General features: G+C 38.0%; 1 protein-coding gene across 1 annotated transcript; it reads left to right on the top strand.

The window, feature by feature from the left end:
- The first annotated feature begins 133,694 nt into the window (after positions 1 to 133,694).
- On the top strand, positions 133,695 to 263,816 carry ADTRP (androgen dependent TFPI regulating protein). The gene is made up of 6 exons (XM_053713105.1): positions 133,695 to 133,957; positions 160,375 to 160,509; positions 189,481 to 189,582; positions 195,258 to 195,373; positions 241,148 to 241,299; positions 263,257 to 263,816. The coding sequence occupies exons 1-6, from the start codon at positions 133,805 to 133,807 to the stop codon at positions 263,286 to 263,288; spliced, it is 690 nt and encodes a 229-aa protein (XP_053569080.1). The 5' UTR covers positions 133,695 to 133,804; the 3' UTR covers positions 263,289 to 263,816.
- Positions 263,817 to 288,358: the final 24,542 nt, after the last annotated feature.

The raw sequence follows: 288,358 nt of genomic DNA, 5'->3' as shown, positions 1-288,358 counted from the left end.
GTTTTATTGTTTGCCTAAAGTGGTGTCTTCCAACAATACAAGTTGGAAACGGTTATTCCTTCCTTTTTGTCCTAAGATTTCTATGGAGAGGCTTCTTCATAATTTGGATATTGTCAGTCATTTGTAGTTTTTTTCTGCAAGCTATAAATGATTTTGGTTAATCCGTTTTTCTGTTTGTTCTTTTTTTCTGGTTCTAGAAAAGGACAAGTTATGTTTTTGGCTTCTTGGTTAAACTTTTGTTGATTCATAAGGTTTTTTTGGAGGTCAGACAGTCTGACCTTAATAGTTTTCTCTCTTTTTTCCAGGTCAATTGCTACATTTTGAGTTTTTTTAGAATGAACCTTCTATTGACCAAGTTTGTTAGACAGCCATCTTTTTTTGTATACTTTTATTTTATTTTACCATTATTGGTGCTTTTGCCCTTCTTTCAAAAGCAGCATTTGGTAGGAAGTGCTTCAGGTAGTAGTATCTGGTTGATTTAGTTTTGTTATGTTTACATGTATTTTTTATTTAATTAAAAATAAGGTATTGTAAAAAAAAAGATAATGTAGATGCTTTTGCCCCCTCATTACTCGTGGACTTCACTGCTTGTTTATTAGTTCCCAAGGAGTAATGGATTGTGGACTCTCACCATCTGTATAAAAGAATACATAATTTATGTTTACTTGATAAATTCATTTCTTTCATGATGGTGACAGTCCACTAGATCCCATCATGTTATTTTATTTCTGATAGTTTTTTATTTTTTAATCTCTTTTTTCGCTGCTCCTTTATTTGCTCATTACTTTTCCTACCTTTCTTGCTTGGCTATATGTCAGACTAGTTACCAGTAAGGTGGAAGTGGTTTTAAAGAGCTCTTGGGTTTGGGAATCTTTGCCTCCTCCTAGTGGCCAGGAAGAGTAATTCACACGAGTAATGGATTGTGGACTCTCACCACCAGGAAATAAATTAATTTATCAGGTAAGCATAAATGATGTTTTTTTGAAAAATTGCTGCCCAACGATATCACTGATAAAAATCAGTATAAAAGAATAGCTACAAATTCATTATATGTCATTAAAATTGTTTGGCCAAAACATTAACTTAAAGGGATAATATTTTGTAAATCAAAATTAAACTTCCATGATTCAGATGCAGCATATAATTTTGAACAACTTTCAAATTTACTTCTGTTATCAAATGTGCTTTGTACTCTTGGTATCCTTTGTTGAAGAGTAAATCTAGGAAGGCTCATATGAGCTCAAGAGTGTGCGTGTGTCCTTAGCACTCTATTGCAGCAGCAGATTTACTCTTCAATGAAGGATACCAAGAGAATAAGGCAAATTTGATAATAGAAGTAAATTGGAATGTTTTTTAAAATTGAATGTTCAGTCTAGGAGGCCTATTTATCAAGCCGTCAACCGCAAATACGCTGGAATTCCGCAGCATAATTGTGGCGATCTTGATTCGCCTCATTTATCAAAGCCTACAGACCGTTAAAAAGTTGAAATCTGTGACGTAATATACGATCCGCCGGTCTCAGTCCGACACAGATCGATGCTTACATCATTACAGATGTTCCGAATGCAAATTTGGCACTATCTGACTACTTTTGCTAGTTATCAAATATCTACCAGGTACGCTCTGCACTGTTCCAGCCCAGCGTACCTGGTTTTCAATCCACTGCCCTGGAGGCGGCGGATGCCATAGGAATCAATGGGAGTCTGAAAGCAGTGAAAGCTTATCTTCGCTGCTGCCCGATATCCCATTGATTCCTATGGGAGAATAAAAGTTATGTTTACACCTAACACCCTAACATAAGCCCCGAGTCTAAACGCCCCTAATCTGCCGCCCCCTACACCACTGCCACCTACATTATTCTTATTAACCCCTAATCTGCCGTCCGACAACGCCGACATCTACATTATACTTATTAACCCCTAATCTGCTGCCCCGACACCGCCGACACCTACATAAAAGTATTAACCCCTATCCCGCCGCTCCCGGAGCCCACCACATCTAAATAAAGTTATTAACCCCTAAACCCCTGGCCTCCCACATCAGTACCACTTACTAAACCTATTAACCCCTAAACCTAACAAACACTTAACTTTACATTAAATATTAACTCATCCCTATCTTATAATAAATTTAAACTTACCTTTAGTTTTAAATTAAATTATATCAAACTACTAATTAACCTACCCTAACTGTTATACTAAGATTACATTAAACGATATTAAACTATTAATTAACCTACCCTAACTGTTATACTAAAATTACATTAAACTACAAATTAAATTAACTATATTACATACTGTATTTAAAAACCTAACCCTACTCAAATAATTTTAATCTACTATTAAAAATTACTAAATTACAAAAAACTAACAACTAAGTTACACAAAATAACAAACACTAAGTTACAAAAAAAAAATAAACACTGTTACACAAAATAAAAAATAATTTATCAAATATTTAAACTAATTACACCTAATCTAAGAGCCCTATGAAAATAAAAAAGCCCCCCCTACCCAATAACCCCCCCCAGCCTACAATAAAGAACCAATGGCCCTTAAAAGGGCCTTTTGCGGGGCATTGCCCCAAAGAAATCAGCTCTTTTACCTTTAAAAAAAAAAAAATACAAATACCCCCCCAACAGTAAAACCCACCACCCACACAACCACCCCCCAAATAAAAAACTTATCTAAAAAACCTATGCTCCCCATTGCCCTGAAAATGGCATTTGTATGGGCATTGCCCTTAAAAGGGCATTTAGCTCTATTTCCTTGCCCAAACCCTAATCTAAAAATAAAACCCACCCAATAAACCCTTAAAAAAACCTAACACTAACCCCCGAAGATCCACTTACAGTTTCTGAAGACCCGACTTCCATCCTCAACGAAGCGGCAGAAGTCCTCATCAAAGCCGGCAGAAGTCTTCATCCAAGCCGGCAGAAGTCTTCATCAAGACGGCATCTTCTATCTTCATCCATCCGGCACAGAGCGGCTCCATCTTCAAGACATCCGGCGTGGAGCTTCCTCTTCAATCGACATCTTCTTCAACAACGAAGGTTCCTTTAAATGAAGTCATCCAAGATGGCGTCCCTTAGATTCCGATTGGCTGATAGAATTCTATCAGCCAATCGGAATTAAGGTTGAAAAAATCATATTTGCTGTTGCAATCAGCTAATAGGATCAAGCTTTCATCCTTTTGGCTGATCCAATCAGCCAATAGGATTGAGCTTGCATTCTATTGGCTATTCCAATCATGCAAGCTCAATCCTATTGGCTGATTGGATCAGCCAATAGGATGAAAGCTTAATACTATTGGCTGATTGCAATAGCCAATAGGATTTTTTCAACCTTAATTCCGATTGGATGATAGAAATCTATCAGCCAATCGGAATCTAAGGGGCACCATCTTGGATGACATCATTTAAAGGGAAACTTCATTCGGAAGAAGACGTCGAAAGAAGAGGATGCTCCACGCCGGATGTCTTGAAGATGGAGCCGCTCCGGCTAGGGATGGATGAAGATAGAAGATGCCATCTGGATGAAGACTTCTGCCCACTTGGATGAAGACTTCTGCCAGCTTCGCTGAGGACTTTTGCCACTTCGTTGAGGATGGATGTTGGGTCTGGCAGAGTCTCTACATTGGCTCATAGGTGGATGAGTCTTGCTGAAGCATTCATAATAGATTGGAGGGGATACAGTGTTTTGGAAGGCCTTTTAAAAGTAGATTGCAGTAGTCAATGTGTGACAAAATGAGGGAATTATTATTTTTGTAGTTTCTTGAGTAAGGAAGGTTTGAATCCTGGAAATATTGCATAGGTGTGCATGGCAGGATTTGGCAAAGGCTTGTATATATGGAGTGAATGTGAGTTCAGAGTCCAGTGTGGCCCCAAGACAGCAGGCCTGGGCTGAGGTGTTGAGAATAGAGTCTCCAACTGTTAGAGAAATGTCAAGTGTTGGATGTTTCGACGTGGGAGGAAGAGATAGTGTGAGGACATCCAAGAGGAAATTGCAGAGAGACAGTTGGTAATCTGATTGAATAAAGAAAGAGAAATATCAGGAGAGGAAAGATAGATATGGGTATCATCAGCATATTAATGGTAATGGAAGCCAAAGAAGGATATAAGTTTTCCAAGAGAGGATGTATAGAGAGAAAAAAGCAAGGGAACAAAGACAGAGCCTTGCAGGACTCCAACTGAGAGAGGCAAAGAATCAGAGGATATGTGGTTAAAGGAAACTGTAAATGAGGGATTTGAGAGATATGAAGCAAACTAGGAAAGGGATGTGTCTCGGATGCCAAATAAATGTAGGATTTTTAAGAGGAGAGGATGGTCAACTGTGTTCAAAGCAGCACATAAATCCGGAAGAATTAGTAAGGAGTAGTGTCCCTTTGCTTTAGCAGATCTTTTATTACTTTAGTAAGAGTGGTTTCTGATGAGTGTTTAGTGCAGAAACCAGATTGTAGTGGATCAAGTAAGGAGTTAGTTGAGAGAAATTGAGTTAGGTGATTATAGACTAGTCATTTCAATAATCTGTAGGCAAGGGAAGTATGGAAACCGTCGGATAGTTGGAAGGGGTGGAGGGTCAAGCGAAGGCTTTTTTAGGATTGGTATGATTAATGCATGCTTGAATGTATCAAGGAATATGCCAGTTGCAAGAGACTGGTTAAAGAGATGAGTTAGGGCAGGGGTTAGGGAAGCAGAGAGAGATGGAATACGTTGTAAAAGGAATAGGGTCAAGTGGGCAAATTGTGAGTTGAGCAGAAGATAGGAGTATGAGGACTTCTTCCTCTGTTACAGGGGGAAAGTAGCAGAGAGTTTTGTTAGAAGAAGGGGTGGGTAGAGTGGCGGGTTTGAGGGGTGTGAGGAAGAGAGATTGTTAACACATTGTGAATACTGGTAGGTGCTTCCTGTGCAGCAGGCGTGAATCTGCAATTCACGTCAGTTTTCACTTTTCATAGATAAGTACTAACTTCAAAAACTGTTTTGACTGCTGTTTTACATTTGTAGTGTCTGCATCTTACTCATTCTTCCATTTTGCTTATGGGCTAGGCCATTAGTTGGGGTGGTTGGAGGGTTCACAAGCGTTGGTAAAGTTTGTAGTAGAAAAGTGTCTGAGGGCAAGGCAAAGATGTAATGGAACAGGCAAGGTCAGACAATGAAGCACAACAGGGTAATCCAAAACAATAGTCGAGACAAGCACGGAGTCAACAAGTCTGTCAGTAAAGTACAGAGTCAGCAGGCAAAATGATCAGAGGAAAAAATCAACAATACACAGCAAAGCACATCCTAGGAGCAAGTCCAACAAACAGGCATTTATAGCAGTAGCTGATTGATGATCTACCGCGGCTGGCAGGCAGGTGGAGCCAAGAGAAGAAGTTAGAAAATAGAGTAGGAACTAAGACTAACCTCTGGCTCAGAGGTAACACACAGCAATACAAGCCAGCTGGATAAAGCTAAAGGTCTCTCAAGGGGCTGGTCGTGGGTGTTCAGTGGTGTTCTATAGGTATCATCCACAGTGGAACGGTTACTGACAGCTACTGTTTAATTGATTGTGGATGTGATAAGCTGCAGGTGCAAATTTTTACGAATTGTGGAATTTTGAGTTGCAATTTTACAGCAACTTTTTCCTCAAGATATTAAGTTCACAAATTAGTTTAGTGAATCTAGGCCAATGTGTGTTGGTTAAATTTAAAATTCTGGTGCTTTTTAATCTATTGCATTAGCCCTTTTTTCAGAATGTAAATACTTACTGAAATCCCTCTGGTGCATTAACCCCCCTTTATTTCAGGGGATTCTCTGATCCCAAGATACTATTAAAAGAAGTTACATAACAGTGCATTTTAGACTTTAGTATTAAAAAGACATGAAATTCAAAAGTATACTTTTACGATTCAGTTACGCATGCAATTTTAAACAAATTTCCAATTTACTGCTATAATATTTACCTACTTCTCTGGATATACTTTATTGAAGAGCATATCTAGAAAGGCTGTGCGTGTCTAGAGAACTCCATGACAGCATGCTTGTTACAGTGTCTTTAACAATGTTATACATTATTGATCACTATAGGATTGCAGTATTTGCAACAATATTTAACAATGCTATACATTGTTAAAAATACTGCTGCCCTAATTCTCAAGACATGTGCACTACCTAGATATACTCTTCAACAAAGGATACCAAGAGAAGAAAATGCATTTAATAAGAAAAGTAAATTAGAAAGCTGTTTAAAATGGCATGTTCTGTTTTAATCATGAAAATGTACCTTTAACTCTGTGCTGCAATTACCTGCCCAGCACAGAAGTCCATCCCTATCCTGCAGCACTAAGCCCTTGTAGTACCCATCCTGCACCATATTTTATCTGTACCTTCTAATACCATCCATAACCCCAGTCATTACTAACATTAAATATTATTCTAGATACTGTAATATAAAAAATATATATATATATATATATATATATATATATATATATATATATATATATATATATATATATATATATATATATATATATATATATGGTAAGTGAGCCCCAATGCTACATTGGTTCCTGGTTAAATACTAAGAAACACCACTTGGTGCCAGCAAAATGTTCTTTTTATATACGTCATTTCTAGAAAGGAATAGATCAGTTCCAGTAGCAAAGACAAGAACACTAATTTCAATATACTTGATGATCAATACATGTAGCATCATATGTCCACACTGAAAGCAATAAACACATTGATTCAGTGATATAAGGTCAATGGCAAATCCTCATTTGTAGCAGGAGTTCATTATGTTTCTGTTAAAGTCAGTGCATATAAATAAATAGCCTTTAGAAATGCCAATTATATCATATTGCTATTAATTCTATTTCACTCATTTTAACGGTTATTTCTTGTGAGTGTATGCACTTGTCATCTTTCTATTCATTGCTATATTATCTGTTCTTAAGACCATTATTTTTAAATTTTAATTTTAAAACTATGATAGATATAGTAATATGCTTAGCTAAGCTGAATATATTTATGCACCAAACTTTGCAGTTGTTTTTTGCATCAAAAGGTCAATTACCTTTTCCAGTGGAGATTAACTTCCGTTTGTGTTTTGTAGTGGTGGGTGAGAATTCTCTTGTTCAACTTTCAAAGTCTCATTGTGAACCAGTAATAGTTGTTGTCATTGATTAAAGTTGACAAATTAGTGCAACCGTCCATCAGGAAATAAGCAACTACTAGGGCCCCAATTCTATAAAATGTGTTGGCCTATGCGTGGTTTTCCACGCCAACACTCGCAGGGGCAGCCCACAAAAAGTGGCAAGTGGCAAGATGCCTCCCATACAAATAATGAGAGGTCTTTTTTGCAATGGAGGCCGAGGTACAGACGAAGAAACTGGTGCGTTTTTAAACTTGAATAATACGCCTAAAACAGATTTGCGAGAATAAAACTGTGACAACTGTAGTGCGGGAATGCTTATAGAATTACCCTGGGATCTGAGAGAAAATTTCCTACAGGCACATGGCACGCTTATGTTCAGTCCATTTTACAAAAATAAATTAAATGTTGTACTTATAACTATGAATTGTTTTGTGTTTTTTGCACATCCAGTGTACTTAAATTATGATTTACACTGTGCATATTTAATACAATTTATTCCTGTGTAATTTACAAATTTTACATTTTTGATAAAATACGATTTTTGGTGAACTATTTTGTTACGATTTTTGATGCACCTTAACAATACATTTTTTTTCCTGGGTATTTTTGTGTTAATGGCTCAATTATTTGTTTTGTATGATTTTTAAATTACAAATTTAATTGTGCACTTTTTTAATGTCTGCATCGCCTCCCCATAAGAAAATGCAGTATGCGTACATTAGCGAGACACCCTGTTTTCAGGGTGGCTTTTTATAATTCCACCAGAGAAATAGAAGGGCTGCCGAGCAATCTTATAGAATCTCACTAGCCCAGAGAACGTTATAGAATCTGGCCCAAAATGCTAAGGATCTTGATGGGGATGCAGTAAGATGAAAAAGTTATTAGGAGGTAGAGAAAAATAGAAGACAGATAAAAGAATTGTACAGTTAAATTGAGTGGTATTGTTCAGAGAATATTTAAAGGGACATTTTAAAAATCAGAGATCAAGGGGTTGGGTTGAGATCAAGGAGTTGGGAATAGAACTGCCATGGAATTGGAGAAGGGTAACTAGGGGTGTTTTAATGGACCATTAATGGTCAAATTTCTTAGAAAAAAATATGCTCATTGCTATTGCATTGTCTTTATATGTGTATCATATGACAGACATCAGAAAATCACAGACTCGTATGCATATATACTGTGAACTTTTGCGCATGGCTTGTAGTTTTTTTGTTTTGTTTTTTAAATTGCTTTCTCTGTCAGAATTCTGAAAGCTTAATTTTGACTTTGATGTCCCTTTAAGAATAATGGGATATTAGACACAACTGGGGGAATTAAGGAGACAGTTTTGAAAAAATGTTAAAGCTTTAAATGGGACAAAGGTATGGAGAACGAGAGAGATAATAGATAATTGAAACAACATATCATGGAATAGAGAGAGACCACTGAGAATTATTGATTAATATGAAAAAGACTAGATTTTATTGCTTCAGTATAATAATAATGGAGAAAAGAAAAGCAACCTGAGGATAAATTTAGGTTAACAAATTTTTATTTTTTTTTACGTATGTATGGAAAGAGAGATACCAGGAAAGTGACAAACCATACACTAGAAACATGTTTTTTTAATAATTTTTAATATTTTAATAATACATTTTGGTGTGAACAAGAGATTTTTATTTTTATTTATTTTTTATACCATCTGTTATCCTAATTGGATTTTATCTGGGATTGAGAGTCCTTTGTAGTGTGTTGATAGAAGTGCAAATAACTTGTATTCTTTACTGAGAGGAGACATTTTGTTGGAGTGCCTATCAGTTGGAAGCGTGTAAATAAATCCAACCTCGCATGGTTAGGGTTAGCACCTCTTGTTTTGGTGCAACAATCCTGAGAGTGATGTTGATCATTCTCTCTGATTGTGGTCATCTTAGTTCTACGGAATCTGTTGGCACTCTACAAATAGCTTATAATAATAATCTACTAGTAAATGTCACCCTTTCCTTTTTGTTATCTTCCAGAAGTCAGAATTTGTGTTTGTCACAGTAGCACAATATGTTAAGAATTTATGTATCCTCTAATATAATCCCCCATGTGTTTAAAAGGGTGAAAAAACTCCAATTACCTTATTGCCCCACAAACAATTGAATAAATAAATATCCTAGCCGTATTCAACTAACATAGAGGCCTCTAGTGGATCCTTCTGATTATCATTATTTGTTTATCAGTATCCAATATATAGAAAATTATCCTATTCATGGGGATACATTGCCTGTTTTAAGAGTTGTCTATGCCAGCATATAAAAGAGCTTGTAGCCCAAGAGACCACTTAAAAAGAGATGATGTAGGTCCAGCAAAAGACAGAGTTATTTAGCATCTAAGAATCTGGGGGGTACTTTACCATGTTAATGGGGTTATTAAGGGCCCCACTTTCTCCCATCCTAGGACAGATAAAAAAAAGTATAAAAAATGTAGGCCGTTATATGTGTAAACCTGAGTAAATCACATATTTAGTAAAATGTACTTGTCAATATTTGGAGACAACATATAGAGTGAAAGATAGGACCAATAAACACAAAAGCAGTATTAGGATGGGCGATCTGGGAGCTCCTGATGCACAACATTTGGTAAGAACAGGTCACAGGATAAGCAAACTTAATCTTTAAGGAATAGAACAGGTACATAGACCCAGGACAGGAGGAAATAGAGAACTTCTCCTAAAACAAAGGGGAGCCTTCTGGATCTTCAAGCTAGAATCATTGCAGTCTAGCGGCACAAAATAAAGAATTAGAGTGGGCTTTATTTTTGTAAACTTTGGTTACATATGGGATCAATTTAGCTTAATAGAAGATCAATTATATAGATGTTTTTCCATGAGTAGGATAATTCTTTATATATTGGATACTGATATATAAATAATGAGAGTTTCTGCTGTGTTATTTGCATAAGGCTACAATATTTATTTAAGGAAATGTTTGGAGCTTTAAGGAGGAGTTTTGTTCACCCTTTTAAATATGTGGTCACTGTTACATATTGTATTGCATGATTAAGGGCATCTAGCACAAAACGTTTGTTTCTTTAAAAACATTAATGTATGTACCACATAATATCAAGAGCAGCAGTCTATGAAGACTGGTGGATTTAGTTCAGTATTTACAGAAAAGATTTTGACAACTTTGGGGAAAATAAGCCATGGAGTATAATAATATTATGACCTAGTTTCTTGACTGTGGTCTATTATTTTTTTTACCTTGCTTTTGTTTTGTTTTGCAATGGAAAAGTTTACGAAGAACTGAGGACATTTAGATACAGGTGTCTAATATTCTTAAAGTATGTTTCAAGGTCTCTCTCAGTATAAAGACAACAGCAATAATGTGACCGATGTTAAGAGCATCCCTGAATGTTATTTTCTAAAGACTGGGAGGTGTTGCTCTGGTGTTAATATTGTGAAATTCTTTCCTGTCTTCTGGAGTTGGGAATAACTAATCTGAAGTCTAAAGTATTTGCTTTTATTTGATCTTTGGAATGTCTTGAAAAATAAGTTGCCTTTGTAAACCGATGGATCCATAGTTTGGTATTAGTTGTCATAAATTCAGATACGTCCCTTACTCCAATGATTCTTCAACAAAAAAGACTGTGGTAATATAACATTTTGAAGTCTACTTTCATATTTAGCACTGTGTGATTTTGTGCGGAAAAACAAAACAATCTTATAATTTTTTTCAGTAAAGATTAATGATTGCATATTTCTGTGATCTACCAAATATTTTTTTCTGCTTTCAAGAAACATACTTTATACAGCCCAATATGCTTCTTTTTAAATTTCAAGGGACAGTCTACTCCAGAATTTTTATTGTTTAAAAAGATAGATAATCCCTTTTTTACCCATTGCCCAGTTTTGCGTAACCAACACGGTTATATTAATATACTTTTTACCTCTGTGATTACCTTGTATCTAAGCTTCTGCAGACTGTCCCCTTATTTCAGTTCCTATAATAGACTTGCATTTTAGACAATCAGTGCACTCTCATAAGTAACTCCACGGACGTGAGCACAATGTTATCTATATGGCACACATGTACTAATGCCATCTAGTTTTGAAAAACTGTCAAATGCATTCAAAAAAGAGGCGGCTTTCAAGGGCTTGGAAATTAGCATATGAGCCTACATAGGTTTAGCTTTCAACTAAGAATACCAAGAGAACAAAGCAAATGTGATGATAAAAGTGAAATGGAAAGTTGTTTAAAATTGCATGCCCTATCTGAATCATGAAAGTTTAGTTTTGACTAGACTGTACCTTTAAAGATAAATGTAAAAATCTTTACACACTATCATGAGGATTTTGCAAAAACTCTAGATTCCATTCTTACTACATATACTTAATATATATATATATATATATATATATATATATATATATATATATATATATATATATATATATATATATATATATATATATATATATATAAACATAAGCATCAACAAATGAAAGTATATATATATATATATATATATATATATATATAGGGGCAACAAGCAAGATAAGTATGTAAAATATGTCCCAATTTGTGATAGCAATCCGGCAGCTCCTTGTCAAAGGTCCACCTCTTCCAGGAAATCTAGAAAAATACAACACAAGGGCAGCAAATGGCATAGCACAGTCAAAAACATCAGATATAATAATAGGCAACTTTGTATATACTCACATTCGATATACACCATATGGTGTTATATAAGTAGGCTGGAACTTCATAGTCGCCCAGCTGACTGACCTCTGGTAATGCAGGATCCAAATGTCATCAGGTTCAGAAAGGGTTGCTCTTCTAGTACACACTGTTGTAAATAAAAGACACCACATGGCCAAGTACAGTTATTAAACCAAGAGAAAGTATATAGAGGAAGACTCACATCATTATAGCACCTCCAGGCTGGACCTTTGCAGTCGCCCAGGTGACAAATATCAGGTAAAACAGGAACTTCAGGAACAGCATAAAACCGGCAATCAACATGCCCCAATGAACAGCATGCGAGAGGGATCAAAATGAAAAATGTTTTATTAAAAACAAAAGCAACGTATTCCTCATCCTCTTAAGGGCTGTTTCATCAGGCTAATACAATGATCTATGTATACCCCACTAATTGTTTTTCTGACTCATCAAATTATTATATACAAACAGTACTCTAATCCCTCCTCTACTTAAATCATTTATACTATTACTAAGTAATAAGTATCCCATCTGTATTCCCTACTTTCAATGCAAAAGAGAGTATTTTTTAATCTAAAAGAGCAGTTTTTGGGTTTTGGTTGCACTGAAAGCACACAATGTTCAATCAGATCCTGGTTAATTTGGGGTTGCCAGATCCAAAGCCCATCTAACAAAGCCCATCTGACTAATTGAAGACAAACAGATTTATATAAAACTTAAGAAATCAAACGGCTAGATTACGAGTTTTGCGTTATGAGGGGTGCAGTACTAACTTGCACGTTATTGTCACCACTCACTTCCCTACAGTGCTGGTATTACAGGTTTTTACAAACCCGGCGTTAAAAGGCAAGAAGTGAGCGCAGAGCAAATTGTGCTCCATACCGCACTCCAATACCAGCGCTGCTTAAGTCAGCGTTGAGCTGGTTGTATGTGCTCGTGCACGATTTCCCCATAGACATCAATGGGGAGAGCCAGCTCAGAAAAAGTCTAACACCTGCAAAAAAGCAGCGTACAGCTCCGTAATGCAGCCCCATTGATTCCTATGGGGAAACACATTTTATGTTTACACCTAACGCCCTAACATGAACCCCGAGTCTAAACACCCCTAATCTTACACTTATTAACCCCTAATCTGCCGGCCCTGATATCGCCGACACCTACATTATACTTATTAACCCCTAACTGCCACTCCGGACATTGCCGCCACCTACATTATACTTATTAACTCCTAATCTGCTGCCCCCAACATCACCGACACCTACATTATATTTACTAACTCCTAATCTCCCTCCCCTAATGTTGCCGCCACTATAATAAACATATTAACCCCTAATCTGTTGTCCCTAACATTGCCGCCACCTACCTACACCTACCTACATTTATTAACCCCTAATCTGCTGCCCCCAACGTCGCCGCCACTATCCTAAATTTATTAACCCCTTAACCTAAGTCTAACCCTAACCCTAACACCCCCTAACTTAAATTAATTAAAATAAATCTAAATATAACTTACTATTAATAACTAAATAATTCCTATTTAAAACTAAATACTAAATAGTTACATTGTAGCTATCTTAGGATTTATTTTTAGTTTACAGGCAAGTTTGTATTTATTTTAACTAGGTAGAATAGTTACTTAATAGTTATTAACTATTTAATAACTACCTAGCTAAAATAAATACAAATCAACCTGTAAAATAACCTGTAAAATAAAACCTAATCTGTCTTACACTAACACCTAACCTAACCCTACAATTAAATAAATTCCCTAAATTAAATACAATTAACTAAATTCAAAACAATTAGCTAAATTACAGAAAATAAAAAACAAATTACAAGATCTTTAACCCCTTAATGACAACTGACGTACCAGGTACGTCATGCTTTAACAAGTAGTTAATGACAATGGACGTACCTGGTACGTCAGTTGTCTAAGAGAGTGCTGGAAGCGATCACAATCGCTTCCAGCAGCTCTCAGGGTATTGCAGTGATGCCTCCATATGGAGGCATCCTGCAATACCTTTTTAGAAGACTCCGATGCAGAGAGGGCCACTCTGTGGCCCTCTCTGCACCGGTAGCGATGGTGCCGGTTCGTTGGTGGGTGGGAGCGCAACAGGGAGGCGGGTGGGCGGCCCATTGCTACCCGGCATCCGGTTCCTAGAAGTGCAATGTGCACGCCGGGTGCCGGGAGCATGCGGGGGGCGCGCGCATTAGCTGGCCACTGACACCAATGAGGAGGGAAGAGGGGGGGGGGGGAAAGATTTTTTTTTAAATAATATAAAAGGATCTGGGAGGGGGAGGGGGTAGGGGTATTGTGGGGGGCTGCTACACTACAGAAAACCCCCAAAAAAAGCAAAAGAGCAAAAAATACTTTTGTTTTTGGGCAAATTGGGTACTGGCAGACAGCTAATTCTAATTACCAAAAAGCAATGCCAAAGCCATATAAGTCTGCTATTTCTGAACAAAGGGGATCCCAAAGAAGCTTTTACAACAATTTGTGCCATAATAGCACAAGCTGTTTGTAAATAATTTCAGTGAGAAACCTAAAATTGTGAAAAATGTAAAGTTTTTTTTTTATTTGCTCGCATTTGGCGGTGAAATGGTGGAATAAAATATACCAAAATGTGCCTAGATCAATACTTTGGGTTGTCTTCTAACAAAAAATATATACATGCCAAGGGATATTCAGGTATTCCTGACAGATATCAGGGTTCCAATGTAACTAGCGCTAATTTTGAAAAAAAGTGGTTTGGAAATAGCGAAGTGCTACTTGTATTTATGGCCCTATAACTTGCAAAAAAAGCTAAGAACATGTAAACATTGGGTATTTCTAAACTCAGGACAAAATTTAGAAACTATTTAGCATGGGTGTTTTTTGGTGATTGTAGATGTGTAACAGATTTTGGGGGTCAAAGTTAGAAAAAGTGTTTTTTTTTCCATTTTTTCCTCATATTTTATTATTTTTTTTGTAGTAAATTATAAGACATGATGAAAATAATGGTATCTTTAGAAAGTCCATTTAATGGCGAGAAAAACGGTATATAATATGTGTGGGTACAGTAAATGAGTAAGAGGAAAATTACAGCTAAACACAAACACCGCAGAAATGTAAAAATAGCCATTGTCATTAAGGGTAAGAAAATTGAAAAATGGTCCGGTCATTAAGGGGTTAAACTAATTACATCTAATCTAATAGCATTATCAAAATAAAAAAGTCCACCCAAAATATAAAAAAAAACCTAGCCTAAACTAAACTACCAATAGCCCTTAAAAGAGCCTTTTTTTGCGGGGCATTGCCCCAAAGAAATCAGATCTTTTACCTGTAAAAAAAATACAAACAACCGCCCAAACAGTAAAACCCACCACCCACACAACCAACTCCCCAAATAAAAGCCTAACTAAAAAAAACTAAGCTCCCCATTGCCCTGAAAAGGGAATTTGGATGGGCATTGCCCTTAAAAGGGCATTTAGCTCTATTGCGGCCCAAAGCCCTAACCTAAAACTAAAACCCACCCAATACACCCTTAAAAAATCCTAACAATAACCCCCGAAGATCCACTTACCAGGAGAAGTCTTCATCCAAGCGGCAAGATGTCCTCAACTAAGCCGTCAGAAGTGGTCCTCCAGACAGGCAGAAGTGGTCCTCCAGACGGGCAGAAGTCTTCAACCAGACGGCAACTTCTACCTTCATCTTTCCGACACAGAGCGGCTCCATCTTCAAGATATCTGGCGCGGAGCATCCTTTTCAATTGACATCTTCTTGCTGACTGAATGTTCCTTTAAGTGACGTCATCCAAGATGGCGTCCCTTAGATTCCGTTTGGCTGATAGAATTCTATCAGCCAATCAGAATTAAGATTGAAAAAATCCTATTGACTGATGCAATCATCCAATAGTATTAAACTTCAATCCTATTGGCTGATCCAATCAGCCAATAGGATTGAGCTCGCATTCTATTGGCTATTCCAATCAGCCAATAGAATGCGAGCGCAATCCTATTGGCTGATTGGATCAGCCAATAGGATTGAAGTTCAATCCTATTATTATTATTATTATTATCGGTTATTTATAGAGCGCCAACAGATTCCGCAGCGCTAGCCTATTGACTGATTACATCAGCCAATAGGATTTTTTCAACTTTAATTCCGATTGACTGATAGAATTCTATCAGCCAATTGGAATCTAAGGGATGCCATGTTGGATGACATCACTTAAAGGAACATTCATTCAGCAAGAAGACATCAATTGAAGAGGATGCTCCGCGCCGGATGTCTTGAAGATGGAGTAGCTCGGGGACGGAAGGATGAAGATAGAAGATGCCGCCTGGGTGAAGATGTTTGCCCATCTGGAGGACCACTTCTGCCTGTCTAGAGGACCACTTCTGCCTGCTTGGATGAAGACTTCTCCAGGTAAGTGGATCTTTGGGGGTTAGTGTTAGGATTTTTTAAGGGTTTATTGGGTGGGTTTTAGTTTTAGGTTAGGGCTTTGTGCAGCAATAGAGCTAAATGCCCTTTTAAGGGCAATGCCCATCCAAATGCCCCTTTCAGGGCAATAGGGAGCTTAGGTTTTTTTTAGTTAAAGGGACATGAAACCCATATTTTTTCTTTTATGATTTAGTGAGAGCATGCAGTTTTAAACAACTTTCTAATTTACTTCTATTATCTAATTTGCTTCATTCTCTTGATATTCTTTGCTGAGTAGCATATCTAGATATGCTCAATAGCTGCTGATTGGTAGAAGCACATAGATGCCTCGTGTGATTGGCTAACCCATGTGCATTTCTATTTCTTCAACAAAGATTATCTAAAGAATGAAGCAAATTAGATAATAGAAGTAACTTGGAAAGTTATTTAAAATTGTATTCTCTACCTGAATCATGAAAGACATTTTTGGGGTTTAGTGTCCCTTTAAGCTTTTATTTGGGGAGTTGGTTGTGTGGGTGGTGGGTTTTACTGTTGGGGGAGTTGTTTGTATTTTTTACAGGTAAAAGAGCTGATTTCTTTGGGGCAATGCCCCGCAAAAGGCCCTTTTAAGGGCTATTGGTAGTTTAGATTAGGCTAGGGTTTTTTTTTATTTTGGGTGGACTTTTTTATTTTTATAGGGCTATTAGATTAGGTGTAATTAGTTTAAAGATCTTGTAATTTGTTTTTTATTTTCTGTAATTTAGTGTTTTTTTTTTTGTAATTTAGCTAATTGTTTTGAATTTAGTTAATTGTATTTAATTTAAGGAATGTATTTAATTGTAGTGTATTGTTAGGTGTTAGTGTAAGACAGGTTAGGTTTTATTTTACAGGTCAATTTGTATTTATTTTAGCTAGGTATTTATTAAATAGTTAATAATTATTTAGTAACTATTCTACCTAGTTAAAATAAATACAAACTTGCCTGTAAAATAAATATAAATCCTAAGCTAGCTACAATGTAACTATTAGTTATATTGTAGCTAGCTTAGGGTTTATTTTATAGGTAGGTATTTAGTTTTAAATAGGATTTTTTTTGTTATTAATAGTAAGTTTTATTTAGATATATTTTAATTAATTTAAGTTAGGGGGTGTTAGGGTTAGACTTAGATTTAGGGGTTAATAAATTTAATATAGTGGCGGCAACATTGGGGGTGGCAGATTTAGGGGTTAATAAATTTAATATAGTGGCGGCAACATTGGAGGCGGCAGATTAGGGGTTAATACATGTAGGTAGGTGGCGGCGATGTTAGGGACAGCAGATTAGGGGTTAATAATATTTAACTAATGTTTGTGAGGCAGGAGTGCGGCGGTTTAGGGGTTAATATGTTTATTATAGTGGTGGCGTACCACTCACTTTTTGGCCTCCCAGGACAAGCTCGTAATACCGGCACTATGGAAGTCCCATAGAAAAAAGACTATACGCAATTTGCATAAGTTGATTTGCGGTAAGGCCAAAAAAGTGTGCGGTGCCCCTAAATCTGCAAGACTCGTAATAGCAGCGGGAGTAAAAAAGCAGCGTTATGAGCCTAAATGCTGCTGTTTTACTCATAACGCAAGACTCGTAATCTAGCCGAAAGAAAATAAATGTAAACCCCAAGCACATTGGCATTAAAAGTTGTGCAATAAGATATCTAGACCAGTAGGGGGCTGTTGAGTGGAGTACTGTTCCCCAGCAGAAATTACAGCTCACATTTTGATAAAAACCCTTTTCTAGAGACATTTCTGAGAATGTGTGCTTTAAGAACTTGGTTTCTGTCAATTAAAAAGGAGATTGTTAGATAAATGATAGTTCCTCATCTGTATGTATGAGGAAGGTGATCACTTGCTGCTTGATTGTATGTGTGTGTCTTATTACATATCTCTATGGGGATATTGTGTGTTTACCATGCTTTCTTCCTGTTCTCCCCTATAAATTAAACAATGCTCTTCAGCTCATGTCATAACTGTGTTTCTTGCAACATTTTGTAAATGATTTTATTAAATGTTATTCACTTTATGTTATAAACGAAACCCTGATTCAGCCTTCTATGCTGCACTTACAAAAAAAATATAATAAAAATAGTTTTTCCCCTCTTTCAAATGATGGGTTTCATTATGCTCTACAAATCAGGTGATTGCTGATGAGGCTGCACCTGTTTTTCATACATTATTTGCTCACTTTGGGTTTTGTTATAATTTAAAAGAAAGATTACATGGTGGTTTTTCTTATGCTATTTTCTGAATCTTGGAAACAAAAAGGGAAACAAATTGTCTAAGTATGATTCTAATTTTCCTATTCAGCCTTTAAATATTGTGGTTTATCAAATCACGTTCTGTCACTAGATAATTTCCTCTGCCTCATCTAATCGGATTTAGCTTTGATGGCCCAGTTTTTCAACCACTAATTCTAGCTTGTCACTTTCTATGACACCTGTCAAGGTCTTCTTCCTCCAACAGCTTAAAGGGACATTAAACCCAAAATTTTTCTTTCATAATTCAGACAGATAATACAATTTTAAACAACATTCCAATTTACTTCTATTGTCTAATTTGCTTCATTCTTTAGATATCCTTTGTTAAAGAAATAGCAATGCACACAGGCGAGCCAATCACAGGAGGCATCTATGTGCAGCCACCAATAAGAAGCTACTGTGCCTATCTAGATATGCTTTTCAGGAAAGAATATCAAGAGAATTAAGCAAATTAGATAATAGAAGTAAATTAGAAAGTTGTTTAAAATGGTATTCTCTATCTGAATCATGAAAGAAAAAAATTGGGTTTAATGTCCCTTTAAGGGCAGAAACTTTTCTTCTCTGTAGTATTTTCTGTTCAAGTCAACTCTTCTTTGTTTTCTCCCTACTTCACTGAGGACCAGGTTTCATCTTCTCCAGCTACTCTAAGGACTAGTTTACAAGTGGGGCGCTAACAGTTGCTCACAAGCTATAAGGGGTTTATCACGGCTCTTTGCGCATATATAACAAATTGAAAAAAAAAACATGTTCACTTGAGCACAATTGAATTTAAAGTGCGTCGGGATAACGTGATTTCAGAGATTTATTTAACTGTTACGCTCAACTAAAAAGTTGCACAAAACACATAAAAAATAAATTTAAAAGTACAGCTACACTCATATTAATACTGTCTAATAAAAATTATTTAAAAAAAATATTGCATTAAAAAGTAATAAGAGCTTAAAGATATGAGGTCTCAGGTGTTAGAAAAAAAAAGGAAGACAAAAGGCTTTAACAAAGACACATGAATACACATCTAAATATGTTTATGTATGTAATTATATATATATATATATATATACTAGTCCTAAAACCCGTTTACATGGGCTCTCTCTCCCCCTCTCTCTCCCCCTCTCTTTTGTGCTCTCCCCCCTCTCTTTTGTGCTCTCTCCTCCTCTCTTTTGCGCTCTCTCTCGCTTCACCTCTCTTTTGCTCTCTCTTTCACCCCTCTCTTTTGCTCTCTCTCTCCCCCCTCTCTTTTGCTCTCTCTCCCCATCTCTTTTGCGCTCTCTCTCCCCCTCTCTTTTACGCTCTCTCCCCCCTCTCTTTTGTGTTTGCGCTCTTTCTCCCCCCTCTTTTGCGTGCTCTCTCTCCCCCTCTCTTTTGCGCTCTCTCTCCCCCTCTCTTTTGTGTTCTCTCTCTCCCCCTCTCTTTTGCACTCTCTCTCTCCCCCTCTCTTTTGCGCTCTCTCTCTCCCCCTCTCTTTTGCGCTCTCTCTCACTCCCTTTCTTTTGCGCTCTCTCTCCCCCTCTCTTTTGCGCTCTCTCTCCCTCTCTCTTTTGCACTCTCTCTCACCCCCTCTCTTTTGCGCTCTCTCTCTCCCCCCTCTATTTTGCGCTCTCTCTCCCCCTCTCTTTTGCACTCTCTCTCTCCCCCTCTCTTTTGCTCTGTCTCTCTCCCCTTTTTTTGCTCTCTCTCTCCATCCCTCTCTTTTGCTCTCTCTCCATCCCTCTCTTTTGCTCTCTCTCTCCCCCTCTCTTTTGCTCCCTCTCTCCCCCCTCTCTTTTGCTCCCTCTCTCCCCACTTTTTTGCTCTCTCTCCCCCTCTCTTTTGCTCTGTCTCTCTCCCCTCTCTTTTGCTCTCTCTCCATCCCTCTCTTTTGCTCTCTCTCCATCCCTCTCTTTTGCTCTCTCTCTCCCCCTCTATATTGCTCTCTCTCCCCCTCTCTTTTCCTCTCTCTCCCCCTCTCTTTTGCTCTCTCTCCCCGTCTCTTTTGCTCTCTCTCTCCCCTCTCTTTTACTCTCTCTCCCCCTCTCTTTTGCTCTCTCTCCCCCTCTATATTGCTCTCTCTCCCCCTCTCTATTGCTCTCTCTCCCCCCTCTCTATTGCTCTCTCTCAGCCTCTCTTTTGCTCTCTCTCCCCCTCTCTTTTTCTCTCTCTTCCCTCTATTTTGCTTTTTCCCCCTCTCTTTTGCTCTTTCCCTTCTCTTTTGCTCTCTCTCCAGCCCTCTCTTTTGCTCTCTCTCTTCCCCTCTCTATCTCTCTCTCTACCCCCTCTCTTTTACCCTCTCTCCCCCTCTCTTTTGCTCTCTATCTTCCCCTCTCTTTTGCTCTCTCTCTCTCCCCTCTCTTTTTCTCTCTCTTCCCTCTATTTTACTCTTTCCCCTCTCTTTTGCTCTCTCTCCCCCCTCTTTTTTGCTCTTTCCCCTCTTTTTTGCTCTCTCTCCATCCCTCTCTTTTGCTCTTTCGCTTCCCCTCTCTATTGCTCTCTCCCCCCTCTATTTTGCCCTTTCTCCCCCCTCTCTTCTTTTGCTCTCTCTCCCCTCTCTTTTACTCTCTCTCTTCCTCTCTCTTTTGCTCTCTCTCTTTCCCCCCTCTTATTTTCTCTCTCCCCCTCTCTTTTGCGCTCTCTCTCCCCCTCTCTTTTGTGTTCTCTCTCTCCCCCTCTCTTTTGCACTCTCTCTCTCCCCCTCTCTTTTGCGCTCTCTCTCTCCCCCTCTCTTTTGCGCTCTCTCTCACTCCCTTTCTTTTGCGCTCTCTCTCCCCCTCTCTTTTGCGCTCTCTCTCCCCCTCTCTTTTGCACTCTCTCTCACCCCCTCTCTTTTGCGCTCTCTCTCTCCCCCCTCTATTTTGCACTCTCTCTCCCCCTCTCTTTTGCACTCTCTCTCTCCCCCTCTCTTTTGCTCTGTCTCTCTCCCCTTTTTTTGCTCTCTCTCTCCATCCCTCTCTTTTGCTCTCTCTCCATCCCTCTCTTTTGCTCTCTCTCTCCCCCTCTCTTTTGCTCCCTCTCTCCCCCCTCTCTTTTGCTCCCTCTCTCCCCTCTTTTTTGCTCTCTCTCCCCCTCTCTCCCCCTCTCTTTTGCTCTGTCTCTCTCCCCTCTCTTTTGCTCTCTCTCCCCTCTCTTTTGCTCTCTCTCTCCCCCTCTATATTGCTCTCTCTCCCCCTCTCTTTTCCTCTCTCTCCCCCTCTCTTTTGCTCTCTCTCCCCCGTCTCTTTTGCTCTCTCTCTCCCCTCTCTTTTACTCTCTCTCCCCCTCTCTTTTGCTCTCTCTCCCCCTCTATATTGCTCTCTCTCCCCCTCTCTATTGCTCTCTCTCCCCCCTCTCTATTGCTCTCTCTCAGCCTCTCTTTTGCTCTCTCTCCCCCTCTCTTTTTCTCTCTCTTCCCTCTATTTTGCTTTTTCCCCCTCTCTTTTGCTCTTTCCCTTCTCTTTTGCTCTCTCTCCATCCCTCTCTTTTGCTCTCTCTCTTCCCCTCTCTATCTCTCTCTCTACCCCCTCTCTTTTACCCTCTCTCCCCCTCTCTTTTGCTCTCTATCTTCCCCTCTCTTTTTCTCTCTCTCTCTCCCCTCTCTTTTTCTCTCTCTTCCCTCTATTTTACTCTTTCCCCTCTCTTTTGCTCTCTCTCCCCCCTCTTTTTTGCTCTTTCCCCTCTTTTTTGCTCTCTCTCCATCCCTCTCTTTTGCTCTTTCGCTTCCCCTCTCTATTGCTCTCTCCCCCCTCTCTTTTGCCCTTTCTCCCCCCTCTCTTCTTTTGCTCTCTCTCCCCTCTCTTTTACTCTCTCTCTTTTGCTCTCTCTCTTTCCCCCCTCTTATTTTCTCTTTCCCCCTCTTTTGCGCTCTCTCTCCCCCCACTCTTTCTCTCTCTTCCCTCTATTTTGCTCTTTATCCTCTCTTTTGCTCTTTCCCCTCAATTTTGCTCTCTCTCCCCCTCTCGTCTGCTCTTTCCCCTCACTTCTGCTCTTCCCCATCTCTTTAGCTCTTTCCTATCTCTTTTTAGCTCTCCCCCTCTCTTTCTATTTCTCTCCCCACTCTCTCGCACCGACCGTGCCCGACCACTCCCCCTCCACACCCAGCCACGCCCACGCTCCCGCCTGGCCATGCCCATGTTCCAGCTGGTCACGCCCACTTTCACCCCACCACCGCAAACAGCATATCAGGTAAGGTCAGGTGTGTTTGTCCTTGTACTGTCTCTACTGCGCATGACAGCTTCGGACAAACACACTTGGCCTTTTATATTATAGGATATATATGTATATGTGTGTGTACATATGTATTTAAGTATTTATATATGTATTTACAGACACATATACACATATAAACACATAAATACATATGTATGCATATATATATATATATATATATATATATATATATATATATATATATATATATATATATGCAATGGAGCCCTTAGCAGTCAAGTAGCTGAGAAAATGTAAAATCATATTTATGCAATATTCATACTATGGGCTAGATTACAAGTTGAGGACAAAATATCGCTTCTGCAAAAGTAATATTTGCGCTCAATTTCGTAATACAAGCACACGCAATTGTGCACTGATATTACAAGTATCATTCAATGTGAACGCAACCTCGCCTATGTGCTTCCATAGGCTCCAATGGTAGCCTCGTTCTTATGCTGTGAGACACAGCATGAAAACTAGTGCCAGCAATGGGCAGCAAATATAAATATATATTTATATAAATATATACATATATATTTGTTTTAATATGTGTATATACACATATTAACACATAAATATATATGTATATTTCTAACAGTCCACACCCGCTAACTTTAGCTACCATAAACTGCTTAGTGTAGTTTAAAAAAAAAAACAACAAAAAACGGACCTCACATGTTATTTTGGGGGCAATTGGAGGACATTTAAAAAATTAACCAGCCACTTGTAATAACGAATATGCTGTTTGCGGGCGTGCAATAAATTAACGCTCCACTTGTAATCTAGCCCTTAATAAAGTGCTTACCTGTGTATTTACTATAAATATTTCACATTCCAAAGTTTTTCACAAATGTTTGAAGTACTTTTAAATAGATATTTTATATATATATATATATATATATATATATATATATATATATATATATATATATATATATATATATATGCCTATATATAATCATATATATTTATAAGTATAGACATATATTTTACCAAAAAAACATCAGATACAGTTGGTATTAAAAAGAATCACCCCCCTTGAAAATAATAACATTTTGTTGCTTTGCAGCTCAGTGCAACTTATAACATCCAAGTGAAAGATACAACACCATTATGTCAGGAAAAAATAAAGACAATTCAAAAAGAGAATCACTGAGTTGGAAAAAGGATCACCCCCTCCTAAAATTACTTGTAAACTCAATCAGGTGTAGCTAATCACCTTCTCAATGGCACACACAAAGCCATTTGACCTTCAACTGTGATTAGCTGTGGACATATTGATTAGCATAGCATGAAAATAGCTTTCCTGGAGCATCTCAGTCCCTGGTAGTGCAATTGAAGCAAACAAGTCAGGAGATGGATATAAGAAAATATCAAAGGCTTTATCAATGCCTAGAAGCACCGTGAAGTCTATTGTTAAGAAGTGGAAGGTATTTGGTACAACACAGACCCTCTTTGGATCAGATGAAACTTGATGAAATAGCCAAGAGGAAACTGGTCAGAGAGGCTACCAAGAGGTCCACAGCAACTCTGAAGCAGTTGCAGGAATTTATGACAACGAGTGGTCACTGTGTGCATGTGACAATAATATCACAAATTCTCCACAAATTTGGCTTGTATGGGAGGGTTGCAGGAAAAAAGTCACTCCTCAAGACAGACCACATGCAGTCACTACTGAGCTTTGCCATAACACACCTAGGAGATTCTGAAGACACCTGGAAAAATGTGTTATGGTCAGATGAGACTAAAATAAAATTATTTGGCCTCAACACCAAACGGTATGTCTGGAGGAAATCCAATACATCTCACCTTCCAAATAACACCATACCTACAGCAAAGCATGGGGGTGGTAATATCCTGTTATGGGGGTGTTCTTTTCAGCAGGCACTGGAGCACTTCTCAGGATAGAAGGGATAATGGATTGGGCAAAATACTGTCAAATTCGTGAGGAAAATCTGCTGCCCTCTGCCAGGAAGTTGTCTATGGGAAGAAGGGTTAACTTCCAACATGACTGACCCAAAACACATAGCAAAAATGACCACAAAGTGGTTGAAGGAGAAAAAGGTGAATGTACTTGCATGGCCTAGTGAGAACCCAGGCTTAAACCCCATTGAATATCTGTGGCATGACTTGAAGACTGCAGTCACCATCAAATGTAACGGAAATGGAGAAGTTCTGCAAAAAAAGAGTGGGCAAATATTGCACAGTCTAGATGCCAACATACTAAAGGCTGTAATTAAAGCAAAAGGTAGTTCAACAAAATACTGACACAAGGGGGTGATAATTTTTCCAAATCAGTGATTCTGTTTTTAATTGTCTTTATTTTTGCCTGACATGTTGGTGTTATCTCTTTCACTTTGATGTGTTAAGTTGCACTGAGTAAATACAACTGGATAAACAAAAACTGTGTCTGTCTTTATTTCAGGCTGCAAGGCAACAAAATGTGATTATTATTATTATTTTAAGGGGAGTGATTATTTTCATTACCCACTGTATATAAAGAAATATGTATTGAAGAATAAATAGACCATATTCTGCTATGTGAAGAACATTGGAATGGGAAATATTCACATTTCATGTCGGGTTAGCACATATTTGTTGAACACAATTGGGTTTGCGTGCAAATAGGTTTTTTTTCCCACTTTTCTTGCTTCATTGAATTCTATCATAATACGGTCATGATATTCTAAGTTCGGCTTTTTGCTCTTGTTGGCTTATTGCGCTGTGCGAGAACTTTTTACTTTTAACTTGTAATATGCACGCTACCCAATGCGTGCAAAGAGCTTACTTCTATTGCAGTTAACGCGGGAGCAATAAATAGCACTCCACTTGTAATCTAGCCCTAATTTTTTTCCTTATTGTCTTACAGACTCTACTTTAATCCTATTCTCCACCAGAAATCATCTTTTACTCTTGTTTCAATTTAATGGACATCAAGAGGTCTTTCTCTTTTTTTGCCTTGTAAGGTCAAAGCCAGTGGGCTTTTCTTGGGCCACAGGTCCATTTATTTAGGCCAACTGTAATGAGTACCTTTCATTGTCATAGGCAATCCATCTACTGATGCATTTGAACAGTTAAAAGATCCAATTTTTTAAATATAAGTGAAAAAACAACTCAATTTGCATACAGTTTGTGTTATCTAAATTATTCATCTTCTGTGTTATTAAAGATGATGGGTTCATATTAACTGAGTGGTACTCAATCATCTCCAGTTTCATATGCTATAACTCCAAATATATAAAATAGATTAAAAAAGCAACTTCCATATTTGGAAATGTTGCTTATTTTTGCTTTAATTAATGGAATGTAATATGTTTACACAATATTATGCTTAATTAACTATTATATATAAATATATAAATTATGCAATCAAGGTAGTGGTTTTCTCAGGCTGAGTTACTGACTACAATGTCTATAGTAAAAAAGAAAAACAAATTGTAATTTATTTACAACATTTTGCATATTGTCAATGTTTTAACCTCCAACAAAATTTTAGTATAAAAAAGTAATTTTATTTACCCTTTCTGGGCCATTGTTTTGTGCATTAGATAAAGCATTTGATTCATGCTGATGATTTGAACAACATGGAAGAAATTCAAGTATTAATTTGCTACTTGAGCTGTAAATAAATGTATTGCTGTATGGACAAAAGTGTCTGAGTAACCCATAACCACTGACATCCAACCCACACATAGTTTACATAGAACAGTAAATTCAATTAAAATTATTTAAATGTCAAATCACCTCTTGTTGTGTTATCATGATACTCTGCATGTTCATATGTGTCAAATCAATTTCAATTATATTATTTTTTATCTTGCAACATGTTTTTAAAAGGAATTCCAGAAATTTAACAAGTTAACTCCCATGAATGCATTTTACCAAATGTTTAGTAATTTATTTTATTATTATTAAAAAATAATAAGCAGCATAACATTATTATGAGCATTCTAGCAATCAGATCCTTCATACCACCAAATTCAATCAATAGAATTGCTTTATGTTTTCTTAAAATATGAATAATACACAACATATGCTGTGTAACAATTATTTTAACAAAACATGTATTTGTAAGAAAAACTACACAACTGTTTTTGTATTTTTTTTATCTTTGAAAATGAATTGTATTGATTGTGACAGGAAAACTATAGCTATGATGGGCAATGAAGGTTGTGTAAAAAGAGCTTAAAATGAAAATTTTTTTTAAAAATACTGAGGTAATTTATTCTTTAGTGTATACTGGCACTAATATTTTGGAAGGATTTAAAGGGACATAAAACACTAAGGGCAAGATTACAAGTCGCACGGTATGTCTTTTCCACGTGCGATATGGTCTTTTCGCAAGCAATTTTCATTGCCCTCTATATTACAAGTCTTGAAAAATTGAGATTGCACGTGCAACAATCCTTTCCACTCACGAAGCGATGTAGTTAACAAGTTTCCGCAACAACAAAGTTTCACAAAACACTTTACAAAGTACAGTTACACTCATAATAACAGTGTCTAATAAAAATTATAAAACAAATTGCACACAAAAGTTAGTTGGGCTCAAAGATATGCAATCTCGGGTGGCAGGCAAATGGCTTTAACATTGAGACAGATACATATACATGTCTAAAGATGATTATGTATGAATATACATATGTTTATATATGTGTACAATTATATTAATGTATTTATATATGTATATATATATATATATATATATATATATGCATTTACAGTCATATATACACATATAAAACATTATAATATACTGTATGTACACATATATAAACATATATACGCCCAAAGCAAGTTAATTTATGCGCGGTATTCGGGTTAATGCACACGCAAAAGAAGCTATTTTGAAACTTGTAATATCTGCGCAACCCCAAATGCACAAAAACCTTAACGTGTGCTGTGTTTTTGCAATTGCGTAAAATAGATTTGCTATGTGACTTGTAATCTTGCCCTAAATAAATGTTTGATAGAATGCTGCATTCAAAGAAAAGATTAGTCTGAGAATAACATGTAGATGTATTTTTTAAAGTTTATTAGCTTTTTAAATATTGACAAAATAAGTGTAAAGTTTTCATGTCTATTAAACAATGGTAGCTGCCATGTTGTAACTTAGGTCACCTTCTCTGCTGTGGCCAATTAGAGACAGTTATAAATAGCTCAATAGAGTATGCAGCCAATGGCTGTGTGGAATATAACAGTGTTCTGCACTTCTATTTCTAATAGGAACTGAACTCACAATTTCTGAATGGAATTAAAGGAAAAGGGGACAAAATAAATAATGAAAGTATAATGCAGAGTTTTTTTATACATACGATTTATCATTTTATATTACCACCTTAAAGTGTTTATTGTCCCTTTAAAGAAAGAGTATCAGTATAATACACAATTGTTATGTTTTTATTTTTTTAATGTAATGATTTTTGTTGGGGAGATTATAGCAATGCACAGTGGTGTGCACCTAGCGCCTACTAGAAAAGAGACCGTTAGCTTTGATATATTGACACCTAGTTGTCAATTATGGAAAGGTCGAATTAATGGAAAGTATACCAAAGCGTCAACTTGACGGAGGCTGGGTCTGGACCGATTACAATGATGTCAATTTTTACATAAACATTTTATTATTTAAACATTTTAATTAAATAAACAAGTTAAAAAATTAAAAACATGGATCCATGAATAAAACAGATTTGTACAACAATAGCAGCTAAATGAGATATTAAACAGATATTGATAGAGCCAATTTAGCACTTGAAATGACAAACAATTGTTCCTAAAAATGTGTAATTCTGTTACAATTTACAAACTTATCAAAAATGATTAAAGCTCTCAGTGCAGGCTTTGACTATGCGTTTAACACATAGTAGAAACTAGATGGGACATCAATGGAATTAAAACTAGTATACACTACCACAACACATGAAAATATGAGAATATTGAGGGATAGTGAGAAATATGTGAAAAAAAAATTGTGATCTTCAACAATGGTGAAATAAGAACAAAAATACAAAATACAAAATAAAACACCACAAAATACAACATTTGACCAAATATCAAGAGTTGATGTCATGTGTTCAAATCGTGAATATATCCAAAGCTACAGATGTATATAGTCAATGAACCAATATATGCTGTGTGTCCCTTTAAGAAAAATCCAAATGTCTAAAAAAATGCGAAAAAATGTGAATCCTGAAAACAATAATGGTAGTCAAAAGATGTGTTCAAATCGTGAATATATCCAAAGCTATAAATGTATGTAGTCGATGAACCAATATAGGCTGTGTGTCCCTTTAAGAAGAATTTAAATGTCTAATGTCTAATTAGTAGTAATTATCCAAATTATCCAAATGTGAGTGCTGGGGGTCAATGTCAATGCCTATTAGCCATATTCAAACCAGAATACTATCTTCTTAGCAAATGTTTGTTACAATCCCTGGGTCCTTCTTCTGTAAAAGAAAGATAAAATAGTGTAGGTTGTTTTAAAATCAATAAATATATGGAAGTATGCTTACCAGTCGACGCGTTTCGGTCATGGAAAGACCTTTATCAAGACTGACACTATAGACCTACACTATTTTATCTTTCTTTTACAGAAGAAGGACCCAGGGACTGTAACAAACATTTGCTAAGAAGATAGTATTCTGGTTTGAATACGGCTAATATTCATTGACATTGACCCCCAGCACTCACATTTGGATAATTACTACTACAGCTTTTAGGATTCACATTTTTTCACAAAAAACTCTTTTTTTTTTTTAGACATTTGGATTCTTCTTAAAGGGACACACAGCCTATATTGGTTCATCGACTACATACATTTATAGCTTTGGATATATTCACGATTTGAACACATCTTTTGACTACCATTATTGTTTGCAGGATTCACATTTTTTCGCATTTTTTAAGACATTTGGATTTTTCTTAAAGGGACACACAGCATATATTGGTTCATTGACTATATACATCTATAGCTTTGGATATATTCACGATTTGAACACATCACATCAACCCTTGATATTTGGCTAAATTTTGTATTTTGTGGTGTTTTATTTTGTATTTTGTATTTTTGTTCTTATTTCACCTAAAATGAAGAATTCTGAGAAATAGTTTATTTGGGGGAACACATAACCACTTAGCATGTATTTTCATACTAGCTAGATGTACAGTTATCTCTGATTCTCCCAAGGAATTTATTGAATACGGATAGACATCCCGTAGGTGCAATAGTTCTGACTCTATCTCCACTTACATAAATCCAGAATCTCGACTCTTTCCCACAATATCTCTATGCAATCTAATCCTTTTAGCCAGTCCCCAAAATAATTGTATTTTAATTTATTTACACCATGTGAGGGACTTTTAGGAATACACTTCTTATTTTCCACATTTATAGAACAGTCTCTTAACATATTGCATTGCTCTATTATATATTTTTATCCCACTTCCTTAAGGAATTTTATGAATTTTATACATCTTATATATTTTACAACCCCTTTTAAACGTTAACTTGAGCGTTATGAGTATTCAAAATAATATTTATGCCGATGTTTCACACATTTTTTATTATCATTTTTTTATTAGTTGTACTTTTTGTATTTTTGAATCATTTTTTTATTGTTTTTTACCTTGTGTTTCAAATCATGAGAATCTTTAAGTTTATTTTCTCATAAACATGTACCAGCGTCTTTTTACCATAGTCATTTTTGATTTCATGGACAACTATTTGATTTTTTTATTTGATTTTGTATTCCCATGTGCCATTGAGTAGTATTATATACTAAAACTTTCAGATCCTTTCCGATATTTCATCATATACTTCTTGCGAAATAATGGCACAATTCTTGTAATTGGCCATTTCACAAAAATACCCGCCAAATAAGGCCATGTGACCGTACCGCCAAATACCTACACCGGAAGTGATCATAGACCTACCGGAACTAAAACACAGAGCGGAACCGGATAGAGAACCTAAGCTAGGTACATTCTAGGCACTTCCGGTGACATCGAATAGTAGAAACGCTAAAAGCAATCTCATTATCACTAACCGCAAACAATGGAGATCGAAACATAATTCCTTTAGGTATCCATTGTACAATACCATATTCAGCAACGTTAGTAGGCTTATTCAATATTTTACACCCACATCTCCTTCCGGGTTGATATTTGGCGCCAAAAACAAGCGCCAAAACACTGACATTAGTGATTGGTCAGTAATATTCTTAAATAGAGCCACCATCACACACCACCTATAGTCTTGAAAAAGGCCCAGTTTTGGGCCGAAACGCGTTGGCAGAATTGGTGAGCTTTTATCCTTTAATACATGTTATTTGTCAGCAATATTGCACTATTGTGTATTTCTTTTATAGGTTGGATATAGGGATCACACTCCAGGTTTTACCGGACATCCCTCTACCCACCATATCCATATTATTTGGAACCTTCATCTGAGGAGACTCAAGGAAGATTCATCCACACACACACATTTTCATTTTGGAACTTTATATCACTGACTTTGTTTCATATTGACCTTTTTTTCACGGACACGTATTCACATTCATTTTTTCCATTTTTTCATTTTTTCATTTTTTCATTTTCTCATTTTTTCTCATACTTTTGTATGGACAATTTTACACATTTTTTGGATCACTTCCACTCGTTTGTTTTTTGAGGGGCCCCCCATCTTTTTTCATTTTTTGTCATCACAGTTAGACACCTTATATTTGGAGTATTTCTTAGGCAAATTTGCACATTATTGTACCCAATTCCAGCTACATCTATTTCAATCTGCATTTTATACACATCTGTTTTATATCTTTTTATTATTGTGTTTTATATAATCTATATGTACTGTAACATGGATCCATGATTTTAACCATTAAGTTGTTATTGTAATAAATTGTTTTACATTTATATTTATATACAAATAGTTTCACATTTGTATTTTTATACATAATTTATATTTGTATAGATATCAATAGGGATATTGGTGTCAGCCTTTTGTATATATAATAGCGTTATTTATCCACCCATTTACTTGTTATCCTTTATGATACATAGAACTCTATACTAACAGACGGTGGCATAATTTATAGAATTTATTTAATTTCCTCTGCCTTTATTTGGCGCTCCTAGGTCCTTTTCCTTTATACTACATACGATATACACAAATATTCCATTACACATAGTCCTCAATCAAGTTCATTATATAGAGGAGAATAATATTATTATTAGTTATTATTATTTTTTATTTTTTAGTTTTCATATCTTTTTCTCTTTATTTGATAATTATCTAACCTATCTAACTGGGTATCCCAATCCTCCATATCTTAATACATGATTGACACGGAATGATAAATTAATAAATAGAGCTATCCACCATTGTAATAGTACAATTGTACACAATGCTGTTTAAAGTAAGCAGACGTATGTGACTCCCATTAACTTTGTTTCCATCATTCTGTGTAGAGATTCTCAGTAAGGTATGTAATGAGCTTAGTTTAATTTAGCTCTATTTGATATGGGTAAAGTTGTCTCTAACATGTATTGTATGCAGTGGATAATGAGGAGTTAACTTCCAAACAGGGCGGTATATGTATACATTTTGACCCATAGGTGGAGGTGTGCATCAACCACGTAATATTGTTTTTTAACCTATCACAGGTGAACTGTTCTTTTAAAAGGAAGGCCTGGCTTTTACCCTACAGCTACTATTACGGCTTTTGCTGAAACATGTCAGCATTAGGGTACGTGGGTGACCACTACTCCACCTAGCCCTGAGGTTTACGCTTTTCCCATGCAACTCTGGTTGTGATTCTTTTATATACTTTGAATAAATAACATTTGCATTTTGAAAACCATCCGGTGCCTCATTTTTGCCTTTACATTGATGTCTTGTGGATATGTTTAAGGCACGGATAACTGTTTGGCAGCCTGCATTTCCCCTACAAGGTGCAACATTACAGTGAACTTTCCTTCCTTGAAGCTGTGGACTCTCCCCGTTTCCTTCTGGCTCACCTGCCCCACATCGTGACGTCACGCTTCCCTGGACTGGATCAGTCGCACACACGCTGACACGCTGTAGGGATCCACACGGTGACTCGACCTCCATGATAGTGTGAACACACAGACATCTTCGAGAGAGGATCTAGAGCAGGATACTGAAGGTGGGTCCCCAGAATCAGCGGTTGTCAGTAGCGTGCACACCAGAGGTTTTCCTATCACACGGATCTTATTTGGGGTTGGAGAGGAGTTTCAAGGCACCTTAAGCAAGGGGTTTATGTGAGTTTGTATTACTTAACATAAGTGATGTGTCAACAGGTGCTGCATTAACTGTGTTGTGATACAGTACATGTGCCTTTATAACAAAAACTATCATTTTAGATTTAAAATGTTGTTAATAAAAATACTTTCATAATACGATCAAAGAGCTTTTTTTTTTAACCAATGTCTGATAAATAAAGTATATATATATATATATAAATAAATAAGACACATATTATTTTACATCAAGTAAGAAAGCTTCATTCAGAGACTTTATTATGAATGATTTATGGATACATTTCCCAGAGATACTGTATATCTTCACAAAAATAGTCCAGGAAGCCTTCCAAGCCGGAATGTTTACTGTATGAATAAAGAATATTTATAGAATTTAATTTAGTCTTTTGCTCAGTGTGAATATGAGTCAGCAATATATTTTTTGTGTGAAATTAATACTTACTGTGGGGAAGGAAAATGATTTACCCCTGAATTCTATACTGTATGTATTAGAAAAGAAAATCATTACTTAACCCTTTATTCCTCTTTTATTTATGAATATCATATGACATATATGAAGACTACTGTTTTTATGGTTCATTATTTATTCAGAGGCATCACTAAGCAAGGATGCATTCTGAATGGTGTTAAAGGGACATAAAATACATTGAAATTCTTAAAAAGCTTGCGGCTAGATTACGAGTTGTGCGTTAGGGTAAAAAAGCAGCGTTAAGAGGTCCTAACGCTGCTTTTTTATGCCTGCTGATATTACGAGTCTTGCAGGTTTAGGGTCACCACACACTTCTTTGGCCTTACCACAAAACGACTTACGTAAACTTCATAAAGTCTTTTTTCTATGGGACTTCCGTAGCGCTGGTATTACGAGTTTGTCCTGGGAGGCCAAAAAGTGAGCGGTACACCCTCTACCTCCAAGATCCGTAACGCCAGGGGAGAAACTACAGCGGTTGCAGAGGTCGCAATTGCGACTGGGCCCGCAAGGGTGGGGGCCCAGCTTAAAAAACAACAAAAAGAAATTAGATTCTTAGATTCTTGCACCTGGGCCCTGTGGTTTCTAGTTACACCTCTGCGTAACGCATTTAAAAGTCAGTAGTTATAAGTTTTACACTACAACGCCGTAGCATAAAACTCATAACTAAAGTGCTAAAAAGTACACTAACACCCATAAACTACCTATTAACCCCTAAACCGAGGCCCTCCAGCATCGCAAACACTATAATAAAAATTTTAACCCCTAATCTGCCGCTCAGGACACCGCTGCCACCTACATTATACTTATGAAACCCTAATCTGCTGCCCCAAACATCGCCGACACCTACATTATATTTATTAACCCCTAATCTGCCGCCCCCAATGTCGCTGCAACCTACCTACATTTATTAACCCCTAATCTGCCTCCCCCAACGTCTCCGCCACTATAATAAACATATTAACCCCTTAACCGCCACACTCCCGCCTCGCAAACATTAGTTAAATATTATTAACCCCTTATCTGCCATCCTTAACATCGCCGCCACCTACCTACATTTATTAACCCCTAATCTGCCGCCCCCAACATCGCCGCCACTATATTAAAGTTATTAACCCCTAAACATAAGTCTAACCCTAGCCCTAACACCCCCTAACTTAAATATAATTTAAATAAGTCTAAATAAAATTCCTATCATTAACTAAATTATTCCTATTTAAAACTAAATACATACCTATAAAATAAACCCTAAGGCCTAGATTTAGAGTTTGGCGTTAGCCGTCAAAACCAGCGTTAGAGGCTCCTAACGCTTGTTTTTTACGGACTCCGGTATTTAGAGTTTAGTTACCGACACTCAAAAATCACCCAACGCTCAAATCTCTACCGACAGCTCAGACCCAGTAGTTAACATATACCGACAAAATAAACATCAATGAATCACAAAACAAATATTACACAAAGTACACTTACACTCATACAAACACTACACTATATTTATTTTTAAGATTTAATAATTTTTCATCAAAATACAAAGGATCAAAGTTGCAAGATCTCGGGTGTTAGAAAAAAAACAACACAAATCCATTTTGCCATTGACTTACATTGACACACGGGAAAAGACCCTCATATAGCTACATCTAACTAATAAGATTATCACAAACATACACTCATCGATGCATACAAACAATATACACCACATGACATACACAAAAAAGTTTTTTATTACAAAATGAACACGATTTAGTTACTTTTTCACACAAGCTCATGACGTCACTCACTTTACGAGGAAAACCAGTCTTTGAAAAAAGATTTACCAAAATTTAGAGCCTCCATTGACTTCTATGGGGAAGACGTGCTCGTGCACGCGAAAGACAGATTTCCCTAACGCACGCAAATAGCGTAGACCTAAAAACTCCAAATACCAGCGCTAGAAATAGGAAAAAAATACATGCTTTTTTGCGTTAGACCCAGCTATGATAAATAGATCAAGAAATGACTATTTCCCTATGGTGGACTTATGGATTGTACTTATTGAATATTCACAACAGCATTAAATTGTTTCATACTTTTATATTACATCAACTACAAATCAACATCACTAGTAACAAACTTTTTAAACAAAAAAAATCACATTTAAACGGACACAAAAATAATTTTAAAATTTCAGGATTCACAAACAGTACACAATGGGAAACACCTCTCGTTTACCTTTATTATTGCATTTCATTTATTCAACTCATATGCTTGCAGCAACTGCATATCTACATAGGCTTAACACATGATCAGTCATGGATGCACATACATTACTTTTAGCATTCACTCATACATGTGCATTCAAATGATGGGGGAAAAACACATTACATTCTCTCTAGGAATCACAAAACAGAACATATGGATTTTACTGTACTTTTAACATCATGATTCCATCACAATAAACCATTAGGAATTACGTACAACAAGAACATCATTACACCAGATTACAGATGTCACTTTATGGGAAGGAACAACAATGCCAGACCGCTATATAGAAATCAGCATATGTGGGACACAATCACAATATATATACGTAGATGTACATAACACGCATCACCCATCACGCAACCACAAAGCACACATTTAGATTTTATTCAGCACACAATAACAATGTAGCACAATACAACAACACAATGAGGATTTCTGAACTACATAGGCAGGTTAATAATAGCATGACGTCATTAGAAGATTCAACCATACACATTACAGATTCACGACTGTACCGCCCCTTTCTGAACTTTAACACTCAATACTACAATACAACATATACGTAAATAACAGTTTAGAACAGCATTATTAGGGAGATTTGAATGGGACAATTAATAAATATTGTCAGATCGCAAATCACTTATATATATAATACTACAGATGACAGCCGGAAGTTATTCAGTATTAGTGCCATTTGAATGGGACGCATACAATATTGACAGCTCGGCAATCACTTATATATACAATACTACAGATGGCAGACGGGAAGTTCGGAATTATTATTGCGATTTTAAAGGGACGCATACAATATTGACAGCTCGGCAATCACTTATATATACAATACTACAGATGACAGCCGGAAGTTATTCAGTATTATTGAGATTTGAATGGGAAGCATACAATATTGACAGCTCGGAAATCACTTATATATACAATACTACAGATGGCAGACGGGAAGTTCTGAATTATTATTGCGATTTTAAAGGGACGCATACAATATTGACAGCTCGGCAATCACTTATATATACAATACTACAGATGACAGCCGGAAGTTATTCAGTATTAGTGCGATTTTAAAGGGACGCATACAATATTGACAGCTCGGCAATCACTTATATATACAATACTACAGATGGCAGACGGGAAGTTCGGAATTATTATTGTGATTTTAAAGGGACGCATACAATATTGACAGCTCGGCAATCACTTATATATACAATACTACAGATGACAGCCGGAAGTTATTCAGTATTATTGAGATTTGAATGGGACGCATACAATATTGAAAGCTCGGAAATCACTTATATATACAATACTACAGATGGCAGACGGAAAGTTCTGAATTATTATTGCGATTTTAAAGGGACGCATACAATATTGACAGCTCGGCAATCACTTATATATACAATACTACAGATGACAGCCGGAAGTTATTCAGTATTAGTGCGATTTTAAAGGGACGCATACAATATTGACAGCTCGGCAATCACTTATATATACAATACTACAGATGACAGCCGGAAGTTATTCAGTATTATTGTGATTTTAAAGGGACGCAAACAATATTGACAGCTCGGCAATCACTTATATATACAATACTACAGATGGCAGATGTTACTTTATCGTTTACAAACAATGTTGCAGCAACATTGATCGATCACATTCGATGCACATTATACACAACTATGCACTTTCATTCATGTTAGCCTGGACGTGTGCTTGTTACTATAAGATCGCGTTTAAGAAATATTGATTACGCATATGATCAAACATTACAAACATGCACTGTATGTGTGATATTTGACACTTTCACATTGAGATTCATTGTGGGAAAACAACATTTCAGCAAACAACAAAAAAAACGCCCACTGTGAAAGCATTCGCGCCGCTCACATACAAACAAGTGAATACAATCAGCAATCATTACAAACTCAATACCATTGGACTAATTGTACTATAAATCCCCCAAACAACATGGCCAATGCATCACTTGTGATCCACATCAGATCAAGTGCATACCTTGTTACGCTGTTTTGAAAGATGGATGACGATGACATGGTAGACGCTGCTGGTGCTGCTATTGGCGAACTAGCTGTTGGTCGAATCAGGCAGCCTCGGCGGCTCAGACTGAGACGAAGGGGTCGTCTGGTTCGAGGTCCTCGTGTCTACAGGGTGAGACCCACCTTGGAAAACATGAGCGACTTTGAGGTTTATGATAAGTATCGGCTCAATCGCGAACAGCTCATTGGCCTTTACGATCTTCTTAAACCTCATTTGGAGCCATGTATAAGAATAAGGACTGCTCTTCCCGCCATGAGTAAGATGCTAAGTTGTCTATACGTCCTGGCCTCCGGGAGTTTTCAATCCGGAGAACTGTACATGCATGGCCTGGCTCAAGGTACATTCTCTGTGGTGTTTGATAACTTTCTGGACGCCATGGTACGTATCAGTAAGCAATACATAGGATTCCCACAGAATGATGGTGATTGGAGGCGCCTGAAGCGGGAATTCTTTGCTATTGCTGAATTGCCCAATGTCTTGGGAGCCATAGATTGTACCCACATTGCGCTGCGTGCTCCAATTGATGACTTGCCCTTCAGAAATCGCAAACATTTTCATAGCCTCAACGTGCAGTATGTTTGTGACACACAGATGAGGATTATGCATGTGTGTGCGAATTTTGGAGGATCTTATCATGATGCCCGCATCCTCGCTCAGTCGTCCCTGTGGAGACCGTTTGAGGAAAGACAAATGCCCCCTGGTTATCTCGTTGGTGAGTATTTGTGCACAACATGGTTAATTAGTTTGACAATTTGCCACCGTAGTTTTAAAATGTTAGCGTAATGTTCAGCTATAGGATGCAATTTAACCATTTATTTTTATTTCCGCAAATGTCTAGTTTTAGTTCAATGCAGATATGTAGCATGTCTTACCTTAAATGCTCAGATAGAGAATGCAATGTAACCATTTATTTGCCATTTTACACAAGGTCTGGTTTTGGAGAAATACGCATATGTAGCATGTCTTAGCTGAAATGGGAAGATATTAGCTAATGCAATTTAACCATGTCATTGTCTCTTTCCGCTAATGTCTAGTTTTAGTTCAATGCAGATATGTAGCATGTCTTACCTTAAATGCTCAGAGAATGCAATGTAACCATTTAGTTTGCATTTTACACAAGGTTTGGTTTAGGAGAAATACGCATATGTAGCATGTCTTAGCTGAAATGGGAAGATATTAGCTAATGCAATTTAACCATGTCATTGTCTCTTTCCGCTAATGTCTAGTTTTAGTTCAATGCAGATATGTAGCATGTCTTACCTTAAATGCTCAGAGAATGCAATGTAACCATTTAGTTTGCATTTTACACAAGGTTTGGTTTAGGAGAAATACGCATATGTAGCATGTCTTAGCTGAAATGGGAAGATATTAGCTAATGCAATTTAACCATGTCATTGTCTCTTTCCGCTAATGTCTAGTTTTAGTTCAATGCAGATATGTAGCATGTCTTACCTTAAATGCTCAGAGAATGCAATGTAACCATTTAGTTTGCATTTTACACAAGGTTTGGTTTAGGAGAAATACGCATATGTAGCATGTCTTGGCTGAAATGGGAAGATAGATAATAATATTGAACTAGATTATTCTTGTAAAAATAAAACATTTGTTAGTGGATTATCGTGTACACAAACTTTTTTTGCACTCAAAATACTATTTTGAGGATTCAGTTTTAATTATGTTCTGTTCATCATTTATAGGTGATTCTGGGTACATGAGCCGGCCTTGGCTTATTACCCCCTTGCGTAGCCCGACTGATGTGTCTGAGGAGCGCTACAATAGGGCTCATAAGAGAACCAGGGCGGTGGTTGAATGAATGTTCGGGCTCCTGAAGATGAGGTTCAGGTGCCTGGACAGGACGGGAGGAGCCCTCCAGTACAATCCAAAGAAGGTGGCTAAGATCGTTATAGCCTGTAGTGTCCTGCATAATATTGCACAGCGGGCTGGGATGCTGCAGGGCGTCCAGGTGCACCGAAACCTCCTCAGAGATGAGGAGGATGATCCTGTTCTAGAGGGACCATTCCGGGACGAGGGGCTCAATGTCAGAGCAGACATCATCAACCGCAACTTTAGACGGTAAATAATAGAAGTTAGACTGGAGTATTGTCAATAGATGTGAACTCTAGGGAAATGACAAGTAGAGAATTGTGCAAACATGTTAGGATTGTTCATCAAATGCTAAAAATGTGTTTCATTTATTAATATAGGTGATGCTCTGGTCATTGGGTCCTGTAGCGAGTCTTTGCCACCTGGTTTTTAAAGAGGACATCAGCTGGTAAGTATAGATGTATGGACTGTTGCTGGCATGAATTGTACACAAATACATCATATGGCATACATTTTCGAAAATAGTATTTAGTTTACACATTACTTAAAATGTAAATACTCAGCAAGGGATCCTCTAGCATAACTATCCTCTAGCATGACTATGGTTCAATGTCACACATTAGAGGTTAGTTCTGCTCAATATGACTCATCTTCACACTTCATAGAACATAACACAAGATGCTACACACGCTTAGTAAGCTAGTGACAGAAATTGATTCAGAAATGGGGGGTGGGAGAGGGGTACAGAACTGATTCACACACTTGTATTAGTAATTTTAAAAAAAACATTATGCCATTAGGGAGATGACTTCATGTAAAGACTGAAAGGGGAAGAATTTGAAGAATTACAGTGAAGAATTCCCAGACTGACAGTGGAAAAAGACAAGATTGAAATTGAAGAATACCAATGGGATCATGTCTGGCATTATCTTTCAAATCTGCTGACCTTGAAAAGCATACAAAGACATGTTCACATGGTAAGTGCCAACTATTTGATAGAATAAGGCTGTGGAGGCATCCTATTGGAGACACTTAGATGGTTTTCTAATTTTTAGATTGGTATTTCAGTCCTCTATTTATGAAATGATGAATAAGGCACCTATTGAAGATCAACTGTTGACCCCTGAATTGACTTTCAAAGACCATGCATTATCCAGGTTGGTTTACCAATGCATGCTAGTTAAGAATCACAGGAAGAATGTCGAATATTAGTAGCTTACATACATTAGTCATACTTAGTTCATAATTAGATATTTAGGTATCACAATCAGACACTTAGTTGATTTTCTAATTTCTAGATTGGTATTTCAGTCCTCTATTTATGAAATGATGAATAAGACACCTATTGAAGATCAACTGTTGACCCCTGAATTGACTTTCAAAGACCATGCATTATCCAGGTTGGTTTACCAATGCATGCTAGTTAAGAATCACAGGAAGAATGTCGAATATTAGTAGCTTACATACATTAGTCATACTTAGTTCATAATTAGATATTTAGGTATCACAATCAGACACTTAGATGATTTTCTAATTTCTAGATTGGTATTTCAGTCCTCTATTTATGAAATGATGAATACGACACCTATTGAAGATCAACTGTTGACCCCTGAATTGACTTTCAAAGACCATGCATTATCCAGGTTGGTTTACCAATGCATGCTAGTTAAGAATCACAGGAAGAATGTCGAATATTAGTAGCTTACATACATTAGTCATACTTAGTTCATAATTAGATATTTAGGTATCACAATCAGACACTTAGATGATTTTCTAATTTCTAGATTGGTATTTCAGTCCTCTATTTATGAAATGATGAATAAGACACCTATTGAAGATCAACTGTTGACCCCTGAATTGACTTTCAAAGACCATGCATTATCCAGGTTGGTTTACCAATGCATGCTAGTTAAGAATCACAGGAAGACATATACAGCATACATATATATTTATTATTGAAATGTGATATACATTATTATGTATAATTAGAAATTCTGATATTTTAATTTTTTTATTATTACACAATATAATGGTGTATGTTTGTTTTTTAAATTTTTAAATTTTAATCAGAAATATCTTGCTAAAATTATGCACAAAGTTAGAGCATAGACACAAGATGATTGTAAATGTATTTTATGAATATTTTACAACGTGTGTATTAACTTTGTCAAATTTTTTTTTTAATTTCAGATTGTCATCTGATGACTTCCAGGAATATTTTTTTGTTTTTTGTTTTGTTTAAAAAACATTTTATTTTTAAATGGTAATAATCAACATTTTATTATTAAATACCCTCTTTTGAACAGATTATAATAAATATCCATATAATCTGTCAATAAAAAAACAATTTGACTCCCATGACTGGTAGTTGTCTATTTGACAAGCACATGCATAAGATCAAATTATGCATTAATTTTTGAAAATCCACTGATTCAGAGAATCTTAAATTAAACTATCTTTTTTAAATTAATTGGGGAGTGAGATCCATCGATGCTTTTCTTGTGAAAATCTTAGATGTTAAAATAATTTCGGATATGTAGTCAGAATTTGACCTAAATTTATTTTTTTCACTTTTAAGAAGGGGAAGTGGTTCACTTACATTAAAGTGACAGTGTTGTTGAATGTAAAATTAATTGTATAAGATCTTGTATCTCAAAACATTATTTTATAAAATTTATAAATTGTTAAATTTATAAATGGTAGGTCATTTAACTTCATATTTTGCACAAGCTAGTTATTGGATGCCATGTTAATAGATTTTATTTTCTAGTGGAGTCATTTAAAGGGACATTTAACTATAGTTATTAATATGATGTAGTTTTTAAAATCTTACCTCTTGGGTTAGACATCACATATCTATATATAATTTTCATTCCCCTTTAGTTTCTTTCGACAATGTTAAATCAACATTCCGAATGTTTTTGTCCTTAAAGGGACATTCACAAAATATATTGTGTATTGATTTTTAAAAAATCATAAAAGAATTTAAACATATTTAGAAAGTACTATAGAATTACATTCAGTCTTTAAATATAATTCGAAAAATATACATCAATGCACATATCTTATTCAATTACATAAGGCATCTATGTGCAACCAACAATCAGCATCAAAGTAGCCTATGTAGATATGTATTTAATCCAAGAATATATATAATTACAATCTAATGATTGAATACCAAAACATATTAAGTTGTTCAAATATTATAATCTTATCCAAAATGCATAAATAACATATAGCTTAATGTCCCTCTAAGCTGAAGACTGCGAAATACATCCATTACAATATATATTTCAGTCAGTGTGTAAAACAATCCAGAAGTTAATCTAAATATGCTTTACTCATATGTTATACTAATTTAGCAAAAGGAAGGTGCCTAGGTTTCTGATTTTTCAAGCATTATTGTGAAATGTCTCTTTAAAGGGACATGAACTCAAAATATACTTAAAGGGAGACAGTTAAAAAAGGAATGATTTATACATTCAGAATGAGTATTATATTTTAAGCAACTTTACAAATTGTCTCATATTATCAATGTTCCTTGTGATGTTGCTATCATTACTTTAAAAATAAGGCATTAAATTGATTATTTATTTGCTTCAGTACTCTGGACAGAAGTTTTTTTTTTGGTTGGATTAATTTCTCAAACAATCATCAAGGACAACCCAGGTTTTTTTCAAAAATTGTCCGTAATCTAAAATATCATTATTGATTTGCTAAGAAAGATAACAAGATAATTCTTAACATTTGAGAATCAGATTAAATTATAAAGTTGCTTAACATTTCATGCTCAATCTGAATCACGAACGCTAAATTTTTTTGGACAGTGTCCCTTTAAGAGATTTAAAGAGTGTATTTACTTCTCTTCTTATCTTGACATACTTTGCTTGAAAAGCATATCGAGATAGGCTCAGTAGATGAAGATTGTTGGATGCACAGAGATGCCTTATGTGATTGGCTCAACCATGTGCATTTAAATTTCTTCTGTTGAGGATATCTAAATACAAAGATAAATTGAGTTACATTTTAAAGTCTAAACAATTTTCTATCTCTACAGATCATTTGATACAATTGTTTGTTTGTAATGTCTATTTAAAAATAAAGACGCCATTGCACAATAACATATATGAGCAGTTCAGACAAATACAAGCTCGAGGTTTATTTACTAATAACAAACAAACAAACAGTTTAACATCTATAAACAGATTATCCAAGTTACTGACATTATAACCTGAATTTGAACATTCAGAAATGTTGCATGGGAAACGGATCTTGAAACACCAGATTTGCATCTTTAAACATTAGAGTCTAATGTCACGCAATAGCACACAATCAATGTGCATTCTAAAATACATTTAATAGAGCAATGTCAATACTTCACAATAAGTCAAAAAATTGATTTTATGAACAATAAAGACATACAATATTAAATGTGTATTTGTATTAAAGAAACAGACCGTTATTAAACCGAAAAATGAATACAACATTTAATAATGTGACAGTATTAGATTTTAAAGTTAATTTAAACATTAAGATTTAATGGATCACGGATATTAAATCTGCGTCACACATATCCGCATGACAGGCCCATGAGTTACAAATAAGTCTACATGAAAAATGAAGTAACAGCACCACCAGGAGGTATGTGTAAGGAAGTTACTAAGATATGAAACATTAAGGAACGGCCAATCAGAGTTCATCACACAAACACAACTTGAGTCAGGATGGTCTCACAGACATTCTAACAATATTTCAAACATTTATCCAATCAGATGTACAGATAACTTGTCCCATGGTGCATCTCATGTTTACTTCACCATATAAAAGTCCATTACACGTTGCCATCTTTGTCAGTTCTCTAATGCCTGCAGGCAGTATATATTATATCCCTACATATATTCTACAACCCAGCAGGCATGTCATCTCCCAGGTTCACCAAGCAGGAGAGCGCTGCACTGGTCTACGCCGTCAAGGACTTTTATCTCCAGCTGTTTGGGAACAAGAGGAGGTCGACAGATGCGCCTGTTAAGAAGGCCCTCTGGGAGTCTATCACCAATGTGGTTAAATTGGTGTGTGGCGTCCAGAGGAGCCAGGATCAAATCATGAGGAGATTCAGAGATATGAGGTTGCGCTTGTCAAAAAAAGGGACTGGGTACAAGCCGGTAAAAGAGGGGGCCAAAGAAAGGCCCCGCGGAAACTATACCTACTCCCTTATGAGGTGACTTTATGCGAGCTCCTCACTCTCCGGGTCCCCAAAAGATTTCGATCCTCGCCATCCTCGGCCTCCTCTTCTTCCCTCCCAGCTGCAGGATCTGAAAGTCCTGACGCGGGGGCCAGGGCAGCTGCTTCTCCGTCCGGTGGCCTGGGAGGAGATGAAAGAGAATCTGAACCAGGTAACTATCCAACTTCATATAATATCTTAATATTTGATTAGAATTTTAGAAAATGTGTATATAGTCAGATACTAAACCTATACAGATCTCACAACATACACTACATATGATGTTTAGATATCTGATTTTAGATTAGTGACACATGAAATAGGAATGATGTTTCTTGCGCTCTACAGAATATGCGTCACAGAGCAAAAATGGAATAGCGCATACACGTTAACATGGGTTCGCTATAAGTGGCATTGCTTTATACATGTTGGTCAAATGACGGATGCGTAATTCCGCTTGGAATCATTGCGCAATGATCGCGAAAATGGAATTGCGCATACACGTTAACATGGGTTTGCTGTAAGTGGCATTGCTTTATACATGTTGGTCAAATGACGGATGCGTAATTCCGCTTTGAATCATTGCGCAATGATCGCGAAAATGGAATTGCGCATACACGTTAACATGGGTTTGCTGTAAGTGGCATTGCTTTATACATGTTGTTCAAATGACGGATGCGTAATTCCGCTTGGAATCATTGCGCAATGATCACGAAAATGGAATTGCGCATACACGTTAACATGGGTTTGCTGTAAGTGGCATTGCTTTATACATGTTGGTCAAATGACGGATGCGTAATTCTGCTTGGAATCATTGCGCAATGATCACGAAAATGGAATTGCACATACACGTTAATATGGGTTTGCTGTAAGTGGCATTGCTTTATACATGTTGGTCAAAATGAAATGTGAATTATTATATATGTGAAGAATACAGTATTCTTATTTTCAATATTATACATAATAAAAACAAAATTGCAGAATACAAAAAAAAAAAATAACATATGCCCATCAATTGATGAGAATGAAATAACACTAAGAAATAATTAAAGCTACAGTAAACAACACAAATGATTGAAAATAAGAGTACAGGATATATTTATCATGAATTTAATTGAGGAAACAATTAACTCATGGGACTACCAAAAGATTAATAGTTTTTAATTGATTTGCAAATAATGTAAAGATTTTAAACATGGCATGATTTGTATTAATGATATCCAATCCTCATTTAATATATTACAGATCTGGATGTTGGTGCTGGATCCTCAAGCCAGGGCTTGTCACAGTATGGTATGTCTCATTTTAATTGACATTTGTCTTAGAAACATGGACAGAACATTACATACTAAATCCACATTGTTCAATATTTATATGTATCTGCAAAATGGATTATTAAAATCTTTACAAATAAGAATAAACAAAAAAAAAAAACAACATAGGATTACATTGTAAGACTACTCTGAATTTTTTGCGAATTTAAGATATCCCATCTATTCTGGATATCTTAATTTTAATGTAAGATTCTTTGAATGTCCAATTTATATTCTTCCCTTGTGTATTGCTTAATCTTATTTGTATACATTTTGAAACAATTCACACACTTTTGCATATGATTTGATTTTAAAAATATAGATTCCATTATTGAAATTGATCACATCATTTAAGGGACATGCCAACTAAATTTTACATTGAATGATTTTTAAACGTGATTTTATTGTTTTGTTTAAACATTTTATGAGCTACATTGGTTCAGTCTATTGTTTTAGTTCTTCGAAAAACATATTGATTTTGGTTTAGGTTAAACAATGCATTACTGGTATTATCCTGCTTTTTTATGCATAAATTGGCATTGGGTCAAAAGTTAAAATCATGTGTTCAGATAACAGTAGTACATAGTTTCAAAAAGTATACAATTACACTTTTAGAGCTTCATGTCCCTTTAATAGATGAAAATTAAAAAATTCCTAGGATATCCTTAAATAACATATTAGATTGGAATTGCATGCTCAATCCCATTCTTTACATCAACATATGGAGTAGAGAATTCATTAACACCAACATTGTCAAATCAATATATTTTTATATTAAAGGGACACTGATCTAAAATTATTAATGTTGTCATTCAGATAGAGCATGCAATATTAAGCAACATTTAAATATAATACTATAATCATATGTGAAATATTCTATTGCTAAATGTATTTTAAAATCAAGAATGTACGTTTATCTGCAGCTCAATTTTGGTTGACAAACCTGGGTTTTTATTGATGATTGGTGGATACCTTCAACAAACAATATTTATTGAATCCAATATTGCTTATCTGCCTTTAAGATTAAAATGCAGCAACATTAAAATTATAATAGGAGTCAATGTTAAATCATTTGGAACACTTTGAACAGTGAAATCAATGATTGAAATAAAGCATGTCAGTGTCCCTTTAATAAACAATAGATTAATTAATCCTTACATTCTTTGGATTAGACAATATTAATATATAATTCACATATTCACTGTTGGAGTTACTTTATAGATATAAGCATACTCTAACAGCACCATGATTACATATTTGTACTAATCAATTTGGTTTGGTATTGTGATCAACATGTGTTGTGTCCTAAACAAGATTACTGTACATTGCACAAATGGCTCGATGTGCCACATGTCTTTGTTTATATTTGTCAACAGCTGTTATTCAAAATGTGGTTTGTGTGTATTCTTTTAAGAACATTGCTCAATGGGTATATTTAGATATGCAATAGCATCGTATGAGATGAGTTTGATGTCTAATATAGTCAGAAATTAAACATATGTTCAATACATCATTTTTTACAGAATCCCCTTGATTCAATAAAGCATTTTTTTATAATGACTGCTCTATTCTTCACATTTTAAAGTTGATTATTCGTATAAATCGATACAGATGTGATTTAGTGATATCCCAAATGTGTTCACTTATATATATCTATATCATTCATAGAGAGAGTTGGTGTGGGGAGCCCAGAGGAATCCAGCACCGACGCAGAGATGCCCTTGCGGTCTTATGGTAAGTCCATTGACTCATTTATATGTCATTGAAGGTGTATTGTTAATCAATATTATGAACATGATTCTGATGAAGCATAATATTTGAAACAAACATATAATTTACTCCTCTGATTATATATTCTTTTTTTTTTTAATATTGAAAGATTAATAATTAAAACTTTCTTAGTCTACACCTTTGTTATTCAGAAGATGTATAGCATATGTTTGTTTCCATGTTCATTTTTGACAACAATCATCAAGTGATACACACATGAGAAATCTTAAATGTTCAATGTACTATGCTTTTATGATTTAAAAATTAATACAAACAATAAATAGAAAATCTGAATCCTTGAGAATAACAAATCTAATGTCATTTGTATGCTCCATCAAAATGATGTAAATCATAACTTTGGGTGTGTATATCTTTAATGCAACATTGATGTGTGTCTTTGAGCAACAGTAACATATGTTATAATATCTGATCTTAACGTGTACACAACATGTTATGTTTTACAGAGATTGATTTAACATGTGGGACGGAGGAGGAAGAGACTCCCTTGAAGTCTGATGGTATGTGAAATATATCTAACATGTTTCCAACATGTTGCTTTATTGGAAATCATTTTATTGAAGACATTCAAAGTCTACAGCTTTTGCACTTTAAAAAGGAATATTATTTGTCTGTTCAAATACACTACTGCCCCCTTTATATATCAGGCATCATGAAGATATGCTTGGATTTGTTTAAATATTTGGATTTGAAATTCATGCCATCATGATGTCACATGCATATTCTAGGCCAAACCACAATAATAATTTTATAATTGTACAGACAGTCATTGCTATTCATCTGAGTGCCTATATGCATACCATATCCTCATGTCATCATTGTTTAGAAATTCAAACACACTTCTAAGTATATTGCAAACATAATCAAGTTGAAATGCGTTGATTTGATTTCATTATGTATGAGATGTTAATATATTTATTATATTTATTTCAGATGGATCCTCCGCTTCTGGTCATCATTGTTCCTCCCCTGCCCAGTCCCCTGGCCAGCCCCCTGCCCAGTCCCCTGGCCAGCCCCCTGCCCAGTCCCCTGGCCAGCCCCCTGCCCAGTCCCCTGCCCAGCCCCCTGCCAAGCCCCCTGCCCAGCCCCCTGCCCATCCCCCTGCCCATCCCCCTGCCCATCCCCCTGCCCAGCCCCCTGCCCCTCCCGGCCCTTCCCATTTGTCCTGTTCTATACCTCCAAAAAAATGCCCCTTCGTCCCCCTTCGCCGCTCTCCCCGTCTTTTGGCCCGTACAGCTACCCCCGCTGCCCTGCCCCCAACTCACCACTCCCCAGCTGTACGGGCTACCCCAGAGCAGCAGCCCACCCCTCCCCAACACAATCCCATCCCTCCCCAACCCAATCCCATCCCTCCACAACCCAATCCCATCCCTCCACAACCCAAATCCCATCCCTCCCCCTGTCTCAACCTTCATTGTCCTGGGTGTCGGATTGTCCTTCCCAGGCACAGCTGTAAGTATCATTCAAAATCAACATTATAAGATGCTTAAAGGTACACTGAATGAAAAATTTTCAATTGTGATTCAAATAGAGCATGCAATGTTAATCAAATTTATAATTTACTACTCTTATCAATTATTATTAATTCTCTTGCTATCTTTATTGAAACAAAGAAATGCCTATATTTTTTTTTTATTCCAATAAAATATGGACATCTTTCTTTATAGTTGGATGAATGTATCCATCAATCAGCAGGGACAACCAAAGTTGATAACCAAAAATGGCCTGCCCTATAAACTTACATTCTTGCATTTAAAATATAGCTAGAGAATTCTAACATTTAAAGAATACGAGTACATTTTTTTTTTTAATGTCATGCTCTATCTGAATCAGTAACTAAAATATTTAGGTTTACTGTCCCTTTAATTTGATATCACTACATATACCAATCACCACTATTTGGATCCAACAATGTATGTACAAATGTTCATACATTATCTCTTGTATAACCCAGTGGGAATGTAATTTCTTCTGGTTGCTATGTTTACACAGCTTGTCCTCAACGCCAAAATGTTTAAGGATAGGTGTGCCTACCACAGTATAACAAAAATCTTTAAATTGCTAATGTAAGTACAATGTAAAACAAGATTTTAGACACTCAAGCTGTAAAAGTGGATCATCAAAAACCAATTAAAGGGGACATGTTGGATTAAAATGTCCATTTAATGGTTTAGGTCTGTCTGAAGAACATATTTCATGTGTAAATAATCAATGTCAACAAATTAATTTAAAGAATGATTTGTCTTTATGATGACAATGTATCTTTGCTTTTTATTTTGTCTGTTGTGTAATTATCATTAATATTTGTTTTTTTCTTTATTTTAGGCTGTGACTCAACATGGCTCACGCTCGAAGGTCTAGCACGCATAGAGCAGGCCGTGTTGAGGAACGCAGCTGTCCTGAGAGGGATGGCCGACACCATGCAGGCCCAGCTACAGGTTCAGCATATGACTCTACGTCAGATGAGGCGGTGGAACTCAATGCTTGAATCTGTAGCTGGACAGGCACAGGACGATGAAGGGGATGACCAGTAAGTGGAGGATCTGGAGATGCTCCAAGGGCGCTGATAAGAATCCTCCGTCCACATGTTGATGTTTGGTTTTATGGTTGCCATTTGGCCTTTTTTTCTGTTTATTGTTGTGCCTGTTGCACTCTTTTACCTTGTCATATGTCTCCAATGGGGCTATGCTGGCCCTTGGCAACTCTCTTCATGGACTGTGATGCACTCTGTTACCTTGTCATATGGCTCCAATGGGGCTATGCTGGCCCTTGGCAACTCTCTTCATGGACTGTGATGCACTCTGTTACCTTGTCATATGGCTCCAATGGGGCTATGCTGGCCCTTGGCAACTCTCTTCATGGACTGTGATGCACTCTGTTACCTTGTCATATGGCTCCAATGGGGCTATGCTGGCCCTTGGCAACTCTCTTCATGGACTGTGATGCACTCTGTTACCTTGTCATATGGCTCCAATGGGGCTATGCTGGCCCTTGGCAACTCTCTTCATGGACTGTGATGCACTCTGTTACCTTGTCATATGGCTCCAATGGGGCTATGCTGGCCCTTGGCAACTCTCTTCATGGACTGTGATGCACTCTGTTACCTTGTCATATGTCTCCAATGGGGCTATTCTGGCCCTTGGCAACTCTCTTCATGGACTGTGATGCACTCTGTTACCTTGTCATATGGCTCCAATGGGGCTATGCTGGCCCTTGGCAACTCTCTTCATGGACTGTGATGCACTCTGTTACCTTGTCATATGGCTCCAATTTTCCTGATCTTTACCAGATTATTTATAAACGTTGTTGATGTTTTCTGACATACTAATAAAAGACATGTCATTGCACGATTCTTTGTCCTCCTTATTCATGTCATTGATTGAAATCTCTATTTTATCTTGTTGATCCTTAAAGGGACCTACCAAAAATAATGGTGTTTCCTGAATCATATATGTAATACAATTGTAAATGACTTTAAGATTAACATCTCCAATGTAATTTTATTTTTTGTCTTTATATATTTTTCTAAAAGCTTTATCATTGCATGATTATGATTAGCATAGTAATTCTTTTATATATGTATATATAGATTGTTATATATGTATATTTCAAATTTCACATCCATGTGTGTATTTATAAACTCTGCATGAATTGATGCACCTTTAACAAATGATCTGAGGATTGATCCAATGATATAATCCCTGTAAAGTGTTCATTTTATTGAAATAGTATTGTCTCTGTGTATCCTCTTTTTAAAAATTAAAATCATGTCCCTTTAAGTGATGGTGAGCACAATTGTTAATGAATGGATTTCCATTTCTAAAGCGTTTTTGTCCTTTTTACATGAACAAGGACATATAATCTTATTAATAAACAATCTTATTGTAATGTTGACAGCACATGTATTTCATATTCAATTCTATCTTATTGTAAAAGTGTAACCAAATCAATCTCTGTGTGTAATGCGCATATTTTAGATGAGGAATATGTTTTTCCAAATATTGTTAAAAAATACTTCTCCTCCCATATATGGCTATAGGTAGGCTGACCATATTTCAACTTGAATAAATGACACGTTTGATCAATACATGTGTCATTATTGTTATTCCAAAACAATCTAAACATATCTTAAAACATCAATGGCATATGTATTTCTCATGTGTATCTTTTTAAATGTTAAAGATATACACCATAGCTATAGTTAAAGGGACAGTCAAGTCCGAAAAGATGATTCATGATTTCGTGACATTCCTAGATAGCAATCTAGACACATACTAGTTACTAAAATATAAATACGTTTCTTAGTGATATGCCAAGCTGTCAACTGAGTCCTTGTATTGGCTGCGTTTTTTCAGCGATCTCGGATGCGCCATGTTGCTTAAGACGTCACCTGCCAGGCTGTCCAATGATTCCTTGTATTGACTGACGTTTTTACGCGATCAAGGATGCACCTTTTATTGGATGGCGTTTTTACGCGATCAAGGATGCGCCTTTTTTTGGTTTGCGTTCTTACATGATCAAGAATGTGCCTTTTATTGGATTGCGTTCTTACGTGATCAAGGAAGCGCCATGTTAATTAAGACGTCACATGCAAAGGTAAAAAAACGTCTGATTGTATTACGTAGTCCCACAATATTTGTTTGTGCACGTTAAACACGTTTGTGAATGAAGCCAAGTTTAAAAACATGGCGAATATGGATTGTTTGCATCATGTTACATTGTTGACCCATAGCTGATAAAGACCACCACATTCTCTTTTGCTGGATGTCTGGTTGAATAAACGAACGCAAGCAAAATGTTTTCATGCATAAGATATTTCGAGGCAAGTGCAAATCTCTATAGTCCATGTTGTTTAATATGTTTGTCAACAATATGTTCCTTTTTAGGAAAAATGACTGTTGTGTTTAATGTTAAAGATATCTAATTCATAAATATGCACTATTGTGTTAGAATAAAGTAATCAATATGCATTTATCTTTATCATATGCTAAATATATGATGCCGACTTCTTCTAAATGTAATTTCGTCGTATATTTTACATTATAAATCAAAATATTTTATTTTGTCTCTAGTTAGATAGTCCATTGTTTAACAAATACACGTCTCATTTTGCTTCTGTTCAAATAAAATGTAAGTAATTTTCAGACTCCTCGCCAAGCCTCTAAGTTTCATGTGAGTACCATCTCCAGCTTTCTCCTGTTTGTGTAAAGGGTCTTTTCATATGTTAATGATGGGGTATTGTCTTGTTTTACGTTTGTAATGGGGGTTCATCTATATTTTCAATAGAGCTAACCCGATTTTCTTTGAAAGTGTTCAAAGCTTTGTAATATTGATATCAGTATATGTTAATCTTGTTGTTTCTAGTAGTGTCTATTACATACAGTTCTGTTGCAAATATAGTATACTGTCCCTTTAATGCAAATGTTGATTTTTGTATCATGTATGAGTTCCACATTGGTTAATCTCCAAATATATTATTGTTAGCATATTTTCACCCCCCACTCCTAAAAGGACTTTAAACCATATTCATTGTTAAAACAAATGTCTTTATAAAAATAAATTAACACAATAATGTCTCTTTAAGAAAATAGACTTTATTTAACACGTCAATATAAATCTGTTTTCAATATTTATTGTTTGAACAAGTACATGTAGATATACCAACAATCTGCAAATATATGTTAGCATATGTAATTTTGTTAAAGGGACAGTTTAGAAAACAAATCATGTTTTGCATTATTATAAAAGTCAATTTTGTAATATCAATGATATCAAAGGTTTCTCACCAATTAATCATTTGTCTGTGTTTATTTTAATTTGCTAGCTAAACCTATGAGGTTCGTGGGCTCATTTCTTAGAGCTTGAAGAGTGCATGTAATCATTATGCAATTTGACCACTAGAGGGCATTTGGATAGCATTTGTATATCTAAAACCTGGTGCTCATACAGCATATTTACCATGTATTGATCATTGATGTCTAAAATGTTGTTATGTCAGAACAACAAATAAGTGGTCATTTTTCATAGGCATAGATACAAGGGTAAGCACATAAGTCACACATATTTCTCCATGTTTTGTGGTTTCCAACTTGATAATGCGTAATACAGTGTTTTCTTTGTAATCAATAATTTTCTGACTGTCCCTTTAAGCTGTGTTATTGGCATTCAAACAGTAATATGCCATCATGGATAATTGTAATGGTAATTTTGTTAGCGATTCGGGAAACAGTTTGGACATCACATCACAGAAACCAATCAATATCATGAACAAGGATAGGTATGTGATGTGGTTTTCACACACTTATAACCCACACTCTGCAAACAATCTGCCTCCATGGACCCGGTCCCATAGAAGTAGATTATATACAGAGTGTGGTCCACAAGTGTATGAAAACCACATCATTACATACCTATCCATTACACATTAAATAAAAATAACATTAAACATGAAAACAAATTTACTTCCTCTTCCTTCCCCTCTTCCCACGGGGCTGAGGCTCTGGGAGGGTCAACTGCCGACTCCGACGAGTTCTCATTGGATATGTTGTGGGAAGAGTGGAAGGAAGAGTACTGGGACGACCAAGGTGAGGAGGAGGAGATGGCCCGGCAGGAGTAGATGGCCCGGCAGGAGAAGATGGCCCGGCAGGAGAAGTTGGCCCGGCAGGAGAAGATGGCCCGGCAGGAGAAGATGGCCCGGCAGCAGGAGGCCCAGCAGCAGGAGGCCCAGCAGCAGGAGGCCCAGCAGCAGGAGGCCCGGTAGTAGGAGGCCCGGCAGCAGGAGGCCCGGCAGCAGGAGGCCCAGCAGCAGGAGGCCCAGCAGCAGGAGGCGGACCAGCAGGAGGCAGACCAGCAGGAGGCAGACCAGCATGCGCCTCCCGGAAGAAATTAAACATCTCTTGTTGGAGATTAAAGGTTCTGTTTTGGCCTTCTTCTATTCGAGTAAGGAGGTGTATGATTTGGGTTTGGCCTTCAATGATTTGGTTTTGTCCTTCAATGATTTTGTTTTGTCCTTCAAGAATTCTAGTTCTGCCTTCTATATTTTGTATCCGGGAGTTACGCATCTGGTCAATGTAGTCTAGTAGAACCCGCACCTCCGCTATTTCCTCTTGTTGTGCTTGGCGGGGTGCCCGTGCACGGCGGGGTGCCCATGCACGGCGGGGTGCCCATGCACGGCGGGGTGCGGGTCCTTGAGGGGCCTCTGGTTCCGCGGCCTCTTCCTCTGGTTCCGGGGCCTCTTCCTCTGCTTCCGTGGCCTCTTCGTCACGGGGGTCCTCTTCCCTCCGAGGTGGAGATTCATCCCCACCACTCTCATCCCGGGGAAAAGGAGGAGCCAGTATTTGCTGTGCTGCCTCCTCCCCAGACTCTGTATATTTGAAAAAGAAAGAAATGTATATATTAGCATATTTCCCAATAAAGCTTTAAATGACTTAGCTTACGATACAATTACAAATGCAGCCTCATTAATCCACTTTGAAATCTAACAATCAATACGATTTCCGCATTTTCTAAACCGTGTTTGTGATATCTCTGGTCAATCTGAATGTTTTAGCGTTTGTTTTCAGTCTGTTTAAATGCACACCTAACCTATAGCCTAGATACTGTTGTAACCGCAAAGTAATTGTGAATGCGTGTAAACAACGTTATAGCATTAATCTGATCCTTAAAGGGACATGAAACCCAATGTTTTATCTTTCATGATTTAGAAGCATACAATTATAATCAACTTTCTAATGTACTTTTCTTATCTAATTAGCTTCATTCTCTGGATATTCTTTGCTGAAAAGCATATCTAGATATGCTTAGAAGATGCTGATTGGTAGCTGAATATAGCTGCCTCCTGTGATTGGTTCACCGTGTGCATGGCTATTTCTTCATTAAAGTATATCTAAAGAATGAATCAAATTAGGTAATATAAGTAAATTTGAATGTTTTGTCAAATTGTATTCTCTACCTCAATCATGAAAGTAAAGGTTTGCGTATAGTGTCCCTTGAAATACATTCGTATGTGAATTTATTCTTAAATGAGCTTACCGTCAGATGAGAATGGCAGGTTCCCGGTATCAATTCCTCCGATACGACTACATCCACCTCGGAGATGCTGGGACGCAACATTTCCTCCCATCGGCAGTAAGCGATTTCCAGTGCAGGGCCGCCACCGGTTCCTGCGGCATGTCGGGCCTCCAGGCTTAACTTTTTCTTAAGAACCATCTTGCAGTCCCGGTATCGATGTTTAATAGAGTCCATATCTCTGTTCCGGCCACCCACTGCATTGACTGCATTCCTTATCTCATGCCAGAGCTTCCTCTTCTCAGTCGGGGTGGTCTTCTGATGCTGCAGCCTCCTATACCTGGCCATATAGGCTTCTACGAGGGCCTCCTTCTCCTCCATCGAAAACCTCGCCTCCCTAGTCGCCTTGGCCTTCCCCTGTGACGATGCCCTCTGTTTCCCGGACTGTGAAGCCCTACTCTGTCCGCCACTGGGCCCAGCCACTTGTTCATCTTGAACCAAGTGGCTGGGTCCACCCACCGCTTCCACCCCCGCTTCCTGCCCCCCTTCCTGCCCCCCTTCCTGCCCTGTTCCTCTCCCCCTCCCTCTCCTCCCCCCTCTACCTCTCCCCTGCCTGCCCTCCATCTCTTCCCTAAACTAAACCCCAACAAAGCAAACAAAAAGTGAGTGTGATCAAATGAAAGGGGGTCAAAATAAAGAACTAAAAAGACCAAAAAAAGTGCTGAAAGTGTGAAAGGGATATAAATAAAAGAGGGTAAGGAGTATTTAAATGAACAAAATGAAGAAGAAGACTAAAAGGAGGATATGTAAACTAAATGTAACTAGGGTATGGGTATGGGATGGGGTATGGGATAAGAGTAAATGGGATGAAAGGGAATGGGACTACAGGGAATGGGGTATAGAGTGTAGTATGAGAGGGTATGGGGTATGGAGTGTATGTAGTGTTATTGATAAGTGTATGTATGTATTGAATGTGTTTGCGTGTAAAAGTGTACAGAAAAAGCACTCGCTCGCTAACTCACACTACTACTAATTCTCACTAACTCACACTACTACTAATTCTCACTAACTCACACTACCACTAACTCTCACTAACACCCACTACCACTAACTCTCACTAACTCCCACTACCACTAACTCTCACTAACTCCCACTACCACTAACTCACTCACGCTCCCACTAACTGACTCTCTCCCACTACCACTAACTCCCACTCACTCACTCACGATAACACTAACAACTGACTCTATCACACTAACACTAACTCACTCGCAATAATGCACAAACTCTCTAATCTTAAACCTCCAATCTCCAAAGACCCACCAGCAACACAGTCAAAGAAGCCATGCTTGTGTGTGTCAGGGTTTTACCATTCTGTACCTTTAACTACTAATTACCATACTGCTATTTAAGGCTCCACCTAGTGTTGAACGTTCCCTGCTACTGATACTAATTTCTGTTACTCAAGACTTGCGGTATTGCAGCACCTCATCTCTGTTCCTGTCTCTCTCGCTGCTGCTTACTTCCTGCTCACTCGCATGCTGGTCCGTTGGCGTGTGACGTCACGCCCGACTTGTCTCTAGGTGAAACCGCAGCCGCCACACACTCTCACTGAATCTCTGCACACGCTGTCTGCATTACTTCTCCGGTAACTCCGCTTTTGCTCCACGCTGAGGATACTATTTGGGAAGTCGGTTTGTATATACTACCATCAGGATTACCGGTCTGTATTACCAATATACAAATAAGGATATCTTGCCTCTCGTGTCATTTGTTGTTGCTTGCCTCAAGTAATCAAGTAATCAAGTTTACCTGCCATACTAAGCTATTAACCAGTTTATTTCATGTACTAACTGTTACATCAACTCTTCCGCTTGTGATTCATTTCATTGACTTGCACAGTGACTTTTGCTATATCTAACATTATGCTTCAAGGTACTGCTTCCTTTTGCATTAACCACTGATGTACTTTTTGTGCTTAAACTGACTTTAACCCAGCAACTACTCACAACTGCAAATCTTGTATCCGGTTGTAAATGACCAATGAACCTACCTTGCACAACTCTAACTAAAGTGTGTGTGTGTGCAAGCTATGTAAATATTTTATATGTGTGTGATGCGAGTCTGCAACTATTTTGGAAGTGAATAAGTTTCTTTCTAAACTCTGGAATTCGAGTTATCCTACATTACCATACTATATTGTTGTTTAGCTCATTCCATTCCTCTTGTATACCATCTTCACACTGTATCCTACAGTAGTGACCCTCAGATCTATGAGCATAACAGGGTTCACACAAGTTAGATCTTAGTGAACCCGAGGTAAGGTGTGAGACTGAGTGGTCCTGCAAGAACAAGGGTACTAGTTCATACTGAAACATATAAAATTTGTTTGGAATCAGTCAGCAGAAGATGCTTTCATTAGTCTGAAACAGAAATTTATTACAGCTCCGATTCTACAATTCCCAGATCCCAGTTGTCAATACACCCTGGAGGTTGATGCTTCCGAATATGCTCTTGGGGCAATCCTTTCTCAAAGAAAGTCTCCTACGGAACCTCTTCACCCAATATCTTACTACTCCAGAGTAATGACCTCTGCAGAAATGAATTATGATATTGGTGATAAGGAGCTTCTTGCTATCAAATCCGCCCTAGAATTCTGGAGACATCTTCTGGAAGGAACACAACACCCTATTCTGATATACACTGACCATCGGAATCTTGAATTTCTGAGATCTAACAAAACCTTGACTTCACGTCAAGTCAGGTGGAGTCTTTTCTTTTCACGATTTGATTATATCATAACATATAGGCCCGGCTCCAAAAATCTCAAGGCAGACTCTCTTTCTCAAAAGGATCCGAAACCTTTGCATATAGAAACACCTGAATTTATCATACCCTCAGATAGAATAATCTGTTTGACTACCGGCTTCAAAACCACCTTAAAACAAGATCTGTCTCAGGACTCTTCTTTACAGCAACTTGGATTAAGCAAACATCAAGATGGTTTGTACTACCATGAGAATCTACTGTATATACCTGAAGTTCTCAGGGAAGAGATTGTTGGTTATGCTCATGACTCACTATTAGCAGGTCATCCTGGAGTTCATAAGACATTGCATTTATTAAAGAGAGATTATTGGTGGCCCAAAATGATTGACACAGTCACTCGATATGTACAAAGTTGTCCCACATGTACCACCAAGAAACACCCACATAATCGCCCTTATGGTTACCTTCTTTCGCTTCCAATCCCAGACAGACCTTGGACAGATATCGCCATGGATTACATAGTGGACTTACCATCTTCATCAAATTTCAACACCATATTAGTGGTGGTTGATTTGTTTTCTAAAATGGCTCATTTCATCCCCCACAGGGGTCTTCCAACAGCTTCAGAAACTGCCTCTCTATTCTTAAACAACATAGTGAAACTTCATGGATTGCCCAAATCTGTCACTACGGATAGGGGGTCACAATTCACATCTAGGTTTTGGACCCAGCTATGTCGTACCCTCAACATCTGTAGAAGACTCAGCTCAGCCTATCATCCCCAGACGAATGGGCAAACGGAGCGAACTAATCAGTCACTTGAGCAGTATCTCCGCTGCTACTGTACTTTAGAACAAGATAATTGGCACTCACTGTTGGCCACTGCCGAATTTGCTCATAACAACTCACAACACTCCTCTATGAGAACCACACCATTTTTCGTCAACTATGGGTTTCATCCATCATATCATCCTACCTGTACGTCTGATTCTACACTACCAATGGTAAACGATACAGTCAATTCAATTGCTAATGGTTTTGCCTCCTTAAAAACAGTTCTACAAGAGGCACAAACCACCCAGAAGCATCATTATGACTTACGCAGATCTAAACCTCTGGATTATGCTGTTGGCGACAAGGTCTGGCTTAGTACAAAAAACCTACGTTTAAAGATCCCCAGTAAAAAATTAGGTGCTTTGTATTTGGGTCCATATGAGATTATTAAAGTAATCAATCCTAATGCTGTGACTCTTCAATTACCATCTACTCTGAAGATACATCCAACGTTCCATGTGTCCTTGTTAAAACCCTACTCCTTGGTCAGGGGTAACCTACAGGGTTCTTCTGTTGTTCCTCAAGTGAGTGATGATGTTGAATATGAAATTGATTCTATCTTGGACTCCAGATACCTTCATGATCAGCTACAGTATTTGGTAAGATGGAAGGGTTATGCTCCTGAGGAGGATTCGTGGGAGCCGTCCTCTAACTTCTCTGCCCCCCAACTCCTCTCTTTGTACCACCGGAGAAATCCTGACCGTCCTGGTCCTTGATCCGCGGAGCGGCTCCTTGAGGGGGGAGTTCTGTCAGGGTTTTACCATTCTGTACCTTTAACTACTAATTACCATACTGCTATTTAAGGCTCCACCTAGTGTTGAACGTTGCTTGGTAATTTTTTCAGTCACTCACTGTTCCTGAACGCTACACACCCAGCCATTCCCTCCTGTCTAAGTTGGGATTCCCTGCTACTGATACTAATTTCTGTTACTCAAGACTTGCGGTATTGCAGCACCTCATCTCTGTTCCTGTCTCTCTCGCTGCTGCTTACTTCCTGCTCACTCGCATGCTGGTCCGTTGGCGTGTGACGTCACGCCCGACTTGTCTCTAGGTGAAACCGCAGCCGCCACACACTCTCACTGAATCTCTGCACACGCTGTCTGCATTACTTCTCCGGTAACTCCGCTTTTGCTCCACGCTGAGGATACTATTTGGGAAGTCGGTTTGTATATACTACCATCAGGATTACCGGTCTGTATTACCAATATACAAATAAGGATATCTTGCCTCTCATGTCATTTGTTGCTGCTTGCCTCAAGTAATCAAGTAATCAAGTTTACCTGCCATACTAAGCTATTAACCAGTTTATTTCATGTACTAACTGTTACATCAACTCTTCCGCTTGTGATTCATTTCATTGACTTGCACAGTGACTTTTGCTATATCTAACATTATGCTTCAAGGTACTGCTTCCTTTTGCATTAACCACTGATGTACTTTTGTGCTTAAACTGACTTTAACCCAGCAACTACTCACAACTGCAAATCTTGTATCCGGTTGTAAATGACCAATGAACCTACCTTGCACAACTCTAACTAAAGTGTGTGTGTGTGTGTGCAAGCTATGTAAATATTTTATATGTGTGTGATACGAGTCTGCAACTATTTTGGAAGTGAATAAGTTTCTTTCTAAACTCTGGAATTTGAGTTATCCTACATTACCATACTATATTGTTGTTTAGCTCATTCCTTTCCTCTTGTATACCATCTTCACACTGTATCCTACAGTAGTGACCCTCAGATCTATGAGCATAACAGGGTTCACACAAGTTAGATCTTAGTGAACCCGAGGTAAGGTGTGAGACTGAGTGGTCCTGCAAGAACAAGGGTACTAGTTCATACTGAAACATAACAGTGTGGTGCTTATATACCCTGTGTAAATGTTTAATGATGTACCTATTTGCGTTGTAAATTGTGTTCAGGTGTGCTTTATTAGCAATTAGTATTTGTGCAATGTGAATTAGGTGTGTGAATTTGCGCATGCTCATTTTGAGTTAGTATTTGTGGAATGTGTAGAATGCGATGATGTCATAGTGCTCGCTTTCTATAACATTGACCAATAGTATTATGTTTAAATGTGAATTTGCGATGGTGTGGTATTAGTGAAGTGTTGTATATGTATGTTTGTCCTAATATATAGTGATATTGAATGTGATTATTTTGCTAGTGTATGTATTTTTTTTATTTTCCTTGTTGTTATTTTCCGTATTTCCGCATCTTAAAGTATATGCGTATTCCCTGTATTTTATTTTATTAAAATTCCCCCCGCTTGTGAATGTGTAATGCTTATGTGCTTTGTTTAGTGATTGTTGTTGTGACATTTGCGGCGTGTTATTGTTGTGCATGATGTGGTATGCGTCATATGACCGAGCTGTGCGTATTTCTCGCGAGATCGAGTGTTAGGTGAACAAAGCGTGTTTGTTTGCTTTTCCATTGATCTCTATGGGAGACTGTCTAACGCGGGCAGGATTCCGCTTGTGAAATACACGCGTTAGGAGTATCGTTAGAAGGTTTTGTTTGAACTCTAAATACCGGAGTCAAACAATGCCGTGCGTTAGACATAAACCACGCGTAGCGTTAGCAACCCATCTACCGCCAAACTCCAAATCTAGCCGTAAGCTAACTACAATATAACTAATAGTTACATTGTATCTAGCTTAGGGTTTATTTTTATTTTACAGGCAAGTTTGTATTTATTTTAACTAGGTAGAATAGTTACTAAATAGTTATTAACTATTTAATAACTACCTAGCTAAAATAAATACAAAAGTAACTGTAAAATAAAACCTAACCTAAGTTACACTAACAACTAACACTACACTATAATTAAATAAATTTACTAAATTAACAACAATTAAATTAGCTAAAGTACAAAAACAAACAAACACTAAATTACAGAAAATAATAAACAAATTACAAGATATTTAAACTAATTACACCTAATCTAATAGCCCTATCAAAATAAAAATGCCCCCCCAAAATAAAAAAAAAACCTAGCCTTAACTAAACTACCAATAGCCTTAAAACGGCCTTTTACGGGGCACTGCCCCAGAGTAATCAGCTCTTTTACCTGTAAAAAAAATACAAACAACCCCCCCAACAGTAAAACCCACCATCCACACAACCAAACCCCCAAATAAAATACTATCTAAAAAAACCTAAGCTCCCCTGAAAAGGGCATTTGGATGGGCATTGCCCTTAAAAGTGCAGTTAGCTCTTTTGCAGGCCCAAAGTCCCTAACCTAAAAATAAAACCCACCCAATACACTCTTAAAAAAACCTAACACTAACCCCCTGAAGATCGACTTACCGGGAGAAGTCTTCAACCAAGTCGGGCCGAAGTCCTCAACGAAGCCGGGAGAAGTCTTCATCCAAGCCGGGGGCGAAGTGGTCCTCCAGATGGGCAGAAGTCTTCATCCAGACGGCATCTTCTATCTTCATCCATCCGGCGCGGAGCGGGTCCATCTTCAAGACATCCAACGCGGAGCATCCTCTTCATCCGACGACTAAAGAAGAATAAAGGTACCTTTAAGTGACGTCATCCAAGATGGCGTCCCTTAGATTCCGATTGGCTGATAGAATTCTATCAGCCAATCGGAATTAAGGTAGAAAAAATCCTATTGGCTGATGGAGATTAGGGGTTAATAAATATAGTGCAGGTGTCGGCGATGTTGGGGGCAGCAGATTAGGGGTTAATAAGTGTAAGATTAGGGGTGTTTAGATTTGGGGTTCATGTTAGGGTGTTAGTTGTAGACATAACTTTAGTTTCCCCATAGGAATCAATGGGGCTGCGTTACTGAGTTTTACGCTGCCTTTTTGCAGGTGTTAGACTTTTTCTCAGCCGGCTCTCCCCGTTGATTCCTATGGGGAAATCGTGCACGAGCACGTACGACCAGCTCACCGCTGACTTAAGCAGCGCTGGTATTGGAGTGCGGTAATGAGCAAAATTTTGCTCAACGCTCACTTCTTGCCTTTTAACAACGGGTTTCTGAAAACTCGTAATACTAGCGCTGCATGTAAGTGAGCGGTGAGACAAAACTGCTCGTTAGCACCGCATAGCCTCTACCACAAAACTCGTAATCTGGGCCATAGAAAATAACTCTTTAATATACTTGAATTATTTATTTTGCTCCCTTTCCTTGTAATGTAAGTCAGAAAAGTGTGGGCAGATATCACAAACATAGCCATGTTACAAATCTTACCCAATTGGGCTCAGCATAAGTGGTGAAATGAGGAACTGCAAAATAAGGCAACCTATGCTAACCAAATGACAGTGGTTTATTGTGTCTGGATTGGCTCCTTCAAATAAATGTTGGGGGGGGGGGAGTTTGACCATAGAGACACAATTGCAGCAAACAAAGTATTGTCTTTCACACTTGGCTGATGTGTATCTCTATTGCATGATAGCAGAACATTCTTGTAATTACAATGGATGTTTATGTCCCTTAAAAGGGCAGTAAACACCTTGTAATAACAAGACTTCTCTGTACATATCAGCCAAGTCTTTATGTTTTTTAAAACAAATGAACATTAGTTTTACTGAAATTAGTTTTCAATAGCCAAACAGCACCCATTCACAAGGCTAGCATGATCATAATGTTAGTATAAAATTAATTGTTTTGCAGTTGTTATCTGATAAAGTATCTTAGGGATAGATATGTAGCAGGGTTAGCCTTGATAAATCAGCAGGTGCAATTCAAGTTCTGACAATTTTAAATTGCTAAATGTTCAGAGCTAAATTACATAAAAGAGGACAAAATAAATAATGAAAATATATTGCAAAGTTTTTTCATCATGCATAAATATTTTATATACAAATCACAAGGTGTTTACTGTTCCTTGGAAGTAATTTCAGTGGTTGTTATAATTTAAGCTGAAGTCACATATGAATGTTTAGATCTTTTTGTGACTGTAGTGTAGTGTTGCTAAGAAAGTAATTCACCCCTTGCTAGTCTTGAGGCAGCCTTATAATTCTGGGCCTTTCTGTTTTCATTTTCTTGTTCCACCTTTGTGATCATGACTGAAAAACAAATCCAAATTATTTTTGGGGTTTTCTTTACTCTTACTCTGAGGACAGTGAGTGCTGTAAAGCGCATAATTTATATGTGTATAGCACTGTCTAAGGAAGTCACTGTCTGTTCCCCTCCAATGTATATATAGATGCAAATGTATCTCTATATACAGGCATAATATACTCTTGCAACTATCTCAAACAAGTACCTCTTTTGATACATACCAATGCGCCCACGACAATCTCATTACCCACATTATTATTATTATTATTATTATTATTATTATCAGGTATTTGTAGAGTGCCAACAGATTCCACAGCGCTGTAAACATAGTCGGTGTACAGGATAGCTTTTGTAGGGGTCAAGTGGGTAGAGGGCCCTGCCGAGAGTTTCACTGTTGTAGTCGGCTCTTATGAAGCGATCTGTAAACAGCTGGGCCCATAGGCTTACAATCTAAGGGGTTCAAGAGGAAAGCAATGGCGTTAGGAAAGGTTAGTGTTGGTTGTATGCATCCCTGAATAGTAGAGTTTTTAGGGAGTGCTTGAAGCTGTTAAAACTAGTGGAGAGTCTTATGGAGCGAGGCAGGGAATTCCACAAGATGGGGGCCAGTCTGGAGAAGTCCTGTAAACGTGAATGTGAGGAAGTAACAAGAGAGGAGGAGAGGAGGAGATCCTGAGCTGATCGAAGGGGACGGGAGGGAGAGTATCTAGAGACAAGTTCTGAGATGTAGGGGGGAGCAGTGCAGTTGAGAGCTTTATATGTCAGGGTGAGGATTTTATGTTTAATCCTAGAGGCAAGAGGAAGCCAGTGAAGGGATTGGCAGAGAGGTGCAGCAGATGAAGAGCGACGAGTAAGGAAGATATACACATCATTCTTAATAGACAATTATCCACCTACCTTTCCAAGAGCTGGAGTTTCTTAGTAGTCACTCTGCGATGGCTAAAAAAGTAAGACAGGAAAGCTTAATGGGGAAGAGACACAGGGTACAAATGACAACATTGAAACAGAGCTAGTTTAAGAGAGCCATTTTAAGACTTCAGACCCTAGGCAAGGTGTCAAATTGGCACACATATACCTTCAATCACTATTCAACACTTTCAACTTTATTTGTATGATACAGTAGTACATCTTTTACTGCACCTGTGGCCAAATTATGAACGAAGCTGCACATCACATGCCTACACACAAACTTGACCACACACTCAGCAACTACATGTATCAGTATACACACTTGTTAAGACCAAAGTTTATAGTGTTTTGTCCCACAATGCACTGCCTCTCTTAAACGTTTTAAAGAAAATTAAACAAGGAAAGAGCATCTGATTGAAAAAAAAACAATGCTAAAGTATGACAAGGTTGCATCAAAATTCCAATTTATTTTCATCAAAATAATTGTGCAGTTCCAGAAACCCAATGCTTACATACATATAATGTACATAGTATCATTCAAAGAATAAGCCAAGTTTATGCTGGCATAAAAAGTAATAATAAATGAGATTGTCCCCTATTATTATGTTTTCTTATTGTATCACATACATTGAAATAAAAATAAATGGAAACAAATATATATAATAAGGGTATAGAGGCCTATTTATCAAAGGTCTTGCGGACCTGATCCTATTTATCAAAGTTCTTGCAGACCTGATCTGACAGTGCGGATCAGGTCCTCAAGACCTCGCTGAATGCGTAGAGCAATACGCTCTCCGTATTCAGCATTGCACCAGCAGCTCACAAGAGCTGCTGGTGCAATGCCGCCCCATGCAGACTCGCGGCCAATCGGCCGCCAGCAGGGAGGTGTCAATCAACCCGATCGTACTCGATCCGGTTGAATTGTGGCGATTCCTGTCTGCCTGCTCAGAGCAGGCCGACAGGGTTATGGATCAGCGGTCTTTAGACCGCTGCTTCATAACTGCTGTTTCTGGCGAGTCTGAAGATTTGCCAGAAACACAGGCCCACAAGCTCCATACAGAGCTTGATAAATGGGCCTCATAGTCACAGTTCTTAAATATACTAAACACTTAAAGGGACAAATGTTTTCTTTCCTGATTCTGATAGAGCATGCAATTTTAAGCAACTTTCTAATTTACTCCTATTATCAATGTTTCTTCATTCTCTTGGTATCTTTATTTGAAAAGCAAGAATGTAAGTTTAGATGCTGGCCCATTTTTGGTGAACAACCTGGGTTGTTCTTGCTGATTGGTGGATAAATTCACCCACAAATAAAAAAAGTGCTGTCCATTGTTCAGAATCAAAAAAGATGCCTTCTTTTTCAAATAAAGATAGCAAGAGAATGAAGAAAAATTGATAATAGGAGTCAATTAGAAAGTTGCTTAAAATTGCATGCTCTATCTAAATTACGAAAGAAAAAAATTGGGTTCAGTGTCCCTTTAACGGAACACTTGGAGATGATAATAAAAAATTATAAATCATATATATAGAAAAAACTTTGCAATATACTTAGATTATTTATTTTGCACGCTTTTCCTGTAATTCCATTCTGAAATTGTGTGCTTTTAAGTTCCTGATAGAAATGGAAGTGCAGAACACTGTTATATTCCACACAGTCATTGGCTGCACATTCTAGTGACCTCTTTATAACTGTCCCTAATTGGCTACAGCAGAGAAAGTAACCTAAGTTACAACATGGCAGCTCCCATTGTTTTATAGACACTAAAACTTTACACTTATTTCGTCAATATTTAAACAGCTCATGAAACTTTAAAAAAATACATCTACATGTTATTCTCAGACTAATTTTTTCTTTGAATGCATCATTTTACATAGAATGTATTTAGTGTTTAATGTCCCTTTAATGCATAAAGCACGCTCAGAATTAAGTCCTTAGACATAAAGCTTTTTAACACCTTCAGTACGGTCAAGTTATATACGTCACTATTATGGCTAAAAGAAACATGCACTTCTGGGCTCTTAGTGCTGCTGCACGCTCCAGAACAGAGCTGGTCTCTAGTCCCTTTAAAGTTAGGCAAATACTGGCTAGAGACAACTAAGAAAAAGTTATTTGTCAAACAGATTACCACAACCACTGGGACCTCCTTCCATATCTTTAGTTTGTGGGGCCGTTTAAATTGTAAATCGAGCATCCACTTGGTCTGATATTACCATGAAAGTTTACTTCCGTAGAAGAGCAGGACGTTGTGGTAAGTAATGCCTCTCACAATGCCAGAATACCTCCAATTTTGGCACAAACGATCCTTTTTCCACTTGAATGCTACAGCATCAGCTTGATAGCAAATGCACCTGGCACGCCAGACTAATGACGCGTTTCACCCCTCCCACAAATGGGCTGGCTCAGGGCTACCTCAGATGCTCGTGATCTTTACATCACTGCAAATTTAAAGTTACAGGAGCATTAAATTAAAATGTACTGTTTGCTAAATCTATTTACACTTCATGTGCTTACAAAATAATAAGTTGATCATGGCAAAACAAAATCATTACCCTTAATGGTTTATAAAGGACATAAATATAATATACCTCTTTGCCACATACCAAATACTGTATGGGCTATTTTTAGATGCACTTAACTAAACTATATTGAATTATTTACTTACAAGAACACTTAAGTTACTCAATTCAAGCTACAAAAAAAACTGGTAAATTCAAATTTCTCTTTTAACCCTTTTGGTGATAACGTTTTTAATTAATACATCCATTTGGTTTCATGTTGAAGCAATAATTTATCCAGATTTCCACCTTGTCTTTTTTCTGGTATATGTTCTATACGAATAACCTGCATCCATAAAATGTCTGGCTATGGGACTATTGATATCCTTATTTTATTTGTAATTTCTGTGTTCTCTAATTCTTTCCTTGAATTCTCTCTTGGTTTTCCCAATGTAAAAACAAGGACATGAGCAGTTTAGGCGGTATATCACCTCTACTCTTTTGCAAGTTATCCACTGTTTGATTTTAAATACTTCACCAGGGACGATGCAAAACGTTTTACTTTTTAAGACATGACTGCAATATGTAGTTTGCACACAGGATACATTCAACCCTTACTTATCTAGCTTCTAACCAATTTTTTTCTGGTAAGCATCTAACAAATTCACTGTGGACTAACTGATCCCTATTTGCCGGCCTGGTTGTTAATAGAGGATATTCTGATATGATCCACTCCAGACCAGCAGCTAACAATATATGCCAATTTATTTTAAGAATAGATTTAATTTTATTCCAATGGCTGTTATATCTAAAAAATAAACAGAAAAAAACAGCGCTGAAAAGGCAAATAAGAATGTAACAGAGCAAAGTAGAATCTAATAAGAAGCGAGGGGTAAAGACGTGTATAGTTGACGTCATCACGCAACGCAAGCCGTGTCCCTGGAGAGAGAGTGGAGACGAGTTAGCGGCGAATATGAAGCCGTGTCTACAGCTCAGAATCAGGAGAATAACCACAGCTGAAGGAATGCCGGCTGGAGCGGCTAAATTATCAGGTCGCCTCTGCCGGTTAGCATTAGTGGAATCTGACGCGTTGGAGCGGTACGCCGCAAAGTTGCAGTTACACACACGCAAAGGGTCTAGGGGCTTGTTGGAGTTTGGAGCCTCAACCAAAGAAGCAGGTGCCAGGTGGTTGGAGCCTGGAGTTCGGCACTGCAAATTTGCCTCACATGAGGAGGTATTCATCCCCGGAGGCTGAATGCAAGGGCATGGAGAGAGGTAGGAGGTCATAAATGGCCGGCAGAGTCTTATATATTGCTATAAACAGACATTGACATCCCCAAATCATATAGCAATTATTGTGAATGCTTGTCTTTCTACAAACAGCATGATTTGGTATAGCTGAAAAATAAAAAAAAAATAAAGAAAAATATTAGAAAGGGGAGGGAAAGGAAAAAAAATATATACATTTCAATATTAAGCTGATCCCTCCTTTGAAGTAATAACTAACAGATCAGCTATTTCCTGCACCCTGCACACTTTACTATATCTATGCCCAGCAGGATCGTGAGGACTGGGTATTGAGACAATATTCTTGTGTGGGGTCTAAAATGGTGAATGGTTGGTAAACCTGTCACAAGTACCATAGGAGGGTTGTGAAGCAGCAACATATAAAAAACTAAGTGGGATACACTCTAAGCTTTGGACATCTTTGGATATAGCTGGGTTTATAAAACCTCTTCATTGCACTGCAGCATAATTCCATCGAACCCCCATATATCACTGCACTGGGATGTTTAAAGGTACTGCCATTAAAGGAAAGTCAAGAGTTAGAGTCTGGGAAATGTATTCTCCCATTATTTGAATACAAAGTCGGACACACAGGAGTATTATTGTTGTATCACGCTAATAGACTCTGTGCTCACCTTAAACAGATACAGAAGAAATTGGGGACACTATATGATTAAATACCAACTTTAAACCTCACAATTCCTCAAATCTAAATGTATATGACATCAAAAGAAGGAAATTTCCTTGTTTAAGAAGGGATGGTCCCATTTATATCCTAGAGTGGACAACTGAGAAGGAGGGGTTGGAAAGGACAGAGCTCTCTTTGACGGTTGGACTTAAAGATATTAAAGATAGCGACACAGTTCCCTGTGATTACTGGTGCATCATTTTGATTGAAATCTACACTTTACAACTTGATGGATAAATATCTTTCCCAACCAAAAATGTCTCCAAAGTTAAAAGCTATGAATAAGAAAACCAATAAACCCACAATTTCTCCCAATAAATCATCTATAGAAGAAAAAACATCTGAATCTTCAGATGCCGCGGCAGTTGTCACTCAGGTTTCAGCACTAATTATATCGAAAATAGAGGAAATACATACACGTTTGGATACAATTATGGGAGAAATTAGAGCTCAAAAGGACAGAATAAACCACTTGGAGCAAAGACTCTCGGATAGTGAGGATATCCAAAATACAATGAGTTCAAAGCTTGAATCTGTATTGAATCAAAATAAAATACTCGCAAATAAAATAGAAGATATTAAGAACAGGGCAAGACGCAACAATCTATGAATAATTGGTCTCCACGAATCATTAAAATCCCAAGACCTAAGGAAATTTGCGGAAGAAACTCTCCCACACCTTTTGGGTATTCTGCAAGAGCAATCTCTTTTCATAGTGGAAAGAATACACAGATTGGGAAGAGAGCAGGATGTGATGCTACAGGGTCCAAAAAAACCTTGCCCAGTAATTGCTAAATTTTTAAACTTCCAGGGAAAGACTGAACTGATGCAAGCTTTTAGGAAGCAACAAAATCTTCGATTTAATGGTGCAAGGATTCTGATCTTCCAAGACTTCTCAGTAGAGACTTCCTCCAAAAGGAGACAATTTTCTCCCATTTGCTCACGTTTAGTGTTGGAGAAGAGATTTTTTTTCTTTACTCTATCCAGCAAAGCTTAGAATTAAATCTGGGCCTAATTTTTTTTGTTTTTGAATCCCCAGAAGCAGCGCAATCTTTTTTAGATAATGAATCAAAATAATTTTTACTTAATGAGATCTCGACCTGCTGGTCACTATGTTTGTTTTTCTATCTATACTAATTTTTGGTTTTGTAAACATTTTTAATTTGGAGGAAATGTATTTTTTTTCCTCCTGCATGCCTGCATGGTCCTTTTTGCACCGAGCAGAATCTGCTGAAAATATTTACACTACTATAGATGATTTTTTTTTTTTTTTTTGCACGATTTTGTGCACTATATAAAATCCATTGGGGGATTTATAATATCACAGACGAGTTTTGATACTACTAGGAATATATTGTTTACTAGACACTCACACTCACTTTATTCACTATTTTTTGGATAAAAAAAAGAAAGATATTCTTTTTTTTTTTTTTCCCCGAAAAGGGCTTATTCAAATATGTATTTTTTATTATGAATAACACACTAGCGGCTAGATTTGGAGTTTTGTCGGTAACGACCCGAAAAACTAACGCCGGCTTTTTTCTGGCCGCACCATAAAAATAACTCTGGTATTGAGAGTCCACATAAAGGCTGCGTTAGGCTCCAAAAAAGGAGCGTAGAGCATTTTTAATGCAGCTTCAACTCTCAATACCAGAGTTGCTTACGCAAGCGGCCAGCCTCAAAAACGTACTCGTGCACGATTCCCCCATAGGAAACAATGGGGCTGTTTGAGCTGAAAAAAAACCTAACACCTGCAAAAAAGCCGCGTTCAGCTCTTAACGCAGCCCCATTGTTTGCTATGGGGAAACACTTCCTACGTCTGCACCTAACACTCTAACATGTACCCCGAGTCTAAACACCCCTAACCTTACACTTATTAACCCCTAATCTGCCGCCCCCGCTATCGCTGACACCTGCATTTTATTTTTAACCCCTAATCTGCCGCTCCGTAAACTGCCGCTACTTACATTATCCCTATGTACCCCTAATCTGCTGCCCCTAACACCGCCGACCCCTATATTATATTTATTAACCCCTAATCTGCCCCCTCAACGTCGCCTCCACCTGCCTACACTTATTAACCCCTAATCTGCCGAGCGGACCGCACCGCTATTATAATAAAGTTATTAACCCCTAATCCGCCTCACTAACCCTATAATAAATAGTATTAACCCCTAATCTGCCCTCCCTAACATCGCCGACACCTAACTTCAATTATTAACCCCTAATCTGCCGACCGGAGCTCACCGCTATTCTAATAAATGGATTAACCCCTAAAGCTAAGTCTAACCCTAACACTAACACCCCCCTAAATTAAATATAATTTTAATCTAACGAAATTAATTAACTCTTATTAAATAAATTATTCCTATTTAAAGCTAAATACTTACCTGTAAAATAAACCCTAATATAGCTACAATATAAATTATAATTACATTGTAGCTATTTTAGGATTAATATTTATTTTACAGGCAACTTTGTAATTATTTTAACCAGGTACAATAGCTATTAAATAGTTAAGAACTATTTAATAGTTACCTAGTTAAAATAATTACAAAATTACCTGTAAAATAAATCATAACCTAAGTTACAATTAAACCTAACACTATACTATCATTAAATTAATTAAATAAAATACCTACAATTACCTACTATTAAACCTAACACTACACTATCAATACATTAATTAAATACAATATCTACAAATAACTACAATGAAATAAACTAACTAAAGTTCAAAAAATAAAAAAATATCTACAAACATAAGAAAAATATTACAACAATTTTAAACTAATTACACCTACTCTAAGCCCCCTAATAAAACAACAAAGCCCCCCAAAATAAAAAATGCCCTACCCTATTCTAAATTACTAAAGTTCAAAGCTCTTTTACCTTACCAGCCCTGAACAGGGCCCTTTGCGGGGCATGCCCCAAGAAGTTCAGCTCTTTTGCCTGTAAAAAAAAACATACAATACCCCCCCCCAACATTACAACCCACCACCCACATACCCCTAATATAACCCAAACCCCCCTTAAATAAACCTAACACTAAGCCCCTGAAGATCATCCTACCTTGTCTTCACCTCACCAGGTATCACCGATCCGTCCTGGCTCCAAAATCTTCATCCAACCCAAGCGGGGGTTGGGGATCCATCATCCGGTGGCTGAAGAGGTCCAGAAGAGGCTCCAAAGTCTTCATCCTATCCGGGAAGAAGAGGCGATCCGGACCGGCAACCATCTTGATCCAAGCGGCATCTTCTATCTTCATCCGATGACGACCGGCTCCATCCTGAAGACCTCCACCGCGAACCCATCTTCTTCCGGCGACGTCCAACTGAAGAATGACGGTTCCTTTAAGGGACGTCATCCAAGATGGCGTCCCTCGAATTCCGATTGGCTGATAGGATTCTATCAGCCAATCGGAATTAAGGTAGGAATATTCTGATTGGCTGATGGAATCAGCCAGTCAGAATCAAGTTCAATCCGATTGGCTGATCCAATCAGCCAATCAGATTGAGCTCGCATTCTATTGGCTGTTCCGATCAGACCCTATTTTGAGTGACTCCAAATGCCGGCGGTAGCCTAAAACCAGCGTTAGGAGCCTCTAACGCTGGTTTTCACGGCTAACGCCAAACTCCAAATCTAGGTCTAGGTATTTTACCAAATGGCCTCAAAATGTATTTAGGTCAAATATGCATACGATGATGCACACTGTTTATCCTATTAACTATGATCACTGTTTTAGATGTATCTTACCACAGGTATACTTTCTTAGGGAAATTCACATTCATATTCACATTCATATTCAAGAAGGGTTTTGTTAAATATGTATTTTTTGCTTTTAATATTATTTTATGTACTTTATCACATCGCCTCAAATTCAGTGAGGTTAAATATTTATATGATGCTGCACACTCTCACAAGAATTTGTTTAATATTTATTTTTTTAAGTATTGTTATTTTAGATATATTTTATTACATCTATATTTATCTTTTGGAAAAATTAAGTGTGGTTAGATTAATATATGACTTTATATATTGTCATCAAGTTTTTTTTCTTTCTTTCTTTCTTTCTTTCTTTCTTTCTTTCTTTCTTTCTTTCTTTCTTTCTTTCTTTCTTTCTTTCTTTCTTTCTTTCTTTCTTTCTTTCTTTCTTTCTTTCTTTCTTTCTTTCTTTCTTTCTTTCTTTCTTTCTTTTTTCTCCCTCTCTTAACCCTTCTACCCTCTTTATCATGCTACTTACCCTTGAATATAAGAGTTAGATAATGATACTTTCGTGGAATGTGGGAGGAATCCACTCCCCAATTAAAAGGAAGGCGGTGGTTAACTTTCTAAGTAAAAAGGCTTTGGACATAATATGTCTTCAAGAGACGCATCTTTCTGATGCTGAGCATATTAAATTTAAAGTCCGTGGTTTTACACATTCCTTTTTTTCTTCATACAGGAAAGCGGCGAGAGGAGTAATGATCTTAATTCACAAAAATCTTGAACATGAAATTGTTAAGGTACTAAAGGACAGAGAGGCCAGATACCTACTGTTCAGAATTAGGATCCAAAAGCAGAATTATTTAATAGTAAACCTTTATGGTCCAAATACCCCGGACGAGTCATTTTGGAACCAACTGCTTAAGAATATTCTTAAATTCTCAAAAGACAGGATAATATTAACAGGTGATTTTAATATCACTCCAAATTCATATATTAATAGATCTAGATTGGGAGAACAGAAAACAAAACTAACTATACGAAATACCAGCTTAATTATGAAAAGAAAATATTTAGTTTATTTTCTCAAGCAGTAAGTGTGATAGACATTTGGAGAAGGTTAAACCCTAATTCTCGAGAATATACATGCCACTCTAGATCTCATAAGACTCTTTCTAGACTGGATCTATTTTTGATATCAGAAACCCTAGCATCTAAAGTCTCAAAATGTGGTATCTTGGAATTTACTCTATCGGATCCTGCTCCAATGATATTAACAATCCAAATTAAGAAACTATATACATTCAACTCATTTTTCTTTCCCATGTATTTATTGAATTCAGTTAAATTCAAGCTTTTCTTGGTAAAGGCATGGGAAGACTTCTGCTCTTTTAACAGCCATTGTAGAGACAACGTTCCCATCTTTTGGGAAACAGCTAAATTTTACCTAAAAGCAGAGATTGTCTCCTATATGGCTAGGTTAAAGAAATAACAAACATCTAGATTTCAGGAGCTATCAAATAAATTAAAAGATGCTTATGCTCTTTATATAAGCAATCCCACTAGAATAAATAGAGACAACTACTTTTTAAGTAAAAAGGAAAGGGATTATTTCCTTCTGGAAGAAGCTCAAGATTCAATTAATAAAAGAGCAGCTAAATTTACAAGGCATGGAAACAAAGCCGGTAAGTTCTTGGCTTCTATCTTTAAAAGACAAACTCAAAGGAAACCTATTGTAGCTATTAAAAAGGATAACAATGTTATTTCAGACCAAGATCAGATAGCTCTCCTATTTCCTCTTTCGGAGGATATTGATACTTTCCTAGCATCTATTGATCTACCTTATGTCCAAGATCTAGACCTAGTCCAAGATCTAGACCTGGAGTCCTTGAACAAACCTATCCTTGAACAGGAAATATATAAATGATTAAATCCCTGCCCAAAGGAAAAACGCCAGGTCCAGACAACTTGCCCTTAAAGTTTTATTTGATACTAATGGAAAAGATTATTCTGGTCCTAAGGGATTTGTACAAAGGTTATTTTGTGGACAATGTTAAAGTTTCCGAGGACTTTAAAAGGGCCAATATTGTTTTGATCCCTAAACCTAATAAAGACCTTTTAGAATTAACAGCTTATAGGCCGATTTCCTTGCTCAATCTTGATTACAAGATTATGATGAAGATCATGGCAGAGAGAATGAAGCCAATCTTACCTAAAATTGTACATGCCGACCAAGTAGGCTTTGTGAGTGGGAGGACCTCTGAAAAAAATATAAGGAGAATTCTCCATGCAATTTGCCTATATAGTGGAGGCGACTCCGCTCTGCTGGAGGCCTTCCTGCTATCTTTTGATGCAGAGAGGGCCTTCAACAGAGTGGAATGGCCATTTATGGTCAAGGCCTTAAAGAGATATGGGTTCAGAGATAACTTTGTTAATTTTATTTGTAATATATATTCGGATACTAAGGCATCGATTTTGATCAACAATGATATTACTCAATCCTTTACACTTTCAAGAGGCACCCGTCAGGGTTGTCCTCTTTCTCCTTTACTATTTGACTTAGTTTTGGAGCCATTGGCTATTAAACTGAGAGAACTACTATTAGGAATCAACACAAATATTCAACACTAAAAATATCATTATTTGCTGATGATCTTCTTCTCTTTTTGTCCAATCCCAAGGATACTATTAATCCTGTGCTAGATCTTTTAGATAGATATGGTACTATGTCCGGTTATAAAACCAACTTTTCAAAATCAAAAGTTATTTGGTTAAATAGACTGAATAAATGTCAAACTTATCAGTTTATCGAATCAAACGTTCTGGAATATTTGGGTCTAAAACTCTCTATTGATCCTGCAGATTGGTATTGTGACAATATTCTCTCAGTTCTTCAGGAAAGTAAAGAAAAAATGGAGAGTTGGGCATCCCTCCCGGTCTCGATTTCGGGCAAAGTAAATCTTTATAAGATGTTCATAGTCCCTAAAATTTTATACCCATGCAGGATGCTCCCCCTTTTAATTAAGAAACGGGATCTTTGGCGCTTCAACCAAGCACTGAGGTATTTCCTGTGGAGCGGGAGGAAACCAAGAATAAAACTAGAGTCGCTATATCAGACTTATCCGGGAGGAGGATTAGCCCTACCTAACTTGGAATGGTATAATCTTGCTACCATTCTACGTCTTCCAATAGATTGGTTACTACAATCATTTAAACTCTCTGATAGACATTTAGAGGAACAGGTTTGCTCCCCTCACTCTGTGGGGTTTATAGTATATTCATCAAATAAACATCCGGGGAGGACAATCGCTAACCATCACTTATATAAGGATATTTTAACTACATGGAGGAAGACTATGAGGCTACTCGGCTATCCAGCCACCATTTCTAAATGGTTACCTATTCAAGGGAACAGTTTTTTTTCCGTTAGCAACACAGTCAGCATTTTTGCAGTTTGGTCACCTTTTAAAGATCTCACTATTAAAGAATTTCTTGATTGTAAGGCCAAGAGATTGTATAACTTCTCGGAATTTCAAAATAAATTTTCCACGGTTCAGACAAAACACAAATTTTACTTCTTGCAAGTAAAAAATTATGTTTATGAAATATTAAATCTATTTCCTCAAATGTGTTTAGATCATCCTTTATTGGACAGTTTTAAACCCGAAAAATGTTCTCTATCTGTCATTTATAAAATATTAAGAACAGCGGAGGAAGGGAAAAGTACATTAGAATTAGTGTCGTACTGGAAGAAGATGTTAGTTTTGCCTGATCTTTTAAATCAATTTGTCAGAAGTCTAAAAATAACTCTGTCTCTTTCCCACTCTGCATATTTAAGGGAAACCCAATTTAGGATATTTAATAGAGATTACTTTACACCACGTCGGGTAGCCAAGTGGAACACCAAAGTCAAGAACCAATGTCTCAAATGTTCTCAAAACGACCCAAATTTGGGCCATCTTTTATGGGATTGCCCAAAAGTGAAGCAATTCTGGCTAAAAGTAGCCTATTTCCTCTCCCAAGTGGTAGACCTTAGAATAACCCTCTCAATCAATTCTATAATATTATTGTCTTCCTGTACTTCATGGGGGAGCAAAGAGAAGTTCATCTTAACTGCCATATTAATTCTTAGAAAACTCTTGTTTAGCAATTGGACTAGCTCTAAAGTGCCCTCTATTAAGGAGGCAAAACATTTGTTAATTAACACTGCATTAATAGCAGCCCATGATTACAGATTAGAGAGAAAAAAGGATAATTTGTGTACAAAGATTTGGAGGGACTTTGTCATATATCAAGATAAAACCTTCATTAATCATATAGAAAAAATTATCAATATTCAATTGTAAGAATTTGGGGTATGAGAGGGACTTCAATTTTAATTTAATCTCTTTTTTTTTTCTTTTCTTGTTCTCCCCTTCCTCCTTTCATTATTATTATGTTAAATACTGAGATTTCCAAACCTCATTTGTCATCTGAAACTCCTTTATGTACTATCTTTGGATACTCTTTAGTATCCTAACTTAAATGTAATTTATTGTAAGTTTTCATTTAAAAAAAAAAAAAAAAGAATCTAATAAGAAGCTCAATATGGAGCTTAATAAAATGGTTTCATAAATGAGATTTAAAAAAGAAAAATACTGGTTAGATATTAATTGTTAATTAGTATCGCTATCAGCTCTTTTCCCTGTATGTATATCGAAACTTGATATATAAAGTGTATACCAAATGTCCATACATTAAACAGAGACAAAAAAAGTCATAGTCACCAAATAGGTAAAATTACTTTCAGAAGAACTTCAATATTGAAGCGGTAATATCGGCAAAAAGGTAGATGACGCCAAAAAAGGTTGATGATGGATGATTATAATCCCATCCGGTGTTTGTCACTAGCAGTAATAACCAATGAACTCCTCCCTGGGTGCTGCTTGATTTAAGAGACAGGTTGCCACTGTTTCTTCGAGAGGAACAAATTCTGAGAAGAAAACACAAGCGCAACCCAGATTCAAAGCAGTGTAACGAAATTTATTAGAACACACTGTGCTAAGTTGCACTTACAAGATATAAGGTAAAAACAGGCACATCATGCAGACCACGGCAAAGATCAGCTTCACTGATAGCTCCAGATCCACTGCATGACAAGTCTTGAGCAACACCGATCTTGTTAAGGTTTTAAACAGCTGATTGCTGCAGAGTATTACAAGCGGATCATTTGAGGTCCTTCGCTACAAACTTTATAATACTCTACGCATTTCATCCACCTTCTAAGCGGACTTTATCAAGAGATTCAAGAAAGGAACAACAAAAAGGAATGTTATATCTAGGTATTGTTCTTATCTGAGATTCATCCCCTTCCTTTTTCTAAGTATATAGCAATTTTAGCCTAGGAGTATGTCTTGCCCTAATCCAGGCTTTTTTAATCTGTCTATTAGAAAACCCTCTCTGCCTAAACCGGAGATCCATTTCTTCTGCCTGTCTCTCAAAAGCCTTTTCTGTGGAGCAGTTCCTTTTCAAACATAGGAACTGCCCCACAGGAATCCCATCCTTTAATGTCTTAGGATCTTCCATATATTAATGCATAAGTGAGTGTGATCTAGTTTTTTGTTTTGTTTTTCTCACTTAAACTTTACTGCAGTTTACATACTTGCTCTTACAAATACATCTCAACAAAGTTTTTGAAGCTTACAAACCATCCTAAAATTTGAGATCCAGAATTTTGTGGGTATACTTATAATATATGTGTGTTTGTGTGAGAAGAGAGGATGTATTCAGTTTTGAAATATTAACAATAACAATCTAAAATCAAAATAAAATAATTTCCAAAACAGTTGCAATATCTATTGTTTTCCCATTATTAAATAACATGCACATTCCTGTGGGTGTCTGTGGGCGGAATGTGAATTATTAAAGAAAGCATATCTTATATAAACAATGTGTTCCTATAGCGATTACATTTTACTTTAGTGAATAAATCACTATGCTTTGAATCTAAAGATAAACACAATACCTAACTAATCACTGGATACATAAAGGCAATTAAATGCAAAGTTTAAATTCTAAATACTACAATCATTTAAACTCTCTGATAGACATTTAGAGGAACAGGTTTGCTCCCCTCACTCTGTGGGGTTTATAGTATATTCATCAAATAAACATCCGGGGAGGACAATCGCTAACCATCACTTATATAAGGATATTTTAACTACATGGAGGAAGACTATGAGGCTACTCGGCTATCCAGCCACCATTTCTAAATGGTTACCTATTCAAGGGAACAGTTTTTTTTCCGTTAGCAACACAGTCAGCATTTTTGCAGTTTGGTCACCTTTTAAAGATCTCACTATTAAAGAATTTCTTGATTGTAAGGCCAAGAGATTGTATAACTTCTCGGAATTTCAAAATAAATTTTCCACGGTTCAGACAAAACACAAATTTTACTTCTTGCAAGTAAAAAATTATGTTTATGAAATATTAAATCTATTTCCTCAAATGTGTTTAGATCATCCTTTATTGGACAGTTTTAAACCCGAAAAATGTTCTCTATCTGTCATTTATAAAATATTAAGAACAGCGGAGGAAGGGAAAAGTACATTAGAATTAGTGTCGTACTGGAAGAAGATGTTAGTTTTGCCTGATCTTTTAAATCAATTTGTCAGAAGTCTAAAAATAACTCTGTCTCTTTCCCACTCTGCATATTTAAGGGAAACCCAATTTAGGATATTTAATAGAGATTACTTTACACCACGTCGGGTAGCCAAGTGGAACACCAAAGTCAAGAACCAATGTCTCAAATGTTCTCAAAACGACCCAAATTTGGGCCATCTTTTATGGGATTGCCCAAAAGTGAAGCAATTCTGGCTAAAAGTAGCCTATTTCCTCTCCCAAGTGGTAGACCTTAGAATAACCCTCTCAATCAATTCTATAATATTATTGTCTTCCTGTACTTCATGGGGGAGCAAAGAGAAGTTCATCTTAACTGCCATATTAATTCTTAGAAAACTCTTGTTTAGCAATTGGACTAGCTCTAAAGTGCCCTCTATTAAGGAGGCAAAACATTTGTTAATTAACACTGCATTAATAGCAGCCCATGATTACAGATTAGAGAGAAAAAAGGATAATTTGTGTACAAAGATTTGGAGGGACTTTGTCATATATCAAGATAAAACCTTCATTAATCATATAGAAAAAATTATCAATATTCAATTGTAAGAATTTGGGGTATGAGAGGGACTTCAATTTTAATTTAATCTCTTTTTTTTTTCTTTTCTTGTTCTCCCCTTCCTCCTTTCATTATTATTATGTTAAATACTGAGATTTCCAAACCTCATTTGTCATCTGAAACTCCTTTATGTACTATCTTTGGATACTCTTTAGTATCCTAACTTAAATGTAATTTATTGTAAGTTTTCATTTAAAAAAAAAAAAAAAAAGAATCTAATAAGAAGCTCAATATGGAGCTTAATAAAATGGTTTCATAAATGAGATTTAAAAAAGAAAAATACTGGTTAGATATTAATTGTTAATTAGTATCGCTATCAGCTCTTTTCCCTGTATGTATATCGAAACTTGATATATAAAGTGTATACCAAATGTCCATACATTAAACAGAGACAAAAAAAGTCATAGTCACCAAATAGGTAAAATTACTTTCAGAAGAACTTCAATATTGAAGCGGTAATATCGGCAAAAAGGTAGATGACGCCAAAAAAGGTTGATGATGGATGATTATAATCCCATCCGGTGTTTGTCACTAGCAGTAATAACCAATGAACTCCTCCCTGGGTGCTGCTTGATTTAAGAGACAGGTTGCCACTGTTTCTTCGAGAGGAACAAATTCTGAGAAGAAAACACAAGCGCAACCCAGATTCAAAGCAGTGTAACGAAATTTATTAGAACACACTGTGCTAAGTTGCACTTACAAGATATAAGGTAAAAACAGGCACATCATGCAGACCACGGCAAAGATCAGCTTCACTGATAGCTCCAGATCCACTGCATGACAAGTCTTGAGCAACACCGATCTTGTTAAGGTTTTAAACAGCTGATTGCTGCAGAGTATTACAAGCGGATCATTTGAGGTCCTTCGCTACAAACTTTATAATACTCTACGCATTTCATCCACCTTCTAAGCGGACTTTATCAAGAGATTCAAGAAAGGAACAACAAAAAGGAATGTTATATCTAGGTATTGTTCTTATCTGAGATTCATCCCCTTCCTTTTTCTAAGTATATAGCAATTTTAGCCTAGGAGTATGTCTTGCCCTAATCCAGGCTTTTTTAATCTGTCTATTAGAAAACCCTCTCTGCCTAAACCGGAGATCCATTTCTTCTGCCTGTCTCTCAAAAGCCTTTTCTGTGGAGCAGTTCCTTTTCAAACATAGGAACTGCCCCACAGGAATCCCATCCTTTAATGTCTTAGGATCTTCCATATATTAATGCATAAGTGAGTGTGATCTAGTTTTTTGTTTTGTTTTTCTCACTTAAACTTTACTGCAGTTTACATACTTGCTCTTACAAATACATCTCAACAAAGTTTTTGAAGCTTACAAACCATCCTAAAATTTGAGATCCAGAATTTTGTGGGTATACTTATAATATATGTGTGTTTGTGTGAGAAGAGAGGATGTATTCAGTTTTGAAATATTAACAATAACAATCTAAAATCAAAATAAAATAATTTCCAAAACAGTTGCAATATCTATTGTTTTCCCATTATTAAATAACATGCACATTCCTGTGGGTGTCTGTGGGCGGAATGTGAATTATTAAAGAAAGCATATCTTATATAAACAATGTGTTCCTATAGCGATTACATTTTACTTTAGTGAATAAATCACTATGCTTTGAATCTAAAGATAAACACAATACCTAACTAATCACTGGATACATAAAGGCAATTAAATGCAAAGTTTAAATTCTAAACACAACTTTGAAAGCTTAAAGTTTAAAGTTGATATATTAATAATGAGTAAACAGCTTTTGCTAACCTTGAATTTTAATGCACTTGAATTGATATTTAAATTATGAACACAGAATACATTACATGAATGGAAAGTTAACACTGAGGGGCCCATTTATCAAAGGGCTTGCGGACCTGATCCGACACTGCGGATCAGGTCCGCAAGACCTCGCTAAATGCGGAGAGCAATACGCTCTCCACATTTAACATTGCACCAGCAGCTCACAAGAGCTGCTGGTGCAACGCCGCCCCCTGCTGACTCGCGGCCAATCGGCCGCCAGCAGGGAGCTGTCAATCAACCCGATCGTATTCGATCGGGTTGATTTCCGGCGGTTCCTGTCCGCCTGCTCAGAGCAGGCGGACAGGGTTATGAAGCAGCGGTCTTTAGACCGCTGCTTCATAACTTGTGTTTCTGGCGAGTCTGAAGACTCGCCAGAAACACGGCCCTTCAAGCTCCATACGGAGCTTGATAAATGGGCCTGATAAACTCACAGACTTCCTCCAAAGAAAAACACCATGTAAAACAATCTGCTTTTGTAGCTTTTCTTGAGAATCAACATGATCTTTTATTGTATTTATATAGGACTAGATTACAAGTAGAAGGTAATCGATAGAGCAGGGTGTGCTATCGTTAGCACGACCTTGAACTAAAAATAGTGGACAATCTGGATTTAAAAGTAGATGGTAAAAAAGGTTTATCATAAAATCTTAATGCGGGCGACATTTTTTCTTTTGGCATGCCCTTTTCTTTGAATGTATAGCAAAGTTAAGTGTTGTGCTCAACAAAATAGCGCTGGAAAATGGATCGCTTTTGGAGACATGAAGTCAAGGGTTAACAAAACACATGTAAAATCTATTCTTATAAATCAAAAAATAAAGTGTTAACTTATAATACATCACAAACAAATATATAAAAACAACAAACAAATGTGATAAAGCAATGGTAAGGATGTGTGTGCTTCAGGAATCCTGTTGTTAAAGTCCTTGGAAGAAAAGGGAAAATAACAACAGATAGTGAAGTCCTGTATGAACAAACTTTAAAAGAGGTGGAATATATCTACTCATACTCTAAAGGAGCTATATCTTAGCTCTCAGTGAAATGGCTCAGGTGTAAAAGTACAGATGGATCGGGGACATCAAACTTCTTTAAAAGCGATTTATTCACTCATTAACATCAGTCAGGATAAGGAAACAATTTAAACACACAACCGATATTTGAATCACCAAACACGGCATTCAGAGACGGCTTCACAGTGTAAAATTCAAAATCCCAAGACTCCTTGTGACATCAGGGGTCCCAACTGTCCAATACAATCCGACATATGTTTCACCGTTCGCCACCGGCATTTTCAAGGATATCCAGAAGTCCCAAGTAGACTCTTTTATAATCCAGGCTCTTTTCCCATTTGTTCTTCTTAATTGTCCTTTCTTTAACTCTTTAATAGACAAAAACTTGTTTTATATATAATGCGTTTTTAAGGAAAAGTGCCAAAGTAATAATATAACACATAAGCCATCAAAATATTTAAAATACATCATAAAACAATTTCATATACACTTTTAATTTTTCACATAAAAAAGTATAAAAATCATACCTTATACAATATATACTATACTATATATATAAAGCTGATGGACAAAGCACTCTCTGGTCTTATCAAGTGTACAACACAATTTTATTTAAAGTGACGTTTCGGGGTATTCACCCCTTCATCAGACCAAGGGGTGAATACCCTGAAACGTCACTTAAAATAAAATTGTGTTGTACACTTGATAAGACCAGAGAGTGCTTCGTCCATCAGCTCTATTTACTACTCCTAGCACCCTGGCATATAAAGATTGCTTGTTAGTGGGAATGCACCTATTTCTAGATGATATATATATATCCAAATTGAAGATTGCAGCACTCTCACAAACCTTTGAAAATATTCACACCAGGGTGCATCAGTAATAATATAAATAAATGAAAAAAATGCACTCTCTGGATTTATAAGTTTCACCAAGCTTTACTGTGTGACGTTTGAGGTTTTCACCCCTTCCTCAGACCGTCTGAGGAAGGGGTGAAAACCTTGAAACATCACACAGTAAAGCTTGATGAAACTTATAAATCCAGAGAGTGCATTTTTTTCATATATATATATATATATATATATATATATATATTTAATTTAAAGAGCCGAAAAAATAGTCCATATAGGAATCAAACTTGTGTTTAAAAGTTTCTCAGACCGGTGTGTTAAACACTATCCCACACCGGTCTCATATATTTCTAAAAGCAAATTTTGATATATTTATCATACCTCAATATAACTGGGTAAATATGGATATAATGTCATTCTCATATTTCCAGACATGTGATAAAGATGTTTGTACTTTCTATCGGCTAGATTTAGAGTTTTGTTGGTAACGACCCGCGTAGCTAACGCTGGCTTTTTTTTGGCCGCACCTTTTAAATACCGCTGGTATTTAGAGTTTACAGAATGGCTGGGTTTTCAGTGTGTTAGGCTCCAAAAAGGGAGCGTAGAGCATAATTTACCACCACTGCAACTCTCAATACCAGCGGTGCTTACGGATGCGGCCAGCTTCAAAAACGTGCTCGTGCACGATATCCCCATAGGAAACAATGGGGCAGTTTGAGCTGGAAAAAAACCTACGGCTAGATTTAGAGTTTTGTCGGTAACGACCCGCCTAGCTAACGCTGGCTTTTTTTTGGCCGCACCTTTTAAATACCGCTGGTATTTAGAGGTCACAGAATGGCTGGGTTTTCAGTGCGTTAGGCTCCAAAAAGGGAGTGTAGAGCATAATTTACCGCCACTGCAAATCTCGATACCAGCGGTGCTTACGGATGCAGCCAGCTTCAAAAACGTGCTCGTGCACAATATCCCCATAGGAAACAATGGGGCAGTTTGAGCTGAAAAAAAACCTAACACCTGCAAAAAAGCAGCGTTAAGCTCCTAACGCAGCCCCATTGTTTCCTATGGGGAAACACTTCCTAAGTCTGCACCTAACACTCTAACATGAACCCCGAGTCTAAACACCCCTAACCTTACACTTATTAACCCCTAATCTGCCGCCCCCGCTATCGCTGACACCTGCATATTTTTTTTAACCCCTAATCTGCCGCTCCGTACACCGCCGCAACCTACATTATACCTATGTACCCCTAATCTTCTGCCCCTAACACCGCCGACCCCTATATTATATTTATTAACCCCTAATCTGCCGCCCCCAACGTCGCCTCCACCTACCTACAATTATTAACCCCTAATCTGCCGACCGGACCACACCGCTACTATAATAAATGTATTAACCCCTAAAGCTAAGTCTAACCCTAACACTAACTCCCCCCTAAGTTAAATATAATTTAAATCTAACAAAATAAATTAACTCTTATTAAATAAATTATTCCTATTTAAAGCTAAATACTTACCTGTAAAATAAACCCTTATATAGCTACAATATAAATTATAATTATATTGTAGCTATTTTAGGATTAATATTTATTTTACAGGCAACTTTGTATTTATTTTAACCAGGTACAATAGCTATTAAATAGTTAATAACCTTTTAATAGTTACCTAGTTAAAATAATTACAAAATTGCCTGTAAAATAAATCCTAACCTAAGTTACAATTAAACCTAACACTACACTATCAATAAATTAATTAAATACAATACCTACAAATAAATACAATAAAATAAACTAACTAAAGTACAAAAAATAAAAAAGAACTAAGTTACAAAAAATAAAAAAATATTTACAAACATTAGTAAAATATTACAACAATTTTAAACTAATTACACCTACTCTAAGCCCCCTAATAAAATAACAAAGACCCCCAAAATAAAAAAATGCCCTACCCTATTCTAAAATTAAAATAGAAAAGCTCTTTTACCTTACCAGCCCTGAAAAGGGCCCTTTGCGGGGCATGCCCCAAAGAATTCAGCTCTTTTGCCTGTAAAAAGAAAACATACAATACCCCCCCCAACATTACAACCCACCACCCACATACCCCTAATCTAACCCAAACCCCCCTTAAATAAACCTAACACTAAGCCCCTGAAGATCTCCCTACCTTGTCTTCACCACACCGGGTTCACCGATCGATCCAGAAGATGGAATCAGCCAATCAGATTCAAGTTCAATCCGATTGGCTGTTCCGATCAGCCAATAGAATGCGAGCTCAATCTGATTGACTGATCGGATCAGCCAATCGGATTGAACTTGAATCTGATTGGCTGATTCCATCAGCCAATCAGAATTTTCCTACCTTAATTCTGATTGGCTGATAGAATCCTATCAGCCAATCGGAATTCGAGGGACGCCATCTTGGATGACGTCCCTTAAAGGAACCGTCATTCGTCGTGAAGTCGTCGGTGAAGATGGATGTTCCGCGTCGGCGGGATGACCATGGATCCGGAAGAAAGAAGATTGAAGATGCCGCTTGATAGAAGACTTCAGCCCGATCATGGACCTCTTCAGCTCCCGCTTGGATGAAGACTTCAGTCGGATCATGGACATCTTCAGCCCCCCACTTGGGCTTGGATCAAGACATCGGAGGCTCTTCAGGATCGATCGGTGAACCCGGCATGGTGAAGACAAGGTAGGGAGATCTTCAGGGGCTTAGTGTTAGGTTTATTTAAGGGGGGTTTGGGTTAGATTAGGGGTATGTGGGTGGTGGGTTGTAATGTTGGGGGGGGGGTATTGTATGTTTATTTTTTACAGGCAAAAGAGCTGAATTCTTTGGGGCATGGCCCGCAAAGGGCCCTTTTCAGGGCTGGTAAGGTAAAAGAGCTTTTCTATTTTAATTTTAGAATAGGGTAGGGCATTTCTTTATTTTGGGGGTCTTTGTTATTTTATTAGGGGGCTTAGAGTAGGTGTAATTAGTTTAAAATTGTTGTAATATTTTTCTAATGTTTGTAAATATTTTTTTATTTTTTGTAACAGTTCTTTTTTATTTTTTGTACTTTAGTTAGTTTATTTCATTGTATTTATTTGTAGGTATTGTATTTAATTAATTTATTGATAGTGTAGTGTTAGGTTTAATTGTAGATAATTGTAGGTATTTTATTTAATTTATTTATTGATAGTGTAGTGTTAGGTTTAATTGTAACTTAGGTTAGGATTTATTTTACAGGTAATTTTGTAATTATTTTAACTAGGTAACTATTAAATAGTTATTAACTATTTAATAGCTATTGTACCTGGTTAAAATAAATACAAAGTTGCCTGTAAAATAAATATTAATCCTAAAATAGCTACAATATAATTATAATTTATATTGTAGATATATTAGGGTTTATTTTACAGGTAAGTATTTAGCTTTAAATAGGAATAATTTATTTAATAAGAGTTAATTTATTTTGTTAGATTTAAATTATATTTAACTTAGGGGGGTGTTAGGGTTAGAATTAGCTTTAGGGGTTAAAAAATTTATTATAGTAGCGGTGAGGTCCGGTCGGCAGATTAGGGGTTAATGCTTGAAGTTAGGTGGCGACAATGTTAGGGAGGGAAGATTAGGGGTTAATACTATTTATTATAGGGTTATTGAGACGGGAGTGAGGCGGATTAGGGGTTAATACATTTATTATAGTAGCGGTGAGGTCCGGTCGGCAGATTAGGGGTTAATAAGTGTAGGTAGGTGGAGGCGACGTTGGGGCGGCAGATTAGGGGTTAATAAATATTATGTAGGTGTCGGCGGTATTAGGGGCAGCAGATTAGGGGTACATAGGGATAACGTAGGTGGCGGCAGTGTGCGGTCGGCAGATTAGGGGTTAAAATTTTTTAATAGAGTGGCGGCGATGTGGGGGGGCCTCGGTTTAGGGGTACATAGGTAGTTTATGGGTGTTAGTGTACTTTAGAGCACAGTAGTTAAGAGCTTTATGAACCGGCGTTAGCCCAGAAAGCTCTTAACTCCTGTTTTTTTTCTGCGGCTGGAGTTTTGTCGTTAGATTTCTAACACTCACTTCAGCCACAACTCTAAATACCGGCGTTAGAAAGATCCCATTGAAAAGATAGGATACGCAAATGACGTAAGGGGATCTGCGGTATGGAAAAGTCGCGGCTGGAAAGTGTGCGTTAGACCCTTTCCTGACTGACTCTAAATACCAGCAGGCGGTAAAAACAAGCTTTAGGAGCCTCTAACGCTGGTTTTGACGGCTAACGCCAAACTCTAAATCTAGGCCTTAGTAAACCAATATTGATATTATATAATAAGTAAGGATAAAACGTTTTTAAATAAAATCCCAATAACATAATCTTTCAAACAAATATATTAATTATTGCAAAATATATTTAAATATTTGTTATTAAATAGAAACAGAGTGGACTACAGCCAAACCAGCTCTTGATTATTCTTTTATAGGTATCTATATGTAACTCTTACTAGTGTCACAATTTGTAAAATGCACATACGTAAATATTTTACTTTTGTATAGTTTTGTATAATTGTAGACTTCATTATTCAAAATTGAGCAATTATTCCTAAGGTGTCCAAATTAGTTAAAAAAATGGTATAATCAAAATCTTTATTTAATTCAAAAGGAATTAAGGTGTTAAGGTTGAAGATCCATTGTATCTCCATTTGTCCTAATCTGTTGGTTAAACTACCTCCTCTCCAATGAGGGACAACTTTTTGAATACCTATATCCATAATTATATCTTTTGGGTTATCGATATGTATTCTTCTAATATGATCTGATACAGAATGTTTCTCATAACGTTTTTTTAATATTACTGACATGTTCTCTTAGTTTAGTAACCAATGTTCTAGTTGTTCTACCAATATAAAATAAATGTCAAGAACATTCCAATAAATATATAACATTATTGGAAAAAACCCAAGACTAATGGCACTACTATGGGTATTACTTAGGATACTCAGTATGCAAATTCTATATTTGTATATTACAGATTAACTGAGTGAGGTGCTGTGTACTTTCTAGTACCAGAAACAGAGAAAATTTCAATCCAAGGATTGAAAAAAGTGCACACTTGAGAAGCACTCAGGCCTAAGTATAAAGGCTCAGAGTTGGATTCAGGAAGAAAGGGGGGGGGGGAGAAAAACGGTCTTAACCGTAACTGCACACAATTATAAAATATAACCTTTATTGGGATATTCAATAAAAACATAGATTAGACCACAGACAGACATACATACTAAATTAAAAACACAGATGATATCAAGGATATCTAGTGCAGCGTGGGTGAATCCGTTTAGACTGGGGGGTGACAGTCCCCTTATGTAAGATTTCAACACTTAGTAGGTACTTAGCAGTACTCTAAGTTATTTTAGTAAATGTATAGTACAACAAACAGTACTATTCGTTGTACTATGATTAGCTTAGGTGGATTAACCACGCTATAACAGGTGAACACTCTGCTCTTTAACAAAGGTGTACAAATAAACAAAGTCAAGATATAAAATTATTATGTTTAATCAATACACCCCTCCCCCTAGGGGCAGTATTGGCAGAATAAGCCATACTCTATAAAAAGGACTTTAGCATTTTTTCATCATCTAGCTCAGGACTAGAAGTACTAATAATATAAATCTCTAGTTATACTGAGTCTAGGGAATAGTACTAACGAGAATATAAGAGTTTATTTCTCATAATAGTGTATTTACCTAAGAAGCTTTAATCTAATACCTTAGTGGTACAGATGTATTTCTGAAGAATAAGAGTTCCAAATACCATTAGGAGCACCATACCGATCTAATAAGCTCCTTATATTACTGTTTGTTGTACTATTCATTTAATAAAATAACTTAGAGTACTGCACATCTAAGTACCTACTAAGTGTTGAAATCTTACATAAGGGGACTGTCACCCCCCAGTCTAAACAAATTTATTCACCCACGCTGCACTAGATATCCTTGATATCATCTGTGTTTTTAATTTAGTATGTATGTCTGTCTGTGGTCTAATCTATGTTTTTATTGAATATCCCAAAAAAGGTTATATTTTATAATTGTGTGCAGTTACGGTTAAGACCGTTTTTCTCCCCCCCTTTCTTCCTGAATCCAACTCTGAGCCTTTATACTAAGGCCTGAGTGCTTCTCAAGTGTACACTTTTTTCAATCCTTGGATTGAAATTTTCTCTGTTTCTAATATAACATTATTGGTTTGACATGTTATGTCATACTCTTTTTTGTTGTGTTTGATTTAAAGGTTCTTAAGTTCTTATTTTGAGTGGTGAAGCTATTACATCCTACTTATTTTTCACATTTATAGAAGCCTTTTAAGCCTTCTGCAAGCCATGTAATTTTAGTTTCATCATGTAGATACCCTCTAGTTACTTTGTATTTTATATTTGGGACATGTTTGAATATTATTTTTGGTTTGTCTTCAATTATATCTATTAAACCTCCATCTTTTTTTAATGTGTGCCAATGTTAATTTCAACTAACTGTTTATTTTGGGCACAATAATTCAGAACAGTAGGTCCAACTTTCTTACTATCTATGAATTTATTTTCTTTTTTCTTATATTGTAGGACATCTTCTTGTTTTTTATTTCCAATTTATAAAATGTTTTTATTTAGCATGTCTTCTTTATACTTTTTCTATGAATCTCTGTTTAAAGACATTCGCTTGTTGGAAAAAACCATTGTCGTTGCTAAAAATTACGTCTAAGTCGGTGTATTTGTCCTTTTGGTCTGTTGATAAGCCAATTTCTTAAATGGCAACAGTTTAATTTTATATAATTATTAATATCTACTGGTTAAAAAGGATTTTTTGTCATTATTTTAGTGTCCTCTATATAAATCTCTAAATCTAGAAAAATCTAGAAAAGTCACTATTTGTTGGCTGGTTTCACAACTCAATTGGACGTGCCAATCATTATCATTTTAATGTAAAATACATTTATCCAGGTCAGCTTTGGAACCCTTCCAAATAAAAATATCATCAATATATCTCTGATAGGTTACCAGATTCGCATCCCAGCTATGGTTGTCAAAAACAAAAAGTTTTTACCCAGGCAGACATATATAAATTGGCATAGCTGGGTGCGAATCTGATACCCATGGATGTTCTGCTGACCTGTAAATAATAACTGTTATTAAACCAAAATTTGTATCTAGAATAAGTTCTATTCCTTTCAAAATATAATCTAACTGATTTTTATCTAAATTAGAGTCTGAACCTAAGATCTTTTCTACTACTTTAATGCCCTTGTCTTTATTTATAATGGTATATAATGTAGTAACGTCTGCAGTTACTAGCCACCAATCAGGTTGCCAGTTTAACTTGTTTAATATTTGTAGAATATTTAATGTATCCTTTAAATATGCCTTGGTTTTTATAAGGAATTGCTGTAATAGTTGATCAATATATAAAGACAAATTACTGGTTAATGACTCTACCCCTGAAACTATGGGTTTTCCTGGTGGGTTGGTTTGGCTTTTATGGATCTTAGGTAATATATAGTAGGTAGGGATAGTCGGATATTCATTTTTTATAACAGTATATTCTCTTTTATTCAAAATTTCTTTTTTTAAACCTATATCTAGAAAATCATAAAGCTTTTTCTTAAAAATATCAATAGGGTTTTGACTTTATCATTTATATGTATTATGATCATCTAATTGTCTTTTACATTCTTCAATATATTTATCTTTATCCAAAATCACAACCACCACCCACCACCTTTGTCTGCAGGTTTTTTTTGTAATGCCTTTTGTTCATTATTGTTAAGATTCATTTTATGAAATTTTTTCAATTTCCTTATATCAGTTTGAACTAAAGCTAAAAAAGTATCCATGGGTCCTGATCTTAAATTGGCAGGGTAACATTTTGATTTTGTAGTTACATCAACATGTTTTATATTAGTAGATATTTCTTCTCTTTTTCTTTCAGAATTTGTTATAGGATTATTCAGAAAGAAAATTTTAAGGGTTAAATTCCTTATACATTTATTTACTCCACTATATGTTTCAAATGTGTTACATTGTTTTGTTGGAGAAAGTTTTAAACCCTTATTTAGTACTTTAATTTGATCATTAGTTAGGATTTTTTTTAACTTAAATTAAAGATCCCTTTCATTTCTACCCTCTCTTGTTTACTCTCTTGTGTTCGCCATTGTTTCTGCTTCTTTTCCAGTGTGTTCCTGTCTTTTTTATTTCTTTCTCTTTCCCCTCTCTAAAAAAAGATCAGTATCTTCATCTACACTAGTAAGACTATCATAGTAATTTATTGTGGGAATTTCAAATTAATTGTTACTATGTCTGTCTGTCCTGCTCTGTGAATATGTTAGTTTATTTTTATTCTTGTTTTTATTTTTATTTTTACTTTAGAGAAGTAAAAATAAAAATAACGAACGAATGGGAAAAGAGCCTGTATTATAAAAAAGTCTACGTGGGACTTCTTGATATCCTTGAAAAAGCTGGCGGTGACCAGTATAACGTACGTTAGATTCTATTGGAAAGTTGCTACTCTAATGTCACAAGTAGGGTTGGGATTTTAAATTTTACACTGTAAAGCCGTCTGTGAACGCTGTGTTTGGTGATTCAAAAGTCGGTTGTGTGTTTAAATTGTTCCCTTATCCTGAGTGATTTTAACGAGTGAATAAATCACTTTTAAAGAAGTTTGATGTCCCCTGATCCATTTCTACTTTTACACATGAGCCGTTTTACAGAGAGATAAGTTATAGCTCCTTAGAGTGTGAGTAGATATATTCCACCTCTTTTTAAAGTTTGTTCATACAGGACTTCCCTATCTGTTGTTATTTTCCCTTTTCTTCCAAGGACTTTAACAACAGGATTCCTGAAGAACACACATCCTTACCAGTGCTTTATCACATTTGTTTGTTGTGTTTATTCAGATAAAGTAGTTTAATCATTTTTATACATATTAAATGTAAAATCAAGGTTTATTATTTTAAAAAAATGCTTTAAAATTATTTAAAGGAATATGGTATATGTTCAGGTTTTGGATTAGGATGGGCTCAAAGGTGTATATGTGTATATGTATGTATATGTGTGTATACATATATATGTATATGTGCAGTGTTTTTAACTTATATTTCAATATAAAACCATTGTTTAAAAGTAAGTGAAGAACTCCACTATTTCCCCTTTGGCTTAGCACATCTTGGTTTTAGCACAACATTGGATTAGTGCTCGAACAACAGCTAACGTGATTATTTTAGCACGCTTCATCAAGCCTATTATGTAAGGAATTTAGCTCACCCAACACTATCTAACATGTAGATGTCAGCATGTCCTACACCTTCGCTTAAACACTTGTATATTACTTTTTGAGTTGTAATACGAACACAAAAAATAAATCGCTATTGATGGCATACAACAGAGCTAATATTTCATTTTTGTGCTCCACTTGTAATCTGGGTCATATTGTTTTACAACATGAAAAAGAAACAATTATACTCATTATGAATACATAATAAACTGAATAGATAATATACTGAATACATAATATACTGCTCATCTCACAACCTGTCCACATAACCTTATTCCTTTACAACTTCTTCCCTCTCTCTCTGCTTCTTTAACCCCTGTCCTAACTCATCTCTTTAACCTGTCGTTCACCACTGGTACATTTCCTGATACATTCAAGTATGCCTCATCCACACCAATCCTAAAAAAGTCCTTACTCAACTTCTCTACCCTTTCTAATTACTGGCCAGTCTCCTTACTTCCCTTTGAATTCAAATTATTAAAACAACTGGTCTACAATTGTCTAAATTAATTTCTCTCAACTAACTCCTTACTTGACTCCCAACAAAATGATTTCTGTCCTAAACGCTCAGCAAAAATTACTCTTACTAAACTAACAAATGATCTGATATCAGCTAAAGCCTAGGGACATTACTCCTTACTAATTATTCTGGATCTACCTGCTGCTTTTTACACATTTGACCATCTTCTCCTCTTGCAAATCCTACATTATTTTGGCATCCGAAACACAGCCATCTCCTGGTTTGCTTCCTATCTCTCAAACCACTAGTTTACAGTTTCCTTTTACAGCATATCTTCTGATCCTTTGCCTCTCTCAGCAGGAGTACAGCAAGGTTTTGTCTTGGGTGCTTTGCTTTTTTACATCTATACGTCCTCCCTTGGAAAACTTATATCCTCCTTTGGGTTCCAGTACCACTTATATACTGATGATACACAAATCTATCTTTCCTCCCCTGATATCTCTCCCTATTTACTCAACCAGATTACCAACTGTCTCTCTGCAGTTTCCTCTTGGATGTCTATCTAAAACTGAGTTGCTTCTTATTCCTTCCTCTCCGAGACATCCTGCACCTGACATTTCTCTTAAAGTTGGTGACTCTATTCTCAGCACCTAACCCAAGGTCCTCTGTCTGGGTGTCACACTCTACTCTGAGTTCACATTCACTCCACATAGCTCTTACCAAATCTATCAACCGTATAGGGCTTTATCAAAGCCTTTGATAAAGCCCTATATGGGCGAAACACGTTAGGTGTTGGATCTAGAGCTGTTGGGAGCTCTTTTTTTAAATGTAGGATAGAGTTTTCACCTGTTGTTAAATTTTCAATTTCGTTACAATCTAAGTGGGTGGGGAGGTGTTGCAACCGGATGGTTGCGGTAATCTATATAGAAGTCCAACTTTTTTTACTTATATTACTAACTAGTGGGCAATAGAACTCACAATAATTATAGCCATATGAATACAATTGCAATACAGCGCGCAACTATTAGCACGGTAGTGCATTATAATAAATAACATTAAACTCTGCTAAATGTTGGATACTCTTTTTGCTGTAGCTGTTATCGCAGTGAACGGGTCAGGTTAATTATTCAGATATTGACTTTTTGTCATCACATTAAGCATAAACATTTAAGCCTATTTAGGGAGTAACTGTGTTACATATACAACACTATGTTGCTTTAGTTGCTACTCTAGCGAAGTGGTCTAGCTAATTATTCAGGTATTAACCTTCTATCACTACGCTGTGTCAAAATAATTTCAAGTTGACTAAGACAGAACAAGACCATTATTACTATATACAATTCATATGATTTCTATGACCGTAGAACGTTACTATATACCTATTACATATTAACTAAGTAACTCTACTGGATTGTCTGTGGCAATTCGCTAAGACAAATAGCAGCAGTCACTGTGCTTAAACATTGGCAATTTTTACACTAGTTAGACTACGCTAAGATAATTGCTAATCAGGAATACCATATCTAGAGAGAACTATATATACAAGAGCAACTAATTGCAGATCAGCAATCATACAGATAGCTTTAGAAAATATATGGCTGTTTTTCATTAAGTGTAACGAGAGATTCACTATCTATTGACTTGTAATACGCTAATCTTATAATTTTACCAGACTGACTGAGATACTATATCAGCGAGTATTAGCGCTGATGCACTTACAATTTTCATAGAAGCTACATTCCGCTAAAGATTGATATAACCTAAATACCAAACTTAACAGAAAATATTGTGCATATTAATGTGATTAAAATATCAACAGTTTAAACACTCCCAAGCCATGTATTAGTTTTATCATCCAAGAATAAAGATTACACAGATGTACAATAATGAAGTGGACATTCTGAATATTCGAAACATTCATTATTGCTGATAGAACATCAGCATATATATGTACACGTGTTGAAGCACTATATATCTATCCTATATATGTATTCTATTAACTGGCTTAAATATTTTTGAGCATATTATTCTAATATCCAGTTTTATAGCAGCCCCCCTTTGGACCAACCCTCCCTCGACATTATTAATGGTTCATACTATTTAAGTACCTTTTACTAGGTTACTCCAACAGATTATTAGGACCTTTAAGTAACAAAATAAATTTAAACCCACTTGTTTACTGAAATACAGGTTGATGATATTACCTTAATATTTACCTCGGCTATCATACCTCAGAGGCCTTTTAGTAACATTTAATTTATTAAGGTAACCCAGCAGTGACCTCTCTATCCTAGGTTTTTTTGTAATTATATCCTCCTTTTATTTTAGATTTATTAAAAGTTATGTTTTAAATTGTAAGAATTGGAATTTCGCCTTTCAGTCAGGATAGTGAGTGCTATTCTCGCATTCTGTAGTGGGATTCTCTTTTGCATCTCCACGCATTTTTTTGTATAGTTTCTTTATTCCTGTCTACTGTCTTGAGAAAATCAGAGGTGTGTAAACTGACATTAAATTAATATATTTGTTCTACTGATTTCTCTGTGTTACTTGAAAAAAAGGACTTCTGTTAACCAATTATGCACATACTAGTCCTAAAGCCTGTGTACACGGGCCATTTTTTGCAGTACAGCGGTGCCACCCCTTGCTCTCTCTCTCCCCCTCTCTTTTGCTCTCTCTCCCCCCTCTCTTTTGCTCTCTCCCCCCTCTTTTGCTCTCTCTCCCCCTCTCTATCTCTCCCCTCTCTTTTGTGCTCTCTCTCCCCCTCTCTTTTGCGCTCTCTCTCCCCCCTTTTGCTCTCTCTCTCCCCCTCTCTTTTGCTTTTTCTCTCCCCCCTCTCTTTTGCTCTTTCTCTCTCCCCCTCTCTTTTGCTCTTTCTCTCTCCCCTTCTCTTGTGCAGTCTCTCTCTCCCCTCTCTTTTGCAGTCTCTCTCTCCCCCTCTCTTTTGCAGTCTCTCTCCCCTCTCTTTTGCAGTCTCTCTATTCTCCCCTCTCTTTTGCTCTCTCTCCCCTCTCTTTTGCTTTCTCTCTCCTCTCTTTTGCTCTCTCCACTCTCTCTCTCCCTCTCTTTTGCTCTCCCCCCTCTGTTTTGCTCTCTCACCCCTCTCTTTTGCTCTCTCTTTCTCCCTCTTTCTTTTGCGCGCTCTCTCTGCCCCTCTATTTTGCACTCCCTCTCCCCCTCTCTTTTACTCTCTCTCTCTCTCTCTCCCCCTCTCTTTTACTCTCTCTCTCTCTCTCTCTCTCTCTCTCTCTCTCTCTCTCTCTCTCTCTCTCTCCCCTTCTCTTTTGCTCTCTCTCTCCCCCCTCTCATTTGCTCTCTCTCTTTCCCCCTTCCTCTCTTTTGCTCTCTCTCTCTACCCTCTCTTTTGCTCTCTCCCCTCTCTTTTGCTCTCTCTCCCCCTCTCTTTTGCTCTATCTCCCCCTCTCTTTTGCTCTCTCTCCCCTTCTGTTTGGCGCTCTCTCTCCCCCTGTCTTTTGCGCTCTCTCTCTCCTCCCTCTCTTTTGCTCTCTCTCTCTCCCCTCTATTTTGCTTTCTCTCCCCTCTCTTTTGCTCTCTTTCCCCTTTCTTTTGCTCTCTCTCCTCTCTTTTGCTTTCTCTCCCCCTCTCTTTTGCTCTCTCCCCCCCTCTCTTTTGCTCTCTCTCCCCCTCTTTTTTTTGACATACTATGGGCTAGATTACAAGTGGAGCGGTATTTAGCGATCCCGCTCAAGTGCTAATACAGCTGAAAGTAAATGCAGGCGGGTTATCTCACATATTAAGTTGAAAGTAAAAAGTTAGTGTGCAATCAAAACCTGACATGGGCTAACTTCTGGACTTTGGATACTGCAACCTCATTAAATTCTTCTCCTAATAGACTTCAATTGAGCATGCAAACTGAAGAAAAACTAACACTTTTTGCTTGCGCACTAACCTGTCTGCGTTCAATTTACAGCGCTATCCTGAAGTGAGCTATGAATATTTTTATATATATATCTATAATATATATCTATTTTATATTTCAATGTTCTGAATCTTCACATAGAAAAAAATTATATTTCTTTTTAAATAGATATTTGTATATATATATATATATATATATATATATATATATATATATATATATACTGTGTATATATATATATATATATATATATACACACACATACACACATATATATATACACACACACACATATGTATATATACACACACACACACACATATATATATATACACACACACACACATATATATATATATATACACACACACACACACACACACACATATATATATACACACACACACATATATATATAAATATATATAATTATAATTATTATTTTTATTAATAAAACATTTTCTCCTATGTAAAGAATGTGAAATGTAAAACATGTACATGTAAAACACAGTAATATGCATAACTATTAATATTTATAAAACATGTTTGTTAATGTTTTTAGGTATTTGATTGGAGAGATATGTATACATGCGTATATATGTATGTATATACATATACTGTATTCATATATAAACACATAAATACAAACCCATACATATATCTAGACATACATATACACATTAGAGTCCTTACCAGTCGATCACCTTAGCATATACCATATAACTTTTAACCCTTATAAAAATATTTTTTAATACTTTTAATAATTTTTTTTATCAGATAGTGTATCTATGAGTGTAATACTTTATTTTAATGTGTAGTTTTTTTTTTGCTGTGCTTAGTGTAACTTTTTTTTGGCCTTTAACCGTGGTCTTGACCACCTTTAACCGTGGTCTTCACTTGCGCTACTTGTAATCTAGCCCTATATCTTTGAACTAAAGATCAGTGAAAAAAGTTCTAGCGAAGTTTGTCAGGGAAGAGAACAATCGTGTACTTAGCATAATTTAAAGGGACATTTCAGCTAAAATTAGAATCCACATGGATGCTTTTCACTTTTGAATAGAAGCATTTTTTTAATAAGCTATAGCTGTTTCAAAAGTGTATTTAAGTATGCACCGTGCACCAGCATATAAACACAGCACTTGCTTAGAGAGCCTAAGGTGCTTGTATTATCTGGTAATAACTCAATTTGTTAATTGCTGGCATGATACAAGCCCCACTGGCGCTCTGAGCAGCTGCAGTGTTTAACATTCTGGTGCACTGAGAATATCTAGCTATGCTTCACATGCACGTGCAGAGAAAAATGTTAACACAAACATTGATAACTTTTACTAGAAGCCTTTTTGCAAATTCATGTATATTGCTTCTAGTCAAAGATATAATTGAACTTTGTGCATTTAAATTTTGACTGGAATGTCCCTTTAATTTTAGTCTCATCCGAATATTAAGAGTATTTTGCATGAGTAGGGATAGAGAAAAACAGTAAAAATGCTTATTCACTGTTTGCTTTAGATGTGATTGGAATATTTTTTTGCATGCTCACATTGAAAATTCTGTGTTAAAGGAACAGTCAACACTTACTCCTCCGACAGAAATTGCACGCACGTGGATTCTGATGTGCTTATTAGTTGAAGAAGAAGGCAGCTACGTAATGGTGGGGGGAGTTTGGCATCCATATTTACCGGGTATTAGAGTAGTTAGCAACGCTGATTAGGACAGAAGCAAGACGGCAAGGCAGGAGGGGTATAATGTAGGCGGTCCTCCGTTTTTTTATTTTCAATATCAAACATGTTAAAGTAAGTGTTGACTGTCCCTTTAAACAATGGACAAAAGAATTTACCCTCAGTGAACTGTTTAACTTGCTTTTGCACAATTTGCATAATTTGCACAGCTCTAAAACTCATTTGCCTCAAAGTGAAATTTCGGGTTTATCATAGCGAGTTGTAGTAAACAGGTAATGATAATGCTTCTCTTTAGCTTTAGACCTGGTGCTTTGTGCAGCTATCAGATTATATATTATTATTATTATCGCTTATTTGTAGAGCGCCAACAGATTGCGCAGCGCTAAATACACTATCATTATTTATATCTTTGCTCTTTTTTAAAAACATTTTAATAAATTTGTTTTTATTTATCCTGCTGGAGGTCATTCTCCCCTTTATCCATTATTATATTCACCATTGCTAAGGAATCGGAGGTCGTTCCCGGCCTTTGTGGTGTGCTTTCTTTCCCCGGCTGAGTGTGCAGAGCCCCGGAGATATTGAAAGGAAGGTGTGTTACCACTTCGGGTCATGATTGGCTGCTGGTAGCGTGTTCCTGATCGGTGATTGGGTTTTGCCTTGGTTGGTCTTCCGGGCGACGCTGAAGTCCCGGTCTGCTGTGAAGGCACAATCCAGTGCCACCCTGCTTGTGAGTAATAATTTCTATTAGAAGAAGAATAGAAAGAGGGCGCCACAATAGCGTGATATCGTCTGGAATGCAGGTACATATATATGTAGATATTATGCTTACCAGATGGTGTGGCACTGTGCTGTGACCAGTGCAAGAGAGCAGGCTAGCACTTAACAGTGGCTAGTACACTGTAGGAGCCAGGCTCCAAAGGCACTTGTTCTAGTTGCAACTTGGTATCTATCTCCTGCTATCTGGACTTCAGGTTCTGCAGAGGAGTGATCTTATGTGTGTTGTTCAATAGGCATATATGAACCACAACACAGACAACTTCAAATAAAAAAAATTTGACTTTTATTTTATGACGCGTTTCTCAACCTGCAAGGGTTGTTTCATCAGATAAAAAGTTTTCACTTTTTATCTGATGAAACAACCCTTGCAGGTTGAGAAACGCGTCATAAAATAAAAGTCAATTTTTTTTTATTTGAAGTTGTCTGTGTTGTGGTTCATATATGCCTATTGAACAACACACATAAGATCACTCCTCTGCAGAACCTGAAGTCCAGATAGCAGGAGATAGATACCAAGTTGCAACTAGAACAAGTGCCTTTGGAGCCTTGCTCCTACAGTGTACTAGCCACTGTTAAGTGCTAGCCTGCTCTCTTGCACTGGTCACAGCACAGTGCCACACCATCTGGTAAGCATAATATCTACATATATCTGTACCTGCATTCCAGACGATATCACGCTATTGTGGCGCCCTCTTTCTATTCTTCTTCTACAGTTGTTCCATACTCTCTGGGATCAAGAGGAGCAGCCTGATTCATCACCATCTCTTTCAAGAGGACATCTTTATCCCCTATTTACCACCACTATATGGACAATAAACAGGACTAATACGGTAGACCTGATCTACTATATCCAAAGTATAATATCTAGTTTTAAATTGTATATTGTTTTCCATTACTAACATCAGCGCTCTTTAATATCCCTTTAATGGGATATTTTTACCAATAATTTCTATTACTTTGCCTTCAGTCTGGTTTGTAGCGATATTATTCTATTGGCGCCTTCTTTTCCTTGCTACAGATACCACTTACTCCATCTATCATCGGAAGAGCTGCCTGGTTTCTACACTTTGGAACTATCGACCACCATTATTGTTTGTTCCCCGAGCGCACCTCCATAGGAGGACGGTACTCTGAATTGGTTGCTCACATATAACTGTTTATTGGATATGAAACCCCAAGATTTTCTTTTGTGATTCAGACAGAACATACGATTTTAAAAAGGTTTCCAATTTACTTTGTTCCCATGATATTCTATGTAGAAGAGATACCTAGATAGGCATCTGAAGCACTACATAGCAGAAAATAGTGCTCTTGCAAATGGATAACATTCTTGCAAATCTGCTGCCAGATAGTGCTCCAAAATAGGCCGGCTCCTAAGTTTAAGTCCCTGTTTTTCACCAAAAGATACCAAGAGAAGGAATAAAAATTGATAATAGAAGTTAAAGAGAAAGCTGTTTAAAATCGCATGCGCTATCTGAATCATGAAAGAAAAGCTTTGGGTTTCATATTCCTTTAAACAAAATGATCTTTTCCTAATTAGTTATTTGAGTTTACAAAAATGTAAAGATTCCAGGAAATACTATGCTGTTTTCTTTAAAGAGAGATCATACTGAAAAAAATAAAAATAAATAGAAGAGGTTAACCATATAGTGAAAAATGCTAACGATTGAATATTTAAGTAGAACTAACAGGAAGCGTGACTAATACCTAGGTATCTACTACTCGCAGGTTTACAGGCAACTCCCACAGAAAAGTTAGTTTATTCATCAGAGGAAAATCCACTGTAATACATTTTAAAATACTCTCTTTTAATTGGAACAAGAATAAAACGGAGTATATTGGGTCCCTTTTACATTACTCTTAAAGTCTTGTTAGTTATTATTACATTTACTTTTGTTGCTGATTTTCTTGAAATAAATACGTTTGACTTATAGAAACTTTCTACATCACTTTGTGGAATCTTCCTGTGGTTCCTTGCTACAAGCAACTAGTTATCTATGCTAAATAATCACTATTATAATGTCCCTTGTCTTATTTCATTTGTTTAATTTTCTACTAATCTGAGAGTCTATATTTCCCTTTGCTGGGCCACCCATCCATCTATCTTTATACTTTAATGTCTTAAAGGTTAATTGCTTTACAGCTACATATTGTTCACTACATGTAAATTTACTTTTCATGCCCATTAACAGCTTAAATTGTCTGCTAAGACTGCCAAAATAATATCTGACTGTAATGATGTTTCCATTCTGTGGACATATGTTCAGCTGGAACTAACTGTGCGGAAATACACTTGGCTTATACATGTTGAAATGAAGCACAGCTTGTATTTTTTTTCCTTATGACAGTGAAAAGGAAACAGCATTAAATTATTTTTTATTTTTTTGTGGAAAACATTTTATAGAGGTGTATCCATTAGTTTGTACCATTAAAGGGACACTGAACCCAATTTTATTTCTTTCATGATTCAGATAGAGCATGCAATTTTAAGCAACTTTCTGATTTACTGCTATTATGATTTTTTTTTCGTTCTCTTGCTATCTTTATTTAAAAAGCAGTAATGTAAATCTTGCACTTGCTTATTGGAGGCTTACATTTACCCACCAATAAGCAAGCATAACCAAGTTTCTCAACCAAAAATGGGCCGACTCCTATGCATCACATTCCTGTATTTTTAAATAAAGATAGCAAGAGAACAAAGAAAAATTGATAATTGGAGTAAATTAGAAAGTTGCTTAAAATTGCATGCTCTATCTGAATCATGAAAGAACAAATTTGGGTTTAGTGTCCCTTTAATTTATAGCATCAGTAATTTGTTCACCCTTCCTTTGACTTCAATGGTTTCTCTCACACCTCTCTTCCCATGGTATACTGTTGTAATGCCAATATAAAAATATTGATATTTTAAAACATAAGCTACAAATACTATAAAATGGCATAATCTGTGGTTGTTTTGAATGTTAATATTTTTTGAATATTCCAGTTTCTCTGCGCATGTGACTGCTGTGCAGTCTGTGCATATCCTTCAGGCACCAGGGGCCTGATCCGATATGCAGCGTCGCCTGCAAAAGCCGGCAACGCCAAATATTGCGCTGGTTTGGTATCCTATATACAGAGTAACATAAAAGTTACGCTCGTATATTTCACCTTTCGGCCGTAGTTTTTTGGCCCATAGAGTGATATACCAAACCTGCACAGTTTGATATCCAATATACAGCGTAAGGGCTTACGTGGCGAAAATGGAGAAATCTTACTCCATTTTCACCTCACCACAAAATACAGGCATAGTAAGCCTTACGCTGAGTATTGGAGCCCCGTAACTACCTGCAACATAAAACCTAACACCTAACGCATGCGCAATTTCTATCTACCTGTCAACCGCAATCCCCCACCGCAATCCCTAATAAAGTGTTTAACCCCTAAACCACCACTCCTGGACCCCGCCGCCACCTATATTATATGTATTACCCCCTAATCTGACCCCCCTACACCGCCGCCACCTATATTAAATTTATTAACCCCTAATCTGAGCCCCCTACACCGCCGCCACCTATATTAAATTTATTAACCCCTAATCTGAGCCCCCTACACCACCGCCACCTATTTTAAATATATTAACCCCTAATATGATCCCCCTATACCTCCGCCACCTATTTTAAATATATTAACCCCTAAACCTAAATCTAACCCTAACACCCCCTAACTTAATTATTATTTAAATAAATCATAATAATTAATTAATATTATTAACTACATTATTCCTATTTAAAACTAAATACTTACCTATAAAATAAACCCTAAGGAATCATGAAGCCCAGAGGGAGGGAGAGCGGAATGGCCGCATAAGTGTGGAGCTCCAGGCAGCCAAATAAGATTTAAGGCATTTGTTAGTTGTTAAACCCAAGTAGTCCTGTTATGAGGTGACCGGAGGTGAGAACAGACTGAAAGAGCAGTTTGTTTTTTCTGGCAGAGCGGCGATCAGTAGCACACGACACGGAGACAGATCAGGAGGTGGTGCGTAGTGCAAGGAGACAGTGGCCATGACGTGAGCCCACGTGGCGCCACAGTAAAAACTACAACCCTCAGAACTAGGAAGACAAGTGTTGGGATACGCAGAAAGGGCCAATGTGAGTAGCGGTGATTACCGCAAGTCAACGGGGAAGACTGATTTAGACACAGAGGGCCAACAAGGCTGAGGTGATTAGCGGTGAACACCGCAAGTAAGTTGGGAGGCCTGGCTTTAACACAGAGGGCTAAGTGGAAGCCTGAATACACTGCCAAAGGGACGCAGCTAGACAGGTATAATACAGGGGAGGACATAATGTGATGCAAAGGTGCTGAATAAGAACGGAGAGCAGTATAAGTATAAGCTATCCATGAGTGATTGGGGGACAACAAAATAATGGAAAATGATCCTTAATCTGCAAAAATGATGTATGCATAAGCCCTGTAGGACCATATACACTCCTCAGATTTATAGGTGTGAAGTATTTAAGCACACAGATAACCTTACTTCTGTTCCTAAAGCTACCTCAATCCTATTATATACATGAAGTGGGACAGGAGCAGGGCTGAAATATCCTGATAACAACATTAGAAAAAAAGGGGAACTGCCCTTTACGATTGCTGGTTATCTAGCTGCAGTGAGAGCAACAACACGTTGCATCTGAGCGTTAAAGGGACTGTTGAAGTTACTTTCGCAGGGGACCACAAGAAACAGATACTGCTCTACCTCTGAGGAGCTGTAATAATGGCATCAAAGAGAAACATTAAAGTCACACCAATAAACAAACAGTCTACTGCGCCCATCTTTTTTAAAGCTACAAGAGGGGAGAAATCATCTCAGTCAGATATGGACAGAGATAGTGACACGAACTTACAAACAGGTACTGGAAACCAAGAACCTTTAACTAGAGCTGACCTGGAACAACTAGTGTCGAAGCAGGACATTTCTACAAATTTTGAGAAACTTCTAGAGAAAATCGAGACCCTGCAAAATACAGTCACTAATAGTTTGACGGAGCTTAAGCGGGAAGTTGGCGAATTGGGGTCTAGAGTTGATTCTATTGAAGAAAGCGGAGAGGCATTAGCAGAAGGGTTGAACGACATTGCGACTCAAACGACAGCTCAGCAGCAGGAACTGGAGGATATCCATGACAAGCTCGAAGACCTCGAGAACCACAGTCGCCACTGCAATATACGCCTGAAAGGCGTACCGGAATCGGTGACCCCAAAAGAATTGAATATGTACTTACTCAACCTATTCCAAGGTATCACAGGGGCTGGAAGCAATGAGAAATTCCAGATAGAAAGGGCTCATAGGGCACTCAGGCCGAAACCTAAAGGAGAGGACCCGCCAAGGGACATTATAATACGGATGCTCAGATTCCAAGAAAAAGAAGAAATAATGGCGGCGGCACGTAGAAACCCGACATTTAAATATCAAGGCAATGTCATTCAATTTTTTCAAGATTTATGCTTGAGGACTTTACAGAGGAGAGGTGCACTCCGTCCACTTACAGCCCAGCTGAGGAAAAATCAAATCCCTTGCAGATGAGGATTTCCATTCGCTTTTCACATCTCCTGGGAGAATAGGATCCTATCAATCAAAGATCCAAAAGAGATTCCAGAAACCGGCAGAAAACTGAAACTAGAGCCACCAGCTCTCCATCAGCAAAGGCCCACTACAGGGGGCGAAGAGGGAAAAAGAAAACCTTTCCAGAGGAAGTGGACTCGTGTTCCTGAAAAAAAGAAGAAGACATGAAGCGACAGAAACTGTTAATCAGGATCAGATTCATGTGGAGCTCTATGGAGCTCAGTTTCTAACTTAGTTCTCCTAGATCTTCATGATTAGGATGAACGGAACTTACTATATCCAGATCGTCGGACAGATGAGTATACAAAGCTGTTAACATTACATTTTTCTTACAGGTTATGTCACATATTTGCAAAGAACTGAGAACAGAGACGCTGAGTATGTGTGTTAGTTAAAATTAAGTTAAGTTCAGGGTCTAAGAGAGACAACAGTTGAGAACTATCGGAGGGTCTGATGATTCTCAACATCATATGCAGAGGACATGAACGTGACCTTTTAAGTTGGTGCATAGGCTGCAATGGACATATTGAAATGTATTTGGTAGGCCATGTTACATACTGTTGTAGAGACGGTTATATCTACATGTACGCCATAAGGGGTCAATACGTGAAAGAAATATTTGGCTGCCTTATTTGTTTAATTTCATGCACTGTTTAGTTCAGATTGGAATATTTAATGTTATTGTGATATGTTTTTATTTGTTTTTGTTAACATTCTTCCAGGCTGGGTCTCCTAATGGTAAACAACTAGATCGAATAGATGGGTTATGGAAGGGGGAAATATGGGATGAGAAACAGAGCAGGGTACTAATATTCACTTACAACAATGAAGGGTCTGCAGATACAAGAGGGTGGAAGGGACAGGGAGAAGTAGGTACTAGAAAATGACATCAAATTACCTATTAATACTCACTCACAATTTAAGGGGGCTAAATACGGACATTAAAAGAAAGACTTCTATGACACAATACCTAAGAGCAAAGGCTAAAATAATTTTCCTACAAGAGACACACTTTGTGAAATCATCTATCCCAAAGTATTGGTCGCATCACTTTCCCCAACATTTTCACTCAACTTCAGACTCTAAAAAAAGAGGAGTTACAATACTGGTACATAGATCTCTTGACTTGGTGACAGACAAAGTAATCACAGATAAGGAAGGACGCTATGTGATAGTGCAGGGATCAATTCAGGGTTCAAATGTAGTGTTATGCAATCTATATGCCCCTAATGAAACTCAAAATGCCTTTTTTTCCAAAATATCCTCTCTACTCACGCATTGGTCACAAACTAGAGTGATCCTTGCAGGGGACTTCAATGTTAACATGTCCTCCAAGGGGGGTCGGCAAACTCCAAACTAACTAGCAAGCAACATAGACACAACAGTACACTGTGTGCAGAATTATTAGGCAAATGAGTATTTTGACCACATCATCCTCTTTATGCATGTTGTCTTACTCCAAGCTGTATAGGCTCGAAAGCCTACTACCAATTAAGCATATTAGGTGATGTGCATCTCTGTAATGAGAAGGGGTGTGGTCTAATGACATCAACACCCTATATCAGGTGTGCATAATTATTAGGCAACTTCCTTTCCTTTGGCAAAATGGGTCAAAAGAAGGACTTGACAGGCTCAGAAAAGTCAAAAAATAGTGAGATATCTTGCAGAGGGATGCAGCACTCTTAAAATTGCAAAGCTTCTGAAGCGTGATCATCGAACAATCAAGCGTTTCATTCAAAATAGTCAACAGGGTCGCAAGAAGCGTGTGGAAAAACCAAGGCGCAAAATAACTGCCCATGAACTGAGAAAAGTCAAGTGTGCAGCTGCCAAGATGCCACTTGCCACCAGTTTGGCCATATTTCAGAGCTGCAACATCACTGGAGTGCCCAAAAGCACAAGGTGTGCAATACTCAGAGACATGGCCAAGGTAAGAAAGGCTGAAAGACGACCACCACTGAACAAGACACACAAGTTGAAACGTCAAGACTGGGCCAAGAAATATCTCAAGACTGATTTTTCTAAGGTTTTATGGACTGATGAAATGAGAGTGAGTCTTGATGGGCCAGATGGATGGGCCCGTGGCTGGATTGGTAAAGGGCAGAGAGCTCCAGTCTGACTCAGACGCCAGCAAGGTGGAGGTGGAGTACTGGTTTGGGCTGGTATCATCAAAGATGAGCTTGTGGGGCCTTTTCGGGTTGAGGATGGAGTCAAGCTCAACTCCCAATCCTACTGCCAGTTTCTGGAAGACACCTTCTTCAAGCAGTGGTACAGGAAGAAGTCTGCATCCTTCAAGAAAAACATGATTTTCATGCAGGACAATGCTCCATCACACGCGTCCAAGTACTCCACAGCGTGGCTGGCAAGAAAGGGTATAAAAGAAGAAAATCTAATGACATGGCCTCCTTGTTCACCTGATCTGAACCCCATTGAGAACCTGTGGTCCATCATCAAATGTGAGATTTACAAGGAGGGAAAACAGTACACCTCTCTGAACAGTGTCTGGGAGGCTGTGGTTGATGCTGCACGCAATGTTGATGGTGAACAGATCAAAACACTGACAGAATCCATGGATGGCAGGCTTTTGAGTGTCCTTGCAAAGAAAGGTGGCTATATTGGTCACTGATTTGTTTTTATTTTGTTTTTGAATGTCAGAAATGTATATTTGTGAATGTTGAGATGTTATATTGGTTTCACTGGTAAAAATAAATAATTTAAATGGGTATATATTTGTTTTTTGTTAAGTTGCCTAATAATTATGCACAGTAATAGTCACCTGCACACACAGATATCCCCCTAAAATAGCTATAACTAAAAACAAACTAAAAACTACTTCCAAAACTATTCAGCTTTGATATTAATTAGTTTTTTGGGTTCATTGAGAACATGGTTGTTGTTCAATAATAAAATTAATCCTCAAAAATACAACTTGCCTAATAATTCTGCCCTCCCTGTATAATTAAATCAATTAGAAATTCACTCGAAGAACATAGTCTTGTAGACACTTGGGATGCAGTAGGCAGATTAGCTCACGACTATACTTATTATTCCCCTGCTCATAAAATATACACCACACTTGACTACATCTTTGTTAGCCAAATATTGACACCTAATCTAGTGAAGGTGGGCACACAAGCCTGCGTTTGGTCAGACCATTCCCTGGTCTACGCGGAGTTGGCGGGCCTAGTAAATATCTCTAGACAACGGTCATGGACATATAACCCAGTACTATTAAGGGATCCAGAGATACACGGGAAGATACAGAGAGTGCTCAGGGAATACTGGGACATAAATACTGGATCAGTAAGAAACCCATTAGTGACATGGGCGGCTCACAAGCCCTTTGTATGAGGACTTCTTATAAAAGAAAAGTCGATAAAAAACAAGTTAGCGGCCAAATTGGTTAACACATTACAGAACGAGGTTGAACAACTAGAGAAGGAACACCAACACACTATCTCCACCAACACATATAAGCTACTAGTGACTAAGAGGAGGTTAGTGAAAATCTTGAATGATGCCTCCGTTAGAGCAGCTTTGAGGTTGAGAACTCATTATTTCATGTACGCAAACAAACCAGACAAATATCTTGCATATAAGCTGAGAGAAAGGAATACATATTTTTCTATACCCAAGCTTTACACAGAGAGGGGGGATCTCACCTCGCACCCACAGGAAATAGCAGATAGTTTTGCTCAGTATTACGAAAATGTATACAACGGGAAAAAAGTGGGCTGGGAGATATAGCCACCAAGACAAGACAATTTTTAGATGGGGCGAGATTGAAATTAGTCAAGGATGGTGATCTAGAAAGTGTTAATAAGAAAATAACAAGCTCAGAAGTCTTAGGGGTAATTAAGGATTTAAAAACTGGGAAAGCTGCAGGTCCAGACGGCCTGACAGGGGAATATTATAAACTCTTTAAGAAAGAATTACTACCTCACCTGGTCAATTTTTGTAATGGCATCATGGAGGGATGGGAGATACCTGAGGAAGCACTACAAGCAAAGATAATAGTGATACCAAAGGGGGGGAAAAAAGCTAAATATTGTCAGAACTATAGGCCGATCTCCCTAATAGACTAAAACAGATTCTTCCCTCGCTGGTCCACCAAGACCAGGTGGGATTTATACAAGATAGAGAGGCCCTGGACAACGTTAGGAGAGCTATTACTTTGATAGTCTACTTGAAGGCGACTGAGGCTCCAGCTCTATTCCTGTCGTTAGACGCAGAAAAAGCGTTCAACAGGGTAGACTGGAGGTTCATGTTCACAGTACTTACGGTCATGGGGTTTAAAGGGGCATTTATACAAGCGCTTAAAAGTATTTATTCAGGGCCGAAAGCGGTAGTGGGGGCGGCGGGCTATATATCTAGACAAATTACAATCTTAAATGGGACCCGGAAGGGGTGCCCGCTGTCGCCGCTGCTGTTTGCTATATGTATAGAACCACTAGCCTCATATATCAGGAATTCGAAAGACATTTCGGGAGTACAGTTAGCAACTTCGGAATATAAATTAATGTTATTCGCGGACGATGTGTTACTAACATTAACCAGACCCTTACACTCATTAACACATCTATATAAAACTCTAGAAGAGTTCTCAGAGATTTCAGGTTACAAGATAAACACCGCCAAATGTGAGGCACTACCGATTTGCCTCCCTCCACATACGAAAAAAGCAATGGAGTTAAACTTTGATATTGTTTTGGCAAAAAACTACATCACATATTTAGGGGTTAAAATAAGGGATAATTTGTCTGAGCTTTATAAGCTAAACTATCTGCCTATCTACAAAACCATTAGAAGTGATTTGGGAAAGTGGAAAAAAGGTAACTTCTCATGGTACGGGAGGCTAATGGCAGTTAAGATGAATCTCCTCCCGAGATTAATGTATATTTTTAGAGCTATACCCATAGGTATTCCCACTACGGACCTTGAGGCTATACAAGATGAATTATTAAAATTCTTGAGAGGGGATGGTAAGACAAGGATTGCGGCACAGGTGTTGAAACAACATAGACAGGTGGGGGGCCTGGGAGTTCCAAATCTCATTGAATATTATCGGGCATCTAGACTAGCTCAGACAGTAGTGATGGGGAAGAGTGATAGCGAACTAATCTGGCCCAGGATTGAGGCGGAAATTGCGGGTTACAACAGGGCAGCAGATATTATATGGGACACGGAGCAGCTGTTAAAAACAAACGAGTACAAGGCACCGATAACAGTGGAGGCAATATGCTTATGGACAAAAGTCACAAGAGGGTTAGAACTTTGTAGAGCAGAGTCTTTGCTTAAACCCACTAAATTTTTAGTACCTGGGTATCTGCTGAGGCTAGTAGGAAAATGGGAAAATAAGGGCCTATACAGGGTAGCAGATTTTTGCAGAACTCAAAAATACTTACATACAATCAGATCAGAAAGAGACTAGACCCGGATCACCTTCATTGGTATTTGTATCTACAAGTTAGCTCATCCATACACGCATATTTGTCACAAAAACAGTCCACACCACTTACGGAATTAGAGAGAATGATAAGTGCACCATCCAGGGGGAAAAAATTGATCTCCCGAATCTACTTGATGATGCAAAAAGCGAGTAGTCAGTCTAAATCACCCTTAGTAGAGAGATGGGAAAGAGATATCATGGAAGTAAGGGAGAAAAGTGACTGGGAAGATTTGTTGAGGGACGCAAGTAAAGGGTTAATTAGTGCAGATTTGAGAGAGAATGCTATCAATGTGTCGTTTTGATGGTACCTAACACCTGAAAGAACAGCGCATTATGCTGTAACACACGACGGTAATTGCTATAGAGGATGTCGGGAAAAGGGGACATTTAGACACATGTGGTGGGACTGTCCAAGGGTCCAGACACTTTGGGAGAAACTCTCAACCATGATAGGGATGCTATTGAACGAGAGAATAACCCTCACAATATCACAGGCACTATTACATGATAGGGTAAGACCATTCAACAAAACGATTAATAGCTTTATCAGAATCCTCTGTTCGTGTATGAGAATCTGTGTCGCTAGACACTGGAAAGTGGGGACACCCGCTTTGCAAGAAGTGGTAGACAAAATTGTAGACACCTACAACTTATCAGAAGCGGCGACATGGTCACAGGGCCAGCCAGAACAATTTCAAAAAGTTTGGTTTTACTGGATGTTAAGGAAGGGTGAGTTACAGAATTTATTTGACCAAGACTGACTATTGGAGCAGCGGTAGAGGTGCCCGACATCTTTAAATAGAAATGAGGACATGGGACGTGGTGACATTCCCGAGATAATTAAGCAACAGTTCTGAGAAATGATAGTTAAATATATGAATTCACACTAGGGACGGAGACAAGTTAGAACAGCCTGGAAGTAGGGGGGTGGGGGGGGAGTTTTATAAGTTGGGGGGTTGAAGTTATTGTTAAATTTCTTACTTCACCTTGGTAAACTGTCACAAATACAGAGTAGAGGTGGCGTTCGGATAGGCCATCAAACCAAAATTATGGTGATAATACGAATACATGACAATCTGTATTTTTTATGTTTATTGGAAGGCAAACACTTGTACATGTAAACTTTGTAACTCTGTATTGTTGTTTAAAATCAATAAAAAATATTTCAAATAAAATAAACCCTAAGATAGCTACAATATAATTAATAATTACATTGTAGCTATTTTAGGGTTTATATTTATTTTACAGGTAACTTTGTATTTATTTTAACTAGGTACAATAGCTATTAAATAGTTAATAACTATTTAATAGCTACCTAGTTAAAATAATTACAAAATTACCTGTAAAATAAATATAAACCCTAAAATAGCTACAATGTAATTATTAATTATATTGTAGCTATCTTAGGGTTTATTTTATTTGAAATATTTTTTATTGATTTTAAACAACAATACAGAGTTACAAAGTTTACATGTACAAGTGTTTGCCTTCCAATAAACATAAAAAATACAGATTGTCATGTATTCGTATTATCACCACAATAAAAAAAGATTGCAAGAATTTTCAGCTAATTACACCTAATCTAAGCCCCCTAATAAAATAAAAAAGCCCCCCAAAATAATAAAATTTCCCTACCCTAAACTAAATTACAAAAGTAATCAGCTCTATTACCAGCCCTTAAAAGGGCCTTTTGCGGGGCATTGCCCCAAAGTAATCAGCTCTTTTACCTGCAAAAAAAAGAACAACCCCCTCCCCATTACAACCCACCACCCACACACCCCTACTCTAAAACCCACCTGATCCCCCCTTAAAAACCTAAGTCTAGCCCCCAAGTGCTCCTTACCTGTCCTGAAGACCGGCGGAGAAGGTCCTGTTCCAGGCGGTGAAGTCTTCTTCCAAGCGGCAACATCTTCTTCTTCCAGGAACCAGCCGGCGCGGAGCAGAGGAGTTGAAGACCGATGACCGCGGAGCTGAAGAATGTCCACTCTGGAACTGAAGACCGGCGATGCTGGAACTGAAGATCGGCGACGCTGGAACTGAAGACCGGGGAGCCATGGAGCGTGGAGGATCCTCTTCATACGATCTCCGCCGTACACTGAATAGGAATTCAAGATACGCGATTAAAAATGGCGTCCCTTGAATTCCTATTGGCTGATTTAAGCCTTCAAATTCAAATCAGCCAATCGGATGAGAGCTACTGTAATTCTATTCGCTGATTTGAATAGCCAATAGAATAAGAGCTACTGTAATTCTATTGGCTGATTAGAGTAGGGGTGTGTGGGTGGTGGGTTGTAATGGTAGGGGTGGGGTTGTTCTTTTTTTTTACAGGTAAAAGAGCTGATTACTTTGGGGCAATGCCCCGCAAAAGGCCCTTTTAAGGGCTGGTAATAGAGCTGATTACTTTTGTAATTTAGTTTAGGGTAGGGAAATTTTATTATTTTGGGGGGCTTTTTTATTTTATTGGGGGGCTTAGATTAGGTGTAATTAGCTTAAAATTCTTGTAATCTTTTTTTATTTTTTGCAATTTAGCGTTTTTTTTTTAATATAGTTTAGTTTATTTAATTGTATTTTAGTTTAGATAATTGTAGTTTATTTTATTAATTTATTGATAGTGTAGTGTTAGGTGTAATGGTAACTTAGGTTAGGATTTATTTTACAGGTAATTTTGTTATTATTTTAACTAGGTAGCTATTAAATAGTTATTAACTATTTAATAGCTATTGTACCTAGTTAAAATAAATACAAAGTTACCTGTAAAATAAATATAAACCCTAAAATAGCTACAATGTAATTATTTATTATATTGTAGCTATCTTAAAGTTTATTTTATAGGTACGCATTTAGTTTTAAATAGGAATTATTTAGTGAATAATATTAATATTATTTAGATTTATTTAAATAATAATTAAGTTAGGGGGTGTTAGGGTTAGACTTAGGTTTAGGGGGTAATATTGTTAATATAGGTGGCGGCGGTGTAGGGGGCTCAGATTAGGGGTTAATAGAGTTAAGAGTTAGACTAAGTCTACCCTTGTCTGTGCTTTTTGTTTTTAAGTATGTTGTCAAGTTTTTATATAAAGATTAAAGTTCCAGTTTTTACCTTATCCGGTATCGTTTTTGGTTCTGACTGTTAATAGAGTTAATATAGGTGGCGGCGGTGTAGGGGGATCAGATTAGGGGTTAATAGAGTTAATGTAGGTGGCGGCGGTGTAGGGGGATCAAATTAGGGGTTAATAATTTAATATAGGTGGTGGTGGTGTAGGGGGCCCAGATTAGGGGTTAATAGAGTTAATGTAGGTGGCAGCGGTGTAGGGGGATCATATTAGGGGTTAATAAATTTAATATAGGTGGCGGCGGTGTAGGGGGCACAGATTAGGGGGTAATACATATAATATAGGTGGCGGCGGTGTAGGGGCTCAGATTAGGGGGTAATACATATAATATAGGTGGCGGTGGTGTAGGAGGGTCAGATTAGGGGGTAATACATATAATATAGGTGGCGGCGGTGTAGGGGGGTCAGATTAGGGGGTAATTCATATAATATAGGTGGCGGCAAGGTCCGGGAGCGGCTGTTTAGGGGTTAATACATTTATTGTTAGGAGTGAGAGGGGGGATTGCGGATAGAGGGGTATACGTGTGGGGCTATTTTTGGGAGGCAGGTTAGACAGTTACGGGAGATTTAATACTTTAGTTTTTTTTTATGCGGCAGCATTTTCTAATGTGCCGTAAGTCACTGGCAACTCCAGAAATTTGTACTTACGCTTATTTCGGGACATCGCTAGTTTGTCCGAATTACGGAACTTTAGCAACTGTCGGCGCCGTATATGTGATAGCTTGATGTGCGAGGTGAAACTACGGGCGGCGCAGGTTTCCACGCTTGCGCCGAAACCTGCGCTGTATATCGGATTGCGCCCCAGGAGTTCAGCAGTTGCTACTCTCAGCTATGCAGTCTGTGCATATCCTTCAGGCACCAGGAGTTCAGCAGTTGCTACTCTCAGCTGTGCAGTCTGTGCATATCCTTCAGGCACCAGGAGTTCAGCAGTTGCTACTCTCAGCTGTGCAGTCTGTGCATATCCTTCAGGCACCAGGAGTTCAGCAGTTGTTACTCTTAGCTGTGCAGTCTGTGCATATCCTTCAGGCACCAGGAGTTCAGCAGTTGCTACTCTCAGCTGTGCAGTCTGTGCATATCCTTCAGGCACCAGGAGTTCAGTTGTTGCTACTCTCAGCTGTGCAGTCTGTGCATATCCTTCAGGCACCAGGAGTTCAGCAGTTGCTACTCTCAGCTGTGCAGTCTGTGCATATCCTTCAGGCACCAGGAGTTCAGTTGTTGCTACTCTCAGCTGTGCAGTCTGTGCATATCCTTCAGGCACCAGGAGTTCAGCAGTTGTTACTCTCAGCTGTGCAGTCTGTGCATATCCTTCAGGCACCAGGAGTTCAGCAGTTGCTACTCTCAGTTGTGCAGTCTGTGCATATCCTTCAGGTACCAGACGTTCAGCAGTTGCTACTCTCAGCTGTGCAGTCTGTGCATATCTTTCAGGCACCAGGAGTTCAGCAGTTGCTACTCTCAGCTGTGCAGTCTGTGCATATCCTTCAGGCACCAGGAATTCAGCAGTTGCTACTCTCAGCTGTGCAGTCTGTGCATATCCTTCAGGCACCAGGAGTTCAGCAGTTGCTACTCTCAGCTGTGCAGTCTGTGCATATCCTTCAGGCACCAGGAGTTCAGCAGTTGCTACTCTCAGCTGTGCAGTCTGTGCATATCCTTCAGGTACCAGGAGTTCAGCAGTTGCTACTCTCAGCTATGCAGTCTGTGCATATCTTTCTGGCACCAGGAGTTCAGCAGTTGCTACTCTCAGTTGTGCAGTCTGTGCATATCTTTCAGGCACCAGGAGTTCAGTTGTTGCTACTCTCAGCTGTGCAGTCTGTGCATATCCTTCAGGCACCAGGAGTTCAGCAGTTGTTACTCTCAGCTGTGCAGTCTGTGCATATCCTTCAGGCACCAGGAGTTCAGCAGTTGCTACTCTCAGTTGTGCAGTCTGTGCATATCCTTCAGGTACCAGACGTTCAGCAGTTGCTACTCTCAGCTGTGCAGTCTGTGCATATCTTTCAGGCACCAGGAGTTCAGCAGTTGCTACTCTCAGCTGTGCAGTCTGTGCATATCCTTCAGGCACCAGGAATTCAGCAGTTGCTACTCTCAGCTGTGCAGTCTGTGCATATCCTTCAGGCACCAGGAGTTCAGCAGTTGCTACTCTCAGCTGTGCAGTCTGTGCATATCCTTCAGGCACCAGGAGTTCAGCAGTTGCTACTCTCAGCTGTGCAGTCTGTGCATATCCTTCAGGTACCAGGAGTTCAGCAGTTGCTACTCTCAGCTATGCAGTCTGTGCATATCTTTCAGGCACCAGGAGTTCAGCAGTTGCTACTCTCAGCTGTGCAGTCTGTGAATATCCTTCAGGTACCAGGAGTTCAGCAGTTGCTACTCTCAGTTGTGCAGTCTGTGCATATCCTTCAGGCACCAGAAGTTCAGCAGTTGCTACTCTCAGCTGTGCAGTCTGTGCATATCCTTCAGGCACCAGGAGTTCAGCATTTGTTACTCTCAGCTGTGCAGTCTGTGCACATCCTTCAGGTACCAGAAGTTCAGCAGTTGCTACTCTCAGCTGTGCAGTCTGTGCATATCCTTCAGGTACCAGAAGTTCAGCAGTTGCTACTCTCAGCTGTGCAGTCTGTGCATATCTTTCAGGCACCAGGAGTTCAGCAGTTGCTACTCTCAGCTGTGCAGTCTGTGCATATCCTTCAGGCACCAGGAATTCAGCAGTTGCTACTCTCAGCTGTGCAGTCTGTGCATATCCTTCAGGCACCAGGAGTTCATCAGTTGCTACTCTCAGCTGTGCAGTCTGTGCATATCCTTTAGGTACCAGGAGTTCAGTTGTTGCTACTCTCAGCTGTGCAGTCTGTGCATATCCTTCAGGCACCAGGAGTTCAGCAGTTGCTACTCTCAGCTGTGCAGTCTGTGCATATCCTTCAGGTACCAGGAGTTCAGCAGTTGCTACTCTCAGCTATGCAGTCTGTGCATATCTTTCAGGCACCAGGAGTTCAGCAGTTGCTACTCTCAGCTGTGCAGTCTGTGCATATCCTTCAGGCACCAGGAGTTCAGCAGTTGCTACTCTCAGCTGTGTAGTCTGTGCATATCCTTCAGGTACCAGGAGTTCAGTTGTTGCTACTCTCAGCTGTGCAGTCTGTGCATATCCTTCAGGCACCAGGAGTTCAGCAGTTGCTACTCTCAGCTGTGCAGTCTGTGCATATCCTTCAGGCACCAGGAGTTCAGCAGTTGCTACTCTCAGCTGTGCAGTCTGTGCATATCCTTCAGGCACCAGGAGTTCAGCAGTTGTTACTCTCAGTTGTGCAGTCTGTGCATATCTTTCAGGCACCAGAAGTTCAGCAGTTGCTACTCTCAGTTGTGCAGTCTGTGCATATCTTTCAGGCACCAGGAGTTCAGCAGTTGCTACTCTCAGTTGTGCAGTCTGTGCATATCTTTCAGGCACCAGGAGTTCAGCAGTTGCTACTCTCAGTTGTGCAGTCTGTGCATATCTTTCAGGCACCAGGAGTTCAGTTGTTGCTACTCTCAGCTGTGCAGTCTGTGCATATCCTTCAGGCACCAGGAGTTCAGCAGTTGTTACTCTCAGCTGTGCAGTCTGTGCATATCCTTCAGGCACCAGGAGTTCAGCAGTTGCTACTCTCAGTTGTGCAGTCTGTGCATATCCTTCAGGTACCAGGAGTTCAGCAGTTGCTACTCTCAGTTGTGCAGTCTGTGCATATCCTTCAGGCACCAGAAGTTCAGCAGTTGCTACTCTCAGCTGTGCAGTCTGTGCATATCCTTCAGGTACCAGAAGTTCAGCAGTTGCTACTCTCAGCTGTGCAGTCTGTGCATATCCTTCAGGTACCAGAAGTTCAGCAGTTGCTACTCTCAGCTGTGCAGTCTGTGCATATCTTTCAGGCACCAGGTGTTCAGCAGTTGCTACTCTCAGCTGTGCAGTCTGTGCATATCCTTCAGGCACCAGGAATTCAGCAGTTGCTACTCTCAGCTGTGCAGTCTGTGCATATCCTTCAGGCACCAGGAGTTCAGCAGTTGCTACTCTCAGCTGTGCAGTCTGTGCATATCCTTTAGGTACCAGGAGTTCAGTTGTTGCTACTCTCAGCTGTGCAGTCTGTGCATATCCTTCAGGCACCAGGAGTTCAGCAGTTGCTACTCTCAGCTGTGCAGTCTGTGCATATCCTTTAGGTACCAGGAGTTCAGTTGTTGCTACTCTCAGCTGTGCAGTCTGTGCATATCCTTCAGGCACCAGGAGGAGTTCAGCAGTTGTTACTCTCAGCTGTGCAGTCTGTGCATATCCTTCAGGCACCAGGAATTCAGCAGTTGCTACTCTCAGCTGTGCAGTCTGTGCATATCCTTCAGGCACCAGGAGTTCAGCAGTTGCTACTCTCAGCTGTGCAGTCTGTGCATATCCTTTAGGTACCAGGAGTTCAGTTGTTGCTACTCTCAGCTGTGCAGTCTGTGCATATCCTTCAGGCACCAGGAGTTCAGCAGTTGTTACTCTCAGCTGTGCAGTCTGTGCATATCCTTTAGGTACCAGGAGTTCAGTTGTTGCTACTCTCAGCTGTGCAGTCTGTGCATATCCTTCAGGCACCAGGAGTTCAGCAGTTGCTACTCTCAGCTGTGCAGTCTGTGCATATCTTTCAGGCACCAGGAGTTCAGCAGTTGCTACTCTCAGCTGTGCAGTCTGTGCATATCCTTCAGGCACCAGGAGTTCAGCAGTTGCTACTCTCAGCTGTGCAGTCTGTGCATATCCTTAAGGAACCAGGAGTTCAGTTGTTGCTACTCTCAGCTGTGCAGTCTGTGCATATCCTTCAGGCACCAGGAGTTCAGCAGTTGCTACTCTCAGCTGTGCAGTCTGTGCATATCCTTTAGGTACCAGGAGTTCAGTTGTTGCTACTCTCAGCTGTGCAGTCTGTGCATATCCTTCAGGCACCAGGAATTCAGCAGTTGCTACTCTCAGCTGTGCAGTCTGTGCATATCCTTCAGGCACCAGGAGTTCAGCAGTTGCTACTCTCAGCTGTGCAGTCTGTGCATATCCTTTAGGTACCAGGAGTTCAGTTGTTGCTACTCTCAGCTGTGCAGTCTGTGCATATCCTTCAGGCACCAGGAGTTCAGCAGTTGCTACTCTCAGCTGTGCAGTCTGTGCATATCCTTCAGGTACCAGGAGTTCAGCAGTTGCTACTCTCAGCTATGCAGTCTGTGCATATCTTTCAGGCACCAGGAGTTCAGCAGTTGCTACTCTCAGCTGTGCAGTCTGTGAATATCCTTCAGGTACCAGGAGTTCAGCAGTTGCTACTCTCAGTTGTGCAGTCTGTGCATATCCTTCAGGCACCAGAAGTTCAGCAGTTGCTACTCTCAGCTGTGCAGTCTGTGCATATCCTTCAGGTACCAGAAGTTCAGCAGTTGCTACTCTCAGCTGTGCAGTCTGTGCATATCCTTCAGGTACCAGAAGTTTAGCAGTTGCTACTCTCAGCTGTGCAGTCTGTGCATATCTTTCAGGCACCAGGAGTTCAGCAGTTGCTACTCTCAGCTGTGCAGTCTGTGCATATCCTTCAGGCACCAGGAATTCAGCAGTTGCTACTCTCAGCTGTGCAGTCTGTGCATATCCTTCAGGCACCAGGAGTTAAGCAGTTGCTACTCTCAGCTGTGCAGTCTGTGCATATCCTTTAGGTACCAGGAGTTCAGTTGTTGCTACTCTCAGCTGTGCAGTCTGTGCATATCCTTCAGGCACCAGGAGTTCAGCAGTTGCTACTCTCAGCTGTGCAGTCTGTGCATATCCTTCAGGTACCAGGAGTTCAGCAGTTGCTACTCTCAGCTATGCAGTCTGTCCATATCTTTCAGGCACCAGGAGTTCAGCAGTTGCTACTCTCAGCTGTGCAGTCTGTGCATATCCTTCAGGCACCAGGAGTTCAGCAGTTGCTACTCTCAGCTGTGCAGTCTGTGCATATCCTTCAGGTACCAGGAGTTCAGTTGTTGCTACTCTCAGCTGTGCAGTCTGTGCATATCCTTCAGGCACCAGGAGTTCAGCAGTTGCTACTCTCAGCTGTGCAGTCTGTGCATATCCTTCAGGCACCAGGAGTTCAGCAGTTGCTACTCTCAGCTGTGCAGTCTGTGCATATCCTTCAGGCACCAGGAGTTCAGCAGTTGCTACTCTCAGTTGTGCAGTCTGTGCATATCTTTCAGGCACCAGAAGTTCAGCAGTTGCTACTCTCAGTTGTGCAGTCTGTGCATATCTTTCAGGCACCAGGAGTTCAGCAGTTGCTACTCTCAGTTGTGCAGTCTGTGCATATCTTTCAGGCACCAGGAGTTCAGCAGTTGCTACTCTCAGTTGTGCAGTCTGTGCATATCTTTCAGGCACCAGGAGTTCAGTTGTTGCTACTCTCAGCTGTGCAGTCTGTGCATATCCTTCAGGCACCAGGAGTTCAGCAGTTGTTACTCTCAGCTGTGCAGTCTGTGCATATCCTTCAGGCACCAGGAGTTCAGCAGTTGCTACTCTCAGTTGTGCAGTCTGTGCATATCCTTCAGGTACCAGGAGTTCAGCAGTTGCTACTCTCAGTTGTGCAGTCTGTGCATATCCTTCAGGCACCAGAAGTTCAGCAGTTGCTACTCTCAGCTGTGCAGTCTGTGCATATCCTTCAGGTACCAGAAGTTCAGCAGTTGTTACTCTCAGCTGTGCAGTCTGTGCATATCCTTCAGGTACCAGAAGTTCAGCAGTTGCTACTCTCAGCTGTGCAGTCTGTGCATATCTTTCAGGCACCAGGAGTTCAGCAGTTGCTACTCTCAGCTGTGCAGTCTGTGCATATCCTTCAGGCACCAGGAATTCAGCAGTTGCTACTCTCAGCTGTGCAGTCTGTGCATATCCTTCAGGCACCAGGAGTTCAGCAGTTGCTACTCTCAGCTGTGCAGTCTGTGCATATCCTTTAGGTACCAGGAGTTCAGTTGTTGCTACTCTCAGCTGTGCAGTCTGTGCATATCCTTCAGGCACCAGGAGTTCAGCAGTTGCTACTCTCAGCTGTGCAGTCTGTGCATATCCTTTAGGTACCAGGAGTTCAGTTGTTGCTACTCTCAGCTGTGCAGTCTGTGCATATCCTTCAGGCACCAGGAGTTCAGCAGTTGTTACTCTCAGCTGTGCAGTCTGTGCATATCCTTTAGGCACCAGGAATTCAGCAGTTGCTACTCTCAGCTGTGCAGTCTGTGCATATCCTTCAGGCACCAGGAGTTCAGCAGTTGCTACTCTCAGCTGTGCAGTCTGTGCATATCCTTTAGGTACCAGGAGTTCAGTTGTTGCTACTCTCAGCTGTGCAGTCTGTGCATATCCTTCAGGCACCAGGAGTTCAGCAGTTGTTACTCTCAGCTGTGCAGTCTGTGCATATCCTTTAGGTACCAGGAGTTCAGTTGTTGCTACTCTCAGCTGTGCAGTCTGTGCATATCCTTCAGGCACCAGGAGTTCAGCAGTTGCTACTCTCAGCTGTGCAGTCTGTGCATATCTTTCAGGCACCAGGAGTTCAGCAGTTGCTACTCTCAGCTGTGCAGTCTGTGCATATCCTTCAGGCACCAGGAGTTCAGCAGTTGCTACTCTCAGCTGTGCAGTCTGTGCATATCCTTTAGGTACCAGGAGTTCAGTTGTTGCTACTCTCAGCTGTGCAGTCTGTGCATATCCTTCAGGCACCAGGAGTTCAGCAGTTGCTACTCTCAGCTGTGCAGTCTGTGCATATCCTTTAGGTACCAGGAGTTCAGTTGTTGCTACTCTCAGCTGTGCAGTCTGTGCATATCCTTCAGGCACCAGGAGTTCAGCAGTTGCTACTCTCAGCTGTGCAGTCTGTGCATATCCTTCAGGCACCAGGAGTTCAGCAGTTGCTACTCTCAGCTGTGCAGTCTGTGCATATCCTTTAGGTACCAGGAGTTCAGTTGTTGCTACTCTCAGCTGTGCAGTCTGTGCATATCCTTCAGGCACCAGGAGTTCAGCAGTTGCTACTCTCAGCTGTGCAGTCTGTGCATATCCTTTAGGTACCAGGAGTTCAGTTGTTGCTACTCTCAGCTGTGCAGTCTGTGCATATCCTTCAGGCACCAGGAGTTCAGCAGTTGCTACTCTCAGCTGTGCAGTCTGTGCATATCCTTTAGGTACCAGGAGTTCAGTTGTTGCTACTCTCAGCTGTGCAGTCTGTGCATATCCTTCAGGCACCAGGAGTTCAGTTGTTGCTACTCTCAGCTGTGCAGTCTGTGCATATCTTTCAGGCACCAGGAGTTCAGCAGTTGTTACTCTCAGCTGTGCAGTCTGTGCATATCCTTCAGGCACCAGGAGTTCAGCTGTTGTTACTCTCAGCTGTGCAGTCTGTGCATATCCTTTAGGTACCAGGAGTTCAGTTGTTGCTACTCTCAGCTGTGCAGTCTGTGCATATCCTTCAGGCACCAGGAGTTCAGCAGTTGCTACTCTCAGCTGTGCAGTCTGTGCATATCCTTTAGGTACCAGGAGTTCAGTTGTTGCTACTCTCAGCTGTGCAGTCTGTGCATATCCTTCAGGCACCAGGAGTTCAGCAGTTGCTACTCTCAGCTGTGCAGTCTGTGCATATCCTTTAGGTACCAGGAGTTCAGTTGTTGCTACTCTCAGCTGTGCAGTCTGTGCATATCCTTCAGGCACCAGGAGTTCAGTTGTTGCTACTCTCAGCTGTGCAGTCTGTGCATATCTTTCAGGCACCAGGAGTTCAGCAGTTGTTACTCTCAGCTGTGCAGTCTGTGCATATCCTTTAGGTACCAGGAGTTCAGTTGTTGCTACTCTCAGCTGTGCAGTCTGTGCATATCCTTCAGGCACCAGGAATTCAGCAGTTGCTACTCTCAGCTGTGCAGTCTGTGCATATCCTTCAGGCACCAGGAGTTCATCAGTTGCTACTCTCAGCTGTGCAGTCTGTGCATATCCTTTAGGTACCAGGAGTTCAGTTGTTGCTACTCTCAGCTGTGCAGTCTGTGCATATCCTTTAGGTACCAGGAGTTCAGTTGTTGCTACTCTCAGCTGTGCAGTCTGTGCATATCCTTCAGGCACCAGGAGTTCAGCAGTTGCTACTCTCAGCTGTGCAGTCTGTGCATATCTTTCAGGCACCAGGAGTTCAGCAGTTGCTACTCTCAGCTGTGCAGTCTGTGCATATCCTTCAGGCACCAGGAGTTCAGCAGTTGCTACTTTCAGCTGTGCAGTCTGTGCATATCCTTTAGGTACCAGGAGTTCAGTTGTTGCTACTCTCAGCTGTGCAGTCTGTGCATATCCTTCAGGCACCAGGAGTTCAGCAGTTGCTACTCTCAGCTGTGCAGTCTGTGCATATCCTTTAGGTACCAGGAGTTCAGTTGTTGCTACTCTCAGCTGTGCAGTCTGTGCATATCCTTCAGGCACCAGGAGTTCAGCTGTTGTTACTCTCAGCTGTGCAGTCTGTGCATATCCTTTAGGTACCAGGAGTTCAGTTGTTGCTACTCTCAGCTGTGCAGTCTGTGCATATCCTTCAGGCACCAGGAGTTCAGCAGTTGCTACTCTCAGCTGTGCAGTCTGTGCATATCCTTTAGGTACCAGGAGTTCAGTTGTTGCTACTCTCAGCTGTGCAGTCTGTGCATATCCTTCAGGCACCAGGAGTTCAGCAGTTGCTACTCTCAGCTGTGCAGTCTGTGCATATCCTTTAGGTACCAGGAGTTCAGTTGTTGCTACTCTCAGCTGTGCAGTCTGTGCATATCCTTCAGGCACCAGGAGTTCAGTTGTTGCTACTCTCAGCTGTGCAGTCTGTGCATATCTTTCAGGCACCAGGAGTTCAGCAGTTGTTACTCTCAGCTGTGCAGTCTGTGCATATCCTTTAGGTACCAGGAGTTCAGTTGTTGCTACTCTCAGCTGTGCAGTCTGTGCATATCCTTCAGGCACCAGGAATTCAGCAGTTGCTACTCTCAGCTGTGCAGTCTGTGCATATCCTTCAGGCACCAGGAATTCATCAGTTGCTACTCTCAGCTGTGCAGTCTGTGCATATCCTTTAGGTACCAGGAGTTCAGTTGTTGCTACTCTCAGCTGTGCAGTCTGTGCATATCCTTCAGACACCAGGAGTTAAGCAGTTGCTACTCTCAGCTGTGCAGTCTGTGCATATCCTTCAGGCACCAGGAGTTCAGCAGTTGCTACTCTCAGCTGTGCAGTCTGTGCATATCCTTCAGACACCAGGAGTTCAGCATTTGTTACTCTCAGCTGTGCAGCCTGTGTATATCCTTCAGGCACCAGGAGTTCAGCAGTTGTTACTCTCAGCTGTGCAGTCTGTGCATATCCTTCAGGCACCAGGAGTTCAGCAGTTGTTACTCTTAGCTGTGCAGTCTGTGCATATCCTTCAGGTACCAGGAGTTCAGCAGTTGCTACTCTCAGCTGTGCAGTCTGTGCATATCCTTCAGGCACCAGGAGTTCAGCAGTTGTTACTCTTAGCTGTGCAGTCTGTGCATATCCTTCAGGTACCAGGAGTTCAGCAGTTGCTACTCTCAGCTGTGCAGCCTGTGTATATCCTTCAGGCACCAGGAGTTCAGCAGTTGCTACTCTCAGCTGTGCAGTCTGTGCATTTAGCTCTTCCCTCTTCTGTCCCACTTTTAAAACAGACAGAGCTTGGAGGAACGGCTGTGAAGTGCAGTTACCATCAACTCCTGTCTACCTATAGACAACTTTTCCATAATCTTACAATCAATTAATATATTGTTCCAGTGTGAACACTTGTTGAATACAATAACATCTTGTTATCTGCAGTTTTTAAGTGGCCAAACTCCCCTACCACTTTGCTTGTAAAAGTAAATCTGGACTAGTGGAGTAGATCAGATCAGCTGCTCTCATTTTGTTAGCAAAACTTGTATTTGTTTTTCTATTTATGATCACCTGCGCTGAGGCCAGATAGGGACAGGTATGTGACAGGGTTAGGCTTATGGAGTCTGCAGTGTGCATTTACACAATTGGAAAGGCCCTCAAATTGTAAAAAATTATTTACAGGAAGGGGGTGATAAATAATGAAAGTATATTGCAAAAGGATTTTTTACTATGCATTATTTAGCAGGAAAAGATGGTGCTAGTAAATCACTTGCCATTATTTTAATTTAAAGTAATGTTTATTAGGGACGATAAACACCTTGAGATTTTTATATAAAATGTTAAGTTCTGTGTAATGAAAACGTTGGCAATATACTTTTATTATTTATTTTCATGTAATTTAGCTCTGAAAACTGAGGATTTTAAAATTCTCAGAACTTACAATGCACCCTGCTGAATTCTCAAGGCTAACTCTGCTACATTTACTTCCCTAATTGGCTCTAGTTGATAACAGCTGCAAACAAAGCACTTTAATAACTGTGAATATCTCCATCTAAGGCAAGTGGTGGGTGGAGTTTTGCTATTGAAAAATCAATAGCAGTAAAAAAAATGTTTAGACTTTTCTGTTGTATTACTGTACAACATAGATGTCATGTATTTACAAGGTGTTTACAGTCCCTTTAAGATGTAAAGAATATAACTAGTGTAGTTGATTTAACAAATCAGACGACTTCCCTTTAAGGAAACATTGATGCCATTTTTGTTGCATATTGTTGCTTATGAGTACCGAAATACACAATAAAATGAACAACATTATAAAAAACAAAAGTTAAACTTCATAATAGTTTTAGAGGATTTATAGAAGAAAAGTATAAGCAGTCATTGGAAAACTACACTGCTGAATGACATATATTAGTGTTCCCCAGCAGGGGCAGAACTAGCATGGGTACAGCAGTGGGCCCATAGCAGCCTGTCTATACATATGCATGTGCCTAAGTAGTCATTATCTGTGTATAGATTCTCATCATTAGACTGTGCAACATACTCATCAGTGTATAGATACTCACATAATTATACAGTGTAGTGTGTTCACTATTAGTGTATAGATATTCCTTTACCAGAGTATACATACTCATCATATTTATATAGAGCAGTGTACTCATCAGGGTATAGTGCACAGTGTATAGAAACTCACATCATTATACATCTCACATCAATACCAGTCAAGGCCAGACTGGTCTACTGGGATATTGGGAGATTTCCAGGTGGGCTGCAGCATTTGGAGCCGGCTTGCAGCAACTTATGGGGACTGGGCCATTAATTCAGCAATGTGGCTGAATGGCTATGATGCTGTTTGTAGGGAGGACAGGAAGGCAGGGTGGCATTTGCACACTTTACCACTAATGGTAGGGCAACAGAGGATGTAGCATCTGTGTACTAGACATGTGCGTTTTGTTTCATCCAAATTTTGAATGCACCCGAATTTTCGAATCGGCAAAATACCGAAAAATTCTGAAAATTAATAAATCAGTTCCCGAATTTTCTAATCCATTATTCATATTCAGAATTTTTCATTGTTCTATCTAAACCGCAGTTCCCCGATATTGCCGATACTAAGTAAATCACAAAATAAAGCTATTAACCCCTAAACCACAGTTCCCCAACATCGCTGACACTAACTAAGCTTATTAACCCCAAAACAGCTGTTCCAAAACATCACCGGCACTAACTAAAACACTAAATAAAGCTATTAACCCCTAAACCGCCGTACCCTGACATTGCCAACATAGACTAAACCTATTAACTCCTGACGGCAGTTCCCAAACATCGCCAACACTAACTAAACCTATTAACCATTAAACCACCTGTCATGAGTACCCCATGAATGAGATGCTAAGGGGTTAACTTTCTGTAGTTTTGTGCTAAAAACAGTTGTTTGTTTTTTAAGAAGAACTGTGTTGAGTTGTTTGTTTTTAAAGAAGAACTGTGTTGCTGTGTTTATGTGTGCATACGATTTCTCTTTGATATGCCAGACCCCTCATAAATACTTTGTAGTATACACAGAAGAGACCTTTATGGCTCAAACTGTCAGCAGAGGGCATGATGGAACACAGAGCCTCAAACCATGAACTACACTGGGGTCAGTGATAGGAAAGCCAGCTCAGTAAATAAGTGCTTTATCAGAAATAATGTTTCAGGAACATAAAGAATGCAATATATATGGTGTTTGGTATCAAAATACTCCTCACCATATCCCTAAGGGATGGCCTCTCTGTATACATGATATACACTAGATTTACCTAGCAGAAATTATAATGTGTTCTATAATTTCAGGCAAAGAATTAGAGTTTATTGACTGTCGTAAAAGATAGGGGGCTTCCCAGCCCCTGCAAAGAGGGAGGGGGCAAGCAACCTGATCTCCTAAACTCTTGTATAAGAATTTTGTGTCTTAACAATAAAATGTTCATTCTTACATGGGAAGCTGTTACTGACAGAGTAAGGGACCATTGTTTCCTGCCATATCGCTGGCCCAGATACCAAAGATTAGGAAAGTATAAGAGCTTCTGTCATTTTCTCCTTTTTATTTTAAACTTAACATTTTTCGCATAATAAACCTTAATTTATTAAGCTTTGGCCTTTGTCTGATATTTGAACCACGTTACTGAAGCTACTGAGACTAGTAGTAGTAAGTATTTTCTGCTAAATTGTATTCTGAGAGTTAATGTGTAAGTCTGGGTTTTTCCTTAGGATTTTCTCTTTAATAAATCATAAGTGGTGGCAGCTTGGAGCTATATGGTTTTAGTTTAGTGTGGGTGGCATTAAAGGGGAGTTTTGGGCATTTTTTCTGAAGTCTAGTACAGACCAGATACTGTGTTAACCCTTGTGCACACGCTGAACTAAGTCACAGGCTTTCCTGGATTGGGTAGATTGTGAAAAATTAGTGACAGTAGAAGGGGTCTGATAACCCTTTCTGTGCCAAACAAGTGACTGGCACAGGGTTGGATAACCCAGGTCATCACACCGCCGTTCTCAAACATCGCAGACACTAACTTAACCTATTAACCCCTAAACAGCAGTTCCCAAACATTGCTGACACTAACTAAACCTATTAACCCTTAAACCGCCATACACCCACATCGCCAACACTAACTAAACCTAATAATCCCTAAACCGTTGGCTCCCACATCTCAACAACCTAAATAAAACTATATTTACCCCTAAACCTAACACCCCCTAACTTTAACATAATTAAAATAGACCTAAATTAAAGTTGCAATTATTAACTAACTACCTGTTTAAAAATAAATACAAACTTACTTGTGAAATAAAAATAAAACCTAAGCTAGCTACAATATAACTATTTACTATCTAGTTAAAATAAATACACTTACCTGTGAAATAAGAATTAAACCTAAGCTAGCTACAATATAACTATTTACTAACTACCTAGTTAAAATAAATACAAACTTACCTGTGAAATAAAACTAAAAGCTAAGCTTACACTAATAAAACCTAACATTACTAAAAAGAAAAAACCTAAAATTACTAAAAAGAAAAAAAAAATAAGATTACTAAAAAATGTAAACTACAATTACAAAAAATAAAAAAAACTACCATTACAAAAAATAACAAACAAAATTATCCAAAATAATAAAAATTATTCCTATTCTAATACCCCATTAAAAAAAAACCCACCCCAAAATAAAAAATCCCTAATCTATAATAAACTACCAATAGCCCTTAAAAGGGTCTTTTGTAGGGCATTGCCCTAAAGTTAACAGCTCTTTTGCTAAAAAATAAAAACAAACACCCCCTAACATTACAAACTCCCACCCCCCAAACCCACAAAATAAAAAAACCTAATCTACCCATTGCCCTGAAAGGGTATTTGTATGGGCATTGCCCTTAAAAGGGCATTCAGCTCTTTTACTGCCCTTTAAAGGGCATTTAGCTCTTTTTCAGCCCATTAAATACCTAATCTAAAAAAAAATAAACACCCCAAAAAACCACAAAAAAACCTATCACTAACCCCAAAATCGATGCTCACAGTTGCTGAAGTCCAGCGAAAGTTCTTCATCCCAGCGGCGAAGCATCTTCATCCAGGCGGCTCCATCTTCATCCCTGTTCGGAGGCAGAGCGGTCGATGCATGGAGGTGGAGGTCCAGGCGGAGGTCCATCGGTCCAATGTGGATGTCCTCTTCATGTGATCGTCCGCCGCATACTGAGGATTCAATGCAAGGTACCACTTTTATATTGGGGGTACTGTTGCATTCCTATTGGCAGAAAAATTTAAATCAGCCAATAGGAATTAGAGCTGCTTAAATCCTATTGGCTGATTAGAACAGCCAATAGGATTTAAGCAGCTCTCATTCCTATTGGCTGATTCAAATAAGCCAATAGGATTTAAGTAGCTCTAATTCCTTTTGGCTGATTTAAATTTTTCAGCCAATAGGAATGCAACGGTACCCCCTATATAAAAGGGGTACCTTGCATTGAATCCTCACTGTGTGGTAGACGATCGCATGAAGAGGACCTCCACATCGGACCGATGGACCTCCTCCTGAACCTCCGCTCCGCCTCCGCAGGGATGAAGAAGATACCGGCCCTGCGATGGATGAAGATGGAGCCGTCTGGATGAAGATACTTCGCCGCTGGGATGATTTATTATAGATTCGTTTTTTTTTATTTTGGGTTGTTTTTTTTTTATTGGAGTATTAAAATAGGAATAATTTTGAATTTTTTTGGATCATTTAGTTGGTTATTTTTTGTAATGTTTTTTTTTTTATTTTTTGGGGGGGTTTTGATTAGGCAATTTTTATTTTAAATGGGCCGAAAAAAAGAGCTGAATGCTCTTAGGTTTATTTTTATTTTGTGGGTTTGGGGGGTGGGGGATTGTAATGTTAGGGGTGCTTGTTTTGCTTTTTTTGCAAAAGAGCTGTTAACTTTAGGGCAATGCCCTACAAAAGTCCCTTTTAAGGGCCCTTAGTAGTTTATTATAGATTAGGTTTTTTTTTACTTTGGGATGGCTTCTTTTTAAAAACGGGTTATTAGAATAGGAATCATTTTTATTGTTTTGGATAATTTCATTTGTTGTTTTTTGTAATGGTAGTTTTTTTATTTTTGTAATTTTAGTGTTTATTATTTTTTGTAATTATAGTTTTAATTTTTTAGTAATCTTATTTTTTTTTATTTTTAGTAATGTTAGGTTTTTTATTTTTAGTAATGTTAGGTTTTATTAATGTTAAGCAGCTTAGGTTTTATTTTTATTTCACAGGTAAGTTTGTATTTATTTTAACTTGAATACAAACTTGAAAATTTGTATTTATTTGTATATAGGTAGTTAGTTAATAATTGTAACTTTAATTTAGGTCTATTTTAATTATGTTAAAGTTAGGGGGTGTTAGGTTTAGGGGTTAATATAGTTTAATTTAGGTTGTTGCAAAGTGGGGGCCAGCAGTTTAGGGGTTATTATGTTTAGTTAGTAATTGCGATGTTTAGGAATGGCGATTTAGGGGTTAATAGGTTTAGTTAGTGTCAGCGATGTTTGGGAACGGCGGTTTAGGGGTTAATAGGTTTAGTTAGTATTTGTGATGTTTGGGAAATGTGGTTTAGGGGTTAATAGGTTTAGGTAGTGTTGGCGATGTGTGGGGAGGTGCGGTTTAGGAGTTAATAGGTTAAGGTAGTGTTGGCGATGTGGGGGGTGCAGTTTAGGGGTTAATAGGTTTAGTTAGTGTTGGCGATGTCAGGGAATGGCAGTTTAGGGGTTAATAGCTTTATTAGTGATTTAGTTAGTGTCGGGATGTGAGGGGGGGGTGCAGTTTAGGGGTTAATAGGTTAAGGTAGTGTTGGCGATGTAATGGGGTGCGGTTTAGGGGTTAATAGGTTTAGTTAGTGTTGGCGATGTCAGAGAACGGCGGTTTAGGGATTAATGGCTTTATTAGTGATCTAGTTAGTGTCGGCGATGTGGGGGGTGCAGATTATGGGTTAATAGGTATAGGTAGTGTTGGCGATGTGGGGGGGATGGCGGTTTAGGGGTTAATAACTTTATTTAGTGTCGTCGATGTGGGTGGCAGCAGTTTTAAATAATTTTGTTTCGACAATCGCCGGCAAACTAGTTATGTTGAATTAAATAGTTTTTTCGGATCCTTTCGTTTTTTTCGGATCCATTCTTTTTTCATATGCATTATTCTATTCTAAACTTCTGAATAGAATAATGCATATGAATAAAGAATGGATAAAAAAAACGAATGGATCCGAATTTTTTTTATCTTAACTAATTTGCCGAAACAAATTTAAAAAAAAAACTTAGCTAAACTAATTTGCCGAAACAAAATTATTTATTTAACTAATCAAAATGAAACTAAATGAAACAAATTTTTAGTGACGCACATGTCAACTGTATACCACTCCCGGAGGTGTGAAGAAGTAAAAAGTGCAGGAGGCAGGAGGACATGCGTATGAGTTTTTCAAATGGAGGAAGAGGCATAAAGTAATAGTGACTTTACTTTTTGGTTACATAAACTGTCCTTTGAAGTTTTATTCCTTTAAATAAAGGTTTTCCCCTTTTTTATTTAGTGGTGCTGTTACATATCTATTCTACATATTGAAATATTATTTGTTGCAGGATCACATGACTGTTACATAATGATCTGAGAGAGAAAGATTTTTGTTTGGTTTACTTGAGGTCATCAGTGATATAACTGATTGTGATATATATAATTCATGATTAAATTATGACATTGGTGAGTTCTGTTTTGACCTCTGCACATTTTAGTATATTTTTTCCTACTGTCCCCTGCAAGGCTGAAGAGCACCCTGCAGAATACTGAGCCTTAAACCTTCTACACAGTGATTGCTTGATTAAGGCATGATCTTAAAGGGACACAAAAGTCATCCTATAGGTCCCAGTTTGTATTAAACACATTAGTTGCTTGTATATAAGAGGCTCCTACAGGATACAATTTTTTTTTTTAAGGTAAAAGAATAACCACATCTCCTATATACCCACCCTACGCCCCAGTACTTTTCTAATAATTTTTAAAGTAGGATGGAGCAGACAATATGGAAGTTGCACCAACTGCTTAAACTGAAAATGAAGGCATATGTTCCCACGACCTTCAATTAACCCTGTGAAGCTGGAGACATCGGGAGTGTATGTCCTCTGCTACTGAATTAAAGAGACAGTCTAGTCAAAAATAAACTTTCATGATTCAGATAGGGCATGTAATTTTAAACAACATTCCAATTTACTTTTATCATCAAATGTGCTTTTCTCTCTTATATTCTTATTTGAAAGATAATCCTAGGTAGGCTCATATGATAATTTCTAAGTCCTTGAAGACCGCCTCTTATCACATGCTTTTTTATTTGCTTTTCACAACAGGGGAGTGATAGTTTATGTAAGCCTTATAGATAACATTGTGATCACGCCGGTAGCTTGTGGCAGACACTGCACTAATTAGCTAAAATGCAAGTCAATAGATAATAACTAAAATGTCATGTGATGATGTTTGAATGTTATAAAGTATAGTAATATAACAATGTTGGTTATGCGAAACTGGGGAATGGGTAATAAAGGGATTATCAATCTTTTTAAACAATAAAATGTGTGGTATAGACTGTCCCTTTAAGTTAAAAAAGCAGCGTGGAGCAGTACACAGGGCTAGTAAAGTGAGTAAGGTTTTATGGGGTGCTATTATACCTACAGGGGCTTGATATAGGGTGACTTTTGTGCCCATATAATTATATCTCTTCCTACATGGCCACAGCAAAATAGATGATAAACAATACTCTAAAGCCTTTTTAAAAAAATATGTCCCTAGACTGCAACACAATCAACTGTTACTAATAAAAATAATATTTTAAGTTCTATATCATTGAATTTACTTTGCATGCAGATATTTATTTAAATGCAGATATGTAAACACAAGTATTTTTAATATAAAATATATACTGTAATAAAATACATCCAATATGTGTTCTTTGATAATTCATTTTAGCCCATGTAATGCTTACAAAACTGCAATGCCAACTTTAACAAGCAAAAACTAGAAAGGGACTCAATCACATAAATACGAACCTTGTTCTTTTGCTTCATAAGAGGTTACAGCAAACAAAGGCTTTACTTGTTGGAAGCTGCATTGCATAAGTGTAATCTTCTGTGATCTTGTTTGATGCCTTTAAATCCTACATATAAATACAAGTTCCATGAATAATGCCCACTGAGGCATAAACTAATTTGTTTCAAAGAACTTTAATTCCTAAGAACAAAGCCATTTTTAAGAAGCAAATTGTAAACTGAAAAGCCAACAAAAAAGTATAATTCAGTAGCCTTATTTTTTGCAGACAGCTGGATCATGGCAACCTTAGTTCTGAAGATGTATCATTGCTTTATTTTTATATGGTATTTTTCTATCACATACTCTCTCTTTACAATTAATGTAACAGAACAGCCAGTTGGAGTCTTCTTGTATGGGGGACAGTGGAAATACTTGACGGTACTCAACTTGGTAAGAATCAAATTAAAACATTTTCGGTATGTTGCTATTATGGTTGTTTGATGAGCAAAATATTTTTTTTGTAATGTTAAACCCAGTAGAGAATTAAAAATAGCAACATGGGAGGAAGAGAGAGAAAGAGAGATATAGAAAGAGAGAGAGAAAGAAAGAGAGAGAGAGAGCGAGAGAGAGAATGAGAGAGAAAGAGAGAATGAGAGAGAGAGAAAGAGAGAGAGAGAAAGAGAGAGAGAGAAAGAGAGAGAGAAAGAGAGAAAGAGAGAGAGAGAGAGAAAGAGAGAGAGAAAGAGAGAGCGAAAGAGACAGAGAGAAAGAAAGAGACAGAGAGAGAGAGAGTCCAAATAAGGAGATTGTAGCTGTCTTATTACTTATTAAATTCATAAAGTGTAGAAAAATGACAAATCTGGTGATTACAGTGAAATTTTGAAAATGTCTCTTTGTGAGATACACTTGTTTGCATTTGAAAGGTTTTCAAATAAATATGCTTAGACTATTTGCTGATTTATTTGTTGTATAGTTAGTTTAGGCTAAAGAGTGCACATGATGGTTTCTATGAGACATTTTCTTTTGATATAAAAGGGTTTTAGCTTTTTTATTTCATTTCTAAATAAAAAATATTGTGCTTTTAAGCAGAAAGATGACAATAAAGTCTCTAGTTTGGAAACGTATATAAGAAACCTTGTCACTACAATGAGGTACAACCACCTATTGCCCTGGTTTATAAGGAATTTTTACTTTTTACTGCTTGATATTTTTGGGATTTAGAAGTAAAATAAAACTTGAATATGAATAATGTGGAAATCCTGATTATTAAATGCTTTTTATTTTTTATTGCTGGTCAGATTATTTTTAAATCTTCAAATTGTATCTCTAAAGGAAAGACCCATCAACAAATTAGGATGACAGCAGATGACATAAATGGTTTAATTAATTTATTAGACTTAAAAGAGCATTAAAGTTGACATTTTAACAATGCATAAAATCTTTCATTATTGCAAGTAAAAGCATTATTCCAACATACATATAAGGTCAAGTGGCGCGCTAATGGTAGCACAGGTGCGGTAAGCAAGAATATTTAGTGCGGGATGAGGGCAGGAGCGGGTGGGACCGCTGCACTACAGCAAAAAAAAAAAGTTGAGAGTGACAGGGAAGGGGAAGGAGGGAGGGAGAGGGGATGCAAGTGGATGAGGATTTTGGCCAGTGTACGCGGACTTTAGGACAAGTTTATATATATTTATATATACACTTTGAGCTCTTCCCATTTAGATATCTTTAAACATGCAATATAATTTTTAATGTGTTTTTAATTTAAATACTTGAAATTCCTATGTTCTTTACATATAAAAAAAAGTCCCTATTTTTAAATAAATATTTATATTTCTCTCTCTCTCTCTCTCTCTCTCTCTCAATATATATATTTATTTAAAATGGTAGGCGCAAATATAGGGCTAGATTAGGAGTGGAGCACTAAAAGTTAAGTGCAAGTGAAAAGAGGTTTATCGCAGGTTTTTTGCGCTCGTCAGGTTTTTCACTCGCGATCGCTTGAGTGCAATTGAAGTTAACGCACGTTGACTTAGTGCGACCTCAGAACTCTTAACTGTTAAACAAAAAAGTGTCACTAAACACATCACAAATAAATTAAAAAGTACAGTTACCCTCATAATATCACCATCTAGTAAAAGTTATTTAAAAAAATATTGCACAAAAAAGTTATAAGGGCTTAAAGATATGAGATCTCAGGCAAAGTCAGACAAACATACATATACATGTCTAAAGACATATGTTTATATTTATGTACATATGCATTTATGTATTTATATGTGTATATATGTATTTACAGACAAATATACAAATATAAACACATAAATATATATAAACACACACACATATATATATATATATATATATATATATATGTGCTTTGGAGCCTGTTGCAGTTAAGTAGATGAAAAGATTGATGTAATCAAATTGGCCACTGATATATTTAAAAATTGGATGTCTCAAACAGAGTTTATTACATTTTTTAATAATCAAGACTTGACAAAGGCCCGTATATGAGCTGAAACACGTTGCTATCCTATACTTTTTGCGTTCTAATTTTTTCATTTTGCAGAGCCTGTTTTGAGCAAGCACCCCCAACTATCCAGCTATCGGCCAGGAATACCAGGGTGCTGCTACTAATATTTTGTTTAGTTACAGGCTCTCTTTGTCCTTTTTTCATTTCTCTTTTTTTGTAAATGTACCCTTATGGTATCCAGTGTAAACATTTTTAAATTAATTTAATATTAAAGTTAATGTTTAAACCTAGTTATTTAAGGAGTATGTATGTGCACTCATAGGGGCATATTTATCAAGCTCTGTATGGAGCTTGATGCCCCGTGAAGGCTCGCCGGAAACAAAAGTTATGAAGCAGCGGTCTAAAGACCGCTGTTCCATAACTTGTCCACCTGCTCTGAGGCTGTGGACAGAAATCAACCCCATCAAATACGATCGGGTTGATTGACACCCCCTGCTAGCGGCCGATTGGCCACGAATCTGCAGAGGGCGGCATTGCACCAGCAATTCACAAGAATGTGCAGCGATGTGCAGCAGACATGGTACGCTACTTCGTATCATGTCCGCTGCACATTTTTAAATATGTCCCATACACTCTCTAACCTGCACCCTTGGGTGCTAATTTCTTGACAGAGAAGTTAATGTGGTCACAGTGTCCAAAGTCCTGCAGTTAGTCTTTTGCTCTTGCACTAACTATTTAGTTTTAACTTGTAATACCTGAAAACTGTATTTAATACTTTTGGGCTACTTATGTGAGCTTTTTTTTACCTCCTTCCTCCTCACTAACTTTCTCTGTAGTCACTTGCTCTTAAATGGTGGATTACCAGTTTTGCATCAACAGTTGTGATATGAAAATCACTCTTTGCAATAGCAGTGGGCATACTAGGTAGGCTTAGGAGTGAATATTATTGTAAATACAACTATCTATATATTGGTATATATATATATATTGGTATATCTATATATTGGTATTTAGATATTAGATGGAGAAAAGAAAGGAATGTATGTCTGTCTGTTTAAATACCTGTCAAACTAAGTTGAATCAGTGCTAAACCACCCTAAGGGAAGGGTGCTAAACCAAAAATGGGCCATTGCCTAAGTTTTTGTAAATAAAGATACTAAGAGAACAAATAAAAATTGATAATAGGAGTAAATTAGAAATTTGCTTAAAATTGAATGCTTTATCGGAATCATGAAAGTTTCAATATAATATCTATATCTGTGTATTAGTTTGTAATGGGTTAGCAAGGATTGCTTTGTTCTGGGGGACAGGGAAATCAGTGAAAAGATAAAAAACATAAACCATACTTATTTGATAAAATAAAGCTGCATTTCCCATTGCAAAATTCTTCTCAGATATGAAGGTTCATAATCATGTAATTTACAATTTCTATCCATTCAAAAAAATGTGCTGTGCCCAAACCCATACTAGCAAAGCGAAAAGCAGTTATAATATTAGGTTTAATCAATCATTTTAATATTTCATGATGTTCCTTGTTAAACCTTGACCTTTCTTGGCCCTTCAACTTATTCAAATTGTATGGGAGTCACAGCTGTACCAAACATTTAAAGTATAACATTGGCTTTGAAAATATTTAACCCCTTCATGGCAGGGGCAAATATTCACCATTGGAACAAAGTTCTGATGTAAACATTTGCAAGAATTAGAAAGTTATGTGATTGGCGACATGATCACGTGACTCCAACACTGGGATCGGATCCTAGGGGACTGTCTAGTAAGCTAGGTTTGCCCCACAGTCAGATTATGCTTTTTTTTTTTTTTAAAGCAAGATGCTGCAGGACGCCGAATAACATAGGACGTTCCAAGCCATCCTAACAGTGTTAAAGCCCAGCACGGCTAGGACGACATGGAACATCCTAATGGTGTTAAGCGGTTAAATGTCTTTTTTTCTTCTGTTTTCCTGAAGTTTAATATTTAACAGTTTTGAATGGTATTCTTTATAATCTAGATATTTAGAGATTCCTGGTTTTAACACTTGCTCAGAATGATTGCTGTGACGGGGGAGATTATAAATCCATGTTGTGAACCAGATCTACAAGCTATTGGCAATACGGGCACCATGAATTAAAGATCATGCGGACAAGTATCTCAACTTGAGAACCTGTCCACATGGCTTTGCAACAAACAGACAAATCCTTGGCTAGATTACGAGTCTTGCGTTAGCCTTAAAAAGCAGCATTGAGAGGTCCCAACGTTGCTTTTTTTCTAACGCTGGTATTACGAGTCTGGCAGGTACAGGCTCACCGCTCACTTTTCTTCCGCGACTCGAGCATACCGCAAATCACCTTACGTCAATTGCGTATCCTATCTTTTCAATGGGATTTTCCTAACGCCGGTATTACGAGTCTTGGAAGAAGTGAGAGGTAGACCCTCTCCTATCAAGACTCCTACCGCATTTAAAAGTCAGTAGTTAAGAGTTTTATGGGCTAACGCCGTAACATAAAACTCTTAACTAAAGTGCTAAAAAGTACACTAACACCCATAAACTGCCTATTAACCCCTAAACCGAGGCCCCCCCCACATCGCAAACACTTAAATACATTTTTTGATCCCTAATCTGCCGACCGGACATCGCCGCCACTGTAATAAATATATTAACACCTAAACCGCCGCACTCCCGCCTCACAAACACTAGTTACATTTTATTAACCCCTAATCTGTCGTCCCTAACATCACCGACACCTACCTACATTTATTAACCCATAATCTGCCGACCCCAACGTCACTGCAACTATATTACATGTGTTAACCCCTAAACCTAAGTCTAACCCTAACACCCCCCTAACTTAAATATAATTTAAATAAAACGAAATAAAATTACTACAATTAAATAAATTATTCCTTTTTAAAACTAAATACTTACCAATAAAATAAACCCTAAGATAGCTACAATATAACTAATAGTTACATTGTAGCTAGCTTAGGCCTAGATTTAGAGTTGGGCAGTAGCCATGAAAACCAGCGTTAGAGGCTCCTAACGCTGGTTTTTACCGCCCGCTGGTATTTGGAGTCAGTCAGGAAAGGGTCTAACGCTCACTTTGCAGCCGCGACTTTTCCATACCGCAGATCCCCCTACGCCATTTGCGTATCCTATCTTTTCAATGGGATCTTTCTAACGCCGGTATTTAGAGTCATGGCTGAAGTGAGCGTTAGAAATCTAACGACAAAACTCCAGCCGCAGAAAAAAGTCAGTAGTTAAGAGCTTTCTGGGCTAACGCCGGTTTATAAAGCTCTTAACTACTGTGCTCTAAAGTACACTAACACCCATAAACTACCTATGTACCCCTAAACCGAGGTCCCCCCACATCGCCGCCACTCTATTAAAATTTTTTAACCCCTAATCTGCCGCTCCGTACACCGCTGCAACCTACATTATACCTATGTACCCCTAATCTGCTGCCCCTAACACAGCCGACCCCTATATTATATTTATTAACCCCTAATCTGCCGCCCCCAACGTCGCCTCCACCTACCTACAATTATTAACCCCTAATCTGCCGACCGGACCACACCGCTAATATAAAAAATGTATTAACCCCTAAAGCTAAGTCTAACCCTAACACCCCCCTAAGTTAAATATAATTTAAATCTAACTAAATAAATTAACTCTTATTAAATAAATTATTCCTATTTAAAGATAAATACTTACCTGTAAAATAAACCCTAATATAGCTACAAAATAAATAATAATTATATTGTAGCTATTTTAGGATTAATATTTATTTTACAGGCAACTTTGTAATTATTTTAACCAGGTACAATAGCTATTAAATAGTTAATAACTATTTAATAGCTAAAATAGTTAAAATAATTACAAAATTACCTGTAAAATAAATCCTAACCTAAGTTACAATTAAACCTAACACTACACTATCAATAAATAAATTAAATACAATACCTACAAATAACTGCAATTAAATAAACTAACTAAAGTACAAAAAATAAAAAAGAATGCGAGCTCAATCTGATTGGCTGATCGGATCAGCCAATCGGATTGAACTTGAATCTGATTGGCTGATTCCATCAGCCAATCAGAATTTTCCTAGCTTAATTCCGATTGGCTGATAGAATCCTATCAGCCAATCGTAATTCGAGGGACGCCATCTTGGATGACGTCCCTTAAAGGAACCTTCATTCTTCAGTTGGACGTAGGAAGAAGAAGATGGATCCGCGCTGGAGGTCTTCAAGATGGAGCCGTTCGTCATCGGATGAAGATAGAAGATGCCGCTTGGATCAAGATGGTTGCTGGTCCGGATCTCCTCTTCTTCCCGGATAGGATGAAGACTTTGGAGCCTCTTCTGCACCTCTTCAGCCGCCGCTTGATAGAAGACTTCAGACGGATTATGGATCTCCAGCCCCCGCTTGGGCTTGGATGAAGATTTTGGAGGCTTGGATCAAGACTTCGGAGGACGGATCGGTGAACCTGGCATGGTGAAGATAAGGTAGGAGGATCTTCAGGGGCTTAGTGTTAGGTTTATTTAAGGGGGGTTTGGGTTAGATTAGGGGTATGTGGGTGATGGGTTGTAATGTTGGGGGGGTATTGTATGTTTTTTTTTACAGGCAAAAGAGCTGAATTATTTGGGGCATGCCCAGCAAATGGCCCTTTTCAGGGCTGGTAAGGTAAAAGAGCTTTGAACTTTTTTAATTTAGAATAGGGTAGGGCATTTTTTTATTTTGGGGGTCTTTGTTATTTTATTAGGGGCTTAGAGTAGGTGTAATTAGTTTAAAATTGTTGTAATATTTTTCTAATGTTTGTAAATATTTTTTTATTTTTTGTAACTTAGTTCTTTTTTATTTTTTGTACTTTAGTTAGTTTATTTCATTGTAGTTATTTGTAGGTAGTTTATTTAATTTATTTATTGATAGTGTAGTGTTAGGTTTAATTGTAACTTAGGTTAGGATTTATTTTACAGGTAATTTTGTAATTATTTTAACTATTTTAGCTATTAAATAGTTCTTAACTATTTAATAGCTATTGTACCTGGTTAAATTAATTACAAAGTTGCCTGTAAAATAAATATTAATCCTAAAATAGCTACAATATAATTATAATTTATATTGTAGCTATATTAGGATTTATTTTACAGGTAAGTATTTAGCTTTAAATAGGAATAATTTATATAATAAGAGTTAATTTATTTCGTTAGATTTAAATTATATTTAACTTAGGGGGGTTTTAGTGTTAGGGTTAGACTTAGCTTTAGGGGTTAATCCATTTATTAGAGTAGCAGCAAGATCCGGTCGGCAGATTAGGGGTTAATTATTGTAGGTAGGTGGAGGTGACGTTGTGGGCGGCAGATTAGGGGTTAATAAATATAATATAGGGGTCGGCAGTGTTAGGGGCAGCAGATTAGGGGTACATAGGGATAATGTAGGTTGTGGCGGTGTACGGAGCGGCAGATTAGGGGTTAAAAAAATATGCAGGTGTCAGCGATAGCGGGGGCGGCAGATTAGGGGTTAATAAGTGTAAGGTTAGGGGTGTTTAGACTCGGGGTACATGTTAGAGTGTTAGGTGCAGACGTAGGAAGTGTTTCCCCATAGAAAACAATGGGGCTGCGTTAGGAGCTGAACGCTGCTTTTTTGCAGGTGTTAGGTTTTTTTTCAACTCAAATGGCCCCATTGTTTTCTATGGGGGAATCGTGCACAAGCACGTTTTTGAAGCTGGCCGCGTCCATAAGCAACGCTGGTATTTAGAGTTGCAGTGGCGGTAAAAATGCTCTACGCTCCCTTTTTTGGAGCCTAACGCAGCCATTCTGTGAACTCTAAATACCAGAGGTATTTAAAAGGTGCGGGGGGAAAAAAGCATGCGTAGGTAACGCACCCCTTTGGCCGCAGAACTCTAAATCTAGCCGTTAGGTTTTATTTTTATTTTACAGGCTTCTTTGTATTTATTTTAACTAGGTAGAATAGTTAAAATAAAGACAAATTTACCTGTAAAATAAATCCTAACCTAAATTACAATTACACCTAACACTACATTATAATTAAATTAATTTCCTAAATTAACTACAATTAACTACAATTAAATTAAATAAACTAAAGTACGAAAACAAACAAACACTAAATCACAGAAAAAAATAAAATAATTACAAGAATTTTAAACTAATTATACTTAATCTAATAAAATAAAAAAAGCCCCCCCCAAAAAAATCCCTACCCTATACTAAATTACAAATAGCCATTAAAAGGGCTTTTTGAGGGGCATTGCCCCAAAGTAATCAGCTCTTTTACCTGTAAAAAAAAATACAATACCCCCCAACATTACCACCCACACACCCAACCCTACTCTAAAACCCACCCAATCCCCCCTTAATAAAACCTAACACTACCTCCTTGAAGATCACCCTACCTTGAGACGTCTTCACCCATCTTCGCCTCGCAAAAGGCCCTTTTAAGGGCTATTTGTAATTTAGTATAGGGTAGGGATTTTTTTTATTTTGGGGGGATTTTTTATTTTATTAGGGGGATTAGATTAGGTTTAGTTAGTTTAAAATTCTTGTAATTATTTTATTATTTTTTGTATTTTAGTGTTTGTTTTTTTCGTACTTTGGTTTATTTTATTTAATTGTATTTAATTGTAGTTAGTTTAGGTAATTAATTTAATTATAGTGTAGTGTTAGGTGTAATTGTAATTTAGGTTAGGATTTATTTTACAGGTAAATTTGTCTTTATTTTAACTAGGTAGTTATTAAATAGTTAATAACTATTTAATAACTATTCTACCTAGTTAAAATAAATACAAAGTTGCCTGTAAAATAAAAATAAATCCTAAGCTAGCTATTATGTAACTATTAATTATATTGTAGCTATCGTAGGGTTTATTTTACAGGTAAGTATTTAGTTTTAAATAGGAATAATTAATTTAATTGTAGTAATTTTATTTAGATTATTTTAAATTAGATTTAAGTTGGGGGGGTTAGGGTTAGACTTAGGTTTAGGGTTAATATATTTATTATAGTGGCGGCGACGTTGGGGGTGGCAGATTAGGGGTTAATAAGTGTAGGTAGGTAGGTGGCGGCGACATTGGGGCAGCAGATTAGGGGTTAATAAATATAATGTAGGGTTCGGCGATGTTGTGAGCAGCAGATTAGGGGTTCATAAGTATAATGTAGGTGGCGGCGGTGTCCGGAGCGGCAGATTAGGGGTTAATAATATAATGCAGGTGTCGGCGATGTCGGGGGCGGCAGATTAGTGGTTAATAAGTGTAAGATTAGGGGTGTTTAGACTCAGGGTTCATGTTAGGGTGTTAGGTGTAGACATAACTTTTATTTCCCCATAGGAATCAATGGGGCTATGTTAGGAGCTGAACGATGCTTTTTTGCAGGTGTTAGGTTTTTTTTTCAGCAGATTCTGCCCCATTGATTCCTATGGGGAAATCGTGCATGAGCATGTTTTGCCAGCTCACCGCTACCGTAAGCAGCGCTGGTATTACAGTGAGATGTGGAGCTAAATTTTGCTCTCCGCTCACTTTTTAGAGGCTAACGCCGGGTTGAAAAAAACCCATAATACCAGTGTTGTCTGTAGGTGAGCGGTGAGCTGAAACGGCTTGTTAGCACCACATAGCCTCTAATGCAAAACTCGTAATCTCGCTGCCTGTATTTCTCGCTTGAGTGTAAATTGTTGCCCCTTTCCCTAGTGTGGCCAATCTCAGAAGAGAAGGGCCTGTCAATCACCTCGAGAGAGCGTATTCTGGGTGATTTTTCTTATGATTGTTGCTTCTTATATTGTGGGAAGCAGGCTTGCATGTATGAGTCTGCCCGGCAAGGGTTCCAAAGCAGCTGACGCTGCTTAGTACATGGAGTTCTAAATGTTTTAAGTGATGGTCAAATGCATTACCTTTCGCCAACGTTAATACTGCCAATGAACAATTTTGTAACGCTTTAATATAACCCATATATACTACCTGCAAGCTGTCATAATTTGGTACTTTACATAGCTGCCTGTCAAATATACCAGACGTCTTTTATCCGCAATCAATTTTTTTTTTAACGTATTCCACCTTTATCCAATGAGCAGCGCGTCCAACTGGCTGGCTGTAATAAATAACAGCCTCTTGTGCGCATGCGTTGTGTTGCGCTATATCTGTATATGTCTAATGGAATTAGCAAAAACTATGACGTATAGAGAGGGTGGGACCACTCTATAAGTCACTCCGAAACAGGACTCAAAGGATACGGGGACAGAGGGAAGAATAAACAGTGTTGGGGTGGTTAGTGTTTTTTAAATATATTTTCTATTAAAATATATATATATATTATTTTTTTTTTAAATAAAATCTGCAGTTATGGTCAAACAACTATGCTTAAAGGACAACTCAATGCAGTAGAATTACATAATTAACAATTACATAATAAATAGACAATGTAATAACACCTACTTTGAATTTCAAATAAGCAGTATAAACAGATTTGTTTTCTGCCAAATTATTTTTTTTATTTTTTTTCTCCCATTTTCCGGTCCCCTGTATCATGTGACAGACATCAGCCAATGACATACTAGTATATGTATACAATGTGAGCTTGTGCACATGCTCAGTAGTAACTGGTGCCTCAAAAAGTGTGAATATAAAAATACTGAACAACATTTGATAATTGAAGTAAATTGGAAAGTCTTTTTTTCTGAATCATAAATGTTTATTTTGACTTGAGCTTCCCTTTAAAGCAACAGGCTTATTTTTATATATCATTTACTATCACTTTAAGCATATAAATCAGTCTTGTAAATCCATTATTTAGCATTAAATTGTGCTTAGACTAAAGTGTCAATAGTGAAAGAGAACTTGACAGTATGAAGAAAAAAAATGAATAATATTTGGTGTGTAGATATTTCCTATTATACTTAACAATGCCACAAAGTGCCAGTGTTACTTTAAAATTCAGTCTACACATTCCTCAATGAACAAACTCAGCATTAAATAAAAATACATTTGTTGAATGTGTCATTTTGACCCAGTGGCAGACATACCTCATACATTTCAATTTGTTTATATATAAAAAATACTTATTTACTAAAATCGAAAACCCTTTATCCAATCTGCTTGGAGCCAGAAAAGTTTTGGATTTTGGAATATTTATTTACATCTGTAAAACAATATCTTGAGTCATTTAAGTAATATTTACATGCCATAATACAGATTATAAATGCAATCTAAATGTTTTTTTAATACTTTTGTATACATAGTACCATCAGAAAGCTAGTACAGTACTATTGGTACAATGGTACTATTTGTTGTTTTAAATAAATAAAGACTAGCATTTGCATTTTTAAACAACAGAGGCACAAGCAGAGAAGATTGTCACATACTGGCAGGGAAAAAAATAGTGATTTTTATTAATCATTTTGGGCTAGATTACAAGTGGGGTGCTATTTAAACGTGCGCTCGTAAAGGTGAAAATTTGAGGTCAGACCTCGGTTTAATTTAAAAAAAATGTGCCCCAATTTCCCCCAAATAAAGTTGACAGTTCCTTTCTTAAAATAAAAAATACAAGCATTTTTTTTTAAATAACTGCACAAAGCAGTTATAATGGGTTAAAGTGAAGGGATGTGGGGTGTTAGAAATTGAAGTCTAGGGGGACTGTGTTTTTACTTTAAATATATATGTATATGCTTAGATACATATATATAAAATATATATGTATGTGTTAATATGTGTATATTTACGTATAAACAAATAAATATATATGTATATATTCATATACATATATATTTTATATTTGCTGCACAGCACTGCGTGACTTAAAGGGACAGTATACACTCATTTTCATATAACTGCATGTAATAGACACTACTATAAAGAATAAGATGCACAGATACTGATATAAAAATCCAGTATAAAATGGTTTAAAAACTTACTTAGAAGCTTTCAGTTTAGCTCTGTTGAAAAGGCAGTTGGAAAGCCCACTACAAGTGGTAAATAAGACACTCCCCCCCCCTTCATTTGCATATGAAAAGACCCTTTACACAAACAGGAGCAAGCTGGAGAAGGTAGCTGACGGTATTCAAATAAAACTTTGGGGCTTGGTTAGGAGTCTGAAAATCAGAGCAATGTTATTTAAAAATAAGCAAAATTATACATTTAAAAAAAAAAAAAACTTTATGGGCTTTATAAATATATCATCTACAAAACATTTATGCAAAGAAAAAATGAGTGTATAATGGCCCTTTAACCCCTGCACTGCGTAACTTATCCCCTGCACTGCGCTAGGTTCTTTGCCATTTTACGGCAAGAGGATGAGGTTCCCATTGGAGCCTATGGAAGTGTACTCTTGTGAGCGCAAAGCTTCTAGGCAATACGAACGTGAGATTGCGCTTACTTCTAATACCTGCGCACAAATTGGCGTTCACTAGTCATACTGAATGGAGCACAAATATTGAGCTCGCAAAAGTGCAATTTTGTGCTCCACTCTACCCCTTTATTCTTTAAAAAAATGTTAATGAAAAAGTCTGGATTTCTGAATAATCCTGGATTTTGGAATTCCGTATTTGGGGATTTCTACCTATGCTAAAATCATAGACCAACATTAAGCCACTTCTTAAATTGTAATTCTAGAACTTTTGTATATGTTTTAGGTACATGGAAGCTACCATTTATAATACATTTTTTAGGGCCATATTACGAGTGGAGCTCAAAATTGCGCTTTCGCAAGCGGGATATTTGCACTCCACTCGTAATACCAGCACACGCAATGGTACACTGGTATTAGAGGTGAAGCGCAATGTGAATGTGATCTTGCATTCGCATTGCAGGGAAGCTTTGCGCTCGCGAGCGCTTTTATAGGCTCCTATGGGAGCGTCGTTCTGATGCCGTGAGATATGCACAGAACCTAGCGCAGCAAAGAGGGTAAGTGTTGCAGCGATGGGCAGAAAATGTAAAAGATATATGTATATGAATATATACCTATATATGTGTTTATATGTACATACACATGTTAACACATAAATATAAATGTATATAAGCATATACATATATATTTACAATGAACACACAGTCCCCATAGACCATAATAAAAAGGAAATTTTGAGTGCTGTTTTCTTTCTATCACCTCATATCCCTTAACTTTAACCCCTAGAAACTGCTTTGTGCGGTTATTATTCCAGTTATTATTCCAAAAATAAAAGAGGCTCATATTTTTTAAATGTTTTATTAAAAGAACCATACATTTAATTTTGGGGGCAATTGGGGGAGATTTTTAAAATTAACCCGAGATCTGAGCTCTAATAAAATGAGCGCTCCACTTGTAATCTAGCCCTTAATTAGAATCAAGGATATCAATTAATGCAGATTTTTCTAAAAAACAAAAACATTCAAGATCACAAGATTATAACTCTGGACATCCTCTTTAGTGGGATGGTTAGCACACATAACCAGAGAAATGTTGTGGATTCAAGTTCTACAGTTGGTGCTTACACAAGTCTTAGCCACAAGGCCATTTGAAAATTGTGCACAGTCATTTTATATGCAAACGTTCTGAGGAACCAGTTCCTACATTGTATGTGCAAGTGTTCACAGTGTATCCATATATGAGTCTGTCATTCGCTGATGGCTGTCAGATGATACAGGGGCTGGCAAAATGGAAGTAACTAAAACATTGTCAGAAGCAAATCTGCTGCTCATTTGAAATTCAGACAAAGGGGTCTATTTAACAAGGGCCGAATGGCCTCTGTTCCCCTTGTTTCCACGCATGCCTTCAAGCTCGCCAGAAACAAGAGTTTAGAAGCAGCGGTCTTAAGACCACTGCTCCTTATCTCATACGCCGCCTCTGAGGTGGCGTATAGCAATCTGCCCGATCATGTACGATCGGGCTGATTGACACCCCCTGCTAACGGCCGCAAATCTGCAGGGGGCGGCATTGCACCAGCAGTTCACAATAACTGATGGTGCAATGATAAATGCCGAGAGTGTATGCTGTTGGCATTTATCGATGTGCAGTGGACATGGTTCGCTATAGCGGATCATGTCCGTCTGCACAATGATAAATGGACCCCTAAGGACGTAGATCTAAAGCTCTCCGGTCTTGCAACATTATCTAAAAAGTTTCGTCAGTACTGTGCGGTCCCTCAAAGAATTAAGAAAGGTGAATTTTAGATGGAGAACTGCTTATCTCATTATGCAGTTCTATTGTATTTAATAGCCCTTCACATCATAATTGTTTTCTTTTATTCGTTTTGTTTACATATGAATCTGAACGCACAAAGACAGTTTAAGAATATTCATAAAGCAGTTAGAGAATAACTAACAGACTAGAAAATCATTCTTGTTCTGATCTCATTTTTAAAACCTTTGTTTCTGATATTTAATAATTAATGTTCTGTAGTGAAAGTAATCTCTGAACTAATACTATTTTGTAAACATACATTTCTGCTATTTACTTCATGTTCTACAGCAAGAGCTGTCTGTGGACTACTACAGTGAGTACAAATATATTTGATTAGTCAAAGTTTTTCATATATAAGATTTTTATGTTCATGGAGACCTATTTATCAAGCCGTCAACCGCAAATACCCTGGAATTCCGCAGTGTAATTGTGGCGAGCCTGATTCGCCTAATTTATCAAAGACTACAGACCGGCAAAAGTTGAAATTTGTGATGTAACATACGATCCGCCGGTCTCAGTCCGACACAGATTGATGCTTACATCATTACAGATGTTCCGAACACAAATTCGGCACTATCTGACAACTTTTGCAAGTTATCAAACTTCTAACAGGTACACTCACCACTATTCTGGCCCAGCGTACCTGGTTTTCAATCTGCCACCCTGGAGGCCGCGGATCCATAGGAATCAATGGAAGTCTGAAAGCTTATGTTCGATGCTGCCAGATATCCCATTGATTTCAATGGTAGAATAAAAGTTACGTTTACACCTAACACCCTAACATAAGCCCCGAATCTAAACACCCCTAATCTGCCGCCCCCAGCATTACCGCCACCTACATAATGTTATTAACCCCTATTCTTCCGCTCCCGGACCCCACCGCAACTAAATAAATATATTAACCCCTATCCCACCGCAACTAAATAAATATATTAACCCCTATCCCGCCGCTCCCAGACCCTGCCGCAACTAAATAAATGTATTAACCCCTATCCCGCCGCTCCTGGAGCCCACCGCAATGCTAATAAAGTTATTAACCCCTATCCCGCTGCTCCCGCACCCTGCCGCAACTAAATAAAAGTATTAACCCCTATCCTGCCGCTCCCCAACATCGCCGCAACTAAATAAAGTTATTAACCTCTATCACGCTGCTCCCAGAGCCCACCGCAACTAAATAAATGTATTAACCCCTAAACCCCTGGCCTCCCACATCACTACCACTTACTAAACCTATTAACCCCTAAACCTAACAACCCGCTAACTTTACATTATAATTACCTTATAATAAATTTAAACTTACCTTTAGAATTAAAATAAACTATATTAAACTATTAATTAACCTACCATATCTATTATACTAAAATTACATTAAACTATATTAAACTATTAATTAACCTACCCTAACTATTATACAAAAATTGCATTAAACTATATTAAACTACTAATTAACCTACCCTAACTATTATACTAAAATTACATTAAACTACAAACAATATTAAACTACAAATTAAATTAACTATATTATATATTTAGAAACCTAACCCTACTCAAATGATTTAAATCTAATATTAAAAATTACTAAGTTACAAAAAAATAACAACTAAGTTACAAAAAATAAAAAACACTAAATTACACAAAATAAAAAATAAATTATCAAATATTTAAACTAATTATACCTAATCTAATAGCCCTATGAAAATAAAAAAAGCCCCCCCAAAATAAAAAAAAAACCCTAGCCTACAATTAACTACCAATAGCCCTTAAAAGGGCCTTTTGCGGGGCATTGCCCCAAAGAAATCAGCTCTTTTACCTGTAAAAAAAAATACAAATACCCCCCAACAGTAAAACCCCCCACCCACACAACCAAACCCCCCAAATAAAAACCTAAATAAAAATAAAAAAATCTAAATAAACCTAAGCTCCCCATTGCCCTGAAAAGGGAATTTGTATGGGCATTGCCCTTAAAAGGGCATTTAGCTCTTTTTCAGCCCAAAACCCTAATCTAAAATTAAAACCCATCCAATAAACCCTTAAAAAAACCTAAAACTAACCCCCGAAGATCCACTTACAGTTTTCGAAGACCCAACATCCAGCGGCAGAAGTCCTCAGCGAAGCCGGCAGAAGTCTTTACCCAAGCGGGCCGAAGTCTTCATCCAAGTCGGCAGAAGTCTTCATCCAGACGGCATCGTCTATCTTCATCCATCCGGCGCGGAGCGGCTCCATCTTCAAGACATCCGGCGCGGAGCATTCTCTTCTTCCGACGTCTTCTGAACAATGAAGTTTCCCTTTAAATGACGTCATCCAAGATGGCGTCCCGTACATTCTGATTGGCTTATAGAATTCTATCAGCCAATCGGAATGTAGGTGGAAAAAATCCTATTGGCTGTTCCAATTAGCCAATAGAATGCGAGCTCAATCCTATTGGCTGATTGGATCAGCCAATAGGATGAAAGCTCAATCCTATTGGCTGATTGCAACAGCCAATAGGATTTTTTCTACCTTAATTCGTATTGGCTGATAGATGAGCCACTCCATGCCGGATGGATGAAGATAGAAGATGCCGCCTGGATGAAGACTTCTGCCGGCTTGGATGAAGACTTCGGCCCCCTTGGATGAAGACTTCTGCCGGCTTCGCTGAGGATGGATGTTGGGTCTTCAAAAACTGTAAGTGGATCTTCGGGGGCTAGTGTTAGTTTTTTTAAGGGTTTATTAGGTGGGTTTTAATTTTAGATTAGGGTTTTGGGCTGAAAAAGAGCTAAATGCCCTTTTAAGGGTAATGCCCATACAAATGCCCTTATCAGGGCAATGGAGAGCTTAGGTTTTTTAGATATGTTTTTATTTGGGGGGTTGGTTGTGTGTGTGGTGGGTTTTACTGTTGGGGGGTGTTTGTATTTTATTTTACAGGTAAAAGAGCTGATTTCTTTGGGGCAATGCCCTGCAAAAGGCCCTTTTAAGGGCCAATGGTAGTTTATTGCAGGCTAGGGTTTTATTTATTTTTTTGGGGGGATTTTTCTTTTCATAGGGCTATTAGATTAGGTGTAATTAGTTTAAATATTTTATAATTTATTTTTTATTTTGTGTAATTTATTGTTTTTTTTGTAACTTAGTGTTTTTTTATTTTTTGTAACTTAGTTGTTATTTTTTTGTAACTTAGTAATTTTTAATAGTAGATTTAAATAATTTGAGTAGGGTTAGGTTTTTAAATATATAATATAGTTAATTTAATTTGTAGCTTAATCTAGTTTAATGTAATTTTAGTTTAATAGGGTAGGTTAATTAATAGTTTAATATAGTTTAATGTAATTTTAGTATAATAGTTAGGGTAGATTAATGAATAGTTTAATATAGTTTAATGTAATTTAATGTAATTTTAGTATTATAGTTAGGGTAGGTTAATTAATAGTTTAATATAGTTTAATGTAATTATAGGATAATATTTAGGGTAGGTTAATTAGAAGTTTAATATAGTTTAATATAATTCTAAAGGTACATTTAAATTTATTATAAGATAGGGATGAGGTAATTATAATTTAAAGTTAGCGGGTTGTTAAGTTTAGGGGTTAATCGGTTAATTTAGTTTATGGCGATATGTTTAGTAAGTGGTAGTGATGTGGGAGGCCAGGGGTTTAGGGGTTAATACATTTATTTAGATGCGGTAGGCTCCAGGAGTAGAGGGATAGGGGTTAATAACTTTATTAGAGTTGCGGTGGGCTCCGGGAGCAGCGGGATGGCAGTTAATAACTTTATTTAGTTGCGGTGAGGTCTGGGAGCGGCTGGATAGGGGTTAAACATTTTAGTATAGTGGCGGTGTTTAGTGACAGGGTATATATAAAGTTGGGAAAAAGCCGAATAGCAGCGAGATCAATGACTGCTAGTTAACAACAGTCCGCTGCTCATCGCCCCCGTATTTGGTGAGCGGCTATTTGACAGATTTTTTGATAAATAAGTAGAGCGTATTCAGGTCCGCGGCCGCGATGTTAGGCGAGTGTATTGGTGCCGGCGAATGCAGCATAGTTGACGGCTTGATAAATAGGCCTCATGGTCTCTACCTTCTGGTTACCATAGAATATCCTTAACCATTTAATTCTATTTATCTATTTTCCTTCAAGAGCATTCTTAAAATGTCATGCTTTGCACATGACGCAATAAATAACTAAATCATTGACAATTTTTAAAAAAGGGACATTTTTAAGCTTAATTTGTAACTTTAATAAGACATTTTAAAAAAATGTAGGGGTGGAATTATAATGTCAGCAACTCACACACTATTTGTTTATGAATTTAAGCTCTGTTCTTCTTTTGGGCTTTTTGACATTAGTGCCAGGTTACCTTGTACTTAACCCCCCCCCCCCCCCGCATGTATGTAAAAAGAAAAGCATTAAAAACGTATTACTGTTTAAATTTAAAGTGCAAACTAATAGAAAAGCTTGAAGCAAATTAAAAGGACAGTTCGCACAAACATTTTCTCGCCTTTAAATTGTTCAAGATGATTCATTTTACCCCTATTTTGGCATTTGAAATAGCTGATTTAGCTTGTGGTATCCCAACCTATACTGAAAGTTTCTTTTCTGGAGTATATTCTATTGAATAGCCTAAGTAAACACAGCCAGCAGAAGAGATTACACTTGCAGTGGGGTGCAGGATAGTTAAGTAATAAAATGATACTTTTCCATTGCTCTCTCTAAGTATTGAGCTTTGGTTTTCCATACAGATATAAGATAAGGAGGCAAGTGTGTGTGTACACAAAGTGATAACATAATGAGATCTGATATTACCTGAAACTCAACCCATTGTAATAGGCTGTGGTTTAAAAGCACAAAACCAGATACACAAATAAACCTGAAAATGCAATTTCTCATACATTTTATACTCTGCAGCTGGTATAACAAGTCATTGAAAATACATTCATATAAAAACAATTTCACAGTGTACTGTCCCTTTAATGCAAACTGTAATCATATATGCGTAAAAATATGTGCAATATATTATTAATCTAGCTGAAAAGGGACATTAAACGTAAAATAATGATGGGCTCTGTCTTAAAGGATAAGCTGACATTAATCATTTGGCTTTGCAGTTTTAGCTTTACCTTAACTCATTTTTAAAGTGGTTTGTTGAAGCGAAATTAAAAAATTGCCAAAACGGGGGCGGAGCCTAGGCAAGCTTAATGGAGGACGCATCTGCCTAGAGCTCCGGGTTCACTCAGCACAACAAATAGATTTTTAGCAATCTAAACTTCTTCAAATGACCAATAACCTTCACCGGACTCCTACCGAAGTGGCTTGAAGCATTATTGCTGACCAAACTTGGTTGATTATAAGAGCCGACAGTGAACTAATACATCCACTTCATATCAGACTATGGCAGAATTAGGACACTTGAAATGAAGCCCTGGTCAGAGTAAACCCTCCGCGGTGCATCTACACAAAACTTACAAGCCGGCAGTTACTGCAGGGGAAGCCAGCAACACATGTCAGCTTCTAGACGGAGGGGAGAGAAATTTATACGGAGCCGCCATCTTAATAAAGCTACCACGTGGCAACTTAATCAGCCCACAATATTGATTTCAGGTGAGCAGGAAAAAAGTTTAACACCATAATATAAGTGAACAGGCTCACACAGTGTCTAAGGGTCGCCCAGATGTTAAATATCATAGCACACAAGGAGCCGAAAGACCCGACACACGCTGAGTAATGGCGGACTAAACAGAAACCCAGGGGTAAAGCTCCGATCACCAAGAATAGATATGGCATAATTAAACAGAGGATAAACGCCCCAACAAGCAAGATAAGGATGTAAAAGGCACATAATCCAGCTTCAGCAAAGTGGTTAAAGAAACAGGTAATAAAATACTTTATCTATGCGATGCTACCACGTGACAAACGACACAGTTAAATTTGCTGAATACAGACAACTCATATACTGCTAAATACAATGTAGGCAAGAACACTAGCTCACTACTAAATTGCCTCACCTCATCAGAGAGGAAAGTACAGGAGGTGCCACTTAGAAGACATCATAAGTTACTCTATATATATCACTCTACGAAAAGGTCATACTCAAAAAAAGCATAAATAAATGGGACTTGTCATACCCTGATTTTATCTCTGCATAGCTCTAAAGCAATAGCATGATAAGGGAGTGGTTAACCTTTGTGGGCCTAATATAGCCACCAGCTAAGAATCCAGCCACGCAAGATAAAGGGTTTCAGTACAAATTCTCAATAGCCTTCCCCACACAGTCTGCTCTACCTCCCAGTGGCTACATAACTTACTTGAACAGCCATCAAAATATAAAATGTCAGTCAGAAGACAGAGTAAAACTGGAACCACAAGCAAACCTGCAGTGGCTGACATTTTTCTTAAAAGCCAAAGAGGAGAAAAGCCTCCAGAAAAGAACAATAACATCTCTGAAGATGAGATGGAGGAAGACACTGATACCACTCCCATAGAAACTATGGACACCCCTGTAACTCTAAAGGATATACAAAATCTCGTATGTAAACAAGACATCACTAACATATTTGATAAGATGTGGGCAAAGATGGATGCACTCCAAAACACGGTCACAAACAGCCTTACTGAAATCAAACATGACATAACAGAGTTGGGCTGTAGGCTGGAAACCCTTGAAGAAAACGAAGAGACAGTAAAAGAAGACATCACATCTATCAATCAACATCTAGCTGACCATCAACGGGAATTATCAGATATTAATGACAAACTGGAGGACTTAGAGAACAGGAGTCGAAGGTGTAATATCCGTATGAAAGGCATACCAGAAACAATCACTTCCTCAGAACTCCGTAATTATTTGATACATCTATTTCAAAGTATTACAGGTTCATCAGACGAAGGGAAATTTCAAATTGAGAGAGCTCATAGAGCTCTAAGACCGAAACCCAAAGACTCTGATCCCCCCAGGGATGTCATAGTCAAATTCCTCCGTTTCCAAGAAAAAGAAGAGGTCATGGCAGCTTCTAGGAAAAATCCGACATTCAAATACCAAGGAACAATCATTCAATTCTACCAGGACTTATGTATTAAGACCCTCCAAAAGAGGTTTGCTTTACGCCCACTGACTCAACTACTGAGGAAAAATCAAATTCAGTACAGATGGGGTTTCCCCTTCGCCCTATTTATACAACATGAGGGTAACACCACATCCATCAGAGAGAAGCAAGACATTCCTGAGATTTGTCATCGTCTAAAGATAGACTGCCCAGAAATCCCAGACATTTCTCAAGACAACATTAAAGTCCGCTCACAGAATTCAAGCGGTTCAAATCAACCGAATCGTTGGACCAAAGTCTCCAAAAGGAAACAGAAGAGTTGAGAGACTCTAGAGACTCTGTAAAATGTTTAATACCATGGTGTGGTAGCTATGTCTTTGCCTGCTCCTGGATGAGTGGAATATTTATGTGAATTAAGATTTAAGCAGTTATATCCAACCATCAACTTAGTCATCCTACCATGAAGAGGTTGAGGGGTAAGGCTTCAGGGGTCTAGCTAATCTTAGATCTTGCTTCCTCCATACTATCCTCTAGTCCGGACCAATAGATGTAATACACTAACATCTTTAGATAGGTCACCATATTGTCAGATTTATATATTTTGAGATTGCTTAAGTTTTTACATAATATCACATTGTGCTGAGATTTGCAGATAGTTAGGAAATTGCTAATTTTTTACAACACACAAGTGTTGCATTATGTTCTTTAATGTTTGATTATTTATGTTTGTTAAATCTTTGGTTCTGTTTTTTCGTTTCAAACTCTGTCGAGCAGTGGTCCAGAAAGTTTCTCCATGCCAAAGAAGCTCAGAAGTCAAGGGAAGACAACCCTCAAATCAAAGTCAGGTGTAATATTCAGGTACGAGGAGAGGGGGTGGCAGTGATGGTAAATGGATCCTAAGATACAGATAATTTCACATAACGTTAGAGGCCTAAATACCAATACAAAGAGAAAAATAGCACTCACCCAATATAGCAATATGAACGCCAAAATTATCTTTCTACAGGAGACTCACTTCACACACAACCAAATCCCTAAACACTGGAGCAGACACTACATGCAACATTTTCACTCCACAACCGACACTAAAAAAAGAGGGGTAACTATTCTCCTACACAACTCCCTCCCATTTATTAAAGAAGAGGTGATAAAAGACAAAGAGGGTAGATACCTCATTGTGAGAGGAACCATTCAAGACACTCAGGTAACACTATGCAACATATATGCGCCTAACGAACAACAACACACATTCTTCACTAAACTCTCACACTTGTTAACACAATGGTCTCAAACCTTGATGATTGTGGCAGGAGACTTCAATGTAAATCTAAAGACATTGAGGGAAACTAGCACCGTCAGACTAACAAATAAACAACGTAGATTAAACTCTATTACTAAAATCATTAGAGAAACACTAGAATCACATAATGTGATTGACTCCTGGACTTCCCTATATGGCCAGACGACTGATCACACTTATTACTCACCTGCCCACAAAATTTACACTAAACTCGATTACATCTTCATTAGTCAGATAATGTTACCTAGTCTAATCTCCTCATCTATCCATGCATCAGTTTGGTCAGATCACTCAATCATTCAAATACATTTGAAAAGCTTCACTGATGTACACAGACAAAAATCTTGGACGTATGACCCCACACTATTAAAACAACCAGACATATTCAATAGAATCCTCAATAATCTTAAAGAATATTGGAGGTTTAACGTTTCTCCTTCAGTCAAACCGGTACTGACCTGGGCGGCCCACAAACCTTATATTAGGGGATTGCTCATAAAAGAGAAAAACTTGTTCCTAAAGAAGACCAGATTACTGACAACAACACTACAACAGGAAATAGAAGAATTAGAAAAGACACATAGACTCACACTTTCCAATCAGACCCTGATCACACTGAACAATAAAAGAAAAGAACTCAATAAAATTTTAACTGACAACTCCATGAGAGCTATTAGCAAACTGAAGACGTACTACTTTCTGCACGCAAACAAACCAGATAGATTTTTAGCCAATAAATTAAGAGAGAAAACTAAATCCTTCACAATCACACAACTACAAAAACCAGACGGAGCTCTGACTTCCCACCCACGAGAGATTGTAGAATGCTTTGCCCAATACTACGAGGCCCTCTATGACGGGAGGAAGGTTTCACATTCACCACAAACAACACAACTCAGACAATCACTCCTAGAATCAGCAAAGCTCCCAAGACTAGACGAACAAGACTCAAAAACCCTAGATGCAGAGATTACATTGGCGGAAATAGCTTCTGCCATTAAAGAACTTAAGATAGGGAAAGCGGCGGGACCAGATGGGTTTCCTGGTGACTACTTTAAATTGTTTAAAACAGATCTATGCTCCCATCTTCATAAGTTTTGCAATGATGCCTTAAGTGGTACTCCAATCCCCTCTGAACTACTTCAGGCGAAAATTATTGTAATCCCCAAACCGGGAAAAGACCCCAAAATTACTTCCAATTACAGGCCAATCTCATTGATCAACCAAGATGTAAAGATTTTTACCAAAATCTTGGCAAACAGACTTAAACACCTTTTGCCCACATTGATCCATCCGGATCAGGTGGGCTTTATTAAAGACCGTGAAGCACCGGATAATGTCCGCCGCACAGTAGCCCTAGTTGAATATTTAAAAGAAACAAAAACGCCTTCTCTGCTCCTTTCCCTGGACGCAGAGAAGGCGTTTGATAGGGTAGACTGGATATATATGATGGAGGTCTTAGAACACTTGGGATTTGGTGACAAATTTATAGGGGCGGTTAAAAATATATACTCTAATCCAAAAGCTACAATCAGAGCGGCGGGATACCAATCTAGAACGATCCAAATTTTGAATGGTACACGCCAGGGATGCCCTCTTTCACCACTCTTGTTCGCGTTATGCGTGGAGCCATTGGCTGCATGCATTCGGAATTCAAAAGATATCCATGGTGTTAGATTGTATAAAGGAGAATTTAAATTATCATTATTTGCTGATGACATCCTGCTAACACTTTCTAAACCCACGCTTTCTCTACCCAATCTTTACAAGGTTTTAGACGAGTTCTCTCGAATTTCTGGCTTCAAAATAAATTCTGATAAGTGTGAGGCACTCCCTTTACAGCTTCCAGCTCAAACACGGAAACTAATAGAAACCAATTTTGATTTTAAATGGGCCAATCACGCCATTAAATACCTAGGAATATATATCACTGACACCCTGGATACCCTGTATAAAGCTAACTATATACCGCTCATCAAAAACATAAGGACTGATCTAAACAAATGGAGAAAAGGAGGTTTCTCGTGGGTGGGAAGACAAGTAGCAATTAAAATGAATGTTCTACCTCGTCTATTGTATCTGTTTAGAGCCCTCCCTATCAGGATACCACTAAGAGATTTAGATGACCTACAGACTGAGGTCCTCAGATTTATTCGAGGCCATAAAACAGCCAGAATACCTGCAAACTTATTAAAATTGCACAAACAACTAGGGGGTATAAGGATACCTAATCTACGCGACTATTACCAGGCTGCTAGATTAGCACAAAGCACACTATTAGGGAAAGACTGTAGCAATATGACATGGCCAAATATTGAGGCGGAAGTTGGAGGCTATAACAACCCAGGAGAAATTCTTTGGTCTCACACAAATGCTAAACTTCAACCTTTAGCCAAACTTAAAACCACGGAATACACTAAAACAATATGGAATTCGCTAACTAAAACACTGAAACTAATACCACCACATACAACCATATTACCACTGGGTATGTTGATACCACTAGAGTTTCGAAATCAGCTGTCTAAATGGGAAAACAAGGGTCTATACCGGGTAGCAGACTTCTTGGACAAAGGGAAAATACTGACTTATTTACAACTAAGGGACAAAATTAGCCCCAACACATTACAATGGTTCTTATACCACCAAATATCACACACGATCCATAAATATAGGCAAAATACTCCCTCCAACCCAAACACCATCCTGGAACTAATCATCTTATCACCAGGTAGAAACAAAAAAATGATTTCAAAACTATACCTAGCTATTCAAAAAGCGAAAAACCTTAAAAAACAAAATCTACACATTCTATGGGAACAAGATCTAGATATAATATACAATGATGAGGAATGGGAACAAATATTCTTTTCGCTGGGTAAAAATCTAGTAGGGGCTGATCTCATTGAAAACGCATTAAAAACGGCATACAGATGGTATCTAACACCAATAAAAACTTCACATTATACCCCACAGAATAATAGATTATGCTACCGAGGTTGTGCAAGTTTAGGCACCTATTTACACATGTGGTGGGAGTGCCCGAAGGTTAGACCTATTTGGGATAAACTATCTCAATTGATCAAGTCCACATTAGATGACTCATTCACACTCTCAGCTGCTAAAGCTTTGCTCCACATTCCACTAGAGTCACTAAACTCGGCCACTAACAAATGGGTAAATATAGTATGCACAGCTACTAGATTATACATAGCTAGAAAATGGAAAGAAGGTACTCTGGAATGGAGTGAAATACTTGAAAAAATTGAGAATATCTACACTATGTTTGAGTCAGCAGCTTGGATGCAGGGTACTTCTACAAGCTTTCAAAATATCTGGATCCATTGGATAATGAAAAGGCATAGATAGGGTGAGTTGTCTAAACCAAATCTTTGGAAATATTTTTAGGCTGTGAGGAACATGCTTTATTAGCTTACAAAAAGACGACACTGCTTGACGGAAAAGAGTTAACAGTTAGTAGTTAGACCAAGTTAAGAGGTCTATAGTTCAGGGGGGTGGGTGGGTAAGGGGGGTGGGATATTTGCTCATTTGAAGAAGGGGATAAAACTAGCAACTCATGGGTAAATATTCCTAAAATAAAGGGGAAAAGTATACTCTACAAAAACAATTTGTATCATTGTACTCAAATGAATAGCAACATATCTTATTGTAATGATATGCATTGTGACTGTGTTGCATTTTTTGTTATGACTCCTCAATAAAAATTATTTCAACTAAAAAATTGCCAAAACATGTTTTGGAATGCTGACAAAATGAACTTTTAAATGCTTGAAAGATAATGTGGGAAATGTATTTTCACTTGACATATACAACGTGTATATTTCTTTAATTACTATGTGGAATACACATTCATATAAAAGGTGTTCTGATATTGTACGTGCCAAATACTTATTTATCTTTGCTTAGGTTTTGCAGACTCTTTTCTATGCTGTTTGTTTTCTGACGGATCTACTGATGCCGCTAAGTGGATTCAAACTTCTAAAGATCATTATCTCCTGCAGAGATCTTATCTTTTCTGTACTGGCTTTTCCAGCAGCTACAGTAAGTATGAGACATAATATTTCATTCTTAGACACATCTTAATCAGGATGCAGCTAACAGTGTACTTGTTTAATGTACTGATCTGTGATTCTGAACCTCTTCATTAATAATTCACTTTTTAATACTGAGAATGAAGTCTCAGTTATGCTTAAAGGAATATGAAGCCCAAAACTTTTTCTTTCATGATTCATATGGAACATGCAATTTTAAGCTACTTCCTAATTTACTCCTATTATCAATTTTTCTTTGTTCTCTTGGTATCTTTATTTGAAAAAGCATGCAGGAATGTAATCTTAGGAGCCAGCCCATTTTTGGTTCAGCACACTTGGTAGCTGATTAGTGGTTAAATATGTGGTGTGTATGTATATATATATATATATATATATATATATATACACAGGGCCGCCACTAGAAATTTTGGGGCCCCTGACTTAACCATTGATCAGTCGTCGTCCCCTCCTTTGACATGTGCAATTTTTGACCAAGTGACTAAAACGTATGTGCACTTTATTCTTAAGTGTCTATTTAAACTTGGAAATGTTGTAAAGGTAGTAACATACAAAAACACAGACACACTCATACACTGAAACACACACACACACTCACACATAAGGATTCACATATAGACACTCTAGCAGACACACAAAGAAACACACTCAGACACAGGCACCCAAACAGACACTCAGCACTTGTTTGCATTGACCTCACAAGTAATGAGGTAAACTACAGTTTTGTAAAAAAAAGGAGATTTAGAAAACAAAATATGGAGTTCTGATTATCTTTTTGTAAAGGAAGATGCCAACTAAATGATGACAACAGCATGCAGTGGCTGAAAGGAAGGGCCCTGAACTGCCTAAACATAAATTTAAAGGTTAAATGGTGGATTGGTGACTGCTGGAAAGGTCTCATTAGTCTCAAAGTCTGTAGAAAGATGTGAATAATCATTAGTAAGGTCAAAATGTCCTAAAAAGGAACAGATGATGGACACACACACACACAAACTCAAACTTACACATACACCGACAGAGACAGCCTCAGAAAACACACAAAGAAATACACACACACAGAGACAACCACATAAAACACATACATACATTCATACATACACACACACACACACTCACACATAAGGATTCACATATAGACACTCTAGCAGACACACAAAGAAACACACTCAGACACAGGCACCCAAACAGACACTCAGCACTTGTTTGCATTGACCTCACAAGTAATGAGGTAAACTACAGTTTTGTAAAAAAAAGGAGATTTAGAAAACAAAATATGGAGTTCTGATTATCTTTTTGTAAAGGAAGATGCCAACTAAATGATGACAACAGCATGCAGTGGCTGAAAGGAAGGGCCCTGAACTGCCTAAACATAAATTTAAAGGTTAAATGGTGGATTGGTGACTGCTGGAAAGGTCTCATTAGTCTCAAAGTCTGTAGAAAGATGTGAATAATCATTAGTAAGGTCAAAATGTCCTAAAAAGGAACAGATGATGGACACACACACACACAAACTCAAACTTACACATACACCGACAGAGACAGCCTCAGAAAACACACAAAGAAATACACACACACAGAGACAACCACATAAAACACATACATACATTCATACATACACACACACACCCTCACAGAAACATCCACAGAAAACACAGACATACACACCCACCCTCACAGAGGCATCCAGAGAAAATACGCAAAGACAAACATACACACCCTCACAAAGACACCCATAGAAAAAGCTCAGACATAGGCACACACCCTCACAGACATCCACAGAAAATGCACAACGACATACACACCCACCCTCACAGAGAGACCCACAGAAAAAAAAATACATACACTCATAGAGACACAAACCAAAGCCCAAAGACATAAATACAGACACACAAACAGAAACACTCACAGGAGTAAACATTTATGCACCTTGCATCCCCTAAATCAACAGTGTGTGACATGCATGATAAAAAAAATTGCAGAAATTAAGAGATCACTTTTTAAAGAATCATATTTGTAAATGTGCAAACAAATATAATTCTGTGAATTCAAAATTGTACATTAATGATCTGGGTAGATGGCTAGATGAAGAAAAGTACTTTTAAAAGGTTGAAATATCTTTGTTTTTTCCCCATTTCCCCAACCAAGAACACCACTTCAAATATAGTGTACAAATGTTCCCATCTGTCAGCTGTACTTATGGATTTTGAAAATGCTGTACTCTATATGGCCTTGGTGGAAACATAAGCTGTGGTACTCATACCATTAGATCTGGTATGCAGGATTTAGGCTTGTTGGTATGTATTTCAAAATTAAGTCAGCTGTAGTGTAAACTTAACAGTTTTAAGTTAACCTGTCTCATTTCAAACAGAGAAATCTTAGTCTGAGAGTATAACATTTTATGTAGATGTAAAAATCTTAGAAAAATGCCTCCTTGCATCTGGAAAGTCCTTGCATAAAGGGGCAGTAAACTGGAATTATATATATATATATATATATATATATATATATATATATATATATATATATATATATATATATATACATATATATATATATATATATATATATATATATATATAAACAAAAAAATGCATATCTGCTAAAAGAGCACCTACCATATGTGTATTGAGGAGGAAACATTTCTGCATGGTTTTAAATATAGAATTTCTACAGCATTGTCAAATAATCATAAATACACTGCTGCTAAACAAATATGTTTTTATTGACCCCTGGCCCCACCATACAACTACTACCACACTGAACTTACAATCCAAAATTGCACAAAGAAATAAAAAACATTTGCTAAGCTCTGCAAATGAAAGTGATCTGCCGTCTGACTCAGGCACACACCGTACAAACAAAGTGCCAAGTCTGTCTCACACTGTGCATAGTGGTTTAGTGCACACTCAGAAATCCTCTCAAATGCTAATACTTTACTGCTTGTAATAACATTTCCCATGCTCAATTAGCACTCTGCTGTAGTACCCACTGGTGGCTGCCAAAAAATTTTTTTTTTTAAGTTCTTGCCTCATGGGGCCCCCCTGGCCCATTTGGCCCCTGACAGGAGTCACCCCTGTCACCCCCTGATGGCGGCCCTTTATATATATATATATACACACAGTTGTGCTCATAAGTTTACATACCCTGGCAGAATTTATGATTTCTTGGCTATTTTTCGAAGAATATGAATGATAACACAAAAACTTTTCTTTCACTTATGGTTAGTGTTTGGCGGAAGCCATTCACTATCAATCAACTGTGTTTACTCTTTTTAAATCATAATGACAACAGAAACTACCCAAATGACCCTGATCAAAAGTTTACATACCCTGGTGATTTTGGCCTGATAACATGCACACAACACAAAGGTGTTTGAATGGCTTTTAAAGGTAACCATCCTCACCTGTGATCTGTTTGCTTGTAATTAGTGTGTGTGTATAAATGGTCAATGAGTTTCTGGACTCCTGACAGACCCTTGCATCTTGCATCCAGAGCTGCACTAACGATTCTGGATTCTGAGTCATGGGGAAAGCAAAAGAATTGTCAAAGGATCTGCGGGAAAAGGTAGTTGAACTGTATAAAACAGGAAAGGGATATAAAAAGATATCCAAGGAATTGATAATGCAAATCAGCAGTGTTCAAACTCTAATAAAGAAGTGGAAAATGATGGATCCGTCTGGAAGAAGACCTTCTCCGCTGGACTTCAGGAACAGTGAGTACCTATTTGAAGCTTAGGTTTAGGCTTTTTTATTTTAATTTTTGTGTGTTTTTTTTTAAGATTAGGGTTTTTTGGGGCCTGAAAAAGAGCTGATTGCCTTTTTAAGGGCAGTAAAAGAGCTGAATGCCCTTTTAAGGGCACTGTCCATACAAATGTCACTTTAGGGGCAATGGGTAGTTTAGTTTTTTTTAGTGTTAGTTTATTTTTATTTTGGGGGGTTAGTTGGGTGGGGGGGGTTACTGTTAGGGTGGACTTAGTATTTTTTAGAGGTAAAAGAGCTGTTTAACTTAGGGTAATGCCCTACAAAAGGCCCTTTTAAGGGTTATTGGTAGTTTAGTATTAGATTGGGGGTGTTTAGGTGTTTGTTAAAACTTTGTGCGGGAGGTTAGTTTTTTTTTGTTATACTTCGTGCGGGTGGTTACGTGTTTTGTAGTTATTTAGTGCGGGCAGATGCATGTTTTTTTAAGGCTTCTGGTTTGCCTATGCTGCATCCAGGTAATTTCCAAAAATGGCATGGTGGTGAAAGAATCCACCTGCCGTGGATTCTTTAACCACCCTGCTATTTTTTTGAAATATGGCGTAAAGGGAAGTCTGCCTTAAAAAGCAGTCATTGTGAACCTCATTTGCATATATCACCCAGAATCCTTTGCTGCATTGAAAACTATGTAATCAGAGAGTTTCTGTGGGAAAAGCAAGTCTTCTGACTTGTCTAGATTTGTAAATGGTTTACACAATGAGTTATTTTCTCTACATTTTGTATTTAGTAGAGGATTTTAAACTCACTTTTCGCCTCCCCATAATTTGAATTGTTGTTATATATATAAATATATATATATATATATTTATATGTGTGTATTTAGTAAATTGTTTTGTTAAGTAGGAAAGCTAATTGATTTTCGGCTAGATTTAGAGTTTTGTCGGTAACGACCCGTGTATCTAACACTGGCTTTTTTTCTCCTGCACCTTTTAAATACCGCTGGTATTTAGAGTTCACAGAAGGGCTGCGTTAGGCTCCAAAAAGGGAGCGTAGAGCATATTTACCGCCACTGCAACTCTGAATACCAGCGTTGCTTACGGACGCGGCCAGCTTCAAAAACGTGCTCGTGCATGATTTCCCCATAGGAAACAATGGGGTCGTTTGAGCTGAAAAAAAACCTAACACCTGCAAAAAAGCAGCGTTCAGCTCCTAACGCAGCCTCATTGTTTCTTATGGGAAAACACTTCCTAAGTCTGCACCTAACACCCTAACATGAACCCCGAGTCTAAACACCCCTAACCTTACACTTATTAATTCTATATTAACTTTGTAAAGGTACTTGCAGACAATATATTTGTTGTAGTGAAATATAAATCACTTGGTGAAAACAACTCCACACAGGAATCCCTCATTCGCGGATATCACCAAGTATATGCTGAATGAGTGTACACAATTATAGTACTGTAAATCACTAGGGCTCACCGCACAGTAGATCACACCGACTGTTGAGAAAGTCTCTTCCACGCTGCCACAGTGAAAGCGTGTGGCTTGTTGTACATACACAATGTTGTCGGTAGAAAAACACCTATGCCGCCTAGGTAAATCACCTGCTACGTAACGCAGGTGAACTGCTGCTACTTCTCCGGTGCTGTTAGGGCTCTCCAATACCCCTATTCTTCCATCCAAGGAACAAACAACAATATCACACACTTTCACAGTACCGGTAAAGAAAGGCAGGGAGAGAAAGCATCCATAAAAGGTAGACTTTATTATACTTGCATTAAAATCGTACAAAGGCACAGCACACAGGATAGAGCGCTAAACACAGCTGTTAAATCTGGGATGTGTCTCACACAAGAACCAATGAACACGTTCAAATGGAGACACATACATTAACTCCATGTTTACTTTATCCAACAGTATGTATAACAGATAAAGATAAAAAGCACACTCTTATTTAAAAACAAAATTAGTTTTCTTAAAAGTTAAGACATTACTATAGCTTGGGACCATATCTTTAAATAGATTGAAAACAAATAAGTGTAGAAATGTTTCACTTCACCTTTCCTAGCATATAGCCAGTATCGCTGCTCATGTCAGCCGCAATAAAAGTAGCTTAATCAATATAAAAGTTAAATGCAAACTGACTACATAGAAAGCTATTGGAGGCAACCAAGAGCAGCACAGGACCCTAAGCTAACTGCTATGAACTGTGTTCAACTGGACACCCAGTGGCGAAAGACATAATTGTGATCATAACTATTCTGAATCGTTCTATCTTTAACATTTGTTGAAGAGCAAATAATGAAAGTTAAATTTCATTGATTTCCAATTGCAAAATTATTATTATTTTCCTCTTCTATATATGCATAGTAGAAATAATATAAATAGCCAATGAATACCTATCAAATATCTACCAACAAATACCAAACAGAGCAGAACAATAATTGCCAATGACCTAAATTCCAACATAACAGATCTAAATAACATTATAGTCATGACAGACAGGATAAAGAACATAAGTTACCAGAATGGTAACTCTGACTATCATAAAGTATGTAACCTAGGCCACATTTATCTATCAATAAAAAGTTTGAGATCGCTGATTTTGTTTATACCTAGTGGACTTCCAGTTCTAAGTGTATAAATCCAAAATACTTCTCTTTTGCTAAGAGCTTTTTATCTGTCTCCACCCCTCAATCCAAGTTTAACCTGTTCTATTCCTTGGAACCTGAAATTATTAAACTTATTATCATGATTGAAAAAATGTTTAGCCACCGGTGTTTTTGGTTCTTCCACCTCAAGTGACAACAAATGTTCCCTGATCCTGTCCTTAAGATTTCTAGAGGTGAGTCCCACATATTGAAAATTACAGCAGGTACATGTGATCAAGTAAATAATGAAGTCAGATTTACAATTAATACGCTCACGTATCTTATAGATTTTGCCTGTGTTACTAGAGGTAAACGTCTCACCCACTAGTGCATATTCACAGCTTTTACAAGGTCTACCTCCACATTTGTAGAAACCTATTCTACCTGGTAGCCAAGAGCTAGTAGTAGTATTCCTATCTCCTGAACTGGAGCTAAAGTTTTTATTAATTTTGTCTCCAATAGTATCTGATCTGCAGGAAATAAATTTACAATTTTTAGGGATCAACCTCAAATCCTCATCCCTCTCTAATAGAGGTAACCTCTTTCTGATAATATTACAGATATCATTAAATTGTAAACTATATTTAGTTATAAATTGCAACCCTCTTTGATTAGTCACTGTTTCTGAGTTGTGTTCCTTATCTTTCAATAATTTAGTTCTATCAAAACCTGCTACCATAGAGGACAGTTTCTTAAGACTACCTTGATCATAGCCCCTCTCAGTTAGACGTGTGGTTAGACTATTGGCATGCTTCCAATAGCTTTCTAAACTGGTACAATTACGCCTCAATCTAATATACTGTCCCTTTGGTATACCCTTTTTCAGATGTTTGGGATGTAAGGAATCAGCACGTAAGATGGTATTGCCAGAGATTTCTTTTCTAAATACTTCAGTTACCATAGCCTGATCATCATGGCCTAAAAGTACATCAAGATACGGTATGGAATTTTGTGAGGCACTATAGGTGAAACCAAGATTGACATTGTTATCATTCAAATCACCAACAAAATCTGTCAATTCGTCACCAGTGCCCCCCCAAACTACCAAAATATCATCGATGTACCGTGTGTACATTTTGATGCAATGTTTAAACCTGTTTTCTTCTCCAAAAACTTTGATTAGCTCGAAATCCGCCAAAAACAGATTCGCATAAGAGGGGGCAAATTTTGCCCCCATCGCTGTTCCTCTCAACTGAAAGAAAAACTCCCCATTGAAAACAAAATAGTTATGATAGAGCAAAAATGAAATAGCCTGTAAAATATAATCTATCAGCTTATGATCATATCCTGAGTATCTTTCAAGCATTCTCTTTACAGAGTTGATCCCTAGTTCATGAGGGATGCAAGAATACAAAGAGATTGCATCAATAGTTATGAAATGGTAATTCTTATCCCAAACAAAATTTTGTGTTAGTCTAAGCAGATGTTTAGTATCTCTGAGAAAGCCTGGCAAAGATTGCACAATTGGCTGCAACTGTGCATCAACCCATTCTCCTAATCTTTCCCCCAGGGAGCCAATAGCTGAAATAATCGGTCTCCCTGGGGGATTGGTTAGTGATTTATGTACTTTGGGCAGATATTTGAAAATCGGTACTCTAGGATGTTCAACAAATATATATTCAATAGTTTTCATCGTTAGTATAGCATTCTCAGACCCTAAGTCTAGTAGATGTTTTAGCTCCCTCTGAAATTTGATGGTAGGGTTAAATGTGAGTTTCTTGTAAGTATGTAAATCTTCCAACTGTCTATATGCCTCTTTTAGATAATCTATTTTATCTAAAATAACAATTGAACCTCCCTTATCTGAATTGACTATCACTATGTCAGGATTATTAGCGAGTTTATCTAATGCTGTGATTTCTTTCTTACTTAGTAATAAAATTGTGGAACTCATTACCAAAGGAGGTAGTGAATGCCAATACCATAGATACATTTAAAAATAGTCTGGATACATTTCTGTATATAAACAAAATTCATGGATATGATTGCTAGTATTAAATGGGTCACATTTTAATGGGGTTATTTAAGCTTAACTGGAGCTTTTTGTAAGTATTTTAGATTTGTATAGGTTGAACGCGATGGACTTCAGTCTTTTTTCAACCTTATCTACTATGTTACTTAAATTATTATGCAGTCCTTTATTTCTGTTCTCTGTAGTTTTTACTGATAATTCCATTAAATCCTGTTCCAAAATAGAATGAAACAGTTCTATCACATCATTCCGTGCATTAACAGGATAAAAAGTACTAACACTTTTATTTTTGATTCTTTGTTGTCTAACAAGGCCATTTAATTGGGTGTTATCGCCCTGTATATCACAAAGGGAAACAATATCACACAGATCTTCAAAATTACAATTATCATTAATGATCTGACTGTTCCCAAGTTCAGCACAGGGTGAGGCTACCTCTGTAGAATTCTTAAAGTGTTTGGCCAAAGTTACCTTACGTATAAACTTATTGATATCCAACAAAGTATCAAAAAGATTGAAATCTCTAGTTGGTGAGAAACCTAATCCCTTAGACAAAACTGCAATATCATTACACTCTAACACAATAGAAGATAAATTAATCAGTTGTTGTCTTTGTTGTTCTTCTTTTTCTTCCAATTGGTTTTGCGACTTGGATATCTTGGTATAGGTGGTTCCTTCTCTGTGTCTTCTCTTGTTGTTTTTATTGTCCCTTTTACTTTCTCTTTCACAGCTTCTGCCATGATTGCCCCGTTTTTTGGCTTTGCCCCCATTTCAACTTCAGTTGTTGTGGTCTTCTTAATGGGCATAGAGGTAGTAGGTATGGCCAATATTGAAGTCCCTGTGGTAGTAGTTGAGATATAATTGGTATCACTTGAGCCAGTAGTATTTTCAAAACTTGAAAAGGTAACCTTTTTTTGATTTTTATTCTTGCTTTTATCCAAGTTTCCAGATTTCTGTTTTCTTCTCTGTATCCTCCTTTCCATGTTCCAGCTATAAACAATTCCCAGCTCATAATCTTTAGTGTCTCTTCCATATTTCTTAAATTTATTATTTGATAATTCTGTACTCAACTGTTCCAGAGTCTCATCTAGTTGTTTTTGATCGGAACAGCCAATAGAATGCGAGCTCAATCTGATTGGCTTATTGGATCAGCCAATCGGATTGAACTTGATTCTGATTGGCTGATTCCATCAGCCAATCAGAATTTTCTTACCTTAATTCCGATTGGCTGATAGAATCCTATCAGCCAATCGGAATTCGAGGGACGCCATCTTGGATGATGTCCCTTAAAGGAACCGTCATTCGTCGGGAAGTCGTCGGTGAAGATGGATGTTCCGCGTCCGCGGGATGAACATGGATCCGGAAGAAAGTAGATTGAAGATGCCGCTTGATAGAAGACTTCAGCCGGATCATGGACCTCTTCAGCTCCCGCTTGGATGAAGACTTCAGTCGGATCATGGACATCTTCAGCCCCCCGCTTGGGCTTGGATCAAGACATCGGAGGAGCTCTTCTAGATCGATCGGTGAACCCGGCGTGGTGAAGATAAGGTAGGAAGATCTTCAGGGGCTTAGTGTTAGGTTTATTTAAGGGGGGTTTGGGTTAGATTAGGGGTATGTGGGTGGTGGGTTGTAATGTTGGGGGGGGGGGGTATTGTATGTTTTTTTTTACAGGCAAAAGAGCTGAATTCTTTGGGGCATGCCCCGCAAAGGGCCCTTTTCAGGGCTGGTAAGGTAAAAGAGCTTTGAACTTTTTTAATTTAGAATAGGGTAGGGCATTTTTTTATTTTGGGGGGCTTTGTTATTTTATTAGGGGGCTTAGAGTAGGTGTAATTAGTTTAAAATTGTTGTAATATTTTTCTAATGTTTGTAAATATTTTTTTATTTTTTGTAACTTAGTTCTTTTTTATTTTTTGTACTTTAGTTAGTTTATTTCATTGTATTTATTTGTAGGTATTGTATTTAATTAATTTATTGATAGTTTAGTGTTAGGTTTAATTGTAGATAATTATAGGTATTGTATTTAATTAATTTATTGATAGTGTAGTGTTAGGTTTAATTGTAACTTAGGTTAGGATTTATTTTACAGGTAATTTTGTAATTATTTTAACTAGGTAACTATTAAATAGTTATTAACTATTTAATAGCTATTGTACCTGGTTAATATAATTACAAAGTTGCCTGTAAAATAAATATTAATCCTAAAATAGCTACAATATAATTATAATTTATATTGTAGCTATATTAGGGTTTATTTTACAGGTAAGTATTTAGATTTAAATAGGAATAATTTATTTAATAATAGTTAATTTATTTTGTTAGATTTAAATTATATTTAAGTTAGGGGGGTGTTAGGGTTAGAGTTAGACTTAGCTTTAGGGGTTAATACATTTATTATAGTAGCGGTGTGGTCTGGTCAGCAGATTAGGGGTTAATTATTGTAGGTAGGTAGAGGCGACGTTGGGGCGGCAGATTAGGGGTTAATAAATATAATATAGGGGTCGGCTGTGTTAGGGGCAGCAGATTAGGGGTACATAGGGATAATGTAGGTTGCGGCGGTGTACGGAGCGGCAGATTAGGGGTTAAAAAAATATGCAGGTGTCAGCGATAGCGGGGGCGGCAGATTAGGGGTTAATAAATATAATATGGGGTCGGCGATGTTAGGGGCAGCAGATTAGGGGTACATAGGGATAACGTAGCTGGCGGCGGTGTACGGAGCGGCAGATTAGGGGTTAAAAAAAATTAATAGAGTGGCGGCGATGTGGGGGGACCTCGGTTTAGGGGTACATAGGTAGTTTATGGGTGTTAGTGTACTTTAGAGCACAGTAGTTAAGAGCTTTATGAACCGGCGTTAGCCCAGAAAGCTCTTAACTACTGACTTTTTTCTGCGGCTGGAGTTTTGTCGTTAGATTTCTAACGCTCACTTCAGCCACGACTCTAAATACCGGCGTTAGAAAGATCCCATTGAAAAGATAGGATATGCAAATGGCGTAGGGGGATCTGCGGTATGGAAAAGTCACGGCTGCAAAGTGAGCGTTAGACCCTTTCCTGACTGACTCCAAATACCAGCGGTAGCCCAAAACCAGCGTTAGGAGCCTCTAACGCTGGTTTTGACGGCTACCGCCCAACTCTAAATCTAGGCCTTTGTCTTTATCTTACTTACCATTGTACACTTTGGGATAAGCATCATATGGCCCAAATATCTTTCCTTATTCTATTTCTATTTTAATATATTTTAAAATGTGTATAATACAAGGAACTATTTTGAGAAAACCTAAATAAAAGTATTGTTGAGAACTGAAAAGAACACATTATTAAAATGATTTAATCAATACATTTAATCAAATTATTCAACATAGGAAGAGCTTGGCTAGTAGTATTAAAATGCAGAACACTATGACGTAAGTTCTGCTGGGGGTGGATTTATCATGTTTACACACATGTTTACACACAAAAAAGTGCCACAATACCTGGATTCTTGTCTAACAAACCTATCTACTCTTCTGTATCAAGCTTTCTCCCCATTTTGTGTAGATAACTAGCTAGGTAATATCAGGAACATGTTCACCAATTATAGAAATGCAATAAACAGGTAGATACTCTTCTTTCCCAAATGTAATTGAAATATTTAGACATAAACACTTTTTCAAATGTATGATATATCATTGTTCCCTTGTGATTCAAAAGAAGCATTTAACCATATCCATTGTCTTCCACTTCTTCATTTGAAGCAGTATTTCCTACAACCGTGTTTTAGCACTCCATGCATAATCTGTAATGCTCGTGGGATATTCCACTATCAGATCAAACTTGGCCAGTAGTCTTCTTATCCTGACGTCAAGCTGAAAAGATAGGAAATATCCCAGAGCAGAGAAAGTTTTAAAATGAGGTAAGCGGTACTCACAATAGGCAGGGTAGTCTATAGCGGCAACAGGAAGGAAATCCAGAGGTATGGCAGTTCAGGGATAAACCAATAGAAGGACCGGAAACAGGCAGGAGTCAGCAAAAAAGCCAATCCAGTAATATAACAGTTTAGGGATAAACCAATAGAATGGTCAGGCAGGCAGAGTTTGGTAACAGTATAGCAATTCAATAGTCAAGCAGGCAGAGTGATCAGACAGGCAGAGTTCAGCAACAGTATAGCAATCCAGTAGTTTAGGGGTTAAGCACACAGAATAGTCAGACAGGCAGTTTCGCAACATTATGGCAATCCAGTACTTTAGGGGTTAAGCAAGCAGAGTAGTCAGACAGGCAGAGTTCAGTAACGTAATAGCAATCCAGCATTTCAGGGGTTAAGCAAGCAGAGTAGTCAGACATGCAGAGTTCAGTAACTTAATAACAATCCAGCACAAACAGATAATAGCACCCAGGAGCACACACAGTAACACCTATACTTGTGCAGTGATGTAAGGTAAATGGAGTACTTACATAGGTGCATATTGGCGTCAAGAAGGACACACAGTTATAATCAGAGCGGCATCCAGGAGAAAGAAACAGTGTGTGGCAATGATGTCATTGACGCATGCTCTGCACCACCTTCTGCATCTATGGCAACAGCCATAGCAACGAGTCGCCACCCCCGTGTCTATGGCAACAGCCATAGCGAGCAGTGGCGTGGTGGCGGATTGACATAATAATATTTGTATCAATAATGGAGCTACAAACACATTTTCTATGAGTCCCCCATTAGAATATATGGTAAACACATGAATCCTGATGTCAAATATTTAGCAGGTACCAAACACCACAAATGTATAAATCCCTTCAGTCTATTCATTAGCTATATTTCACATTCTGAACACGTACAAATAAAATAAGTGCCAGCTTTTACTTACCTTAAAATGTCCCATTAGGTACAAATGTAGTCTTGATTATAAAAAGAGGCAAATTACCAGCAACAAAAAGGCTTGGAAAATGCTTTGTTAGACTTGAAATATTTTATTTTCACTGACAACAGCCAATATATTAGTTACAAGGAGCCAATGTACATTTACTGAGCATTAATTAAACTGCATCATTTATTGCTGAACTTAATCAGTGAGTTGTGCAATTATTGATGTGAAGCCCATCAAATATATTCAATTACCTATTCACTCAAATATTGACTCATTGTTACATTGGCCTGATGGATAACCTACTTAGGTGGCGACACATTGTTGTTCCAAGACTTAACAAGAAAAAGGTCTGAACTGATGAGTTATCATGAACCTCATATACTTTGATCTTCAAGATTTGCTCACAGTACTTTGTTGGCTTTTCTCTGGTGGCCCTTACCATAACATTTAAAATCAATTATATATAGTTATGTTTAAGTACAATTGTCTATATTTATATATCATTATTTAGTAAATGGTAAGAATTATTTTGAAAATGTATTCTAGCCAATCTAATTTCCATTAATTAGCAAGGCAAAAATCTGAGGTTTGGCTCCCTTTTATTAGAGAACTAACGACTAGATTACAAAGGTTAGATTACGTGTTTTTCGTTATGAGCTGTGCGGTGCTAACAAGCAGTTTTGTCTCACTGCTCACTTACCTACAGCGCTGGTATTACAGGATTTTACAAACCCGGCTTTAAAAGGCAAGAAGTGAGCGTTGAGCAAAATTGAGCTCCTTACCGCACTTCAATACCAGCGCTGCTTAAGTCAGCGGTGAGCTGGTCGTACGTGCATGATTTCCCCATAGGAATCAATAGGGAGAGCCGGCTGAAAAAAAGTCTAACACCTGCAAAACAGCAGCTTAAAACTCAGTAACGCAGCCCCATTGATTCCTATGGGGAAATAAAATTTATGTTTACACCTAACACCCTAACATGAACCCCGAGTCTAAACACCCCTAATCTTAGACTTATTAACCCCTAATCTGCCGCCCACAATATCGCCGACACCTGCATTATATTTATTAACCCCTAATCTGCCGCTCCAGACACAGCCGCCACCTACAATATACTTATGAACCCCTAATCTGCTGCCCCCAACATCGCCGACACCTACATTATATTTATTAACCCCTAATCTGCCTCCCCCAATGTGGCCGCAACCTACCTACACTTATTAACCCCTAATCTGCCGCCCCCAATGTCGCTGCCACTATAATAAACATATTAACCCCTAAACCTTCAAGACTCGTAATAAAAAATGGCTATTGCACCAGAATGGCCAGGAATGCATATTACGAGTTGCGGCGGTATAGCTATATCGCAAGCATTTTAGATTGTAACGCAATGTCCATTCCGCGCTCAAAAAAATGACGTTTGATTGCGGGATTTTCCATAGCACCATATTACAGGTTGCGCGGTCCGGCTAAAATGCTTGTGTTACAGCCTATTCCAACACGATCCATTCCGCCATCTGAGAGCAGTAGTTATGGATTTTGCGAAACAAAAATATTTCACAAAACTCATAACTAAACTGTTACAAAGTACACTAACACCCATAAACTACCTATTAACCCCTAAACCACTACCCTCCCGCATTGCAAACACTATATTAAACTTATTAACCCCTAATCGGCCGCCCACCCACATGGCAACTATTAAATAAACCTATTAACCCCTAAACTGCTGGCCCCCCATATCTTAACTGCTAAACTAAACCTATTAACCCCTAAACCACCGGTCACCCACATCGCAAAACACTAAATTAAACTATTAACCCCTAAACCTAACACCCCCTAATTTTAAATTAAAATTACAATATAACTATCTTTAAATAAATAAAAACTTACCTGTGAAATAAAAAAAAACTAAGTTTAAATTATAAATTAACCTAACATAACTATTCTAATAAAATAAAAAAAAACTACTAATTAAAAATCCTAAATTACATGTTTAAAAAAACCTAACACTACCAAAAAATTAAAAACCTAAATTAGAAATTTAAAAAAACTAATACTACGAAAAAATCACAGTAAAATTATGAAAAATAAAAAACTCTAAGATTACAAAAAATAATAAACGAAATTATCAAAAATAAAAACAATTACACCTAATCTAATAGCCCTAAAAAAATAAAAAATAAAACCCCAAAATAAAAACACCCCCTAACCTACAATAAACTACCAATAGTGTGATGCTTGTGGGATAGTTCCCTATCAGACCAAACTTGGCCAGTAGTCTTCTTATCCCAGCGTCCAGTGCAAGGATAAGGAAATATCATAGAACAAATTGAGTTTAAGAAATGAGGTAAGCAGTGCTCACGGTAGATAGGGTAGTCCTTCACGGGAATAAGATTAAGGCAGAGAATGGTCAGAGACTGGCAGAGTTCAGCAACAGAAAGGCCATCTAGCAGTATAGCAGTTCAGGGGTAAACCAATAGAATGGTCAGGAACAGGCAGAGGTCGGCAACAAAAAGGTAATCCAGCAGTTTAGCAGTTAAAGGGTAAACCAAAAGAATGGTCAGGATTCAGGAACAGACAGAGATCAGCAACAAAAAGTAATCCCGCAGTTTAGCAGTTCAGGGATGAACCAATAGAATGGTCAGGAACAGGCAGAGGTCAGCAACAAAAGGTAATTCAGCAGTTTAGCAGTTCAGGGGTAAACCAATAGAAAGGTCAGACATGCAGAGATCAGTAATAATTAGGCAATCTAGCAATTCAAGGATTAAACAGGCAGAGTGGTCAGACAGGCAGAGTTCAGTAATGATAAGGCAATCCAGCAATTCAAGGGTTAAACAGGAAGAGTGGTCAGGCAGGCAGAGTTCAATAACGATAAAACAATCCAGCAATACTGTCAGGTTAGGAAATGTCCAGAAGAAGACCCAAATGCTAGGGTGAACTTAAACAACACCCTTGCACTCTGAGTTTAATCCAGGACGTGACCCCACGACAACCTCTAAAAACCAATGTACTCACGATATGGAGCAGAGTTAGCCTGAGTCCAAAGTAATTCAAGATAGCAGCCAAATAGACTTCTGAGTAAGGAACTGGTTTCAGGAAATGTCTTCCACAGAATCAGGAGAGCAGGGATAGTCCACTTATACTCAGACAGAGGAAGGGTAAAACAAGAAACAGTTAATAATGCAGGAGTAGGTATCTTGTTATCAGGCAGTTTGAGGGTTAACACTGTGTAGTCAGTCCTTGCAGAGTTTGGCAACAGGTTATCAGGCAGTTTGAAGGTTAATACTGAATAGTCAGTACTTGCAGAGTTAGACAACAGGATATCAGGTAGTTTGAAGGTTAACACAGATTAATCAGTACTTGCAGAGATTGGCAACAGGTTATCATGCAGTTTGAAGGTTTACACTGAATAAACAGTACTTGCAGAGTTTGGCAACAGGTTAACATGCAGTTTGAAGGTTTACACTGAATAAACAGTACTTGCAGAGTTTGGCAACAGGTTAACATGCAGTTTGAAAGTTTCACAGAATAAACAGTAGTTGCAGTATTTGGCAACAGGATATCAAGCACTTTGAATGTTTACAATGAATAAACAGTACTTGCAGAGTTTGGCAACAGCTTAACATGCAGTTTGAGAGTTTCACAGAATAAACAGTACTTGCAGTGTTTTGCAACAGGATATCAAACAGTTTGAAGGTTTACACTGAATAAACAGTACTTACAGAGGTTGGCAACAGGTAAACATGCAGTTTGAGAGTTTCACAGAATAAACAGTACTTGCAGTGTTTGGCAACAGGTTATCAGGAAGTTTGAGGGTTACACTGAATAAACAGTACTTGCAGAGTTTGGCAACAGGTTAACATGCAGTTTGAGAGATTCACAGAATAAACAGTACTTGCAGTGTTTGGCAACAGGTTATCAGGAAGTTTGAGGGTTAACCCAGCATAGTCAGTCTTTGCAGAGTTTGGCAACAGAAAATCAGCAGTTAGAGAGTTTCCACAGCGAAGTCCTCACAGGAGCCACAAAGAGGAGCAAACAAACGGGCACTGAAGAAACAGGAAGCCCGGAATAAAAAGCCTGGTAGTGACATCATCAGGAAGGGGCGGCTCAGACTACCTGCCAATCAAGCACACAGAGAGGACCGCCAGAGCTTCCCAGCGGCCAAGCGTGACAAATACATGTAATAAAGCACCTAGGAGCACACACAGTAACACCTATACTTGGGCAAAGATGAGAGCAACTGAGGTACTTACATAGGTGCAGGATTCAAGCCAAGGTGAGCACAGGTGAGATCCGGACCGGCATCAGGAAAGACAGGGCATGTGGCAATGACGTCATCGCCGTGCACCTGAAGCAACCGCAGCGTCCATGACAATGGCCATGACAACGGATCAGAGTGGCGGCCAGAACCCAAGGAGCGGCATGACATAGCCCCCACTCAAGGGTTCCCTCCGGGAACCAGAGTCGATTTCAAAGGATGAGCAGCATGGAATTTGGAGACCAAAGATGGAGCATGCTGATCACAGGCATGGACCCAGGAACGATCTGCCACAGAGTAAACCTTCCAGTGAACGAGGTATTGGAGCCGCCTGTGTTTAACTCTGGAGTCCAGGATCCTAGCAACCTTATACTCCAGTTCCCCTTGAATCATGAGTGGAGAAGGAGGATGTCTGAGTCGAGTATATTTACTCGTAATGTAGGGTTTGAGTGGGTAGACGTGAAAGACCAGATGAATGTGCAAGGTCTTAGGCAAGGCCTCTCTGTAGGCAACAGGAGAAAGTCTTTTGAGGACTTTATAAGGACCAATGTACTGAGGTCCTAATTTGTGACAAGGTTGTCGTAAGCGGATATGTCGGGTAGAGACCCAGACACGATCACCTGCAGAAAAGGTATGAATATGAGCTTGATGATGATCGACAAACCTCTTGTATATGGAGATGGTTGAGTGTAACAGAGCGTATTCGTTGCCAATGGGTAGTGAGGTCAGTGAGCAGAAAGAGGAAAAACACGAGGTTGATAAACAGCCTGGAAAGGAGAGCATCGTAGAGAAGAATGCCAATCAGTGTTCTTTGCCAGTTCAGCTAGGGGTAACAAGCCAGATCAATTGGTATGCTGTGAATTGACATATGCTCTGCGATAAGCTTCAAGATCCTGATTGGTCCTTTCCATCTGCCCGTTACTCTGGGGTTGATCACCAGAGGACAAATAAACAGTGGTTCCAAGCAATTTGCAAAAGCTTCTTCAAAAGATAGAAATAAATTGAGGGCCAGTGTCTCAGAGACAATATTTACGGGTATACCATGGAGCCGTACCACGTGTAACAGAAAAAGAGTGGACAATTCTTGGGCTGTAGATAACTTAGGTAAAGGTACAAAATGAGCAAATTTGGAGAATCGATCCACCACAACCCAGATGACTGTATGATGGTCAGAAGGAGGGAGATCTACAACAAAATCCATGGCTATGTGTGTCCATGATTGTTTAGGTGTGGACAATGGTTGAAGTAGGCCATGAGGTAGGGAACGGGGGGGGGGGATCTTATTAACAGCACAAGTCTGACAAGCCTTGACATAATCCTGAGAGTCCGATTTCATGGTAGGCCACCACACGTCTTGGGAAAGGAGTTTGAAGGTTCTTGTAAAACCAGGATGACCTGACAGCTTTCTATCATGAGCACAGGAGAGCAAAGGTTTGGAGGAACATAAAGGATTTCAGGAGACGCAGGGGCTTCATAAGGTTTTCTTGACTGGGCACGTTGCAGTCTTTGAAGAAAAGAAGTGTTAAGATGAGCAACCACACAGGAGGGAGGTATGATGTGTTCGATAGGAGCTTTAGAAGAGTCACTAGACTGAGGAAACTGACAGGAAAGGGCATCAGCCTTTTTATTCTTGGTGCCAGGAAGGTAAGAGACTATAAAGTTAAAACAGGAAAAAAATAGGGCCACCTGGCCTGTCGAGGATTGAGTTGATAAGCAGTCTCTAGGTATGTCAGATTCTTGTAGTCAGTGAGAATCTGAATGGGGTTGGCGGCACCCTCTAGCCAATGACGCCATTCAGTTAGGGCCATCTTAATGACTAAGAGTTCACGATTACCCACATCATAATTCCTTTCTATAAGAACAGGAGAAGTGGACCGAGCGCTACACCCAGGGCCTTAAGCTTACTAACTATATAGCCTCCTAGTAGGCTAACAATACAAAAGTTAAAATGGGGAGAGAGTAAGCGCAAAAAAGCTTAAAAGGCTAGTAAAAGGTACATTTTAATACATATAAAAATTTACAAATGGCAATCAGACGCATGGATCCATGTCTGACTTAACAAAAAAATATATAATAAACAAATCTAAAAATATCTAAAAATATCCAATGGAGTATAGCATGTGACGCTGACTTAGTGAGCCAGTGATGAGGAGTTAGAAGGACATGTACATTCAATAATATAAAAAACCTAAGTGAGTGATTGAGTGCACACAATAGCTTTCAACAAAGAAAAATAGCATTCACAAAAAAGAAAAATAGCATTCACAAAAAATAGTGTTCACAAAAATTGGCGTACATAAAAAATGTTCAAATGTTCAACCGGTTATATGTAAGTGAATCCAGTAGTGTTTCCTCCAAAGTGACGTGTAGAAATATAACGTGAAGTCAATAATAGTAGAATGTAAACGTTGAGTGGGTCAAATTATTGCGGTTCAGCTGCTAAATTAAAAAATTGTAAATCCGTGAAGTGTATAAAAATAAAAATAAAAATAACTTGTGAAAAAATCCACGTGGAAAACTTGAATTCAAATGATAAACAAAGGTCAAAAATCAAAAGAAAAAAATCAAAAGACAAAAATATCAAAAGACAAAAATAGAAAATCAGTGATAATATTAAAAAGCACTAAAGATCTAGTGAAAACAAATCCTTAATTCAGATGTTAAAAATCCTTGGTAAGATCCATAACAAACAAATACATCGATAAAATACCTAAAAGGGAACAAAAGAGAAACAAATAGTGCAACACTGTATATGATATATAATATAGGTAATTAAAACCAAGCTCACCAGTATGCCAACGCGTTTCGGCCTAGACTAGGCCTTTCTCAAGACTATACTGTATCAGAAAATCTGGGAGCTTTAAGTAGGGTCAGTGTTGAAATGATTGGTGCTGTTTTGGCGCCATTTTTAGAGGCACCTCCCTTTCCTGTTTCACCCATTGCATCTCTGGGATATTTCCTATGTTATGTTTCCTGTTTCACCCATTGCATCTCTGGGATATTTCCTATGTTATGTTTCCTGTTTCACCCATTGCATCTCTGAGATATTTCCTATGTTATGTTTATGTTTTCCCATCTTAAAGGTTAATTGGTTCCTATTATTGCCACAAATTCTAGTATAAATCTAGATTTTCCTATTTATTTGTTTTTTATTTTCATTATTAGGTAATAGTAGCGTTTTGTCAATGTTGTTATTATTATATTCTGTGTTAACTCAGTTAGTTTTCTGGGTGGGTTTCCCCTTTCTTTGGGCTCAAATTGCTTATTTATTTACATGGACTGGTTCTCATTTATGAATTGCCCCTGTTGATGTCAAAAACTTAATTTCCAATGCGATCTTATTTTGAAAATTGCTATGACCGGAAGTGGCCTGGTGTCGCGGCATCAACTTCCGTTTTATCTTTTGGGAGACATAGTTTATTCGATTCACCGGTCTCTATCATGTGACCGGAAGTTCTTTGGTCCACCGGTCTGCATCATATGACCGGAAAGGTGCAGCATCATATTCCCCATTGACTTATGGGATATGTAGTTCCCTCACTTATTAGGACTACAGATCTTTCTCAGATATTCGGTATTACCCGATCTTACTATGGCTCATTGTCTCTATGTGTCTATAACATATAATGTCAGAGTCAATGTGCCAATATGTAATAGAATCGGTTACTGGGAATAGTCAATTCTTTGAATAATGTATGTAATTTCTTACGATGCTGATCTGTCACTGCTTATAGTAAAACTGCTTCTAATAAAACTCACTATATTAATTCTAAGCACATTCTTGGATCCTAATAAAACTTACTTTCTTAATTCTAGGCACATTCTTGGATCCTAATATTGAATAGCTTTACAATTTACTTTTATTTGTTCATACTTTTGTAATGGATAGCCGTTTCACTGCTTCCTTCTAGTTCTTTTGAAAATAAAGCCTATGGGTATTCTCAAGGAGCCATTGAGTCATATATGACCTTGATAAAGTATAGACCTGCAATGTTTATCTAACTTAACATTGTGAGACGTTTATTGCATCCTAATGCTGTATCTCACTGCCGATGGTGGGATGACAAACTGTAATGTCTCAAGAGGGATCAAGGATCTTCCTATCTGTTCACAGTGAAGGTGTAAGCTCAAATCTAATTGGGAGGGTTTCATTACATTTGCATGTGTATATAAAGGACTTTAGGTGACCATTAACCAGAAATCAGCTGGTGTAAGATCAGACGTAAATACACTCAAAGTGATGTCTTCTGTTTGACTTTGGGGCAGACGTGGGGTAGAGGATACAAGATACAAAATCTTCAAATTATGATATTTCATTTCACACATTAAGTAGTCCTACATTGGATTGTTATGTATAGACCAGTGTATGAATACAGGGTTTTTTCTTTTCTATGATACTTTTTTAGTTGAATATGACAATTTTAAAGTTGTCGAACTGAATGTGTTCAGCTTGACAAAGCTGGGTGTATTCAATACGACATTGTCGCAATTCTTTAGGTCTATTATTCCCGTGTATGGATCTATTGCCAGGTGTTAATTACTTGACAAATGTACTTATGCTTGTATATTTACTCATTGGTGCTGATGTATCTTTGTGACCAAATTGTCCTATGCCTGATGTTATGTTTCTCTCTCTGATATGATTTTGTTCTTTAATGAGCGACTAACATTTTGTAATACAGAACAAGTATTATGCCCACTCTAAATTTTTACATTTCCCTTGGTTTTTATAGGAAACGGAGAGGGTTAGTATTTTCGATTTTCACTTCCACTCTAGTTTATAGCTTTCATGTATTCGATCTCCCTTTATAGGTACATAGAAAATAGTGATGAATGCGGAGGTAAATATTTAGTTGGGATACTGTGTGGGGTAACCAACTTAGCGGTCGCATGTTGGGATCCTATCTCTCTAACTTAGGTCATATCATATTTGAGCACTCGGAGATGGATGGTGGTTGTTATTTAATAGATGTCATTTAATGGAGATCAGGTGTGCAAGGTCTTCTTTCTGATTTAAACCTCTAGGGTATAGACAGTCCATCATAAATATCCATCTTGACTCATTGAATAGTAGTTTTTGCTCATGGTTTCCTCCTCTCCAGTCTTTTTTGACCTTCTGTATCCCAAAATAACTAAAATCTTTCAGATTCCCCTTGTGGGTAGTTGCAAAATGCTTGTAGAGTGGGGTATCTATTCTGCCTTTCTCTATGCATAGGATGTGTTCCCTGATCCTATCTTTGAGGGCCCTTGATGTCATAGCAATTTTCAAAATAAGATCGCATTGGAAATTAAGTTTTTGACATTAACAGGGGCAATTCATAAATGAGAACCAGTCCATGTAAATAAATAAGCAATTTGAGCCCAAAGAAAGGGGAAACCCGCCCAGAAAACTAACTGAGTTAACACAGAATATAATAATAACAACATTGACAAAACGCTACTATTACCTAATAATGAAAATAAAAAACAAATAAATAGGAAAATCTAGATTTATACTAGAATTTGTGGCAATAATAGGAACCAATTAACCTTTAAGATGGGAAAACATAAACATAACATAGGAAATATCCCAGAGATGCAATGGGTGAAACAGGAAACATAACATAGGAAATATCCCAGAGATGCAATGGGTGAAACAGGAAACATAACATAGGAAATTTCTCAGAGATGCAATGGGTGAAACAGGAAAGGGAGGTGCCTCTAAAAATGGCGCCAAAACAGCACCAATCATTTCAACACTGACCCTACTTAAAGCTCCCAGATTTTCTGATACAGTATAGTCTTGTGAAAGGCCTAGTCTAGGCCGAAACGCGTTGGCATACTGGTGAGCTTGGTTTTAATTACCTATATTATATATCATATACAGTGTTGCACTATTTGTTTCTCTTTTGTTCCCTTTTAGGTATTTTATCGATGTATTTGTTTGTTATGGATCTTACCAAGGATTTTTAACATCTGAATTAAGGATTTGTTTTCACTAGATCTTTAGTGCTTTTTAATATTATCACTGATTTTCTATTTTTGTCTTTTGATATTTTTGTCTTTTGATTTTTGTCTTTTGATTTTTGACCTTTGTTTATCATTTGAATTCAAGTTTTCCACGTGGATTTTTTCACAAGTTATTTTTATTTTTATTTTTATACACCTCACGGATTTACAATTTTTTAATTTAGCAGCTGAACCGCAATAATTTGACCCACTCAACGTTTACATTCTACTATTATTGACTTCACGTTATATTTCTACACGTCACTTTGGAGGAAACACTACTGGATTCACTTACATATAACCGGTTGAACATTTGAACATTTTTTATGTACGCCAATTTTTGTGAACACTATTTTTTGTGAATGCTATTTTTCTTTGTTGAAAGCTATTGTGTGCACTCAATCACTCACTTAGGTTGTTTATATTATTGAATGTACATGTCCTTCTAACTCCTCATCACTGGCTCACTAAGTCAGCGTCACATGCTATACTCCATTGGATATTTTTAGATATTTTTAGATTTGTTTATTATATATTTTTTTGTTAAGTCAGACATGGATCCATGCGTCTCATTGTCATTTGTAAATTTTTATATGTATTAAAATGTACCTTTTACTAGCCTTTTAAGCTTTTTAGCGCTTACTCTCTCCCCATCATAATTCCTTTCTGTAGGAGTGAACCATTTTGAGAAAAAGGCTACAGGGTGGAACTTGGAGGTTAAACAGTCCCTTTGGGTTAAGACTGCACCAGCTCCTATCTCGGAGGCATCAACCTCTAAAGTGAACTAAAGGTCAGGATCAGGATGGCAGAGCACAGGAGCAGAACAAATTACCTTTTTCAGATATGAGAAAGCATCCACAGCTACAGGAGGCCAATTATTGCAGTCTCTGTTTCGATTAATCAGCTCAGTGAGTGGAGCAACTATTTGGGAGAAGTTCTTTATAAACTTACGATAATAGTTGGAGAACCCCAAGAATCTCTGTAGTTTCCTTAACCCTTTAACGACCGATGACGTACAGGGTACGTCCTACAAAAAATGGTTGTTAACGACCAATGACGTACCCTGTACGTCGTCAGGGGTTTCAAGAGGTGGAAGTGATCCTGATCGTTTCCAGTCACTTTCATGTTATTGCAGTGATGCCTCGATATTGAGGCATCCTGCAATAAAAAAATGTAGGCATCCGATGCAGAGAGAGCCACTCTGTGGCCCTCTCTGCATCGGCCACAGAGTGGCAGAGGGGGGCGGGATCATGTGAGGGCGACGGGAGCGTGCATGCTTGAGCAGGTGGGAACGCTACACTATGAGACAAACTGTTAAGGTAAGGAGGGAGACGAGGGAGGAAAATTGTATCTAAGGGATCTGGGAGGGGGTGGGGGTAGGTTATTGAGGGGGGCAGCTACACAACAGAAACATTGTGTTTTTTATTTTTACTTAAAAAATAACAGCTAATTATATGGCAAACTGGGTACTGGCAGACAGCTACCAGTACCCAAGATGGCTGCAAATAGGTAGAGGGGGAAGGGTTAGAGAGCTGTTTGGGGGGGTTCATGATTGGGGGCTAAGGGGCGATCCTACAAGGCAGAATATATATTTAAAAAATATATATATAAATGTCAAGGGATATTTAGGGATTCCTGACAGATCTCATTGTTCCAATGTAACTAATTAAAGAAAAATGGTTTGAAAATAGCAAAGTGCTACTTGTATTTATTGCCCTATAACTTGCAAAAAAAGCAAAGAACATGGAAACATTGGGTATTTTCTAAACTCAGGACAAAATTTAGAAACTGTTTAGCATGGTTGTTTTTTGGTGGTTGTAGATGTGTAACAGATTTTGGGGGTCAAAGTTAAAAAAAGTGTGTTTTTTTCAAATTATTTCATCATATTTTATCATTTTTTTATAGTAAATTATAAGATATGATAAAAATAATGGTATCTTTTAAAAATCCATTTAATGATGAGAAAAACTATATATAATATGTGTGGGTACAGTAAATGAGTAAGAGGAAAATTACAGCTAAACACAAACACTGCAGAAATGTAAAAATAGCCCTGGTCCCAAACGGTCAGAAAATTGAAAAGTGCTGTGGTCACTAAGGGGTTATTGAGGTGAGTTGAGGCCATTCCAGAACAGTGGTTAGCTCTGTAGGATCCATGGCAAAACCTTCCTTCGAGATAACATAGCCAAGGAACTGGATCTGAACTTGATCAAACTCATATTCCTCCATGGTCTTGGTTTCAGCTTTGGAGAGCGGATAAGTCCTCCCTTTAGGAAGTGGGGCTCCAGGAAAAAGGTCAATTTTGCAGTCTTAAGGACAGTGAGGTGGCAGCAAATCAGCTGATTTCTTTTCAAAAACATCTTTATATTCTGCATATACTAAGGGAAGATTAGAAGGGGTCTGAAGGCTGGCTATAGGGACGTGATGCAGCGGAGTAACCATGGCCAGGCAGGAGTGAAAACAGGATTTACCCCAGAAAGCCAACTGCCCCTCAGTCCAGTTGAAGTGAAGATTGTGTTTACGTAGCCAAGGAAGACCAAGGATAACTGGTTGTGCAGGAGAATGAATGACATCAAAATGAAATTGTTCTGTATTTTGTACTCCCACAGTTATGGTTAGGGGTGCTGCTTCGAAATGGATTAAACCAGATCCAAGGGCAGTGCCATCCAGAGTAGTTATTTTAAGATATTGTTTTTTCTGAAGAAGAGGCAACCCTGCATGAATCATGAAACGGTGATCCAGAAAATTTCCAGCTGCCCCTAAAGCAATAAAGGCCTGAGCATGGACAGAATTCTAAAGAAAGGTAAGGGTAACAGGTACCAGGATCCGAGAAGAGTGAGGGGATTTAGTAGTGGCCATGCTTAGAGGTACCCCACTGTTATCCTTTAAGCGTTGACTTTTCCCAGCAGTATATCACAATTCTTGAGTTGGTCAGAATTAGAACCACAATTCCCAATCTCCACAGTACCAGTCTCCTTCTTCTCTGTCTTTCAGATTCAGAGGGCTTAAGTGAAGAGAGATCCATGGGTTCCTCTTCAGAGGTAAATGGAGGTGCTGAAGGGGTAGAGGATAGTCTAGAGACTGGACGAATAGGAGGACAAGAGGGAAGGATTCTGTGTGTTCTATCTCTCTCAGCTTGTCTCTCCTGAAAGTGAGAATCCAGACTGATACAAAGTGTTATGAATTCATCCAAAGAAGATAGAACATCAAGATAAATGAGCTCGTCCTTGAAACGCTCATGAAGACCTCTCCTGAAGGCCACTTTGAGAGCACTGCCATCCCAACTGGTCTCATGTGCCAAGGTGCGAAACTCGATCTATTGCTCTGGCGGAGATCCAAGAGAAACTCTGCAGTAGAAGTGGTACCAAATACGGAAGATAATGCAGAAATTAAGGCATCAGCATCGTTCAGGAGTTGAGCACTCTGTTCCAAAAGAGGAGCGACCCAGGCTAGGGCCTTGTCTTTCAATAAAGAAATGATAAAAGTGACCTTTGGCTGATGAGACTGGAAGGTGTGAGGATCATTGCGGAAGTGTAGGCAACTGTATCCGGGGTATACTTCCAGAAACTTCCGGGGATGACCCCATCGCCAGAACTCGAGGATCAGCGTGACAAATAGCCCTTAAAAGGGTCTATTGTAGGGCATTGCCCTAAGTTAAATAGCTCTTTTACCTAGAAAAAAAATACAAAGTCCCCCTAACAGTAAAACCCGCCACCCAACCAGCCCCCCAAAATAAAAATAAAAATTCTATTGGCTGTTCAAATCAGCCAATAGGATTTTAGTAGCTCTAATCCTATTGGATGTTTTGAACAGCCAACAGGATTTCAAAAGGGTACCTTGCATTCAACTTCAGTGTACAGCGGGGATGGTATGAAGAGGACACTCTGCGCAGGATGTCATCAACGTCCAGGATAGTCCGCTCCGTGCCACCGGGATGAAGATAGAAGATGCCCCCGAGATGGATAATGGTGTCGCTGCCTGGATGAAGACTTCTTGCTGCCTGGATGAGGATGGATGACCGGACTTCAGAAACCCAGTAGATTTTCTGGGGTTAGTGCTAGGTTTTTCTTGTTTTTTTTTGGGGTGTTTTTTTTTAAGATTAGGGCTTTGGGCTTGTAAAAGAGCTGAATGCCCTTTTAAGGGCAGTAAAAGAGCTGAATGCCCTTTAAGGGTAATGCCCATACAAATGCCCCTTTAGGGGCAATGGGTAGCTTAGGTTTTTTTTTAGACTTAGGTTTAGGGGTTAATCACTTTATTTAGATTTTGGCGATGTCGGGGGGGCCGCCGATTAGGGGTAATAACTTTTATTATTGTCAGCGATGTCGGGGAGCACCATACTGCACAGCACAAGGTGACTTTTCAGTAACTCGTAATGGCAGCGCTATGAAGAGTGCAATAACGCAGTTTTTTGGCGTTATTTTCGCACCCTGTTTAGCGCAAAACTCGTAATCTAGGTGTAAGTGGGGTCTAAGTATGAGTCAGCTTTCTTTATACCTTAGAGTATCAGGCCCAAAGTATTAATGTAAATAAAACTCACATTTCAATGTATAGTAAATTATAATGCATTTGTCTCTACTATAATAATGGAGTTAGAATGGAAAATCTTATAGCAGTAGCTTGCTGGTTCATGGTGTTGTATTCCAGCACAATAATTAGGAAGGAATCTGAGAAAATAATACAGAAATACAAACAGAAATAGAATCAATCTGCCAGGAACGAGCGCTCAGTGGCTTGTTCTATGGCCCAGTTACCACCTGGGTGTAGCTTCTTTTAGCCAATTTGTGCTTTTCACAGAGAACTTTCCTGAAGTATTTCAATCTGATCCATCTAACAAGGTCAGTCCAGCACCAAACTACCAGGCAATTCTTATCTGATCAAGGATATCAGCAACCCAAGACAAATGTTTCAATCTCCTTTGGGACATGTTAATTATATTCTGTATCCTAAAAAGTGAATAATTTCCTGTATTGTCCAAATTAATTATCCTCAATCTGTGTCAGCAATACAGTGTGTGACGTAAACTAACAAAACTGAGTCAACTTAAAAACCATAAAATACAGTACAATTACATAATCAACCGTTGCATAATAAAAATACAATGCAATAGCGCTAGCTTTAAATTTTAAATGATGTGTTTTTTTCTGAGAAAAATTCTTCAGTTTGCTGGGTCCCTGTACCATGTGACAGCCATCAGCTAATCACAGACTCATACATATACACTATGAGATTTTGCACATGCTCAGTAGTAGCTGTTGCCTCAGAAAGTGTGAATATAAAACAACTGTGCACATTTCAGTAATGGAATGGAAGTCAATTGGAAAGTCTATAAAAGCTGTTCTGGATCATGAAAGTTAAATTTTGACTTTAGTGTCCCTTAAAATAATACAGGGCAAATTCAACCTTAATAAACTTGTATCACTATTTATGTAAAGGTCCACCTTGAAGTGAAATATGTGATGCAGTGAACCCTACACACACACACACACACACACACACACAATATGCACATGTTTTACTGTGTGGATTTATTTGAAAATAAAATATTCATCATTGTTGTATTGCAGTTTGTGTTTTTATCCTTCTGGGCATTGTACACTTATGACAGAGAGCTGGTTTATCCCGAGGGCATCGATAAGGTCATCCCACAATGGATTAATCATGCTATGGTAAGTCAAACAAAATGATATTGCCTTCATCGCTTTGCATCTCACACAATAACAAGAATATTGCATTGTATTGATACCTTTGTTTTTAAATTCTTACTGCAAAAACATGAGAGCAGTAATTAACCCATTCTGTTTGCCACAGTTACAACTCTGTTTAATCCATTCTGCCATCCGCACACATTGATGAACCTGTTATACCAAATACATACATAGATGTAGTTAAAGCCAGGTACATATACAGCAGTGATTAGACATTTAAGCTAGACCATATACAGCTGTGATTAAACATTTAAGCCAGACCCATGTACAGCTGTGATTAACGATAGGTCAGATGCATATATAGCAGCCACGCCTCCATGTCTTTTCCTCTGAAAACTGGTGTGTCCTAGTAATTTCTCCTCTTTTTCCTGGCTGCTTCTATTACATTTGACTCATGCTGAAGGGGTGCTGGACACTGAGTCATTATGTCTCCCATCTGGCAGACAGAGAGCAATGTGGGTCTTTAGGTAACAGTTTTAGGACATATAGTGGAGCCCGATTTAATAATTAGTGTTAATTAATTGAGAATAAGGGACAGGTTGGTTAGGGTTTATTGTAGTAGTGGTAAAGAGAATTGTGGTGGAGAAAGCTGCTGGAAGATGTGATTAAAATGTTGAAGGGCCATTATAGTAAAAAAAATATAAATGCTCCAATCTATTAGAGCTGTTGACCCTGTTTTATTGTGTATTTAAAACCCGCAAATGGGTCAAACACACAGTAGAAATTCTTCTCAGTACCAGCAGTGCACTGATGGTCCCGAGTGGAACCTGCTGATGATTCAATAAGCAGCGCTAGTTATACATCTGAGTTGGATCAGCTAGCAATTGGATCAATGGCTGATTCTGCGCGGGATCAGCAGTGCTCTGCGGCTCTGAAGCTAAACTTCTACTGTGTGTTCACTCCTTTGCAGGGGTTAAATACACAGTAAAGCAGGGTTTATAGTTGGAAAGTGACATGCTCTTATGGATTAGAACATGCCATTTTTTCACTATTATGGCCCTTTAATAATTTAAGGGAGGGTATTATATAGATACCAATTTTACTCTGCCTGGTGTTGAAATCACCTACTTGAGACCATCTACGAATCACTGTTATTGAGAAACAGACAAAACAATAGTTATACAGTCACTAAAATTTTATATGCTGGAACATCTGCAGTTGCTAGATTTTTTTTAGTAACCCCAGAGTATAGCCATTACTTCGGAAAGTTAAACAAATTTATGCTTTCAGGTACACAACCAAAAGATGAAACATGGCCAAATGTAGTATCAACTGCTAGGTCATAAGCAGAATGCATCAAACGCTCTCTATTACACTTTTATAGTTATTCACTGTATTTCTGGTTTAGGCCCTGATGATCAAAGCATTGTCTGGGGATATATTGAAAGAAAGTGGGCTGACGAGTGGCGATTTGTCTCCCATAGGAAATAATAAGTACTGTAGTTTCAGCAAATGTCGCCACTCATCTCTGATCTCAGCAGGTGGTGAGAGTTTGACTTTAAAGTGTGTTTACACAACGTAGACTGTGTTCGCTAAAACAAAAAATATTTTTTGTGTAGTAACTCTTTAAACAATACATATGTAAGTTAAGTTTCACTGAACATTCACTAGATTTCTCACAATGGAAATTCTTGCCACTAAAAAGCTGGCAAGACTCATAAGGATGAAAAAGTGCTTCTAACATGGAGGATAGTGCTTTGAAAATGAGAAACTCTAGAAGAGATTACTCCCATGCAATGCCCATCAAACTGCCACAGAACACCCACATATTTGTTATGTCTGCGATCTACCTTATTAATAATGAAGAAAAAAACAATATAAACTGTGGGGATACATGTATATACAATTATTTATTTATGTGTATTTTATTGTATAATGTGATAATATTAATTTATTTTTTCATTTTTTGCATAATTTTCTTCTTTTTTTAGGAAGATTTGTAGTTTGTGATATTAATATGTCATAGAACACAGTAGCCGTGACTTTCTAGTTTTACATCAGTGCATTTTTTTAACAGTGCAAAGTTAAAGGGACACTCAGGTTAAATTAAACTTTCATGATTCAGATACAGCATGTCATTTTAAACAACTTTCCTATTTACTTCCATTAAAAAAAATGTAATGTACACAGGCTTTTATATTTACAATTTTTGAGTCACCAGATCCTACTGAGCATGTGCAAGAATTCACAGACTATACGTATATGCATTTGTGATTGGCTGATTGCTATCACATGGTACAAGGGGAGTGGAAATATCCATAACTTTAAAATGTGTTATAAAAAATCTACTTCTCATTTGAAGTTCAGACTAAGTGCTATTGCATTCTCTTGTTATCTTGCATTTGTTGATTATGCAAATCTAATTTGTTGACTGGTCCTTTAAAGAAAAGGACTTATGTAAAATTAGAAAGTCACAGCTACTGTCTTCTATGACATATTAGTAACATGAACAAGAAATCTTCTTCCTAAAAAAAGAAGAAATACATGCAAAAAGAAAAAAAAAACATTTTTAATATTACAACAATACTTAGAATACATATTATTGCATTATACAATAAAATACACATAAATAAATCATTGTATATAAATGTATAATATACTCACATCCCTACAGCTCCTAAAGATGTATTATTCATGTCCTACTTTGACTAATGTGTCCACCATAACCCCCATTGCAAACTAACCCCACTACACTAGTAACCCCTAAAACACAATAAGCCCCATCGCAAACTAACGCCACTACACTAGTAACCCCCTAGCTGCTAACCCTCCTAAGACCTCTAACCTATGACCCCCCTAAGATAAAGATACCAGTATACTTTTAGAAAAAAAAAATACATATCCTATAACTAAACTACAAAATAAAAAGTGTGTAATAAAAATGAAGCCCAGAACACAAAAATAGCAAAGTCTTCTCTTCTTTTCTTGATCCATCATAATCCAGAACACAAATGGTAATCCACATAAAAAAGGCCAAGGGGTCCTCTTCCTTATCCGTCGTAATCCAAAACACATAAGGGTAATCATCAAAAAAGTCCAAGGGGTCCGCTTCTTTTCTTTATCTGTCATAATCCAAAACACGTAAAGGTAATCCACAAAAAGGGAAACCCACAATCCTGTCTTTATGCAGTCCCTGCAACCCTTTCAATTTTTGCTGCCAGTTTCCCCCTTTTATAGGGGAGTTCTGGCAAATAATAAATGAGACGAGGAGGAACTCTGCAGATGAATCGCCACCAAGGAAACGCAGCCACCTGGCCCCTTTGGTTTTGAGGATTACTCTTTCATGCTTTGGATTACAATGGATCAAGAAAAGAAAAGGACCCCTTGGATTTTATTTTTTTTGTGGATTACCCTTTTTTGTAGTTTACCCTTTTGTATTTTGGGTTACAATGGATCAAGAAAAGAAGAGAAGACTTAGGTTGGTGAGTAATACAAATTTGTTGGTGATGTGTATTGTTGATAGTTTTTTATTTAGGTAAATTTTTGGGGTGTCGTCTTTATTTCTAGTATATGCTTTTTTGTAGTTGAGTTATAGGATATGTATTTTTTATGGGGCTTTTTATTTAATTTTTTTTTAGTATTTTTTCTTTTTAAAAGTATAATGTTATTTTTTTAACTTAGAGAGTCTTAGGTTAGGAGTCATTGGGGTTTAGCAGCTAGGGGGTTTATAGTGTAATGTGGTTAGTTTGTGATGGGGTCATGGTGCTTTAGAGGATAATAGTGTAGTGGGGTAAGTTTGCAATGGTGCATACGGTTGGCTCTTTAGGGGTTAATAATGTAGGGCTGTGTAGCAGGTTTTTTGGGTTGCTCTTTATGTATAAAAGAATAATGAAAGAAACAAATGTACTGTATTAAAGATTTTTATTAATACATTCTTTCTTTATTCTTTTAATAAATGTAGGCTGGCGTTCTTTTATTCGGTTGTGCACTGAATGCGCAAATTAGTCAATGTGCATATCTTACAAGTGTAAAAGGAATTATTTACATTACATATTCAATGAAGGTGGCAATGCTGCTTTGAATATATTGCCAGTTTCAGAAAAGCATTGCCACCCACAGAGATGTATAGTAAAACGCCTCTTCTGCGAGACTACCTTCAAAAACTGATTCCAGTCCTTATGAAACTTTCGATCATGCGACAGATCCCTTTTGAAAATATTGCCGTTACCACAATGCTTTGATCATAATGGCCCGAAGAAAAAAATAAAATTCATGGCAAGTTCACACTGTGCGTCCAAAAACAGAGAAACAAATTCTAAAATAAATTCACGTTTCTTTTAATTCAAGTGCTATATTTCATAAAATGAGAGTTTTATTTATTTTAGGCTGTGTGTTTGATATTTTTGCAGGAGTATGAATTTTAATAGCTATTTTAAAGTTGTATTCTTTGCCAATGTCACAGCGTCCCTTAGCAAGGTGGTACTTGCGCATGTTTAAAGGGAGCAGAATGAAACACATTTTATTATTTATAAATACTAGAGGATTTGTAGATTTATTTTTATATTCATTTTTTTTAAAGTTAAAAGGATATTAAACCCATTTTTTTTTCTTTCATGATTCAGATAGAGCATGTGATTTTAAATAACTTTCTAATTTATTTCTATTATATTTTTCTCTCTGTTTTCTTGGTATCCTTTGTTGAAAAGCAGGGACCTATGCTAAGGAGTTGGCCCATTTCTAGAGCAATATATGGCAGCAGTTTTGCAAGAATGTTTTCTATTTGCAAGAGCTTTAGATGACAGCACTATTCCCTGCCATGTAGTGCTTCAGATGCTACCTAGGTAGGGAACCAAGCAAATGTAATAATAGAAGTAAATTGGAAACTTTTTTTAAATGTTATGTCTGAATAACAAAAGAAAATGTTTGGGTTTTATATCCCCTGCCCACAACAAAACAAGAAAGCACACATTGCAAAACTTAAAGGGACATGAAACCCAAAAAATTTCTTTCCTGATTCAGATAGAGAATACAATTTTAAACAACATTCCAATTTACTTCTATTATCTCATTTGTTTCATTCTTTAGATATCTTTTGGTGAAGAAATAGCAATGCACATAGGTGAGCCAATAACACAAGGCACCTATGTAAAGCCACTAATCAGCAGCTACTTAGCCTATTTATGTATGCTTTTCAACAAATTATATCAAGAGAATGAAGCAAATTAGAAAATAGAAATAAATTGGAAAGTTGTTTAAAATTGCATGTGCTTTCTAAATCATGAAAGAAAAAAATTGGGTTTCATATCCCTTTAAGTTTTAGGTCCCATGATTATAAGATAATAAATCTTATATTGATCATGGGCAACACACTAACTGGAGCTATTTTATGGTGTCTCCTAGCAACGCTTCAAAAGAAACAATATACCTTTACCTTCCGTTTGAGGCCTCCTCCTCCTTGAGGGGCTGGGACAGGAAGTAAAGGACATTGCAGAAATAAAGTTAAAAAAGGATTTAAAGGTAAAATATTTTAAATGATGAGTAATACATATTGCAATGATTCTATTAATTATTATCCACTGCTTAGTGCTTTTTTGTTACTACAATGAGTCAGACCTTTAAGTCTTTAACATCCCTTTAAGTTTTAACATCCCTTTAAGTATACTGCAAGCTAACCATTCTCTTTGTTGTTTTCTCAGCACACAGCTGTGTTTCCTCTGGCTGTTGTAGAAATGGTTGCATCTCCTCATCGTTATCCACCAAAGAAAAGTGGACTCACCCTCTTGGGTTTGTGTTCTTTATCTTATTTAAGTTGGTAAGTCAAGTAATAAGCAGTGCTGTTGAGACTTCTTAGATAACCTCGCCATAGCAGAGAGCTTTAGACCATCGGGCCCCCGGTTCTGAGATACTTTTTACTGGGTCATATCCATCCCTCCTTTTATGGTTCAAAGCGCTTGTTTAAAAAGTATATATGTTGCTGGCATTTATCTGTTCTAAATGAATGTTTGATATTTGTATTCAAACATTCGTTGTTGCAAAGAAATATTGCATTTCCCTATTTTAGATGTGAAAAATATTCAAATAAGACATTCAAATGTAATATTCTAATGTTTTATATTGATCATTTTGATATGTTGTATGCTTTTCCTAGAATTTGATATTACTTTGAAAATATGGAAAATGTAATATTTGAAACATTCAATAGTAAAAACCATCCATAAAAAAGCGTCAAGGAAAATATTCATTCTAACATTTGAATGTCGAACATCGCTTTAGTGATATAGCTTCTTAAAAGCACAAACTCTGAAATAAAAATGTCTGATTCATACTGAGAGAATAGTTTTAAACAAATACTTTCCAATTTACTTCTATTTTGAGAATTACCTCTTTATCTTTGTACCTTTTGTTGAAACTTAGCTCCTTTCCCGAAATCATACCTAGGTTTAAGAGAAGCACCTACAAATAGCTGGTCCACCTTGGTTCAGCTTGTGTCATTGACAAATGCACAAAGGGAGGAAGGCTGAGACAGACTGTGAGGTCAGCTATTTTAGAAGATTTTAATAGAGATGAAAACATTTTCATGGGCCCCTAAATGTATCATGGGCCCTAAGCACTGTTCCTACTGAGTACATGCATAAGTCGGTTCTGATTGTAGCTGTTGGCTTCTACCTTGCATCAACACCGCCCCTTGCCCCTTACATTTATTTCTCAGCCTGACCCTTCTGCTCACCTATAGGTGCTGAGGGTATACATTGCATAAGCTTTAAATTCCCAGTGAACTAATCTAGTGTTCTTTAAAACATTTTCCCACAGCTCAGTGCAATAGCATCACATGCCCTTGTGGCCCAAATCCTTTACTGAGTATTAAAATGCCTGCATGTAATATAAAGCAATGCAACAAATAAGCTTATTTAAATCATTTAAATCGTCGTAGATCATGAAATATGCCCAGCAAACTATTTCAAAGGGACATGGAAATCAATAGTAAACTTTTATGAATTCTTTGCAAATGAACTTCTGTTACCAGATTTACCATTTTTCTCTTGGTATTCTATAGCACCTTTCCAAAAGATCATACTTAAAGGTTCAGTCTCCGTGAAAATGGTTATTGTTCTAAAAGATAGATAATCCCTTTATTACCCATTCCCAAGTTTTGCATAACCAACACTATCGGCTAGATTACGAGTTCGGCATTAGCCTTAAAAAGCAGTGTTAAGGGGTCCTAACGCTGCATTTTAACGCCCGCTGGTATTACAAGTCTGGCAGGTACAGGTGTACCGCTCACTTTTCTTCCGTGACTTTTCCATACCGCAAATCCCCTTACGTCAATTGCGTATCCTATCTTTTTAATGGGATTTTCCCAACGCTGGTATTACAAGTCTTGGAAGAAGAGCAGTATAGCCTCTACCTCCAAGACTCCTACCGCATATAAAAGTCCGTAGTTAAGAGTTTTATGGGCTAACGCCGGAACATAAAGCTCTTAACTAAAGTGCTAAAAAGTACACTAACACCCATAAACTACCTATAAACCCCTAAACCGAGGCCCCCCCACATCGCAAATACTGTAATATAATTATTTAACCCCTAATCTGCCGACCGGACATCGCCGCCACCTACATTATACCTATGAACCCCTAATCTGCTGCCCCTAACATCGCCGACACCTATATTATATTTATTAACCCCTAATCTGCCGTCCCCAACATCGCCGCCACCTAACTACACTTATTTACCCCTAATCTGCCGACCGGACATCACCGCCACTATAATAAATGTATTAACCCCTAAACCGTCGCACTCCCACCTCGCAAACACTAGTTAAATTATATTAACCCCTAATCAGCCCCCCCAACGTCGCAGACACCTACCTACAATTATTAACCCCTAATCTGCCGACCCCAACGTTGCCGCTACTATAATACATGTATTAACCCCTAAACCTAAGTCTAACCCTAACACTCCCCTAACTTAAATCTATTTTTAATAAATCTAAATAAAATTACTATAATTAAATAAATTATTCCTATTTGAAACTAAATACTTACCTGTAAAATAAACCCTAATATAGCTACACTATAATATTGTAGCTATTTCAGGATTTCTTTTCATTTTACAGGCAACTTTGTATTTATTTTAACTAGCCACAATAGTTATTAAATAGTTATTAACTATTTAATAAATACCTAGATAAAATAAATACAAATATACCTGTAAAATAAACCCTAACCTTTAATATACCTGTAAAATAAACCCTAACCTTTATTTATACCTGTAAAATAAACCCTAACCTAAGAAAAATCGGATTGGCTGATCCAATCAGCCAATCGGATTGACCTCGCATTCTTTTGGCTGATCGGAACAGCCAATAGAATGCGAGGTCAATCCGATTGGCTGATTGGATCAGCCAATCGGATTGAACTTCAATCCGATTGGCTGATTGAATCAGCCAATCAGATTTTTCCTACCTTAATTCCGATTGGCTGATAGACTCCTATCAGCCAATCGGAATTCGAGGGACGCCATCTTGGATGACGTCATTTCAAGGAACCGTCATTCGTCATCTAGTCATCAGGCAAGGAGGATGTTCCATGTCGGAGGTCTTCAAGATGGTGCCACTCTGCTGCGGAAGGATGAAAAAAGAAGATGCCGCTTGGATGAAGATTTCTTCCGGTCTGGATGTCCTCTTCTGCCCGGATAGGATGAAGAGTTCGGCCCGGCTGGGTGAAGACGGCTCAAGGTAGGGTGATCTTTTGGGGGTTAGTGTTAGGTTTTTTAAGGGGGGATTGGGTGGGTTTTAGAGTAGGGGTATGTGGGTGGTGGGTTTTAATGTTGGGGGGGTATTGTATTTCTTTTTTTTACAGGTAAAAGAGCTGATTACTTTGGGGCAATGCTCCGCAAAAAGCCCTTTTAAGGACTGGTAAAAGAGGTGATTACTTTGGGGCAATGCCCTGCAAAAGGCCCTTTTAAGGGCTAATTGTAATTTAGTGTTTTATTATTTTGGGGGGCTTTTTTATTTTATTAGGGGGATTAGATTAGGTGTAATTAGTTTAAAATATTGTAATTTCTTTTTTATTTTCTGTAATTTAGTGTGTGTTTTTTTTGTAATTTAGTTTATTTAAATTAATTGTATTTAATTGTAGGTAGTTTAGGTAATTCATTTAATTATAGAGTAGTGTTAGGTGTAATTGTAACTTAGGTTAGGGTTTATTTTACAGGTATATTTGTATTTATTTTATCTAGGTATTTATTAAATAGTTAATAACTATTTAATAACTATTGTGCCTAATTAAAATAAATAAATAAGTAAAATAAATCCTAAAATAGCTGCAATGTAATTATTAGTTATATTGTAGCTATATTAGGGTTTATTTTACAGGTACGTATTTAGTTTTAAATAGGAATAATTTATTTAATTATAGAAATTTTATTTAGATTTATTAAAAATAGATTTAAGTTAGGGGGGTGTTAGGGTTAGGGTTAGACTTAGGTTTAGGGGTTAATACATTTATTATAGTAGCGCCGAAGTTGGGGTCACCAGATTAGGGGTTAATAATTGTAGGTAGGTGTCGGCGACGTTGGGGGTGGCAGATTAGAGGTTAATAAAATGTAACTAGTGTTTGCGAGGCGGGAGTGCGACGGTTTAGGGGTTAATACATTTATTATAGTGGCGGCGATGTTAGGGGCAGCAGATTAGGGGTTCATAGCTATAATGTAGGTGGCAGCGGTGTCCAGAGTGGCAGGTTAGGAGTTAATAATATAATGCAGGTGGCGAGGATATCGGGGGCGGCAGATTAGGGGTTAATAAGTGTAAGGTTAGGGGTGTTTAGACTCGGGTTTTATGTTAGGGTGTTAGGTGTAGACTTAGAAAGTATTTCCCCATAGGAAACAATGGGGCTGATTTAGGAGCTGAACGCTGCTTTTTTGCAGGTGTTAGGTTTTTTTTCAGCCAGCTCAGCCCCATTGTTTCCTATGGGGAAATCGTGCACGAGCACGTTTTAGCCAGCTTACCGCTACCATAAGCAACGCTGGTATTACAGGGAGAAGTGTCGCTAAATTTGCTCAACGCTCACTTTTCTGAGGCTAACGCAGCCATTCAGAAAACTTGTAATACCAGCGTTGTTTAAAGTGTGCGCTGGAAAAAAAAGGCTTGTTAGCAACGCAAGTTTTTACTGAAAAAACTTGTAATCTAGCCGTATATTAATACAGGCGTACCTGTATTTGCAGATATTCACAGATATTGCTCTTTTTACAAATTGAAGGTTAGTGGCAACTCTGTGTCGAACAAGTCTATCTGAGCCTTTTTCCAACATATAAACACATAAATGCCCATGAATACACATATATACACATATAAACACATAAATGCCCATGAATACACATATATACACATATAAACACATAAATGCCCATGAATACACATATATACACATATAAACACATAAATGCCCATGAATACACATATATACACATATAAACACATAAATGTCAATGAATACATATATATACAAACCTATATGCACACCACCATCAAAAAGATTATGGCGCCCATTTATCAAGCTCCGAACGGAGCTTGTGGGCCCCTGTTTCTGCCGAGTCTTCAGACTCGCCAGAAACACAAATTATGAAGCAGCGGTCTAAAGACCGCTGCTCCATAACCTGTCCGCCTGCTCTGAGCAGGCAGACAGGAATCACAGGAAATCAACCCGATCGAATACGATCGGGTTGATTGACACCTCAGCAGGGGGCAGCGTTGCACCAGCAGCTCTTGTGAGCTGCTGGTGCACTGTTAAATGCGGAGAGCGTATTGCTCTCCGCATTTAGCGAGGTGTTGCGGACCTGATCTTTGATAAATAGGGGCCCCTGACTCACTGAAGGCTCAGGTGATGGTTAACATTTTGTTTAGCAATAAAGTATTTTTTATAAAGGTATGTACATTGTTTTTATAGACATAATGCTATTGCACACTTAATAGACTGCAGTATAGTATAAATATAACTTTTATATGCACTGAGGGAAAAAAATAGTGTGATTAACTTTATTGAAGTTTCAGGAGAAATTTGAGGAAGCATTTTTTTTACAGAAAGGGTGGTGGATTCATGGAATAAACTTCCATTTGAGGTGGTAAACACAAAGGCCTAGATTTGGAGTTCGGCGGTAGCCGTCAAAACCAGCGTTAGAGGCTCCTAACGCTGGTTTTGGCCGCCCGCTGGTATTTGGAGTCAGTGATTAAAGGGTCTAACGCTCACTTTACAGCCGCGACTTTTCCATACCGCAGATCCCCATACGCCATTTGCGTAGCCTATCTTTTCAATGGGATCTTTCTTCGTTTCTGAAGTGAGCGTTAGAGCTCTAACGACAAAATTCCAGCCGCCTGAAAATAGCAGGAGTTAAGAGCTTTCTGGCTAACGCCGGTTTATAAAGCTCTTAACTACTGTACCCTAAAGTACACTAACACCCATAAACTACCTATGTACCCCTAAACCGAGGTCCCCCCACACCGCCGCCACTCGATTAAAATTTTTAACCCCTAATCTGCCGACCGCCACCTACGTTATATTTATGTACCCCTAATCTGCTGCCCCTAACCCCGCCGACCCCTGTATTATATTTATTAACCCCTAACCTGCCCCCCACAACGTCGCCGCCAGCTACTTACAATAATTAACCCCTAATCTTCCGACCGCAAATCGCCGCCACCTACGTTATCCCTATGTACCCCTAATCTGCTGCCCCTAACATCGCCGACCCCTATATTATATTTATTAACCCCTAATCTGCCCCCCTCAACGTCGCCGACACCTGCCTACACTTATTAACCCCTAATCTGCCGACCGGAGCTCACCGCTATTCTAATAAATGTATTAACCCCTAAAGCTAAGTCTAACCCTAACACTAACACCCCCCTAAGTTAAATATAATTTTTATCTAACGAAATAAATTAACTCTTATTAAATAAATGATTCCTATTTAAAGCTAAATACTTACCTGTAAAATAAATCCTAATATAGCTACAATATAAATTATAATTATATTATAGCTATTTTAGGATTAATATTTATTTTACAGGCAACTTTGTAATTATTTTAACCAGGTACAATAGCAATTAAATAGTTAAGAACTATTTAATAGTTACCTAGTTAAAATAATAACAAATTTACCTGTAAAATAAATCCTAACCTAAGTTATAATTAAACCTAACACTACCCTATCAATAAAATAATTAAATAAACTACCTACAATTACCTACAATTAACCTAACACTACACTATCAATAAATAAATTAAACACAATTGCTACAAATAAATACAATTAAATAAACTAGCTAAAGTACAAAAAATAAAAAAGAACTAAGTTACAGAAAATAAAAAAATATTTACAAACATAAGAAAAATATTACAACAATTTTAAACTAATTACACCTACTCTAAGCCCCCTAATAAAATAACAAAGCCCCCCAAAATAAAAAATTCCCTACCCTATTCTAAATTAAAAAAGTTACAAGCTCTTTTACCTTACCAGCCCTGAACAGGGCCCTTTGCGGGGCATGCCCCAAGAATTTCAGCTCTTTTGCCTGTAAAATAAAACATACAATACCCCCCCCCCCAACATTACAACCCACCACCCACATACCCCTAATCTAACCCAAACCCCCCTTAAATAAATCTAACACTAATCCCCTGAAGATCTTCCTACCTTGTCTTCACCATCCAGGTATCACCGATCCGTCCTGGCTCCAAGATCTTCATCCAACCCAAGCGGGGGTTGGCGATCCATAATCCGGTGCTCCAAAGTCTTCCTCCTATCCAGCAAGAAGAGGACATCCGGACCGGCAAACATCTTCTCCAAGCGGCATCTTCGATCTTCTTCCATCCGGTGCGGAGCGGGTCCATCTTGAAGCAGGCGACGCGGATCCATCCTCTTCTTCCGATGTCTCCCGACTAATGACGGTTCCTTTAAGGGACGTCATCCAAGATGGCGTCCCTCGAATTCCGATTGGCTGATAGGATTCTATCAGCCAATCGGAATTAAGGTAGGAATTTTCTGATTGGCTGATGGAATCAGCCAATCAGAATCAAGTTCAATCCGATTGGCTGATCCAATCAGCCAATCAGATTGAGCTCGCATTCTATTGGCTGTTCCGATCAGCCAATAGAATGCGAGCTCAATCTGATTGGCTGATTGGATCAGCCAATCGGATTGAACTTGATTCTGATTGGCTGATTCCATCAGCCAATCAGAAAATTCCTACCTTAATTCCGATTGGCTGATAGAATCCTATCAGCCAATCGGAATTCGAGGGACGCCATCTTGGATGACGTCCCTTAAAGGAACCGTCATTAGTCGGGAGACATCGGAAGAAGAGGATGGATCCGCGTCGCCTGCTTCAAGATGGACCCGCTCCGCACCGGATGGAAGAAGATCGAAGATGCCGCTTGGAGAAGATGTTTGCCGGTCCGGATGTCCTCTTCTTGCCGGATAGGAGGAAGACTTTGGAGCACCGGATTATGGATCGCCAACCCCCGCTTGGGTTGGATGAAGATCTTGGAGCCAGGACGGATCGGTGATACCTGGATGGTGAAGACAAGGTAGGAAGATCTTCAGGGGATTAGTGTTAGGTTTATTTAAGGGGGGTTTGGGTTAGATTAGGGGTATGTGGGTGGTGGGTTGTAATGTTGGGGGGGGGGGTATTGTATGTTTTATTTTACAGGCAAAAGAGCTGAAATTCTTGGGGCATGCCCCGCAAAGGGCCCTGTTCAGGGCTGGTAAGGTAAAAGAGCTTGTAACTTTTTTAATTTAGAATAGGGTAGGGAATTTTTTATTTTGGGGGGCTTTGTTATTTTATTAGGGGGCTTAGAGTAGGTGTAATTAGTTTAAAATTGTTGTAATATTTTTCTTATGTTTGTAAATATTTTTTTATTTTCTGTAACTTAGTTCTTTTTTATTTTTTGTACTTTAGCTAGTTTATTTAATTGTATTTATTTGTAGGAATTGTGTTTAATTAATTTATTGATAGTGTAGTGTTAGGTTAATTGTAGGTAATTGTAGGTAGTTTATTTAATTATTTTATTGATAGGGTAGTGTTAGGTTTAATTATAACTTAGGTTAGGATTTATTTTACAGGTAAATTTGTTATTATTTTAACTAGGTAACTATTAAATAGTTCTTAACTATTTAATAGCTATTGTACCTGGTTAAAATAATTACAAAGTTGCCTGTAAAATAAATATTAATCCTAAAATAGCTATAATATAATTATAATTTATATTGTAGCTATATTAGGATTTATTTTACAGGTAAGTATTTAGCTTTAAATAGGAATAATTTATTTAATAAGAGTTAATTTATTTCGTTAGATAAAAATTATATTTAACTTAGGGGGGTGTTAGTGTTAGGGTTAGACTTAGCTTTAGGGGTTAATCCATTTATTAGAATAGCGGTGAGCTCCGGTCGGCAGATTAGGGGTTAATAATTGAAGTTAGGTGTCGGCGATGTTAGGGAGGGCAGATTAGGGGTTAATACTATTTATGATAGGGTTAGTGATGCGGATTAGGGGTTAATAACTTTATTATAGTAGCGCTCAGGTCCGCTCGGCAGATTAGGGGTTAATAAGTGTAGGCAGGTGTCGGCGACGTTGTGGGGGGCAGATTAGGGGTTAATAAATATAATATAGGGGTCGGCGGTGTTAGGGGCAGCAGATTAGGGGTACATAGGGAGAACGTAGGTTGCGGCGGTTTACGGAGCGGCAGATTAGGGGTTAAAAGTGTAATGCAGGGGTCAGCGATAGCGGGGGCGGCAGATTAGGGGTTAATAAGTGTAAGGGTAGGGGTGTTTAGACTCGGGGTACATGTTAGGGTGTTAGGTGCAGACGTAGGAAGTGTTTCCCCATAGGAAACAATGGGGCTGCGTTAGGAGCTGAACGCTGCTTTTTTGCAGGTGTTAGGTTTTTTTTCAGCTCAAACAGTCCCATTGTTTCCTATGGGAGAATCGTGCACGAGCACGTTTTTGAGGCCGGCCGCGTCCGTAAGCAACTCTGGTATCGAGAGTTGCATTTGCGGTAAAAATGCTCTACGCTCCTTTTTTGGAGCCTAACGCAGCATTTGTTTTAACTCTCGATACCAGAGTTAAATTTATGGTGCGGCCAGAAAAAAGCCCGCGGAGCGTTAACAGCCCTTTTACCGCCGAACTCCAAATCTAGGCCAAAGACTGTAAAGGAATTTAAAAATGCCTGGGACATGCATAAGTCTATCCTAAGGAAAAAGTAACATGTAATATGGGTAGACTTGATGAGCCTTTTTGGTTCTTATCTACTGTCCAATTCTATGTTTCTATTAACTTTATTACTATGTTTGCTTCATTGCGCTGGTCTAGAACCGAACTGGCAATATCTCCATGGTACACCTGTACCTCTGTGATTACCTTGTATCTAAGCCTCTGCAGACTGTCCCCTTATTTCTATTCTTTTGACAGACTTGCATTTTAGTCAGTCAGTGCTGACTCATAAATAACTCAATTAGAGTGATTACGTTATCTATATGGCACACATGAACTAGCACTCTCTAATTGTGATAAACTGTCAAAATGCAGCCTTCAAGGGCTTTGAAATGAGCATATGAGCCTACCTAGGTTTAGCTTTCAACAAAGTATACCAAGAGCACAAAGCAAAATTGATGATAAAAGTAAATTGGAAAGTTGTTTAAAATGATATGCCCTATCTGATCTGAATCATGAAAGTTTAATTTTGACTTGACTGTCCCTTTAACGTTTAGAAGAGTTGATGTCTTGAGCACTATATGGCTGCATTGTTTGCAAGAAGATTTGTAATAATAATGGTGCTTCCAGCGTCCCTCCTTGCTGCCCTTTAGTGAAGCTCTGGGCCATAGGTGCTCACTAAATTATGACAGATAAGAAGCCTCAGCACAGATAAGCTTGATACAACTTCAGCTGCACTGGTAAAAAAAGAAATACAATTCAGCATGGGTTATAGTTGGCTTTTATACTGATGCAGTCATAACATATATTTATTAATATTTTTATAGAGAAAGGGGCCCACAATGATAATATTGCTTAGACCCCACAGAAGTCAATGCGGCTCTGGCTAAAATATGTCATTTAAAAGGAGTGTGCTAGGCCTTTCAAAAGAGAAGCAGCACATTATGAACAGGACATGAGAAGATGAGGCAGGAAGCAGAGTTGAGGATAAACTATTGAATAAATTATCCACATGGTCTGTATACTGCAATTAAACTGTTATCAAATTATTTTAATTTCAGTTTTTATGAACATTAACTAAATTTGAGAGAGTGATAAGATATACACAGTCACTATTACAAGTGATAATGTAAGTAAGGATGATGTTAATGCATGCCCAAGATCACGCCCTCAATTACTGTTCATGTTCAAAAGAATGTTCCCTGGTACAATATGCGATAGACTGAATTAGAATGAAGACCTCGGCTGCTCTCTTTAGTTTTGAAGAAGTATCTACATATCTTGCATCTCACATCACTGTGCATACAAATAAGCCTTTACATTATAATATGTAACTTGTTTTCTGTATGTATATATATATATATGTATATATATATATATATATATATATATATATATATATATTATCTGTAATCTAGGCTATTTATTTATTTAAACTAGTTCTTTATTTATAATAAACATAATATATTTGTTAAAATATAGTTGTCACTTTCTCACAACTATCTTATTCTTAATTAAATTCACATAGAATGTTTCTGATGTTATGTTACCTTTTCTAATTAAAAATAAAAGAACTTTAGAACTAGAAACTCATGGGACATTTTCAGCAGGTTTTCTTGAATAATAGATAACTAAGAGCAGTCAATAAACCACGGAGTAGAGGTAGGTCAGTCTATTAACTTTTCTCCCTTGTGATCATAGATGTAAATGTTTTGGAAAATTAGTATTCAACCTGCACTACTCTACCTCTGGGAGTCTAGATCAAGATGAATAATTACTTGGAGATATGTTCAGAAGAAAAGTGCAAAAAAAAAAAAAAAACCCCATATATTTCATTCAGAACAAGCCTTTAATTAAAAAAAAAAGTTATGAGACATCTAATATTGGTGCCTAGCTCTTAAAGCCTCCCAGCGTGTGCATATGCAATTGGCCTGCTTGCTACAGGCTATGCTTCTCTTTATGCACTGACCTGGAAACATACTTTTTTTTCTTGGGAGTAACCTGTATTTTAATGGGGAAACATTGCTTGGTATCTCTAATGTTCTAAGCAATATCCACCAGCATGGTGTCCATTTTAGGACATCCTTCCTCCCTCCTCCATCCTTTAAAACTCTGTGCTTCCTCCTGTAAAACTCCCTCCTTCCTCCTCTCTCCTGAAAAACTCCCTTCTTCAACCTTTAAAACACCATGCTCCCTTCTCTGAAACTCCATCCTTCCTCCTCCCTCCTGTTAAATTGTCTACTTTCTGGTCCATGCAACATCCTCCATGCAATCTCCTTCTACTTTTGTCCTCCATGCTGCCCCCTTCCTCCTTCATGCTGCCTGCCTCCCCCCTGTTCCATGCTGCCTCCTTCCTCCTATGTTCTCTTTGCTACATGTAACATCCTCCCTCCTCTATGCAACCCCCTTCCTCCTTTGTCCTCCCAGCTCCATACTGCCTATATTCAACAGTCAGTTATGTCACCCACATAAAGACAATGACCTAATGAAATTAGTAATCCATAGATTTATGAATTCGCACATAATGTTTTTGACGTTTCGAGGATCAGAATGCCCCCTCCTTCAGAGTCCTCTGGTGCATTAGTAACAATGTATACAGAGCAGTAGTGTAATTAGGTTTTTTGCTGCCCTAGGCATGGCATTTCCAAAGTTAATGTTCATGTTCAAGTGCATCTGTGTTTTTATGGTGAGTGTGTGTAGTGCAATACAACCAATAGTCCAGGATGGCCCTCATTATGTCATCATAATTATGTTAAATGGCACATGCCCAGTTTGCAATAGAGAAATTGGTAAATGGATTTGTTACAGCAGAATATTCACTATATCATAACAATAGCAAAATCAGTTCCTTTAAAATCATATATACAACATGTAATATACATTAAAAACAAATAGCCTTGTCTCTCCTGGAGTGCGGTAGAGTATATTCAGCTGACATGAAATGACTGACAGTCTATGATCTAATAGAAAGCACCAAAGTCCATTACACCGTTCAATCATTTCTCGCCTACAGTTTCCAACACATGTATCCAACATGTTTCCAAACGTAACTGTTTTTTAGGTAGTGAAATCCATTTTCTGAGACTTCGTAACAGAATTTGCCAAATTCTACCACTGTGTCCAAACAGAGCAGCCTGAGAGGAAAAGTTTAAACTTTTATTCAAAATCTTTAAGACACAGTGTTGGTGTTATACATACACTCAGATCCAAACAGCCACATCATCTGTTGTGCCACTTACATTGGCAATATAAATTAAAGGATCCCTTTTAATATATCGTAACAACAAAATAAATTTACCACAGCCTTTATCACCACAACTCCCTATCACTATAACACCTACACTAAAAACCCCAAAGCCAACATAACCCTCACCGCAATAACCCCAAAACTACTAAACCCCTATACTGCCATAACCCCTACACAAATAACCACAAAACCGCCATAACCCCCTCCGCAATAATCGCTACACTACTTAACCCCTATACCGCCAAAACCCCTACACAAATAATCACAAAACCGCCATAGCCCCCAAAGCATTAACCCATACACTACTTAACCCTTATACCACCACAACCCCCCAATGCAATAACCCCTACACTGCCACAACTCCCACGGCAAACTACCCCTAACCTATTAACCCCCTAACTGCCAATACACTACCGCAAAATCCCCTTAACCTATTAATCCCCTAACCACCAATACCCCACTGCAAACTACCCATACACCACTTAACTCCCTTGCAGCTAACCTCCAAAGACCCCTAACCTAACAGCCGCAAGTTACAACAAATAAAAAAATACTAGCATCACAAAAAATAAAAACACATTAACAAAAAAAAATAAAAAAATATCACAACCATAAAAACTCCCAAAACCCCGAAACAATAAGGCTTATCATAAAACTAAAGTTCTCCATGGTGGCCCTGCTCAAATCAAACCTTTTTGGGTTATCAAACCATCAACACACAAAATAATTCTATAATAGGACTAAAGTTAGAACTTCATCCCTCAACAATTCTCCAAAATAACCTTCCAAAGATTCCATGGGGCATATGTATCAAGCTCCAAGCTTGATGCCCCGTGTTTCTGGAGAGCCTGCAGGCTCGCCAGAAACAGCAGTTATGAAGCAGCGGTCACAAAGACCGCTGCTCCATAACCTGTCCGCCTGCTCTGAGCAGGCGGACACACATCGCCGGAAATCAACCTTGTGAGCTGCTGGTGCAATGCTGAATACGGCGAGCGTATTGCTCGCCATATTCAGCGAGGTCTGGCGGACCTGATCCGCACTGTCGGATCAGGTCCGCCAGACCTTGATAACTTGGGGCCCATGTCTACACCAAAAGAAAACTGTTCCAATGCATGATAAACTGTGCCAAACGACTAATCCTCACATTCTGGAACAAAACAATAGTCCCTACCCCTCTGATGTGGCTACGAGAAGTAGAATATGTCCTTTCCTTAGAAACAATTCACTATAGATTCCAGGGTAAATCTGACCTTATCTTAGACATTATATTTATATAATATATTTATGGTAACAGAAAACAATAAATTAAACTATAACACCGAAGATAGGCACCTCCACAGTATATATTACATTTTATTTCTAAAGCTAACCAGCTCTCATACCTAAACCCCTCCCCACCTATCCTTTCCTCCTCCCACACTATGCTCACTTTCCCCTTTCCACTTACCTCCCCCCTCTCTCAGCTTTCTCCCCGTATGAACGTAATCATATATTTCTATTAATTGTACTAAGTATCTTTATAATAGAAAGAGATACACAAAGTAACGGGCTAGGACGTTCCTAACCCAAACATATTGTTACAAAATTGTCTTTCCATGTTATCCTCTTTAAAAGTAACTCCCTTTTTTTGATACGTGTGTCAAATTCTAGGAGAGTATGACTGTTATTCATGTTTTCCTGTATTATACAGTCATATTCTATGTTATTGTTATTGTTATATTGTTACCTCTAAAATATTTAAATGAAAAAACAAAACTAAAACTAAAGTTCTTTTAAAAGAAAGCCCACCCCCAAAAAAAACCTACTCTAAAAATTGCCCTTAAAAGGGTATTTGTTGTGCAGTGCCCTAGATGAAGTGAATAGCTCTTTTGCATTAAAAACACCTATGCTAAAAACAAACGGCTAGATTACGAGTCTTGCGTTATGAGTAAAAAAGCAGCGTTAAGCCTCATAACGCTGCTTTTTTACTCCTGCTGGTATTACGAGTCTTGCAGATTTAGGGGCACTGCACACTTTTTTGGCCTTACCGCAAAACAACTTATGCAAATTGTGTATAGTCTTTTTTCTATGGGACTTCCATAGCACCGATATTACGAGCTTGTCCTGGGAGGCCAAAAGTGAGCGGTACACCCTATCCTGTCAAGATTCATACCGCATTTTAAAGTCAGTAGTTATGAGTTTTACACTACAACGCTGTAGCATAAAACTTATAACTAAAGTGCTAAAAAGTACACTAACACATATAAACTACCTATTAACCCCTAAACCGAGGCCCTCCCACATCGCAAACACTAGTTAAATATTATTAACCCCTAATCTGCTGTCCCTAACATCGCCGCCACCTATCTACATTTATTAACCCCTAATCTGCCGCCCCCATCGTCGCCGCCTCTATATTACATTTATTAACCCCTAAATCTAAGTCTAACACCCCCTAACTTAAATATAATTAAAATAAATCTAAAGAAAAATTACTATCATTACATAAATAATTCATATTTAAAACTAAATACTTACCAATAAAATAAACCCTAACGCCTAGATTTAGAGTTCTGCGTTAGCCGTCCAAACACTGGTTTTGGCCGCCCGCTGGTATTTAGAGTCAGTCAGGAAAGGGTCTAACGCTCACTTTCCAGCCGCGACTTTTCCATACCACAGACCCCCTTACGCCAATTGTGTATCCTATCTTTTCAATGGGATCTTTCTAACGCTAGTATTTAGAGTCTTGGCTGAAGTGAGCGTTAGAACTCTAATGACAAAACTCCAGCCGCAGAAAAAAGTCAGGAGTTAAGAGCTTTATGGGCTAACGCCGGTTTATAAAGCTGTTAACTACTGTGCTCTAAAGTACACTAACACCCATAAACTATCTATGTACCCCTAAACCGAGGTCCCCCCACATCGCCGCCACTCTAATAAAAATTTTTAACCCCTAATCTGCCGAACGCATACCGCCGCAACCTACATTATCCCTATGTACCCCTAATCTTCTGCCCCTAACATCGCCGACACCTATATTATATTTATTACCCCCTAATCTGCCCGCTACCTACCTACACTTATTAACCCCTAATCTGCCGACCGGACCTCGCCGCCACTATAATAAATATATTAACCCCTAAACCGCCTCACTCCAGCCTAAAAAACCCTATAATAAATAGTATTAACCCCTAATCTGCCCTCCCTAACATCGCCGACACCTAACTTCAAGTATTAACCCCAAATCTGCCGACCGGACCTCGCCGCTACTATAATAAATGTATTAACCCCTAAAGCTAAGTCTAACACTAACACCCCCCTAAGTTAAATATAATTTTTATCTAACGAAATAAATTAACTCTTATTACATAAATTAATCCTATTTAAAGCTAAATACTTACCTGTAAAATAAACCCTATTATAGCTACAATATAACGAATAATTATATTGTAGCTATTTTAGGATTTATATTTATTTTACAGGCAACTTTGTATTTATTTTAACTAGGTACAATAGCTATTAAATAGTTAATAACTATTTAATAGCTACCTAGTTAAAATAATTACAAAATTACCTGTAAAATAAATCCTAACCTAAGTTACAATTAAACCTAACACTACACTATCAATAAATTATTTAAATAAACTATCTACAATTATCTACAATTAAATCAACTAAACTAAATTACAAAAAACAAACAAACACTAAATTACAAAAAATAAAAAAAGATTACAAGAATTTTAAACTAATTACACCTACTCTAAGCCCCCTAACAAAATAACAAAGCCCCCCAAAATAAAAAAAATGCCCTACCCTATTCTAAAATAAAAAGTTAACAGCTCTTTTACCTTACCAGCCCTTAAAAGTGTCTTTTGCGGGGCATGCCCCAAAGAAAACAGCTCTTTTGCATTTAAATAAACATACAATACCCCCCCACCCAACATTACAACCCACCACCCACAAACCCCTAATCTAACCCAAACACCCCTTCAAAAACCTAACTCTAAGCCCCTGAAGATCTCCCTACCTTATCTTCACCACGCCGGGTATCACCAATCCGTCCAGAAGAGGGTCCGAAGTCTTCATCCTATCCGTCAAGAAGAGGTCCAGAAGAGGGTCCGAAGTCTTCATCCTATCCGGCAAGAAGAGGACATCCGGACCAGTAGACATGTTCATCCAGTCGCGGCGTCTTCTATCTTCATCCATCCGGCGTGGAGCGGGACCATCTTGAAGCAGCCAATGCGGATCCATCCTCTTCTTCCGGCGACTCACGATGAATGAAGGTTTCTTTAAGTGACGTCATCCAAGATGGCGTCCCTCGAATTCCGATTGGCTGATAGGATTCTATCAGCCAATCGGAATTAAGGTAGGAAAAATCTGATTGGCTGATTGAATCAGCCAATCAGATTCAAGTTCAATCCGATTGTCTGATCCAATCAGCCAATCAGATTGAGCTCGCATTCTATTGGCTGATTGGAACAGCCAATAGAATGCAAGCTCAATCTGATTGGCTGATTGGATCAGCCAATCTGATTGAACTTGAATCTGATTGGCTGATTCAATCAGCCAATCAGATTTTTCCTACCTTAATTCTGATTGGCTGATAGAATCCTATCAGCCAATCAGAATTCGAGGGACGCCATCTTGGATGACGTCACTTAAAGGAACCTTCATTTGTCGAGAGTCGCCGGAACAAGAGGATGGATCCACGTCGGCTGCTTTAAGATGGTCCCGCTCCGCGCCGTATGGATGAAGATAGAAGACGCCGCCTGGAACATGTCTACTGGTCCGGATGTCCTCTTCTTGCTGGATAGGATGAAGACTTCGGACCCTCTTCTGGACCTCTTCTTGCTGGATAGGATGAAGGCTTCGGACCCTCTTCTGGATGGATCGGTGATACCCGGCGTGGTGAAGATAAGGTAGGGAGATCTTCAGGGGCTTATTGTTAGGTTTTTGAAGGGGTGTTTGGGTTATATTAGGGGAATGTGGGTGGTGGGTTGTAATGTTGGGGGGGGTATTGTATGTTTATTTAAATGCAAAAGAGCTGTTTTCTTTGGGGCATGCCCCGCAAAAGGCCCTTTTAAGGGCTGGTAAGGTGAAAGAGCTGTTAACTTTGTATTTTAGAATAGGGTAGGGCATTTTTTTATTTTGGGGGGCTTTGTTATTTTTTTATGGGGCTTAGAGTAGGTGTAATTAGTTTAAAATTCTTGTAATCTTTTTTTATTTTTTGTAATTTAGTGTTTGTTTGTTTTTTAATTGTAACTTAGGTTAGGATTTATTTTACAGGTAATTTTGTAATTATTTTAACTAGGTAGCTATTAAATAGTTATTAACTATTTAATAGCTATTGTACCTAGTTAAAATAAATACAAAGATGCCTGTAAAATAAATATAAATCCTGAAATAGCTACAATATAATTATTCGTTATATTGTAGCTATATTAGGGTCTATTTTACAGGTAAGTATTTAGCTTTAAATAGGATTCATTTATTTAATAAGAGTTAATTTATTTCGTTAGATAAAAATTGTATTTAACTTAGGGGGGTGTTAGGGTTAGACTTAGCTTTAGGGGTTAATACATTTATTATAGTAGCGGCGAGGTCCGGTCGGCAGATTAGGGGTTAATACTTGAAGTTAGGTGTTGACGATGTTAGGGAGGGCAGATTAGGGGTTAATACTATTTATTATAGGGTTTTTGAAGTGGGAGTGAGGTGGTTTAGGGGTTAATACATTTAGTATAGTGGCGGCGAGGTCCGGTCGGCAGATTAGGGGTTAAGAAGTGTAGGTAGGTAGCAGCGACGTTGGGGGGGGCAGATTAGGGGGTAATAAATATAATATAGGGGTTGGCGATGTTAGGGGCAGCAGATTAGGGGTACATAGGGATAATGTAGGTTGCGGCGGTGTACGGAGCGGCAGATTAGGGCTTAATAATAAAATGCAGGGGTCAGCGATAGCGGGAGCGGCAGATTCGGGGTTAATAAGTGTAAGGTTAGGGGTGTTTAGACTCGGGGTACATGTTAAGGTGTTAGGTGCAGACTTAGGAAGTGTTTCCCCATAGGAAACAATGGGGCTGCGTTAGGAGCTGAACGCTGCTTTTTTGCAGGTTTTTTTTCAGCTCAAACTGCCCCATTGTTTCCTATGGGGATATTGTGCACGAGCACGTTTTTTAAGCTGGCCGCGTCCGTAAGCAACGCTGGTATTGAGAGTTGAAGTGGCGGTAAATATGCCTGTACGCTCCCTTTTTGGAGCCTAACGCAGCCCTTCAGAGAATTCTAAATACCAGCGTTGTTTAAAAGGTGTGGGGGGAAAAAACACGCGTAGCTAACGCACCCCTTCTAACGCAAAACTCTAAATCTAGGTGTTAGCTAGCTACAATATAACTAATAGTTACATTGTAGCTAGCTTAGGGTTTATTTTTATTTTACAGGCAAATTTGTATTTATTTTAACTAGGTAGAATAGTTACTAAATATTTATTAACTATATACTAACTACCTAGCTAAAATAAATACAAGTTTACCTGTAAAATAAAACCTAACCTAAGTCACAATAACACCTAACACTACACTACAATTAAATAAATTCCCTAAATTAAATACAATTAACTAAATTCAAAACAATTAGCTAAATTACAAAAAAAAACCCCACTAAATAACAGAAAATAAAAAACAAATTACAAGATCTTTAAACTAATTACACCTAATCTAATAGCCCTATCAAAATAAAAAAAGCCCACCAAAATAAAGTAAAACCCACCACCCACACAACCAACCCCCCAAATAAAACCCTAACTTAAAAAACCTAAGTTCCCCATTGCCCTGAAAAGGGCATTTGGATGGGCATTGCCCTTAAAAGGGCATTTAGCTCTATTGCGGCCCAAAGCCCTAACCTAAAAAAAACCCTACCCAATACACCCTTAAAAATTCCTAATACTAACCCCCGAAGATTGGAACAGCCAATAGAATGCCAGCTCAATCCTATTGGCTGATTGGATCAGCCAATAGGATTGGAGTTTAATCCTATTGGCGGATTGCATCAGCCAATAGGATTTTTTCAACCTTAATTCTGATTGGCTGATAGAAATATATCAGCCAATCGGAATCTAAGGGACGCCATCTTGGATGACGTCATTTAAAGGAACCTTCATTCAGCAAGAAGACATCGGAAAAAGAAAATGCTCCGCGTCGGATGGATGAAGATAGAAGATGCCGTCTGGATGAAGACTTCTGCCCGTCTGTAGGACCACTTCTGCCTGTCTAGAGGACCACTTCTGATGGCTTTGTTGAGGACTTCTTGCCACTTGGATTAAGACTTCTCCCGGTAAGTGGATCTTCGGGGGTTAGTGTTAGGATTTTTTAAGGGTGTATTGGGTGGGTTTTATTTTTAGGTTAGGGCTTTGGGCTGCAATAGAGTTAAATGCCCTTTTAAGGGCAATGCCCATCCAAATGCCCTTTTCATGGCAATGGAGAGTTTAGGATTTTTTAGTTAGGGTTTTATTTGTGGGGGTTGGTTGTGTGGGTGGTGGGCTTTACTGTTGGGGAGTTGTTTGTATTTATTTTTTTTACAGGTAAAAGAGCTGATTTCTTTGGGGCAATGACCCGCAAAAGACCCCTTTAAGGGCTATTGATAGTTTAGTTTAGGCTAGGTTTTTTTTTATTTTGGGTGGGCTTTTTTATTTTGATAGGGCTATTAGATTAGGTGTAATTAGTTTAAATATCTTGTAATTTGTTTTTTATTTTTTGTAATTTAGTGGGGGTTTTTTTAAATTTAGCTAATTTTATTTAATTTAGTTAATTGTATTTAATTTAGGGAATTTCTTTAATTGTAGTGTAGTGTTACGTGTTAGTGTAACTTAGGTTAGGTTTTATTTTACAGGTCAATTTTATTTATTATAGCTAGGTAGTTATTAAATAGTTAATAACTATTTAGTAACTATTCTACCTAGTTAAAATAAATACAAACTTACCTGTAAAATAAAAATAAAACCTAAGCTAGCTACAATGTAACTATTAGTTATATTGTAGCTAGTTTAGGGTTTATTTTATAGGTAAGTATTTAGTTTTAAATAGGAATAATTTAGGTAATGATAGTAATTTGTATTTAGATTTATTTAAATTATATTTAAGTTAGGGGGTGTTAGGGTTAGGGTTAGACTTACATTTAGGGGTTAATACATATAATATAGTAGCGGCGACGTTGGGCGCAGCAGATTAGGGGATAATAAATGTAGGTATTTGTCGACGATGTTAGGGGCGGAAGATTAGGGGTTAATAATATTTAACTAGTGTTTGCGATGCGGGAGTACGGTGGTTTAGGGGTTAATATATTTATTATAGTGGTGGCGACGTTGGGGGCAGCAGATTAGGGGTTAATAACATTATGTAGGTGTCGGCGATGTTGTGGGCAGCAGATTAGGGGTTAATAAATATAATGTAGGTGTCGGCGATGTTGGGGGCAGCAGATTAGGGGTTCATAAGTATAATGTAGGTGGCGGTGTTGTCCGGAGCAGCAGATTAGGGGTTAATAAGTATAATGCAGGTGTCAGCGATACCAGGGGTGGCAGATTAGGGGTTAATAAGTGTAAGATTAGGGGTGTTTAGACTCGGGGTTCATGTTAGGGTGTTAGGTGTAAACATAAATTTAGCTTCCCCATAGGAATCAATGGGGCTGCGTTACAGAGCTTTACGCTGCTTTTTTGCAGGTGTTAGGCTTTTTTTCAGCTGGCTCTCCCCATTGATGTCTATGGGGAAATCGTGCACGAGCACGTACAACCAGCTCACCACTGACTTAAGCAGCGCTAGTATTGGAGTGCGGTATGGAGCACAATTTTGCTCTATGCTCACTTCTTGCCTAATAACGCAGGGTTTAGAAAAACCTAATATTAGCGCTGTAGGTAAGTGAGCGGTGACAATAACGTGCAAGTTAACACTGCACCCCTCATACCGCAAAACTCGTAATCTGGCCAAAAGTAACCTCAAACCCTTTTTTTAAAAACCTATTCTAAAGGTTGCCCTAAGAAGGGCATTTTGTAGGGCATTTCCCTAAAGTGATCAGTTCTTTTGCCTTTATAAAAATAGAAAACCCTCGTCTAAAAAAAAAATCTATCCTAAAAAAGATGCCCTGAAAGTAAAAAAAAAAAAAACAACTTTCCAATTTCCTTTTATCATCAATTTTGCTTTGTTCTCTTGGTATTCTTAGTTGAAAGCTAAACCTAGGTAGGCTCATATGCTAATTTCTTAGCCCTTGAAGGCCACTTCTTATCTGAATGTATCTTGACATTTTTTAACAACTAGAGGGTGTTATTTCATGTGTGCCATATAGATAACATTGTTCTCACTCCCGTGGAGTTACAAAGGAGTCAGCACTGATTGGCTAAAATGCAAGTCTGTCAAAAGAACTGAAATAAGGGGGCTGTTTGCAGAGGCTCAGATACAAGGTAATCATAGAGGTAAAAAGTGTATTAATATAACTGTGTTGGTTATGCAAAACAGGGGAATGGGTAATAAAGGGATTATCTTTTTAAACAATAACAATTCTGGTGTAGACTGTCCCTTTAAGCTCTTTTGCTAACCCTAACCTTAATCCCCCCAAAAAATCAGTAACGCTAAACCCCAAAAGGTAGTACTCACCAACTTAAATCCGGATCCTCGGTGGGCTGCTGCTACTCCAAGGCTGCTTCTCCATCTTCATCCATGGTGGCACTCTGCTGGGGCTTTTCTCTTCCATCTTCCTCTATCTCCTATCTTCATGCCTGGCAAACCCAAGAAGGCAGTTTCTCGTCAGTCTGTCAATGTTTTGAATATTGGGGCCTATGTATTGAGCTTTGGTTTACAGACATATAGAAGATAAGAAAGCATTTGTGTGTGCAGAAAGTGATAATTTCCCTGCAAGTTCAACCCATTTTTATGGGTTATGTTTCCAAAGAACAAAACAGGCTATTTCATATACAAAATAAAAATAAATTTGCCATTTATCATAACTTTTATACTCTGCAGCTAGTTTAAGAAGTCATTTGAAACACATTGAGGGAAACACAGTTTTACAGTAAACTTTCCCTCTAACGTAAAAAAAATACAGTGCATAAAAATTGTATGCATAAAATTAAAGAATAATTTAAAAATGTAAAAAAAATTAACAAAATGTAAAAAAAATTATTTTCATATCAATTATTTACATAAGTACTGCTTACTATAGGAGCCATCAGTGCACACATATACAGTTACATAACAATAGTATCACTGTTTTTATTATCACACACATACACAGTGACATTGAAAACACAACAATGTACACAATAGACACACACAGACGGAAAATCAGAATACAAAGAATACTTTACATTTACAAAATATAACACATACAACACAGTCACACACACATCAGTTCCCACATCACACATACTTGTCTGTTGAATTAGTGCAATGTAATGTTACGCCTGTTGTCTGTAACACCATGTTATTGCGTTAATCATTTTACTCCATGCACACACCTTTCATGACGTCATTCTTCACACAACTCACACTCATTCTCACAGGCTCATTCTCTCCTCCACCCAAACAACTTTCATATCACCATTTGCACACAAACTGACACTCACTCACAGATTTACACATTCTCACACATACATGTCCCAAACACACAGACAGTTCATAAATGAATAAGTTAATTAGGTAATGTAATAGTGATCAGGGGATATGCAGATTAGGTAAGGTTTTAGTAAGAGTTAGTAGGAGGAGAATGATTCGGAGAAGGAGTTTTAAGAATATTTTCTACTATTACTAGTAGTAATGGTTAGGGATACTGTATTTTTTTGCTTTAGGATGAAGAAGATGTCTCAGTAATTGGCACTAAGACTTTGTATGTTTCACTCTGGCAATGGGTGAACAATATCGTGTTTGGGTAAAACCCAGAGTGTAGCTTGTTCAACTCAAGGTGTGGAAGGAAGACAGTATCTTTTGAAGGGGTAGCAGCAGCAACAGGAGCCCAAAGTGCTAGTAATTTGTGCTAAGACTTTGGATCCCCCACCCTGGCGGTGGGTGAAGGATATCATGTGCGGTAATACCAAGAGTGTAGCTTGTGGAACTCAAGGTGTTAGACAAGAAATACATCACACTAAGGGTAAATGTTGCTACTGGGACCTTGTGCAAAGGACATTTAACCTGGTACAACTGCATCAATTCAATGTTCCTGTGGGAGACACACCATCATATTATAAAAAATGACAGTTTTCTAGAGGAGAAATGTTGCGGTCATTCTTCCTCAAACTGTAAGACAGTGTATCCCAGCTCAGGGACGTTGAATTTTAAAAAGGCCATCATCTCAAAAAGGTGTGGGGAGAGATTGGACCTTTGGGGATTTAGAATGTTGCAGTGACTGAAAAAAACATTAACTTTGGATTTTGGTGGGTGGACAGGGCACCAGCTCCTGGGCAACAACACTTAGGGCAGGTCAAACACCCTTTAATGATCCCAGTAAATGAAGGAATTGTTATTTTGGCCCAGTATAGGCTCATACAGGTAGGCTTCAACAATTTCCGAAGCACTACTCTGCCTTCTCCTTGGGACAAAAGTGCTCCCTACTAATCCCAGAGTTGCAGTCCAACATGATAATGCTTGGAGAGCACCATGTCCGAAGTGAGCTGCTACTGAGGATGAGGAAGCTCAATTGGCTTGAGAAAGTTTTGCCGCTGCTAGCGATTTCCTTTTCCTGACCTTTTACCTCCCTCAATTGGCCCATCTTGCAATGCAGTGACCCTTTCATTTAGCTTATCCTTAATTTCCTCTAGCTTGTTTAGAATTTCAGCCATACTGCTTTTTTACTCTAGGGTCACACTGAGATGCAAGCATATATTGTGTGTTGTCATTGATAACAAGAATTTCCCACATACAAAATCTCAGCTCCTGCTTCAGTTTGTGTGTTACTGCTACAACATTCACAAACAACCTATCACAGGGTAGTCTCACAGTAAGTGAGGAAGAAATCCATTTTGTCCATCAGGTAATTTAAAAATGGTATTACCTGGCCAAGGCTAGCAGTGGCTGCATTTAATTACTGTGTCACTTCCCTTAATGGATGGAGAACTGCCACCATCTGCCCTATTGTTGTTCACTTGTTCCTGCCCAGTGAGTTGGTCATCCTAATCTGAATCTCTCAGGATATGCATTGTAGAACATTTTGTTGCTTCAGCATGTCCAAGATAGAGTTCCACCTTGTAACAACATCCTGTTATAGGGTGTGTTTGGGGAGACCATGCCTATCAAAGTCAGTCAAAAGATGAGAACCACACAGGTCACAGTTTATAACAAAAGCAGACATACACAGCTCAGTAATAGGTGTACACAGGCGTGACTCCACAGTGGTTAAATATAATCCTGAACTTGTGAGGGAAAGCATGGGGAAAACTGCCCAGTGCAACTCAACCCTGAGCGTCAGAGGCCACTCACCTAAAATATATAGATAGTCAGTGTCTGCATCAACCTTTTACCATGGCAACAGAAGACTGACTACAGCGTATCCGCAGACGACCACACAAGAGCCTTGAAGACTGACATCCAACATGCCGGATGACACTTTTAGTCCCTCCCCTAAATGGGTGGCATGAGGCTTCTTCGAATCCGATGTAACATGGCTCTCTAATATATATATATATATATATATATATATATATATATATATATATATATATATATATAGTCCAGAAAGAAAGGCACTCACCAGGTCTTGAAATACAAAGATGACTTCTTTATTAAGGTGACGTTTTGAGGTCTCCCTCGTCCTCAAACCAATAAGCATACAAACAAAGTGTGTCTCACATTTATGCAGAATAAATAGGAGGGCGCTAAAAAGACAAAAGTAAAAAACACATTTATTCAGAGACACTGCAAATACTTAAAATACAATAAAAAGGGACGTCTCCCTTGGTAAATGTACATATAAAATAAGCGTTATAGAACCTTTCTTATACCACCATTAGTGAATAAAATTGTAATGAAAAAGTCTTGGGTAAAAGTCCAAACACGTAATCGTTACATTCAATAATGCTGTTGTATGAAGTATACACAGCCACCTGTATCACTTTTGGACAACAGAGACCGATCCCTTGTGAGCGTTTCTGGCTTTACACCACTTGCCTTTTCTGGAGACTGTTAGAGCGATCTCACTCACCTATCCACCTCCAGGAAGTCAGTTTAAGATTTTGAAAAAGCCTAAGCAACCGGCGAAACATAAAGAAGCTGTGTTCCTTTGAATCAAACTAAAACAGAATGCATCCTAGGTACCTAGCATCAGACCCGCACTTTATATACGCTAAGAGCGGGTGGCTTTGTTTTTTTCATTGAGACTTTACGTCATACTCTGCACACTGGGAAACAGGAGTTTCCACGGAAGGAGGATTATAGCAAGCACCTGCAATACAGGACGATCAAGACCCAAGCATAACACTGGAACTGACTTCCTGGAGGTGGGTAGGTGAGTGAGATCGCTCTAACAGTCTCCAGAAAAGGTAAGTGGTGTAAAGCAAGAAACGCTCACAAGAGATCTGTTTCTGTTGTCCAAAAGTGATACAGGTGGCTGTGTATACTTTGTACAACAGCATTATTGAATGTAACGATTACGTGTTTGGACTTTTACCCAAGACTTTTTCATTACAATTTTATTCACTAATGGTGGTATAAGGAAATTACTATAATGCTTATTTTATATGTACATTTACCAGGGGAGACGTTGTATTTTAAGTATTTGCACTATCTCTAAATAAATGTGTTTTTTTACTTTTGGCTTTTTAGCGCCCTCTTATTTTTTCTGCATTTTGACACTCATAATCTAGCCCCATATTAGTATTCATTACCTTATGTCATTATATTAAAGGGATATGAAACCCAAAATAATTATTTTGTGATTTAGAAAGAGCATACAATTTTTAAAAAAGTTTCCAATTTACTTCTATTATCAAATTTGCTTCATTCCCATGCTAATCTCTTTTGAAGAGATAGCTAGGTAGGTGTCCGGATTACTACATGGCAGGAACTGCTGCCTCATTCCAGTCAGGATTCATGACAAGGCATAGTACTGAAGTTGAAAGTGTGTGATAGAGTGAGCGCTAAGAAGCTAAAAAGGCATGGGTAGAGTATAGGTGTGTTAAAAATGATACATATTTACAGGGAGTGCAGAATTATTAGGCAAATGAGTATTTTGACCACATCATCCTCTTTATGCATGTTGTCTTACTTCAAGCTGTATAGGCTTGAAAGCCTACTACCAATTAAGCATATTAGGTGATGTGCATCTCTGTAATGAGAAGGGGTGTGGTCTAATGACATCAACACCCTATATCAGGTGTGCATAATTATTAGGCAACTTCCTTTCCTTTGGCAAAATGGGTCAAAAGAAGGACTTGACAGGCTCAGAAAAGACAAAAATAGTGAGATATCTTGCAGAGGGATGCAGCACTCTTAAAATTGCAAAGCTTCTGAAGCGTGATAATCGAACAATCAAGCGTTTCATTCAAAATAGTCAACAGGGTCGCAAGAAGCGTGTGGAAAAACCAAGGCGCAAAATAACTGCCCATGAACTGAGAAAAGTCAAGCGTGCAGTTGCCAAGATGCCACTTGCCACCAGTTTGGCCATATTTCAGAGCTGCAACATCACTGGAGTGCCCAAAAGCACAAGGTGTGCAATACTCAGAGACATGGCCAAGGTAAGAAAGGCTGAAAGACGACCACCACTGAACAAGACACACAAGCTGAAACGTCAAGACTGGGCCAAGAAATATCTCAAGACTGATTTTTCTAAGGTTTTATGGACTGATGAAATGAGAGTGAGTCTTGATGGGCCAGATGGATGGGCCCGTGGCTGGATTGGTAAAGGGCAGAGAGCTCCAGTCCGACTCAGACGCCAGCAAGGTGGAGGTGGAGTACTGGTTTGGGCTGGTATCATCAAATATGAGCTTGTGGGGCCTTTTCGGGTTGAGGATGGAGTCAAGCTCAACTCCCAGTCCTACTGCCAGTTTCTGGAAGACACCTTCTTCAAGCAGTGGTACAGGAAGAAGTCTGCATCCTTCAAGAAAAACATGATTTTCATGCAGGACAATGCTCCATCACACACGTCCAAGTACTCCACAGCGTGGCTGGCAAGAAAGGGTATAAAAGAAGAAAATCTAATGACATGGCCTCCTTGTTCACCTGATCTGAACCCCATTGAGAACCTGTGGTCCATCATCAAATGTGAGATTTACAAGGAGGGAAAACAGTACACCTCTCTGAACAGTGTCTGGGAGGCTGTGGTTGCTGCTGCACGCAATGTTGATGGTGAACAGATCAAAACACTGACAGAATCCATGGATGGCAGGCTTTTGAGTGTCCTTGCAAAGAAAGGTGGCTATATTGGTCACTGATTTGTTTTTGTTTTGTTTTTGAATGTCAGAAATGTATATTTGTGAATGTTGAGATGTTTTATTGGTTTCACTGGTAAAAATAAATAATTGAAATGGGTATATATTTGTTTTTTGTTAAGTTGCCTAATAATTATGCACAGTAATAGTCACCTGCACACAAAGATATCCCCCAAAAAAAGCGAAAACTAAAAACAAACTAAAAACTACTTTCAAAAATATTCAGCTTTGATATTAATGAGTTTTTTGGGTTCATTGAGAACATGGTTGTTGTTCAATAATAAAATTAATCCTCAAAAATACAACTTGCCTAATAATTCTGCACTCCCTGTATTACAATTAAATAATAGAAATACAATTAAAACCTTCCTAAAATCTCCATGGATCCATGAGATAAGAATATATATAATGATACAGTATGTTACAGATATCCAGTAACAGAAAATTCCCTTCTAATGTTGGGATAAGTATAATTGTTAACTCCAACAACAGTTCGGGATCACAATAGTATAGTAGATATAATCAACAAGGGTATAATTGAGCACAGATAAAACAGTTCTTAAAACAGCAAATCTTAAGTGCAGTGTCCAAAGTAAACGTTCCAATGCAAGTGTGATCAGGGTTGAAATCAAGGAAGTGGATGTGCAAAAATGTAAAAAATATAAAAATATAAAAAATGTGATGACCGGATGTATCCGGTGTGGCTTAGTAGATATCAATATTAAACAAATGTCTCTTACAAATGCCCAGTGTTTCAAAATTAAAAAGTCAATATGTGTGATAAATCCTAGAGGATTAAATCCAATCTGATCAAAAAAACTTCCAAAAAACTTCCAAAGGAACTCCAATAACCGTGTTTAAAGGTGATAAACGTGAAACATTAAAAAGAAAAACAAAAATAGAATAGAATAATGTGACGAATTGGTCCAAAATCTTCCTCCTAAACCTGTGGATGAAATAAAATACAATAGTGCAATAACGTCTAGATGCTGTATGGGATAATCAAAAATGTGCTCACCAGTATGTCAACGCGTTTCGGCCCTCCTAGGCCTTTATCAAGACTGTTTTATCTGTGCTCAATTATACCCTTGTTGATTATATCTACAATACTATTGTGATCCCGAACTGTTGTTGGAGTTAACAATTATACTTATCCCAACATTAGAAGGGAATTTTCTGTTACTGGATATCTGTAACATACTGTATCATTATATATATTCTTATCTCATGGATCCATGGAGATTTTAGGAAGGTTTTAATTGTATTTCTATTATTTAATTGTAATAAATATGTATCATTTTTAACACACCTATACTCTACCCATGCCTTTTTAGCTTCTTAGCGCTCACTCTATCACACACTTTCAGCTACTTCCCAAGTCCACTAGGGGACTTTTGCCAGTGAGCTTAAGGCTGTATAATACTAGCGCTCGGTCTACTAAACACATAGTACTGAAGTTGCACTGTTCCGGGTACTAAATGATCACCTGATGGAAAAATTCCTTGACCTGCATTTGACACCATGGCATTTTACTAAACTCCCAGCAGGATGTCTGTGGGCTGAGTGGTACAGTTCTAAGATGGTTCAAATCATTTCTGTTTGACAGAACCCAGAGTGTGTCATCTGGTGAATACACCTCTGCACCTCTACCCTTGGCTTGTGGAGCCCCACAGGGTTCCATCTTATCTCCCATGTTATTTGCAGTGAATATGCTCCCATTGGGGATGTCATAAGGCAACATGGCCTCAACTACAACCGTTATGCAAATAACACACAAATATACATCTCATTCAAGCCAAACTCAAATGTTCCAGTAGAAACCATCAATTAATGTCTTGCTGATCTCTTGGAATGGGTGAATGCTTGTTGGTTGAAACTAAACCCAAACAAAATAGAAGTACTTGTGATGGGTAAAGATAGTATGATATCTAAGCTGTTTGACAGAACCCAGAGTGTGTCATCTGGTGAATACACCTCTGCACCTCTACCCTTGGCTTGTGGAGCCCCACAGGGTTCCATCTTATCTCCCATGTTATTTGCAGTGAATATGCTCCCATTGGGGATGTCATAAGGCAACATGGCCTCAACTACAACCGTTATGCAAATAACACACAAATATACATCTCATTCAAGCCAAACTCAAATGTTCCAGTAGAAACCATCAATTAATGTCTTGCTGATCTCTTGGAATGGGTGAATGCTTGTTGGTTGAAACTAAACCCAAACAAAATAGAAGTACTTGTGATGGGTAAAGATAGTATGATATCTAAGCTGCAACAAGATCAACAAATTGGTCTATAATGTGGAGGATCAAAACTACAAACCTCAAATCTAGCAAGAAATCTGGGGGTCTATTTATCAAGCTCCAAATGGAGCTAGATGCCCCGTGTTTCTTGCGAGCCTTCAGGGCTAAAGACCGCTGCTCCATAACCTGTCCGCCTGCTCTGAGGCGGCGGACAGACATCGCCAAAAATCAACCCGATCCAATACAATCGGGTTGACACCCCCTGGTGGTGGAATCTGCAGGGGGCAGCGTTGCACCAGCAGTTCACAAGAACTGCTGGTGCAATGATAAATGCCGAAAGTGTATGCGTATTTATAGATTTGCGACGGACATGGTTCTCTATATCGGATCTTGTCCGTCCGCACAATGATAAATGGACCCCTTGGTGTTATGCTTGACAAGCCTCATTCCATTATTTTGGGTTTCATATCCCTTTAATATAATGACATATATTAAATTTTGTTTAAAGAATATAGCCAGTATCAAACACCTGATTCCTACACAAGATTTTCCCATGATCATCCATGCTTTGGTGACATCACATTTGAACTACTGCAATGCACTTTATTATGGTCTCCCCGAAAAAACTAATCCATTGACTTCAGTTGGTACAAATCACTGCAGCAAGGCTGCTAACTGGCCAGTCAAAATGCCACGTGACACCCATCTTCCATTCCCTGCATTGGCTGCCTATTAAATGGTACATACTATTCAAGCTAGGTCTGCTATCCTACAAAGCTCTGTATAATCAGGGACCAAGCTATTTAAAATAATTACTTGTGCCCTATGTCCCAACTCACACTCTTTGATCAGCTTTTGCACGTAAGCTAAATGTGCCAAGAATTCACCCAAAATTTGGTTTGCATTACTCTCCCAGCATAGAAAAAGAAGCCACCTCCTTGGACATTTTTAAACAAAAACCTACCTGTTTACAAAGTCTTTCACGAATGAGAACTGCAACATCTAACCCTATTATGTAAATGAACCTTGTGTAAAGCACAATATAAGTTTTGTTATTATTATTATTAGTGCCCCTGCGAATGGATAACATTCTCGCAAAACTGCTGCCATATAGTGCTCCAGACGCGAGCACTCTCATGTGCTTACATCCCGGCTTTTCAACAAACGATACCAAAAAAATTAAGAAAATTTGATAATAGAAGTAAATTAAAATATGAAGGAAAACAGGTTTCTTGATTTGTCTGGTTTATGTGAATGCCCTTCTCACATTTACTTAACAGTATTTAAGGTGGAGAGTTTTCCCCTTTTTTTATTCTTAAATTAATTTAATCACATTCTGTAGGTAATAGATCACATTAACATTTCACATAAGAGACTTACGGCCAGATTACGAGTTTTGCGTTAGGAGCTGTGCGGTGCTAACGAGCAGTTTTTTCTCACCGCTCACTTACCTGCAGCGCTGGTATTACGGGTTTTTACCCGGGAAGGATGAAGATAGAAGATGCCGTCTGGATGAAGACTTCTGCCCGTCTGGAGGACCACTTCTGCCCGTCTGGAGGACCACTTCTGCCGGCTTCGTTGAAGACATCTTGCAGCTTGGATGAAGACTTCTCCCGGTAAGTGAATCTTTGGGGGTTAGTGTTAGGTTTTTTTAAGGGTGTATTGGGTGGGTTTATTTTTTAGGTTAGGGCTTTGGGCCTACAAAAGAGCTAAATGCCCTTTTAAGGGCAATGCCCATCCAAATGCCCTTTTCAGGGCAATGGGGAACTTAGGTTTCTTTAGTTAGTATTTTATTTGGGGGGTTGGTTGTGTGGGTGGTGGGTTTTACTGTTGGGGGGGTTGTTTGTATTTTTTTACAGGTAAAAGAGCTGATTACTTTGGGGCAATGCCCCGCAAAAGGCCCTTTTAAGGGCTATTGATAGTTTAGTTTAGGCTAGGGTATTTTTTTATTTTGGGGGGGCTTTTTTAATTTTGATAGGGCTATTAGATTAGGTGTAATTAGTTTAAATATCTGTAATTTGTTTTTTATTTTCTGTAATTTAGTGGGTTTTTTTTGTAATTTAGCTAATTTAATTTAATTTATTTAATTGTATTTAAAGTAGGGAATTTATTTAATTATAGTGTAGTGTTAGTGTAACTTAGGTTAGGTTTTATTTTACAGGTAAATTTGTATTTATTTTAGCTAGGTAGTTATTCAATAGTTAAAATAAATACAAACTTGCTGTAAAATAAAAATAAACCCTAAGATAGATACAATGTAACTATTAGTTATATTGTAGCTAGCCTAGGCTTTATTTTATAGGTAAGTATTTAGTTTTAAATAGGAATAATTTAGTTAATTATAGTAATTTTCTTTAGATTTATTTAAATTCAATTTAAGTTAGGGGGTGTTAGGGTTTGGTTAGACTTAGATTTAGGGGTTGGGGAAGGCAGATTAGGGGTTAATAAGTATAATGTAGGTGGCGGCGATGTTAGGGGCGGCAGATTAGGGGTTAATAATATTTAACTGGTGTTTGCAAGGCGGAAGTGCGGCGGTTTAGGGGTTAATATGTTTTTTCTAGTGGCGGCGATATCGAGAGCGGCAGATTAGGGGTTACATTTTTTATTATAGTGTTTGCGATGCGGGTGGGCCTCGGTTTAGGGGTTAATAGGTAGTTTATGGGTGTTAGTGTACTTTTTAGCACTTTAGTTATGAGTTTTTTGCTACGGCGTTGTAGTGTAAAACTCATAACTACTGACTTGAGAATGCGTTACGTATCTTAGAGGTAAAGGGTGTACCGCTCACTTTTTGGCCTCCCAGGACAGACTCGTAATACCGGCGCTATGGAAGTCCCATAGAAAAAAGGGTTTACGACGTTTACGGAAGTCGTTTTGCGGTAAGGCCAAAGAAGTGTGCGGTGCCCCTAAACCTGCAAGACTCGTAATAGCAGCGGGCATAAAAAAGCAGCGTTAGGACCTGTTAACGCTGCTTTTTTACCTTAACGCACAACTCCTAATTTAGCCGTTAATTTTTAATACAGACATTGAATAATAGTAATATTATATTCATGTTTGCTCACATTTTTACAAGTAATATAAAGTTAATAGATGTTGCAGACTCTTGATATTACATATTGAATGGGTTATTAAAAATGTTGAGGTATAAAGAGAATTGTAATTTTCAGAATAATGATATATCAGGGATAGGGAGTAAGATGTAAGGCTATATTCACTAAGAATACAAGGAGCTGTAAAGGGGGGGGGGGGGGGGGCAATCACTTTTTCACTAAAGCACAAAGAAGCTCTTCAATCCATATTCCACTCATACAGATAGATTAAGGTCCAAGAAAAAATATTGGTGATTACATGGGATCCATAACAAAAAAAATAGTAGTCTAAATGTAAATCAGGTATTAGAGTTTATTGAAGATGTACATTTTTCTAACACTGCTAACAACATACTAGCTAGAAAATCAATCAATAACTGTTACAGTAAAGCTGAAGTTTATTAGTGTTCCAAACTCTACAAAATTATAGTACATTTAGTAAGATTGAAAGGTCTATTGTGAAGTCGACAAGCCAGTCCTAGTAATTCAGGAATCTAATTAAAGAATTTGTTTAAAATACTTATAAGATATTAAATTGAATTAAACTAAAGATATTGCTACTTTATCTATCTATCTATCTATCTATCTATCTATCTATCTATCTATCTATCTATCTATCTATCTATCTATCTATATATATATCATCTATCTAGCTATCTTTCTTTCTTTCAGTCTGTCTGCCTATCCATCTATCTATTTAATATTTTCTGTCTGGCTGTCTGTCTCTGTCTGCCTGTGTCAATCTGTGGCACTCCATTCCTTAATGTGTGTACTTGTGAGTATATATTTATGATTCTTTATGTGAGAATGAATTTGTGGTCTCCTTTATCTGAAAGTGACCAGAATAGTTTGTAGTCTTAAAGTAACTGTAAACTTTAACTAATTAAAGCACAGTATTAAATAATACTCTTAAAACAGGGGCATCTTAATTCATTAACCCCTTAATGACCGGACCATTTTTTACATTTTCTTGCCCTTAAAGGGACATTAAACCCACATTTTTTCTTTCATGATTTAGAAAGAGAATGCACTTTTAAACATCTTTCTAATTTACTTCTATTATCTAATTTGTTTTATACTCTTGATATTCTTTGCTGAAAAGCATATCTAGATATGCTCAGAAGATGCTGATTGGTTGCTGCACATAGAAGCCTCGTGTGATTGGCTCACCCATGCGCATTGCTTTTTCTTCAACTAAGGATATCTAAAAAAATGAAGCAAAATAAATAATAGAAGTTAATTGTAATGTTGTTTAAATTTGCATTCTCTATCTGAATCATGAAAGAAAGATTTTGGGTTAATGACAATGGCTATTTTTACATTTCTGCAGTGTTTGTGTTAACTGTAATTTCCCTCTTACTCATTTACTGTACCCACACATATTATATACCGTTTTTTTCCGCCATTAAATGGACTTTCTAAAGATACCATTATTTTCATCATATCTTATAATTTATTATAAAAAATATATAAAATATGAGGAAAAAATTAAAAAAACACACTTTTTCTAACTTTGACCCCTAAAATCTGTTACACATCTACAACCACCAAAAAACACCCATGCTAAATAGTTTCTAAATTTTGTCCTGAGTTTAGAAATACCCTATGTTTACATGTTCTTTGCTTTTTTGCAAGTTATAGGGCAAAAAATACAAGTAGCACTTTGCTATTTCCAAACCACTTTTTTTCAAAATTAGCGCTAGTTACATTGGAACACTGATATCTTTCAGGAATCCCTGAATATCCCTTGACATGTATATATTTTTATTTATAAGACATACCAAAGTATTGATCTAGGCCCATTTTGGTATATTTCATGCCACCATTTCACCGCCAAATGCGATCAAATAAAAAAAATTGTTCACTTTTTCACAAATTTTTTCACAAACTTTAGGTTTCTCCCTGAATTTATTTACAAACAACTTATGCAATTATGGCATAAATGGTTGTAAATACTTCTCTGGGATCCCCTTTGTTCAGAAATAGCAGACATATATGGCTTTGGTGTTGCTTTTTGGTAATTAGAAGGCCGCTAAATCCTGCTGCACACCACACGTGTATTATGCCCAGCAGTGAAGGGGTTAATTATTAATTAATTAATAATAATTGTAGGGAGCTTTTAGGTTTAACTTTAGCTTTAGTGTAGTGTAGTAGACAACCCAAATTATTGATCTAGGCCAATTTTGGTATATTTCATGCCACCATTTCACCGCCAAATACGATCAAATAAAATAAACTGTTACATTTTTCACAATTTTAGGTTTCTCACTGAAATTATTTACAAACAGCTTGTGCAATTATGGCACAAATGGTTGTAAATGCTTCTCTAGGATTCCCTTTGTTCAGAAATAGCAGACATATATGGCTTTGGCGTTGTTTTTTGGTAATAATAAGGCCATTAAATGCTGCTGCGCACCACACTTTTAATATGCCCAGCAGTTAAGGGGTTAATTAGGTAGCTTGTAGGGTTCATTTTTAGCTTTAGTGTAGAGATCAACCTCCCACCTGACACATCCCACCCCCTGATCCCCCCCTGACCCCCCTCAAACAGCTTTCTTCCCTCCCCCACCTCACAATTGTCACCACCATCTTAAGTATTGGCAGAAAGTCTGCCAGTACTGAAATAAAATGCATTTATTATTTTTTTTATTTTTTTTCCATACAGTCTGCAGTGATAGATCCCCCTTACCCCACAACCTCCCTGATCCCCCCCCATACATCTCTATAACCCTCCCCCTCTACCTATTTGCCGCCATCTTGGGTACTGGCAGCTGTCTGCCAGTACCCAATATGCCCTTCAAAATTGTTTTTTTTTTTTACTTTTTTTATATGAAATATTTGTTTTCTGCAGTGTAGCTGCCCCCCCCCCCCCCGAACAATCTACATCCCTCCCCCTCCCAGATCTCTTACTAAACAACGGAGATACCACTTCATCTGTTTTTTGTTTTTTTAACTTAAATGCATATTTTGCGTGCGCACGCATCCAGCCGCAACCGGCCACAAAGCAATAACCGATCGGGAATATTTCTAATGCATCAAACAGCATACCCCTCCTCCAGGAAGCTGCTCACACCCACCAATGTGAACTAAAGATTTGCCAACAATGGCCGATGCAGAGAGAGCCACAGAGTGGCCCTTTCTGAATTGGTGGATAAAATAGGGGATTGCAGTGATGCCTCAATATTGAGGCATCACTACAATCCCTTGTAAGCAGCTGGAATCGATCATGTTCGCTTCCAGCACTTCAAACAACAGAGGACGTACCAGGTACGTCAATTGTCGTTGAGGGGAAATTTTTCTATGACGTACCTGGTACGTCCTCTGTCATTAAGGGGTTAAAGTTTACAAAGATGATTATGTTTTAAAATACATACCTTTGCGTTATAGTAAACATAACGATCCTCTGCCCGCATCTGCTGTTTTCTTTAGATTAAATAACATTCCAATTTACTTATATTATCAAATTTGCTTGTTCATTCTGTTTGTTATCCTTTGCTGAAAAAGTAGCAATGTACTACTGGGAGCTGTTGCAGACCTATTCAACAGAGGGCCCTGGTGCAAACATCTTTTTACCCCCCCCCCCCCCAAAAGGTAACTCAGTAATAAGTAATATTACTGAATATCTATACACAGATAATGACCACATAAACACACGCCTATGAAAAGACTGGCCCTATGGGCCCACACAGTATGTGGGCCCTGGTGCTACTGCACCTGCTGCACCAATGGTAGTTCTGCCCCTGACTGGGAGATAGCAGAGCATATCTGGTAAACCAATGATTAGAAGCATATTCTGTACACGCAGCCCCCAATAGTGCACTGTTGCTCTGAGCATACCTAGGTATGCTTTTTTATATAAATGATTCCAAGAAAACTATACAAATAAGATAAAAGAAGTAAATTGGGAAGTTGTTTAAAGGGACAGTCTACACCAGAATTTTTATTGTTTTAAAAGATAGATAATCCCTTTATTACCCATTCCCCAGTTTTGCATAACCAAAACAGTTATATTTATATACTTTTTACCTCTGTGATTATCTTGTATCTAAGCCTCTGCAAAGTGCCCCTTTATTTCAGTTCTTTTGACAGACTTGCAGTTTAGCCAATCAGTGCTGGCTCCCAGGTAACTTCACGTGCATGAGCACAGTGTTACCTATATGAAATACATGAACTAACACCCTCTAGTGGTGAAAAACTGTTAAAATGCATTCTGAAAAGGTGGCCTTCAAGGTCTAAGAAATTAGCATATGAACCTCCTAGGTTAAGCTTTCAACAAAGAATACCAAGAGAACAAAGCAAAATTGGTGATAAAAGTAAATTGGAAAATTGTTTAAAATTACATGCTCTATCTGAATCATGAAAGTTTATTTTGGACTAGACTGTCCCTTTAAGATTGCATGTCTGAATCATAAAAGTTTAATTTTGAGTTTACTGTCCCTTTATTTTTTGTTTTTGAACCTCCAATCACTTAACTGCAATAATAAAAAGTATGATTTAAGTTTAAAATTGTATTGAAAAATGAACCTACGCAAAAAAATTGTGTAAACAGCCTATGGGGCTGATTTATGAAGGCCCATATTCAGCCTAATGCTGTTTAAGACCGCTACTCCTTAAATCGTCTGCTGCCTCTGAGACTGCGGTCATCAATATATATATGATCGGGTTGATTGACACCCCCGATTGTCCACAAATCTGCAGGAGGCGGCATTGCGCAAGCAGTTCACCAGAACTGCTTGTGCAATGTTAAATTCAGCGATGTCTGGCAGACATGATGCGCTACAGCATATCATGTCCGCCAGACATTGATAAATAGGCCCCTATATACAATTGGATATAAAAAGTCTACACACTCCTGTTAAAATGTCAGGTTTCTGTGATGTAAAAAAATGAGACAAAGATAAATCATTTCAGAACTTTTTCCACCTTTAATGCAACCTATAAACTGTACAACTCAATTGAAAAACAAACTGAAATATTTTAGGTGGAGGGAAGTAAACAAAAAAAATAATGTGGTTGCATAAGTGTGCACACCCTCTTATAACTGGGGATGTAGCTGTGTTAAGAATTAAGCAATCGCATTCAAAATCATGTTCGGTAGGAGTCAGTACACACCTGTCATCATTTAAAGTGTCTCTGATTAACCCCAAATAAAGTTCAGCTGTTCTAGTAGGTCTTTCCTGAAATTTTCTTAGTCGCATCCCACAGCAAAAGCCATGGTCCACAGAGAGCTTCTAAAGCATCAGAGGGATCTCATTGTTAAAAGGTATCAGTCAGGAGAAGGGTACAAAATAATTTCCAAGGCATTAGATATACCATGGAACAGTAAAGACAGTCATCATCACAGTGAAGACGTCTCAAGGTAGGATGATCTTCAAGGGCTTAATGTTAGGTTTTATTAAGGGGGGATTGGGTTGGTTTTAGAGTAGGGTTGGGTGTGTGGGTGGTGGGTTTTAATGTTGGGGGGGGCTATTGTATTTTTTTTACAGGTAAAAGAGCTGATTACTTTGGGGCAATGCCCCGCAAAAGGCCCTTTTAAGGTCTATTTGTAATGTAGTATAGGGTAGGGCTTTTTATTATTTTGGGGGGCTTTTTTATTTTATTAGGGGGATTAGATTAGGTGTAATTAGTTTAAAATTCTTGTAATTATTTTATTATTTTCTGTAATTTAGTGTTTGGTTTTTTTCGTACTTTAGTTTATTTAATTTAATTGTAATTAATTGTAGTTAATTTAGGTAATGTATTTAATTATAGTGTAGTGTTAGGTGTAATTGTAACTTAGGTTAGGGGTTATTTTACAGGTAAATTTGTCTTTATTTTAACTAGGTAGTTATTAAATAGTTAATAACTATTTAATAAGTATTGTACCTAGTTAAAATAAATACAAAGTTGCCTGTAAAATAAAAATAAACCCTGAGATAGCTACAATGTAATTATTAGTTATATTGTAGCTATCTTAGGTTTTATTTTATAGGTAAGTACAGATGGCCCTCGTTTTACAACTGTTCAATTTACACCGTTTCAGAATAACAACCTTTTTTCCAGTCATGTGACTGCTATTGAAAAGCATTGAGAAGCAGTGCATTTATTAAAATAGCCAGTAGGTGGAGCTGTCCGCTTGTGTTGCAGCAAAGCCAAGCAAGCTGAAATTAATCAGTTTAACCAGACCTGAGCTATCGAGCAGATTTCAAAGGAACAAGATCTTCCTGTCTATAAATCAGTCCAGATTGGAATGCATAGAAATAACTGTTTGCAGAAAAATGCAAGTGAAGCCCGTGTTATATGATTATTGTATTAGGTTTATAATACTGTTTAGCAAATGTTTTTGTTCATTTAACTTAGTTTAATTATATATTCTGTGTTGTGTGATTATTTTATTAGGTTTATAATGCTGTTTAGCATTTAAAGTCTTCATTTCAAAGCTTTAAAAATAATGTATTAGGTGTTACTTATGACAATTTTGAGAGGGGCCTGGAACCTATCTCCCTCACTTCCCATTGACTTACATTATAAACCGGGTTTCAATTTACATTGGTTTCGATTTACAACCATTCCTTCTGGAACCTAACCCCGGCGTAAACTGAGGGCTACCTGTATTTAGTTTTAAATAGGAATAATTTATTTAATTGTAGTAATTTTTTTCCAATTATTTTAAATTATATTTAAGTTAGGGGGGGTTTAGGGTTAGACTTAGGTTTAGGGGTTAATACATTTAATATAGTAGCGGCGACGTTGGGGTTGGCAGATTAGGGGTTAATAAATGTAGGTAGGTGTCGGCGATGTTAGAGACGGCAGATTAGGGGTTAATAAAATTTAACTAGTGTTTGCGATGCGGGAGTGCGGCGGTTTAGGGGTTAATATATTTATTACAGTGGCGGCGATGTCTGGTCGGCAGATTAGGGGTTAAAAAATATATTTAAGTGTTTGCGATGTGCGGGGGGGGGCTCGGTTTAGGGGTTAATAGGTAGTTTATGGGTGTTAGTGTACTTTTTATCACTTTAGTTAAGAGTTTTATGTTACGGCGTTAGCCCATAAAACTCTTAACTACTGACTTTTAAATGCGGTAGAAGTCTTGACAGGAGAGGGTCTAACGCTCACTTTTTCCAAGACTCGTAATACCGGCGTTAGGAAAATCCCATTGAAAAGATAGGATACGCAATTGACGTAAGGGGATTTGCGGTATGCTCGAGTCGCGGAAAAAAAATGAGCGGTACACCTGTACCTGCAAGACTCGTAATACCAGCGGGCGTTAAAAAGCAGCGTTGGGACCTCTCAATGTTGCTTTTTAAGGCTAATACAATACTCGTAATCTAGGCGTTTATTTGCTCATTTAAAATACATACCATTATCTATCCCTACTCATTACCATACTCATTATGGATCAGCTTTCCTTAAAATACTCACAGGTTTGACTTCCTCCCTATATTTTCCTACCTATGTCAGGTACATCCTCTGTTTTCCCATTCTTTTTCATGACTTGATCAATTTTACACTGTCCTTATTTAGAGAACCACAAATGGGATATGATAAGTGATGATTCATGATGATTAACAAAAAAATAAGTAAAAGATGTGCTAGTAAGATATGCACAAACCACCTCAGAAACAAGTGCTTCTGCACATACACAGTTCATACACACATACATAAAAATATATAAAATAAGGGACTGGTCCTCGTGACTAGGGCGAAAGTAAACCAAAAATATATCTTATAAGAGGTCGCAATATCAGATAAGAACAAAGTGTATAGAAATAAAGGTTATCACTAGCACTTTACCACGGACTGACAACACCCTGCTGTGCACAGAACCCGCAGGAAATACATGGAGGCCAACCCTGGGAAGGTATAAATTGGGATCTGTATTAACCCGAAATAGAATGTGCTATATACAGTTATCAGCCTTAATAAAATGCGCATAATAATACTGATACATCATATGGGAAAGGTAACAAAGTTGATCATACAGATACATCAACCTATACACGTTACCAAGTATCACAGTCGTAAGCAAAGTTCTACTGTCAGAAAAGCTCAACAGACAGATCTGCTTGATTCAAAGCTGCATTCAGCCTTTGTTCACCTTGCATATGGCTCCAGTGGTTAGGAACAGATGGTGACACGGTGCATAATGCATTTGTGGTGAAGCTGGAGCATATTATTAATAGTGATGTCGCAAACATAAAATTTTCCGTTCGCAAACGGCGAACGCGAACTTCCGCAAATGTTTGCGAACGGGCGAACCGCCATTGACTTCAATAGGCAGGCGAATTTTAAAACCCACAGGGATTCTTTCTGGCCACAATAGTGATGGAAAAGTTGTTTCAAGGGCACTAACACCTGGACTGTGGCATGCCGGAGGGGGATCCATGGCAAAACTCCCATGGAAAATTACATAGTTGATGCAGAGTCTGGTTTTAACCCATAAAGGGCATAAATCACCTAACATTCCTAAATTGTTTGGAATAACGTGCTTTAAAACATCAGGTATGATGTTGTATCGATCAGGTAGTGTAAGGGTTACATCCGCTTCACAGTGACAAACCAAACTCCCGCAGCAGGTACAACATCATCATCATCACACCGTACGTCCATGTGTGTAATGCTGCCTGACTGAGACATATCCCTGTTATCTACATCCTCTGGCAATAATGGTTGCGCATCACTCATTTCTTCCAACTGATGTGTAAATAACTCCTCTGTCAGATCAAGTAAAGTGGCTGTGGTGCTAGTGTTGGTGGTGGCGGCAGGCGGGCGAGTGGTAACTTGAGAGTTGCCCGAAGCTAAGCTGGAGGAGGATGGTGCGTCAAGGTTTCCGAGCGGAAGCTGTAGAAGATTGAGTGTCCTGTGTTAGCCAGTCAACTATGTCCTCAGAACTTTTCGAGTTCACGGTACGTGGCCTCTGAACACTGGGCATTATTCTAGGGCCAAAGGGAATAACAGCACCACGACCACGACGGCCCCTGCGGGGTGGCCTGCCTCTGCCTGTCATTTTTTTTTCGATTAGTGGTACTATGCGTGCAAGCTACTGTGACAACAGATGTGAGTGGCACTGTGCACTGTCTGGCAGAAGTTGGCAGAATAGACGCTGTAGGCCTCACACACACGCTTGCAGACAACTAACTGCTATTCAATCTATTACAGTCAAAATTGTATTTTTTTTTTAAATGTACACTACTGTTACGCCAGATATGAGTTTCACTGGTGTGACACTGTGCCCTGGCAGGCCCTGAAATGCACACGTGTGAAGGAAACTGACTGCTATTATTTCACAGTGAAATTTCTAGTTTTTTTTTTAATGTACACTACTGTTACACCAGATATGAGTTGCACTGGTGTGATACTGTGCCCTGGCAGGCCCTGAAACGCACACGCGTGAAGGAAACTGACTGCTATTATTTCACAGTCAAATTTCTAGTTTTTTTTTTAACCCCTTAAGGACCAAGGCCATTTTTCAATTTCTTTCCCTTAAGGACCAGGGCTATTTTTACATTTCTGCTGTGTTTGTGTTTAGCTGTAAATTTCCTCTTACTCATTTACTGTAACCACACATATTAAATACCGTTTTTCTCACCACTAAATGGACTTTCTAAAGATACCATTATTTTCATCATATCTTATAATTTATTATTAAAAATATTATAAAATATGAGGAAAAAATGGAAAAAAAAACCCTTTTTCTAACTTTGATCCCCAAAATCTGTTACACATCTACAACCACCAAAAAACAACCATGCTACATAGTTTCTAAATTTTGTCCTGAGTTTAGAAATACTCAATGTTAACATGTTCTTTGCTTTTTCTGCAAGTTATAGGGAAATAAATACAAGAAGCACTTTGCTATTTCAAAACCACTTTTTTTCAAAATGAGCGCTAGTTACATTGGAACCCTGATATCTGTCAGGAATACCTGAATATCCCTTGACATGTATATATTTTTTTTTAGAAGACATCCCAAAGTATTGATCTAGGCCCATTTTGGTATATTTCATGCCACCATTTCACCGCCAAATGCGATCAAATAAAAAAAAAATGTTCACTTTTTCACAAACTTTAGGTTTCTCACAGAAATTATTTACAAACAACTTATGCAATTATGACATAAATGGTTGTAAATGCTTCTCTGGGATCCCCTTTGTTCAGAAATAGCAGACTTATATGGCTTTGGCGTTGCTTTTTGATAATTAGAAGGCTGCTAAATGCCACTGCGCACCACACGTGTTTTATGCCCAGCATTGAAGGGGTTAATTAGGGAGCATGTAGGGCGCTTGTAGAGTTAATTTTAGCTTAAGTGTAGTGTAGTAGACAACCCAAAGTATTGATCTAGGCCCATTTTGGTATATTTCATGCCACCATTTCACCTCCAAATGCGATCAAATAAAAAAAAATTGTTCACTTTTTCACAAACTTTAGGTTTCTCACAAATTATTTACAAACAACTTATGCAATTATGGCATAAATGGTTGTAAATGCTTCTCTGGGATCCCCTTTGTTCAGAAATAGCAGACTTATATGGCTTTGGTGTTGCTTTTTGGTAATTAGAAGGCTGCTAAATGCCACTGCGCACCACACGTGTTTTATGCCCAGCAGTGAAGGGGTTAATTAGGGAGCATGTAGAGAGCTTGTAGAGTTAATTTTAGCTTAAGTGTAGTGTAGTAGACAACCCAAAGTATTGATCTAGGCCCATTTTGGTATATTTAATGCCACCATTTCACCGCCAAATGCGATTAAATTTAAAAAAAACTTAATTTTTTTCGCAATTTTAGGTTTCTCACTGAAATTATTTACAAACAGCTTGTGCAATTATGGCACAAATGGTTGTAAATGCTTCTCTGGGATCCCCTTTGTTCAGAAATAGCAGCCATATATGACTTTGGCGTTGCTTTCTGGTAATTAGAAGGCCACTAAATGCTGCTGCGCATCACACGTATATTATGGCTAGCAGTGAAGGGGTTAATTAGGTAGTTTGTAGGGAGCTTGCAGGGTTAATTTTAGCTTTAGTGTAGAGATCAGCCTCCCACCTGACACATCAGACCCCCTGATCCCTCCCAAACAGCTCCCTTCCCTCCCCCACCCCACAATTGTCCCTGCCATCTTAAGTACTGGCAGAAAGTCTGCTAGTACTAAAATAAAAGGTTTTTAATGTTTAGCATATTTACATATGCTGTGGTGTAGCATCCCCCCTTAGCCCCCAACCTCCCTGATCCACCCCCCAAACAGCTCTCTAACCCTCCCCATCTTCCTTATTGGCTGCCATATTAGGTACTGGCAGCTGTCTGCCAGTACCCAGTTTGCAAAAAAAAGTAGTTTTTTTTTTTTTTTTTTTAAGCAGACTGATGTTCTAGCCCTAAAAAGGGCTTTTTGGGGTGCTGTCCTTACAGCAGAGATCCGATGAGTCCTTCAGGACTGTAGTGGACACTGAATACACTAGCCTAGCTATCGATTTCCCTATTAAATCAGCAGCAGCTACACTGTCCCTCCTCTCACTAAGAATGCAGCTTCCGAATGAATCTAAAATGGATGCTGTCCAGGAGGTGGGGGGGGGCTGGGAGGGAGGGTCTGCTGCTGATTGGCTGGAATGTGTCTGCTGACTGTGAGGTACAGGGTCAAAGTTTACTCAGTGATGACGAATAGGTGGCGGACCGAACATCGCATATGTTCGCCCGCCGCGGCGAACTATTCGCGACATCACTAATTATTAATGATAACTGTATATAGCACTTTCTTTTTTGGGTGACATAGATCCCAATGTATACCTGCCCAGGGTTGACCTCCGTTTATATACACATATAAACACATAAATATATATGTATATATTCATATACATATATATTTTTATTTTGCTGCCAAACTCTGCGTAAATTACCCCCTGTGCGGCGCTAGGTGGTTTGCTGTGTCCCACAGCATGAGAACGAGGCTCCCTTTGGAGCCTATGGAAGCGCGCTAGACCTAAGCAGGCTCATATATGTGACTTGGTTTTTGACATTAAAGTACATATGCAAATTGTTATAGTTGCACATTAAATATTATTTTATTCTGTAAGCACAATGATCTTTATTTCAATACCAGCAAAACATTAGGTAATTTGGGTCACTCTACTTTATTTTTAATACAATGTTCACTGATTATTACATAAACTATATGATATTATAAAAACATATCTTCATAAGACTGAAACTATTTAATCAAAGTTTCTATATTCCATTTGAAATAGCCATGAGCCAAATAATCATTAAAACATATAAAGACTAAAAATATTTTTATTTGCAATAAAAATTTAAATAGATTTAAAATACATACATATTATCTCAATAATTGTGGGATTTTTTTATGCTTTGGTGCCACTTGGAACCATATTGCTGACATATCCTGGATATTTTTTTTTCTCTTGGATTAGTTTTTTATAGTAAAATTCATTTGAAAATATTGTTTTTTTTTTCTAGGATAATTTGGATTTACTTTGCTGATGGCAACTGGGTCTACCCTTTTCTTGGCTTACTTAGCCCATTTGGATTTATAATGTTTCTTCTTCTTAGTAATATGTTGGCTGTATCTGTCTATATTGTTGGGGAGACACTCAATCATCTTATCTGGGGTAAGTTCACAATAATTTACATAAAATAATCTATTTTTCTATTAATAAGGCTATATGCAAGCACTGCAAATACAGAGTCTACCAGAAGTGATTCCAGATGATTCTGTTTTATAAACAGCTGGTGAAAATCATGAAAAAGTTACAAAAATAGTGCTAAAAGGCAGATCAACACAAACTAAACTTAGTGTAAGAATAAAATAAACTGACCTTTTTTTTACTTAGAACTTTGTTTGTTTTTGTTGTTTTACCTTGAAACATGGTGTCTCGCTACGGGGCGTATACTGCATTTTCATATGGGAAGGAGATGCGTACATTACAAAAGTGCATGATGAAAATTGTCATTTACAAATCATACAAAACGAATAACTGAACCATTCACAGATTTTTTTATTGTTAAGGAGCTTAAAAAATTGTAACAGAATTGTTCACCAAAAATCATATTTAATAAAAAATAAAAAAAACGTAAAATGTGAAGTAAATTACATAGGAATAAATCATATTAAATAACCACAGTGTAAATCCTAATTTAGTACACTGGATATGCAAAATAGAAATTTATACTTCTAAGAGCAAAATTTTTCATAAAATAGGCTGAAGATGGGCGTTCCATGGGCATATATGAAATTGTCTCTGAAGTCCAATCGTAATTCTGTTAACATTTTCTCGCAAATAAAAAAAGGTAGTGAGCCTTTAAAAAAATACTTAAAATGCTAATTACTCTGAAAGGAAAACCTATGCATATGAAAATAACAGGGATTTTAAGGTACAGTCTCCTGAAAACAGCGTCATTTGATTTGTGTTAGGCGTAATATTAAAGTTTAAACATATGCCCTGTGTACTACGTTCAATGCAAACGTTTACATAGCAGAGAATTCTCATTATTTCTATAGGTGATAGCTCGCCACTCTCAGGGATAGATGCTTTTGTCTAGAATTCCATGAAGGCTGCCCCTATGAGTTTTGGACTGGAAAACCAGTCTAGGCCGGCAATTTTTTTAGAATCAACCACTGAAAGAGGGGCAGATGTCTGAACAGAGTCTACAGCTTGGAGTCACAAGCCATCAATGTAAATGTTGTCCTTGGGATAATTAGTTCAAAACAAAACAATCAGTTTAATAAAGCTGAGGAAATATGGTTAATAGGTTTAAAATAATGGTATTGAAAAACAGACTAAGAAGACCAATGGGCTGCATTAAGAATATCTGTAAAGAAGCTGATCTGAGGAAAGCTTTAAAGGCCACAGCTGGGTACGAAAGATATAAGTAGTTGATGAAAAGAAGAATCTATTATGCTAAGAGTTCCATATTCATATTTTTCAAACAATTTACTACACATAAATTAGGTTGATCTAAAAAAGATTGGATAGAAGATAGAAGAGTATAGAGTTTTAGTACGATATGATAAAAGAAAATCCACACCAAAAGTTGAATAAATATTAGAATAGCTTTAACTTCAGAAACACAATGGAAAGACAGTAGGCAGAGAACTAGGGATGGGCGAATGTATTTATATTCAAATTCGAATGTTAGAACGAATGTTATTGTAGAAATTTGATTTACATAATAGAATGTTGATAAGAACGAATATTCTTAAAAATTCGATTTTTGAATGTTATTTACAGTTTTCGAATGTCACTTTCGAATTCGAATATTACATTTATAAAATACAATTGTAGACTAGAAACACTATTTCGAATTTGAATGTCACATTCGAATCGAATATCACATTCGAATTGAATATCACATTCAAATTTGAATATTACATTTATAAAACACAGTATTAGACTAAAAATACTATTTCGAATTCGAATGTCATATTCAAATCGAATATCACATTCGAATCGAATATCACATTCAAATCGAATATCACATTTATTAAACACAGTTGTAAACTAGAAATACTATTTAAAAATTTGAATGTCACATTCGAATTCGAATGTCACATTCAAATTTGAATATTACATTTAAAAAACACATTATTAGACTAGAAATACAATTTCGAATTCGAATGTGACATTCGAATACGAATGTCACATTCAAATTCGAATATTACATTTAAAACACAATCGCCTAGATTTAGAGATTTGTCGGTAAAGACCTGCGGTGCTAACGAGCCTTTTTTCCAGCGCACCCTTAAGACAACTCTGGTATGAGTTGTCTGAATGGCTGCGTTAGGCTCTGAAAAGTGAGCGTTGAGCATAATTTAGCGCCACTTCAACCCTCAATACCAGTGTTGCTTACGGTAGCGGTAAGCTGGAAAACGTGCTTGTGCACGATTTCCCCATAGGAAACAATGGGGCAGTTTCGGCTGAAAAAAAACACCTGCAAAAAAGCAGCGTTCAGCTCCTAACGCAGCCCCATTGTTTCCTATGGGGAAACACTTTCTAAGTCTACACCTAACACCCTAACATGAACCCCGAGTCTAAACACCCCTAACCTTACACTTATTAACCCCTAATCTGCCGCCCCGCTATCGCTGAAACCTGCATTATATTATTAACCCCTAATCTGCCGCTCCGGACACCGCTGCCACCTACATTATCCCTATGAACCCCTAATCTGCTGTCCCTAACATCGCCGACACCTACATTATATTTTTAACCCCTAATCTGCCTCCCCAACGTCGCCGCCACCTACCTACACTTATTAACCCCTAATCTGCCGACTGGACATGGCCGCCACTATAATAAATGTATTAACCCCTAAACCGCCGCACTTCCACCTCGCAAACACTATAATAAATTTTATTAACCCCTAATCTGCCATCCCTAACATCGCCGCCACCTACCTACAATTACTAACCCCTAATCTGCCACCCACAACGTCGCTGCTACAATAATAAAGTTATTAACCCCTAAACCTAAGTCTAACACAAATCCTATCACCCCCCTAAATTAAATATAATTTAAATAAATCTAAATAAATTTACTATAATTAAATAAATTATTCCTATTTAAAACTAAATACTTACCTGTAAAATAAACCCTAATATAGCTACAATATAACTAATAGTTACATTGTAGCTATTTTAGGATTCATATTTATTTTACAGGCAACTTTGTATTTATTTTAACTAGGTACAATAGTTATTAAATAGTTATCAACTATTTAATAACTACCTAGCTAAAATAAATACAAATATACCTGTAAAATAAACCCTAACCTATGTTACAATTACACCTAACACTACACTATCATTAAAATCATTAACTAAACTACCTACAATTAAATTAAATAAACTAAATTACGAAAAACAAACACTAAATTACAGAAAATAAAAAACAAATTACAATCTATTTAAACTAATTACACCTAATAAAATAAAAAAGCCCCCCAAAATAATAAAAGTCCCTACCCTATCCTAAATTACAAAGTAATCATCTCTTTTACCAGCCCTTAAAAGGGCTTTTTGCGTGGCATTGCCCCAAAGTAATCAGCTCTTTTACCTGTGAATAAAAAAACAATAACCCCCCCCCAACATTACAACCCACCACCCACATACCCCTACTCTAAAACCCACCCAAACCCCCCTTAAATAAACCTAACACTAACCCCCTGAAGAGCTCCCTACCTTGAGTCGTCTTCACTCAGCCAAGCCGAATTCTTCATCCAAGCGGTGCAGAAGAGGTCCTCCATCCGGTTGAAGTCTTCATCCAAGTGGCATCTTCTATCTTCATCCATCCGGAGCGGAGCGGCAGCATCCTGAAGACCTCCAACGCGGAACATCCATCCTGGTCGACGAATGAATGACGAATGACGGTTCCTTTAAATGTCATCATCCAAGATGGCGTCCCTCGAATTCCAATTGGCTGATAGGATTCTATCAGCCAATCGGAATTAAGGTAGGAAAAATCTGATTGTTTGATTCAATCAGCCAATCAGATTGAAGTTCAATCCGATTGGCTGATCCAATCAGCCAATCAGATTGACCTTGCATTCTATTGGCTGATCGGAACAGCCAATAGAATGCAAGGTCAATCCGATTGGCTGATTGGATCAGCCAATCGGATTGAACTTCAATCTGATTGGCTGATTGAATCAACCAATCAGATTTTTTCCTACCTTAATTCCTATTGGCTGATAGAATCCTATCAGCCAATCGGAATTCGAGGGACGCCATCTTGGATGACATCATTTAAAGGAACCGTCATTCGTCGTTCAGTTGTCGGCCAGGATTGATGTTCCGCGTCGGAGGTCTTCAGGATGCTGCCGCTCCGCTCCAGATGGATGAAGATAGAAGATGCCGCTTGGATGAAGACTTCAATCGGATGGAAGATCTCTTCTGCCCGCTTGGATGAAGACTTCAACCGGATGGAGGACCTCTTCTGCCCCGCTTGGATGAAGAATTCAAGGTATGGAAATCTTCAGGGGGTTAGTGTTAGGTTTTTTTAGGGGGGTTTGGGTGGGTTTTAGAGTAGGGATATGTGGTGTGTTGTAATGTTGGGGGGGTATTGTATTTTTATTTACAGGTAAAAGAGCTGATTACTTTGAGGCAATGCCCCACAAAAAGCCCTTTTAAGGGCTGGTAAAAGAGCTGATTACTTTGTAATTTAGGATAGGGTAGGGACTTTTATTATTTTGGGAGGCTTTTTTATTTTATTAGGGGGCTTAGATTAGGTGTAATTAGTTTAAACTTCTTGTAATTTATTTTTATTTTCTGTAATTTAGTGGAGGGTTTTTGTATTATAGTTTAGTTTATTTAATTGTATTTTAGTTTAGATAATTGTAATTTATTTAATTAATTTATTGATAGTGTAGTGTTAGGTGTATTTGTAACTTAGGTTAGGATTTATTTTACAGGTAATTTTGTACTTATTTTAACTAGGTAGCTATTAAATAGTTATTAACTGTTTAATAGCTATTGTACCTAGTTAAAATAAATACAAAGTTGCCTGTAAAATAAATATAAATCCTAAAATAGCTACAATGTAACTATTAGTTATATTGTAGCTATATTAGGGTTTATTTGATAGGTAAGTATTTAGTTTTAAATAGGATTAATTTATTTAATTATAGTAAATTTATTTAGTTTTATTTAAATTATATTTAACTTAGGGGGTTTTAGGGTTAGTGTTAGACTTAGGTTTAGGGGTTAATAACTTTATTATAGTAGCGGCGACGTTGGGAGCGGGAAATTAGGGGTTAATAATTGTAGGTAGGTGGCGGCGATGTTAGGGAGGGCAGATTAGGGGTTAATAAAATTTATTATAGTTTTTACGAGGCGGGAGTGCGGCGGTTTAGGGGTTAATAAATTTATTATAGTGGCGGCGATGTCCGGTCGGCAGATTAGGGGTTAATAATTGTAGTTAGGTGGCGGCGACGTTGGGGGGGGGGCAGATTAGGGGTTAATAAATATAATATAGGTTTCGGCGATGTTAGGGACAGCAGATTAGGGGTTCATAGGTATAATGTAGGTGGCAGCGGTATCCGGTTGGCAGATTAGGGGTTAAATAATTTTATTTTAGTGTTTGCGATGTGGGGGGCCTCGGTTTAGGGGTTAATAGGTAGTTTATGGGTGTTAGTGTACTTTTTAGCACTGTAGTTAAGAGCTTTATGTTTTGACGTTAGCCCATAAAACTCTTAACTACTGACTTTTTTTGGCGGTAGAGGCTGTACCGCTCACTTCTTCCAAGACTCGTAATACTGGCGTTATGCAAATCCCATAGAAAAGATAGGATACGCAATTGACGTAAGGGGATTTGTGGTAGCCAAAAGTCGAGGAAGAAAAGTGAGCGGTACACCTTTACCTACATGACTCTAAATACCAGCGGGCGTTAAAAAGCAACGTTAGGACCCCTTAACGCTGCTTTTTACGGCTAACGCAGAACTCTAAATCTAGGTGAATATTAGATTAGAAATACTATTTCAAATTTGAATGTGACATTCAAATGTAGCATTCAAATTCGAATATTACATTTATTAAACACAGTTGTAGACTAGAAATACTATTTTGAATTTGAATGTCACATTCGAATTCGAATATTACATTTTCAAAATTGAATGAATACATAGCTAAACATTCTATTATTCGAACGAATATTTTCAAATTTTATTGAAAAGTTCGAAAACAATAATTCGAAAATAGAATGTTAGAATGTTAAATAAACATTTGAAATTCAATTCCAATGAACGAATATGTAAAAAATTTGTTTTCATTTTAGAATTTTTAGAAACATTCGCCCATCCCTACAGAGAACAATAGGCATTTTGAAGAAAGCTATTTGTGAGAAAGTTATTAGGAGGACAAGTTTTACAAAATGTCAAAGCCCACTTCTACGTCCGAGAAGGACTGCTAATCAGATTTGGAAGGGTTTTTAATCCTTTGAGAAGTTTATAAATGTTAGGGTGGCAGCCAAAAGGGGAGTTACTAAGGAAATTATGACCTGCTGACATAGCTGTACTGCTAAATTAATAGTTCTTGAAGTAAGGAAGCTACAGCAAAATTACAAGCTTTGCATTCTGGTGCGGTAAGGCTATACCACTGAAAAATTGGCCATTGTACGTGGAATGGCCGGTAATGCATATTACGAGTCGCGGTGGTATAGGCTGTAACACAAGCATTTTAGCCTTAACACAACCCACAATTCCGCACTCAAAAAATTACGTTTGAGTGCGTGATTTTCCATAGCGCCGTATTACAGGTTGTGCGGTCCGGCTAAAATGCTTGTGTTACAGCCTATACCGACAAGTGCCATTCCGCGATCTGAGATCAATAGTTATGGATTTTGAGAAACAAAAATGTTTCACAAAACTCATAACTAAAATGTTACAAAGTACACTAACACCCATAAACTACCTATTAACCCCCAAATCACCACCACCCACATAGCAAATACTATATTAACCCTATTAACCCCTAATCTGCCGCCCACCCACATTGCAACTATTTAATAAACCTATTATCCCCTAATCTGCAGCCCACTCGCACCGCCAACGCTATATAAACCTAATAACCCCTAAACCGCTGGCCCGCACATCACCAACACTATAGTAAAGTATTAACCCCTAAACCGCCAGCCCCATAGCAAAACACTAAATTAAACTAATAACCCCTAAACCTAACACCCTCCTAACTTTAAATAGCAAGTTGCAATATAACTATCTTAAAATAAATAAAAATTTACCTGTGAAATAAAATAAAAACTAACATTAAATTATAAATTAACCTAACATAACTATTCTAATAAAATAAAAAAAACTATCAATTAAAAAAACCTAAATTACAAATTTAAATAAACCTAATGCTATGAAAAAATAAAAAGAATCTAACATTACAAAAAATAATAAACACTAAAAATACGAAAAATAAAAAACTCTAAGATTACAAAAGATAATAAATGAAATTATCAAAAATAAAAACAATTACACCTAATCTAATAGCCCTATAAAAATAAAAAGCCCCCCATTTGTATGGGAATTGCCCTTAAAAGGGCATTCAGCTCTTTTACTGCCCTTAAAAAGGCATTTAGCTCTTGTACTGCTCAAAGCCATAATCTAGAAAAAAAAAACACCCCAAAAAATGAAAAACACAAAAACTAACACTAACCCCAGAATATCTACTTACGGTTCCTGAAGTCCGGTCATCCATCCTCATCCAGGCGGCGAGTAGTCTTCATCCAGGCGGTGACATCTTCCTCCATCGTGGGACCATCTTCTATCTTCATGCCGGTGGTGCAGAGCTGTGGAAGTGCAGAGAGGAGCTGTCCAGGACCGGCGATGACATCCAGCGCAGAGCATCCTCTTCATACGTTCACCGCCGTACACTGAAGCTTGAATGCAAGGTACCCGTTTAAAAATGGGGTACCTTGCATTCCTATTGACTGACATTTTCAAATCAACCAATAGGATGAGAGCTACTGAAATCTAATTGGCTGTTCAAATCAGCCAATAGGATTTCAGTACCTCTCATCCTATTTGCTGATTTGAAAATGTCAGCCAATAGAAAAGCAAGGTACCCTATTTTTAAATGTGTACCTTGCATTAAAGCTTCATTGCACGGCTGTGATCATATGAAGAGAATGCTCCATGCTGGATGTCATCGCTGGTCCTGGACAGCTCCGATCCACACCTCTACAGCTCCGCGCCCCCGGGATGAAGATAGAAGATGGTCTCGCGATGGAGGAAGATTTCGCCGCCTGGATGAAGACTTCTCGCCGCCTGGATGAGGATGGATGTCCGGACTTCAGGAACCGTGAGTAGATATTCTGGAGTTAGTGTTAGATTTTTTTTCCATTTTTTGGGGTGTTTAGATTAGGACTTTGGGCAGAAAAAACATAATTTATTCTTACTTGATAAATTATTTTCTTTCCTGGCATGATACGTCCACAAATCCATTCAATTACTAGTGGGAATTAAACTCCTGGCCACCAGGTGGAGGCAAAGAACACCACAGCAAAGTTTCAAGTATCCTCCCATTACCCACAATGCCCAGTCATTCAGTCAAGGAATTATGGAAAGAGAAGAAGACACAAAGAGTATAGAGATGCCTGAGGTTTAGAAAAATGACATAAAGCCATCTTAAAAATAAGGGCGGGCCATGGACTCTCCATGCCAGGAAAGAAAATAATTTATCAGGTAAGTATAAATTATGTTTTCTTTCCAATGGCATGGAGAGTCCACAAATCCATTTAATTACTAGTGGGAACCAATACCAAAGCTAGAGTCTACAGAATGGAAGGGAGGGATACACAAGACAGGCGAACCTAAACAGAAGGCCCCACCGCTTGAAGAACTTTCCTCCCAAAAGAAGCCTCAGCTGAGGCAAAAACATACAATTTGGAAAATTTGGAGAAAATTATGCAATAATGACCAAGTGGCCGCCTTGCAAATCTGTTCCATAGAAGCATAATTTTTAAAGGCCCAAGAGGAAGCAACAGCCCTAGTGGAGTGAGCTGTCATTTTCTCTGGAGGCTGCTGTCCAGCTGTCTCAAAAGCCAATCGAATAACACTTCTCAACCAGAAAGAGAGAGTAGAAGAAGTGGCCTTCTGACCTCTCTGTTTACCAGAAAAGACAACAAAAAGAGCAAAAGACTGACGAAAATCTTTCGTAGCCTGTAAATAGAACCTTAAAGCATGCACAGCATCCAGATTGTGCAATAACCACTCTTTCCTAGAGGAAGGATTAGGACAAAATGAAGGAACAACAATTTAGTATGGAGAACCACCTTATCCGCATGAAAAAAAAGATGAGGAGAATCACACTGTGGAGACGAAAGCTCAGAAACTCTACGGGCAGAGGAAATTACCAGCAGAAACAAAACCTTTCGGGACAATAACTTGATATCAACAGAATGCATAGGCTCAAACGGAGCCTGCTGCAGAACTTTAAGAACCAGATTAAGACTCCAAGGATGAGCAATTGACCTAAACACTGGCCTGATTTTAACCAAAGCTTGGACAAAAGAGTGAAAATCTGGCAAAATTGTCTGGACAAGACTAAGCGTTCAATCTCCAAGCAGTCAGCTTCAGAGAGATTAAGTTTGGATGGAGGAAGGGACCCTGAAGTAGAAGATCCTTCCTCAGCGGAACTTTCCACAGGGAAAATTACGACATCCCTACTAGGTCCACAAACTAAGTTCTGCGAGGCCACGCTGGAGCTATTAGAATCACAGAATCCTGCTCCTGTTTGATACAAGCTATCACCCGAGGAAGGAGGGCAACTGGAGGAAACACATAAATTAGACCGAAAACCCATGGTACTGCCAGGGCGTCTACCAGAGCTGCTTGAGGATCTCTTGATCTTGCTCTGTATCTTGGAAGCTTGGCATTTAGATGAAATGCCATCAGATCCAGCTCCGGAACTCCCCACTTGAAGGTTAACATTGAGAACACTTCCAGATGGAGAGCCCCTTCCCCTGGATAAAACGTCTGCCTGCTCAGATAATCCGCTTCCCAGTTGTCCACCCCTGGGATATGAATGGCAGAGAGATGATAACTGTGAGACTCTGCCCACTGAAAAATCAGAGTCACCTCCTTCATAGCTAACAAGCTCCGAATTCCTCCTTGGTGGTTGATATACACCACCGAAGTGATTTCCGATTGAAATCAGATAAACCAGACTAATCTCAGTTTAGGCCAAGCTGATAAAGCATTGATAATTGCTCTCAATTCTAAGATATTTATAGGGAGGGCAGACTCCTCCTGAGTCCAAAGTCCCTGAGCTCTTAGAGACTCCCAAACTACTCCCCAGCCTAACAGGCTGGCATCCATGGTCACAATCTCCCAAGAAGGTCTCAGGAAACAAGTGCCCTGAGAAAAATGGACCTGGGAGGTCCACCAAGACAGAGACTTTATTGTCTGAGAGTCTAAAACTATCCTCTGAGAGAGATCTGAGTGGTCTACGTTCCATTGATTGAGCATGCATAACTGTAGAGCTCTCAGATGTAAGCAAGCAAACGGAATAATGTCCATGGCACCACCATGAGACTAATTACTTCCATGCATACAGCCACCAATGGACTAAAGAGAATGACAGGCCTCCAGAAGCTTGAATTTTCAGACCTCTGTCAAAAAAATCTTCATAGATACTGAGTCTATGATTGTCCCCAGGAAACATACCCTGGTACTTGGCACCAAGGAACGTTTCCCTAGATTCACCTTCCACCCATGAGAGCAGAGAATAGCTAACAGAGAATCTGTATGGGATCTTGCTAACTGATAAAATTGTGCCTGGACCAAGATATCATCCAGGTAAGGAGCCACCGTAATCCCTAGAGATCTGGCCACAGCCAAAAGAGCCCCTAGAACCTTGGTAAAGATTCAAGGAGCAGTGGCGAGGCCGAAAGGCAGGGCTATAAATTGGAAATGTTTATCCAACATTTCACTCCCAGAGAAGACAAATCCCTTACGCAGTTTAAGAAGGCCTCTCCCTTTACCTGTTTTACAGATAATCTTGATAATAGGAATCTGTCCCTGGGGGGACAAGACTTGATTCCTATCCTGTATCCCTGGGAGACTACATCCACTGCCCAAGGAATGTCGCAAATCCAAGAGTGCTGAAAAAAGGAAAGCCTGCCCCCTACCTGATCCAGAACTGGATTGGGGACGGCCCCTTCATGCTGACTTATCATCAGCGGAAGGCTTTCTGGATTGTTTACCCTTGTTCAAGGGCTGGCTAGCTCTTCAAGAAGTTTTGGCTTGCTCATATTTCAAAGAAGAGGAAGATCTCTGTCCCTTGAAGTTACAAAAGTAACGAAAATTAGAAGTCTGACGACCCTTGGGTCTATTCTTCTTATCATGTGGTAAAAAACTCTCTTTCCACCAGTAACCGTGGAAATGATCTCTGCCAGACCATGACCGAATAAAGTCTTACCCTTAAAAGGTAGAGACAGAAGCTTGGAGTTAGAAGTCACAACCGCAGACCAAGACTTTAGCCAAAGGGCTCCGCGGGTTAGTATCGCAAAACTAGAAATCTTAGCTCCCAGCCTAACAATTTGCATACTGGCATCACAGATAAAAGTATAAGCCAGCCTTAGAGCCTTGATCCTATACTGGATCTCCTCTATAGTAGTCTCCTCTGAAATTAGATCAGACAAAGAGTCACACCAATAAGAGGCTGCACCAGCAACTGTCTCAATACTAGCAACTGCTTGCCACTGCAAACCCTGATGAAGAAATGTTTTTCTTAAATAGCCCTCCATAGGGTCTCTAAAAGAGAAACTATCCCAGAGAGGAATAGTAGTTCTCTTGGCTAAGGTAGATATAGCGCCCTCTATTCTAGTAACAGTGCGTCACAGATCTCGCACTGAATTAGCCACAGGAAACATCTTTTTAAACACAGGAGATGGGTTAAAAAGAACACCCGGCTTCTCCGATTCCTGAGATATAATGTCATACATGCGATCTGGAACAGGAAAAACCTCCACAGATTTAGGTTTGACAAAAAAACTATTCAGTTTATTAGCATTTTTAGGACCCCTGCAACAATTTCAGAGTCATCCAAAGTAGCTAAAACCTCCTTCAAAAATAAACGGTGATGCTCCAGTTTAAATCTAAAATTAACCTCCTCAGAATCTATTGTACTAGGAACTGCAGATTCTGAATCAGAGATCTCGCCCCCAGAAGCTGCAGAGGAATGATCCTCGCTAGATAACTGAGAAAGACTAACCAAATCAGACTTGGCGGAATCAGAACCCATAGACATTTTCTTAGATTTCCTCTTTCCTCTTTCGTTTACTGGTGCCAAAATAAAAAAAAACATTCACATGACAGAACAGTGCCTGAACTGCTGCCCAACAAATCCCCTTTAAAAGGAATATTCAGTCCCATAAGGATCCACCTTGTTTTCTAAGTATGCTTTTTTTTTTTTTTTTTTTAAACATCCTTCTCATCCTTCTCACCTAGAAGGTAAAAGCATTTACCTGTGGATCCGCTGTAGGGCAGGTACAGCAAACAGGTGTGACAGAATCCTCACTGACATAGACCTGTAGATAAAGAGAAAACAGAGTAACCAACCCTGGTTTTCTATATAGAAGTAACAAAAATGTTGGAAGGTAAGCAAAGACCACGTCGCCGTCTTCCAACTGCTAAAAGCCACCATTACTCTTTCTAAAGAGAATTACATGGATATAGCATAATCCCAATCCTTGCTTGCAGGGAAAAGTACTCATTAAAGGACTAACAACTTGATTTCTTCAGACATCTTCTTTGCACATCACCTACAATGTTACACAGGCAAAGAATGACTGGGGATTGTGGGTAATGGGAGAATACTTGAAGCTTTGCTGGGGTGTTCTTTGCCTCCACTTGGTGGCCAGGAATTAAATTCCCACTAGTAATTGAATGCATTTGTGGACTCTCCATGCCTTTGGAAAGAAAGAGCTGAATGCCCCTTTAAGGACAGTTAAAGAGCTAAATGCCCTTTTAAGGGCAATACCCATACAAATGCCCCTTTAGGGGCAATGGGTAGTTTAGGATTTTTTTAGATTTAGATTTTTTATTTTGGGGTGTTGGTTGTTGGGGGGGTTTTACTTTTGGAGGGGAATTTTTTGTAGGTAAAAGAGCTGTTTAACTTAGGGCAATGCCCTAAAAAAGGCCCTTTAAAGGGACATTATACACTTATTTTTTCTTTGCATAAATGTTTTGTAGATATATATTTATAAAGCCTATAAAGTTTTTGGTTTTTTTAAATGTATAGTTTTGCTTATTTTTAAATAACATTGCTCTGATTTTCAGACTCCTAACCAAGCCCTAAAGTTTTATGAGAATACCGTCAGCTACTCTCCAGCTTTTATTTTTATAGGGCTATTAGATTAGGTGTGATTGTTTTTATTTTTGTATTTTTAGTGTTTATTATTTTTTGTAGTATTAGGTTTATTTAAATTTGTAATTTAGGTTTTTTTAATTGGTAGTTTTTTATTTTATTAGAATAGTTTTGTTAGGTTAATTTATAGTTTAATCTTAGTTTTTTTTCACAGGTAAGTTTTTATTTATTTTAAGATAATTATATTGTAACTTCTTATTTAAAGTTAGGGGGGTGTTAGGTTTACGGGGTTAATAGTTTAATTTAGTGTTTTGCGATGTGGGGGGCCAGCGGTTTATGGGTTAATAGGTTTATTTTATTAGTTGCGATGTGGGGGGCTGGCGGTTCAGGGTTTAATACTTTATTATAGTGTTGGTTATGTGGGGGGAGGCGGTTTAGGGGTTAATAGGTTTATTTAGTGTCGGCGATGTCGGGGAGCGGAGGATTAGGGGTTAATAACTTTATTTAGCGTCGGCGAGTCTAGGAGTGGGGGATTAGGGGTAAATAGGAGTAAATAACTTTATTTAGTGTTGCCAATGTCGGGGAGCGGCAGATTAGGGGTGTTTAGACTAGGGGTTTATGTTAGGGTGTTAGGTTTAAAGGTTATTTTCTTTTCCCCATAGACATCAATGGGGTTTGCCATTCCGCAATCGCAGGTGTTAGTTTTTTTCTAACACTCTCTCCCCATTGATGTCTATGGGGGAAAGCATGCACGAGCAGGTAAACTCAGCCCTTGGCTTTTGTGCGGTATGGAGCTAAACATCATAACGCACAGCACAAGGAGGTTTTTCAGTAACTCGTAATGGAAGCGTTATGGAAAGTGTGATACCGCTCATTTTATTGCATTATTTACGCACCCGGTATAGCGCAAAACTCGTAATCTAGACGATAGGTAGTTGATAATTTTGTTCAAAGTTCCTTTGTGTGCACCAGCTAGACTAGCAGAACCATACAGAATGGTAACATTTTCTGGTTAGGACACTAAACACAAATTGTAAACTACATGATTATAACCTTCATATATAAGAATAATTTTGCATTGAAAACTGCAGCTTTATTTTGTCAAACGAGTATATTGTTTTATGTTTATTATTTTTACTGATTTCCCTTTTTACCAGAACAAAAGAACCCTTTCTAACTTATCACAAACTAATATTCAGTCTGTGGTAGCCTGCCCTCTTGTATTCCCTTAAGGTGGTTTAGCACTGAATCAACTTGGTTACTATTGCAAATAATGATTTGCCTATCATGATTGTTGATGCAAAACTGATAATCCACCTTTTAAAAGCATGTGGCACCATAGACGGTTAGGTAAGGAGGGAAAAGTAAACAAAAGCTTGCATAAATTGCCTTAAAGTATTAGCCCAAGCATTGCTGGGAGAAAGTGAAACAAACACAACACATTTTTAGATGTATTTAACAACAAAAGGCGGGAAAATAAATAATGAATGTATATTGCAATAATGAAACATTTTATGCATTGTTGAAATGTCAAGTTCAATGGTCCTTTAAACCAAGGAGATTTGTAAGAGAGATTTGGCTGAATGTTTAAATTTTTCTAATGACGAGGATGCCCGGAAATAATCCAAGCTACAAGGCCTGATGTTTGAGAAAAGATCAGGGAATGTGAGTTGCCATCTGGGTCAGTGAGGAGGTCTGATAATGAGGGAAGGAGTTATGGGAAAGTTATGACATTTACAAAAGTGAAGGGTACCAGAATTGAGTGGGCCATAATGCAGTTATTAGGGGAAAGGAAATCTGTGATCTGTGAACCACAGAAATCATTTCGGTATCGTCTTAAATGGTTGAATAGTAATGCTCAGAAGCCACAGAGAAGTGCTGGTACCAAGTGGATACAACTGCTGATCCAATCAACAGGAGCACTCACACAACTGGGTTGTGTGACTGCTGCTAGTGATTGGCTTACCAGCTGTATCAGCTGAGTCCAGTATTTCTCTGTGGCCTCTGAGTAGTACTTTATTTATTTTTTCACTTTTAAAATGCTTGATTGTAACATTACTTTGTAATGTATTTTTGATGTGTTATGTGACACATCTGAGGATGCGGTAATCATTCTAGTGTAAATCACAATTGCGCTCAAGTGATCGTATTTACTTTAAACTTGTAACTTGTAATACTGTATAAACAGAAAACCAAATGCGCGCAAACAGCCGCCATAAACCCATTATCGCTTGCACGTATCTGTTAACGCGCCACTCGTAATCTGTCCCCTAATAGCACAGGCCTTTAAAATTATAAAGGAAGTTACCAGTATCTTCCACAGTTGAGGATTCAAAGGTCAAAATTAAAGGGACAGTAAACACTTAGGCCTAGATTTAGAGTTCGGCGGTAAAAGGGCTGTTAACGCTCCGCAGGCTTTTTTCTGGCCGCACCATAAATTTAACTCTGGTATCGAGAGTTAAAACAAATGCTGCGTTAGGCTCCAAAAAAGGAGCGTAGGGCATTTTTACCGCAAATGCAACTCTCAATACCAGAGTTGCTTACGGACGCGGCCGGCCTCAAAAACGTGCTCGTGCACGATTCTCCCATAGGAAACAATGGGGCTGTTTGAGCTGAAAAAAAACCTAACACCTGCAAAATAGCAGCGTTCAGCTCCTAACGCAGCCCCATTGTTTCCTATGGGGAAACACTTCCTACGTCTGCACCTAACACCCTAACATGTACCCCGAGTCTAAACACCCCTAACCTTACACTTATTAACCCCTAATCTGCCGCCCCCGCTATCGCTGACCCCTGCATTACAGTTTTAACCCCTAATCTTCCGCTCCGTAAACCGCCGCAACCTACGTTATCCCTATGTACCCCTAATCTGCTGCCCTAACATCGCCGACCCCTATGTTATATTTATTAACCCCTAATCTGCCCCCCACAACGTCGCCGACACCTGCCTACACTTATTAACCCCTAATCTGCCGAGCGGACCTGAGCGCTACTATAATAAAGTTATTAACCCCTAATCCGTCTCACTAACCCTATCATAAATAGTATTAACCCCTAATCTGCCCTCCCTAACATCGCCGACACCTACCTTCAATTATTAACCCCTAATCTTCCGATCGGAGCTCACCGCTATTCTAATAAATGTATTAACCCCTAAAGCTAAGTCTAACCCTAACACTAACACCCCCCTAACTTAAATATAATTTTAATCTAACGAAATAAATTAACTCTTATTAAATAAATTAATCCTATTTAAAGCTAAATACTTACCTGTAAAATAAATCCTAATATAGCTACAATATAAATTATAATTATATTATAGCTATTTTAGGATTAATATTTATTTTACAGGCAACTTGGTATTTATTTTAACTAGGTACAATAGCTATTAAATAGTTAAGAACTATTTAATAGTTACCTAGTTAAAATAATAACAAATTTACCTGTAAAATAAATCCTAACCTAAGATATAATTAAACCTAACACTGCCCTATCAATAAAATAATTAAATAAACTACCTACAATTACCTACAATTAACCTAACACTACACTATCAATAAATTAAATAAACACAATTGCTACAAATAAATACAATTAAATAAACTAGCTAAAGTACAAAAAATAAAAAAGAACTAAGTTACAGAAAATAAAAAAATATTTACAAACATAAGAAAAATATTACAACAATTTTAAACTAATTACACCTACTCTAAGCCCCCTAATAAAATAACAAAGCCCCCCAAAATAATAAATTCCCTACCCTATTCTAAATTAAAAAAGTTACAAGCTCTTTTACCTTACCAGCCCTGAACAGGGCCCTTTGCGGGGCATGCCCCAAGAAGTTCAGCTCTTTTGCCTGTAAAAGAAAACATACAATACCCCCCCCCCCCAACATTACAACCCACCACCCACATACCCCTAATCTAACCCAAACCACCCTTAAATAAACCTAACACTAAGCCCCTGAAGATCTTCCTACCTTGTCTTCACCATACCAGGTTCACCGATCCGTCCTGGCTCCGATATCTTCATCCAACCCAAGCGGGGGCTAGACATCCACTGAAGAAGTCCAGAAGAGGGTCCAAAGTCTTCCTCCTATCCGGCAAGAAGAGGACATCCGGACCGGCAAACATCTTCTCCAAGCGGCATCTTCTATCTTCTTCCATCCGGTGCGGAGCGGGTCCATCTTGAAGCAGGCGACGCGGATCCATCCTCTTCTTCCGATGTCTCCCGACGAATGACGGTTCCTTTAAGGGACGTCATCCAAGATGGCGTCCCTCGAATTCCGATTGGCTGATAGGATTCTATCAGCCAATCGGAATTAAGGTAGGAATTTTCTGATTGGCTGATGGAATCAGCCAATCAGAATCAAGTTCAATCCGATTGGCTGATCCAATCAGCCAATCAGATTGAGCTCGCATTCTATTGGCTGTTCCGATCAGCCAATAGAATGCGAGCTCAATCTGATTGGCTGATTGGATCGGCCAATCGGATTGAACTAGATTCTGATTGGCTGATTCCATCAGCCAATCAGAAAATTCCTACCTTAATTCCGATTGGCTGATAGAATCCTATCAGCCAATCGGAATTCGAGGGACGCCATCTCGGATGACGTCCCTTAAAGGAACCGTCATTCGTCGGGAGACATCGGAAGAAGAGGATGGATCGGTGTCGCCTGCTTCAAGATGGACCCGCTCCGCACCGGATGGAAGAAGATAGAAGATGCCGCTTGGAGAAGATGTTTGCCGGTCCGGATGTCCTCTTCTTGCCGGATAGGAGGAAGACTTTGGACCCTCTTCTGGACTTCTTCAGTGGATGTCTAGCCCCCGCTTGGGTTGGATGAAGATATCGGAGCCAGGACGGATCGGTGAACCTGGTATGGTGAAGACAAGGTAGGAAGATCTTCAGGGGCTTAGTGTTAGGTTTATTTAAGGGTGGTTTGGGTTAGATTAGGGGTATGTGGGTGGTGGGTTGTAATGTTGGGGGGGGGGTATTGTATGTTTTTTTTTACAGGCAAAAGAGCTGAAATTCTTGGGGCATGCCCCGCAAAGGGCCCTGTTCAGGGCTGGTAAGGTAAAAGAGCTTGTAACTTTTTTAATTTAGAATAGGGTAGGGAATTTATTATTTTGGGGGGCTTTGTTATTTTATTAGGGGGCTTAGAGTAGGTGTAATTAGTTTAAAATTGTTGTAATATTTTTCTTATGTTTGTAAATATTTTTTTATTTTCTGTAACTTAGTTCTTTTTTATTTTTTGTACTTTAGCTAGTTTATTTAATTGTATTTATTTGTAGGAATTGTGTTTATTTAATTTATTGATAGTGTAGTGTTAGGTTAATTGTAGGTAATTGTAGGTAGTTTATTTAATTATTTTATTGATAGGGTAGTGTTAGGTTTAATTATATCTTAGGTTAGGATTTATTTTACAGGTAAATTTGTTATTATTTTAACTAGGTAACTATTAAATAGTTCTTAACTATTTAATAGCTATTGTACCTAGTTAAAATAAATACCAAGTTGCCTGTAAAATAAATATTAATCCTAAAATTGCTATAATATAATTATAATTTATATTGTAGCTATATTAGGATTTATTTTACAGGTAAGTATTTAGCTTTAAATAGGATTAATTTATTTAATAAGAGTTAATTTATTTCGTTAGATTAAAATTATATTTAAGTTAGGGGGGTGTTAGTGTTAGGGTTAGACTTAGCTTTAGGGGTTAATACATTTATTAGAATAGCGGTGAGCTCCGATCGGAAGATTAGGGGTTAATAATTGAAGGTAGGTGTCGGCGATGTTAGGGAGGGCAGATTAGGGGTTAATACTATTTATGATAGGGTTAGTGAGGCGGGTTAGGGGTTAATAACTTTATTATAGTAGCGGTGCGGTCCGCTCGGCAGATTAGGGGTTAATAAGTGTAGGCAGGTGTCGGCGACGTTGAGGGGGGCAGATTAGGGGATAATAAATATAATATAGGGGTCGGCGGTGTTAGGGGTAGCAGATTAGGGGTACATAGGGATAACGTAGGTGGCGGCGCTTTGCGGTCGGAAGATTAGGGGTTAATTATTTTAAGTAGCTGGCGGCGATGTTGTGGGGGGCAGATTAGGGGTTAATAAATGTAATATAGGGGTCGGCGGGGTTAGGGGCAGCAGATTAGGGGTACATAAGTATAACGTAGGTGGCGGTCGGAAGATTAGGGGTTAAAATTTTTAATCGAGTGGCGGCGATGTGGGGGGACCTCGGTTTAGGGGTACATAGGTAGTTTATGGGTGTTAGTGTACTTTAGGGTACAGTAGTTAAGAGCTTTATAAACCGGCGTTAGCCAGAAAGCTCTTAACTCCTGCTATTTTCAGGCGGCTGGAATCTTGTCGTTAGAGCTCTAACGCTCACTGCAGAAACGACTCTAAATACCGGCGTTAGAAAGATCCCATTGAAAAGATAGGCTACGCAAATGGCGTAGGGGGATCTGCGGTATGGAAAAGTCGCGGCTGTAAAGTGAGCGTTAGACCCTTTAATCACTGACTCCAAATACCAGCGGGCGGCCAAAACCAGCGTTAGGAGCCTCTAACGCTGGTTTTGACGGCTACCGCCGAACTCTAAATCTAGGCCTTAGATATTTGTATGTTTAGTTATGGATAGTAAAACAACTTTGCAGTATATGTTTATGATTTATTTTGAACTCATTTTAAAGTAATTTAGTGCTGAAAATTGAAGATTTTTGTAATTCTGAGAGCTGCAAATGCACCATGCCGACTTCTCAACGCCAACCCTGCTGTATATCTTATCTGAATTGGCTTTAGTTGCAACTGCAAAACAATGTACTTCATGCTAACATTATGACTATGGATAGTCTTTTTGTCTGCAGACTACTAAATCACTGATTGGCTCCTCCAAATAAGGCAAAGGATGGGCGGAGCTTGTTGAAAAAACAATTTCTGCAAACAAGATGATAATTTGCTTTTAAAATGTTGAGAATTAGCTGATATGTTATTCCATAGCAAGACAACAAATCTCTTGTGATTACAAGATGTTTACTGTCCCTTTAACCGAAAAACTAAATAAATCCTTTCTCATGCTGAGACATCTTTTCCTATGGCTTCAAGGAGCTTAACCCTTTAAGTGCTAAGTCATTTCCCACCTGGGTGCTAAGCTGGATTTGAGCTTTTTTTTTTTTAAATATTTTTTTTTTCCTTTTTTATTTTTTTTTCCAGATCCCCAAGACTTATACCGTTGGAAAGGTTAGGCAGGTCTTGGGGGGTCTGTAACTGCTTAGATGCCTGAGATACAGGCTTCTAAGCAGCATGCCCCCATTTCCCTATATTGTACATTGTAATTTTTATATAAAGTTGCAAGGTGACGTCATCACATCATTGCGCATGACGTCACCACGCAAAACGTGAAGCCCTGGCGATGCCTGTCACTATACAGGCCAGATTACCGGAGTGGGAGTCAGTGGGAGCCCCCAGATTGCTCTCAAGTTGGGTGAGTGCTAGCGACGGCTCCGAGCCGTCGTCAGCACCTGACTGGGACAATTTGCGATGGCTCAGAGTCGTCATTGGCACTCAAAGAGTTTTTAAATGGACAGTGTACACCAATTTTCATATAACTGCATGAAATAGACAAAACTATAAAGAAGAATATGCACAGATGATATAAAAATCCAGTATAAAACCTTTTAAAAACTTACTTTAGAAGCACTGTTGAGGAGGTTAGGCTGGGACACCCACTGAAAAGGGCTCGGAATACAAGAAGAACAGACACACACACCCCTTCCCTGCACATGAAAAGACAAACTATACAAACAGGAGCCACAGGAATCTGTAGACATCAGTACACATCTTAAACTTTGGGGCTTGGTTACTAGTCTGAAAATCAGAACAAGGTTATTACAAAAATAAGCAAAACTATACATTGTTACAAAAACATTCCCAGATGGGCTTTATAAATGGATCATCTACAAAACGGGGAATGAAAGGTAGCAGAGTCTCCTGTAATGGAGTTAAGGGATGAGCATGACAGGTTAGCAGTGTAGTAGCAACAATGTTGCAAAGTTAGGGGAGGTCTTAAGCTTACCTCTTATAAGGGGAGTTCTGGAACAATCTGGCCTCTTCTACCTGGGATTTTGCCAAATATAGTGCACACTGTCCCTTAAAATACACTTTTGAAACAGCTATAGTTTTTATTAGAAGCATTTTTGCTAGTACATTTATATAAAAAAAAAACCTGAAAATATGCAATACTTTATATTTTGTGTTTTAAAGGGCCAGAATTACAAAACATCCATCCAAATAACACACCACTTTGGACTTTATTTTTAAATATTCTTCCATTCATCCTAGGTATAGATTTCCTAACCTAAATGACTACATTACCCATGATAATTACACATCATTATGAATGCTCTTTTGATTGCACTTTTCATTCTTTTGTCCATGTTAAAAAAATGCAAGTTTATATTCCTAAAATTCAGACATATAACATGGACACCTTTAAATTCTTTTGGTGTTTTTTTTTTTTTTTGCGAGACTTTAGCTTCTGTCGGCGATCACTATGACTCATAAAGCACCACAAGGGGAATCCTACTCACAGCTAAAAAGCATTGAATTGGTATTTCCTGTTGTCACCTATATTGTGCTGTCATTAAAAGGTGCAATCTAAACACTGTGTGGTATTTTAGGAAACAATCAATTTCTCTGACAAGTGTACCCTTGCAACTCCTGGATTACTAATAAATATTTTTGTTTTTTCTTTGATGCAGGACCAGGAACGTGCATGAAGAAGAAAAATTAACAATTTGTTCTGAAAACAAGCTGCAATGGAGAAAACAACCAACATAACTATTTTCTACAATGTTAAGTTTATGAGCAATCAGTCTAACAGCAAGTCAACTCTTCATTTAAAGGGACATCAAACCCCGAATTGTTATTTAACTGTTCACACAAAACATATTATTTTAAACAATTTTCCAATTTACTTCTCTTATTTATTGCTTTGTTTTCTTGGTATCCTTAGTTGAAAAGCATACCTAGGTAGGGTCAGGCACAGGAATGCACTACTGGGAGTTCATTGCTGATTGGTAGCTGCACACAAAATGCCTCTTTTCATAAGTTCATCAATTCTGATCAGGTAGCTCCCAGTATAGCATTGCTGCTCATTCAACAAAGGATGCCAAGAGAATGAAGCACATTTTATAATAGAAGTTAAATTGGAAAGTTGTTGAAAATCAAATGCTCTATCTGAATCATAAAAGAACAAAATTTGTTTTCTTGTCCCTTTAAACAACTAAGATACATTTATAATAAAATTCTTTGAAAATAATTTCAATGGTTAACTATTTTTATTTTGTTTATAAACTCCATGTACTTAGCCAAGGGAAGTTAAGTCTCACTTCATTGGTCTGCTCAAGTAATATTCCTACAAAGTGAATTAAAGTAAATATTCCATTGATATTAATAAGCACATTTTTTTTTAAAATGGAGGTAATGCAGAATTACAGTTAGCAAAACGTTTAGCTTTGGCAATAGAAGATTTAGCAAATCACAAAATAATATGTAAATGAGATTTAGTGGAAAATGACAAAGCTATAGTTTTACCTAAATGGATATTGCTGGCATGAAAATCTATCATACATATAAAATAGCAGTAATTAAATATGTTAATCATTTTTGCAAGAAAAGGTTAAGTAAAAGCTGTAAATTTAAACTGAAATTAGCACTAAGTAAATATCCTTACACACAAGTAATACACAGATATTCACTGATCTTTGCTAGAAAGTAAAAAGCCCTCGCCAGTCTGATAAGAAAAAAACCCCCAGCACAGGAACATTCAATTAAAAAAGAAAAAAACGCAAACTGTAATATGTTTTAAAATGTTCTGTAAAGAGTAGTCAAGCATCTGTAGTGAATAATTAACAGAAATAGGGTTAAGATGTCAGAATAGTTTGTAGTTCCTACTGAAAGTAATATCAGTTGCTAATAATTCCAGACATTTACTAATGGGCACCTGGATTCTGATTGCATATTACAAATCTTAGGCCAGTAAGTACCAGTCCTGTTACAAATAACGAACATCTTGTCTAAAATTGTTCTTTTTTTTTTCAAGACCCCTGTCCCTTATTGACAAATAGGGGCCTATTTATCAAATGTCTTGCGGACCTGATCGGACAGTGCGGATCAGGTCCGCAAGACATCGCTAAATGCGGAGAGCAATACGCTCTCCGTATTCAGCATTGCACCAGCAGCTCACAAGAGCTGCTGGTGCAACGCAGCCCCCTGCAGACTCGCAGCCAATGGGCCGACAGCAGGGGGGTGTCAACCCGATCGTACTCAATCGGGTTGAATTCCGGTGATTCTTTGTGACCGCTGCTCCATAACTTGTGTTTCTGGCGAGTCTGAAGACTCGCCAGAAACACGTGCCGTCAAGCTCAGTTCGTAGCTTGATAGATAGGCCCCAATGTGTCAAATGGCTTACTGGAGGGTCAAAGCCATCTGACAAAAAACTTTAGCTTATACAGAGTTCATGCAAAAATATAGTGACATTTGCTTATTATTTTTATGTAGAGCATAATGCAAAGTAAGAAAAACAAGAGAACCAGCAATGAGATGTACAAATATTTTATATTTTATTTGTTAAAAAGTAAAATAGATAAATCATCTACTTATTGTTTATTGTGTTTACAATAAACAATAGTTTATATAGAGCTTGCAATTTAACAAAATCTACATTACTTCCATTGTCAAATTATCTAGGTATCCATAGATGATGAGCATACTTAGGTAGGCACAGGAGCATGCACGTGTCTAGAGCACATTATGACAGCAGTATCATATAGTGCTTGGGACACATGCACACTCCTAAGCAGATCAATATCTACTATGAAAAGAGTAATGTGAAATCTTGAGAAATAGAAGAAAACAAGAGTGCCAATTGGCCTAGCACAGTCTTAACCAAATGTCAAAGAAACCAAATCCGAAAGCACACAAGACAAGCGCACTTCCTGGTGCTATAGCCGCAGACTGAAATCACGTACCATCGGAACTTGAATGAATATTAATTCTTCTTAGGTATGGAGGATCAACTCAAGATATAGCGGTAGATTTATCAAGCAGCGGATGCTGCAATCTAACCCCGTAATTTAAGGTTCCCCTGAAACATAAGTTAAGAAGCAGCAGTCTTAAGACCGCTGCTCCTTAACTCGTCCGCCACCTCTGAGGTGGCAGACAGCAATCATCCTGATCGGATACACTACAGCGGATCATGTCCACCCAACACATGATATATCAAGCCCATAAAATCAATACAATAGAAAAGCTTTTCTCAATTTTAGGAAACAGCCTGAGGGAACTGAGAAAAGTGTCGCTATTTTATTGATTTTAATAAAAAGTGTTTACCTTTTACACTTGCTCCTATATATCCTGAGTTGATCCTCCATATCTAAGAAAAATTGATGCTTATGCAAGTTCCGGTGGTGTGTGGTTCCAGTCTGCTGGGTGACTGAGAGGTTCCAGCTTACGGTTACAGAACCTAGAGATGCGCTTGTCTTGTGAGTAATTTCACATTTGTTTTCTGTGACACTTGGTTAAGACTGTGCTAGGCCCAGGGGTCAAGTCCAGCGGGAACGCATGGGAACGAAGTTCCTGCACTATTTTCGCAGGTGGAGCTAAGTTCCCCCTGGAAAAAGAAGAGAAACACTTCAGTAAACACTGCTGCTGTTGGTGAGAGGAGCTGGAGCACAGTCTGTTAGAGGGATAGTAAGATCCTCTAGTAATGGGCAGTAACACATCCTACAATACACTAAATGCAAGCTTGTCAGAGGTCCTGCTGTGTGATCACCCTGCACTGTGGGGAACATATGGTGCTTACATTTCTGTGTGGCTTGCACTGGGGTTATTTAGCTCAGCATAAATAAGACTATTGCACCTTAAGTGGGTGAGACTTTGTGAGGAGTCTCAGGCCCAAAGGTAACCATTTAAACCTTCATTGGTTCTAATTTGCTTTCATTTACCAAAGTGTATAGATTATATACATATAAATACAGTGTGTGTGTGTATAAAACAAAATTAATTGTGAGGGGGTGGAAGCCTTGTTGAGTTCCCACACTTTTTTTGTAGGACTTGACCCCTGCCATTTGGTGCACTTGATTTCTTCTATTTCTCATAGATCTTCATGCTAGACTGTGGCCCAACAATCTAATCAAGGAGCTGCCGGGGGAGAGGATTTGCATACAGACTTATACATGTGGATTTTTTTCATTTAGACTCTAAAGATGATATGATTTAATTTCATTATATTACTCGAGGTTATATCATATTGAGATATATGTGATTACATACACATTTTACTTATTTGGATTGGGAACCTCCTACTAGTTTTATTCTTTTCTGATTATGGGCATTGATATATATTTTTTATAATGTGAAATCCTAGTAGATTATCATCACAGAGTACAGTTTCATCACACTTCATTCCCTTGTATATTTAGTTGTCGGAATGTGACAGAAGCCTTTTTCTGCAAAAGAGCTAGTGCAGAAAATAATTGTCAAAGGACAGATGCTCATTCTCTTTATGTGTGCAATGAAAGAAAACACAGTAAAATCAAATGTATTAATTTGTCTCAAGGAAACTGCTGGACTACATATTGGTTTTCAAATAATGCAGGAGCAAAAAAGTTTAAATAAATGTATCACTTTACAACTCCCCATATTAACTGACACAGACACCAACTTGGAATTAACTCAGTTAATTACAGTGTCAGGCTACAAATCCCCTCCCCACTAAAATCCTTTGAAAAACTTCCTGCCGCTTGGCACACCTGGGGAAGGGCCACCAACCACTAGGCTCTGCCACACATGATCCATCAGAAGAGCCAACCAACCACTAGGCTCTGCCACACACCATCCCTCAGAAGAGCCAATCAACCACTAGGCTCTGCCACACATCATCCATCAGTAGAGCCAACCAACCACTAGGCTCTGCCACACATCATCCCTCAGAAGAGCCAACTAACTACTAAGCCCTGCCACACACCATCCCTCAGAGGATCCAACCAAACACTAGGCCCTGCCACACACCATCCCTCAGAAATGCCAACCAACCACTAGGCTCTGCCGCACATCATCCATCATAAGAGCCAACCAACCACTAGGCTTTGCCACACATCATTCCTCAGAAGATTGAACCAACCACTAGGCTCTGCCACACATCATCCCTCAGTAGAGCTAACCAACCACTAGGCTCTGCAACACATAATCCCTCAGAAGAGTCAACCAACCACTAGGCTCTGCCACACACCATCCCTTTGCCTTTTCCAGCCCCCCTGAAGCACTCTCATAGGGGCAGCCCAACCTCAAAGCTGCAGCATTCTCTCTCCTCTGTGCCCTGCAGCCTGCCAGGGACTATAATGGGGTTGCCCCCACCACCACCAAGCTGCAACAAGACACTGCTCTCAGGGCACCACACAGCACTGGAGCAGACAGTGAGTATCAGGAAGAAATTACTGCAGTAAGACTGATTAATCAGCCCCAGATGCTCAGACATGCAAAATTAATGCTGCAAACTGTAAAATAAGCCTGCAACCACTTATCTCCAAGGCCGCACCTGCAACAAGATAAGAATATCAGAAAAAAGGAAAACAACATGGCAACAAAAGGGGAGGATAGGAGAGACATTTAAACTCCCCAGGGCCCCTCCCCCCCTCCCCCTCTGAGTACGCTTATCAAAAATGAGTTAACCCCTTACTACACTATACTACCTTTAAAGGAATGTGAAACCCAACATTTTCCTTTCATGATTCAGACATAGCATGTGATTTTAAACAACTTTCCATTTACTTCTATTATCTAATTTGCTTCATTTTCTTGGTATATTTAGTTGAAAAGCATACCTAGGTAGGCTCGGGAGAAGTAATGCTTACTGGGTGATAGCTTCTGATTGGTGGCTGCATACAAATGCCTTTTTTCATTGTTTCAGATGTTCACCTAGATTCCAGTAGTGCACTGCTACTCCTTCAGCAAAGGATACAAAAAAATAAAGCAACTTTGAATATAGAAGTAAATTAAAAAGTTGTTTAAAATCACATGCTATGCCACTAGAGAGATTGTATTTGTAAAGTTGCAGGTTTGTGTCTTTACCTATATGGCAATACATGTTTAATTCAATAGGTTTATTAGATGAAGGATTGGATTGATCTCTCAAAACACAGTAGAAAAAGTAAAGACATATATCGTGGGATATGATTGTTAATGCCAAACTTTTTTTTATTATAATTGCATAACTGAATAGATGCAAAGATTGAAGATTGTAACTTGTAATTTTTATTTTTTGGAGAACTCAATAAAAATAAAATCACATGCTATGTCTGAATCATGAAAGAAAAATTTTGGGTTTCATATCCCTTTAAAGACACTATACATTTAAGAATGAATAATCAGGCTCTAGGTCAGGACTTGGTCTATTATGGACCTTGGAGGCATCACTAACTATGGAGTATAAGTTATAAAAGCAATATATATATATATATATATATATATATATATATATATATATATATATTTAAATTAAAAAAATGTTACAATCATAATTTTTATCTTATATGAACTTGAAACTGAGTTTAACTAATTTATATACTTTTTTTTTTTTACTTCACATTTTTATTATAGTTTTAACGTGCAGAAACAAATTAAGTAACATAAACCCCTATCCCGCCTCTCCCCGACCCGGCCGCAACCTAAATAAAGTTATTAACCCCTATCCCGCTGCTATCTGGCCCAGCCGCAACATAAATAAACGTATTAACCTTTATCCCACTGCTCCTGACCCCGCCGCAACCTAAATAAACGTATTAACCCCTAAACCGTCAGCCCCTCACATCACCAAAAAATAAATTAAGCTATTAACCCCCAAATCTAACAACCGCTTACTTTAAATTAAAATTACAAGATCCCTATCTTCAAATAAATTTAAACTTACCTGTAGAATTAAAATAAACTATATTAAACTATTAATTTACCTACCCTTACTATTGTCCTACAATTAAATTAAACTACCACTTAAATAAAATAAATTACATATTAAAAAACCTAACCCTACTCAAATTAATTAAATATACAATTAAACATTATTAAAAGTACTAAGTTACAAAAAAACAAACAAACACTAAATTACGGGGAAAAAAAACCTTATCAAAAATAAAAAAGAATTACACCTAATCTAATAGCTCTATCAAAATAAAAAAAGCCCCACAAAAATAAAAAAACCCTAGGCTACAATAAACTAACAATGACCCTTAAATTGGACTTTTGTGGGGCATTGCCCCAAAGAAATCAGCCCTTTTACCTGTAAAAAAAAATACAAACACCCCCCAACAGTAAAACCCACCACCCAACCACCCCCAAATAAAAAACCTATTGTAATCGAAAATAACCTAAGCTCCCCATTGCCCTGAAAAGGGCATTTGTATGGGCATTGCCCTTAAAAGGGCATTTAGCTCTTTTACATGCCCAGACCCTAATCTAAAAATAAAACCCACCCAAAAAAACACTTAAATAAACCTAACACTAACCCCCAACGATCCACTTACAGTTATTGAAGTCCTGCTTAAAGTCCTGCTGGCAAGAAGTCTTCATCCAGACGGCCTCTTCGATTTTCATCCAGCCGGCGAAGTCCTCATCCAGGCGGCAAGAAGTCTTCATCCAGACGGCATCTTCTATCTTCATCCATCCAGCGCAGAGCGGGTCCATCCTGAAAACATTCGGTGCGGAGCATCCTCTTCATATGGTCGCCAGCGTAAACTGGAACTTCAATGCAAGTGACGCCATCCAAGATGGCGTCCTTTGCATTCCTATCAGCCAATAGGATTAGAGCTGCTTAAATCCTATTGGCTGTTCCAATCAGCCAATAGGATCTGAGCAGCTCTCATTCTATTGGCTGGTTCAATCAGCCAATAGAATGACAGCTCAATCCTAATATTACGATAAAAAATAATATTTATATTTTTTCAATGAACGGTTAATGTATTTATTGGCTAAGAAAACCTTTATGTGAACAATGAATATATTAACCTCATCACTTTTGTTATGACAGCTTCCATCATTATATTTCTAAACTAGTTTAAATAAATAAATAAAGCACAGCGGTGTGAAGCAGTTACTGCATGGTTCATTCCAACTAATTCTAGAACAATTTGAAAGTATGAAAACATATTTTAAATATATGCTATCTGACTTAATCACTCATTGACTACTAAAGAAGTTTCCAAGATCCATACCTATAAAAATGTCTTGATTTTGTGTAGAAGCAGTTCATCATCATCATCATCATTATTATTATTATTATTATTATTATTATGTGTCTACAATGATGAAGAGTAAAACACAAGCAAAATAATTAGCTACTTCTTTCAATTTAAAAAGCATTTGATATTCCTTAGGTATAGGCACTAATCAGTGCTCACATCTATTCATTGTCTTATCAATTTGAGTGATCTTCCTGCATATAATACTGTACTAAATGTGGGATAAAAAGCAGTTAGGTGCTTCCATTTGGAATATTTGGAGGAAATTGTGTTGCGTGGAGTATAAACACTACACACACATACATAAACACTAACCATTACCTTTACACAACACTACACACACACACTACATAAACACTACACACACACACTAGATAAACACTACACACACACACTACATAAACACTAACCATTACCTTTACACAACACTACACACACACACTACATAAACACTACACACACACACTACATAAACACTACACGCACACACACACTAGATAAACACTACACACACTACATAAACGCTACACACACACACTACATAAACACTACACACATACATAAACTCTAACCATTACCTTTACACAACACTACACACACACACTACATAAACACTACACACACACACACATATAAACACTACACACACACACACACTACATAAACACTACACACACACACTAGATAAACACTACACACACACATAACATAAACACCACACACACACACTACATAAACACTACACACATACCTAAACACTGACCATTATCTTTACACAACACTACACACACACTACATTAACACTACACACACACACTAGATAAACACTACACACACACACTACATAAACACTACACACACACTAGATAAACACTACACACACACACTAGATAAACACTACACATAAACACTACACACACACACTACATAAACACTACACACACACACTACATAAACACTACACACATACATAAACACTAGCCATTACCTTTACACAACACTACACACATGCACTACATAAACACTACACACACACTAGATAAACACTACACACACACACTTCATAAACACTACACACACACACTACATAAACACTACACACACACACACTACATAAACACTACACACACACACTACATAAACACTACACACACACACTACATAAACACTACACACATACATAAACACTAGCCATTACCTTTACACAACACTACACACATGCACTACATAAACACTACACACACACACTAGATAAACACTACACACACACACTTCATAAACACTACACACACACACTACATAAACACTACACACACACACACTACATAAACACTAACCATTACCTTTACACAACACTACACACATGCACTACATAAACACTACACACACACACTAGATAAACACTACACACACTCACTTCATAAACACTACACACACACACTACATAAACACTTACCATTATCTTTACACAACACTACACACACACACACACACACAGACACTACATATGCACATAACATGAGCATATACATATATACATTATTTACAATAAAAACCTATTAAATTCAATGGCAAAAAAATTTATGTTAACGCTCAGAGTTCCAAAATCAAATGTTTAAAAGCATGGAAAAAACACACATTTTTTTGAAAAGTTTAATTTTGGAATTTCAATTCTTTTATTATTTGATTGGGAACTTTAACTCTGTCATTAATGTTAGTTTTTTTGCCATTGAATATATACACAGACAGGTATACAGTGGCTTATGAAAAGGAGTATGATCATCTGCCTGTAACATTCTGATTATCACAAATGCATCATAAATATATTTATGGTTTATAAATACTGTGCCATTCTTTCCAGGTTGACTGGTATGAGGCAGGTAATGACTTATTGTGTTTGGAAATGTGTAACATAGAAACAAAATTAACAATATTGCATACAACTCAGGGCAAATACATCTACTTAATACATTTTCTGGTAATCTGTGTTTTACCACAGTAATAACTTATTTATATATTTAGCAACTCTAGTTATTTCATGGAATATTTTTCTGTACTGTAAGAAAATGGTAATTGTATTTAATAAAAATGTTTTATAAACATGTCCATTTATAATTTTAGCTGCATGGCCTTCCTTTTTCAAAATCCGTCCAAGAATGCTTATTTTTTAAATTAAACCTAAAGGATATTTATTTTCAATTAAATATAAATACATCATTCCACTTTTCATACCTGTAATTTAGATATGCTTATTTCATGGCTCTGGAGTCTGGACCATTCAGGTGGTACCTTACAATACCCCCTTCAGAATGTCATTAAATTATATTAGCTTACTGTTTTCTTCACAATGTGGAAAAGCAGAAACGTATTCTGGATGCTCCTCGATTTGACCCTGCCTGTGAGGATTATATAAATTATTATCATTTATTATCATATGTTCAAGATGTTCACTTTATGTATCAGTTTCAAAGTTTTTGAGATTTTGACTTCTATAAGATACACATATATTTCTGCTCCTTGAAAAGCTAGTATATGCACGTCTATCCCATTTCCTTACACTATACTCTCTTCTTGACCCACTACAATCTGGATTTCGTCCCCATCACTCCACAGAGACAGCAATTGTCAAGGTTACCAATTACCTACATACAGCAAAATCCAAAGGCCACTTCTCTCTGCTTATCCTCCTTGATCTGTCTGCAACCTTTGACACTGTTGACCACCCTCTCTTGCTCTAAACCCTCCAATTCTTTGGCATCTGTGACACAGCTCTCTTGTAGTTCTCTTCCTATCTATCTAACCGTACCTTTAGTGTAGCCTTCTCCGGAGCATCCTCTTCCCAGTTACCACTTTCTGTTGGGGTACCTCAAGGCTCTGTCCTCGGTCCCCTTCTCTTTTCAATCTATACGTCATCATTACGTTCCTTAATAAAGTCCCACGGGTTTCAATATCATTTGTATGCCGATGACACCCAAATCTACCTCTCTGCACCAGATCTACCTCCTTCCTTACTGTCTAACTGTCTTTCTCATATCTCATCTTGGATGTCCTCTCACTATCTTAAGCTATATCTCTCCAAAACTGAACTCCTTATTTTTCCCCCTTCTTTCAAAATCTCCACCCCTGCGTTTCTATAACTGTTGATAATTCCATCATTACCCCTACCCAGGATGCCTGATGTCTTGGGGTCACACTTGACTCAGATCTTTCCTTCACTCCTCACATTCAGTCCTTGGCGAAAGCCTGTCGCTTTCACCTTAAAAACATCTCTAAAATTAGTAATTTCCTTACACAAGACACAACTAAGATTTTAATCCACTCTCTCATCCTTTCCTGTCTCGACTACTGCAACTTCGTCCTCTCTGGTCTACCTAGCTGCCGCCTAGCTCCTTTACAATCCATAATGAATGCCTCTGCCAGGCTCATCTTCCTTACATGTCGCTCTTCATCTGCTGCACCTCTCTGCCAATCCCTTCACTGGCTTCTTCTTGCCTCCAGGAATAAACACAAAATCCTCACGCTGACATATAAAGCCCTCAACTGCACTGCTCCCCACTATATTTCAGACCTTGTCTCCACATACTCTCCCACCCGTCCCCTTCGCTCTGCTCACAATCTCCTACTCTCCTCTTCTCTTGTTACTTCTTCACATTCCCGTTTACAGGACTTCTCCAGACTGGCCCCCATCCTGTGGAACTCCCTGCCTCTCTCCACAAGGCTCTCCCCTAGTTTTAACAGCTTCAAGCTCTCCCTAAAGAATCTACTATTCAGGGATCCATACAACCAAAACTAACCTTTCCTAACTCCATCTCTTTCCCCTTGAACCCCTTAGCGGCGGGATAGCGGTTAATAACTTTATTAAAGTTGCGACGGGGTCCAGGAGCGGCCGGTTAGGGGTTAGACATTTTAGCATAGTGGCGGTGTTTAGTGACATGATATAAATAAAGTTGGGAAAAAGCCGAATAGCAGCGAGATAGATGACTGTTAGTTAACAACAGTCCGCTGCTCATCGCCCCGTACTTGGTGCGCAGGTTTTTGACGGCTTTTTCAATAAATATGGAGATCATATTCAGGTCCGCGGCCGCTATGTTAGGCGATGTTAGGTGAGCGTATTGGTCCCGGCGAATGCAGCACAGTTGACGGCTTGATAATTCAGCCTCAAAGGCAGAGAAGATTGTGACTTACAGGATTAATTAAAAAGTTTGGATTTCAGAAAAAGTTTGAATTTTGGAAATCTAGATTTGGTGATTTGCACCGGTAATGAATTTGCAAATATCATATGACATCAACTATCATTTGTAACCAAACATAATGCAATGGTAATATTGTTATATATCCTCATGTGACTACACAGTGTATTTAAAATACACTAACTTACCTCATAATACTACAAGGCATATTGAAAAATGATTGTAGAGTTTTACATGACTGCTTAGCACATTGATGGAAAGAGAGGGGGAAGTTTCTTCAACAACTGACTATAAAAGGCAGTTTTCATGTACTGTACAATTTGTTTATCTTTAATGTGATCAAAATGAATTGTTAAAACGTCAGGGAAATTCTTTTTTTTATTTTTTATTTGCAATAGCTGTTTTTGTACATTAAAACCATCACCGGTTGTACTCAAGGACATGTCCATAAAAATGGGCTGAGCCTGCAGGTAAAGCAGACCTGCTAATGTTATCAAGTATACAACAGATATGAGTACACCTCTGTGCAATCACTTACATTTCAAATAAATCAAAATTATACCACCTCTCAATAATTTCCTTATTTCTAAGTTGACAAGCAGAGTATTTCATTTTATAAACGATCAAAAACAAATACTTTAGAAAGAATATATTGAAAATTCAGGCCCCAAAATAGAAACTGTTCCTACTGTGGGGGTCTGTATTTTTTTTTAACATTTCAACTTTTTTTTTTTAATCAGCTTTATTGAAAAAACAAATGAATATACAGTCCATATAACATCCTTGCTGATCACAATTTTGTTTTAACTTATGAAAACAGTACTTATGAGTGATGAAAACAAGAATAAAAGTCCAGGAAGACATTCACAAAACATAAGTAGTGCACAAGTCTACATCTTGACAACATAATAATTAATACACAATGTGATGAGAGCAGGAAGTGAGGTCACTAGTTGGGGGCGGGGCTTAGGTCCGGTAGTCTGTGTCGCAGTTAGTTAGTGAAATCAACCTGACTAGATGTATGTCTCTGTGCTCTGTAATAAAATAGAGTTGTACCATCATTGCTGTGTCCTGCATATGTCCTGCATCTCATGACATGGTGTCAGAAGTTCTGGCCTGCGCTTCTGTTCCTGATCGATGACAATGTCAAAGTTAACCCCACCTGAGCCTTTTGACTTCTCTCAGCCTGCAGCTTGGCCCACATGGCGTCAGCGGTTTCAGCGCTTCAGGATTGCTTCCAAACTGAACAAGGAGAGTGGTGAAGTACAAGTTAATTCTCTTTTATACTCTATGGGGAAAGATGTGGAGCCAGTGTTCAATGCTTTTACTTTCCAAGAAGGGGAAGAATTTAACTTTGATATAGTTATGGATAAATTCAGTGCCCACTTTGTGCCCAAAAGAAATGTGATTCATGAGAGAGCTTGTTTTCACAAACGTAATCAGCGTGTGGGAGAATCTGTGGACTCATTTGTGCGCAGCCTGTATGAACTAGCTGAATTCTGTGAGTTTGGTGTTGCTAAAGAAGAGCAAATCAGAGACAGAATAGTTATTGTAATTGCAGATGCTGAAGTCTCACTACAGCTGCAGTTAGAGCCTGATTTGACATTAGATGGGGCTATTAGGATGGCCCGCCAGAGTGAACTGGTGAAAAAGCAAAGTGCTGATCTGAGGTCTGAGAGTATTGTGGATGAAGTGCAACAGTTCAGGAAAACTGCTAGTGAAAGGCACAGTGGGAGCGGTAGATCTAAAATAATGGACGGGCCTAGAAGTGGATGGGCGCAACATGCCCGATGCACACAGTGATACCGTGCCCATGATCAGAGTGTTATATGCTCGGCCAGAGATAAAAGATGCAGAAAATGTAACAGAATGGGCCATTTTGAAGTGGTGTGTAAAACTGAATACATTAAGGAGATGCAGGTGAACAGTGACCAGGAGGGTCAGGAAGTGTCTTTTGTGGGGGTCTGTTGTGCAACAGCCAAGCTCAGAAGAAGATTGGAAAGTTAATTTTACTGTAATGGGAGCCAAAGTTGATTTTAAGATTGAGACAGGAGCAGATATCACTGTAATGTCTTTTGCTGCATTTATGAAACTGCCTCGACAGCCCCAGCTGGCGAAGGTTACTACAAATGTCCATAGTCCTGGTGGCCGCATTGATTGTGTGGGGAAATTTCTTGCCAGCTGTGAGTACAAGCAAAGGAAGTTCACTATGTGGATGCATGTGATTCGAGGTCAGTGTGTTAGCAATTTATTGAGCAGAAAAGCAGCCTGTGACTTGGGCCTCGTGGCCAGAGTGAATGAGATCTCTGAAGATATGTTTGGCGAATTGGGCCTACTGAATTGCAAACTAGTCTGTATAGCACTTAAAAGTGACGCAGTCCCATACAGTATTTTTACTCCCCATAGAATTCCGTTCCCGCTCATGCCTCAAGTGGAGAAGGAGCTTATGCTCATGAAGTCTATGGGGGTTATTGAAGAGGTTGTTGAAGCAACTGATTGGTGTGCCCCCATTGTTCCTGTTGCAAAGAAAAATGGAAAGGTGCGCATCTGTGTGGACCTGAAAAGGTTGAATGAGGCAGTGAAGAGAGAGGGATTTGTGCTGCCGACATTAGAAGACATAGCTCCAAAGTTGGCTGGGGCGAAGTTCTTCTCTACATTGGACGCTTCTAGTGGCTTTTGGCAGATCTCCCTGGATCCAAAGTGCCGCAAGCTGACTACCTTTATTACACCGGTAGGTAGGTTTTGCTTCTGCAGACTCCCCTTCGGTATATCCTCTGCCCCAGAAATTTTTCAAAGGGAAATGAGTTCTCTCCTAAGTGACCACGTGGGCACGGCAGTCGTCATGGACGACATTCTAGTGTATGGGTCTACAGTGGAGGAGCATGATCAGCATTTAAGTTGTGTGCTGCGGGCTATCAAAGAGTCTGGGCTGAAGTTAAATAAAGAAAAATGCCATTTTAGGAAAACTGAATTATGTTACTTTGGGCATATCATCAATGGGGATGGCATCAAGCCATACCCCGAGAAAATTTGTGCTATTGAACAGATGAAAAGTCCTTCTGATGTACATGAGCTGAGACAGATATTGGGCCTTGTAAATTATGTGGGCAAGTTTCTTCCAGATTTATCAACAGTTCTACACCCTATCACAGAGTTGCTAAAGAAAGACGTTGCCTGGGTCTGGGGACCTTCACAAGAAAAAGCTTTTATGCAGGCCAAGTCCCTGCTGGGGTCTGCCCCAGTGCTGGGGTTCTATGACCCTTCCAAAAAGACTGTGGTTAGTGCTGATGCAAGCAGTTATGCTTTGGGGGCTGCTCTCCTGCAGTTAAATGAAAATAAACTACAGCCCATTGCCTACTGTTCCCGCACACTGCTGAGTCAAAATACGCTCAAATTGAGAAAGAGTGCCTGGCTGCGCTTGGGCCTGTGAGCACTTTCAGCGTTATCTAGTGGTTTTGGAGAAATTTAGTCTGGAGACTGAGCATAAACCGCTAGTCCCTCTAATCAACTCTTACAATATCGATAAAAGACCCTTAAGATGCCAGAGACTTTTAATGAGGCTACTCAGGTTCAATGTTCAGGCAGTGCATGTCCCGGGGAAACAACTGGTTGTGGCAGATACACTATCCAGGCTCCCGCTGGCTGCTGCTGAAGAATCCTCCACCGAATCTGATGTGAAAGTGTATGTTGATTCTGTTCTGGCCTCTAAGTCCTTCTTCAAGGAAACTGGAAGAAATAAAGAAAGAGACATATTTGGACACAGATCTGCAAGAGGTTATAAAGTACATAAAAGAAGGCTGACCCGAGAGCCGGGCAGCCTGGATGTCTTTAAGTGCTTACCAGCCAGAGAGGTCGCAGCTCACAGAGCTGGAGGGGTTGGTGCTGTTCCAAGACCGCATCATAATTCCTGTCAGCATGAGGAAGGAGATGTTAAACAGGATTCACGATGGCCACTTAGGCATTACAAAGTGCAGAGAAAGGGCAGCTACAGCTGTGTGGTGGCCTGGGATCAGCTCCGACATTGCAAATCACATGTCTAAATGTGCCTTTTGCCGGGAACGCCGGCCTACTCAGAGAAGGGAGCCCTTGATTTCTACTCCGCTGCCTGCACAGCCGTGGCAGAAAATAGCTGCTGATTTGTGTGAACTGAACAGGAAAAAGTTCCTTGTTGTGATCGACTACTATTCCAGGTATTTGGAAATTGCACCTCTGAATGATATCACAAGTCAAGCCGTTATCATTTGTTTGAAGAGCTTTTTCGCCCAGTGGGGCATTCTGATGGAGCTGGTGAGTGATAATGGTATGCAGTTCGCTTCTACAGAGTTCAGTGCTTTCAGCAGGGAATATGACTTTGTACATTCCACATCAAGTCCACATTACCCGCAGGCTAACGGAATGGCTGAAAGGGCAGTTCAAACAACAAAATTCATTCTAAAGCAATCTGAGCTGTACCTAGCCCTCTTGTCATACAGGGCGATGCCCATTCAAGCCACCGGGTTTAGACCGGCACAGCTGATGCTAGAACGCCAGATTTGCACCACTTTACCCTCAGTGGGTGTCTTCAAGCTGCCTGGTCCTGTTCCTCGGGACGAAGTCCTTAGGAGAGATGAAGAGGCCAAAAAGGGTTATTGTTTCTTCTATGACAGGAGGCATTCTGTCAGGCCCTTACAGGAACTGAATGCGGGGCAAACTGTCAGAATTAAACTGGATGATGAGAAGAAATGGAAGACGCCTGCTACGGTAATTGGACGCTCTCCAGAACCAAGGTCTTATGTAGTCCTTACTGATGGAGGGATGGTTACACACTGTAACCGAAGACATCTTCAGCCTGTACCTGAGAGTCTGGAACTGGATGCCTCAGTACCACCGCCGGTGGGATTCCCTGTTCTAAGAGAGGTGCCTTCCCCTCAGCAAGATCACAGTGGGGATATGTCTTTGCCTGCAGTGGACTCTTATTCACCATCTTCTGTATCAGAGGACAGTTCATGCAAAGTTACATCAAGCGGAAGAGTGGTGAAACTTCCGGCCTGATATAGGGACTGACTTTAGCTAGAACAGTGACCGGAAGATTTGGGCAGAATAATCCCATGATCACTGTGGACTAGGGTAGTCTACCCCGATGTCCAAGTCAGGATGTAATTAATGTTGTTCATTTTTCTGTAACCAATTTACTATACACTGTTTAAAAATGTTGTTGTATGCTCTTTTTTATACTCCGTTATTTGTTATATTTAAATGTATGCTTCGCCCTTTGAAAAGGGGGAAGACTTGATGAGAGCAGGAAGTGAGGTCACTAGTTGGGGGCGGGGCTTAGGTGTCGCAGTCAGTTAGTGAAATCAACCTGACTAGATGTATGTTTCTGTGCTCTGTAATAAAATAGAGTTGTACCATCATTGCTGTGTCCTGCATATGTCCTGCATCTCATGACACACAAATTTACCGCATCACCTTACATGATATCAACAGATACAATGGATAATTATCCCAATATCTCTATTGCCCCACTTATTCCCTTTTTTACCTAAGCAAGAATAACTGTTACTTGTCAAATGTATCTCTCATATACTTATCCCACATCTCTTTTATCATAACATAAATTGGTAGCCTCCTCGCTTTAAGATACCCATATTACTCTATGGTAAAGACATTATATAATTGCTGCCTCCAACGAATAATAGTCGGAGTCAGACTTTTTTTTTCCAGTTACATGCTATGAGATGTTTTGCACTATTGCTGGCCATAAAGATATATTTTTTTTAATAACTAGGTAATTTTCATATACTTATCCCACATCTCTTTTATCATAACATAAATTGGTAGCCTCCTCGCTTTAAGATACCCATATTCCTCTATCGTAAAGACATTATATAATTGCTGCCTCCAACGAATAATAGTCGGAGTCAGACTTTTTTTTCCAGTTACATGCTATGAGATGTTTTGCAATATTGCTGGCCATAAAGATATTTTTTTTTTAATAACTAGGTAATTTTGTGGGAACCTTATTAAATAACCATATAGTGGGATCCACTGGGAGTATAACCTCAAATATTTTTGGAGTTTCCTCTGCCACTGAGGCCCATAGAGCTTTAATATGTGGGCATTCCCACCAAATGTGAGACATATGACCTGTAGCAAGTTTACATCACCAGCATCTATCACTGGCTGTTATAAAGTTCATTGATTCTACAAGGTGTGAGATACCATTGGTGCAGAATTTTAATATCTAATTCTATAAGTTTGCTGTAAATTGAAACCTTAGTGAGGTTGGAAAAAATGTGATTGATGTAATTTTGAGTTAAAGGTATATCTAGTTCACCTCTCCTCCTTTCAATATAGTAAGGATATTGCCCTGGTAATCTTTGTTGTCACATATTGTAAATTAAGGATATGAATCTCTGAATTGGAGCATGGGAAACACACATTTTTTCAAAGTTTGTTAAGGATTTGAGCAACTTAATTAACCTATGTGGCCTAGCCCAGGTCTGAATTCTTCGTTATCTGTTAGCGGAGTTAATGGTGAGAATCTGGATGTTAGGTGTGGGTATTCTCAGAGCACTCTGTTCAAAACTGTGTACGTCTCACTGATGATAATATTCTGTTCACAATCGTGTGGTATCTTAGTGTGCATTTGCCAACAGTAGTCACCAAGGTGTGAACTGTCAGTCAGATCATGTTTTAAGCTGACCCATGTTTTGTGTTCATAGTATGTGAACCAATCTAAGATCATTTGTAGGAATATTGCCCCTTTATCTAATCAAATTTTGGACCCCCAGACCTCCATTCTTACTTGACATACACATGATATTTTTATCTATACGGACTGGATTACGATTCCAAATAAACTCATGTATGTGTTTTTGCAGTTTCATAAGAAAAGTAGGTGGTAAAGGAATTGGGAGAGTCTGTAAAATATATAGGGCTCTAGGTAAAATGTTCATTTTGAATATGGCCACCCTCCCCAACCATGATTTTTTTTATCTCTGCTATCTGTCTGATATCATTTTTTTAAGCGGTATGTAATTTGCCTCAAATATATCTGATAGGGCAGGTGTAAGATATATCCCCAAGTACTTAAAGGGCCATTATACATTCATTTTTTCTTTGCATAAATGTTTTGTAGATGACCTATTTATAAAGCCCATAAAGTTTTTTGTTTTTTTTTAATTTATAATTTTGCTTATTTTTAAATAACATTGCTCTGATTTTCAGACTCCTAACCAAACCCCAAAGTTTTATTTGAATACCGTCAGCTACCTTCTCCAGCTTGCTCCTGTTTGTGTAAAGGGTCTTTTCATATGCAAAAGAAGGGGGAGGGGGGAGTGTCTTATTTCCTACTTGCAATGGGCTTTCCAACTGCCTTTTCAACAGAGCTAAACTGAAAGCTTCTAAGTACGTTTTTAAACCATTTTATACTGGATTTTTATATCAGTATCTGTGCATCTTATTCTTTATAGTATTGTCTATTACATGCAGTTATATGAAAATGAGTGTATACTGTCCCTTTAAGGGATTTTTCCTGGATCTGAAAGGTAAGGAAAGGTTTCTGAATTTGTTCTGTAGAGAAGCTAATCATTAACATTTCAGATTTTGAATCATTATCTAAAAAATAGGAGACCTCTTTGAACTTCCTGACTCTAACATAATTATTGGAATAGAGTGTAGTGGGTTAGATACAAAAAGTAAGATGTCATCTTCATAAAGAAGGGTTTTGTGGGTGGTGTTACCAATCGTGACCCCCTCTATGCATTTTTGATCCCTCATAGTGGTGGCAAAGGCTTCTACCATACATGCAAATAGGAGAGGGGACAGAGGGCAGCCCTGTCTAGTATAATTTGCAATTTGAAACATCCCTGATAGTGTGCTATTGACTCGCACCTTAGCTGTTGGAGTTATGTATAAGGAGAATATTTTAGAAATTAAGTCCTGACCCATTTGGAATTTATGGAGAATAGCTCTGAGAAAAAAGCCAGCATACTCAATCAAATGCTTTTTCAGTGTCAGTTGATTTGATCGTTATTGGGGTTTTTATGTGTGAAGCATGGTGTATAAGATGAAGCGCTCAAACTGTGTTGTCTTTTGCTTCTCTCGAGTATATGAAGCCTACCTGATCTTTGTTAATTATGTCTGGCATCATACCACTTAGTCTATTTGCCAAGACTTTGACGTATATTTTAACATTGTATTCAACAGAGAGATGGGCCTAAAATTCTCGATTCTATCTGCTGTCTTGCTTGCTTTTGGTGGGTAGTTACAGTATATGTGCTTCTAGGCCTTTATTAGAGAAGGGGGTGGATTCAGATATACTATTGAATAAGTTTAACATATGAGGGAGTAGAATATGTGAATATTTTTTATAGTAGTAATTCATGAACCCATCTGGCTTATTTTGGGGGAGTTTTTTTCTTTTCTTTCTCTTCTATACTGAATGGGCAATTAAGTTTATCTTGTTGTGTGTCATCTAATGTGGGAAGGGAAATGTTTGTTAGATATTGTTCAATTTTCTGAAATGTAGATGTTCTTGAATCAGTGTGAGTCATTAGGGGCCTGTCTGACAAGTTGTATAATTAGGGTGACCATATTGCTGCTTTAAAAAGGGACACATAAGAAGAGGTAGTGATTTGTGATGGCGTTTTATTCTTCCTTTTGCGTGGAGGGACTTTTTGCCATCTTTTTTTTGGCCATTCATAGGACTCGTAGCTGCCCAGTCTGTGCTGTGTTTCGCTGCTTATTCTAACACATAGGTGCTTTTATGGTGATATTTAGGCCTTTACCCAACTGATCCAGATCTTGTAAGTTTTTGTAAGTATAAGTGGCTCCTTCATGAGTAACATGTAGGCTAAAAGGGAAGCCCCATCTGTATCTACTATTTTTCTCTTGTAGAATTGATGTGATGAGCCTCACTTCTTTTCTTTTTTGTACCGTAGTGGGGCTGAGATCTTGGAAAATTTGAATCTAATGATCTAGGTAAAATACTTTCCTTAGACTTCTCACCGCATGCCAGATTTTCTCTTTATCTGTGAACTGAAGGAATTTCAAAATAACATCCCTTGGAGGTGCTGCTGGTGATGGCAGAGGTCTTAGTGCTCTATGAGCTCTTTCAAGTTCAAGCTCAGCTAAGTGGGGATCAGATTGTAAATGCTTGAAAAGACCTTGAAGATAATTAGGTAGATCTGTGTTTTGTACAGACTCTGGGATCCCTCTGAGCCTCACGCTGTTGCGGCGTCCCCTATTGTCCAGATATTCCAATCTGTCTTGTAATGCATCTAGTTTAGAGTCCTGAATGTTAGCTTGTGTAGAGATATTGTCAATCATGATATTGACTGCATCCTGTGTTTCCTCCACGTTTTCCTCTCTGTGGCCAATATCTGTAATCTCTTTCCTCATTTTTGCCATCTCAGTAGTGATCAGGTTTTTGAGAGAATCAAAATCATCTTTTGTAGGTAGCTTAGAAATATCTTCCTTTAACTGAGTGGCATATTCCACGGAGATGGATACTGCAGAAGTGTTGAGATATGTGCCTCTGTCAACTCCCTTTGTTACATCTGTAGGATTATGTCCCTGGTTATCTTGAATTGCAAAGAAACTGCTAACAGGAGTAGGGAGAGCTGTATGTGATTTTAAAACTTTCTCCTTTTTAGAAGGCTTTTTAGATGCCATTATAAAGCACAGCAGTATGTATGGCAAATGAGGAATAATAAAGTGAAACAACTTATTCCTTACTTATATAAAATGAGGGTTTACAGACTTCTATTGTTGCATAGCTTTATGCCTGTGAGCCAGATATTGCCTGGGGTATAATTTATCTTAGAGCAGTTTTATGTCTTCAACTTATGACACCTTTCTGCAAAACTGCCAGTTATCTCTATATATATTCAACAGGACTTCGTAGTTAGCTATTGGAGTAGTTTATAGCTTTGTACCCCAGTCACTGTAAAATTAGTAGGCCTCCCCCATCTTCAGTTAGCGTGCCATTGATCAGTAGGTTGCAACCCTGTATACAGTTTATCCTGTAGTAAAGGATACCATGCAGCTAGTGGGCAAAGTTAGGATAATAACAGGTGCATACGTTCCATGTAGGTTCCTTATGATTAAGATGTGTATAATCACTGTGAGCCCATGTTATAGAAAGTGCGTCATTAGGGCCATGTGGTTACCTTCATCTCTGCCGAGTAGAGCAGGTCCGCAATTGCGTTCACCGTCACGGGTTGTTTCTGCAACCCGAAGTCGCAGTAATAGGCAGCAAGAGGTGGCTACAAGTTAGGGATCACATATAGATAGGTTTCTTGATCACGATGAATATACATGGAGCTCTAAACAGATACGGCCATCTCGATTCAGGCCGAGCTCCGCCCCCATGAGGGTCTGTATTTTTAATATAGTAAATCTAAACTGTTAGTTAATAATTTTACATTAGGAGCAAGTACCCTACTGTAAAACTTAGAAGTAATTACTCTAAGGTGATACAATGTTGAATCATTTGACATTTAATTTTTGCACTGGGATGTGCTCACTTCTGTTTATGTCTAATAGTTAGGTATTAAAATTCTAATTGTGGCTGGTTGGTTCAATAAGCACAACCAGCTGTTTCAAATACTAAAGTCTCTTTTTCTTACCTCCGTTTAGAGACAAATTAGAAATTAGTGATATTGGGGTCTATATATCAAGCTCCGAACGGAGCTTGATGGCCCGTGTTTCTGGCAAGTCTCTGAGCAGGCGGACAGGAATCACAGGAATACAACCCGATTGACACCTCCCTGCTGGCGGCCCATTGGCCACAAGTCTGCAGTGGGTGGCGTTGCACCAGCAGCTCTTGTGAGCTGCTGGTGCAATGCTGAATACGGAGAGTGTATTGCGGTCTGCATTCAGCGATGTCTTGCGGACCTGATCCGCACTGTCGGATCAGGTCCGCAAGACATTTGTTAAATTGGCCTCATTGTCTCACGTTTACATAGCTTTTCTACAGAGAATACATTTGTTTCAGTGTAGGTGGTGGCTTCTACAGGTAAAACCATTTATTTTAAACAACAACATAAAGGTAAATGAGTTGTTTTGAAAACAATTAAATACACTCCAGCAGATAAAATGGACCAATGGGAACACATTAAAGGGGAGAACATTTAAGAGTACAATGCTTCTTTTAAAGAACATTAAACTGCTGGGTAAAACTACAGTATCATGGTTACTACTCATAATGCTATTGTTTTTCCTCTTGTGCTTGCAGCTCTCTTTAAAGCTGTTCTCTTATTTAACCATTTACAGCTACCAGTTGATAAAGCTCTGCATCTTCACACTGGGTGCCTCCACATGCTTGAAACTTGTATTCATCTAGAGTAATCCAGAAAATTTTGATTGGCATTGGGTTCCTAGGTCTGAAAATTGGATAATCCAAGGCTGTTTATTAGTTACCACATTATTTTGCTTCCCACTACAAGCAACCTTACATGTTCACTTTATGAGCATACAGGGCATAAAACCAACATTGTTCATGATTCAGATAGAGCATGCAGTTTTAAACATTTTAATTTACTTCTATTATCAATTTACTTCTCTTTGTATTCTTTGTTGAATGAGCAGTAATGTGCTATTGGGAGCTAGCTGAACACATCTGGTGAGTCAATGCAACCAATTAGCAGCTAGCTCCTCTTAGTGCATTGCTGCTGCTGATCCTTCCTAGGTATGCTTTTCAACAAAATATACCAAGAGAACAAAGCAAATTAGATAACTGAAGTAAATTGGAAAGTTGTTTAAAAGAGTACGCTCTATCTGAAGCATAAAAACCTGTTATGACTTTACAAAGAGATGACAGCACTGACACTTTAGATCCTTAAAAAAATATATAGGCAAAGATATATATATATATATATATATATATATATATATATATATATATATACAGGTAGCCCTCAGTTTACGCCGGGGTTAGGTTCCAGAAGAAATGGTTGTAAATCAAAACCGTTGTAAATTGAAACCCAGTTTATAATGTAAGTCAATGGGAAGTGAGGGAGTTAGGTTCCAGGCCCCTCTCAAAATTGTTATGAGTAACACCTAATACATTATTTTTAAAGCTTTGAAATGAAGACTTTAAATGCTAAACAGCATTATAAACCTAATAAAATAATCACACAACACAGAATATATAATTAAACTAAGTTAAATGAACAAAAACATTTGCTAAACAGCATTATAAACCTAATAAAATAATCACACAACACAGACTTTACTTGCATTTTTCTGCAAACCGTTCTTTCTATGCATTCCAATCTGAACTGATTTATAGACAGGAAGATCTTGTTCCTTTGAAATCTGCTCGATAGCTCAGGTCTGGTTAAACTGATTAATTTCAGCTTGCTTAGCTTTGCTGTAACACAAGCGGACAGCTCCACCTACTGGCTATTTTAATAAATCCACTGGTTCTCAATGCTTTTCAATAGCAGTCACATGACTGAAAAAAAGGTTGTTATTCTGAAACGGTGCAAATTGAACCGTTGTAAACCGAGGGCCACCTGTATATATATATATATATATATATATATATATATATATATATATATATATATATATATATATATATATATATATATACCCCAAAGCTAATATTACAAAAAAATAAAAATAAACAAAGCTATCCCAAATAAAAAATGTAAACCTAAACTAATACCCCTATAAAAATAAAAAATCCCCCCAAAATAAAAACACCCCCAATGTATCAATAACTACAAATAGCACTTAAAATTGGCCTTTTGTAGGGCATTGCTTTAAAGAAATCAGCCAATACAACACACATAAAGTCCAGTACTTACTCACAAGCTCTTAGCTAGGATTAAAAAGCAAAACCGGAAGAGTTAGTTACTGCATTTGGCCAAATGGGACAAGCCCAGGTACCTTCTCTTCCACATACCTGGGTCCCTAATACAGCCACACAACTGCAGCCATGCACACAAATGCAAGCTAATAATCAATAAAACTGGGAACAGGTCAGAGTTCACAAACTTATATAATCACCCTGGGCAAAAGCAAAATCAGGAGAAAGGAATGCACATCCAGACTGGTCCGGGTACACATCCCATGACTCATAAACAGGCCCAGCTTTGGTTGCTATTGCACTCACATAAAGCTCCTCTATTTACAAAGTCATGTGGTACCTGGGCTTGTTCCATTTGGCCAAATGCAGTAACTAACTCTTCCGGTTTTGCTTTTTAATCCTAGCTGAGAGTTTGTGAGTGAGTACTGGACTTTATGTGTGTTGTATTGTCTGATTTTGTAATTCTCCCTAAGGACATGCACCCTGGCAGGCCCGGGGTTATTTGCCTGTAAATAGAGGAGCTTTATGTGAGTGTGATAGCAACCAAAGCTGGGCCTGTTTATGAGTCATGGGATGT

Source organism: Bombina bombina, chromosome 5 (genome assembly GCF_027579735.1).
Source record: "Bombina bombina isolate aBomBom1 chromosome 5, aBomBom1.pri, whole genome shotgun sequence".
NCBI classification, from domain to species: domain Eukaryota; kingdom Metazoa; phylum Chordata; class Amphibia; order Anura; family Bombinatoridae; genus Bombina; species Bombina bombina.
Note: the sequence above shows the minus strand (reverse complement) of the source record. Positions and strands in the feature narration are given on the sequence as shown.

Excerpts from the sequence above, each read along its gene's own strand:
- ADTRP (XM_053713105.1), top strand. The coding sequence starts at position 133,805 with ATGGCAACCTTAGTTCTGAAGATGTATCATTGCTTTATTTTTATATGG. Across the intron at positions 133,958-160,374 it reads ACTTGACGGTACTCAACTTG|GTTTTGCAGACTCTTTTCTA; the intron begins GTAAGAATCAAA and ends ATCTTTGCTTAG. Across the intron at positions 160,510-189,480 it reads TGGCTTTTCCAGCAGCTACA|TTTGTGTTTTTATCCTTCTG; the intron begins GTAAGTATGAGA and ends GTTGTATTGCAG.